Source organism: Hippocampus guttulatus, chromosome 15 (assembly GCF_054856545.1).
Source record: "Hippocampus guttulatus isolate MCC_2025c chromosome 15, RoL_Hgut_1.0, whole genome shotgun sequence".
NCBI lineage: Eukaryota > Metazoa > Chordata > Actinopteri > Syngnathiformes > Syngnathidae > Hippocampus > Hippocampus guttulatus.
The window spans coordinates 10,712,326-10,990,117 of record NC_141275.1 but is presented as its reverse complement, the minus strand read 5'-3'; the positions used below and the strand labels follow the sequence as shown (position 1 = coordinate 10,990,117).

Below are 277,792 nucleotides of genomic sequence, written 5' to 3'. Positions count from 1 at the left end.
TTATGACACCGTTTAAGCAAACTTGTCTCACAAGTGTTAATTCGGAGGAGTACTGGTGTTTTTCTCTTACACAGCCTGCCTAACTGGTTGGTGAAAAATGCGAGTGCTCAAGGTGCAGTCTACCTATAATTACGTAACCAAGGTCTAAGTTTAAGATGACAATAAAACTTGTTTTTTTTTTGCATTTACATGGCCGTTTTGTGCGTGTACCCTTTTGCACCTGCGTATGACTCTGACATGCCGTAAGTCTTAAGGGAAAATGTTGATGAAGAAAGAATCCAAACTGTCCAGCCATACATGTAATTATATCGCGTATGTTGTTCAGGGGCAAGGAGTGAGCTGCAATGCCGTCTAACCTGGGGCGAAAGGCACACTACACCCTGGATTTGTCTCCAATCAATCATTTAGAGACAGACAACCCATTCATTCATTTACACTGAATGGGAAGCGGACCCACACTGCTTGAACGGATGTCAAATGAGTACACCGCCATAGAGGATAAGGCACTTACAAATGTCAGCAAACAGATTCTCAGAATATTTGGCGATGCAGATATGACTCTCTCTCTCTCTCTCTCTCTCTCACTCGAACTATCCCTGACACACAGACAGAAATGTAAACATCATGCACAAATTTAAACCTGCACATGACATAAATGTTTTATGAAGCCCGCCCCAAAAAGTTATAATTAGAATTGATAATATTTATGTTATTTCTAATGGGGAGATTTGAAGTCAGAAAATAATCAAAAGTCGAACTGGACCTGGGATGGATTGTGTGTTTGTTGTGAATAGCGCCGTCAAAGAAAGAACCAAGAGCTGATGAAACAATGTACTTTTCATGAAAAAAAAAAAGCACTTGTGTAACTCTATTTCCAGACATGCGGTGTGAAAAGAGGAGTCTCCTGTCAGAATGACTTCAAAAATGACCCCCTTCTATTCCGCTGTCATTCTTCAACACATCAGTCATCCAGGAGGCTCTTGTTCAGTACTTCAATCAGGGTAACGCACCAGGAGTACGTCTCATTTTTTGTAGAGTCTGTGTCGAGATTATAATTGGAGTTTAACTTTAGACATGCACAAGTAAACAGTTATATTTTTTTTTTGGAAGCACAATGGTTTGTCAAATTCACATGACTTAGTTCATTCGGGAACATACATGACCCTCTGCGGGACCTGGCACTTACTAATAAGCACTAAGCACAAATAAGCACTGAGCACATTGCAAACTGAGTGAGAAAACCAAACTTCTATTGTGCAGCCCTATTTCTGACAGTGAAGTGAAATGCATGCAATTTGTCAGGCGTCGGTTGATCTCACTGCATACACATCCATAATGTATAATAAATGAACATATCTTTCAGCACTGAGCACCAGAGCCATCATTTTTGTCATGCGACGGATGATTCATATTCTAGCTGGGTTGGTGTTCTATGGTGTCCTCTAACAGCAGTTTATAGAAGGAAAGGCAAGAATAAAGTGACATGCAGGGACATACGTCGTGGTTGTGTGTGTGTGGGGGGGGGTAATTTTTTTTTTTACTGCAATGTCACTCACAGGCTGCGTGACAGATGTGACAATATTCTCCCCAAAACTAGTGCGCGGAGCCGCATTGCCGAGTTCCCCGCAAAGGACACCCTTGCACGGATGATGATGACCAAGGGTGAGGCATGCACTGAATAGAAAGTCACCCCCCCCCCACCCCCCACCCACGCGGGACAAGTGCGGAACATGTACTGTACCTCTCTGCTCGTGGATCTTCAGAACATCATCCGCTCGTCTTGCAAGTAAGCAACAGTGCTGCTCTGACAGCCTCACTTGTCCCACGCGCACGCGTGCACACGCTACCCGCGACGAGACGTGAAATGCAAAGATGATGAAAAAAAAAAAATGAAATCACAAAAACGTTGAGCTGTCTGGAGGACGGCTGCTCTGCTTGTTGCAAAAAAAGGAGTGACTGACCTCCATGCTGCCGCCTGTGTGGTGTGTGCTTATCGCCACTGTGGCCACGCGTCTCGGGCGGCGCACACACGCGCGCCTGCTCATCACCGTGGAGCTGTGACGCCAGCTGACGAGCAGATGTTACTCATGCAACCTCGGAGAATGGGCTGCAGAACAGCTCATCACCCTCAGATGGACTGATTTTTGCAAACGGACACTTTGAACATTTTTGGACATTCCTGTCCAAAGCACCTCACCCTCCTACCCAAATGTAGAAAAAAATAATTTTGAGTCTAAAAGTTAAATTACTTGAGTATCATAGGCTCCAAAAAAATACCTGGAACTTTTAGATGCTTGCAAAACATAAATGGTTACCTTGATTGGTAGGTTGCACCTTCATTACATAATTTAAATGGACTTGCAGTTCGGAACTGCAAGTCCATTTATATTATGTAAAAATGATATCATGTATATATCAGGAACTGTTCCTGATGTATACATGATATCATTTTTTTTACCTATCGCTGGACTCAAACAAATAGGTTTCATCTTCCGCCTCGTCAAGGACTACTGCACCTGTCGCGTGTCATTTGAAGGGAATGACAGGAGTCAGTCACTTCGATTGGCAGCGAATCAAGTCAGCTATATGTTTACACCTGTAACAGATCAAAAAGGCCTTTTTTACATGTGCCGTACTGTGCCCGTTTACATTTCCCTGCGAAAATACCAACACAAGGTCTAACCTGCCTCTGCATGTGCGGAGTTTGACAGCTCACTACAGCACCACTGCACTGACTATTTATCTCATTCCTGGTAACTATAATTATATAATACAATACATTATTAACCACTAAGTTAAGAGTGTCACCTGTGAGAAATCAAAAGTCTACACAAGTCAGGGTTGAGATGTCAGAAAATGGAATGATAAACGCGCTTATTGTCACCAACTTCATAGTCCTTCCAAAACACTCATTGAGACATCTTCGGTTGGGTGGTCCATCCTCCGCATATGATTAATGTAATGACCACTTCACATTAGGACCAGGCCAGCCATCCCGCAAACATTTGGTACTGAGACACTATTTTAGAGACATGGACAAGGACGTGGCAGCCCGGTAGTCCAGTGGTTAGCACGTTGACTTCACAGTGCAGAGGTACCGGGTTCAATTCCAGCTCCGGCCTCCCTGTGTGGAGTTTGCATGTTCTCCCCGGGCCTGCGTGGGTTTTCTCCGGGTACTCCGGTTTCCTCCCACATTCCAAAAACATGCATGGCAGGCTGATTGATCACTCTAAATTGTCCCGAGGTGTGAGTGAGGGTGTGCATGGTTGTTCGTCTCTGTGTGCCCTGCGATTGGCTGGCTACCAATTCGGGGTGTCCCCCGCCTGCTGCCCGAAGACAGCTGGGATAGGCTCCAGCACCCCCGCGACCCTAGTGAGGATGAAGCGGTTCGGAAGATGGATGAATGAATGGACAAGGACGTGCATTATATCACCTGGACAGAAAAAAATTGTCAGGCTACTCAGCTGCCTCAGCAGGCTGGGCTTGTTTTGAAACTGCATTTGTCTCCCTGCAAGTCGAGGAAAGTGGAAGGTCGGTCACAGTTCAAATCTTGATTGGATTAGGAGGATTTATTTATTAATTATTTTTTTTGCAGAGCATCAACATAGTGCTGGACTCAGTATGTACAGTATGTGAAAGTGGCTCCCTCTATTGATAGGAAAACGATACAACATGAACCCACGTTTTAGCATTGATTGGCCGTGTGGGATTGTTCTTGCCAATAGCTCTCATGTGAGTAATTCATATTCCATTAAGCATATTAATCACATTGGCTATGAAACTCCCAACCTGATTCAAATCCAGCATAGTATAAGAAATATCCTGTACAGTTTTTGGGCAATTGCATGCTGATAGAAAAGGTAAGGGAAGGCCCGTTTGCGTTCCATCAAGGTTCGTCATGCAATCTGGGAGCAATTTGCTTTCCTTCATGTCCAATTGTATCCATGTGTAATGCCCCAATACTTTTGGCCATATCGTGTCACACTCTGCATCTGATGACTCATCCATTGTGTGTCTCAGCTGCCTGGCGAGTAAGAGAAATAATGAGAGGTGTTAACCAGTTGTGACAAAAGCCAACGGCAACACACCTGCTGCTTGCTTTGCGACAACCACAAAACAAGATGTGTTGACAGCTTTCTCAAGGATCACGTGTGAAAATAATATTTTGTCACGCAGTGGGAACACGCATCTGGGGGGGACGATGCACGGTTTGCTTGTATTTTTAAAACAAACTATTAGACAATATGAACTGTAGGGTGAGGAAGTGCAGTGTAACATGAAACAGGAAGCAGTGTGGCTGTTGTTTAATGGCTCATTAAACAGGGTTTATGATCTGGCTTATGACAAATATTCGGGACTTTGCAGTTGTTTGATCCAGCCTTTGACTAGCGGGTGTCACAGCTAGCAATATGCTTTTGGCGGCAGAGTCAAATTCACTTGAAATATTTAAAAAATACCATACTGTATGCTGCAGATGCATTTTAAAGCTATTTATGTTTTGTTTATAATTTCTATAAAAGTGGGTCATGACTTCGCATCAACAGGAAGTTGTGGGTTGCAGAGTTATAGCATGATGTTCTCCAGATTCCTTGTTTCTTGTCAAAAGTAAAACAATGTAAATGGAAATGTGTCACTTTCAAAATAAAAATGATTGCAACATCTCTGAATTTTTTTTTTTTACCAGATATAGATACCAAATAGCTAACTTCACAACACTGACTCTACTTTTGTAAAGTAAAGCCTCTTTTGTTCGCAGCCGTGTTGTTGGTACAGGTACAGTATAAGCAAAATACATCAGGAGACATAAATCCAAAATGAGTGTTCATGAGCCCAATCTAACACTAGAGGTCGCTAAAGTACTGTTTGTACCCAAAATAAGTTTGTGTTCGCCTGTAACAATTCAGCACAAATTTGTCCAGTAAATAACCAGAATTTAGATAATATGCTTCCATCAAATTGGCATTGTATGTGGTCAGAAACGCTCCATTTATCCATTCTGGGCTAGTTAAAGCAAGAACATTGTTCTTCTTCGAAAGCCGCCGTCCAAAATAACGCTGCGCCCTCCAAAACCGGAAATGAAGTCCCCTTTCACCCTCAAGGGCGTTCAATAGGACGACGACTCTCCTACAAAAAACTACATTTCCCTAACAACATGGGCGGAGTGTTGCGCGTGGTTGACGTAAGGTGGGGCCGCTCTTTCAACTTGTTGAGAGGCAACAAGTTGGCTGGGGCCAGTAGAGCTGCTGCGACTACCCCAAGCTTTGAACCGCTGCAGGTGGCCAACGCGGATGAATGAAAATGCGTGAGGTTTTACCCTCGCCACCCACATAGCGCCTTGTTGACATGGACACTGCGGAATAACCCTTTGAAGGCAAAGAAGACATACGTGACTTTGTGACATTTTTTTGATGGGCAGTGCACAAGCCGCGTGCGTAACTCGATCCGTGTTGAATTTCATAATTGAATTTGAAGGGATCCTTTGAAGAATGGCGCTGGCCAGATTCAGCAAAATGCTTCGCCTGCCCGCTCTTGATATAAAAAAGAAAGCCAAACAATACGAGCACGTCCACCGGGACATCAATCCAACCGACTATTGGGATGTTGTGGGCGAACTGGGCGATGGCGCGTTTGGAAAAGTCTACAAGGTAATGTGTCAACCCCGCAAATGTAGTGAGAAATTGTTTTGGGCATGTTGAAAACGTTGTCATTATTTCTGTGTAAAACATTTGAATACGTCATTCGACTGTTAGGGGAACCCTTGACACCTGTCTTGTGACTCAATGACATTTTTGTAGGCTACACAGCCATTAAGTGTTTCTGAGAGGGGGCGCAACCACTTGGCTATTTCTTGATGATATTGCGACCGCCTAATTGACAGAGAATTAAGCTATTAGATGATGTATTAGGAAGCAACATTACTGTACAGTATTCCAAAATTGCAATGAATATACTTTGTGGAGAGGTGACTTGTCAGCCACATGGAAGAATCAGTCGAATTTTTGATGTGGATCCAGAACTTTTTTGGCTGTCGAAGCTTTCATGTTTTCCTTTAATTGTCTGTGAATCATGCATGCGTGTGAGTAACAAATAATCAGGGGAAGTTCAAAAGTGGTATGATTGAGTGTTGGCCCAAAATCAGAATTGTTGTGCCTGGGACCTATCAATTTGAAATAATGTTCCGGTATTTTCAGCTTCCAAATAATGCTCCCCTTTTCCCCACCTAAGAAATCCTTTTTTTTGTCTTGTTACCTTAAAGGAAAAAAAAATGCTATTTGAAACACATCACCATTTTTCTATGGTTATCACCAACTCACCATACGCTTAAAGAACTCATTCGGTTTCCCAATACACCTTGCGATTCGTATTTTGCTCATGACTCTTCTTCAAGCTTGTACCTTTTCCTGATGTTTCCAAAACAAACAAGACCAACGAGTTTCACTGATGTTTCTAGTTAACAACAGTTGCACACACAATGGGTTTAGCACATTTTTCAAATCAACTTCCCATTCAGTTACCCTCCCTGCCCCTTCCTTGTTCAGGAATCCCGAGTAAATCCAGCTGCGGGGAGACTGAAAGCACTCTTGGATCCATTCCTTATGGGCACGAGCAGTAGAACTCTGGCCCCGATTTAATCTTGATGTGTTTGGCCAACTAGTTTCCTTCTGTACAAGCTGCCAGTGTCTGTGCACTGCCCAGTCGAGTACAGTGGGTGTCTTTGACCTTTCAGAAGTCTGCGTTAAAGGAGCAGTGCTGAAGTCAATATTGAATATAAACTACAGGCTTAATAAACAGTATCAGGAAGAAAGGTACATCAAGTTAAGGGGTGCTTTCATATAGATGAGGAAAGATGTCTTTCTCAGCACTCGGTTTTCTTGACCTGCAGGTCTTTGTGAATTGGAATAGGAGGTCATAATTGTCATGCGTCCCCACAGTGTTTGTCCTTTGTCAAAAGGACATGTCTCAGCTGTTTGTTTTGCATGAGTGGATAGGAGGAGGACGGTTCAACACCTGCAGCCGTCAGATGGAGAGTAGGAACATGTGATTGCAAAGAGAGGAAGTGCACACAAGCTTTCGGACGTTATCACTTTCTATGTGAGAGGAAAGGAGACTCAATTGGTGAAATGAACTCGTTTCCGCTAACATTTTAACTAGTGCACCGTGAGGCCGACGCGCTAACCGGTCGATCACCGTGCCGCGCTAGTAATATCCCTAATAAAAATTGTTACCTAAGAGTGTTTTGAATGTCTCTCCAATGTAAACACGTTGTCCATTTACACACTTGGACGGTGATATTCATCCATCTGTCCATTCTTACACTATTCATGGAAAAAAAAAGATCTGTTTACGCGCACAAAAATTGGTCTTTTCCTTCTTATTCACAGTGGAGAAAGATGATGGGGGCGGGGAAGCTCTGGACCTGGGACTTATATCTTTCCTACAGTTTGTTCAGTTTTTTTTTTTGGGGGGGGTGGTTGTTTTTCTTCCTTTTAAACTTCGATCCTTTAAACTTGCATTCATGGGAGAGAGGCATGGGTGTCAAGTGAAATTGCAAATGTTTCCCCTCACTAATTAATGAGCCACGTGCTGCTTAGTCCATTTCCCTGCTGTCGCCGTCCCTCGAAGTGTTTCCATACACGCGTGCAACCTGTGTAAGGTTAGGCCCCATCAAGCTGTCAGTGATGCCCCCCCCCCCCCCCCCCCCACTCTCCGAGGTTCTGCCACGTAAAAAAGCGCTTCGGCTCCAGGTCGATCCAAATTTGAAGTTTATGTTTGCTTAGCCGTCACTGCCTCTCATCAAATGAAAGGGAAACTCAACTTGTGTCCTCAGTGCGAGGGAGTGGACACTTCCTCTTATTAAGTCACACACCAAGTTTAGTTGAGTTTATGTTCAAATTTAGAATAGCGCAAACATGTGTGATGCGTCTCATGTGAGGTCATCAGCAACGTTGTGTGTAATCTCAGGAGCCAGCTCGGCCCGCTGCGACTGATAAGAAACTGCATGCAGACTGCATGCTGGGTGTGGGCTCATCATATGGGGAGTCCCCCGCATTTCATCTTGTTTCCGGCACTTTTGGGTTGTGCTCCCACGGCTTTGACCAAATGGGCGTCCTTGCTAGAAAGTTGTATGGTGCTCGTTGCCTTTTATTGGTCAAATGTTAATACCATAAAGATTCTTCATTCTCTCGGGAGGGGGGGGGGGGGGGATTGTTGTCTTGATTCATCATGTGGTCAGCCACACCATTATTTTCCCAACCTAACCAAACCTGTTTTGTGTGTTAGAAAATGTTGTTTTTCTGTATGAAGCCTTTCGTGCCGAGACCGGCGTTTCGTCTCTTAAGGGTGTGCAGTTGAAGCCCCGCTGTGTCATGTACTTCACACCCAGTTCCCTTCTGTAAATGCTTTAATTCATGATTTTGAGTCCGTTGGCAGGTTATGCAAGAGGGGAACTGTTGTGCTGCCAGGTTAAAAAAAAAAAGTTTAAAATAAAATAAAATAAACATCTCTCCGTGCACCCTCCCAGTGCAACAGAACAAAGTGACTCTCTCATAAATAACATTCAAATTTATGAGTTGGCCCGATGACAGCCCTTCACATTATGCAAGCAAGCATGTGAGGTCATAGGTAGAAGTCGGGCTGGGCGATGAACCGATTTATTTGTCTAATTTGAGTTTGTTGCTCAGAATCATAAATCATTTCCAATGTGTTTAAAGGCAAACCTGTCCCGCGGGACACAGTGTCATCTGATTTGGTATCCCTCACCGCATCCTTTGTTGGCTCAAAGTAGCGAACGGCAGCTTTCTCCGGAACACCCGACTGCGGTGCAGACTGGCGGATAAACAGTCGATGGCATGAAGACAGATGTTTCGAGACAAAAGATGCGCCATGTGGCAGACAATGAGTGAGGTCATCAGGCTTAGAGGTAGGGCTCTCTCGACGTGCCGGAGAATTCCAAACAGGAAAAACAAGAAGTCGGAAGTCTCCGTTAAGGCCTGAGATTTTTTTTTTTCTCTTGGTCAGCATTGTCATTTGAGTACCGTCAGTCATGACAATTTACGTTTTTGAGGGATTACTATACTTTGCTTTTTTTTCCCCCTAATGTCAAAATCCATCCAAGGTTGTTTCCCTGGAACATGACAGAGCAGTTGATGAAGCGAAAGCTGACATCTGGCAAGATTGAGTAGCGACATGTTGCTCTTATCTCCATGGAATCCAGACTCCAACAAAGATATATTAAAGCGGGACAAAGTGTGAAACATAGTTGTTTTTGGTGAGCGTTTGTAAAAAATAAAAATAAAAAAAATAAAATAAAAAATACAGCTATAAAGTGAGCTCTGAAGTGACACGTGGACAGCAATTTTTGTCATTTTTCTACGCAGGCACGCCCTTTTCCGTGTCAGAGCTACGGTATGACATCGACTCTTCCGAGGCAGTTTGTTCAGCAGTAGCTGCAATTCCACAATAATTGTGCTTGAAAGTAAATGATAGCATAGATGCTAACCTTTAACAATAATGTAGCATACCTTTCATGATGCCCCCTTTCCCCCCCCCCCCCCCCCTTTTTGTGCGTATGTGACCAAACATTCCACAGCTATGCAATGACGTCACACTAATTTAAAGTGGCCTTTCCTAGTCATTTCCTCTCAAGGACTTGTATACAATTTATACCAAGGTCCATGTAAACAGACACGTTTGCCTCCCTTTCTTGTCAGGATCCCAATTGGAAACTACAGGGGTGGTCAACGAGAGGGCAAGGAAGTTCGATGATTTTTTACACACCCCAAATTACACTGCGTTAAACAGCTTGAAAAACTGACCGGAAATGAAACAAATTGCTTCCAATGGCGCGTAAAAAAAAAAGAAGAAAAATAGTCGCTTCCAAAAATGAAGGCATTACCATCAATCTTTTGGTCTTTGGCAATTGAGAACAATTTATAGATTCTTTGTTTTTGGGGGGTTTTTTCAGTTGAATTTCCTCATTGCAATTTATATTTCGGGCGTTTACATTTTTGTGTCAAAGGCGGCTCGGATTGGTTTGTGTTGACTGACTGATTGGTTTTACTGAAAGAAATCGAACGATCTACCTGAAACGCGATGCCTGACAGATCCGAGATGCCTAATTTATCATTGTCACTACGTCGCGGGTTGTTTCAGCAGAGGGGGTGGATAACGGAGTGCTGAGATCTTCACAGAGGAGTGAGCATCTGGCGTCTCAGTGTTTACTGTTTCGAGGCTTGTTAACCGAGTCGCTGACGGTTGGATGGGTTGAAGGAGACGTCCTGTTGACTCACACCTCGGGTTGCCCCTGGTGGTGGCCGTTCTGTGCGCACACTGGATGGCCACACAGTACACGAGATGGGTGTGCGACCTCCGACTGTTGGTTCAGATGTTTTCCCACCATCTCCTGTCAAATGGAGACATTAGAAGTCAATTGGTTGTTTAGTCTGTCTGCTTCCTGTAGGTTACTGGGGGACCAAATGCGTGACTTAATTTTATTTTTTTCATGGGTATGGGAGCTTGGTTACATACATGCATGCAGAGAAATGCTAAACCTGCATTATTATTATTATTTTTATTTTTTTTACAGTGTTTCAATTGTCTCTTAAATTGAAGAGGGGATGTTCCTCTTAGCAAATCTTGTTTGCACATTAATTTTTTTTGTTGTCAGTCACCTGTAGATTATTTTTTTGTATGCACAGAACACAGGTGAGAGTTTTATTTGTCTTTGTAACAGTAATTCAAATCTCAACATGGTATCATATAAATACAGATGTTATATCAAAATTTGATTCAAGTTTGGAACTTTTCCTCATCCTCAGTTTCATCCAAAAATCTGTTCAGATTTATATTTTGTGGAATAACTTTATGGTGAACACACTGCACAAACAATTGGGAGAGTGCAATGTGGTCTTCATGTCCATGTGTTTCGAGTTGAATAAAGACATAATTCGTACTCCCCATAGCATGTTTATTTTTCTGACTCGTCCCGAAGCTAAACGTAAGAGACGTTTACACTTTCAAAAACGTGTTCATATTGTGCATTTTTAAAGCTCGTCTCATACAGAGTGCTTTGTCATGTGCACCAGGCCTGCAATAAGGAGACTGGCGTTCTGGCTGCAGCCAAAGTGATCCAAACCAAATGCGAGGAAGAGCTGGAGGACTACATGGTGGAGATCGAAATCCTGGCCAAATGTGACCACCGCTACATTGTCAAGCTTCTGGACGCCTACTATTACAACAACCACCTCTGGGTAGCCAACGCCGACACTTAATCTGCCCCCCTTCCTCTTTGCAAATAGAGCACAATAGAAATCTAAACAAAACGTAGCACACGTGTTGACAGGATGTTCTCGCTGCTCAGAGGCTGACTGGCTGTATTCGGGAAACATGTCATCAAAAGCTTGATTTCTCCTATGAGACTAAAAGTGAAGGACAGCAATCGAGAGAGTTATAAGGCCTTGGGTGCCATAATTCATCTGAGGTGACCCTTACTTGCCCCTGATGTTACTGCAGGAATGTGTAATTTTCTGCTCTTGAGCTATTTTCCCCTAAGTACGAATTGTCAAACCCCCCTCTTTAATCTCTAGGTTCTTCTGGCCAAGGAAAATAATGACCTGGCGCTGTACTGCGACCTTGAATATTCTAGGATTTGCTCGCCAGCCAAAAGACTCGAGATAGTTGTCATAGTAATTGTAGCGCCCCTCAAATACAAATGTGATGATATGAATAGCATTGATGGCCCACTTTGAACACACAACTGCTTTTCCTTTTGCAGAAGTGCATTTTATAGACGAGCTAACCGCATCGCCGCTGTGTTTCGATGTTTTGAATCGTACTTACTGAATTGCAGCTACTTCTCACTAAAATACAGCATGCACACAAACACAGCTGTGGCATAGCCCCCGAGATTGTCATGTTGTCATGGTTTTTGTTGGCCATACTTGGAATTCCTAAGCCACCCCCATCCACCCCCCACTCCGACCCCTCCCAAACAGTCAGATCTGGACTCAGTGAAACAGTTTGTGCAACATTCTTGCCTGCCTACTCAAGCCAATTTGCATGTCTGTGTGCTATACCTCTTCCATCGACGACACAAAAACTCCCTTGACCTATTCTCATTTTGTATGTAGTCCCAGACCATCTAAAACAGCAAATAGGAGTGAGTGACACGGCTTGAAAATGATTTGTTTCTAAGTACAGGTAGAGAGATATCGACCATCCAACTATATAATACAAGTTCAGTTTTCCAAATTTTTGGAGGTGCTTTATCAGATGCAATTGCGACATGGGTAGCTAGCTATTAGCTAGCTATTGTCATTTGAGGTTCTCTTTTTCAATAGTGTGTCGTTGCAGGCTTGTTCAACACATTTCTTTACCTTGCAGGCTTGTTCAACACATTTCTTTACCTTTAACAGAATCTATATTAAATTAACTGGATAATGGTAACAGTAACGTCAAAATCAAATTGTCTAATGAGAAGCCCTTTAAGGACCGTAAAAGCGGACACAACATTCCAGGGGCTGTCGAGTAGCTTTGCCCTGACAGTAGCGGTGAAATCATCAAGCCCATCAACATTCCAGCTGTTTTTCAGAAGTATGTCATCCTTGTCCCTAAAGAGCCAAAGATTTGTTAGTCGCCGACAGTGGGAATAGCTGAGAGTGATTTAAAACTATTCCTGTAATCGGTCATTGGAATCATTAGCGGAACACAATGTTAGTACTGTAAATCATGAAATCCATTCCAGAAAAAAAAAACTGCCTCTCCACGATATAATATGTTTTAAAAGTATTAAAGAGGGAAGAAAGTTAAAATCACTTGGGCAGCATAATGCATCCGAGGAGAATGTTTAGGTGTAACCGGCGCTCGGCTTATAGAATCAGAGTACGCTAACAACGATCGACTTCATTCTTGCCGCTTTTGGGACTCTTTGCTTCAAAACAAAACAATGTACCGGCGGTTACAAGACTTAGTTTCGTTGACTGAAGAGAATACCCACAACAATGAGGTGAACACCGATATTGAGAGATGATATTTAAAGTCAGGTGTGTTCCTCATTCAGCACTTGCTGATAATGTAGTTGGACGTTAGATCGTGACAGCTGCATTGCTTGATTGTGCTCCCGTGATCCGTTTGCATACTACTGTACAGTGGCACAGGCTGCAGTTGCTAAGCGACTTGATGACATTGCAGTTCCTCAACTGAAAGCAGTAAGTATCTTTTGTCTTTGCTGGCACAGTCTCTGATGCAACTTAAGGGAAAAACACAGATGACAGCACTATTCATGCAATGAATGTGGTCTAGGTCCAATTGAGGCCTGAGGGGGGATTGCAGACACTTTGCGGCTCTTCGATGGCAGCTTTACATTCTTTACAGCTCTCCTTGCACATGCGGTGGGAAAATCGCAGATCCGTGACAAGGAAGAAGGGACACTGCTACGTCAGCTAAAGCCTACACCTTTTTGGATTTTCTAGACCATGCCTTAAAATGGAATAGAAGAGAGCAAAAAGGACAATAGCTTCTTCGAGTTATACCTAGGTGCTTATTGACATTAAATGTAAATCGGTTTAATTTGCCAAGTGGACTGTACGTGATGTTCCAGCCCATTGTGAAAATGTTGCTAGGCCAGTCAGGGCACATGCTTTTCACTGCTACTCAACAACTTCCCCAGGATCTTCAGTGTGAAAGCTGTTAAAGGTTTGGCTCAGTCTGGTGTTGAGACTGAAACCAAATCCCAGCAATTCCATATGTGGCCTTTTTAGGCCGGCAATAACGAATCAAATGTACACCGCACAGAAAGTTATGAGGTCGTAATTGTGTTGACCAACCTTTAGGGTTGATTTAGCTGAGGTAGCCATTTTGGCTTAACAGCCACCGTAATACTCCTAGTTATTGAACCTACGTTAATCTCAATGTTAGTATTATAGAGACTAAAACACATAAATCCCAAACTGCGTCTTCGAGATTTACCGCCAGTCATATCATTCGTTACAAGGTTAAACGTTTCTCTTTCGTCGTCTCCCTTAGGAGAAATTTGTCTTGCAGTATGAGACAGCAACATATGAGAATACTAGCAGCAATCATACACCAGCATCATGTTGAACGCTGCAAGCACTTTTCATTAGTGGAATCTTTTTTTTTTTTTCTCCCACCTATCTACACCGAAAACATGTGTCAAATGATAATCTGAGTGCGGTTAGAACATGGAAGGGGCATTACTTCTCAGCACACGTCACACTCATGATTTATCCGTCACGGTAAGATAGAAGTGAAACTTAACCGATGTTGCAAACTGCAACCACTGGAGTGTGGAATACTGAAACCAGGATTTCTTTGCGACTGTTTGACCTTTTATGCAGTCCGTGTGCTCAAATGATGGAGTGTGTGACTGGAGGCATGCGCCCTTCGTTGCGTTGCATCGACTTCCTTTTCATGCGTGTACTTTTTTTTTTGTCCCTAGTGAAACTCCACACCCCTTGCGGATTGTTACGCTTTGAAAGTTTAGTCATACCGAGGCGCGATGCACGCAATGACCTCATGGCGCAGATATTGGAGCATTTTGGTTATTTTGTATCCACAGCACGGGATTGGCATCAAAAAGTGGTGCTCATCAAAGGTCAAGAGAGACACTAAAAGATACACATTTGCTTTTTTGTTCTTCCATTAACATTTCATTTAAATATAAATAAATAGCTGTCAACTATTGAATTGTTTCAGCCGCCATTGTAAATTTTAACCTCCAAGTGACTCACAGGCCCTGATGGAATTAATATCGAGGTGGGACTTAGGGTCTTAGACCGACCCTGGTATGATAAATGATAAATGAAAAGTGTATTTCACTACTTTTGTCCCTATAGTACACGGGTATGTGTGTCAGAAACTCTGTGGGAGGAGAGGAAATGAAAGATGCTCTTTCGAGGTTGCTGTTGGCCAACAAAACATCATTTTTGGGAGTGTCTTGTTTTCTTTTTTTTCCTCCTCTTCCTCCTCTCTCCCCCTGTGTTTTGACTTCACCGTTAAACTGCTATTATGCTGCATATGCGGCCTGTGTAGTTTCGTCGAAATTCTGCTCTCAAGTCTCTGTGTCTATTCTCGCACTTTGACCACATTGTTTTGTCTTGACTCGTTGGCGTCCGCTCAATGCGAAAAAAGGAACATTTTGGACACACGTACTTTAAATTGCTTCAATAGTTTTGCATAAGGATGCGCTGATGATACAGAACAAAATATCTCTGGGTGCCAATTTGGCCTCTCACGATAACATAGTGCCATATATTTCCAAGAGACTTTTACGAGAACTGATTGTTTCTTTTACCTCCACTGACATAACAATCGTAGAGCATTCAAGCACAACCTCTTTAACTCATTCACTCCCAAAGACGTTTTTAAACGTCTTTTCAGACTTGGTCCAGAATTTGCTGGTATTGAATGAGTTAAAAGCAATTAACTTTTGATCCTCAAGAATGTTGAACATTGGTATTGATATGTCGAGTACCGGGTATTTAAAATATCCTGAATAATAGTAATTATCGTGAGAGTCCAAGTCCCAATGCCATACGTCTGTACTGTACTCGGAAAAAAAACAACAACGCTCTGATACTACCACACCGATACTACTTTAGTTTCCAAAACCACGTGGCTTGTTTAGCTCTTTGCTGCTCAGCTCCGGCAAAGACAGTCACGGCTCCGATTAGAAAGCCGCAGCGGAGAAGGCGGGACACTACTCCGGCATGGCATGTCAAGAAATAAGCAGTGGTGTGATAACAGTTGTATTTTATAACTTGTGGTGTTCTTCAGAAGCAGTCTTGTCATTCTTTATTTTATATCCTTATTCGTTCTCCTTCTGCACTGATTTATTCTTTGTCTTTTATCTGTGTACTCCTTTGACGTGGTCCGGCTCGTGGTCCCAACTGAGATGCCACGTAACTGAGGTGCCTTGCGTTACAGGCTAGATATACAGTAAATGAAACGTAGCAAGTTTTTGTGTTTCACAGCTTTTGATGAAATTCATTCACCATCCATTGCACATTTGACGAAGAAAGAACCTTTTTCCTTCCCTAGATTTTGATTGAGTTCTGTCCGGGAGGAGCTGTGGATGCCACAATGCTAGGTAAGTCACGCCTTTTGTTCTCTGCACTGCTCAGGTCCACACTCGCCACGTTTTCAGTGGTTTTATTTGCCCACAATGCTTTTAAAACTAATTTGGCCTTGAGAGAGCCCCAGCCAGCAGACACAGTGAAGTCCTCAACTGTGGGAAAACCCCCCGTGTGTTTTCACAAGTCTAATCCATGTCCTCATATCTGCATGTTATACCCCCACTGTAGCTAACTAAACACACTTTCTCTTATCCGGGATTAGCAACGCAGCGACACCTGTGTGAAGCTTTAGTCACAGCATGACCTTTGGTAATCTTCTCTTGAGTGGAATTCACACATTGGATCAGCCTCCCTAAAGATCTGAATTTGCAAAGTTGGCATCCGTCCAACCCTTGACTTGACATCCTTCCTTGTTTTTGTTTCTTGTTTCCATCTTTTCCTTTGATCAGAGTTGGATCGAGGACTGACTGAGCCCCAGATAAAGGTGGTCTGCCGGCAGATGCTGGAGGCTCTCGCCTACCTCCACAGCATTAAAATCATCCATAGAGACCTGAAGGCCGGCAACATCCTCCTCATGCTAGATGGGGACATCAAACTAGGTGAGAGTTGGCTGGGCAGTCACTTGTTCTATTTAGAGGTTTCCGTTCCTTGCTGAAGCATGCGGGGGGGATTTTCGAACGATACGCACAACTGCAGGCGATTGTTATGTTGTTGTTCCATTAAGTACGGCGTGGCCCTAGAAAGCTTTGGCCTGTCTTGTGCAAATTCCTCAGTAACAGTGGCTCTGGGCCACGACATGACTGTGCTGGGCCATCCGATATAATTCAGTATTTTGACTTGTACCCAGGCGGCCCGGTAGTCCAGTGGTTAGCACGTCGGCTTCACAGTGCAGAGGTACCGGGTTCGATTCCAGCTCCGGCCTCCCTGTGTGGAGTTTGCATGTTCTCCCCGGGCCTGCGTGGGTTTTCTCCGGGTGCTCCGGTTTCCTCCCACATTCCAAAAACATGCATGGCAGGTTGATTGGACGCTCTAAATTGTCCCTAGGTGTGAGTGTGGGCATGGATGGTTGTTCGTCTCTGTGTGCCCTGCGATTGGCTGGCAACTGATTCAGGGTGTCCCCCGCCTACTGCCCGAAGACGGCTGGGATAGGCTCCAACACCCCCCGCGACCCTAGTGAGGATCAAGCGGTTCGGAAAATGGATGGATGGACTTGTACCCACTTGAATTCATCAATCATCAGTGATCAGTTTACTGCGCTGCACACATTTTTAGGGGGGCATCAGAAGAAATCCTTCCATTAAAAATGGCTTGAACAAGATATAATGCCCAGAAAATGTTGAATGTCTCCATAGCTGTATTCAGTAATTATGTTTTTCTACTAAAAAAACAACCCCATAACATGCAAAAAAAAAAAAAAACTAGACAGAATTAACTTTTAAAGGCTTAACAAATACCGTATAAAGACGCGAAACATATTTTATGTCCAAACATGACCACCACCCAAAAAGGCCTAACGTAGGACCAAACATGTTTGGCCATGTGGGAGGAAACCGGAGTACCCGGAGAAAGGCCGGAGCCGGAATCGGACCCTGCACCTCTGCACTGTGAGGCCTACGCGCTAACTAATGCGACCACTGGGTCACCCAGAGCCAAAACATACTATGCAAATTTAACCAAGAGAAACCCAGTTACTAGTGATACTGAATTAAAAATAACTTCACCGCTTATTGGAAACTGGATTTAAATAACATCATTGCAGATTATGATTTACACGTTTGGCATTGGTGCAGCCAACAACCACAAGTGAATCGGATCACTGTGTGGGAAAACAACTTTCTCATACTTTTATTTTTATGGACCCTTTTGAAGAAAGCATTCTTCACATAGCTTTGCCCAAGTTGTGGATGCGACCCGATGGCCTGTGTGTCATACGTTGAAACCACAGCCCCCCCCCCCCCCCCCCACTCGCCAAACATTTTTAGAAAAGATAGAAACTCCCAATGGATCTCTTCTCTTTTTATACTTCTAGTAAAACTGGCTTTACCTGCTGGTGCGCTGCAGTGTGTCAAGTTCTTAGTTACCGTAACTGTGATGTTACATCAAAAATGAACCAAGGTGCATTCGAATTACACAACTTGTTGATCACTTAAGACTTTTTTTTTTTTAAACTAATCACTATTTTTGATTCCCATGAGTTTGTTTTTTTAGCCAATTGTCTCACGTTCTTATGTAGGACACCATTATTTGATGCTTCTTATTTGGGTGTTTCATTTTATATCGGGCGTTACCCCTTTTCGAAGTCATCACAATGACTCATTTCCAAACTTTACCATTTTGTCGCTGAACGACCAATTTTGTGTTGTTCACTCATGTCATGAAAGATACTTGGGGAAACACACCCTGGCTGCTGCATCGCTAACTGGAACGTGCCACGTCATAGGTTAAATCTAGTGACGTGATGGGAGAAGAAATCCTTTGCAGGCGTCTTTACCCTTTTAACTGCCAAACTTGTTACACTTGACAACGTGACCTCGGGGAACTGAGGTCAACACCCAACAAAAGTATCCTACAAGTGTATGTTGGATGGTGATTTGGAATCTAATCGTTCTACAATAACCCTAGACAACCCCGCACATTTCCAATTTTACTGGGCGGTGCTCATAAATTACATCTGCCGCCAACCTCGTGCCAGTTGTAGGAGAGAACAAAGGGAGTGGACCCTTGATTCAGGTTTAATACTTTGGGAACATTTAAATGCCCTTGAGGTCATATAATTGAGGATTAACGCAATTAACTTATTTTTACACTTGTATGGCCATCATGGCTATTAAAATGCTACTCAATGTCTGAACAGGTTTTATGATGGGGATTCCACAGCATATTGTGTGTGCGCCTTTTATTAGTCAACTAAATCGGGTTATCGGTGGTAAATATGCGGCAAACGAAGCATTAAATCTCATTTATCTTGGTTCTTTTTTTGTGGGTGTGTGTGTTTTCTAGCTGATTTCGGTGTGTCTGCTAAGAACACCAAAACCCTCCAGAGAAGAGATTCTTTCATCGGCACGCCATATTGGTGAGTAACTAAGTTTTTTTATTTTTATTTTTTTTGGTCCTGTCCAGGCATTGCTGTCCTGTAACGTGAGCTGTTCAAAACGTCATAAATCCAAGCAAAATTTGATGTGCAGACCGCCGCTTCTTAGGAATGCTTTTGATCTTTTAGCCACACGTTATCCATTAGTCTATAAAAAAAGCGTGAGCTCCGCTCACAGCTGTAATCCCTCAGCGGTGTGACAACAGCGCCGTTCCCTCGTCTTCACCTGAACAAACTGGCCGCGTCTCCTTTGAAGGCTTCAGTGGCATATCCTTAACAACACGGTTCTCCCCGTGAGCGCATGCGGCCAAGTCAGTCATTGCATAGTTGTCGGGATTCACTGCATGTTTGCGTTTCGGATACTTAATATGGCACCATGCTCACTCCAAATCTTGTCTGTTTGTCAGGATGGCCCCAGAGGTGGTCATGTGTGAGACCATGAAGGACGCCCCGTACGATTACAAGGCCGACATCTGGTCCCTCGGGATTACGCTGATCGAACTTGCTCAGATTGAACCACCGCACCATGACCTCAACCCCATGAGGGTGCTGCTGAAGATCACCAAGTCGGACCCTCCCTCCCTGGATCAACCGAACAAATGGTGAGTAAGTCAGCCGCAGCCGAAGCAACTTAATTTAGAACAAAAGTGACAACTCCGGTATGTCATCATATTTTTAATTGACCATTTATTAAACTATATTATTTTGTCACTGCTACATTTGGGCGGAAAAAAAGAAAAAAGGTAATATTAAAGACAAAATTAAGGTTTCTCTCTTTACCCCTAACAGACACCTTGTACTCTCTGAACTGGACTAAATAAAAGCCCCAGGCGGCTTTTATGAGGCTATGTGCTATTTTTCACTTTCTACTGTCCGGTGCATCACATGATCACCTCTCAATTCAGTGACATTGGACCTAAAAAAAAAAAAAGTGCTGAACAGCGACCGTTTCCACTTCTCACTTTTACGAGCCGAGATTCGCAACACTGCTTTCACAAAGGTGCCGAAAGTGGGCTCGCGATGCCCCGCGTCGCAATCGCGCCCATTGAGAGCTCGCGTTTACGAAGACCAGCTGTGCACAGCAGAGGAATCCGCATGTATTAACATGATGCATTCACCAGTGTTCTGTTCTGACCACTTTACTATGTTAAGCTGTCCTACATGCCCCCCTTCCGCGCTCCATTTTTCGTCACTTCTCTTTGTTTATATTCTGTGACTGTTTTCACAGGTCACAAGAGTTTAAAGATTTCCTGAGGGGAGTTTTGGATAAGAACCCAGAGAACCGTCCGACTGCAGTCCAGCTCCTGGGGGTGAGCCAAGATGCATGACACCGACCATGTTACTTGGCACACTGATGTACGACAACAAAACATGTCGGTTGCGTTCTTTATATTGACCTGACCAGAGTCGGGGGGACACAAATTAGACTTGAGTCGCCAATTTTTATTTATTTATTTTTTGCCTGCAGATCAATACTTAGGCTTTCTGGTAAGGAACAGTTCAAAACAAATATCTTTGTTCACTCAGTTGCATGTACAAAATGTCAACGCGCGTTCATTAAGAAAACGGATACGACTCGTCTCTGCCAAGTTTCTCGGTTTGGTTATGATAGAAGCCAATTACTGTTCACTCTAAAAGCAGCGATACCGCAAAAGGAAAATATCAAGAAACTTTTGTGAGGTGCAGTGGACACTTCCACAAACTTGATTTGAAATTGTGGTTGAGTTAACGCTGTGCTTGGTAGTCGAGTCTAGACAAGACTGTGTCAACTCTGTGCCAATATTGTAAAAGTGAATTCAAAAAAAGGACTTTGATAAATTTTGAACCTGTTTTCCATCCATCCATCCATTTTCCGAACCGCTTGATCCTCACTAGGGTCGCGGGGGGGTGCTGGAGCCGATCCCAGCTGTCTTCGGGCAGTAGGCGGGGGACACCCTGAATCGGTTGCCAGCCAATCGCAGGGCACACGGAGACGAACAACCATCCACGCTCACATTCACACCTAGGGACAATTTAGAGCGTTCAATCAGCCTGCCATGCATGTTTTTGGAATGTGGGAGGAAACCGGAGCACCCGGAGAAAACCCACGCAGGCCCGGGGAGAACATGCAAACTCCACACAGGGAGGCCGGAGCTGGAATTGAACCCGGTACCACTGCACCGTGAAGTCGACGTGCTAACCACTGGACTACCGGGCCGCCCTTGAACCTGTTTTATGGTTCTCAAAATTAGCTCAGGCTCCACAGTTGAGATCCAAAACGTGGTATGACCATTCACTATCACATCTACAGTACTTCTCAGGACAGCTTAATGCCAACTGAGAAAGTAGTCAAAGCGAGCACGACGCGGTTTCAAACAGTAGAGCGCGGCGTCTATTAAAATTCCGAGCTTTGGTTTCCTGCGTTGATCCCGCAGGTGAGGGAAAGCCAGCTGTTTACATTCCCGGCCGGCCTCGGCCGCCGCGAACATGTCAGGATCACGCTTGGCCTCGTTCTCCGCTGCTGGCCAGTTGGAGAGATGGAAAGCCGAGATCCATGCAGGCTCCCTGGGGGGGGTCGGTTGTGTCTGCGTTCTTCACCGGGGGAGGGGGGTTAGAGACGGGCGCGGCCCGCTTTTTGGTGCCATGCTGGATGCTTTAGATGTGTATCATGGCTGTGGTTTGTAATGCTTTTGTCAGATAACATTTATTGCTATGACTTGTGTGGATGTCACGTTTTTGGGTCAGATTATCATGCTTTTAAAATGTGATGCAACGGTTAGTCATTTCTTGGAGAATTATTACTGAGCTGTGTGAGTGTGTGTGACTGCCACGCTTAGTGTTGTGTGTCAGTCAATAAGGCTCGCAGGACAGTTTCCTTTTAATCTTTGGAAAGTGTCAACGTAACCTGCTGTTGGGCTGTGAAAAAAGTGGAGTCTTACAGGATGTTGTAAACAAACCCCCCCCCCCCCCCCCCCCCCCCCCGGCATATTTAGGATAAACTCATCCTTTGAGACAGCAAAAACTTCCATCATCAAAGTAAGAGATTTATTTAGCATGGCATTTTTTTTACATATTTCTCTCACGTAACCCCCCCAAGAAGTATTGTAGCGCTGGTATGATCCATCATGTATTGCTATTTCCTAACTGTCATTTTAACATAAAGTATTGTCAACTTGCCCTGACTTTGCAACACCATCCAGTCTTAAATCTGTCCCGGCCATTGCAACACAGGCAGCCTTGTGCTCCGCTTCTACCAAATGTTTAACCTTTTCCCAACCAGCCATGCATGCGTGACTCCATGCCTCTTAACGCAACACAAAACCAGAAAAGAGGACATAAGCGCCATTGTTTTTCCTTTTTTTCCCCCTTCTCAATGTGACATTGACCTTGTTTCAGCTGTTACATGTGAGGTGAGACTTGCTTTTTTTGCCTCTTACTGATATACACAAACAAAAAAAAAAGTGGTTGGCTAACCTGGGGTTGAGCGGGCAATTTTCTGGGTTGCTCTCACCTTTATACCCCAGCGTCCACGCCATTCTGCTTTTGCATCCTGCGCAAGTGTGATGGACGCATGGATGTGCAGTGGCCCTAAAGCGCTGCTGTAATCGGACACCGCTCAGCATTTACACTTCCTGCCACATTAGACAATAGCTGACTGTTATTTCTAATCAGCCAATTTGGAATCTGGAGCCAAACGGCTGAACAGCAAGCGCAGTTACACGGCGACAACAATTCTGCCAACGCGCACTCAATTAACTCATTCAGTACCAGCCAATTCTAGACCAAGTCTGAAAAGACGTTTAAAAACGTCATTGGGAGTGAATGAGTTAAATGCGCGGCCGTGTTTGCCACTTTGGTCAGTTGCGGCCACTTCAATTACGTAGCGTGTGAATAATACGGGGCGTGTCTCTTTCTTATCTCTGCCACGTTCATGATTGAAACGTGTTTCCGCGCTTTTGCTTTTGAAAGCGCACTTTTCCGTCGGCGGTGGAAGAGTTGGCCCGAAGAGCCGCGCTGTTATCAAGGTGTGATGTTGAGGTATTGTGACATTGAGCCTTGGTGCATGCACCTCGGTTGAGTGGTAAACAATTGGGTGCTGACAAGCGGCAGGTCGAATTTCATCAGCGGTGAAAGTCGCCCGCGCTCTTCCTGTCTCGCTGCCACCTGGGGCCAGCCGATGACCGCCATTACTCAACGTTTTGATCAGAAGCGCACCTGATTCCTCCCGCCGCTACTCACGCCCGACATTTCCCCTGCGTGTCTCCCCCCCACCCCCAGCACCCTTTCGTGAGCTCGGTGACGACGAATCGACCGCTGAGGGAGCTGGTGGCCGAGGCCAAGGCTGAAGTCATGGAGGAAATCGATGACAATGGAGAGGATGCAGAGGACGACGACACCATGGAGCTCACTGTGGTACCAAATGGAGTTTATTTGTCCAATCTGACCCTTCATTTATTTCTCCGTCATTGTTCATGACTGAAAATAGGAGAATTTGGCCGCTTAACATCCTTGTCGTTGCTCATTTACGGAGGGAGGTCTTACTGCTGACTCTCGCTGTGAGAATTGCACATCGGTGGTTTGTTTTCATCAGAGGACAATTTGATGTATTTCCGCAAGCATTCTACAAAATATCCTCCATTTATTTCGTGTGCTTTTTTGGGGGGGTGGGGGGGGGCAGAATATTACCGGCAGCCAAGCTAAGAAAAACCTACAAAGCTACATTACCTCCAGATTACAAGCAAACTGCACATACAGCAAACATTTCTCTGTAAACATTGCTTTCCTGCCAAAGGACTGAAGGTCGCTTCTGTTGGGGGCCATTCATGTGTCCGTAGCGGCCGCGAGATTAGAAAGTAACATAAGAGCACGAGGGTGCACTTTACCACCCTCAGAATAAACAAAAGAACAGTAACCGGAACACTGACATCCAGCCGCACTTTAAACTTAGACTTTGGTATTTCGCCTGGAACAGAAAGAAAATGCTGACCCGATTATTCATGGCCATACATTGTTCTGCCTCAGCTATTACATTAGACTTAAAAAACAACTGGACTTTAGGAGACCTCTGTATATTATCGCCGAGGTCATAAAGCTGCCCTCTTCAGACAGTTATGTAATGTGTATGAGTGTCCGGAAATTACTCTCATGAAATAAGGTTGCAAAAATGGCCATTTCCTCAAATCTTTGTGAGATAAATAGAATGTACATCATACATGTAATCTTCATCACGGAACTAATTGGACGTGATGCAAAGAACTTTTGAGCAGGAAGGGCCTCATTCTTGCCGAGCGATGATTGCTGACACTACTGAAGCTGGACGGAAAGGGGGAGACGAGTATTTCAAATACGGTGTTTTGCCACATCACCGCATGACCAGTCTCCTTCTCTCTGGCTCGCTAGACCAGTCAGACCAGTCTGGAGGGAGACCAGTCTTCGGACCCTTCGAGCCCCACCACGACGTCCCCGCAGCCTTTACTTGGGAAGGAGGCCGAACCAGTCTCGGCGTCGGACGATCAGCCAGGCGCTGTCACGGCCGCCCCTGTTCCCTTACCGCGGCATAATCTTCCCTCCAAGGAGCAAGCGAATTTCGGAGAGAAGCTGGAGTCCGAGAAATACGAGAGCGGCGTGTCCATCAAGACTTCGAGCTCGGACTCTGGCATCGAGGATGGGAAGAGTACCCCCACATCGGAGGAGGAGAAGGTAGACCGACTGTCTGCAAGATTTTTTTCCTGTTGAGCTCTTCCAAACGATTTGAGGTTCTACCGTTTCAATCGTAAAAGATACACGGTAACCGTAATCTACGTTTTCCAGGTGGCCGTTGAGTCGGAACAGCCGCCGTCTCTCCCCCAGTCCGACGCATCTGAGGAAAGCGGTGACAGCATCGAGTCACCACAGGTGCCCAGGGCCCAGGCGTCTCCAGACCAGAGCGCAGACATACTGAATCATCAAGCTGCCCTCAGCCCGGCGCAGACTCCGGAACTCATTGCTGCTCCTTCACCGGCGCCTTCTTCCAATCCGAGCTCCATGCTCAACAAGATGAACACCGATCGAGCGTCGATGGGATCCGCCGCCGAGACGGTCTCGCCTTACATCAACGGACAGGTCAATAGCACGCGGTACTCATACTCGGGCAGCATGGACACCGAGAGCATGAGGAGTCTGTCCTTCAAGGAGAACTTCTCAGTATCCGCAAGGGTAAGTCCACTTTGTGCTTTCTGCGTCTATATTTCACTTCAAATGGTGAAACACTCTTTAATGGGTAAGTAAGTGCCAGGAAGGAGAAAAAAAGTGCAAAGAAGGAGCTCCCAGTGTCTTCCGGAAAACTCCTCCTTGGAAAAAGCATGTAGCGAGGAACTGAAACTGCATTGTTGCTTTTGTGGGGTGTGGGTGTTAGAATGCTGAAACAGAGGATTCCCTGTATTTCGCAAGGCTTTCAACAGCACATGACATACAGGAAGTATAATGTTCAAGGTGGGATTTACATGAGATTAACGGGGGATGTGCACCGCCGTTCTTGTTTCCCACGTTGAAGTCGGCGGCTGGTATGAAACGATGAAAACAACAACAGTGCGGGTGGCACGAACGTGTACACCAACCGAGTGCTTGAACAGAGTTTGCCTACATGGAAAAATTTTGCAGCGGCCACCTCAGCCTAATTTCGATCCACACGTGGCTCTGAAAGTTCTGACATCATCATCACTGTTGACCAGCGTTGCACTAGTTGGGTTTTGTTGAACTGCAATTCCAGCCAGTGATCAAAATTAGACCAACATTGACTTATTTTAAGCCAACAGAAATCCTTCTTAGTCCTTTCATAGACCAGCGAAGGCGATTAAAAAAGTGTTTCTAAAGCACAAAGAAGAAAAAAAAACAATTTTTACTTGGCCATGCTCTTCCGACATGAGCCAATTACGGTACACCCCAGATGACAAAAACAAGACTCTAGTCAAGACTTGATTAAGATATCTGTCTAATGATTAGATAGCCCACTCCTTGTCACATTTAGTGAATGAGAAGCATTTGACTGTTAAGTAGCCTTTAAAAGGTCTCAACATGACTCTTATCCTTAAACCTGGAATGGATTCTCTCAAAAATCCAAACAAAGTGAGCGTGATGGCTTAACGGGTTAGGTATAATGCCAACGTATAAGACGAGAGAGAGAGGGTGTTTCATGAGTGGTTTCCATCGAGCCTTCTTGGCGGCAAAATATGCACGGTGTCCCATTCACGGAGGGCCAATGTGGCCTTTGTGTGGCCACAGTCCAGCGGTTGACCTCCGGTGAATGAAGCTCTCTATGCGCCTCTCTGTCACCCAGTTGCTTCTGGAGCTTTACGGACGCCCGACTGACCATGACTGGAAAATCCTGTTGAACTCTGTGTGGAGTTTTGTCTTCTTTTATTTATTTTTTTTTCCAGAACAGCTTATTCAACGAGAGGCACTGCGGTCACTGAATAGACCATCAATAGGCAGGCGTATTTAACATGAGCCCTTGTTTTTGCATATATGTTAGTAATGGGATGTATTATTAACTCTTTAACGCCACAAGACGTACTTGCACGTCCTTTTAAAATTAGGCCGCACCTACCCCTTTTTTTTTTTTTTTTTTTGCATCATAGAGAGGAGGAGGGGATGATGCAATCTCTGAATGAGAATAAGCCGTTTGCATTGTAAATCATGTAAAAAAGTGACCAGGAGGTGGTAGTGGTGTCTCATGTGCTTGAAATGCATGCTTTTAGAAAACGCTCTTTTTCTCCGTCTTTTGCCCCGGTATCGCCATTTTCATAAAACTTAGCCATTTTGTAATGCTGATTGCTAGGCTCCATGTTTATATAGCATTAGAACCAAATATTCTGTGGGCCTTGCAAGATCAGTCAAAATCCAGTAAAACACTGGGATTGAGGGGGTTGGTTACTCCAGTGAAATGACTGCGATTGAATGAGTTAATACGATTACATATACAATATATATATATACAGTATATAGATATTTTTTAAAGTGCATGTCACATGAATTAAGAGCATGTAACACACACCAGCAACCCCCTTTTTCTTTCCTTCCTGCAGGACTACTCTCGGAAGACGTTAAGGCGAACCAGGAAGTTTGTGATCGACGGTGTGGAGGTGAGCGTGACAACCTCGAAGATCATCCGGGACGATGAGAAGAAGAACGAGGAGATGAGATTCCTCAGGTATGCGGACAAACCTCTTGCACATCTGATACGCAAACAAACAGGAATGCCTCACCCGTCAGCATCTTGATGAACCATCGTGGAGAATTTGGGTTGTGCCGATAAGTGTGTGTGGGGGGGGGGGTGGGGGGGGGGGTGGAGTCAAATGTAAACAGAAGTTCAATGATCTATACAGCCTATATTAAGATATATTTTTCTTTTTACCCCAATCCTCCTCTTTCACATGCGCCATTTCTTTTCCTGGTGATGTTTACGCAAATCCAGGCATCTTGACCTCTTTTTTAACTTGTGAATCAAGCGTACCCCCAAAAAAAAGAAGATGCTAAAGGCTCCAGTCATCCCCATGACATGAAATGAATTGTTGACTCCTCTTTGATGTCCTACCGCTGCATCACTCATGTCACCTAGTGGTACGAATGTGATCCTACACATACCGTCACAAACATAATGAGATGTCACTGACAGTTGACTTTAACCTGGTATTTTTGGGTTTTGTTTTGTGTTTCCAGGCGCCAGGAACTGCGCGAGCTGCGTTTACTCCAGAAAGAGGAGCAGCGAGCCCTGGCTCAACTGCAGACCAAAATGGAAACGCAGAAGGACCAAATGCAAAAACGCTTCGACCAAGAAATGAATGTGAGATGCCATATACGGGACGCAACAGAACACCGATCCGGTTGCACTAGATGTGCTCAGTGTCGGGCCCGGCGTCTTCCCAAAAGAAGTGTACAACTTCCGATACATTTCACTGTATAACCCTGATTTGCGCTTCTAAATCATGGTTGTATTCGTATCGGAGTTATTTGCCTTTGGGTTATTACAGTACCTCGGTCATGCCATTTCTTAATGCCGTAGTGTCGTCTTCACAGCTGAAGAAGAAATTCTACGACACGGAGATGGAGAACCTGGAGAAGCATCAGAAGCAAACCATTGAGAGGATGGAGACGGACCACCAAAGTAAACTCAAAGATGAGACCAAACGCATTAAAGCTGAGCAACAGCGCGAGTACCAGAGGTTCCAGGATCAACTCAAACATCTGAAAAAGGAGGTAGGCACACTTAAAAATGGATGGTCTTTAAAAAAAAAAAAAAAAAAAAAAAAGGAAAAATTTTAACATTTCCCAATGCACCTTTGACACGATCCGGCCCAGCTCTGTCTTATGCAAATGAGTGACAGCATTTTTTCCCCCCTCGACAGTTGAAACAATCTGTCGACAAGCTCCCAAGAAGTGAGCGCAAAGAACAATTGAAACACCGAATGAATTCCTTCCAAGAAACCAAGCAACAAGAGGTGCAGTGACGAGAAGATATGAATAAATTATTACGAAGAATTATTCATGAATGTCTGATGAATTTCCCCCCTCCTTGTGTCTTAAGGAGACACAATTCCTAGCAGCCCAGAAAAACCACCTGGAGTCTACCCTCAACCAAATCACCTTCAACAACAAGAAAGAGATTGCCGATACAGAGCAGGACTGTCTCAACAAGAAGCAGCAGCTAATCCGAGGTTGGGGTTTCTGTGGCGAGCGTGAGAGCGCGTCGTGTGATGCTTTATGCTTAACCGTCTGCCCTCGCCGTCCTCCTGTCTCACCGCTCAGATCGCGAATCTTCGGTATGGGAATTGGAGGAGAGGAGCCTCCATGAGAGACACCAGCTACTCAAGCAGCAGCTGAAAGATAAATATTTCCAACAGAGGCACCTGCTCCTTAAAAAACACAGCATGGTAAATGGAAAATGAAAATCATTGAGAGATGCTAATGCTAGTTAGCATCCATGTTGCGATGCTTTCAATAACGGAACTGAACGCAACTATTTCAGCAACAATATGTCGGCACTCGATAGAAGTGTAGTCATGACCGTCACATCCTCCGGGTAGAAAAACTGATATTAGTGCTGTACAGATGAGCCCAGAAAGGAGTTGAGACCTTATAAATCACAATTGAGCTCCAGGCGGGACACACCTTGTCATTTTTTTGGTCTCTCTGTATCTTGTCATGTGTTCTTCCTCTTCCTGCGACTTCCCTTGTTTTCTTCTGTGAAAATCCAGGAGCAGGAGCACATGCAGAGCTACAACCAGCGCATGATCGAGCTTCTGAGAGTTCGTCAGCAACAGGAGAAGAGTCGCCTGCCCAAGAACCAGCGCAACGAAGCCAAAACCCGCTTGGCCATGTTCAAGAAGAGCCTGCGCATCAACTCCTCAGGCAACAGCTCAGAGGACAGGGAGAAGATCAAACAGGTACAACCGTTGTGTAAACTATGCAAGTAGATTGTTGTCATGTGTAGGACACAACCACAACCACAAATCACCCTGCTTCTCACATCTTGTTTCGTTTGCCCTGTGAAGTTTTCCCAGCAGGAGGAGAAGCGTCAAAAGAACGAGAGGCAGCAACAGCAGCTGAAGCACGAGAATCAAATGAGGGACATGGTCGGCAATTGCGAGGGAAACATCCGAGATTTGCAGCAACTGCAGGTACACGCACGTACACTTTTTTTTCTCCTTCAGTTTTTACCTACACAAAAAATAGTTTTGCCCCCCAAGAAATAAAAATAAATAATAGTAATAATCATAAATGTGACTACCCCAGAATGAGAAGGCCCACGTGCTGCTTGAGAATGAGACGCTTAGGCTTAAACAGCTGGATGAGCAGCACAACCAGCAGCTGAAGGACTGGAGGTTGCAGCTGAAACCGAGGAAGATGGTAGGTTTCCTGTCACGATTCATCGAGCAACTCAAAATACCGGCGTGCCTTGCGATAGAAATTATCTGGACTTTTGAGTTTCTTTCGATATGTTTATTCTATGAATATTCTATTCGATATTGTTTACCTTCACTTTTTATTTGTGCTTTAAGGTGGCTTCACACTCCCAGTTGAAGTTTATACTGTCAAACTAAACAAACAGAATTATTAAAAAAAACAAAACCCACACAGCTTCTTAAGAAATGGCCCTGCTCAGTTTATGCTAATGCTAGTTAGCATCCATGTTGCAATGCTTTAAGTAACGGGACTGAACACAACTATTTCAACAATGATATGTCGGCACTTAATTGAAGTGTAGTCTCCGCGTAGAATAACTGATATTAGTGCCGTACAGACGAGCTCAGAAAGGAGTTGAGATGTTCTAAATCTCAATTGAGATCCAGACGGGTCACACCATGTGTCATCGTTTTGTCTCTCTGTATCTTGTCATGTGTTCTTCCTCTTCCTGCATCATAGGCGCTCGAGGAGAATCTCCAAAACAAGAGGAAGGAGCAGGACGCTTTCTTTAAGATCACCGACATAGGCGACTTCCCAACTCCGGGCGGATCTATCGGCAAACTCTCCAAGTTTGTGCCCTATCAGGACTCTTCCACCACATAAAGTGCATGCTACTGCTGTGATACATCCACATTCACGTTTTCAAAATTGTCTCCAACTCACCTACCTTACGGGGCACGACGTTGTTTTGCTTTTTAAATTGAGTCTGTCGCGACAGAATCCCGCTCGCCTCCTTACGTTATCATTCATGTTAATAAGTGCATATTTATGTCGTAACTCGTAATTGTTTGTTTGTTTTTTCCTTACTACATAATCGTCACGTTGTTGGTTGACGACCAAAGGCCACACCCCAATAGTAGTTTATATTCAGGTGATTTTTTTTTAAATTCGTTAAGAGGGTGTCATCTTTATTTTTTTAATGCCCAAATAGGGAATAGAGACTTTTTTTTCTAAGAGGGATGTTTGATGTTGCCAATGCAATTGACAAAATATGCAGCAAGTAAACTACGTTCCTGTATGCCTTACGTTGTTTTGTCCCGGAACTGCCAAAGTGTGCCAGTTTTTTTTATTTATTTTTGCTCACAGTTTAATCTCAATTAGTCACTGTAACTTTTAATTTAAATATTTTCAAATTTATATTTTTAATACAGTGCTGCGGTATGAAGGATGTTTGTGATTATCGTCATTATTAAGATGATAGTCATTATTATACTTTGAATGGGGTATTGCCGAGACCAAATTGAACAAAAATAGTCTTCGTAGTATTTCTTTTAAATTACTCCTTAGGAATTTGTTTTAACACAGGAGGGAGGGAAGTGATTGTTTTACTGTAGAAATCAGCAACACTGGATGGGAAGTGACGAAGCCAAAGCGAAATACTGTTTGTTTGTCAGTTGATGGATTTAAAACATTTTGAGTGTTTAATTGTTGCAGTAGTTAAACTGCATGCTAACCTAAGTGCAATATTACTTTTTTTTTTTAATTGTTTGGTTTTCAAGGGAATTCAAAGATTCGTTCTGCTGAATTGTAATTTTTTTTTTGTCCTGCAAAAGTACAATATATTAAATCGACATTTAGGTACATTTAAATTCCGCTTTCTTGTTCATTATTATTTTCCGATCGAGGTTACTGGGTCCCTCTAGGTCTTCCGCTCTGCCTCAGTTTGCATAAAGTGGAATGTATGCTGGTTTATGAGTGTGATTGAAACTGTATTAGAAGGCACCACTGTTGTAAATATCTAATAAATATAGATTTTCTAATTATTGGACTTTGGCAAGAGTTTTTAATAAGGAATTCAACTCATTGAGAGAATGAATGACAAGTTAGTTTTATGTGACAACTGGCTGACTCGAAACTTTACAAATTGCCCACCTGAAATTCTTTCGGACCGCATACTTCCAGCAAACGGTGGCGCTCTTTTGAGAGTCTCAACGTCAGAAAGGAATTGAAATTTCTCACCCTAGCCCAGTTCAGTATTGTCTCAAAGCTTGGGACATTGGATTCAACCATGAGTGGAATTTACCCTCATATTTAACAAACTGAGCATACCAAATTCTCAATGTCAAATGTAGGTGATTTGGAGTCTCGTTCTTTTCCTTGGTCATGTGTTACAGTGCAGTAAATCTTATAAAAGTCAACTCGACATGAAACTTGGGTTCGAATTCCTTTGAAAATTTGATCAGATGGGAAAATTGTGATCACGGTTAAATCATAATCTAATATTTATTCTGTATTGTTTTTATCGATAGAAATGGAAGCAACAAAGATTCAGCTAAAATTACTTTTCTCAATTTCACCAGAAGGTGGAGTTGTTGTACCGATCTTGTAAATCACAAACGTTTCTCGTCCAAATTAACATTTTTTTTCCAAGTACAGTTCAATTTGCTTAATATTCTTGGTTGCTTGTTTCCCCTAAAGGAATGTTAAAAAATGTTTTTTGTCACAATTGTCACGAATGTTTAAATTTGTTTTTTGTTAACAACGAAAATGGCCAATAGGTGGCTCATGGTGCAATTATTCTAATATAACTACAGTAATTGTTTGCTATACTAGTAACACTTCTTGAAACAAATGAAACAACCAGAATGGAAAAAAACACTGAAATGTTTATTGAGTTAAAGATGAAAAAAAAACTGATAATACTGCCACGATGACATGATGTACCCACACAATTATCTTTCATATACTGCACCTATCTTACCTCAAACTTACTTGCATCCTTTTAATGACTGTTGGTTGTGTACCAAATGAACACAGCAACTCAGTTTAAGTCTTGTCTAATTGTCTAAATGAACTTTTTATTTTAACCACTTTGCTTAGTGGTGATGACAACCATAGAATACAATACTGTATGTCTAAACCAAATATCGCTCACTTTGAATGAAATCCTCTATCAATTTCACCTTTTCTCTTTCTAGTCTCTTCGTGAGTAAAAAAAACCCCCAAAAAGTCAATAAAGACGCACAATTAATAATGAAAATAAGTGACAGACATTTAAGTCTCCATAATAAAAACTATTTTTGATACACTGAACACGCTTGAGACCAGTCAAGCCCTCTTGTAAAAACAATATTTTTGTACTGTACATTGGTCCTACACTTGTATCGCTGTTATCAGAACACCAGACTGTGACACGTTGTAAATACTGTAAATAATTGCACCGATTACTTGGTCACTGTTCGAAAGCCTACTTTTTCAATTATGATGTGCGAACCATTTCCCCCGTATAGCGAACCATTTCCGCCATATAGCGGTCGATGATATTTATTTACTCAACTGCAGAGAGTACGATCCATTGGCAGGAGGACTTCATTTATTTTAGCCTTTTTTCGCTTTGCACTTCTTTCAAGTATAATTTTTGCCGCTTTATTATAGTAAATATATTAACACAACTCGTTTCACTAAAGGGTAGCTCTTGCTTTATTATTATAATATATATTTTTTAGGACACTATTGTGTTTGTCTCTCATGGAATAAATCCACTCTAGAAGCAGTACTACGAAACATCAACTTTACAGTGGCCGTGGGTTCTGGTTAAGACAAAACAAAACCAATAACGGTAATGAGAAATAAACAGAGGTGCAGTGTTTTATTTATTCAAGTTAACAATGCACCTGGCGTTTAATAGGGTCACGGTTTTTATTAGAGCAGAGTCCACTATTTGAGGACATTCGGTACGTGGCAGAAAATGGTGTCATCCATTTTCACCTCTTTGAGCGTGTGCAAATCTTTGCCTGACCTTGTAAAAAGAAAAGAGCGGGAAGGACATGTTTCATACAAATCAAGGCAAAGATATATATTCAAAAAAGTTTTAAAAAATGGAAGGATCGCAGGAGCAAAATGAACACGCGTGACCGTCATGAACAAAGCTCTTACCCTTAGCAAAGTGAACTCGATTGCTTTTCGCACCGAGTGTCCATCAAACCCCAATAAACTATTTGTTTACAACAAAAAGTAATCTTGGATGTTTAAGTGTTTTTTTTTGTGATGCAGGGAGGAGTCTACGCCTGAATTCTACATATTAAACATATTTTGCACATATAGGGTTACTGCCATCCGAGAAGGCGTAGTTACAAGGGGTTCTGTCTTTATTCAGCATCTCTGGTAAGTAGATTGATTTATATGTGTGTGTGTGTGTGTTTGTCATTGTTACTTGAAAAAATGATGGTTTTGGAGATAAACGGATTCCACCCAATACCAGCGATAGGTTACTGGTAGTATACGGCGCATACACACTGATTTGGGTTACGACGCCTACACCATAAGGACCCCCCCCCCCAACCCTCCTATGTAAATTGTAACGCTACGCTACCACTCTCTCATTTAATGCAGCTGATTACGTGAATCTGGCAAAAAAAATGAAACAAAGGGTTCTAATGTCATAGTTCGATTAAAAATGGTAAACAAAGCCTCGTCGGTCCATCTTGGTGTTGCTGTATAAGTAAAAAACCAAAAACCAAAAAACAGTACCTATAAATTAAAAATGAATACTAGCTACAAAGTAGTGATGCTTTTTTGGGGTGTGTGTGTGTTTTTAAATTTTTTTTTTTTTTATCAACAGTATTTGTGTCTGAGTGCCTCACGGTTTCTTGCTCAAGTAATTGGAAGGGATCCAGCCCTCAACATCTTCTCCTATGTTCTTGCAGAACCACCAGCCACTGCTGTTCTTCTCCAGCACCTCAAAGAGCGTCCCCACCTTGAAGCTGGAGGTCGGGTCGTCGCCATCGAAGTCCGCCACGGCCAGGTAGAGCTCCTCCTTGCTGGATTCCTTGTCCTTGAGCAAAGGTGGGAGCTTGTCTTTGGGCGGGCCGGGCTTGTCGCTCTTCACCTGAGGTTTGGGGGGAATCACGATTTTACTACCCTTGGATTCTTCTTTTTCTTTGCTTGGGATAGCTGGAGAAAAGCCCTTTGGTTTCGGGGGTGGGGGTCTGTTGAGTTGTGGACCGGTCTTAGGAGAATCTTGAGCGTCTTTTAAAGCAGCGGGTGGTTTGATCTCAGTTGGGCTAGATGGGGTGGTTTTCTTTGGAGGAGGAGGTCTTCTCGGGGCCAAGGCCGGGGGTCTTAGAGGGGCCTCCTTGTGGGGAGGGACTGCTGGTTTTGCAGGAGGTGGCGAGCTCTCTTGACTATGGCCGTTCATGTTTTTAGGCGGGAATTTTGGTTCGTCACAGTTCTTGCCGTTATTCAGAGATGAGCTATGAAAGGGTGGCGCGCTAGGAAGGGCCGCCGGGTTATCGTGCGGCTGGGTGACCTCTCCCGAAGCGGAGCCGGGATCCGCGGGTTTTGAAGGCCTCAGCTTACTTCTCAGGTTGGTGATGTCGACTTTGTTCTCTGCTGGCGACTCCGGCTTCGCGGCCGGAATGGGTTTCGGTCGGACCACCGGCTTTGGCTTCATAAATACCGCTGGAGAAGCTGCCTCCGGTTTCTCCTCGGTGACTTCGGCCTTGGGTTTGGGTGGCTGCTTGGGGACCGGTTTCAGGTTAAACTTCTTGACCTCTTTGGCGGAGACCTTGTGACCGCATTCCAGACCCATCTCATTGCGAAGGTGAAGCGCTTTGCTCTTGTCCTCTTTCTTTGGTTCGGGTGTTTTGTCTGCTTTGAAAGGAGCCGCCTTTGGCGGAACCAGCGGCACGATGACCCCGGGAGCTGGAGGTTTAGGGGGCAAATGCTTGGAATGATCCGGTCTGGCCGGTTTGTCTGCCGCCTCCGAGTCAAAGCTCTTATTGATGGACTCTCTTCGGGGGGGCAGAGCTGGTTTGTCATCCGGCGGCGCCACAGGGGCTGGAGGCAGTGGTCCGGAGAAGGCGGACGACTTAGTAGCACCAGACTTCCAGTCTCTAAGCTTGGCTCGGGTGCATGATTCGGGGGCTCCGGTGGGCTCATCCGGTAAGGGCTTAGACCAGCTATCATCTGTGCACGGTGCATTTGAAGAACCGCTGTCCTCCAGCCGCAACCTCTCCATCTCATTGGGCAGAGGGGCCAAAAAATTGGGCCGTACGGCATTGCTTGTCTTCTTGTACTTATCGATAAATGTCGCCGGAGCCCAACCTTCTTGCTCGTCTATTTGAATGTACCACCAGCCGCTGCCGTTCTTCTCAATCACCTGGTATGATAAAAAAGAAGACATCTTAGGTCTTCAGGTCACTTTAGTTATACGCCACTTTAAACCGCCGCCATTCACCTCCACTTTTACTCCAGCCTGGAAGCTGATCCCATCGGGGATGGTGGTCTGGAAGTCGGCTATTGTGTAGAACTCTTCCTCGACCTGCGGAGGACCAGGCGGCTTGGGAAGGTTTGTACCTCGTGGCTGTGGAAAGGTTCAGGGCCGGAGATGATTAACTCATTCAATACCAACCAATTCTGGACCAAGTCTGAAAAGACGTTTAAAAACGTCTTTGGGAGTGAATGAGTTAAAAAAAAAAGCTATGTTAAATATTATATGCTATTCTAAATATTATGCTAATATAATCACAGGTGATACACACTGCTTCCTCAAATGGCAGCTGGCGTTTATTTACTCAAAAGTGGAGAAGAGCAAGACAGTCATTTGAGAGTTGCCAGGACACATTTGCGTCTGCTGCTGGCATTGGTTGAAATAGAATTGTGGATTTTGTATTACAGGGGGAATGAATGACACCACACGTTAGCAGTTTTTGTTCACTTGTCCTTGTTTTCTTGGTACTGAGCATTTGGAGGTGACGTCTACTTGCGTTTGCCTTTTCTTCATGGGCGTTAAGAGCGCACCGAGGTGTATATTTTGGATGTTTTGTGAACCGTGTAATTACAGGGGTTGTATTGTCAAGGATTAGTCCTCCATGAATTCACTGGTAAACAAGGTGTACTGAAGTGTGACGGATGTGCTGTACCATAAAATATATTTTTTTTCAATCATGTGGGGGGAAAAGAAATTGTGGATGTGGACAACAGTGATGGCCGCGGGAAAAATGTGGGTGTCAGAACACCCCTATTTGCTGCTATGAAGAGTCACACTATTTACATACGGTAGCTCATATGCAGCGATTGCAAAAAGCTTGCTAGTTACGATATCAGGATGTAGTGTATTTATTTTTTTCTCAAGGGGGGGAGCATTTGTTGGAGGTGAGGCATTCATTGGTTTGTTAGGAGACTGGCGACACCACCATTTGAGGATGTATCGTACGTAATTCAGTGATCTTACTATGGAAAGATCTCTGCGTGGAGGAGGTCTTTGTCTTAGTCCAAATCCTGTAGTTAAAAAAAAAAGAATCAGTCAATTTAGAAGCCTAAATATATCGACATGATCCAAAACCTTTCGCATTCAAATGGACTTACTTTTGTTGTCAGAGAAGAACGAGAGTCTGTTTTCTTTCTGGCTGCCGTCTCGGGTCTCTCGGGTCGGCTGGCTCTGTTTGGAGAATCCGTCCAGGTCGTTGGCGCTGGCGTGTGTGGCGCCACCCGACGCCTGCTTCTGGCTTTGAATGTCGGTCTTTTTCAAGTAGGAAGCCGGGGCCCAGCCCTCGCGTCCCTGGTACCTGATTGGACGGCAGATTATTGCGCCGTGACACTGCGAAACTGACCGAGGGAATGTATGGACCAGAAGTGGACCACTTTCGTGAGACAATTAACAGTAATAATAATTTCTGCGGTTGGGAATCACTGCTTAAAAAAAAAAAAAAAAGTCTAAAGTTGAAAAAAGATAAATAGGCGTTACCTGATCTTCCACCAGCCCTCCAAGTTTTTCTGAATGACCTCCACAATCATTCCTCTCTCCAGGTCGATCTCATCTTGGTCCCGGGCCGAGTAAGGATAAACCACGGAATATTTTTCTTCTGCAAAAATAAATAAATAAATAAGAACACTAATAGAACACCAACAGGCAAAAGCTTCTGCTGACTAAATGTTGCACTTTTCAGCATGTATTAAAACATTTCTTTTTCTTGGCAACTGCCCCAGAAACAACTTTACTGATCCATAATAAATCAATAATCAATAACACAATTTGAAAGATGCGATGAATAAAGCCTGCGGGGTGTAGAATGAGAAATAAACGCATGCAACCAACACAACACATGCATACGCTTACTGGACAAGTGATTAGGTACACTTTTCCCAATGAGTCTGAGAATGTCTGCATTTACAGGCAGTGAAGAGTTGTTTTAATTGCGGTTTGTCAGAGCGATATTAATGTTTAGCATTGCGGCTGTTGTTGTGATTTATTTATCAAGTTGGCGATATTAAGATATAAGAGATATTTCCAATACAGTATTTTGACTCCCTTGTGGTAAAAAAAAAAAATAAAATAAAAACAATACAGGAAAAACACACCAGAAGCTAACAATTTAAAACAGAACACACACGCTTTTTTTTTTTTTTTAATTTTTTCGTATTCACCATAAAAAATAAACAGCCTGTTTGAGTAACGTAGCAATAGCCAGATTAAACCGTTGATATGTTTGATTTGGGTGATGAAAACAACATACAGAGAGTCCTCGGTTGAAGACGGAAGGCGGCGTAACCTGAATTCTAAAGCTAAGTCAGAACTTGCGCTATTGTCTACGTGAGCTATTTTTTGTTTGTACGAAAAAACAAAACCCACACACATAACGTCACTTTGGTTTTGGTTACTTAACAAAAAGATTCATTTTGTACTTTGAATGCAAGGACTTCATTGACATGCACGGGGCCATCCATACAGGACATGCCAAGCCAAGAAGGTTGCGTGCATCAGCAAAGACACAGACACATATTTCAGGTTAATAGGGGGCATAGAAGAAAATTCATGCGCTCCACCTTGCCCAAAGCCCGTGCTGAAAAGATCCCCTAAAGTTCGACGGCGGCCCACGTGCCTCGGCAAAGACCAGAATCTCCGAGGCGCTGACGCGGCAGCACGGTGAGGCAAGACAGGAAGTAATATTACACCTCCGCCCATCTGGAACTTCTAAGTACAAGCCAGGCTCGGATTCAGTCCCTGGCTGCTATCACAATATTGACATGGTTTTCCGAAAGATCTCTTTTACAGAGCTACAGGATCGGAACAGTCAAAAGCATGCGTCGGATGAGAAGGCTTCGTTCATCGAGTACCTTCGTCTCCCGGAAGAGTGAAGTCATCGGGGTCATCCTGGGCCTCCAGGCAGGTGGCAGGAACCCAGCCCTGGGCGTCTTCGGAACTCACGAACCACCAGCCTTGCGAGCGCAACAATAAGAACAATCAAAGGTAAGAGCCGTGTCTCGTGAGGGGAAACTAACTGTCAAGAACCATAATGTGCTCCAAGTGTCAATCAACAAGGAAAACGAATGGTGTTTTATATTTTAAAACGTGGCTTCTGTTGTGATTGACTTGAGGTAAAGGTAAAAAAAATATCACTGTAAATACTGTTCAGTTCATAAAGGTGATTGGGGGAACCTACCGGACTCATTTTTCTCAATGACCTCCACCACCTGACCCACCCGGAGACTGATCTCGGAACTCTCTTGCTTCTCGTAGTCCGTGACGGCCACATACTGGTCCAAAAGGAGCGGGTCCGCCGAAGTGCCGTCTCCTGTTAAAAGACAACGCGTGCCCAATTACATTTCCCGTCAGCTATTTTTGTTTTGAGGCAAAGTCTCCATAATAAAGCAAAGCCTGCGCTCAAATGGTTGGTCATTAAATCTCATTAAGGCCCTTAATTGGATATCAGCATGAGGCCCATGAACCTTTATTACCTGTGCACTTTTCAGACCGTCATCTTGACATGGTTTTAACTTCACACTGTCCAACGGTGATGAAACTTCCACTAATGCAAGCCAAGTGAATTGACTTTGCGTGACGTGCCAAGAATAATTCAGACAAGGTCAAAGTCACCAACCAATAAATGAGAAGAGGCTTTAATTTGATTATGGAGAGTCACCTGGATGCAAAGCAGGCGAGGCAGCAGACACAATTGGATAGATCGTGTGAGAGAACCCAACCATCGAAGACCAAATACTGGGAATGTAGGTTAGAGGTGATTAAAGGTATACGGGGTTATGTAAAATTATTCACTAGCACCCTCGAAATCCCACCATCAACACCATGGAAAATATGAAGACAGACAGTTCAAACTGGTTTCAACCCCACTTCATCAAGTCTAACCGTCCACTGAAATAAGTCAAGGTTGAAATGATCCTAATGGGAAAGACCGACATTGCAAGCAGATCACTGAAGGTGCAAGTGGATGGATAAACAACAAAACGAATGTTGTCAATCAAAATTCAAGCACCCTCAATACGGCACCTCTGATTGCGATGCGGATCCTTCAGTGAGCAGCGGCGAGCAAAGCAAACACACACACAAAAAAAAACAACAACAACAAAAAATGTCACATTGTGTTTTAAATCTCATAAGCCAACATTAAACTAAATGGAATAAACTCCTGGGACTGTTTGATGGTTATGGCATTTCCTCTTATAGAAACGAGGAATGTTTAGTTTCTCAACTGCAGTGAGCCCAACACATCCATTAAGTTAAGGTGTATATGAGAGAGTTGTCTTAATTGGTACAAGTACTGAACAATTATATGCACAATTATATGTATTATTACAAATAGATCATACTTCACTAAAATATAGTTTCTTTCCCCCGCACTATAAGGCGCACGTAAAAGCCTTCTCAAATTCTGCATTTCTCAAAAGCCGACAGCGCGCCTTATAATCCGATGTGCCTTATATATGGATCAATATTACGATTTTTTGCACGGGGTATTTTAAATGTCCGGCGAAGCGCTTTGTAAGAGCTGCAGCGGTTGCGAAAGCGCTACATTAACAAAGCTGTATTGTGTTGTATTCATTTTAGTGTAGCTCCATCTAGTGGATGCGTAATGCAACCTCAGCCACGATTGTAGCTTCCATTCTATGCGCCTTATAATGCGGTGCACCCTATAAATGAAAACCGTTTTAAAATACGTCATTCAATGAAGGTGCGCCTTATACTCCGAAGCGCCTTATAGTGCGGAAAATACGGGAATTGTTTGATGTGCAAGACATTATTGGATTCGAGAAGGCGGTGACCACAGTCGTATTTTTCTGATGAAAGTTTCACATCCCACCTGCTCTACCATTGTGGGGAGTGGGTGGATGTGTGTGGGTGGCAGTGAAGGAGAGGCCTCGAGCAACTTGCCGGGTCAACACACAGCAAGACCAAACATGACGCTCAGTGTCTTACTACCTCGCTTTAGGAAAGTAGTCGCTCTCTCGGCAAACCCTGATGGAAAGGAAAATGAACGGAGAAGCAAACTGAAAAGGAGTGACATGAATGCAACTGAAGAGCGAACGGAGAGAGGAAAGAGATTTTGGTTTTTCGAAAGAAAATGAAACGCCACATGACGGAATCAATGCTGTTATTCCAGCACCACAGGTAAACAATGTCCCATCGCAGTAAATGGAGAGAAGTTAGAAAAAAAAATTGTCATAACCACAGAAAAATGATTTAATTCATCATACGCATTGACACATGACTCACCTGATTTCTTCTTTCCGGCTGGTTCCCTGATAAACAAAAAAAGAAAGACAAAGATACATTAATACGCCGGCTTTTTCGATGAGGGTCTTTTCAGTCGCAGATTTTCTACTTAATTTTGTTGCGGGATGCAGGAAATAGTGCAAGGGATAGAAACTGGTGAATAATTGTGTCATTTGTATTCCGTGCGTAATTGTTGAAGGTAGAAGCTTTTAAATGCAATGAAGCCTCGCCTGCTGTAGACATTGGGCCAGATAAATGGAGCGTTGCTCAAGAGCGGCAGGGAACGTGTGAGTCAACGCTCACACTTTTACTTCATTCATCTTCCTTTTTCCGTCTTTTTAAATCACTGCCTCTCTTGCGCAACTCCTTTTGCTGTTTGCCTTGCCCGTTGTCAACAAGAATGTTGCCGGGCTCATAAAAGATTGTTCGATCTGTTGTTTGCAGCCGCTCAGGTCTCACTATTTCCTACATCGTAAGCATAAAACGTTCAGGGTGGTTTCATTTCTTGATTTCTGCGCAACTTGTTGACCCCGCAGAATTTTGGATGGAAATCTGAAACGTTATGAGATCACTCTCGGCTTTGTAGAGTAACTTCTAGTCAGTTGTCTTCACGGTTGCGAGACATTTAATGTGCCGGAACGTTTCTCACCGACGATGACTCAATTGTTGCGTTGTGAGGAAGCTGGGAATATCGCTTCTTTCACGACCCCTTTGCGTTGTCATTTTACTTTTTGCTATGCCTTATTCTTGCAGAACTTCCTATTCTAAAGACATTCCTCTTCCTGGTCTTTTTTTTCCATCTCAGTCTGTGGCTGACAAAGTCAAAACAAGTCTTCACAAAAAGTGTGTCAGGCTGGCCCACCAATGACGCTTGCGCAAGCCAAGCGGTTTCGTGGAATTTCAGTCGAGACAAACCAATGTGTCCTCCCTGTATCGTCAGCCACCTCACTCTTTCCCCGCTTCGCCCCGACATATGCTCGGGAATTTGCATGGGGAGTTATTTGTCCTTGGCAACCAGCGAGCGCCGTGTACGGAATACAAAAAGAAAATCTGCGCGAGTGCCGATGAGACGGAGAGGTCTGGCTGTCAGACGCCATACATCAAGATCAATAGTGTGGTGACCGCGCCTCCAGTCTTGTTGCACATTTGCATTCAAGACGAGGACTCCTGCCATTGTTCAAATCAAACATTTAAAACCGAACCGACAGAAGACCAAAACTGAACAAATATGAACCCCCTTCAGACCGACACTGACGTACGGTCAACAACCTATCGCCTTCTTGGTATCATAGAATGCAGGTAAATTGAAATGCCTGCGGCTCCGTGCACAATACTTACTCTTTGGGTGGGTTGAGGTCTTCGGGTCTGGTCTCAAAAAACACTCTGACCTCCTCGCACTGTGAGATGTACACTGGGAGCTGGATGAGGGCCTGGAGGGACACGATAGCGGGGAAACTTGAGGACAAATATATCGAGGTTTGACCTGAAATGGTTTGTTTAGCGACGGTAAAGTCACTAAGATAAGAAATAAACAGATAGCTTTACTCATTCACTCCCAAAGACGTTTTTAAACGTCTTTTCAGACTTGGTCTAGAATTGGCTGGTACTGAATGAGTTAAAATGTTTTGAATGTTCAGTATACTTGTAGCACATTTGATCTTCATATTGTTTTTGATAAAGATGAATCAATCGAGCTTCGCATTTGACAAAAGGGTTTACTGTTGGACATGGTTCCATCTCCTCTTCTTTGTCGTGTCCCTCTGCAGGATCACTTGCAAACGACGGACTGACCCTTACAACTTGAAGACAAACGGCCATTTTGGATCCTGTGACGCCACCGCATTATCACAGACTTTTCAGAGTCTGCCTCTTTTCTTCTAACTGCCCACTTGTGTCTTTCAAGAAAATCAATTAGAGGTCCAGACAGTCACCCTTGAATGTGCGCTGCCCTTATACCCGGAGACGGAACATGTCCTGTCAAAGTCCTTGTGCCGGCTGTCACTTTGATTGGGAGCGAGACGACGCCCTCTTCTGCTGAAGCTGGCAGGCAAACCCGAGTACTATCCATCAAACTCTGTGCTGGCCTCTACCTCGGCTTTTAATACTCTTAAGTGTTTCCCTTCTGTCCTTTGAGGCAGCGCAGTCACTAGAACGTCAGGCTTGGCAGCTACTGGATGCAAGCCAGACTCCCAGACCAAGGTGCCCTTGTCCCATGTAGCACTTCGCCTTGTCACAGGTAATTCGGAGAGCAACGTTTTCCAGTTTCCGCCAGGTTAAAAATAGACACAGAGGTTTGTAGATTAATAGTGTACACAACATTGCTCATTCGGAGTGCATTCGCCCCGCCCCTGAGCCGACTGCTCGATTTACTTGTGACCTCCACGACTACCTCTGGCTCTGCGACGGAGAGCAGTGCACAGTTCATGAGGTCAAAGTGCACTGCGAACTGTCATCTCCTCGGATTTATCTGGCCTTGTGTCAGCCGGTGGCCCGTCCTCTCATTACCATGCTCCCCGGGGACGAGACAAGGAGAGCAGGAGGCATATATTACCGCAAATGGACTTCATGGGTGTTCTTTACAGCGGGCAGCATTAAGATAATTGTGCAGTTGTGTGCGTGTATGTGTGTGTGTTTTTGCAAAGGACAAATAGAATGAGAATAAGACCTACTCGTGCATTCACAGAATTCATTACCTCAGCATAAGGTAGGACGTTTATGCGATCCCATCCAATAAAAAACATGTCCCTCGCGAGTTTTTTTTAATTAAAAAAAAAACATTATGACAAAACATTGTAAATTACATACCAAGGTAAAAAAATGTGATTTTTAAATAGTATTTATCACCTTTTTTTTTTTTATATAACTGACCAACCGAAGACGGCAAACATGTTTTGTACTTCGGTCATTTGGCAGTTGTCAACCATCTTGTCATCAAGGACTGGAATGGAGGTTTACGGCTGTTCAAATTTATAGATAAAAGATTTTATTTGTCGTTTGGAATTATCAACAGCAGAACTCTCAAATGATTTAAAAGGGAAGACTCGGGAACACCGTCCCATAATTTTATTGCCCGACGGGTCGTGTGCTGTTGTGCTTCAACTTGAGCTATTACATCATCATGCTGTTTTCCCTGCGAGCTTGATTTAGAACTCACATGGTATCACGCCGTGTGTGACTGTGACAGTCATCCAAACTCAGCACTTTTGATATTGATGTATGCAAAAAAAAAAAAAACGCCAAGTGTGTATGGGTTTTCCTGTCTTAAAAACATAAGACTAACAAACCAGGGGAATTCCTTCTGAGTAGGCTGTCTTCAGCTGTCCAAAAAAACTAACAAAAAAAAAAAAAACGCTTGACTCAGCTCTTCTCAAGCATCAACACGAAGCTCGTCAAGACAATTTTAAAGACTGGCTGAAAACATTTTTGGAGTTTGTCATTCAAATTCAGACTTGTTATGTCAGTCCAACCTGTCCTTGTTCTGACTGTCAACATCTGAATTGATTCTGAAAGCAAAAGCTGTGGTATCTTGAAATGAAATCGGTACCGCTCTTCCAACATTTTCACGTGCTACGCTGACTGCAGTTTGAGTCACAGAGTTAAAAGGGTTTCAGCTCTTCCCATAATTACCCACAGGAAAAACAACAACGAAATAAAAATCTCCACCGAGCCAAGATGGCACATTTAAATGTTAATGTAAAAAAAGAAAAAAACATCCTCCGCCCTCAGAGAGGATAAAGGAGGGGGGAATAGTTTAAGCAAATTTGTACAATGTAAGAAAAAAAAAATTTGCTGACGAGAGCCAGCTCAGCACCGCCAAACTTTTGGCCTTAGGGTGTGGCTCCCCGATGAGAGACGCACTATGTGGACAAAACCGTCGTTTATTTAGGCCTTTCGATTAAAAAGTTGGCTCAACAACTGAGTTCTCACGGAATCTTAGTGATTATACTGTCACCATTTTATGCATCTAAGGGCATGCTTGAATGTCATACGCTTGGCATAACTTCAAAAAATTTGAACCAGACCAACCCAGAAACAATTTTGTCAAACACTCTTCTCTTTGAATCTGTGCAATTTTGAAAACCTTCCTCGAAGCGGCAAAGCCGACACATGTAGTGTACGGGATAGTAAATCAGAAAAGTGTTAGCAGCGAGCTTAATGTTTTCCTTTGGCTCAAAAAGCAGCAATTAGACACGAGCTATCGGCGTGTTTATGACCGCAGTTCTGAGACAGCGGCACCTAAGCGGACGCTCTATACTCCATCCCCTCCACTTTGTGAGGCGATTCATCCCGTTGGTAAAAGCACAAGCAAGTTAGGAATGAGCCTGAGGTGGATTCTTGATTTTGGCTCCATTTGCAGTCAGGCAAAGAGGTGCACCTCTTGTCTCGGGCCTTATCTCGCTTTTAAGTGAAGTTAAGCGAAGGACAGATGTTGCGCGTCTGTAAGATAACACTTTGTTTGTGAGGCTTAACAAGATTTGTGGAGTTCTTTGGTGGCGAGGGAAATATGCGCCTTGTTTATCAATATATCACTGTACAATAGTAAAGAAAAAAAAACAGGTCACAAAACAAGCATGGACATGTCCTGTTCCAGTCTTTAGACTCACCCTGCAGTACTCATTGATGGGCCTTAGCCTTTTCATGGCCACATCTCGGATATGGCTTCTCCGGAACAGGATCTTCCCTGAAGCAAAGCAAGAAAGACTTTTTCGTAAATGTACTCATAGTTTTAGATCAGTTTTATTGACACTTTTCTGAAACTCTTGAAGAATTTGTCCTATACTGAAGAAAAACAGGGAGGTTGAATCCTCCAACACAACCTTTAATCTTTGGAAAACACGATTTTTGGCAGCACAGATTATGTTGTCACATCTCGGCTGAGACACCCCTGCTCTTATCCCTGTCGCACTAACTGCAGGTACCAACAGACAAGATGGCTCAAAATAGACCTCTAAAAAAACATTCTCCAATCTGTCTGACTTTCAGCTTTTGTTGCTTTCGTTACTTGACACAGGAAGTCAATGCTGGAACAAGATCCTGAGAGCAAAGAGACACAGGACGCATTACCTCGATTCCGAGCTTGTGGGGATACAAAGAACAGTCTGCTTCTTATAGCAGTGCTCCACAAACCACAACATTTCTTGTGAACCATTTCTGAATGCCTTTGTATACGCATCCACCGTACGTGACTTGCCGTCTTGTGAACGTGAAACACATGCGCAAGCTAACGCGCACATTTTGCACAATCGCCACGACAACCGATATTGAAGTGTTGATTGTCCATATTTTTTAGCAAGCGAAAGGTCTCAAAATAGAGTGTCCCCTTCCTCCTCTCTCCTCGCCACCTCCTCATACACAGGAAAGCGTACATGATAGCTTTCCAAAACTCTCCGGAGTCAACAGAGAAGCAGTGACTTAACCCTGCCCACTCTGCGCGCTCAGTGGCGTGAGGGTGCAGCAGATGAATGGAGCTTGTTTGGTGACAGGGCATTCAGGAAGCAGATCATTTTCAACCCTCCGAGGCAGAAGTGACCATAGCCGGGGAGGGAGGTGGTTGGGGTGAGGGGAGACAGACTGAGCTGAAAGTACAAAAATGGTTCCTGTTGGCTAGCTTTCCGCAAAATTCCCTTTGGGAAGGGTTATGACTGGCTAAACCGTCATTGATCTCGTTCAAATCCTATGGGAGAAAGGAGTCAAAATCATTTAAGTTCATGCAACTACCATTATTAACGGATGCGTTGTATTTCCTTAGTCTGTACGAGAGTCACCAAACTTGTATATCATTTATGTTGGAAGCAAATTCCAGATAACTTTTCTAGTTGAAGCCCTTGATATTTATCTCCACAGACGGACAATCGACCTCCCCAACGTCCTGGGGCAAATAAAATGAAGTCAATTTACGAATCAGGGAGAATCACACCCACATTCCATCTTGATTTGTCAACCCCCCACAAGCTTTTTGTGACTTTCGAGTTTGTGCCTTTGTCCACACCCGTTTGAGTTGACAGCAGTTGTCTCTTCCACGCGGATGTTGTAATGTATCTAATGCTCTCAAAATGCAAAGACGCAATGACTGTCGGGAACGGAAACGTCCCGTTTTCGGTCAAATCTGTCTGATAGGGACAAACAAATTAAAGCTAGCTTTGTTGTGATGTCGCCTTTTGACTCGGTCTTTCTCTTTGACTTTAATGCAGCTTTGTGTTTGTAACTGTATTGCTGTAGATGCAAATGTGGAACGGTATCCATAGAAAATAAGATTGGCCTGTTTTTTTTTTCAAGTTGGGGATGGTATGTAAACGACTGTTTTCCGTCTCCTCTTTTAGCCTTCTCCGACTGACTCCCGAGTTCATCGAACATCTGTGTTTTTGTGTATCTCCTCAATGAGTTCCAGACTTGCGTGGCCTCAAAGAAATCCTACGCCTCAGTCCCAGCCCAACCCTGGTAGGGGAGTTTTAGGCGGGGCGAGGCTGGCTTCCAAATTCTTAACAAAATGTTGGTGGAGTACACTGAGAGCTCTTGTGCTTATCAAAGGATTGTGACCGGTGGATTTGAATGATCGCCTGGAATGTCGTGAATACCGGACGGTACATTATTTTGGAGAGGCAGACTTGTGAAATGCCCGCGATAAGTGTGAGTCAGCAAAATTTTCGAGGTTGGGATCTTACCCGGCAGGAACGGGATGATCCTTCGCTTGGGGTCTTTCTGACCCCCCTCGACTGGGAATTTATCCAGCAGCTCCATCTGAAACGAAGCAAAGAGTCATTACATTCTTCTAAATCATTCTTCACATTGTAATGCATGAAGTGGAATAGCAAGGCTGGAAAGGGAGGCTTGACATATTTCAAATCAGCAGTTCCTGCAAGGAATTCTGCCAATAAAAGAACGCTCTGCCAATGTTTAGGAATGCACCGAGCAGATGGTTCAGCCAACCAACCCTTGCCCCCCCCCCCCACCCCCCTCGGCCGGTCATATGCGACCGTTGAGTGTTTTGGCCATTATGCAAGGCTTTGGAACCATATTTTCTTGTCATAGAGTATTGGTTTAACATGGAGCGTTGAAGGACACGCGCGCATCTTGCAGGCTATCGTACGGTTCAGCCACGCCAACGTTTTCAAATTATTTTTTTCCAGAAAGTACCAAAAAATGCAAATTTAAGTGAAAAGAGCTGAGTAAAACCTGACACAGCTGTTACATTAATAACAGAATTGTCATCTATAATTTACAGGTGCTCAGCCTCAATTTGCGAGGAGAGAAGTTGCTGAATCGCCATTCTTAGGCGCAGACACACAACGGAGCACGTGTTTGGCAAAGCGGTGAAGGCAACTGGAAACTAAACGTGATAAAAGTGAAACCTGCTTGCTTGGCAACCAAAGACAATCAAATGACACCTGGCCTGAGTGAATGACGAATTTTGTATCCAGTATTCTAATCCTCCAAAAATTCATTTAGCGCGCTGCTTTTGCATGAGATCTTTCGATTAACGACATCTTCAAAATGTTCAAGCTTGCAGGCAAAGTGTCAACGACAAACAAACAGCAATGACCTCCTTCCGTCAGTTGTGTCGGACAGGCGAGGGCTCATAAATGCCCGCTTAACTGCGATGCCTCTGTGCCAATTTTCCTGAAAGGCAACGTGAAAGGCGATTAAACACGGGGGGAGCCAAAACTCCCAGCTGACACGTTGCGACCACTCCCACGCGTGAATGCAGCCACACCCAGCCGCTCTCTGTCTGTTCTCAACCTTGTATCGACTCTGTAATCAGAGCCACTCAGACACAAAAAAAAAAAAAGGCATCCGCCGGGATCTCAGAGTCTCTCGCAAGTGCCAGCCGCATCGAGCCTCCTATGTCAAATATTCATGCTGTACAAGCGGGATGATGACGGGCTCGTAAGTGCACTTGGGCTCGACTTACTGAGGTGACTCGAAAATATGTCAGACCGGCGGGTGTCATATCGGTTCAATGGATGCATCAAAATAATTTTCCACCCAAGGAAAATTATGGCAACAATGGCTGCTCTCTTTGTAGCTTCTGAGCCTGAAGATGCTTCAACTGTACTCTTTTTTTCAAAGTGGACAACGTGTTGATGACGCACGGTGTAAAATACTCCCGGCGAGCAGCCCCCCCCCCCCCGCATCGCTCAAATAAAACGTGCCCCCCCCCCCCCCCCCCCGTTAAGAGTTTTGATACTTTGATTACTGCACATGGAAAATATGTGACAGCTGCGCAATACTTAAGAAGCAAGAGGCGAGGTACTGGATTTTTATTTATTTTTTTTCCGTTAGCTTTTAAGTGTCTCCAAAAAGGGACTGCTGGAGTTTTAGCAGCTGAGCGGACACGTGTGCAGCATGGAAAAGTGGTCTTAGTGACATGAACAGAATTTAAAAAAAAATGTTTTTTATTGAAAAACCACAATGATGACCCCGCTGCAGAAACATTTCCATCCTTCGGTAAGAAACCAGTCTATTTCTGTTCAAGGGGGAAAAAAAAAGTGGTTTTATGTGTAAACACTCATTGTGTCACCATGGAGACCAGTGTCGAAGATAAATCTATGCAGGTAATGTCAATAATTAATGACCGTAACAATTAACAAACAAGGTGATGCAACTGTGCTATTTTTAGGAGGAGGAGAAAAAAAATGAACACGGCAAACTGTTGCAGACCAAATTCACACGTGGAGTCACAGAATGGGGAGACACGGATCGGGATTCCAACTGTTTTGGACCAGAGGAAGCAAGCGACAGGTAAGAAAGCACAACGATGCATCCCTCATTGTTCACGGTCACGTCGGCATCTCATGCCGCTCGTGTTGGAACATCAGCTGCTCGGTCCAGCTGTGGTGACTCACACTTCCTGTTTGGCCTTGAGCTACTGACTCGTGTTTCTTTAGAATATGTATTCCCTTCTTGTTATATTAAAGTCGACGTGGCGTTGACCGAACTGACCGTAAAGTGTCAGGATGTGATCGCAAAGAGCCTGACGGGAAATTAAAAGCGAGCAATAAGAGGAGACGAATGACTACGTTCCGTGTCATGAGGCTGCATGGGAGGGCGCCTGATGATGTCATGACGACTCCCTCGTCTCTCATCAAGTGGAGGGCAAGAAAAGCCACCGGCCGCGATACTCGATACCCCCGTGCAATCTAATAAGATCCAGTACACGGGCTGCTCTCTTTCGAATAATCATTTCAGAGATACTGTCATTTCATTTCAGTGTTGATTTAGTCTCTAGTTTCGGATGACAACTGTACACAACACTGTACTTGCATCAGAGTTCAGAGCGTTCAGATGGCGAGTATTCCACCCCGCCAAAAGTAATTAAAAACGATGTCACGATTGTTAACGTTCCCCATCATCAATCAAGCCAATTTAGCAAATGTGCAGTACAATGCGCCTCAAAATTTCATATTCAACGAGCTGTCATTTTAGTATCGGAACCATGTCGCCGCTCATGTTTCTGACGGAACTTAATCAAGTGAAAAGCCCTGTAATCCAATTAAGGTTAGTGACGTATTGTGTGTGTGTGTCCAGTCGTCTTCCTGGATCTCGGCGAGTCCTCGCGATAGATCTCCAACCACGAAAAGAGGAAAGGAAACTTAGATGCTAATTCCCCCTTTTGCACAACAACACATATGGCTAGCATGACGTTTGACAATGACTCAGACATTTTTGTGGTCATTACACATCCATCCCTGCACTCGCTTAACTTGAACAGGCCCTTTTTGCGTGTCCTCGAGGGCAGAATAATAACCAGTCATGAGTGTGGCGATTGAGCGAACGTTACAATTTTGTCATTACTGATGAAAAAGTGCTTATCCTTCACATGAAACCTAATTATAATGGATGGTAAATGCAATACTGAAACCCAACAATTTGTACAGACTCACCTGCAGGTCAAAAAACTTGCTGTAGCGTCTGTAAATGAGTTCTGTGCTGCCATCGGTCCAGGATACTTTGATGATGTAAACCTAGGAGAAAAAAAAAAATATATATATATATATATATATATATAAATCTCAAAAAATTATATGCAAAATGGGATTTTTGTTTTTTTCCCCCCTCAAAATGTTGCCATTGTTATTTTCTAATGTGATAATCCTGAGCGATTACACGTTGTCATCCGCGGTCCATGTACCCTACTTCCTGTTAAAGAGGAAGTCATTATCGGGCCAGGATCCAGAACATTAGACTGTGACATCACTTTCTAAAATTGGAGCTTTTCATGAGAGCGCAGACTGCCACCAAGGTTGAACAAAAGCCATTCATGTTTGTTTCTCCAGACCGTTAGTGGGCCACTTCATTCATCAGTGAGGATGGCGTAAAGTCAGAGCACTCACTCATTCATTTCCGGGCTCAACTAACTCAACTAAGTAAAGAAGACACGGATTGCATTTTGACTTAAGCAACAGTAAGAGAAAAATACCTGAATAGTAAAACCTTAAAAGAATGTGAAAGAGCAAGCAGTGTAAATGGATTCCGCCAACTAAGGTCTCCAAAATTTGGGATTTGTGTCCATCCATGTGTTAATTATCAGGCGATTTCCTGGTTCCTTGAAAATATGTTTTGGGAATCAATGGCAAAGGCTCTACCATTTGACTTCTGAAGTAGGGCGAACAGTTTCATGACTCAAAAAAAAAAAAAAAGAAATTCAAGCATCAAATTTGTGTGTCCATCAATTTGATGTCTTTTTTTCATTTTTACGAATAAGGCTACTTCCTGGTTCCTAGAGAATCACACATGTGGTAAGGAACACACAGACAGGACACTACCATTTAAATTTTGGCGCGGGTGCATCATAAATAATGGCGCCTTGACTTTTTTTTCTTTTATGGACATTCATCACACCGCTTTCTGACTCACAGAAAATGCCGAGCCGCTGACCGTAACGGCAAAAGGAGAAAATGCGGTGTTGCTGCCCCATGTTATCCATTTAATGGATTCTTCCTTGGCATGCCACAAAACATTCATGCGTATTTGCAGTTTCTGCATAATCCTTCTATCAAACCAGACTTGGGGCAATGTAGTTTTAAAAAAAAAAAATCCACCCAAGTGAAACAAGGAAGCCATTTTTGAAAGACAAAGGGAGGTCTGAATGAGTCATGACATCACATTCTGAAATCAAGTGCTGAACTTGAAGTGCACCGATTACTCCTTCTTACTAACTGCAGATATATTGTTAGCAAGTTGCCTAATGACCGAAAGTCTGAAGCTTGACCCAGTTCTTTATTATCCTCCCTCAAGGATTGCGGTGGCTGGAAACCCCCTGGTGTCGGCTGCTGGCCTCCCTCCCAGATTTTTCCTGCCCTTGCTCACTCTTTCAAGGGTAACTGGAGTCAACGATGACAATGGAAAGAGCCGGTAAAACACCACATGGCATTTGAACTTGGTATATAACTTTCTAAATGCAGTGTGTGAGCTTAACTCATTCACTACCAAAGACGTTGTTATACGTCTTTTCAGACTTGGTCCAGAATTTGCTGGTACTGAATATAAAAGGCTTGGTTGAAGTTGACATGCTAATATTTGACGTTTATAAAGGTGTACGGTCGGCAGATTTGCAGTGAAAATATGTCAACTGTGTCCTCCCCCAAAAATCCAAAGTCGCTCCTTGGATGCGGCCAAACATACGATCACGCACCAGGGCCTCGGAACTAACCCCTGCTGCATCTTTTGGCAGCCCGGTGCTGGCCCTGCCGCCTCACATGATGTCACGCATGTGCACTTTGGCAGGCAACGGCCTCAATGACTTCCTCACTCGCCTCACGCAAAATTGCGGAGGCTCTATTGTGCAGTGGTAAGAAATGAGCCTTTGTCCTGTTGACATTCTTTTGTCCCACACGAGATCCCAACTTTTTCACAAATCACAATCATAAAGAAATACGCATCAACGCTGCAACGTTGCGTTCAAATGATACCTTGAGTCGGTCAGACTTGAAGCTCAATAGTGACTGCATACAATTAATGATCAATTACACATCTATATAGTCAAATGACCGTTAAGAATGTTATCATTTTACTCAAATCCATCACCTGCACAGTTCATATTTTAATGACGATGATTTGAACCTGGAACGGATTGCTTCACTTTACGTGATTTCCTATGGAATAATTATTTTGAAAATACTCCCAGCCTGGTTTTGGCTGAGCACCGGCTGGCAGGGCTGCTTTTCCTGTGGCCACAAAAAAAAGCAGCACAGTGGAATAGTAGTTGGCAAGTCTGCTTCTCAATTAAACGTTTTTGGGTTTGAATCTTGGCTCGGGCCTTCCTGTGTGAAGTTTGCATGTTGATCTTTGTGTGAGTTTTGCTAAGGTACTCTGACTTCCTCCCTTTTCCAAAAATATGCATGAAGACTCCAAATCATCCATAGATGTGAACAGAACAGGTTTATTCTTGTGGTTTTTGCTGAATAGCATTTTGTCATGCCTAAGAGCTGTTTCCTTTATTCCGGTGACCTTATTTGAGGCAGATGACTGAAGTTTTTCCTCCAAGATGGTTTCTTTTCCATTTTTGAGTGTCTGGAAATTGAACAAAATATGGAATGTCGTACTGTACACTTTTTCTTATTCTAATCCCCATGTGATTTACAGATGCAGAGAAATTACTGGGGGTGCGGGTGGGGGGCATGCAGTTGTCCAATTGAATGCAACTCTTAACTTCGCAATGTAACGCAGATCTTATGACGAGATGTAATAACATTTTCACAGGTTTTTTTAGTCAATGAAACATAATGTCTGGTACATACTAAATTGCCAAAGTCTGTTCCTTTAAAAAACAATCCCGTTAGAAATCTGGCATCTGGCAGGTAGCGGTAATTTGATCCTCTTTGTTTTTACTTTAGTCAACAGGAGTGAGGGAGGGGAAAGAGGAGAAAGCTGCAGATAAACCTTAATGGGCTTCACAATTGAACCACTAGCGTGTTATTTTAGTGAACTAAGAGGAGTCTTACATAATGTTTGCTGGGGTTTCTCCGTTTTTGGACATCCTGCACGGTCACTTCTTGCACGGTCCTCCTCGGCATGATATACTCCTCGGTGTGTCGCCTCCAAGAAGATCAATCTGAGCGATAAATAAAGTTTGCACCGTGACGGTTCTCAGTCATCCGCGTCTCCCAGATGTGCACCTCCAAATAGTCTTTTTTTCCCTCCGGTAAATTGTCCTATTTCCCGTCCCACGTCACGCTGCCCGGGAGAAGTTGCAGACTTCCTAGTTAGCTCCTTTCCTTTTCTGTCTTTCTTTCTCTCTTGCTCGGCCGCCAAGCACACTCCCAGCCTATCCCAGCTCGCCCACTTTGGCTTAAAGTGGGACGGTCCACTAAAACAAGGAGAGAAAAAAAAAGCTTCACATCCGAACCTCCCCCGCGGCAGACTGGACAGGACCACGATGATATCTTGGTGGTGCGCTTTTTGGGTATCGGAAAAATTAGAGACCACTAATGACGTCACGTGTGATGTTTGCAACATCTCCCTATCTATATTATCTATGCATCTATCGATCTATCGTCATGTTTCATTCGAGTGATGATTGATTTATGTGGTAGATCGTTTACTTACTAGGACGTTGGATTTGATGACTTGTACAACAGCACCATCTGTCGGCAGTTTGTGTTCATCACATTTTTACTGTACATGTGGCACTTCATCTAATTGAGCTGATGACGTGTCCGTGGCTGCAAAGAAAATCAGAACTAGTGACAAAAAAGATGTTTTTTTTTTAGCGTGCAGAATGTTAAACACGACAATATTTAGTACAATATATTGATAAAATGGAATAGTGATTCAGAGAGTAAGTACATGTTTGTAAGACATTAAATATATCTGATTTTGAATTCTAATTTCAATTTTAAAAAGTTAGAATGTCGGCAGTGTTGGTGTGGAATCTCCAGTTAGTCTAGATCGGGTGTACCCGACCTCTTGCCCAAGATTAGGATCGGCTCCAGTTCTAGAAAATGGAATATTTTTATCTAAGCGGGAATTCTAGTTTAACTCTCAGATATGACATTTTATGGAAATAATTAAATGATACAAATGACGAAATAAAACGTTTATTTCTGTTTGGCTTGAAAAAATTCACACAGCATATTGTCACACGAACAGTAATGGTCTATTCACTTGAAGCACAGGAAACGTACATGCAAGACTAGTCTTATACATTCTGTAAATTTAACAAAAAAATAAACAGCTGGAGATTGATTTAATTGCAAAACGTAAAGGTGTACTGGCAGCAACATTTTAACTACTAGCAGAGACTGTTTAATGACATTCAATACAAGAGCTGTATCAAATATTCTGCTTTCACAATGATCAGTCAGTTAGCTTCGTTAGAAATCTGGCAGTTCTTTTAATGTATTGTTGTTAATTGTAGATTGTTGTGGGACAGCGTTGCGTTGAGAGTTTTTGTTTTATCGTGTACAGTAAGTAATTCTTTCTCAATATTTTTTATATTAGTTATTTGAAAGCTTGGCAAACATCAACCACAACAATAAGCATTTTTCTACAAAACTACCCCTCTGACAATGTCAATCAAAATTAAAAACTGTACAGGTGGTATATTTGATGCTGCTCTTGTATTTTATACTGTATGTATACATATTCGGAAATGGCATGAGGAAAATGTCACCGCGGACATTCAGATGAAGGGTGAAGGGTCAGTGCCGTCACACATCTGGAGCTTCAGGTGCGAGGTGATGCCGGCAAAGTGCTCCTGCAAGGGCAGCACGTAACCCAGCGGCTCCCCCAGAGCCACCTTGCCAGTGTAACGGAAAGGTCGAATGTTAAAGATCTTTACACAGTGCTCTGGGTGGGAGAGAGAAAAAAATAAACAGACCCTTGAATTTATTTGAATAAGCCGAAAGAGTGACTTGTATATCAAGTGATGAATACTACTCCCCCCCCTTCTAATACAATACTAAAGCTGTCGGAGGAGGATGTAGTTGGGATGAAGTGGAGGATGATATTGTAGTGACGCTTTTCATCACAAGCATGTTCCTCAACGCTCTTATCAATGACAACAAAGGCATGAAGGTGATTCTCTTGGAAGAGTCCTCACGAAGGATTTTAAGGATTTAAACTAGCTCAGGAAATAGATGATTTTTTTTCTCATATTCACACGTTCTCATAATCGTACTACATACTGAACGCCAGGACCGCTATCTTCCTAAATGGCATTCGAAAACCAAACAGCCCAGGAGCAAACTCAACCCCATCACCTGCGCCTGCTAATGATGAGTTTCAGCATTAATGCGTGTGTCAGGGTGAGGTAATGCGTCCCTGTGATGTTTAATCATGTCTTCACTTTAGTCGTAGATGAAAGGAGCTGAGTGCACATCCAGACTTTTGTGTTAATGCTGCACAATTAGGGGCCACGGCACTAATGATGTGTTAGCGAGATACGCTCACGGAAAACATGCAGACGCGTGTTTGCTTGTCTGTGTGTGAATGTGCATCACAGCGAGTGTTCCTCACCGGGGTCATCATTTGGCCTCTGATGTAGATTTATTTGTATGAAAAGGGGGTTCTCGGTGTTAAAGGCAACCGAGAGTTTAGTGGAATCTTAATATAATCTCTTTAATCTCTAAACCTCCCCTTCCCACGGTTTGGCCATAATACCAGAGCGGCACCTTTGTCCTTTTAGTCCTAAAAAAATATATGACAGATTACTGGGAGTTACTTAAAGATGACAGGGTATATGTATATATTTTTTGCCAACTTGTTATTTTCAACGTTGCGGTTCACTATTGTGTCCAAATAGGGCAATGACCCACCAACTCCATCTGAGAGAGCTGCAGGGAAACATAAAAATTGTGTGGCAGCCACTTTGTTGGTTAATTATTCAAAAAATAATAATCTGAAGGACTCATTTTTCATTTTAAGCCTTGGTGGAGGCATGCCGTGTAGCTATGAGTACCATCCTAAATATGGAAATTGTATTATTGTCAGGAGTACAGCGACAACTAGACTCAGGCCCTCACGTGTAGAGTTTGTATGTTTGCTCGATGCACGTGTTGGCTTCCTCCCACATTCCCCAAAGATACGAGGCTCTAAATTGTCCATGGGTGTGAATGCGCGACTGAATAGAAAATCCCATTGACCATTTGAAACGTCCACTTTCGATGCCAAACGTAGCTCCACAACCTTTCCTCGTACTTTGAAATAAAAAAGATCCGTTTTTAGGCAATCCTACCGTCATTGACCAGTTTGACACCATCGTACTGGAAACCAGCTGCATCTTTCTGACTCACTGGACCGGTCAAAGAGCCTGAGAATGGAGCGCTGATTGCAGCGTAATCAGCACACACCAAGTCCACTGTCCTATTTAGGCCTCTATGAGAGGAAGGAGGAAAAAAAAAACACTGACATGAATTCATCTTGAAGGGACAATCACTAATCATATCTTAAAAAAAGAGTTCCACTTGAGTTTATTGTCAGAGAAGGCCTAAAGTGGAATTGTGTGACATGACATAAAAGTACTTCGTGTTGTTAAGCAGCCCCCAAATGGCTTGTCAGGTTCAAAGTTTTATTCTATTTGATGAATTTTGCAACTTCACGTTTTATGTGCGAGGTACTCGAAGCTCACTGACGGAGACCTTGGAGACGGGCCACTTATCCATTATGATACAGTGTACGTCCAAAGGTACATGGCAATTGCTTTTCAGTTTCTGCGATATGGCGCTCTTGTCCTGATAAAGTACCTCGTAACTCTCCGATGACAGATTGAGCGAGAGGCGCCTCAGGATAGTTTCAGAGAGTTGATCACGCTCGAAATTCAGCAAAAAAAAAAAAATCCCTTTTGAGTTTCAAAATGACAGTTGAACAAATCACCCCCTGGAGTTGAAAGTTCCACAGCCGTGCATGTCGCAGCTCCTCACCCTGTTGTTGTAGTGGCCAGCGCACAGGACACTCCAAGATCCCACTAAGGAGGCAGTTCACAAATAATATTACTGTTGTGTTATTTACGTGATGTCGTCACCGAGCCCCGCCCCCACAGAGACAGTTCAGAGTCAAGGAAGCTTTCGTATAAACACGTTCTTTGCGTCTTGTCCAGGTGTTCTTTGTTCTCTCGTCAGTCAGCTTGGATTTAGTACCCTGGCTTCGGTCAGTCTTTGTCGGATTGTTGTTGCTGACACGTTGTTTTGTCCATCTGTCTTGGTTTTTAGTTTGTCGTTGCTTTGTTTTCTTGCCGTTTTCAGGATTTTGTGTTTTGGATTTAGTTTTTCTAGTGTTCGCCTGCCTTCCCGCGTTCACTACCATCACGCCCTCCATGACAAACTTCCCAGGTATCAACTGTGCCACAAACTGCAATGACAAAAACGTAACCCTGAAACGTCTTGAATCTATTTCGGGGAGAATAGGTTTGCTGAACCATAATGGAAAACTCAATTTGCTTTGTAACTTGGATCATTGGAATCCATCAAAAATCTTGAGTTAGATATATAAAATTTCAGTAAAGTGGGTTGGAAATTGCAACCAAAGTAGAGACTGAAAATCCATTCATCCATTTTCTGATCCGCTTTATCCTCACAAGGGTCGTGGGCGTGCTGGAGCCTCTCCCAGCAGTCTTCGGACAGTAGGCGGCTTATTCAAATGGGACACCAAACTACGTTAGCCTGCGAAAGGACTAACACCAACACCTTACATTGGGGCTATGTTCCCGAGTCTTGGCTGCAATGGACTGCATTCATGCGCAACCACCCTTACCTGGCATACAACACAGCTGCGTTTTGGGCCCTGGACATTTGTCTGTCAGGTATCGACCTTGGCAGACGAATCGGTTCGGCTGGCAGATGCCCCCCAGTCTGGTGCAGCGGGTGTCATTTGTTCTTCGACTTCCTGCCTTTTTGACCTTCCTCCTTCGGGCGACAGCTCTGGGTTTCCCGTCGTCTGCTTTTGCGTCATTTCTCATCACCGAAATGGCGCCGTCAGCATTTTTGGAAAGGCTTTGATTTATTACACCTTTCCTCTTGTCATGTTCTGAAGCACAACTTAACAGGACATCTGGAGATATGAAAGGCGACGTTAGAATGAGGATTAGTAAGACGGTCGCCCTTCGGAATGCTTGGCCGGGAGTTTCATCGGTATAAACCTCTGGGAAAATGAACACAACCTCCCTGATAAGAAACGAGTCAGAGCTAAATCGCTCTTCTTTAAAACCGCCTGATGCGAACGATCAGTATCTGAGGCAGAGTTGCAGATTGCTTTGGAACGTTATCAAAGTGAACTTAATAGAACATTCTGTGGACACTCTCAAACGGCTTCGAATGAAACAACTTGAGGGAAAACAAAAGTTCGGATGAAGTCTTACTGCTCAAATGATGCAATCACCTTCTCTTGACTTTGAGTCTCATCCTGCAGCTCCTCTCGCACTTGTTGAGGAACCGCATGCGCGCGGACGTGCAGACCGACTGCTAATTCAGTTATTCACAGAGTGTCTTCAGTCTGATATATACTAATTACCCGGCTCAGACGCGCGACTTTGCTCTTCATTAACTCCATTAACCCGCAGCGCCACGGAAAATATTTTTTGCAAAGAAAGTCTCGGACTTGGAGGGAATGCTGGTACTAAATCGCGATTTGTGAGGTGGATGCCGCTTGTGATGGTTTCTCCTCGGAGAGTGGTCGATACCCAACTATTTCACAGACGTCTTAATCAACACAGGGCTGGTCTAAGTGCTTTAATTGTTATTTATTACAAGACATGGTGAAAAATTCAATACTTTGGGGGACCAGATGGCGCTTCTTTTCTGTCCTTCCCAAAGCGCGCATTATATTCGACACAGAGCAGTGAGAAATCACGTGTTTAAAGAAGCTCTAGAGCTTTTTGGGATTAAACTATCTCCGTGGGTATAAACCCGTGGGATATTATGTATTCAATTGACCGTATTGTCATGCAAGGTCTCTGTATTTCATTTTTGTGGTTGTAATATCACTTGAGATCTGAAATGATGTCGGTTTGCTCAATACTGATGACAATTCTCAAATGAACTAATAACGGACCTTATTATTTGAACGTGGTTGTTTTGGTACACATCGTTGATGGTTTAGATGCACAGTCAGTACCTTATACGTGTTTTCTACCCGCAAGCATTTCAAATGAATGTCTTTGTTGAACCTCTGATTTTGCGAGCCTGTACAGCCTAGTAGATGTGACTGAGCCCGAGGAACGGAGCCAAGCAACATGATAACGCCACGATATTTCTGGAATGCTACACCTTTTGTACCCGTAGCGGAAAATTCACAGTTCCGATCGACCGGCACGTCAACCCCCTTCCAACATTGTGTGCCGTTGCCACTGCGAGGCCCAATTGCGTCCACAGTGTGGCGTGACTCATTTCATCTGCTAACAAGTCTCATTTTCATGTCACTCCGCAGACCTTCGGAGTCAGCGTGTGCCTTAAGCTTAGATGCAACCATTTAATGATGCATTAAGCATTCAATCATGCTTTAAATGTCTTCCCTGCAGGCACTGGCACACAGTCATTCGAGCCACAGACCCAAATTCCCCCAAGGTTTGTTTTTACATGGGTCTTAATAGAGATGAGATCATGGTGACCTCTGTGGGCAAACCGTTGTTTTTCTCCATTGGTTATTCGTCAGATTGAGATTATTCATGCCCACTGTTAAATGTGTCGCATGTGGACTTTACACGTGCGTCTGCTCAACTTCAAATATACACACAAGGGCCATTTCAGTATTTTATGTGCTGTGATGCAACTGATAACCTGCCCATGTAATGTGTACACTGGACGTAGATCTTACTTACAACATATCAGTAGAGTAGTCCCAGTGAGATGGAATCCAAGCAGCATTTCCAGATTTAAAAGAAAATAGAATCTGTATCACAAAGAGAAAAACAACAGAATTATTCCATGCAGTTACTTGAATGAGCGTGAGACCAATACAGAAGTGGCATTTATATATTAACCCCCCCCCCCCCCCCAACGTTTATGTAGCAGTTTATCTCATTTCGATATCCAGTCATATAAATCAGCTTTAGCTTAAAGTGAGATATATTGGGGTTATACATACCTGTCCTACGGCGAAGTTGCAGTGTTGCAGACGGAGTGGGTTAAAACACAAAGCAGGAACTGTTTGGGGGGGTGGGGGGGGAATGGCTACCGTGGAGGCTGCAGACCTGGACCACAAGACATTCCCCCTCTGTCAATATTGATACTGGCCGACGGTAAAGGCGCTTGCTTAGTTGCTAGAAAAAGGGCCGTTTATTGAGTTCTAGATGTTTTACTGAAAACGACTCCCAGCTTGCAGTCAAAGTGTAAAATTCTCTTCTATTTACTGTGGGACGAGTTAGGGCCACCTGAGCCTGTTTTTGCTGAATAGTTTAAAAAAAAAAAGATCTGTCACATTAGCGCTATGGGATATATATTCTCTCAAAGCTCGTATTTCAAGACAGTGCATTGCAGTAAATTACAATGCAGAAATTTCACGTGGCTCTTTCATTTTCATTGCACGATAAAATATAACAAAAACTTGTGAAGATACATTGTTGTCCTATTTTCCTCGCATTGTGACTCAAAACGTGAGTTCTGCTTTCAGACACATTTGGTAATCAAATATCCGGGCAGCGGAGTATCAAGATGGACCAGATGGCTTTCAATTAGAAAACAAGAGAGGGAGTCGGGGAGCGGACGAATAAACGATGTAGAAAGAAAGGTTAGTCGCTCTTAAATGTGAGAGGACAAGGAGGGTGTAAACATCTCAGATGAAAGACGAAGAAAAGAAAAAGGAAAGCCATTCAGCCAGATGGAGAGATGAATTGCGAGTCGTCGTGTTTGCACAAGAAAGCCTTGCGGTAATTCTCCATGGGAGTCCTTTTGATGCGAGGATGCTTAAATAGAAACTCGGCATACATTCTTCAAGCTCCTGAGTGGATGAGACTGACATTTCAGTGAGATGTGTGGCATTTCAAGAAAAGAGGAGACGAGATGCTACAAGTGTTTCCTAGCAACAGCTCTCTGCAGAAGCCCTCCCACATACGCGCACACCCCCGTCCCATAAATTCACCCACACGCCCTCTAAACTCCCTCTTTCCCCAAGATAGGAGTTGCAGCAATGCACCACTTGCCTCAGACCTGGAATATATTCTAATTCTCTGCCTCGACCACACCATCAGGCCTCTGTGGAATTGACATTGACGTTCACCCCTCCTTTGTCAAAAGAGGGGGAAAAAAACATTTCATTTGTCTAAAAGCCGTGCGATTAAATTGCACTTTTTTGTGTCTTTTTTTCCCTATGTGACTCAGGTGAAGGGGGAGTTGCACAAACAACAAGCATGTGGTCTCTTAATGGATCACAAGTGCTCGGTGGGTTTAAATCAGCTTTTCACTGACACCCTTTGGGCCCTGATGGTTTGTAAACATATTTTGGGGTGGGTGGGGGGGATGCAGCAAGCCAGAGCAGACAGACTGAGTGCCATAGGGCAGCAGGAGGGGGTTGGGCAAGTGTGTTGCGAGAGAAATGGTGGTGGCAGCAGACAGGGGGCAGTAGATTCTGATAAATCAACGGATGGATGGGAGGGTGGTCAGATGTCTCCTGAGCTACAGGGAACAACAAAACCAAACCAAAAAACAAAAACACTTATGGATCCAGCCATCCATTTTCTGTTGCATGTTTCCAAACGTGCATCACAGATGGTGTACCCCCCTGGACTGGTTGTCCAGCCAATCGCAGTACAGTAAACACAATCTGCGATTTTTGGGGGTATCGGGACAAAGCCATGTGGTGAATAAAACAAGACCGAGAGTAATTGACGACCCCGCCCCTTGCCCAAAATGTTTAGAAATGCCAATTAAATTTTGAAAAATTAAAGATATTATAAACGATGATATGGCGAGACCTCCGTCATTGGTTAGGCTGAACTTTTTAATAGACCCTGAGACTAACACAATCTGTCATATCTACCGCTAACAACCCAGGCTAAACAAAGCTTCTCCCCAGCAAGATCTTAGAACTAATTCCTTTTGTTGTGTGATTTACGGCACGGTAGGCTAAAAATATATGGAGGGGACGGGTGGGGTAATGTATTTATTTTTAAAATACAGTATACAAATGCTAGCCTTTGTCCTTTATCCTTCTCTCCCACTCAGGATGAGTTACGTAAAAAGCTGACCTGAGTAAGCAGAGGCATAACAAACCATACAGTATGTGACTAGAATTTAAAAAGCTCGTCGCCGTCATCTGTGCGACTCTCCCAATTTCATATCTTTGCATCAAACGTCGTACGGCAGACGGGCGCATTTAGCACAGCTCAGTTCCCATAACACTTCGGATAAAACCCCATGTTATCATATATTTCACAATAAAGCCGTTTGCTGCAGTAAAAGTTGGCCCTTTGTCAAGATAATTTAGCGGCCTGACGTAGCTTTGTTCAAAGACATTGAACCATTATTCTAAGAGCTCTGTGCAAAGTATTGTTTTGGCAACATTTTCTATATTGCTTTCATAAACAGTGGGACATGCCAAGACTTGTCTTTCTAGTGCTCAAAAGAAAGAGGAGAGATTGCACAGACGATACACTGGGTTCTGACTAACACAGACCACTGTCGTCATATTAAAAAAAAAAAAAAAGTTGCCTTAAAAAGATTTTTTTTGGAAGTCTTTGGTGGTGCAGATACTCTGGTACCCAAGAAGTCTCCAAAGTCACATCAGACAATGGAACTACTTTGTTACTGAGGAGTCAAACAAAAGTCTTTGCATCACGCTAGAGCGGACATATAGACTGCAGTAAACGTTGCGGGTCAAGATGATGAATTCAGGGGGTGGTGGATGGTGCGCGGAGCCAAGCGTGATTGATAGAGCATTGAAGACGAGAGCGAGAACATCAAAGCCGGCAGGGAGGGTGGCAAAACCATCACCCGCTGCTTTGATGGGGACAATGGCGGAGGTACGAGCGTGACGAGCTGACAAGAGTCTGGGTCCGAACTGGGTCCCGATCCGTTTGCTGAAGACCACCTGAACAAGATGAGCATCGAAAACCGCAGGCTAAAACATGACATGCTGAGCCCCATTTCCGTCATGCAGCTTAATTTTCTGAATCTTTATTTAAAATCAATTTCACCAAGCAGAACGCAATTACATCCACATTATCAGTAATTAGAGTTTTACGTAACGCTTTCAAGATAAAACTCTTTCAATGTCTCTTCTGTGTGTAATTAGTCTTTATAAGCTACCTGCTACACACAATTAGAGCGATACCCGTATACCTGCCTCCGGAGAACGAACCTTTTCACAACGGATGATTACTGTGGAGCTGCAAAGTATTAATTAAAGTAGTGTTGGGAGACGCAGAGAGAAAACATAGTTTATTTGTGATCAAGCTTCCATCCAACCATCCATTCATCGTTGTGGGTGTGCTGGAGCCCCCGTTTCTGTAAAGGAACCATATTTGAGGCATCGTGGTTTTGAAAACGAATGGACGCTTTAAATAAACTTGTCAGAAATCTAATCCAGGATTCAAAATAAAGAGACCAAATTTTATTTCACAAGTTTATTTGTGTGCGGAATTTGTGTACTAAGGCTGTAATATTTGACTAAGAAAAACACATTTTCATTATAACTGCAAAACGTAGTGTTATTATCAAGCGTCAATCCTTGGACAGAAAAAATAGTATCGGGACATCCCTAAAATTTGACGGTGATCTCCGAGGACTTTCTCCAAAATAGTGTTTGGAATTTTTGATCTGGTCATGTGTTTGAGCAACATTGCTGAAATCCCTCCTGGTTGCTCCTGATGCTCTCCAATCAGCAGGTCAACAATGAGAGCCAGAAAGGACAATACAAGTGAAAGACTCTCACCTTTGCTTTGGTTTTCCCTTTGTTGAAGACATTCGTTTAAAAGATGACTTTTGATTCCGATGGGAAGGCGCTGGGATTTGATTGGTGCTGACTTCCCGTGAGGCAGGCACATCTCTCTCCCTCCCGGGCCGTGATGCTACTCAGATTTAGCTTTGCCCCGAAGATGGCAGTAATCATCCACAGAAGGGAGGCAGGGCGACGAGGCACGTTGCAAACCCACAGCTTCCTCCGACTTAATTACATAGCACTCTCATGCCAAGGAACGTGATCGTTCAAAGAATATGTGGCTGGATGGCAAGAGAGATGTTCAAAGCGTGATAAAAAAAAAAGAAAAAAAATGTAGGGAAAGAAACCGCGGGAGCGCCTTTGTTTTGCTTTTGCAAATAATGGTGTCATCTTCCCCCGCTGCGATTCTGCAAGCATCTCGGCATCATCACAGTTTTGACTCATGTCACTGAACACATCAAACATAGAAGACAATTTGAACAACCCCCAAGAAAGGCATACATTAAATAGACCAAAGGTATTTTAATAAAACTGCTTGCTTTTTGTCTATCCTTTACCTGAACCTGACTTTGATGACTAAATCAAAATTATTGCAACCGGGCTGTTCCAAGTCTTTTGTGAAGAAACGGGAAAAAGATCATTTCATACTTTATGCTCTTAATCCCGATGGACAAATGTCACATTCCATTAAAAAAAAACAAATAGAGCTTTAAAAAAGATGTCAATCATTTTCTACTTTTGTCCATCAAAAAAAAAAGATTGTGAAAAGCACATCCTTTGTATTCGCAGTGACCTGTGATCAAGTTTTGTGCAATGGAGTTTCATGCTCTACTGTCTGCATGTATTGGCGTATCCATTCATATGCACTTACCAAAAAAAATAAATAAATAAAAGACCATAGAAAAATGTTGCCTCCACAGGTAGAGGATGGGAGTAGAAAATGCCATGAGCTAGTAGGGCTAAAAGGGCAACTAAATACATGGACGCCGTTAACAGGAGTCATTAGTGTCACCAGTCAGATATAAATACTTTCAAGAATGCACAAGGGAGCCTTTTTGCGCAGTTAGCACGGGAAACATTGACCAGCTCGCTGTTGTTGAAGGCTCATTGTGTCAAGAGCTATCCAATTTGTGGCCTTCTCCCTTGACGGTAATGTACCGTGCAGAAAAAAAAAAAACTGTCGTTGGTCAATGGAATCACCAGCAGTGTGACTATTTTTGCAGGATGATTGGATTGGGACAAGTCATTATTTTACACACAAACAAAGCTAATAAGCCTAAAACGCCAAGGCGTCTATTAGAGACAAGCAATCACAATCTTCTCTCATGGGTCAAATATCGTGCCCAACAATCCTTACAAACCTTGTTTCCACTTTTATTTTCTTACACCAAGTGACTAAGTCAGATGTCAAAACATGTGTGGCCCATTAGTGCAAACAGCAGCTGCAGATAATCAGATATTTCCTGGGTAGGGGATGATGGCGACGACCTGTGGGTGTTGGGTGACTGACATTTGGACGAATTAAACTCAAGGAGAGTGAAATGTTAAGTCAAAACAGAAGATGGATATTCAGTATTCAATCGCAAATGATTGAAAGCACGAGGAAAGACTCTTTGATGACATCAGAGGCAGACATTTCCGATGGCCCGGAGTGTATGGCATCCAATCGGGAATGAGACGACGCTCTTCAATGGTGACGTCTCTCATCCTATTCTCCACTGACTCCGCCGCTATCACGTATTCAATTTTTTGCCGGAATGAAATTTGCTGAATGCCTTATGGATTCCATTAGTATTGATTTGAATGCTCTTAAAATCTTCATGACCCGATCGTATATAAGACGTGGCTCGCAGTGTCTGAGCGTGCTTTCACACCTGCTACAGTATTCACATTCTCTGAACCGCAATCAGACATGGACTCGGCTTTCATTTTGCGTGTAAAAAAAATACGAGTGGATTAAAATATGTAGTTACAAACCACTTGAGATCACTTTCCTCTCTTATTAGTTGAAAGAATGTACCAAGTGGGCTAAGTGCACTTTAAAAGGCATCATGAGCAAATTTAACCAAACCTGTTTGGTAAGTCAATCGCCTCAGCTGTTTCTTTGTTTGTATGTTTGCACTACCTGCAGTTGCATCACTCTTGTGGAGTTTAGAGATGAAACTGATTCATGCGATCAGATCATTTGGATTTCACAGAGGTCAGAACACTTTCTCACTGCAAATGAGGCATGTCACAGTGCATTTTGAAGTGTGTCAGATCTGAGTTTCGTTGCTTTTTTTTTCTTCTCCCCCACAGGAAAACTGGACTCGCTAATCATCTAGACAAACCGTTGCATTCTCAAATCTATCTCGATGGGTTGAAGCCAAGGTTGAAATTTATTATGGAATTCAGGAGGCGCGGAGTCAATTTAACCCTTTCATGCACCCTGAAACCTGATAACATGATAAGCTGTCCACTGCCGTAACCGCTGTCCCCGAAAGGGTTAAAAATTCGGGACCAAAATGGAGTGAAATCATCCCCTTAGCTAAGTTGATTGGGTTGATGGGGAAATGACCATAAATTGAAGGTTTTATCTTTGGGAATCATTCGCCAAATTCTATTTTTGGGACTTGGACATGCTTTGTTCATTTTGCTACGATATGACAAAATCCCCAAAGCTGTGATTGAAACAATTGGAAAACTGTGAGCGCTAGCATGCCAAAAAGAATTGACCAGTTTGTCAAATTCACCAGCCATCGATTGATTCTAAAAACGAATCCCTGGAAGTTTGACGAAGTTCAGTCAAGAAATACAACAGCAGAGCACTGCGTCAGTAAGCTATTTGATTCATTCATCTTTCATAGCACTAAGACAGGTCACTAGCTGACCAGGGCTTTTTCAAAATGTATTATCGGGAAGGCTTGTGACTCGATAGCCATGAATAACATTAACTTGGCATCAGAAAAAAAAAACGTCTGAGACATTTCATTGAGGGTAAATGTTTTCAAGAGAGATGAGGGAGTCGCTGGATAGGAAAGCAAGGAAAGGGAACTGTTCCAAGGCCAGGAAGAGGAGAAAATGTAAAGAAAATGAGGCAACAGGGCATTCAAAGTTACGAGGTGGGCGAATCAAAACGTGGAGGGCGCGCGAGCAGAATCCATTTCAGCATCGGGGCACCTAGGGGGTAGGGCAGGTGCGGTACCACAGGGGGGAGATGACGTTGGCGTCCCCCTCATCGCATCCAAAGGGACAAATCACCTGCTGAACAAAGCCACAGGGCACCAACAGCGCCCCTTCCATGATTAATAGGGCTGTCACTTAGTACAAATGCAATGCTGTGTATGTGACCCATTTTAGGCAACCACAAGCACAGCCTCTGCGTCTTGCTTCTTATGTAAAAGGGGGAAGACCAACGGCTCAATTTACTGGTTCTGCATCCTGCTTTCTTCGCATTGAGCCACTGCAAAGGTTTCGCCTTTTTGCTTCAACTGGGCTGTCTGCTTTAGCCCGAAGGTCTTTGTCACGAGCATCGTGCAGTCAGGTGCACCTGAAAGCAGGATTCTGGAAGCGTTCTCGCTTATGATTCGTATTTTCTTGTTTGGTCCACATGCATAGACGGCTCCCGGTCAATAGTCTTGAATGGCGCCTGCACATTCCAAAAGCTGCGGATGAGTCCGCTCGTAATCAGCTCTTCTTTACGGTCTTACTCAGCTCATCAGTGGAATTTTGATGATCTGGAGTGCCAGCAGTTGTGAAAAAAAAATGACTGCAATTTTGCAATCAACATGCCTATTTTTTGTTTTAATCAGCGTCAAAATCTAACTCAGGCTTTTTTTTTATGTGCCGTTTGTCCAACGAAGGTCAACTACGGTTCCTCTTATAAGCAGTCTCAATTGCAGTTTCAGGGCTGTCGGGGCAAATTGTTCCACTTTGAATGATATCCACATGAAGATGCATGGCAATGATTGATGTCGAGTGTCGATATGAAGCCATTAATTAGAAGCACACCTTTGAGTTGCCCAACATTCAAGAGCCTTTCCTGGAAATAAGTTTTGCCGAAATTTAATTCAGAGCCTTCATTCCCCGCCACGCGTCACCCGAACCCCCCAAAGCGAGTTAGATGGTAGTTGGAGAACAATCTGTGGAAGATTAAATTCCCCTCCAGCTACATCTCCACGTGTCTAATATCTGATCCCTGATGAAGGGTGGGGGTGGGGTGGGGGGCGAGTGGGGGACATTATCACTTTCTCAAATATTGAGTTACTTTCATGGCTGGCCCTGATCCGGTATTTGTCAAATTTTGCAATTTCAAAAAGAGTGGTAGGACTTGCATACTTGGGTTGCGTTAAATATTTGTCTTAAGCTAATGAGCTCACGTTCTGAAATGAAAACATGGCTAATTAAAAGAGCCACCGTTGTCGCCTCCGCAGCGCAACAGTCAGTAGTCATACATTGAGCCAACAAAGGATTGCCGTGAGCTAACCTTATCTTCTTCTCTGCCTGCACCGTATTCGACAGGAAGGAAATATCGTCAGGATATAACTTACTACTCTGCTACCATACGTCGAACTGTTGTTCTTTGTGTACCAATACTTTGTGTTATTGCTCCGGTCATGCCGTGTCACGGTTCTTTTTCTCTTTACATGAGTAACATGACGCTGTCTGTTCTCATGTCATCCGTAAACGAGGGTGTTTTTTAAAAAAAAAAAAGTTTTAATGGCTTCCCACCTACTTGACTAATTAGCAGCCCAACACAAATGAGGCGAGAAGCCTTGTAGAAAACGCTAGGCGAGCAGTTACACAGCAAACTGCGAACGGACTCGGAGCGAGTGCTCCTGAGAGGTCTTCCGAGCGTTAATATGACGGAAACATTTGAACCTCCAATGCTGAGAAATTGTGTGATGAAGGCGAATTGTATACAATGGAACCTCCAATCCATTTCTCCGGTTCCCGTGGACTAATGAACACCAACGCATTTTGAAGTAGCTCAGCGGCTATTTCCACTTTTCGCGCAAGCTAGCACTTCGTAGATGTCGGTAAACCCACTCGAGCATGGTTAGCCCATGCAAACTTCACACAGGAACTTTGTGGCAGATGTGCTCACTCGTCCACTGCATCACCTTTTGATATTTCATTCTTGTATTATGATATTTTTTTCGGTATTAACCATCCCGTTTGCGATTTTGATAAAGTCATGTCGCTATAAGGTGCTGCGTGGGGTTGATCATGTTTTTTCATGTCTGCAGCCTTCATTTGCATCGGCGTCTTGTAACGCGACTTGACAACCACCGCAAGTGCCGACTACTTTGCATTCTTGAGCGCTTTTGACACTTTAAGCAGCGCTCAAACATCAGCAACATACGGCAGACGTTTTAGAGCAAATGTTCACCTCGACTCACCGCTTGAAAAACTGTCACGCCACGACTTCAAAACTGCAATTTGTTGACAGCTGCTGTGTGTCTTTACCCTCACCATTACCCGCAGGTGTGGACTTGGAAATTACCTAGTGTCGTGTCTTACTTTTGGCCCGTTACATGATGGCAAAGTCTCGGCTGTCAATGATACGCCATTTTAATTGCGTCTCCCAGGGGGGGAAGCCAAATACCCCCATGCATCACCAACAGCACTTTGATGGATCCCAGGATTGCAGATAACCGGCATCGCACACAACCACAACATGAAGTAACAAATGCAACCCTTTGACGATGATCATGCTCATTGACCAAATCCAATGCACCAATCTATCTTTCAGGTCTGCCTTCCCTCCCGAGACGAGGAGGATGAACGATCAATCTGCTTCCCGGCTCTGCCTCTTTCTGACCCTGATTAAGATGGGCTGCTATGTGATGCGTCTACTGCACTTGTAAGACAAAATGAATGGAACTTGATTTGAATCTGACAGCTGCGATTGAACAAATGCAAGCACAGGTTGAGAGCGGGCAGATGATCGATCGGCAACGGTGCTGACATGCTAATGTGAAGAGTGACTGTGGCAGAGCTTGAAAAGACAAATTTTGTGTGGCTAGTAGCAAGTTTGGCTTTTATTAGATTGACAAACGGTGGGCTGGATCTTGATAGTCAGCGTGTCGATAGTCTTTGGCTGTTTCCTTTGAGACGGGCTACATGCAGATCCCAGAGTGTGAAAAACAAGTTGGCGTCCAAGACAATGAAAGCCATTTTGTGGCGCGTGGACCCTCAAACACAACACCCCCCTGGAGAACTTCGCCAAGTTGCATATTTCAGAAGCTAAAGCTGCAGTGAACACCCGAAAACTCTGCACAACCCCTGCACACACCTAAATATCCCCAAATTCCACTCCTACGTCAACAACTTAGTCGAACAGTATCATTATATAATCAGAGGCTAACACTGGCTAATACTAATCGGTTAAAACACAATTAAAACAATTTACGTGAGATTCAATTAATTGTGTTGAGCGGAAGAAATAGATTGATGGAAGTGGCCAAATATTGGTACCGGGTGCCGCAAATATGGTTTGAAAATGATTAGTTATAACTGAGAGGCAGCAGTTATTGCATCAACTGATTTTTGTGGTCGACGAAACAAAGTTAGCCGACTTCCTAGCCCTTGTTCTTCTAAGGCATAGATGAAAGCACCGCTGCAGTGCAATCAAAGTGGAATGAAACTGTCAGGAGCGATTGTTCATCAACACCTCCAAAATAGAAGGTCGGGTGGATATTCTTCCATCAAAAACATCTGTTACGTGTGATGAAACAGGCATCATCATGCACTGACATAAGGAAGCCGAGTGACATATCCAGTCAGGAAGAGAACATTGACATGCTGCGGGCTGTAACGGTTCACAGCCTTTTCTCACTGTGATGGATGGCCTTACGTGCCAGGCTCCAATTCTTCCCCTCCCTCGGGCTCCACTCGCTCCCGCAAACATGACACTGTTTTACTTTGGAATGGGCTCAACTTTTGGATGGAGCACGTGAAATACATAGAAACAATGGACATCGCGGCTTTGCACCACCCTTCCCGGCAGCTGGCGCTTGAGTGAAAACAACGTTTTACAGCTAAGGACAATTTAGGGTCTTCAGTGAACCTAACGTGAATATATTTGCAATGAGGGAGGAAACCGGAGTCCATGTTCCAATGTCGGAACTGTGAGGCGGCTGTGCTAACCACTCATCCATCGTGCCACCTGTTCCTGCAACCATTATTTCTAAATAAATTTAGCCAATGACCTTAGATGTTCCACGGTATTTTGTCCTAATATGATAAAACGGCAGCGGTCTGCGGAGATGTTGTTTATTCAAAGAGTCAGCAAGAGTACAGCCTGCTCCAAATAACAGAAGGATGCTTTCAGTCTATCATGATGTATTCGCTACAGCATGCCCTTGGGTAAGATCATAAAGACATTGAACTGGATGGCTTTCTTTTCCTCCTCATCCCGCTTTGATCTGTGAGCTGTCCCAAAATACCAACGAGACCACAAATACACATTTTGAACACACGCACGCTCACGCTTATGCTCACATCTCCCAGGTTTTGGCGTGTGATTAAGAACTTATATCTCGGGGGTAACTTTCCTCATTGGAGAGAGGGGGGGGGGGGGGGGGGGGTTTAGGGGGTAACCTGAGGCAGGCTCAATGTGTCCTGAGCACTGCAGCACAACAATGATGAAGTGTCAGTGCAAACAGGGATACGCAAAGAGACAGCTGCCACCGGTAGCAGCGGTTTGTCGTGACACTGTCATGCACGGCCCTCCCAGACATGCACGTAACGCTGCGACATGACAGCCTGCTTATGTATTCTGATCATGTATGATCTCAGACCGATACCACCGGCACGCAGAGACAGAGACAGTGGCATTCAACGGAAGACTAAATGAAAAGCAATGAAAGATTCAGAAAGTCTTGGGACATGCTTCTTAATAAGCCATCATAAGCTGCTGGGTTAACATCCTTATTTAGCAGCCCCCCCAAATCTTATTTATTCATTGTCCCCAGAGCTTTTGGACAGGTCTGTGCCAACTTGGTGGCAAGCATTTTAGGAAGGCCATTTTGTATTCCAACTCAGTCTTCCAGCTGTATGTGTCGGGGGTTAAAAGCTCTATGAAGCGCATTTAGCCTGATGTTAGCCTAAACTAATTTTTAGTACAGGCTAAAAAAATATATACACGACTTCAAGACAAAAACCTTCCCATTACTTTTGAAGTCCATCCATTCCCCATCCATTTTCTATCGGCAAGGCAGCTTTATTTATATTGTGATATTTGTATATGTGATTTTCGCGTACGAGGTAACTCAATGTGCTTCAAAAAAGTACAACATGTAAACGCATTTAAAAACTAAATAACCAAAAGCTTTGAAAAACTCTTAAGTGTAGCTTACAAAAATTACGAAAAGAAATTACAGTGGTAGACAAGGATCTTGGGAGGGGGGGATTTAAATGCTGTCAAAGACCTCAATCATAGGTGTGGGGACAAAAATAAAAAATAAAAGCATAATCTTGAACCTGAACCCGAGTCTGCAGATCTGAGACCTACTGTTTTTTTTTTACTATTAGCATTTCTTTAATGTATTCAGGAGCTAAACCATTCAGTGATTTATAGACCACTAGCAGAACTTTAAAGTCTCTTCTACAACTGGGAGCCATTGTAAAGCCTATCGTACTCTGTTTTGACTTTGTTGTTTTCCTCAGAACTGACTTTACGCATGTATTAACATTTACCATGACCCCCAATGTGATGGATAGATTTATCCACCTACACTCAGCAATTCCAAAGAACACGCTTCAAACTCAAATAGATGCAAAACAGGGTTGTCAACAGTCAATTAAAACATCAATGTCTCGTTTGTCCACAAGGATTTGTATTGTCATCAAATGATGACTCAAGTCATTCTTCAAAACCAAACACACACACACACACACACAAAAGCAGCTCATGGCAAGCGGCTGAGAAGTTCTTGAAACAATGAAGCGAGGTGACAGTGAGTGATGGTGGAAGAAATGTAATAAAGGTCAGCAAGACACGGGGGCTGAGCACTTCTTACACGCGCGTTTATGTGAATTAATTTGAATGTTTTTGCCTCACTGCTTGAAGGACAAAAGTTTTATTCCCCCTCCCCCACCCATCAGCCATGTATTCTCATTAGCGCAGCGCACAAGGGCAAGATGTAAAAGCAGTTTTCATCAGAATGAAAAGGAGCCGATCTAAATCAAAATGACATATTTCGTAGAACTTCTTGTAAAATGAGATTCCGGTTGGGAAATCTCATCATAGGAAGTGCACAGCATCTTGGGAAAAATTGTTGACAGATAGACTATACTGTAGCCACCTTGTGCACTATGTCAATGATTCCACTGGATCAATAAGCTTGCGCGTAGTGCACCTAAGCTTATTTTATCTAAGGTCCCGCAGTACACATTTTTTTTTACCAGTACACTTAATGGCCTCGCTGCTGTCACAGTCTCCATTTAATGACGACAGCATGCACTCGGCAAAGCACCAATAGACTACTGCCCAATTCAGTTGTTATTTGATGGCTGCCTTATTCTTGAGCGGCTATGGTAATTTAATTACCCAAATCATTGTCATGGTTAATCCGCCAGTTTGTAAAGAACCTCTTGAACCCAATCTGCTGGTATACTGTCGAGTTCTCGTTATTATCTCTGAATTTCCAAATGTGCAGTTCAAAACAAAGCAAAACATGTTATCGTTTCAAATATATGACATGCCGTTAAAAAGAAAATGTTTTCTATGGTTATTTAATTTTCTATGGTTATTCAATGATCATCATCTTGTGGACTTAAGGTCTTATAATCAGACCGCAAGGATAACCTTCCTCTTTTTAAACTTTTTTTTTTTTTTTTATCACCCTTCGCTGCATTTACAAACTGCAGAATCAGGCTCATATTGAAGCCCGAGGCTCATGCGGGCACTTTGAGATGATCCATCGATGACGTGCATCATGCAGGAGGTCATGTTACGCGTGAACCTACGGATATAATTGTTTCTGCACAGGCGGACGGGGACGCTCGTGATAAATACGAGACAACGTTGCCTTCTGTTGCATCCATGACAACATTGGTGGTGGTATTTCACAGGTATTTGTATTGGGTATTCTAACAGACCATGTCAGGCGATGCCAATTGGTTGGCCCCTTGCTATTGGCCAACTCTTTAATAGAACGAGTGAATGCTTTTACATCATTGCTCATTTAGTCTGAGGTAGCCAGGAGGGGAGTTGTTTGCCATCTGATAAAGTCCAGCATCAATAAAACTGGACAGCTATACCGGTATGCAATATACACGGCAATGCTTGGAGTATGTGTTCAGAGTATGTGTAGTTCTAGCTAGGATGACGATCGCTTCAGGAGTTGAAAGCCACGTGTTTTCTTTTATCTTCAGATGTGAAAACATTCAAGGATGACCAGAGACGAAGTATGAGCCAGATGCAGTGTGCTGTACTTACCATGACTGCTTTATTAGTCGTGTGTAAAACGAATGTGGTCTCATTTCATTTGTGAATGACCCAAATTGGGGACTGCTTTTGGCACATGTTCCCCAGCGCTTCAAAGCGCAAAGCCCAGATGAACCAAATCTTCAATTTCCTGCCGGCATTATTGGCCTGCTCGAAAGGTGGACGCAGGGTCAGGCACACAGACAAAAGCTTGAATTGTTATCACAAAGCAGCAATAAGGGCTGCTGCTGCTGTTCGGGAGAAGGTATTTTTGAGGGGGTGTTCCACATTTAGGGAGAAGTGAAAGTATTCTCTCGATTTAAAGGTGCAGTGGTTAATCTTCAGGTTACTATGCTTGCTCAAGGGAACCCTCAGCAGCCTTTGTATTCCATGATCAGAATTGAATGGAAGCTCGATTTCCACCCAAACAGTGTGGTTAGATTTCAGTTTTCGGACATTTTTAGCATTTCCATCATTTCACCTGTAGAGGGTGAAGCTTAACATGCGGCTTGTTGTCACACATGTCACATTAGTGTCACCTGAAAATGCCTTCCGCCGGAAAGTAAACTGTACCACGGTGGACAAAGTGAGCCTTTACAGTTCCGAACTGTCACACGGTAATCTGAATTTTAACTCTTCTGACTTAGCCTTTAGCTTCATAACCAAGACCAGAAATTGAGCACAGAGGTCTCAACTCGGATTCTAAATTTTATAGCATTCGCTTGATGTGGAATTACCTTTGGATTTGACCGAAAGAGACACATGATAATTTACATACGAGTGCCTGTCCATATATATACACACACACACACACATATATATATATATATATATATACACATATATGTGTATGTGTATATATGCATATACAGGTACATGTATGTATGTAATATGTGTGTGTGTGTGTGTATATAAGTACAGTATATATATATATATATATATATATATATATGAATAAGTGGATGAGTCCGCTGCGGTTGTCTCTGACCATGAATTTTTAAAGTGTAAGAACCTCCATAAATCGTGTGCTTAGTTTATTTGTACAGCTCCGGGAGAAATACGTTTAATCATAAAACCATTACGAGGCATTGGAATGATTAAAGTGTGTTCTTGTGGACCGAAGCGACGGTTGCCTTATTGCATGTTATGCCTCTGCATTTCTCCCCGTCCTCGACGCACGGGCGAGCAGATGAATATGTGCCGCGCTGAATTCTTTACAGATGATTTCGCTCATTAATTTGCAGTCTGCAGATGTTTCTAATTCATCACAGCCCTAACCTCCTGCCGTCGCAGCTGTTGGAGGTGGGGACGATTGTGTGCGTGTGTGTGACTGTGTGCGAGTATGAGTGTACACACTCGGCTGACCCGGCGATGTGTTGCTTGCGGATGTTTGTGGTAACGATGGCATCATGGGCATCTTGTGTTGTGTTTGAACAAAAGGAGCAGGTGGAGCTCGAGGTGCACAGTCGGTTCGAATCCATCAGTGCTGTCAGATGCGACCAAAACTATTCTTCCAGGCGGACGGGAAAGCTGGACGAACACTACGAATTAAGCCGCTTTCAAATAAGATTCTGAGTGGGCTGGATCACAGATTTAAAGTCTGGTCGGGTGTCATTTAACAGGGGAAATGAAAAGCGATTGGCCATTCCTGGCCAACGATCCGATAAAATTGTGTCACGTCAGAAACTTGGTCTCCCTAACAGGGCTCAAGCACAGTGCTGTGATTAGATTTCAAAATCTTCAAGCAGTTTACCTCTCAGCAGAACTGTGGGTGAAGATTATACATAATTTATGTTCTTGACGGTTTTCTGAAGTAGTATTTAGCATGTCTGGCTCACAGTCAAGAGGTTCTGGGTTATTTTTCGGCCTTTCTTGGTTTACTGCTGCTATTAACGCTAAAATTCTTTGTTTAGGAACTTGAAAAGGGTTTGTTTTTCCAATGGCTGCCGACCTGAACAAATGGTCCTCCCCCCGTATGACAAATGAGGTTCATTCAAGTCTCTAAATTGTCCATAGGTGTGAATGTGAGTGTGAATGGGCATTCTTTATCTCCTGATCTAGTGAATGTGTCGAGAGGTTTACTGGATGGACTGCCATCATGAATGGGCCACGTATTTTGTATACGTGAAGTTATAAGAGACAAAGCTTGCGCATTCGCAAGCGAAAACTCATTGGACCCACCTGACCTATAAACTGAAAGGTTAAGAGCTATTCATATAGATAATTGATTGGCTGTATCGATCCTGCAAAGGTGTTAATTAGGTATTACTCAATGTATGATTTAGCCTAATTGACTCGACTCGAGGCCTCAGCGGTGGGCTTACAGACAGTGCTTGTTAGACAGATAATTGCCTCCAGCGAAGCCTTGTTCACAAGTATCCGTACACTCCAAGCTTGTTTATTTGAGCAACGGGCACCGGTGGGTCAGATCTCGTCAGGATCGCAATCAGCATGGACACGCTCATAATCAAACGGCGCAGCACGAGCTCAGGAATGTATGTCAGGACATCTCTAAATGCGCGGCGATTAGAAATCACGAGCGACAAAGGATCAGCTTGAGGTTTCATTTCACACCGTTTGAATGATTGAATAATTGCAGCAGGCAGAGGGTGAACTTTGGAAAGCCTTTTTTTCAGTTTTGTTAGTTTCGAACTCTATTGAAATCACAGTGCTGAGTGCATAGAGCCGGGATGTGACACTGGCCAGCTTGGGAAAATGGAATGTTGTGCCCCACCGTGGTCCTATCTTTTGCATCGGAGGAGCTACGGTGCATGCCAAACTTTTAACAAGAATTTGATTTATGCGGATATGCAGACCGGAAATGCATCACTTATCAGATAACGAACGTGACTGAAACGACTTTACTCATCATTAACAATATAGCATAGCCTGTTAATCTATGACTAGCAAAATATATATTTTAAAACAAGTTTTTTTTTTAATTAATATTTTTACGCTGTTTTGTTTCTTCTATGACAGTAATGTGTTGGCCACCCTACCGTCATGTATTGAGTATCCACCACTAGTTCTTACTATACATTTAATGTCTATCGACCTGTCAGGAATAGAATCCACCACCAGGAATGCCACCTATGTTATTTCGCCGTGGTACAGTTTTTCACACCAATTTCACAGATGGTTGTTGTGCTGCTATCGCCGAACGTGTGCTAAATGGAAAAGTGACAGGAACTGCATGAGACATATTTTCTCCAGTTTCCACATAACAGCACATGTCGTGGACTCTGTGTTGACCAGTGTGTGTGTTACCTGACGAGCCCGCTTGTGCCATTTCAGCCCAGTCCGTCTATCTGAGGCCATATGTCTTATTCAAGGGAGGCTGAGCTACGGAGACTTGTGACCTGTGGTCAGCCAGTAAGGCCCAACTGCCTCACCATATGGAGGTGAATAAAAAGTCATTCTTTGGAATGATTCATTATCCATGTCAAGCTGAATTTATAACTTCACTTCATTAATAAACAATGCAAAGTCTCTCGGAAACCATCATGAATTAGCCAAGAAAGTATTTTTCAGTGAATAGTGGAGAAGAAGTTTACCCCCAAAATCCATGCAAAGGCACATTTGTGAATGCCCAACTGTGAATATGAAAGGTGTCACCGAACTTTATTTTCTCAAATAGTGGCCTATACTTAATACCTTGATGGTCAATGTTTGTCAGTTATGTGCCGTGTGCATCCTCCCCATCATAAAATAAATGTATTTTTCCACTGTATAAAAAATGTTCATAAATGTAATTGCTTCCGATCATAGACACCATCGCACAGCATAAACTGCTGAGCCCATTTGGACTGCATTGATGAGCTCTCAAAAGAATTAAAGTGCAGAGATTGACTGCATGTTAATAAAGTAGTCAGTGTTGGCTTTGTTTGATGTGTGCATCCATAATTATGTCCCGGCAGGTACGTGTGCTATGAGTGAGCAAAAAGTCACTTTTGTTTGATAGCGGAAAAAAAAAAATGAATTGATGAAATGTTCTTAAATGATTCTAGGAATGTGCTTGTAAGCCTCTTTCTTTATTGACCACCAACAGGCTGCTGCATTTTACATTCATTTAATAGTTGGCAGATAGATAGATAGATGGATATATAGCGGTCGACAGAAGGGCATCCGGAGTTAAACCTGGGTACAACAAATCATGTGAGTAACTCGCTGCGGTGACCCCCTTGGACATGCCGAAAATTGCAACAGCAAAAATGGCGATGCATCGTCTACTTTATTGATGCAACATTTAACCCTCGCTAGCTTGGCCGTCTTATTTAATCAGATATTGATCATTTGTTTTGTGCTTTTCATTGTTAGGAATGAACATATGGAATTTTATTGTGGTTCGCTGTCACAAAGCCTGTCAGTTGAAATATGGTGGCCAGAAAATTAAGCGTCCCATTCGGATCATTCACATGAGGGGTGCCACGCTATGCTGCTGTAATAGACTGCATAATCACAATACCTGCCCTGGCTGTAATAGCTTGGCTCTATTGTGGAAATAGATAGCCCCCTTTCCGCCTATCATCCTCACACTGTTTATTTGCCTTTGCTTATGTGTGTGTGTGTGTGTGTGTAAAACCGAATGGGACGAATAGCTTTTCGCAGATTGAGGAACCATTCAGATTGCATGCCTTTTGCTCAAGGTAACAAATCTTGTTTTACGACTTGTATTGTGCCTTACAGAAAGCGTGAACTCGTAGGATTCAAAACTTTCCGCATCTGAGGTACATATAGTGTATTTTGTTTTGCCGCGAAATCGTATGACATTACAAAGCTAAATAAAAATGGTGATGCAAATATTTGGAGGAGGGTAAAATACTAACATTGAAAACCTTTCTTGGAGTACAGTTTCGCTTTCTAAACATTTTCCCTCATCACGTCGTTTTTTTCGGGCTAAAAACGCCTTACTATATATACTATGTCGTTTTTTTCGGCTCAAAAACGCCTTACTATGCAATGTCGTTTTTTTTCGGGCCAAAAAAACGCCTAACTATACTATGTCGTTTTTTTTCGGCTTAAAAACGCCTTACGATACTATGTCGTTTTTTTTGGCTCAAAAACGCCTTACTATACAATGTCGTTTTTTTCGGCTTAAAAACGCCTTACTATACTATGTCGTTTTTTTCGGCTCAAAAACGCCTTACTATACTATGTCGTTTTTTTCGGCTTAAAAACGCCTTACTATATATACTGTCTTTTTTTTCGGCTCAAAAACGCCTTACTATACGATGTCGTTTTTTTCGGGCCAAAAACGCCTTACTATACTATGTCGTTTTTTTCGGCTTAAAAACGCCTTACTATACTATGTCGTTTTTTTCGGCTCAAAAACGCCTTACTATACTATGTCGTTTTTTTCGGCCTAAAAACGCTATACTATGTCGTTTTTTTCGGCTCAAAAACGCCTTACTATACTATGTCGTTTTTTTCGGGCTGGAAACGCCTTACTATACTACGTCGTTTTTTTCGGCTCAAAAATGCCTTACTATACTATGTCGTTTTTTTCGGCTCAAAAACGCCTTACTATACTATGTCGTTTTTTTCGGCTCAAAAACGCCTCACTATACTATGTCGTTTTTTTCGGGCCAAAAACGCCTTCCTATACTATGTCGTTTTTTTCGGGCCAAAAACGCGTTACTATACTATGTCGTTTTTTTCGGCCTAAAAACGCTATACTATGTCGTTTTTTTCGGCTCAAAAACGCCTTACTATACTATGTCGTTTTTTTCGGGCTGAAAACGCCTTACTATACTACGTCGTTTTTTTCGGCTCAAAAACGCCTTACTATACTATGTCGTTTTTTTCGGCCTAAAAACGCCTTACTATACTATGTCGTTTTTTTCGGCTCAAAAACGCCTCACTATACTATGTCGTTTTTTTCGGGCCAAAAACGCCTTCCTATACTATGTCGTTTTTTTCGGCTCAAAAACGCCTTACTATACTGTCGTCTTTTTCGGCTCAGAAACGCCTTACTATATATACTATGTCGTTTTTTTTCGGCTCAAAAATGCCTTACTATACTATGCCGTTTTTTTCGGCTCAAAAACGCCTTACTATACTATGTCGTTTTTTTCGGGCTGAAAACGCCTTACTATACTACGTCGTTTTTTTCGGCTCAAAAATGCCTTACTATACTATGTCGTTTTTTTCGGCTCAAAAACGCCTTACTATACTATGTCGTTTTTTTCGGCCTAAAAACGCCTTACTATACTATGTCGTTTTTTTCGGCTCAAAAACGCCTCACTATACTATGTCGTTTTTTTCGGGCCAAAAACGCCTTCCTATACTATGTCGTTTTTTTCGGCTCAAAAACGCCTTACTATACTGTCGTTTTTTTCGGCTTAAAAACGCCTTACTATATACTATGTCGTTTTTTTCGGCTCAAAAACGCCTTACTATACTATGTCGTTTTTTTCGGCTCAAAAACGCCTTACTATACTGTCCTTTTTTTCCGGGCTAAAAACGCCTTTCTATACTATGTCGTTTTTTTCGGCCTAAAAACGCCTTACTATATATACTATGTCATTTTTTTCGGGCCAAAAACACTTTACTATACTATGTCATGGGCGGCCCGGTAGTCCAGTGGTTAGCACGTCGGCTTCACAGTGCAGAGGTACTGGGTTCGATTCCAGCTCCGGCCTCCCTGTGTGGAGTTTGCATGTTCTCCCCGGGCCTGCGTGGGTTTTCTCCGGGTGCTCCGGTTTCCTCCCACATTCCAAAAACATGCATGTCAGGCTGATTGGACGCTCTAAATTGTCCCTAGGTGTGAGTGTGGGCGTGGATGGTTGTTCGTCTCTGTGTGCCCTGCGATTGGCTGGCAACTGATTCAGGGTGTCCCCCGCCTACTGCCCGGAGATGGCTGGGATAGGCTCCAGCACCCCCCGCGACCCTAGTGAGGATCAAGCGGTTCGGAAAATGGATGGATGGATGGATATACTATGTCATTTTTTTCGGCTTAAAAACGCCTTACTATACTATGTCGTTTTTTTCAGGCCAAAATGGCTTACTGTACTATGTCGTTTTTTGCGGCTTAAAAACGCCTTACTATACAATGTCGTTTTTTTCGGGCCAAAAACGCCTTACTATACTATGTCGTTTTTTTCGGCTTAAAAACGCCTTACTATACTATGTCGTTTTTTTCGGCTCAAAAACGCCTTATATACTATGTCGTTTTTTTCGGCTCAAAAACGCCTTACTAAACTATGTTGTTTTTTTCGGCTCAAAAACGCCTTACTATACTATGTCGTCTTTTTCGGCTCAGAAACGCCTTACTATATATACTATGTCGTTTTTTTCGGCTTAAAAACGCCTTACTATACTATGTAGTTTTTTTCGGGCCAAAAACGCCTTACTATATACTATGTCGTTTTTTTCGGCTCAAAAACGCCTTACTATACTGTCCTTTTTTTTCGGGCTAAAAACGCCTTACTATACTATGTCGTTTTTTTCGGCCTAAAAACGCCTTACTATACTATGTCGTTTTTTTCAGGCCAAAACGGCTTACTGTACTATGTCGTTTTTTTCGGCTTAAAAACGCCTTACTATACAATGTCGTTTTTTTCGGGCCAAAAACGCCTTACTATACTATGTCGTTTTTTTCGGCCTAAAAACGCCTTACTATACTATGTCGTTTTTTTCCGCTTAAAAACGCCTTACTATACTATGTCGTTTTATTCGGCTCAAAAACGCCTTATATACCATGTCGTTTTTTTCGGCTCAAAAACGCCTTACTATACTATGTTGTTTTTTTCGGCTCAAAAACGCCTTACTATACTATGTCGTCTTTTTCGGCTCAGAAACGCCTTACTATATATACTGTCGTTTTTTTCGGCTTAAAAACGCCTTACTATACTATGTAGTTTTTTTCGGGCCAAAAACGCCTTACTATATACTATGTCGTTTTTTTCGGCTTAAAAACGCCTTACGATACTATGTCGTTTTTTTCGGCTCAAAAACGCCTTACTATATACTATGTCGTTTTTTTCGGCTCAAAGACGCCTTACTATACTGTCCTTTTTTTTCGGGCTAAAAACGCCTTACTATACTATGTCGTTTTTTTCGGCTTAAAAACGCCTTACAATACTATGTCGTTTTTTTCGGCCTAAAAACGCCTTACTATACTATGTCGTTTTTTTCGGGCCAAAAACACTTTACTATACTATGTCGTTTTTTTCGGCTCAAAAACGCCTTATATACTATGTCGTTTTTTTCGGCTCAAAAACGCCTTACTATACTATGTCGTTTTTTTCGGCTCAGAAACTCCTTACTATACTATGTTGTTTTTTTCGGCTCAAAAACGCCTTATATACTATGTCGTTTTTTTCAGGCCAAAACGGCTTACTGTACTATGTCGTTTTTTTTCGGCTTAAAAACGCCTTACTATACAATGTCGTTTTTTTCGGGCCAAAAACGCCTTACTATACTATGTCGTTTTTTTCGGCCTAAAAACGCCTTACTATACTATGTCGTTTTTTTCGGCTCAAAAACACCTTATATACTATGTCGTTTTTTTCGGCTCAAAAACGCCTTACTATACTGTGGTTTTTTTCGGGCCAAAAACGCCTTACTATACTATGTCGTTTTTTTCGGCTTAAAAACGCCTTACTATACTATGTCGTTTTTTTCGGCTCAAAAACGCCTTATATACTATGTCGTTTTTTTCGGCTCAAAAACGCCTTACTATACTATGTCGTTTTTTTCGGGCCAAAAACGCCTTACTATACTATGTCGTTTTTTTCGGCTCAAAAACGCCTTACTATACTATGTCGTTTTTTTTGGCTCAGAAACTCCTTACTATACTATGTTGTTTTTTTCGGCTCAAAAACGCCTTACATACTATGTCGTTTTTTTCGGGCCAAAAACGCCTTACTATATCTGTCGTTTTTTTCGGCTCAAAAACGCCTTACTATACTATGTCGTTTTTTTCGGGCCAAAAACGCCTTACAATACTATGTCGTTTTTTTCGGGCTAAAAACGCCTTACTATATATACTGTTGTTTTTTTCGGCCAAAAAACGCCTTACTATATATACTATGTCGTTTTTTTCGGCTCAAAAACGCCTTACTACACTGTCGTTTTTGTCGGCTTAAAAACGCCTTACTATACTATGTCGTTTTTATCGGGCCAAAAACGCCTTACTATACTATGTCGTTTTTTTCGGCTTAAAAACGCCTTACTATACTATGTCGTTTTTTTCGGCCGGAAAACGCCTTACTATACTATGTCGTTTTTTTCGGCCCAAAAACACCTTATACTATGTTGTTTTTTTCGGCTCAAAAACGCCTTATATACTGTCGTTTTTTTCGGCCTAAAAACGCCTTACTATACTATGTCGTTTTTTTCGGCTCAAAAACGCCTTACTATACTATGTCGTTTTTTTCGGGCCAAAAACGCCTTACTATACTACGTCGTTTTTTTCGGCTTAAAAACGCCTTACTATATATACTATGTCGTTTTTTTCGGCTCAAAAACTCCTTACTATACTATGCCGTTTTTTTCGGCTTAAAAACGCCTTACTATACTATGTCGTTTTTTTTCGGCCAAAAAATGCCTTACTATACTATGTCGTTTTTTTCGGCTCAAAAACGCCTTACTATACTATGTCGTTTTTTTCAGGCCAAAACGCCTTACTTTACTATGTCGTTTTTTTCGGCTCAAAAACGCCTTACTATACTATGTCGTTTTTTTCGGGCCAAAAACGCCTTACTTTACTATGTCGTTTTTTTTCGGCTCAAAAACGCCTTACTATACTATGTCGTTTTTTTCGGGCCAAAAACGCCTTACTATACTATGTCGTTTTTTTCGGCCTAAAAACGCCTTACTATACTGTCGTTTTTTTCGGGCCAAAAACGCCTCACTATACTATGTCGTTTTTTTCGGGCCAAAAACGCCTTACTATGCTATGTCGTTTTTTTCGGCTCAAAAACGCTATGTCGTTTTTTTTCGGCCTAAAAACGCCTTACTATACTATGTCGTTTTTTTCGGCTCAAAAACGCCTCACTATACTATGTCGTTTTTTTCGGGCCAAAAACGCCTTCCTATGCTATGTCGTTTTTTTCGGCTTAAAAACGCCGTACTATACTATGTAGTTTTTTTCGGGCCAAAAACGCCTTACTATACTATGTCGTTTTTTTCGGCTCAAAAACTCCTTACTATACTCTGTAGTTTTTTTCGTTCTAAAAACGCCTTACTATACTATGTGGTCTTTTTCGGCTCAAAAACGCCTTACTATATATACTATGTCGTTTTTTTCGGCTTAAAAACGCCTTACTATATACTATGTCGTTTTTTTCAGGCCAAAAATGCCTTCCTATACAATGTCGTTTTTTTCGGCTCAAAAACGCCTTACTATACATGGTCGGGTTTTTTATCGTCTAAAAACGCCTTACTATACATGGTCGTTTTTTGTTTCGGGCCTAACACGTCTCACGACGACCATAGTCATGATTGACTATGATTGAAAAGCATGATGTCCAGGCCGGTTGTAAAAATACAATTTATACAGGCTGTTGTCACGCAAATTGCATGGTTAAGCTTTCAGAACATGATGTATAAGCCATGAGATCCAGTAAATTGTTAAAAAACAACCCATAATATAAATTACAGTCTCAAAAAGTAAAGTGTTTCACAGACATTGTTTGTCGTAATGGAACAATGTGGCCCGGTGCCACCCACACAAGACCTTCAGGCGGGCCTAATAGCCTTAGGCTTTGTTCTGCGTCCAGGTGATCGACTTCATTTCCACACATACAAAGTGAAGAATTGTCAGAATTGGCATTTCGGTTATCACGGGACAGATGTGGCCCCAACATGGCCGACTTCCTTTTGTCTGTTAGAATGTCTCTGGCGGTGCAAAAACTGCAACACTGGCTGTTCTCTGTGTTTTCAGGCCACCGTCCTGCTGCAGGCTTGTCCTATTCAAGGTGTCCAGCCGGTACCCGCTCTCCTCCCTGCCGAGAACCCTGCACATACAACCAAGACCTCATTTTATTGTTTCAGCACATGGTGATGAGGAGCTACAGTGTGGCTGACTCATCCTGATTCAGGTGGGAACATGAACTCAATCACTTCAACAAATGTATTCCTTCCCAAGACATAAGCTTGTCAGGAAGTGCTTGCTTGTTCTTCACGTAACTATGGCAACACTTTGCGTCCACCAGGATTCACCAGCAAGGTGCCTGGGCAAGACTGAAGGTGAGGAAGTACACCAGAGATGACTTGGAGCAACCACTGGTGTCACGTTCTTCATTAATTTGTAGGCTCAACGCGTGTTGACCATGTCCTGAGGAACAAGATGGTGGCAGTCAGAAACGATTTGCTTGTCCTTCACAAGTGGCAACACTTTGTGTCCACTGGACAAGACCAAAGGTGAGGAAAAACACCAGTGATGACATGGTGCAATCACTTGCGTCATGTTTCTCTTTATTTGTTTGTATGTTTATTTTTGTGCATGTAGGCTCAACGCGTATTGAGGAACAAGATGGTGGCAGGTGTGAGTAATTGACCATTTGTTTCACACAAGGGCTAACAAACGCCGTTCGTCGAGGTCTGACTTCCTGCCTGCTTTCTGACTCTTCCTGCTGCAAACACCAAGGATGATCGTTTGAATCAGGTGTGTGTGTGTTGCGTCAGGGACAGACGGAAAACAGGCAGGAGAGCGGCCCTTGACGACCGGCGTTTGAGACCCTTGGTTTTTCACAGGGGGAGGGAACCGAAGCTCCTCGAGAGCCAGAGCCTACCTGCTTGAGATCTCTCTCTGAAGTAGAACCGCCAACAACCGTGGGCATCGCCAAGTCCTCCACATCGACCGCCCTGCAAAAGAAATAAAACACTGACTACAAAGAGAACACTTGTCTCCTTTTTTTTTTTTTCTCCTCCCCTTTGAAACATGATGACAAATAGCGCCTTCCAATGTGCTGGGCAAGGAACTCCGTAGTCTGGTGGTTATTGCGCTGGCTTCCCAGCTTGGAGATCTGGGGTTCAAATCCCCGCTTTGGCTTGCCTGTGTGGAGTTTTTATGTTCCCCCTGTGTCTGCCTGCATTTTCTCCGGCAACCTCGGTTTGCTCTCACACACCAAAAACATTCACCGTAGGTTTATTATTTACTCTAAATTGGCCCAAGATGTGATTGTGAGTGCAAATGGTTGTTTGTTTATTGTGTGCCCCGTGATTGGCTGACATTACGGCCACGCATTGCTTCGTGCCTCGTAAGGCGTTTTTTCGGCTTAAAAACGCCTTACTACTATGTCGTTTTTTTCGGCTCAAAAAAGCCTTACGATACTATGTCGTTTTTTTCGGGCCAAAAACGCCTTACTATACTATGTCGTTTTTTTCGGGCCAAAAACGCCTTACTATACTATGTCGTTTTTTTCGGGCCAAAAACGCCTTACCATACTATGTCGTTTTTTTCGGGCTAAAAACGCCTTACTATATATACTATGTCGTTTTTTTCGGGCTAAAAACGCCTTACTATACTATGTCGTTTTTTTCGGCTCAAAAACACCTTACTATACTGTCGTTTTTTTTCGGGCCAAAAATGCTATACTATATATACATGGTCGTTTTTTTCGGGCCAAAAACACCTTTCTATACATGGTCGTTTTTTTGGCCAAAAACGCCTTACTATATACATGGTCGTTTTTTTCGGGCCAAAAAAATGCCTTACTATACATGGTCGTTTTTTGGGCGAAAAACGCCTTACTATACATGGTCGTTTTTTTCGGGCCAAAAACACCTTTCTATATATACATGGTCGTATTTTTGGCCAAAAACGCCTTACTATACATGGTCGTTTTTGTTCGGGCCAAAAATGCCTTACTATACATGGTCGTTTTTTTTGGGCCAAAAACGCCTTACTATATACATGGTCGTTTTTTTCGGGCCAAAAATGTCTTACTATAGATGGTCGGTTTTTTTTGGGCCAAAAAAATGCCTTATATAATGCCAAATGGTGGTTTTTTGGGGGCTAAACATGCCTTACTACAGTGTTTATGCTAGTTTTTTTTGGGCTGAAAATTTCGGCGAAAAAACGCCTTATTATATACATGGTCGTATTTTTTCGGCCAAAAACGCCTTACTCTACATGGTCTTTTTTTGGAGCTGAAAACGCCTTCTTAGACATGGTCGTTATTTTTTCGGCCAAAAACGCCTTACTATACATGGTCATTTTTTTCAGGCCAAAAACGCCTTACTATTCATGGTCGTTTTTTTCGGGCTAAAAACGCCTTACTATACATGGTCGTTTTTTCCGGCTAAAAACGACTTACTATACATGTTCGTTTTTTTCAGCTAAAAACACCTTACTATACATGGTCGTTTTGTTTTGTTTTCAGCTAAAAACGCCTATACTATACATGGTCATTTTTTGGGCTAAAAACGCCTTACTATACATGGTCGTTTTTTTCGGCCAAAAACGCCTTACTATATACATGGTCTTTTTTTGGGCTAAAAACGCCTATACTATACATGGTCATTTTTTGGGCTAAAAACGCCTCATTATATACATGGTCGGTTTATTTCGGCCAAAAACGCCTTACTATACATGGTCTTTTTTTGGGGTTGAAAAAGCCTTCTTAGACATGGTCGTTTTTTTTCGGCCAAAAACGCCTTCCTCTACAGGGTCGTTTTTTTAGGCTAAAATCGCCTTGCTATACATGGTCATTTTTTTCGGCTAGAAACGCCTTACTATACAGGGTCGTTTTTTTCCGGCCAAAAACGCCTTACTATATACATGGTCTTTTTTTGGGCTAAAAACGCTTTCCGATACATGGTAATTTTTTGGGGGCTAAACATGCCTTACTACAGTATTTATGCTTGTTTTTTTTGGGCTCAAAATGTCAGCGAAAAAACGGCTTCTTAGACATGGTCATGTTTTTTCGGCCAAAAACGCCTTTCTCTACATGGTCTTTTTTTTGGGCCAAAAACGCCTTTCTATACATGGTCGTTTTTTTCGACTAAAGATTTCGGCTAAAAACGCCTTACTATATATATGGTCATTTTTTCCGACTAAAAACACCTTACTAGACATGGTCGTTTTTTTAGGCTAAAAATTTTGGTTAAAAACGCCTTACTATTCATGGTCGTTTTTTTCGGCCAAAAACGCCTTCCTATACATGGTCGTTTTTTTTGGGGGGGGGGGGCCAAAAAGGCCTTATTATAAATGGTTGGGTTTTTTTTGGGCCAAAACACCTTACTATACATATCTTTTTTTAGCGGCCTTCGTAGATCGTTGGGCTATGGATGACTTCTTCTTCACGTCAGAGTGTAAATAGGCTATCCAAATTAACTCAAGCTAATTCACCGGTTCATTTGTCTTAACAGAAAATGACAAATTCATTCCCTGTCAAGCTGCCCAAGCACCTACACAACAATATGGCACACTTAATCAATAATACCACTTGAGACATACAGCTTTTCCAGTGTATCCAATGAGCAGCCATTGATAAATATGTCCAAAATATTCTTCTCTGAACAGAGACCATAATCACTGTTTGTTTGCATCATTGACAACCTGTCACAAGTCCAAGATCCCCTGCGACATTTAAAATGACGACTGTAAGCCTCGAGTGGGGTTGGGAACAGACAGCAGACAGTCTATTATTACCGCTGGACATTCGGAAAAGAAAAATAGGTTGATAAAATGTGATCAAAATAATTCGGAGGTGGAAGCCCAGACTGCAGTTCCTCATGAAGTAGGTTCATGAGGAACTGCAAGATCTCCACTTGCGGATGATGTAAAGTTAGGGACCACCTTCAAATCCCTTTGATGTGTAACTTACTTCCCTGAAACTGACCAACAACTGTGAAGCTGATGTACAGTATGTCATGACATAACACTGACCAACATTGCAGGGACTGTTTAAACATATTTAGACAGGGTGAAGCAGCATATGGTTGCTTATACAAGGGTATACAATTGTAAATACTTTTGCCTGGTTCGTCCAAAGACCTTGTATGATGCTGTGCATCTGCTCCATCCAGTTAGTCCTCCCTTGCTTCCTGGTGCTCATGAGAGTAATGTAGAAATCGTCTTCAAAAAACATTTGTTTACTGTATTTCTTCATCTTTTCAGTCATTGGTAAACAAAGCACATTAGGGGCAGACTATTAATCGTGCTGATAACTTTTAGCACTTTAACTGCGGGATAACAGTGAGTTTTAATTAGTTTTGAGTCCTGAAGGGCCATTTTTCATAGGTTTCTCGCTCTACGACCTTACAGGAAACACGGCCCCAAATGGATGCTAATTACAGTTTAATTTTCAGCACTTTTACACCCCACTGAGCTATGAACAAGATAACCTTCTGTCATTGGGGTTCTGTGTGAGAAATGCTCTCTCTCTGTTTTATTTCACCACCCAAAATAAAACAAAAATGTTAGCCTTGTAGCAGTAATTGTAAGGAGGGCGGCCCAACAATTTGATTCTTGCTTCAATTTTGACGCACCTATGGATTTTTCTTTTTTTGTCATTGGAAGCACAGTTTTAATTTAAGCAGAATCTACCATTAAGAGTGAGCGTTTTGCTTCTTCTTTGGCTTTTTATTTTGTGACACCGGCACTTTTGGGTAAGTGTTGACAAAGAGGGGAACGCGTGAGCTTTTAGCAAACACTGACCACAGACTTTTTTTTCTTGTTTTTTTTTTTTCACAGACTATTTTCTGGCTGTGTATTCACGAGGTGATACTCTGATTCCACCACTCTACATTTAGACCACGTGGCTCCGCATGTTTATTTAATCTCCACAGATAAAGATATGAAAGGGCACATGTGGGCCCGTGGCATTTATAAAACAGACAAATACGTGATGCGCATGTCTCTCCGGGAAGAGGATGACTTTGACCGTGTCGGCGCTGTGCACCAGCGGTTGTGATTTGTGAGCCCAAAGTGTATTGCGGGGCCTCGTCATGGAATGTGACACATCCGGGCGCAGTTTGGCCACAGGCTTGGCGTACGTGGAATGAACAGACGCGTTGTGAAGGCTTGCCTTTGGCTAGGAAGTCTTTTCTGAAGCCGGGATGTCTGCTTTGACTCTAAAGTATGATGTGAGAATAGCGCCAATGTTTTATTCATGTTTACGTCATCAAATCAGCCTTGTAAAAGTGTTTGTCCAACAACAATGATGTGTGTTTTGCCTCAGCCTGATCCTTCTGCAATTCCGTTTCGGCTTTGCTGTTTTTGTTTTTTTTGTGTTTGTGTGTGTCTCTCTATTATTTTTTATGGCAACAGCAAAAGCTTCCAAGCACATTGCATTCGCATGAATTCTGCCAGGTTGATGATGTGTGTCTTTATTAGTGTGCATGAGCATACGTGGGGTGTTTTGGCTGCTCTGAACGCCTCCCACTCTCTCTTTAGGATGCAAGCCTCGTGGAGGAGCTCTTATTCCATGTCCTGTTTCATTTTCCTTTATAAAGGGATTATGACAGACCAGATTTTGGTTTGCGCGAAGATTTATAAAAGCGAAATGGACAGCCTTTACTCTCCATTTTATACTTTAGCGATTTTTAACACCTGCATCTTTTGATTTGATGCTGTTGGGGGGGGGGGGGATACAGATAAAATGTCATTTTAAAGCTGCATTTATTCATTCAAATAAAACACTGTGGTAAAATAGACTATTAATATTTTATCTGTTCAGATTTTCTTTCCCAAAGGAAATCACTAAATATGGGATAGAACCTCACTTCCTGTTCAGAGTCATGGGTGGTATATTAAGGCCATTTGATGGGCAAATCTTTGCTGTTGTTAATTCCATCTTTTTTCATAGTATGCTGCTGGCAAAGCGAAAGCCTTTCTTTTCTCAACAGTACTTAGAAACAGTAGTCCATGCTTTTGTTACATGTTGGCTGGATTACTGTAACGTGCTTTATTTTGGTGTCAGCCAATCCTCACTCAAGCATCTCCAGTTGGGACAAAATGCTGCGGCTTGCGTCCTAACTTGTGCTCATAGGAGGGAGCACATAAATCCAATTCTGACCTCCCTACACTGGCTCCCTGTCCACTTTAGAATTCATTTTAAGATACTTGAATTTGTTTTCATCTTTAAAAACCCCTCTGAGCTCCTCTGCCTCCCACTCTGTCCATTTTTAAAACTCGTCTTCAAACACATTTTTATTCCGTGGCTTTTGACTCAGCATGAGACTCTGCTTTGTTTTAGTGTTTTATGGCGCCTGATGTATTTGAATCATTGTTTTATTCTTTTTACTGTTGTGTGACTGATTCTTCCGACAGGCACAGCCCTCTGTATGCATCAATGGTTGTTTTCAAGTGCTCAATAAATAAAGTTGAGTCGAGTTGAGTCTAACACAAAGTGAGAGTGAAGGTCAGGAGGCATGGGGATAATCTATCTCCATTTGTCAGACGGTGGCGTGGCATGACAGGTGATAATTCATTTTGATGGCAACCACTCAACTCTTGTGCCACGTTTGTATGTTTATAATTTAAAAAACAGTGAAGAGAAAATTAAGCCATAAAACAAAATGCCATTAATAATACCGCCTTTACAATTTGATCACACCCGTACATTTCAATCATGTCTTTTACAGTAGCTGAGGCCATGCCCTGCGAAATAATCTCTATTGCCGCAGATGTTTAAGATATTTAACAAAGATCACCGTCGCTTTTCTGCACCACCATGAGCAGCCATCTATGCGATAGTGACTTCATCTGAGGCTGCATTGCAGATAGAAAAATTCATATTCTGGGGCTGAAGCTTGATCTCCCTCTTTCTCGCTGCAATGTGACCTGAAGAGAATGACATACTGGGAGTCAGGCAGTGTAAACCCAAGAGCTAACGATACATACTCTTCTGCTTGTCATTTTTGGTAAAAAGAAAAAAAAAATCTATCACGCACAAGGTTTTAAGTCCACTTCTCATTTAAAAAAAAGTATAGGGCTCGATCAATGGAACAAGAATGATGAGGCAAAAATGAACATGAACTAGTGATTGACAATGAGGCAGATGTTAAATCTTTGCTGGTTCTTAGCATGCCAATGGCAACATTTGCCATACTCGGAAGGGACTTTTTGGGCATGAAAGTGAGAAGAGCGTCAAAAAGAAGAAGAGAAATGGTAACAGAGATGGGGCAGCAGGTGGCCACAGGGAGCTGTGTGAAGCCCAAGCTCGCTCCAGATAAGACTCGCACAGGAAATTGCAATATGGAAACTCAAGTGGAATACTAAGAGACTCTATCTCTGGGTGTCTGTGGCACTTTGTGCGCATTCAGTGGAACACAGTATGCCACCGAAACCCGGAGAATTCATGGTGCATTGTCAATGCAACAATTGGTGGAAAGCTCAAGGTTGCAAATGAGAATGTGCGCAGAATACAGGTGTGAGGCTTCAAGAAACTGGGAAATAGCAAAAATATTGCTCCAATTCGTCTTTTTGGCAACCTCTCACTCTCTCTCTATATGGTTGTGGTTGATTCAATGAGATATGTCATTTTTGTATGAACTATCTTAATGTTCCTTGAGAACAGACTGTGCGACAGTTAGGACGGCGGAAAAAATCGTTGGCACCGCCCTACCCACTCTTGAGGACTTGCACACTGCAAGAATCAAGACAAGGGCACGGAAAATCCTCCTGGATCCCCCGCACCCTGCCCACCACCTTTTCCAGCTACTCCCCTCAGGCAGACGCTACAGATCCATGCGCACCAAATCCAGTAGACACTTAAACAGCTTCTTCCCTCTAGCCATTAACTCCTTAAACAGTCACTGACGTAGTCACTCTTCTTGTACTACAAATACTGCTACTGGTTACTCTAAAATGGTTCAATGATTTGTTGTTTACGATGATACTAATGCAGCGTGTTATACCGGAGACAAATTCCTTGTGTGTTCTACATACTTGGCCAATAAAGATGATTCTGATTCTGATTCTAAAATAAATCAGTATACGTTTTGTTACTAAGAAACACATAGAAATAGTCAAAACTATTGTTGAACGATAGACAACGACTGCATCTCATTCAAGTCGAGGTACACCCATTCATCGATTTACTTTCTGCCTCTTAATCCTGTTCTGGGTCACAGGTGAGCTGAAGACTCACACGGCCGACTTGAGATGAGAGGCACAGACCAGAACGGCGCAGGTTGCCAGTCAATCACGGAACACTTAAAAACCAAGAACCATTCAAGCTCACATTCACACTGATGGGTTATTTCGACTTTGACTGAAGAAAATACACTCGTGGCGAGAATGTGCACACTTGCCACAATAAAAAGATCTTTTGATACTGAGACGTTATCCACATACCTCAGAGTCATCCAGGCCATACAACCTGCCCAAAGAAAACCAAATGCCATTCAAGGGTAGAACCACGAAAAAAAAGGAATCGCAATCAATTCACAAAACTAGGAAAATATATTTAATTCATGTTTGCTTTGCAGATAATCCATTCCTGCAAGTTGTCTGGTGAGAAATTACAGAAAGGTGCAGAGTTTAATTAAAACATTGCTAAGCGAGAGTAGAAAAGACGAGGCTAATCGTGGAGTTGCTGACGTTGCCCGTTTAGTTGCAGTATTTATCCAGGACCAGCATGCTACATGGTTGGTGACAGCACAGCTCGACGATGCCATCACGCTTCATCATCATGTCCATCCTTTTCTGAAAGGCGTAACCCACGATCTCGTTGATATCGCCTGTTGATGTCGCCTCGTCGGTCTTTGGTGGGATGATACCTGGAGAATGGGACAAATTTACATCAGGGAACCGTTTTAAAAGTTAGGACCTAGAAAATGCTTCGAAATGCTAGATAGTATCAATTTGAGATGCGGAAGGTAGAATTTTGCAGCAATGTCTTACGTAGCACAGAGTCGATGTCCCTCTTGGAACTGGTAAAAAAGCCTCTGTCCCCACAGACCATACTAAGGGCTTCAACCAAATTAGGACCACACAGATGTTTTGAAGAATAAGCTCTGGAACAAGGCCATGACATGACCAGTAAGACCAGAACTGAGGCGGAATGAAGCCACAGTGGTGCCATGATGGAAAAGATCTATGCACAAAAAAAGTAGCACAATTAGAGTAGTCGGCACGATGCTCCTCCGTGATGGTTTCCGCCTAACCCGACGTAAAAATGAAACAGTCATCAACAAATTAGCTGTACTATTTTTTCACAAATCTGCGCAGCAAAATCTTGATGTGGAAAAAGAAAATCTCACCTAAAGAGTTTGCGAGGAAGCTGGACAAAGGCTCGTGCGGCGGGATAGCAGTAGTTGGGACTGCTGATATCGAGACGGCATCAAGCTGGAGGTCCTCCGTCCATTAATACCCCCAGCGTCGCCTGTGAATGCACGTCGTCTGTGCGTGGATGACGTCTGCATCAAATTTTCCTGTCAGCAGGTGTTAAAGTGACTACTTAGGTCCTGACTGGTTGGACTGGAAGCCCTTTTTGCAGCATCAATTAGTAAAACAAACAGTGCTTAATGATCCGGAATGATGTGATCACCTCTTGGTCAAACACCGATCACCTTCCCACCCCTCTCCGCCCACCCAAAGTGCCCCAAAGTCCGTAGAGTGTAGCTGTGACGCCATTCTCAGAAAGACGAAGCATCAGCAGTTGGTCGCCCTTGTCACTCTTCATCGCTTGCACCGTGTGCCCTTTCTTTGTCGGACACGACACACAGTTTGTGACCAGAGCGGAAATGTTGAAAACATGCCTACAGAGAAAGCATGCGGCAGTCTAATCAGTTGTGTATCTCCTACTCCTACGTAATAGTAGAATTACAGGTCTTTTTGGAAGCACTCTGTTCAGTCTATCAATCCTTTGAAGGTCTTTGTATTTCAATACACATTATCCATGTTCCATGCGGTTCCGTTCAATTGCACTATTGTGATGAACAGTACCCTGAACAGTCCCACTACCTATCAGGACTCAAAAATGATGACATACAGATTTGTTGTTTCTATGGCTTCACTTTTTGCAAATGGAAGACTGCAAACAAATAGCCTGGATACGATATACCGGTAATTTAAAACCAGAAGGCAGCTTACTTCACAATAGCCCGTCTACGAGTAAAATGAATAATGGCCAGAGCTGCCACATAGGTAGTATTGAATTTAAACGTATTGTTGCAAACAAACAAAAAAAACCCAATAATTTGATTCAGTCACACATTGTCAGACCGTACATGAGCATGAGGAGCATACGAGCAGAATAATTGTGACTTTTCTATCAAAATGCAAGCAACCATCCGCCAGTCAATTTAAGCTGCCTTGTGTTTATTGTGATTCTGCAATTACAATTTGATTTTGAATGTTTATGCTATTAGCACTTTTGAATGTAAATGGTATACTAATAAACCTCAATGTTCCCACAATTACGATACACAATACTATCCCAGACATCCAGCTGGACTGTCATTGTGGCCATTAGATTACATTCTGGTGTTTTTTTCTGTGTTGACGCAAGTCGATAACGACCTAACAGTTGAAATACTTTCAATTAATTTTGGCAAGTTTGTGTTCATCATTGCATTTAGCAGCGCGGTGTAAAAACTCCTCGTTTACGGACAATCATAAAAGCAATTGAATGGGAAATGGGATTTCGCTTGGATAGCCCCTCTCCACTCAACGTACTTTAACGCCGTCTCCTCGATTACGTACTGACCTGGAAATTATGTTGAGTCTTTTACCGTTTATTGATTCGATAAAATCTCAGAGCAATGGGCTCAAGTTGACCCTAGCTGGAGAAATATATAATACATTCGACTCAAAATCATTGATCTGTTATTTGGATGAAGTGTCTTAAAAGAAACACCTCAGCTTGCCATATAATTCACATTTTCAAAGAGCATTGGTGTAAAATAAAGAAGCCGGTGCACTGCCAAGCCTTGATAATCCGAGTCGGACTTTTTGGGGAAATTGTAACCAATTAGTGTCCCTTACCGAGTGAGTAGTCGAGTAATGGCTTCATGTGATGACGATGCAACTGAAACAAAAGAAATTCATATGTAAAACACTCAAATTCATTCTTGACCCCAAACATACTACAGATGATTTCCTTTCAATGCCGTTACATTTAAACGTTAACCACCAAGCTTCGCCAGACCATCTGGTTCTCTTGGCAGTGAAATGGTTTATGCACAGCTGCCACCTCACGGGTCGCTTAACCAGAAATAACTTGCACACAATTGGTTGCCATAAACAACTACAGCCTTTCGGTGATGACGGGAGACAGCGAATGGTGAATATACTTGATAAGGTGTGACAGATTCATTCCTTGACTCATTTTATGATGGTGTGGAGTCGTGATTGTGCCCCTGGATGCCAAGTGCCCATCATGGCGACTGCCCGGGATAACACACGGGTGGCCTTGGCTCCACAACGAGAGCTGTTGTGTGCCTCTGTGTCAAGACCACCCGTAAGGTGCCTCAAGCAAAAAGCTACGACGAGTCTGCTCGTCTCCTCGAGAAAAATGACAGTACCGAATAATTTTCCTCAAGGACTTGGTACCAAGGGAGTCCATTCTTTTTCTTAATCCTCTGGATAATGAGCGAGTCTTGCGGCCATAATGCAAGACCAAGAGCACCAGGAATCTCAAGACTAGTTATCGGACTCCAGATTGGCAGGTCTCACTACTGTTGTCATTTCACCTCAAGATATTGAGCATACCGGTATGACAGGTAGAAAGCATCCCTGATGGACTCCCTCAATTTAATCCATCCATTTTGTACCACTTATCCTATTTAGGATCATGGGAAAGATGAACCATATCCCATCTGACTGTGGGCAAGAGACAAGATACAGTCGTGTTTGGACAGTCGATCACAGTGCACAGCCCTGAATCCATTTGTGTGTGGTGGTGGGTGGGGGCAGAGGGGCAACGCAGGTCGGTTATGAAGTCCTTTCAATTCTGCAGGATCCCACAACGGGCTGCACAGAGGACAGAACGAATGTTTAACAAAAGTATAGACTTCCAAAAAATGTTTTCTCTTTGTGCCAATGTTACATACCTGTCAACTCATACGGTTTAGCCATAGTTCATACGGATTTTGTGGTGAATCTTACGTATATGGCCGTATCGCATATATCATACGGATTCTGAAAATTTCCGCCCCCCCCCCCCCCCAAACAGGTAGTTCCGTTTGCTTTTGCCCAGAATGGTGCGAGTCTACTCGAATGCTTTCATTTCCAAAGTACCTAAATATGAATGGATGCTGTAACTTCGAGCCGATGGGTCAGCATTTGGAGTTGGTGAAAAAAGTAACGCATGAATACAACTCTGAACACAATAATGCCACGAGGTAGAATGATGATCATACATTAACCAGACATTGTATTATGGAGATCTACAATAAGTATCATTGAAAATTTCGTGGGTTTTTTTCTGCCGTTATTTTGACATATAAAATGCGTTGGTATGTTATAAGGATTTTTTGCTCTTTATAAGGATTTTTTTGGTAGTTTATACAGGTTGGCGCTCCGAAAAGTTGACAGGTATGATGTTATTGTTCATTGTGATGAACGGAACAAAAAAAAAATTAAGTGTATAGCAAGCACTGCAATCGAGATAATCTGAATAGTTTCATCACCTGACCTCTGTCTACAATGATAAAAATAAAAAACAAGTTAATGGCAGGCAGAACTAAAATCATAAGGCTCTGGCGAGTGACCCCTCGTATGTCTTTGCAGGTCAGGGTCACTATTGTTACCAATGATATTCATCCAAGTGTTTTGCACCAAGGCAATCAATACACAAGGAATAGGGTTGGCTTGGGTAAACACACAAAAAGCAATTGGATTTGTGTTCCCTCATTTGTTCTTAAGTTCTGCAGCCGTCAGCTCCATTTAGAAGCCTGCACAGCTGATCGCCGCACCACCTGCGCAATTTTGGGAGGGCTGCTTACCAACGTCAGGTTCCATTTGCCACCTGGGTTATGAGCACAGCTGACCTCACGAGTCAGATGCGGCGGGCACGCCGTGCGAGCTTGTTGACTGGTAGAGCAGATCGCCACAAGTGCATGAGCACACACATGGCTCCATGAGCACACACCACTCGCAAACGAAAGCCGCTTTGCAAATATTTGCCGTCGCAAAACAAGGACGTGTCACCGATTGCTGAATTGCTCAAAAGCGATCGTTTTTATGGGGGGGGGGGGGGGTTCGTCAGTCACACTAACGCTACTGAAAGTTCACCTTCAAAAAAGTGCGACGGCTTCCCAACCGTTGTTTTGTTTGTACATCATTAGCTAATTTTCAGATACTGCTACTCTCAAAAAAATGTGAGTTAAACCCTAAGGGATGCCACGCAGGTTTTATGGAGCACATCCTCCATTAGCCTTGAATCTGGCGATTGCTAATGAGGAAACATCAGATCAGAGAGTGTTTGTGAGTTAAAGGCTCCCTCCATAACTCTGTAGACATTATTAGGCTTACTGAGGGAACTGTGTGTGTGTGTGTGTCCTTGCATTATTCACTGCTTCAAGTCAGGAACAAGCTCGGACAACGCTGACGTTTAGAATTCATGCTGAAGCAGTTTGACGACTTGTACAATATTGAGGTCCTTGGGCTTGTATGTACATATACAAACAAATCTTTTTTTTTTTGTTGTTGTTGTTGTTGTATATGTACAATAACTCACACATTGCAAAAGTTTCACATCCATGCCAAATAAATAGATGGGTGCCCAACTCCACTTTTAGCCAAGACTGTTTTCCCGCTATTGCGAAATATCGTGCCAATGTGTTCAGCTCCGGTTTTAAAGGTCTTTGGAAAAACCCGTGTTTCAGAATTCCTCGGCAGTGTGAGCCTGCAATTCAATAGAGTGCCACTGCACTGCCGGTGTCCAAAGTTAACTGTTTTACAACCGGAGAAGACAGCAGGGGTTCTAAACTTAAGACCCTATCCATACTTCTGGTACTGTTGGGAAATATGAAACCGTCTGGTTTGGGATGCTGTCGATATGTGCGTACCCCATTTCTGAAAATTTACATACGAATTTTGAAGACTGACAGGTTGGGACCGAAATTGTCTATCTTTCTTATCTGCTTGTCGGCCGTCTCGTGTGCTCGTCCAAACAGACGAGAGGTTCGTCTCTGTTTATGCCGAGCCGAGTGACCTTTTGCGATTGTCTTGTTGCAGGCTTCTGCACAAGGGGACACGGTGCTTGACCGCCGGGGGCTCGGTGATGCGAGACCTTTGATTTTAGATACAATCTTGACCTTGTATACATCCGTGCGCTGTAGATATGCAATTACATTTACTCTGCGCGTCAGAAATGCGTGCGCTGTGTTTTCGAGGAAATGCTGCATAGACACAATAATTTAGGAGATAATACATTGCGGGCACATGACTGTCGACATGGTGGGAGGGAGAAAAAAGGGAGGAAAACCACTGAAATGGGCAATTTAATAACACGCTATATAACTCTGAACAGCAATTTGCCTTATCTATGCCGTCATGCAGGTAGCTGCGAGTGTGTCGACCGCATGTGTTCCAGAGGTGGTCCGTGATAAGGAAGAGAAGATATAAAAATAGAGACGTGACTGAGGTACTAAAAGAAATGAGGCGGTCCACTCCATGAGAAAGAAGAGTTGTTTCATTTTGCCAACCAGAAGAGGATGAAACAGCGCCAAAGGCCAACTTATCAGAGGATATGCAGATCAATTCACAAAAGAAAACACTTTTCATGTGTTTCACTGGCTTCAGCGTTGGCTTTGTATAAGATCATGTAGCATTGAGTTTTGCTCAGATGATCCATCCGTCCATTTTCTATGCCGGTTGTCCTCATTCGAGTCCTGGGTGAGCTTCTGCCTTTCCCAGCTGACGTTTAGTTTATAACGTTGCATGGGTGTTACGTTTATTTGGCTACTCCTTGCACGTAGGCGTTCCCCCTGCCATATTTTTCAGTTATAATTGATATTTAGTTATATTTATTTGCATGCGCAAACTTATTTTCTTCACCGTGTTTGTCAGTCTTCAAAGTTAAGGTTGAGTATATGCTTTTTGGGTTCCATATGAACAGTGGTTAGCTTATTTTTACACTTGTATCATTTACAAAAAGTTGAGTGCACATGTTCCGAGCAGATGCATGTACAAATTAGTTTTATTTTTCTGTTTCCTGTCATAGCATTTTTTAAATTTTGTTTGCTTTTATGACAAATTAAAAAAAAAAAAGAAATTGTTGCAGTGCAGTTTACTCATAAAAAAACTTTTTTTTTTACTCCTGCATGACACTTATTTCAGTTGTGTGTTTGTTTTTTTAATGGCAAATGGCCCTTTTCTGGAACTGATTTGTTCTGTTTTCGTTAATTACTTATGAAATAATGGTAATTATTTCATTGTCGGAGAAATTGTGACTTATAAAAAGTAACAATCCCAAATACATCAACAAAGATGAATAATCAGCACCTCGGAGCCGTGGGCTTCAAAGTTTGCATGCTACACTTCTATTTATTGGCCTGTGAGAAATGAGATTAACTGCGATCATTCGAATTAATGTGACGCCTGCCTCAGGCTCTGCCTCAAAGGGTAATTGTCAAATTCTGGCTGCGCGGATAAGTTATCATGAGCAAAATCCAATTGAGTTCAAATAAATAAAACGTGGTGTTCACCAGCATCGCAAGAATGACCGGGCAAAAAAATAAAATAAAATAAAAACTCCAAACTGCATTCGGCGTTTGTGCCTAGTTATAGATCCATATTACATCGTTGAAACTACAACGTCATTGTCACAAGCCGACACATTAATATCAGTCCACCACTTCATTTATGTTTAAAATTCACACTCCACACCCAACGTGGTGTCAAAATGAAGAATATTAGAATTTCTCTCTCTTTTTTTTTGTCAATACGCCAATAACTGAAGTCCCCAATCAGGTGTATTAAATAAATATATTCAAGGCAAGCCAGTAGGTGACACTGTTCTCTATAAACATCTGTCACTTCGCTGTGTGACTTTCAGTGTGTCTCCTCTGAAATATTCCACACCGTGACAAATAAGCAGTCTGTACTCCATCATTAATATTTTTTTTTTAAGTGAGTAGCTTTTTTTCCCCCAAGACACTAATTGTCTCTTAACATGATTGAGTTCTGATGAGAATATTTAACTCAAGGACGATGCCATTCAGTTGACTCCCAAATAGTGTAATTGTGTGTGTGTGTGTGTGTGTGTGTGTGTGTTGCTTAAATTTAATTTGGTGCGGATTTACTCAGGTGCTGCCATGTTAGTTAGACTCCTTGAATAAAGGGTAATGAGAGCCTGATGCCACCGTTGACTGCAGGCAGACACTGTGCTGACTTTATAAATGCCCTTCGGCGACTAGACTAGAGCCATCAGGTGAATGAATCGCCTATAAAAATCCGCCTGCTTCCTTTTTTATTTATTATTGCCGTGTGGAAAATGCACCTATCAGGGACTCATTTTTTTTTCTCAAAACCAGATCACTAAAATGAAAACTACATATACTGCTTCCCCTCATCCATATTTATTTTTCCTTGCACTAAATGCATGGTAAATAGTTGTGCTTTAAATTCTCTCGCCAATGTAACCATTCGAGTATTCGTTTAGCTTCCCGCAGAGTTCCTACGGCGATGACCTCAACAGATTGAACGTTGGAAGCTGTCCTAGTCCATCAGGAACGTGGCAGTAGACACATTATTTTTCTCTGAAAACTTGGCAAAACATGCCAGCCTTTTCTTGCAGGCGAAACGCCACTATTATGCTGTGAAAAATCTGCACGCTGTCACCAACAATTGTTTAGGACAGCGCCCAATTGCAAAAATTCATTGACCTTTTTTGCTCATTACCCTTTTACAACTGCACAAAATCCATCCAGCTGAAGCATAGGCATACTCTACATCAGAGGCGCCCAAACATTTTGGACCTTAGATCGACTTTTCGATCAACCACCCTCCCGGGATCGCCCCTTACCGCGCACGTGCACGCGCACACACACACACGCCATGATAAGAAACAGCCTGACACCCAGCATGCACTTTTGCAGCCTGTTAACTATCGTAGCTCACACGTCCCGTATTAAAGTGCTGCCCTGGGCCCTCTAGATTCCTATTCTTTGCCCGTGCCTTCGGTGAATTGTACACGAAGCAAACTCTGAATGAGAATAATGACGATAAAAGATAGAGCACAACAGACCTGATCACAAACTGCAGTTGCAGACTGCTGAGCACGAACAACTTCCGGTGACGTAATCACGTGCCACCGTATGTTAATGATTTACCTGCTGATTTTATTTTATTTTTTAAATATTTTTTGTGAAAATGAGACTGACGGGATGATTAGGGTGCAGCGTACATTAACACAAAAAATATATTACTAACATGTACAAAGACACAAATGGTGGGGTTTTTTTTTCTCCTCGACACCGCTCGGATCGACTTGGGACCTGTCCAAGATCTTCCGGTCGATCAGGATTGACGTAATGGGCACCCCTGCACATGGACAAATACAAACTACAAAGGAGTATTTGGAGAACAAAGCTGTAATTTGTGCCAGTCCATTTCAAAATCCTCACGTCAAACTAATCCAAGTCGTAAACCGCTTGCCATTGTGACTAAGACTTACTTTTAGGGATAGGATAAAATAATTACGTGATAAAAGCACTTCTGGCTGAAGATCAAGCAAAGCCAACAATACAAACAGGATAAGGAACAGACAAAACTGCGCGAAGCAAACTATTTTCTTTCCAGTATGGCCACCAACACGTCAATGTTTAACCACACACAAATCATCTTAGAATGGACACTTTGCACTACTCATTTGACGACTGAGAGCAAATTACAAACAGTTCAAGTGACTATTATCTGCATTGATGGTTCCACGAATAGGCCGCTGCAAATTAACGAGCCATCAATATCGATTTCGGATACTTGAGTCTTAAATGAACCGCTATGGTGTTGATAAGAAGATAAAAATGAGCATGTTTTCGTGACATTAGAGAGCAACTGACGAAATAAATGTAGAGCGTAATACATACATTTAGCAGCGCATAGCCCAATATTTCTCAACAATCGTCGAGATGTTGCAAATTTGCGTGGTTAAGCAAACGTGCTTATCGATTAAGCCCCACGTATGTATGACAAAACACATTTGGATTTAACACTAAACCGAAAAATCACCCTTGGTTCTGCTGCGAGTACCATGAGTAACCCATTCGAGTTGATCCGGAAAAGAAAATAAACACAGTGGAAGCACGAAAGATCTGGCGGGAAGCAGCCAAGAACTCACCACTAGGATCTGTCGAAGCTGAATTGAAGGTCAGAGAATCACGCCCTGCCCTGGCCTCCTCCCGAACTGCAGCAATAACCAGCTCGAGTCAGAAGTGTTGCCACCAGCGACCAGAATATACTGCAGGTAAGGTCTTCTATTATTTATTGTTTTTGTTAGTAACGAGCATGGCACAGTCAGATACGGTACAACAGGGCAAAGTTCTTAAATTCACGTTTTTAGTTCACCATCAACCTGGAGTAATTTGTTTTCAAGGCCAAGAGGTCTGACCGCCGAACGCCTATGGCAATAAAATAATGGGCGCCAAAGAGAAAGGCATTCCTTACCTATCCTATTACTTGGATATGCTGCCCTCCGGCCTTGTCATCTTCTCCAAAAATGACCGTCACTCTTCGAGATTGACAAAATGAATCTGCCTTAAGAGGGGAGGCTTTTTGACATTTTTTTCAATTGCTACAAGTGTATTCAAAGAGCATTGTGATTGCTTTAAGATTAGGGTGGGGGACTGGTGACCAATTTCATTGGTCAAAGAAGTGGGACACTTTCACAGCGACTACTACGGTTTGATTTAGGAGTCTATGAAGCAATATGGATGGGTTACGACAGCTGTGTATATATATATATATATATACACATAGTTATACAGTTAGCATTAGCATTAGCATCCACATCTATTCATCGTCAACGAGCTCTGCCGTGAGACATGCAAATGTTCACTGACACGCCTTCGACATATATTGAGAAATTTTCCTGGTGCGAATTTCGATGTTGATGAGAGTTCATCCTGCCGCTTGGTGATGGAAGAGCTTTTATCCCCCCGGGTGTGCGTTTATAATTGAAGCTCATAAATAAATTTTTAAAAGAAAAGGCTCCGAGGTGTTATTTAATACATTCAGTGGATGTACGTGAGCAGGCGCTGGCTTGCTGACTGTTAAAAAATGAAGAATGCCACTGTATCCCAGCAGCAGGTTGTTAACGCGCGTAACTCTCTCCAGTAAAGCCTTCCCCCTTTGGCGTGGAACAATCTAATTAGGCCAAAATGTAGCCGCTCATTAATTAATCACAGCTCTATGTTTTAAGGGATTGATATATGGGGCTTAATTAAAGTCTCCAAGACATGTTTTGTTTTTAGCTTATGTTGTCATTTCACTTGCAGCCCCAGCTCTCTCTACATGCAGAAGTGGGTTACGTGATATAATTAGCTCCCGGATTTTACCGTTTATGGCATGTAGACAAGTAGTCCTGCCCTTACTAATTATCGTCCCTGTTTATGCTCCCACACAAAAGCAGTGACTTGAACTACGCTACAAGGATACAATATAGCTCAGATGCAAAAGAAGACAAATTAATATATATATCTTTTGTCAATTGGGTAAAACAATGTAGTAGCTGTAGATCAGAGTAACAGTGTATTTTACAACTGAGATGATATAAAGATAAATATGCCAAATACCTTTATCCTCAAGCTGTATCTGGTGTTGTAAAAGAATGTAATAAAAAAGAATTCGTAGGAAATATGCTAATGAAGAAGAAAACGCCTTGCAGGGCAACTCCAATTAGTTTAAATGCAGGGGCACACCAGCAGTGACTTAAAATCACTTCAGCACAAGAGATAGTGCTGAAGTTTAAACAAAGAAAGTACAAAGACATACAGTTGGACAGGACTAATTGTAAATCTTGCGGTCTTGTACAAATCACAGGGGGGAGTGGGGGGAAGTCTGAGGACGGGGGTGTTTGATTTAGAATGCAGTAAATGTGGTGATCTAGAAACCAGGAGCGCACTGAAGGACGGCAAGCAGAAGGTCACCTTTTGTTTCATTAAAACTTTGAGACAGCACAAAATAAGACCATGTCTGACCTGCTCTGATGTCATCCTAATTCATTATGACCAGTCAGTAAGAAAGGTGTTTCTCTTCATTGGAAGAAATGCTGAAAAATGTCAGCAAATTAATTGCTTTTGTTCCTTCTATTTTATTACGAGCGGCATTCTTCTTCGATGCTTCCTTGAAATACAAAGCCCTTATTTTGACCCTGCGTAGTAAGCGGTGCAGAAAAGGAACTCAAATCTATTCATTATACACTATTTCTTCAGACCTGGCAGACAGTGTTTCAATTAGTCATCGGGTCGGGCTTCCACCTTAAGTTATAAGCGGAAGAAGATGGATGGATGGATGGAGGCCCGTTAAGATCTTGCTCCCAAAATGGCTTTTTGGAGCTTTTATTGTAGCTGTTGTTGAATTGTCAACTGTCTTTCCATAAACACAACACGTGTCGATTTATTAATGGCAATCCTCCATTTTGACTCTGCTGTAATGGAATTCAAGAAAGTCTTTGGTTGTCGGCACGAGTCAGGCGGTTCTTCCACTGCATACAAAAACAACAAGGGATGGACATGACGGATCCCATTAAAACCCGTACATCCCGGATGAAACTCTCCACCTTATCCCTCAAAGAACTGCAACTATGGTCCCTTTGCATTTTAAGTGCGGCTGGAAAGGCGTCACGCTATAGGAATATTCCACCGCTTACTGGCAACTGTTGGCTCCGATTCAATTTTCTGGCAATTGGTGCAGGGGATTGGCGGGGAAGCACCGTGTCTTGTTGAACAGCTTTCTTCCCTCACTTCAGACTCCCATGGCATCCCGACGAACAAACACGTCGTTTTCCAATTGCTGCCGTAAGATGAGTTGAGGCGGGAAGCTTTTTTTGTCTTGCTTTGACATGAAAGCGCTTGCCGCATCGCTTCAACGTTTGCGCATTCTTTTCCCATCTGGTATGCGATCTGAGCTGTATCGCCACGCTTGTCTGGGAAAGAAAGAAATGCGTTGTGCTGTTGCACACCGTTACAAATAGGACGTTTAACACAATGACGTTCAACAGGTTGGAGAAGCATCGAAAGGTTTTTACATATTGTCACTGTATGCCACTCATGCTTGATTAGTCAGACCTGCAATGTTATATATTTTTTCTTTTACTCATATCAAATGAGCAAAGTGGGATTTGGAGAAAATTTTTGGACTGCACTTCCTGTGAACATGTTTTCTCGCATTCATTTTCAGTTGAATTGCCAGAAAATGGCGTATGCATGTGCATCTTTATTGCTATTTTCCCCTTGCTCACGATTGTAACACAGCCACAGCGCAACTGATGGGAATGAGACAAACAATGAAAAAAATAAATAAATAAAATAACTTTTTCAAAAATAAGTCGAAACAGTAGAGCACAGATGCCAGGTTAACGAAGGTTTTGCGTGTTTTTGCCCAGCCATAAGTTTTTATGTTTCACCTTCCATTTAAAAACACTAAAAGTACCGATCTACATTTTACCAGCAAAATTCAAATATATTTTCCATGAAATAGTTTCGACCCGGCTGACCAGTTTATTATTAAATTTATTTGCAGTACCTAGTAGTACCTGCTTTCAGAGGTGGAAAGGGTACTCATGCTCTCTATTAACAAATATTTATATTTCATTGCTTCCCAGCACTTGGGAAAACCACAAAAAAATCAAGTCTGTTATTGAGGTGGTGCTATTTCAGCCTTTTTAATGGTCTAATTTGGATGAAATAATCGAAGCAAATGTGTGTTTGCGCACAAACAGAAACGGCAATCAGGAGATTGCTCTTTCGTTCTTGCCAAGTGATCATTACCGCGCTCTCCAGATGCACCTCAGCTCATCGGAGTGTCGTGCGCGTCTGGCTCAGGCCGGTATCACCATAAAAATAGGCCGTAAGCAATAATGGAAAGCCATCATAACACAATGATGGCTGCAGGCACGACGGTAGTGAGGACAGAGGTGACAGCCGTCATGGACCTGCTGCCTCTATGAGCCTGGGGGGGGCTGTACGGTGGCTTTTTAGCATTGCCCATTTAAATGGGCATCATGTAGCCTAATGGCCTACAGCGGAAACGGAATGAATGATTCCTTCTTCTCAGCCACATGGCCTAAAGATGGTGCCCAGTTTCAATTAGTTTGTTCGCAAGCCTTTTCTCTCCGAGTTTAAAGATGGCTGACATCCACCCAGCATCCATGACTGTTGACTCGGGATGGACATTAGAGAAAACCTCTTTGCCAATGGGGCCTGGGGGGCAGGGGGAGAGGGGGGAAATTAACCCATCATTTAATTGATTGATGTTGCTGATTTGCGTTCCTGAAGTAACAGTGCCTCTGCTAGTTGCCGCCAAGTAGTGCACTCTATTTTGACTCAAGTCAACATTTAATTCTACTCAATGGAGCAAATATTTTCTCAAGAAGTGAAATGGTTGAGAATTTATACATCTGTAATATCAGTATAAAATTCACAAAGCCACGAATGGATTTTTAAAAATTAATTTCGGTGGGTAAAGGATGACATTTTTGATCGTGATCCACAGATGTGAACAGAATTTGCGTCTCTTTGATATGAACATGAACACGTTGCAAAACGTAAGACGACAACATGAAATTAGGAATCAAGTTATGTAACATGGATAAACCTAAAAATATTGGATTGGTGCGTAGCTGTAGCATTATAAAAAATTAATTAAGTCACCGATCATCAAAACAAAAAAAAATGCATTTGTAGATTATCCTCTTTGTAAAGATGTATCCTCATGGAAAACAAACAAAAAAAAACTCTCTCTCCATGTCTATTTGTTGCCTAGTAGCAGCACAGTTATTTTGGCCACACTGGCTATTTAAGTACTGAAGTGACTAATATCCTCAGCTTTGACAGATGGACAGTCCAGTCTGTTGTTATTCTACTTTTTAATTTTTTTTTGTTAAATTGCCGTTATTATCCATACATGCAGATTTACATGTCATCGGAGCACATTTGTGCACAGCTAGGGCTCGCTGTTGGATCCACCTGGCACAGTCATGTAGAAATGTGGGCATCACAGTGCCTCTCTTCCTTCACACATGCTACTCACATGCTGCTAAGTGATGATCTCATTCTCTGCTGCGTCCGCTGCGGAGATTTCTGTTTGTGCACGGGTCACACTTTAACGTTACTTTTGGATTCAGATTTTGTGTAAAGGTAGCAATACTTGAGTGCTCAACATCGATCAACAATGAAATTTTCTGCTTTGTTGCTTAAAAAGGTAGAAGACATCAACAATGCATTTCACTGGTCAACAGCAATTTGTAATCAAAGATTAATTTTCATGGCCCTAAAAGTATTGTTGACAGATTTGAAACCTCTACTTTTTTTCAAGCACATCAGGTTTCTGAGACAATTTCATTTTATGTTTTTAGATTGCTAAAACTGATGTTGGCAGTTTTTTTTGTTTTGTTTTGTTTTTTTCCACCAACATTCAAGGGGCACAAGACAGTGCCTTTAGTGGATCCAAGGACTAGATGAATCTGTCATATTGTTGTGGCCAACAGCTGCAAGTTAACCCCCTTTTATCGTGGCTACACGCACGTGAAGCCACACAGGAGACTTAAAAACTGATAAGTTTGGAATAGAAATGTGATGAAACAAAAAAGACAGCCCAGCGAGAATAAAACAACAACAGTCAAAAGGATTTTCCAGCGAAAGAGAAGGCACACATGAAAAAATAATGAGGGGAACACGCGCACAAAAAGGCTCATTAATAGAAACTTTTCGGCACTTTGTTGCAGCGGTAGAGGAAAAAAAAAGGGCGGTGAAACTGGTCTTTTTTTCCCCCCCCAGCAGGCAGAAAATGGCATGCATATTGTAACACACAGTTCACAGTGACAACCAGAAACACAACATGAGAAAAGAAGGCCATGAGAACAAAGAGGGAAGAAAGCATTGCGAGCCACACATTATGCCCATTAGCACATGGGGTAGATGACTGTGTTCTCGACTTCATCACCCCTGTGGTCGTGAGATGTTTACACCTCACTTACAGCTCCATCCTACACTCTGTCTGTCTGTGTTCAACTAAAGAATACATTCCAGTACATGCCGTCTTAACCTCATTCACTGGCTTGTAAGACCAGTTTAAGAGTGTTTTTGCATTTAAGTTCAAGCGGACAAACCAACAATCACATTGTTAAATCACACACTGCGATTTATCCATTTTGTATTTATATTGCATATAAATATATATATTTAACCAGCATATATTGTTTTTTCTTCTTCTTTCTGCCTACATTCTTGCTGCTGGAGGCTGTAAATTTCCCCAGTGTGGGACTAATAAAGGATATCTTACATATCGATCCTATCACGCCAATTCCGAACCTTGTAAAACCTGACATCTACTGTAGTTAGCGTTCTCTCCAATGAAGCCAATCACACGAGCCCATATGAATTTACCTCCTCACGTATACTTGTCACGTATGTCCTGAAACATTTCTGCGACGGTGATTCCCTGTTAACACGCTGCTAATATAGATTTGATTGTGCTTGAAAGTTGCCGTGAAACATTCATTTTAACTGTATTATGTATGGTTAGATACGTCCATGCGAGAGGTCAGGAAAATCATTGATGCAATTCGTGTAAGTAAATTGACATTCAATTGCCTTTTTTTTTAAAAGGATGCAAATTCTCCATGTCAAATCCAAGGTCCGCAGGCCAAATGTGTTCCAAAGAAACTGTGACTGGGACAGAAGAGTGTTTCTTACAAAAACAAAAACCAACCAAAAAAAAAAAACAACCATTCAAATTTGTTTTTGAGACTTTCTGACTAGCGGCGTACCTCAGAGATCTTTTCTTTGTCCACTCCACTTGTTAACTCATCTTTCAAAAGTAAGAGGCAATAATTGAGATCAATTGTACATGATTTGTCTGCACCTGGAATTTTTGGCTGAAACAACAGTTCTACATATGTTCAGATGTAATTAACTGGATTTGTTTGTCTTAAAAAAAATCTAAAAGGGAAGAACAATCGCAGGTGTAGAACTGTATACAATATTTATTGATGATGGTGATGTCATTTCCATGGGTTTCCATTGCAAAGACAGACATTGGCTTTTACAGGGCGTATCTTTGAGAGGGGTACAGCTCACAGTTCCCGGGGAGGCTCTTGTGAGGGGCACATACGAAGAGATTTGTCGAGGTGGACGGTGTTGACAAGGTAAGAAGGATTGACGCCGCTCGGTTTAAAAGTCCAGGGCAGCACGAGTCTAAGGCTTCTTCTGTGAGTGTGTGCAAAAGTACACTGTCAACAAGATGAGTCATTTAGGCTTTGAGCGTGTCTGTATGTCTTTTCTTCCCCCGGTGATGATTCCAAAATATTTCCACCAACCTCAAGAGCCATTTGCAAACTTTTCACAACTACAAAGAATCACCGAACTTTATACAAGGGTGTCTTCAAGACTTTCAAGAGCATACATGTTCAGCTTTCAGAGCCCTAAGAGGACAATATACAGTAGAGTCATTTTGTTTCGTATAAATATGTGAAATTTGGATTTACAAGGTTTTGCCAAAAAGCAGTCTTTGCACTTGTTTTGTTTTAGTTTTTACACAAGTATAAAAATATATGAAACAAAAATGCAGTGAAGTACAAAGACATATTAAAGTGTGGAACGTATGACGTAGACCTTACATGCCAGTTGCCAGTGTACTCTGAGAAAAAGTAGAAAGAAAAAAAAATGTTGCCAAGACATATCCATGGCACACACTCGCTGGAAATATACCTTGCTATTCTGCTTAAACTAACAATTACAAAGAACTGTTCAGACCATATTAAAAATAAAATTTAAAAAAATTAATAAATCATAAATGATGTCAAAACAGTTGCACTTTCCCAAGGAACATTTGCAGTACTCTGGAAAAAAAGTTTGGGTTTTTTTTTTCCCCTTCACAAAAACATATGCAATCTTACCAGAAAAATCATTTTGGTCATGTGAATTTCCAGATTCCTTCACAAATCTAAATTCAAACGCAACCAGCAATGTTAATCATATATTATCATTCCATCCAGTATTTGTTCGTTCATGGCAGGATCAGTCAAACCATTGCACCATCCCATTAAACCGTTCATAATAATATTCCATCATAGATTTATGTTCCTAAAATGACAACATTTTACCATTAAAAAAAACATTCAATCCATTTTTTTTCCTCAAGAAAATGTAACGTACGTTGCGAATATATCCGTGGAGCTTTTTTTTCGTTTTCTTCCACTGTGGCTTTAATATTCGTAAATAATTATTATCACGTTTCAATATTTATTTCTAATGACACAAAAAGTTTTTGTTTTTTTTTTTTTAGTCAGACAGCTACTGCGTATAGTTAAACCAATGTTCAATAAATCAAAGAATAATCTCCAACATAGGCATCTGAATTGTAAGTAGTGTACATTTTGCTGACCTGAGATGATTCCGTTTTTGGGCTACTCCATCTCATCACCCGTTTGCGACTATTGGAAAAGTAGGTCTCTAAGTGAAGCGTTATTTCGGTGATCGTACAACTAATTGCCTTGGGTGCACCGCCACATTACTGCTAAAGGAACAATATCTACATTCATAATACCAAGTTCGATTTTGGCAACAAAACATAAACAAAACAAACCAGCCAGAACTGTTCAGCAACAGGAACAGAATGCCATCATGTGACACGGCCAAATATATTCTGTACATTGTTTAACATCTGACAAGGCATTCTATTTGTGTGAGACGGTATAAATGGTTGTGAAAATCTCTTTTCATTCATTTCTGTAGAAAGCGTACGTGTGTTTATTTACAGCGGTTATATCATCTGATTAGTTACGTGTCTGATATTTACATACTGGAATGGATGTCGGGAACATGATCTCATGTCAGATTTACAATGATTATTTATGTAAAAGGTGGATGATTATGCTATTCAGTTCTTCATATACTTGTGGAATTTATATTGATGAGAGAGAAAACCGTGTTTTTTGTTTTTTGTGTGTGTGTGTGTGTTTGGCTTAAGTGACAAACAAAAATTGCAAAGTGATCACGTGCCAACTGGAAATGACTTGAACAACACAAGGTAAGAATGAATAACCCCAACGGTTGCTATGTAAACACCAGCTTCAAGGCTCAGAGGTCAAAATTAAAATGAGGTGTCATTTGAAAATATATGCTGTCTTTCATCAGCCTGATTTATGGGTGGTTAGATCGTGGACCCGAACCTCTGTCTCAGAATATACTCTCTCAAAATAAAACAAGTGATATTCAGATGCAAATGTGGGATTCCAAAAATGAAGTGATTTATAGGCTTGCAGTGCACTGTGGCTTTTTTTCATAGACACCTGAAATATTGAGTGCTCACCTTTTAAATTCCATTTACCCATACCATATACCAAATCAAAGAGGTTTGCATGTAAATATGACTTCTGAAACATCTTCCAAAAATTTACTGATAGAACAGTACAAGAGTTTGCGTAATATAACCTGCACGTTATTACCGTTATTACGTTATTTTTTTTCGTAAATATTCAACACTGTTGTGGATATATGCGACAGACCGGTCGGTAATTATATATATTTTTAAGTTATTTAAAATACCATAATGTTGTTGCTATGTAGTGCAAGTCACTACATTTTATAACCTTTACAAGCACCAGCATTGGAACAAAGGTGCAGCCTTTATGGCTTTTAAGATCTTGTGTGCATTTTTCTTTTTGAATAAAATCCATTGACTAAAGATGCATCCATTTCCCCAACCGCTTATCCGAACGAGGGCCACGGGCATGCCGGAGCCCATCCCAGTTGTCTTCGGGCGGGAGGCAGCGTACACCCTGAACTGGTTGGCAGCCAATCGCAGGGCACACATAGACGAACAACCAGTCACGCTCACGTTCACACCCAGGGACAAGATGGAGTATCCAATTAACCTAACATGCATGGTTTTGAAATATCGGAGGAAACCGGAGCACCCGGAGAAAACCCACGCAGGCATGGGGAAAACATACAAACTCCACACACAAAGGCCCGAGCCCTGATTCAAACCCGTGACCTCTGGCGCTGTGAGGCAGATGTTCTAACTACCTAACGAAAGTTTACTAAATAATTCAAGAAAAATAAACACTATTTGCTTTTAATTACAGTGTATGGTTAATTTGGTGGTCTTGCGGCTAATGATAAGATTGGGGAAGTAACCAGAGATGTTTATGCACAACGAGGGGAAAAATGGTGAGCATTAAAAAAAATGCATCTAACTGGCTAATATTTGTGCTTTTATGCATGTGTGCAATCGTCGGGGTAATATTATGAGGTTATGTGACTTAATTTGACACCATTTGCACAGTACTACTTAATAATGGGAAATGGGGGACATAAATAGCGTCCAGTGTACAGTAAATGTATTATTCAAGACTGATTAACACATAATCATTTTAAAAAACGTAAAATGATAAATAAACGTACACTTCTCGGATGATGTGATACTTGTTTGAACAATAAAGAGTCAAACAACTTAAATTCAACAATTCCACTTCTATATAACTTTTGGCAATAACTGACCACACTGAAAATAATACCAAAAATACAGCATATGAAAACACATAAATCTCAACGTGTTATTAAAAAAATAAAATAAAAGAAAAAAAACAATGACTTTAGAACAGGCACCTTTTATGTTCATCTCCCTTTTTTGTAAGGTTTTTTTTTTGTTTGTTTGTGTGTGTCGCGTCAGTCATCAAATGTGATATTCAAAGATATGATGTATGCAGTCTTGGGTGGTGTACGTCGGTCCAAGTTGCGAGACACAAAAATAACACATGGAAATAAAATACCAAGAAGAATTCCGCAAAATGTTGTTGTATGCCTAATTGACATAGTAAAGCCAGTAAATAATGTTGAAAAAGGAGAAGACGGTTGGGAAGATCATCCGCGACCATTTGTCTATGGAGTTTACATCAGTCAAGTCTGGAATGTTGATCTTGAGCTGCGAGGTGCGCCTCCTTGGTCGACTTTTCTTCTGAGCCATGTGGCGCTCCAAAGTGTTTCGGCCAAAGTTGTGGCGGGCCAGCCCTGCTTTGCGGTACTGCAGCGTTGAACTGTCGTACGTTAGCATGGTGTTCCGCGGGTCATTAAGACCCAAAGCCAACTCTGAAATTCCCATGTCGTTCTTGATGTCTAAAGTACTCAGTAAGATGTTTTCATGTGGGTCCATCTGCTGAAGAGAAATGGCAACTTTCGTCACGGACTCTCTGTGAACGCCATGTCACGCTCATCATGGTCTTTGACAAAGTGCCCTAATAGGATTGGATCAAAACTACGGGACTGACAGAGACTATGACAGTAGTTGAGTCTTATACTGATGTGTGTAACATAGGTGTCTAAGAGTTAAAAAAAAATGCTTCAGGATGTTTATTCGATTGAGAGGGGAGCTTGCAATTTGTTCTGGGCACTGGACTAGCAAACAGAAGGAGAACTGCCATTTTTATTGCTGCAGTATCCTTGTATCCCTTGAATGTATTTTATTTTGTCAACTTATTTAAAGACCAAATGTACAGTTGGTCTGTTAAAAAAAAAAAGGAACATTCAATTCTTACATTGACAATAAAAATCATCGCTTCCTGATGATACCATAGCAAGCAAAAAACATGACTGAGAAGTCATTATTTATCTTATCATTCACAGCCACCTTGCTCAACAAACTCAACACATTCATAACACAAGCAGAAACAAAGCAAAGTAAAAAGCAGCATTTTGATTCGGGACGTTGATTTGCGTCATTGTGCTTTTTCGATATGCTTTGAATAAATGGGCCATTAATCGCCGTGCGCAAAACGACGTCTGCTCTTGGTGACCATCGATCACTGAATGGCTTTTAGCTATCAAATGCAATTCAGTTCACGAGATAGAAGTTGACTTTGAGATGCAACGGCAATTGAAATGGCCTTATCTAGTAAATTAAGCTTCAAAGCAATACTACAGATAAGTGATACACCCGATGAATAACCCGTGGCTCATGTCAGCTTATCATCTTATCATTACTATTCTTGCTATTTTGTTAAGATGGCTGTGCATTCTCTTGTGACTATCTTATTAATGATCGCATGGCATCAAAGATGGCCGTGTATGAGAATCATGCTCATGCATGTTAGTGAGGGCCGTGGCTTTGGTCAGAGACTCCAAGAGCGGTGAGTGAGGCTACATTCAAATCTTGCTAGCAGTCTCAACACTGCAAAGTCTGCCTATCATGGCCAATGATGTCTTCCAAATTCATATTCTCTTTTGCCGGAAGTGTGCAATGTGGCTAGTTTTTAAACTGATATTTACAGCCTCATATGGCTCATAAGATATCACCGACGTTGAGTCAGCGCGGCAAATATACTGCATTAGTTTACGTCACCTTATTCTTTTGGTCGCCGAGTCCGATGGCGGCATCGTCCATAAAGATCGGTTCCCACATGGAGTCATGACCATCGAGATCCCTTTGTTTCATCCTCGCATACAAAGTGTCATCTCGTCCAACGACATTGCCCACCAGCCACTGCGAGTGCACACAATCACCATGGTTACGAAGAGTATGATTTTTATTTATTTTTTGCTTGTGTAGGCGGGTATAAGTTGGCAACAACATACTGTTTGTGCGATACTTGCTCCTCGAGGTCACATGTAGCTACACAGTTAATACAAATCACTTCTCGGAGGATCCTTATTTTATTCCTCGGCTTGATTTGGCAATGATACATATTTTGGTTTCATGAGAGGGCCTATTTTTAATTCAGGTCTATAGGGTACAGAAAAATGGGAACAAAAGGAAGGCAGCACCAGGAAACTGAGATAGTTTCACAAATAGATTTTTCTTCAGAAACCAGTTGGTTTTCAAACATCTTAGAAACTTGTTGGACTAGCTTTTAGTGTGTCTGGATTTCGAATTAAACCCAATATTTAATCTATTGTTTCTCCAGCTAGGTCCTTGGAGTGTTAAAGATCATTACAGAAATGTCTATGAAGACACAATCTTGTATGAGAGTTTTCTAAGGACTACATTCCACTGCGCTGAGCCAAGTTACATTCCTACCTTGTTTGGATCCATTCGCATCTTTTCATTGTTGGCCGTCGCCGTCTTCTCCGCGGCCCTCTTCTGACGCTGAGGGCCCCGTCCAAAGAAGATGTAGTTGACCAGCGCGTACTCCAATAGGGCCAGAAACACAAAGACGAAGCAACCCATGAGGTACATGTCAATAGCTTTAACATAAGGGATTTTGGGAAGCGTTTCTCTCAGATGGGTGTTGATGGTCGTCATAGTCAGCACCGTGGTGATACCTGGTGTTAAAGGGAAAAAAAAAAAAGAGTTTTATTAAGAAGTCAGCGGATGATTTAGGAGAGCGCTAATGGTGCAATCGTGGATTTATTCCAGCGATTTCTAATTCTTATCTACAAGTCCCCACGTCTTTTTGCTTTATTGATCATGTCAGAGTACGTGAAACTTGAATGACCTGCCCTTTTAACTTTAAATCTGGCAATTGGAGGCGAGCTAATTTGACATTTTTTAATTCAAAAAGTCAACCTTGGTCCTGTTCATTAGGCAAGAACTCCCGCTGAGAAAAGTTGTAGATGGTTTCAAATGCTTCGGGGATGATTAGGAGAATGATCTCACATTTAAATTCGCTTCCAGTCTTGGTCGTAGTGACTTTCAAAGAAGACTACCAGAAAATGCAAGAATTCTGTATTGCATGAGAAGGCTCATTCAAATGACATTAAATTGGTTTTATATACAGTACATAATTAATTCAATGTGTTGTCAGCTTCTGTAACATCCTCAAATCCTCGGAGTACATCTGCTAACAATTAGCTCATACATCTGTAACAAAGCGGATCATAGCCCAAAATAGAAACCCAGCTAAAACGTGGGGGGGGGGGGGGGGGGGGCATGCAAGTCCGTTTTAAAGTCTAACAACAAGGTCAGAAAACCTGGTTGGGAATCTTCTACAGATTTAGAGGTGACTAAAGACACAATCACCTAGCTGACCTGTTTCCATTATGAGGCATTACCTTTTTCCATTAAATCCGGTAAATGCGCCCGACTCCCGCCCACTCCCCCGAATCACTAAATGCAGCTCAGTGTTCAATCAGCCAAATTGCCTTGTCGACTAAATCGAGGGATGTGTAGCGGGATGAATGAAGCGAGATGGATGCTGTTCGGTCATGAGAAGACAGGCAGCTTGCAACAAACAGGAAGCGTATGCAGCAAAGAAACCTCCCAAGACACGTTATGATTTACATAATGGAGGTTGACGGGAGTAAATAGTTCAGCCAAATGGTGGAAAATAGATGACTCTTATCAACCGAGTCGTCCATCAAAAAAATGCTCTTGTTTTGATGGTGTCTGTTTCCATTTCCTTTAAAACTTTTTTCATCATCATCCAACGGATAATGTTTCTGCAATGACTACTTTGAAATATGACCGTATTGAGTGCATTGGAGGGTTGATTATTGGAGTTTTACCCCGCAGCCCCCACCCCCTCCTAAAAAAAAAGCCTCTACTCCCAAGAACCCACATTTTTCATTGTTGTCGTGCGTGAACATGGGAGACCTAAAAACTCGCAAACATTCAAAACGTGCCTCGAAAAAAACTGCAGATCAATAAGTATCGTGTCCTCAATATGATTCACACTTTTTCTTTGGCTTTCTTGTATTTCTTTTGGAGCCGAGGGTGATGCCGCCATAGATGTGTACCTGACTTACCTAGAGCCACTCTGGCAGCTGACGCGTCATAGTTGATCCAAAAGGATACCCAGGAGAGAATGGTGATTAGGATCGAAGGCATGTAGGTTTGCAGAATGAAGTATCCAATGTTTCTCTTTAGCTTAAAACTTAAGGACAGGCGGGGATAAGCTCCTACGGAGAGTTCAGAAGGGGAGAGTAAAGAGACCAACGTTGAGTTTTGTGTTGAAATGGGCATTTCTGAAGATGCAGGAAAGTGCAGTGTCGAATGTAAAATACTTTGGATGAGTCACTTGTCAGAACATTAAAATGGGGGAAAAACGGTGCCGGTTAAGCAGTAATTGTTCAAGAGTATGCAGAAACCACTAAATTCAAGTGGTGCAGATTTGAATTTAACATAAAAATAGACTTTGAAAGGCACACAAACATCATCATGACAGTAGGGGTGCCGCCAAGCAAGTTCAATTATGTCACGTGTTTTGCTCTGCATTATATATTTTTTAATTTCAGCTTCCTTATCCAGATAAAAATTAAAAAGATTTTGAGAAGGATGTAACCGCAACCAAATTTCAGCTGAACTCAAAAACGTCACACAAACGCTCTTACAGGAGCACGACGCGGAATTGCAATTTACTTGAAAGTCACGCAGACCGAAAAAGGGCTGAGGGGACAAGACTTACACGTGAAAACACTTAAGAGTCCGTCGGCCCATCTGCTATTTCATTTATTTAATTTAAGCATGAGCCACTGTGAGTGTCACTCAGGTTTAAGTTCATCGGATAAAGAAACACAGCAGGTTGACAGGAACGCAACAAAACCCAGCGGCATGCGTTATTCATTGGATAAAATGACATTGGCTCTCCTTGGCCGTCCACTTGACACTTGTTTTGGATCAACGCCGAGCACATGCTGATATTTGCATCTTTCAACGATCTCAGGGTCACTACTTCCTCTCTGCCGTTTTGCATCATTCTAAAAGGGAATCCCCGTGCCTTCCGTACCCATAGAGTTCATTTATGTGACATTAGTAGGGCGACACTTGGCCAGGCGTCCTTCGAATACATTAACGGTACCGACACAATAGATTTTCAAACATTGTGCATTCATACGCAAATAAAGGCGACTTGTTACCCTTTTAGGTATAGGACAAGCCCCCTTGGTTCAGAACTACTGTCCCGCTTATGCCTATGTTGCCTGATTTCACGACCATCTCATGAATATGGAAGCATGGAAGGCATTCATATTTCATTGTATCAGACAACATTCTTTTTGTTTATTGCTTTTAAATAAGTCATGGTGTCTTACGTCTCATAGGATAGTTCCTGATAGCAACTCGGCTTGAATGTTTTCATCTTTACAAGCTATAGTACAAGCAATTAGCAGAGATGGTATTTTCGTATCCGTCCAAGTGCAAGCGCTAAAGGGAATTTGTTTGCATGATAATGAAATCAAACCGTAAAAAGCTACATTAAAATCCCCATTTCAGAGCGGTTGTTACTTAATGAAACTAAAGTTCCTTGATTGACTATTGGGCAAATTAACTATTAATTGTTAGCTTTAAAGGGCTCAACTTGCGAACATCACATGACCAAAGTGTGAAAACAGGTGAGCCTTGACGGTCACTATCTGAGCTCTGTACAATACAAAATGGCCGTCCCCTCCGAGGGATCAAAATGGGTGGATTTTTTCCAATTTAATTCATAATCCACAATGGCAATATTAGTCAGAACACTGTTTATGGTCGGTGCATAGAACGTATTATTGTGAAGGAAAGTTTTGACCACATTTTTTTTAATGGGATAGGATAATCTCTCCTTTTGAATGGCTTTTGCATCATGCTTTTTCTTGAGACTGCTAACGAGTTGAGTTTGCATCAACCGCGCCTCTGCTTCGTGCACCCCAGCACTGCAATTTGCATCACATGGTTTGAGACTTTCATCAAAAAGCAATTTTACAGATTTTTACAGTCTATACCGTCAATGGCGTGTCCAAGTATGCGATACAGACTCCTCACCTGTCGAGAAAACGACGTTCTTGGAGGTGAGCTTGTGATCCACAATGGAGAACTGCGGCAGTTCAATCTTGTCCACGCCGGTTACGGCATTGTTGCCTCCTCGCCAGTAAAACTCAATGTCGTCTGTTGTGTAACCATCTGAGACGGGAGACAGAAAACAAGGATGTCCTGGTAAGTACCAGGCTGTGCAACAAACGCCGGGGCGTAATCTGCTTCTTTATGGCTGTCGGAAAGTAGCGGTAACAAATTTCCCACTTTCACCATTTAAAGGTTCTAATTTCGTAGCGTCCTGAACAAAAGGAGGAAAAAACGAAGTATTTATTGTTGCAAACAGGCCATTTAACTGTCCTCTGAGATTAAGTGTTACAGACTCCAGTGCCAATGTAATAGCCATACAGGCACCCCCCCCCCCCCCCAGAAACGCCAATAAAGTCGTAAAAATTGTAACCGTATATTGACACAGATTTATTGCTGTAAGTGGTTGCCAAGTTTGAGAAGAATAATAAGGTAATGTTAGCATTCTGAACTTTAAGATGGGTTTGCTAATTTAGTTTTGAGGCACGGCCAAGTTTATTTTCCATAGTTGATGAAGGTAGCACCATGAGACGCCTTTTGTTCACCCAAATAACTCATTCACTCCCAAAGACGTTTTTAAATGTCTTTTCAGACTTGGTCCAGGATTGGCTGGTACTGAATGAGATAATTACGTTGTGGTTCAGTAAAGAACGCATTTTTAAAGAATTTTGCTCTCCTCCCGACACAGTTTAAACGTTTATGTACAGCATAGTAGGACATATTTTTCTACAGGTTTTTTTTGTGTGTGTTATTGTTGTGATTTAAGGCTAAATTATTGATAATTGCTATTGTTCAGCGTGTTTTTGGAAGAGTGAAAGAAAAGTGAAAGTAGTTAAAGAATGTATTAGCACCTTTAGCTTTGCGTGCGTTCACACAGTTTAATCATTCACCTTTCAGCTTTCCTTCAACAAAGCTGGTGCTAATGCCTTGATGCTACACTCGGACTGAATTATGGAAAAGCCCGACTATCAATAATGAAATAATGTTAAACATACAACATTACTTATGTATAGTATCTTAGGAAACCCCTTTACTGCTTATAAGCTATATGGACTAAATCTACGAGTCAGCCTATTATGTTACGTCCCAAGTACAACTAAATTATTAACTTTCAGAGAAAGAATGATTAAATAACCAAGCAAGGCATCCATTTTCATCTCTGGAAGCAGGCCGGAATCCTTGAAAGGGACAAGAGTCTATTAATATTAATCGCAACCAAAGTTATTCCCTCTTTTGCTTTCATTTTGGCCAAATCAGCGGAGACACGGGTAGCAAAGTGGGCTTTGGGTTCAAGCGATAAATCATTGAGTATCATGCTACTCTCGTTACATCCGAGGACAATTGCTACTTTCATGAGCAAAGATAAAACATTGCTGCCAGGTCGTGAAAGTTGCTTCTTACATGATACGTGGGACGCTGAGGGTGGTTGATTATTGAAAGTGCAAAAATTACGTTACATGCCGAGTCAGTTAAACCCATTTATGTACACGTACACGCCAGTCCTTCTGTGAGGATTATACGCTAAGGTTCTCTACATTGAGAATGAATAATGATGATTTCATAACCCCCTTGAGACTTGGCAGGAATCAAATAAAAATGAACACACTTTTGTTTTTGTACGATAAATCAAACAAGATGAATGAAGGACATTTTTAGTCGGACCAAAATCGTTCCACCGTCGCAGAACGGCACTGTACCTTCTTCCGGTCGTTACAAAACGCAAGGTCAGTCATCTCTCCGCCTACTTTTCTACCTCACCACAGTTCCTTCTTTCCTGCCTGCTCTTCTTAATTAAATCTTGACTGACCTATTTAGTTGGGCTGAATTATTAAACCTGACTCTTCATCGGCGGCTTTGAACACCCTCACACTCACGCTCTGAGACATCGCTTGTTCTTTTTGATGAAAGCCCCCGCTTGGTGCTTGCCGCATTCAAGTGTACCCCCACAATACACTTCCATTTCATGTGCGGTGCCGTTTTCGCTTCATCTACATCTCAAAAGTTATGAAGAGGAGGGATAGTTATATCGCTGTGCCTCAGCCTAAAATCCGCATTGCTCCATTTTTTTTCTATGCCAGCAAATTGTTCAATTTAGGTAGAACATAATTAAATTAGAGAGCAGTTGAAAAAGTGAGGGCACACTCCAAAAAATCCCAGTTGCACAGCAACTACTTGCTTAACTTATTTAACCTCTACAAGTGTACAATGCTTACCTATGTTGACATTTTTTTTTCACGGTGAACGTTTCCCTAATTGAATTTCCCTCATGAAAATGTAAGTAAATGCCAAGAAATGCTTCTCTACTTGCGGGAGAGCCTTGCCACAAAAAGGTTTATAATTGCCCATAGATTCCACAAGATGGCACGAGGCCCTTCTCTTCTAGTATTAGAGAGGGTTATGGCCTACATAAATGAAGCTGTCACTTCAATATTGCTCATTGGCACCAAGATGATGCCAAATCAATACATTTATATTATTTGACTCGGAAAGAGTGCATTGGAATGGGACCAATTCGAGGTCAAACATCAGAACCTCAAAATGGCCCATTCCATACTTTCTACCAGTTTGAATGTCGCATCGGTATTAAACCACTGCGTTAAAGTGAGAATACAGATATTACCAAAAAGAAAATCATTAAGTTTACATCAGGGACATCTATTTATTTCTGATTTGATGTACAGTTTTTCGAAGTCTACAGTGACCGATAATGATACCATTTATTGCGATCTGGATATTTGTTCCCCTCAAGGAGTTACAAGTGAGATCAATATAAAAGTCACCCATTTGAAACGATCCAAGCATTTTGTGCTTTGAACCGTTGCAAAAGCTTTAAAATGTTGAGCATTCAGCAGCGTTTTAGTGATTTGCATGATATCAACAAAGAGAGAGAGAGAGGGAGACAATTGTACAAATGACAACAATAGGGCGAATAGGAAAGGAACTCCATTAAGCCTAATTGGCAGAGATATTAACGTGTCCCATCTGGGGGGGAAAAAAATGAGCATTTCATGGCAGCACAAAAGGTCTGAGAGTCTGTGACTGCCGGTGGGCCAAATTTAAATGAAATTTTGGGTGATTCCATCTGTGGAGATAACAATACAAGAGAAGAGCTATTTAACTGGGACTGTGGCATATCTCCCTGTCTGCATCTGACTGCAGGCTTTTTATCTGCCCCATAAAATGATGTCTCCGTTGATTTCTTTTAACGGTCAGAGAAGGATGTCGGCGTCAGATAAAATACCGGCATCTGATGAAGGCAATGAAACACCCCCCCCCCCCCCCCCCCCCCAAGTGAAGTACAGTAAGTCCAATTTAGTGACGTCAAGACCAGACACCCAAGATAACAATGAAACCAAAGCGGAATGTGAAGTTGATTTGCGTCTCAGGTATTGCAAAACAAAAGTAAAATGACAAAAACAAAACGCGTGAACAGGAGTTAAGTTCGCAGGTAATTGTATTCGACTTGAAAGATGTGTTTTTCCCACATATTTTGGTTGGATTCTGAATTGTATGTTGACAGCCATTCAACTTTATCCTGCTTCTCGAACATCATACTGCAAAAGCCCAGTTTAGAGTTCTTCCGCCTCTCCATACCGTACACGCTCTCGTCACGCTGTGCGATTGCTTTTCGGCAAAACTTGGAAACATGGTAGTGGAAGTTCAAAGTCAAATCAATAGATGGTAATTTGATGTATAAATTGGGTTTCAAGCAATTCTTTCATGCCCGGCTGCAAGCTTTGGCCTCTCGGAGACATCCATTTGCCAGAAGCGAATGCACCCCGTCACGAGTAAAAACCGAGATGGCGAATAAACATTCAGCTCACTCCAGATGAAAACCCTGCTTGACCAAACACAGAAGCAAAATGCAGCACCTGCACAACTAACTGCTTCCTTTCTGCCTTCCCTCTGTGAGCTGAAGTGGCTCAACTTCAAGATTCTGTTTGGAGTCCCCAATAGTTCAAAGTGACTTTAATGTCAATTCTGGCGTCCAATTAAAAAATGTCTCTCATATTGCTGCAGCATACCGAGAGGCTGGAGCTGGCTGCATGCCTGGGCAGCGATGGCACATCTAAAGATAAGAAAATAAATAAGGAAGGCACTCTAGCCAGAGAGAGCAGTGGCTCCCTCCATATGATCTGGGTCATTGGTGCAGAAAATATAATCATTACTTGGTAAGAAAACGTTAATGAAATGATACTCTAATAGTGACGGTAGAGGTCTTAGGCCGGACACAAAAAAAAAAACACGGCTGTGTATATTTCACAACTAGTTCAATGAAGGCAAGTTCAACATTTCCTGCCAGAGCATTTTCAATTTTATATTCCCCGCTGCACTGAAGAGCCATTTTTTGCAGTCGAACATGGGCTCGAGCTAATCAAAAAGACAACGTGTAGTTTTCTGGCGTTCAACGGATGAGTGACCGTTACGGTGTTCATGATTTATTCAAAAAAGGTTCACAGCTGCTGTACTCGCGGAGTCAGAGTGACATCTTGGAACAGGAAACATGCTCGTGTTGAAGTTAGGGCACCTGAAGAACACCGTGTGGTGGCGCGTCATGTCACAGTGACCCAGACCTGAAGGTAGATTTCCAAAATAAAACATAGCGAATGTTTTACTTTCTCTTTTGGCTTTTTGCATCACTTATTGGAGCTGCAGATTCATTCAATATCAAAAGAAGAAGAATATTAGAAGAGAAAAATAAACCTGGAATTACATTAGCTGAGTGGACCGCCATTTACAGCAGGAAAACGTTGACGTCTACTCGGCAAGTTGGCACCTCATGTTTTTCAAAGTCATGAAAATATGACAAATTTCTTTACGTTTGTGTTCTCATCCAAGCGCTAGCAGGCGTCTGTTTTCGTCATACTAGTAACTACTTCCTGCTTTCGTGTCAAAGGATCATGGGAACCCGCTTTTCTGTAGAACGTGATTTATTCACCCTAAGCATTTAAGAGACTCTGTTTCCGAAACAGAACTTGGGCTGAAAATCAAACCTTTGTAATTTCCTAACAGACAAAAAAAATCAGTCATTGAAAAGGGGAAAAACTACTCACAACTTTCAATTTCCAATGTGCAATTTTGCTCATCCAGTGGATACCTTCTGAGGTCCATCATACAGGCAGCGGTCGTGGTGATCCTGCAAACACATTTGTTGATTTTGACAGAACAAGCTGATTAGACGGTATCCGTTTTATTTTTTTATTTTTTATTTTTGCATGAATGTTGTCTGAACTCATGAATAATAATATTATAGTAATATTCCACCCATAAAACGTGTATGACTGTTGCCCTAGTAACCTCCTGAGTGAAATAAGACGGCCGGATAGGTCGGCTGCTGATAACAGCCAACCATAAATCAATAGATAAGCTTCTGTTGTCCATCAGGCTTTGTAAGAAGAACACAAGGATGAGTGTTGTGTGTGATGAGGTTGATTCCCACAGTGGGAGTTGCCACGGAGCAGCACGGAATGGCGGGTAATCGCGTAGGCAACACCTTACAAAACAGATCAACGCGTGCCAGTGGAGAAGCTCATCACGAGCCCGAGTGCAGATATAATCACCTCGTCAGCCTCTTGGCCCTAACTGGGCTCTTTCTTCCACGTTGAGAAAGAAAAATCTGTCCGGCGCCAACAGTTATGCTTCTTGTCATCTTTGCGTTGGATAGATGGCTACTATTTCTGAATCACTTGGAGTGATTCACCATAAAGTGATTCACGACAGGAGGTCCTCGGGAGTAATAATGGTTTTGAAATAAGACTTTTGGAAGTTTTGAACAGCTGGCACAGGGCACGAAGAGGCACGCCGAGATGCCGCTGTACTCACTGTTTTAATAGTTTTGGATATGGCCTCGGGGTGTTTTTCTAATACACTAATTAGAACTTTACTGGCATGTGTTAGTTTTCGACTATGGCACATTTCAACTTCAAAGTACATTTGGAGTCATTTCAGTTTGTCGCCGCTTCGTTTCACACTGAAATAAAATGTGAACCGGATTTGCTATTTTAGTTCAAGAACTGTGTCAAGTTTTTCGTTGGGGAATCTTAATCCCCAATCGCATGATCTCAGACAGACATTGTGAGGAAGGCTGACTCGGCCAAATTGGATTTTGGATGAAGAATTTCCGAAAGCACACTCCAAAATGTTGTCGAAAGGCCTGTGTGCCAACTAACAGATACATGCTTGCTTTTTTGTAGCGTACGCCCCATCCTTGATAAATAAATGATGTTTGATCATGACAAGGTTGGATGGATTTTCCGTTTCACGTCTCTTGTCTTCATCAGCATTTCTTCCACCAGTTTAGATTTGCTGCTAGCGGTGAGTCCGCCAAGCATTTAACCGAGGAGTAAATTGCTGCTTACTTTGTGCCAAATCTCTGATCTTGTGTGTGTGTGTGTGCGTGTAGATAGAGTCAGCGGTGTAAGAACTGAGTGCAAAGAGCCTCTGGCAGAGTCCTTGGGAAGGCAGCCCAGGTAATGTAAAGGTTATCGTTGTGTAAATATTTACAAGGTGCGGTGATGATGTCACTTGTTGGATCCACATTTGTATGATTCACCATGATGCAGAAATAGAGTGACAGCAAGTAGTGAGTAATTGATGTCTCACTACAATCATATGTTTTATGATTGTTCATATCACAAAGCATAATGCCAAAATAAATAATAAATCTGCCTCTCAGTTATTTGCTTTTGAAAAAAAATGCCCCACAAATGTGGATTGTTAATGAACAGTCGGCAAAGACACTGTGTCTCTTCCGCTAACAACCCGGGCTAAACCTGGCTCCTCCCAGACGCACAAAGTCAAGATGCATCACTTCTACAAGATTTAATTCTCAGTTCACCCTTTTTTTTTTTAAAAGAGAACTTTGACACCATGTACTCCTTTCCTAATAACCAGGGCTTTGGCGGCACCTTGTGGTATTTTAGGGTATCACAGAAACAGACAAAGCTACTGGAGGTGGATTTGTGAATATAGAATCAAAAATAGTCTGGCTGCTAGCAGTCATTTTCACAGATAGATGATTTAAGTTCTTGGTTCCCTGCCTACATTATCAAGACGCATATTTAAACTGGGCACCACGGGAGAGAAAAAAAATTGAATTGGGTCACTGGTCGTGTAAATCCAGCCATGAAATGATGCATAATATTCCGGCTTGTGCTTACTTGCTGACCGCCTGAAGACGTCACCACCATCCACACCAACTGAGCGCCATATGATGAAACAACATGGTGGCCCTCACTTACGGGGTCAAGTCACGGTCAAGTAGCCACACACGCTTCAGGCCAGTTTTAACATCCGGGGCCGAGTAACATTTTACACATGCAAAGTTAAGACTGAACAAATAGTCTTCCTAAAACCACCACACCTGCTTTGTCTTGTACGTGGCTCTCTGACAAATCCATATCTTAACCTGTAATTGTTTGGAAAAGGGAAATATTGTCTTGCGGCATCCTAATACCGATTTATTTATTGATTTATTTTTAAGGGTCATGAAGTAAAATATCAGTTCTAACAAATACATACTAATATAATGGAATTCAGAACATTGAGTGTATAGAATGTGAACAGTGTAGTTTTAGTAGTTAGGTGGCCAGCTTAAATGAAGTGCAAGAATCCCACGATGGATCGTACACAATCCGATGGATGGTCAAGATGCATTATTGATCAAGTTGCAGAACACTTTGGTCCTGTCATTTATTCATCATAAGCTGCGGTTGCGCCTCTGAGCTCCGCGGATGCAATTTGAGTGTAAATGAATGTCCTTTCATCTCGACCGGATTGCTCATAAATTGTTCAGAAACGAAAGATGAAGCACACACCTCATTAGGCGGAACAACTTGATCTTTCCTGTGAAGCTCATCCTCGCGATTACCTTCTTCGTTCTTGCGACTGCTACCAGCGTCAAAGGCTTTTGACTTGCTACACGTAATTTAGATCACATTTCTCCAGCGTCTTCAAAATAGGGCAAATAAATAAGTCCGTTGGGGAGTGTAATATAAGATGACACATCCATCCAATTACCTTTCCGTCGAGAAGTCGCAATATGAAAAATCACACCACAAATTGCATCTGACCATTTTATGTGTAGAACACCATTGTCAACACCAAATCTTGAAGTCTGTGCTTTATTTTTATTTTATTTAATTTGTACATGATTAGCAGTCACTGACACACAAAATTGAAGTTAGCTTCTGTTATTATTAAATCCCTCCTTCGATCAAAAAGCATTTTTATTTGCTCTCTAAGCCTGGAAAAAACCCCCCCATCTCATTGACATTTACTGTCAAGCAAGTGTAAAAAAGACCAACTAAAGTAATATCCAATATTGACAATTGTTATTATGATCATTATCCCAGCTAAAGGTTGTCTTGTAATATTTTTAATATGCTTTGTTTTTGTAGTTGGTATTATTTCTCATTTGAATTGATTTGGCCTTTGGCGTAATCTGACAGATTTTTTGACAACATTAAATGTGATTACACGCAAAGCCCCTAATGATTGCTGCTGTTCTTTGTGCACGCCAGCTTCTGCTTTGCTTGGCACAGGGATGCCAAGCAAAGCCACCTAACAAAGCTCTTATCCTGTGAGAAGTGGCAAATAGACTCCTACTCAACAAAGCCTTTCCGCCGCCATCAAGGGCTTTATTTCATCGCCTTACAGCCTTGCCGCCCATTCACAGTCGACAAATAAGCTCATTGAAAGTACACATTTGCTCGTATTGTATTTAAATTCAAGTACCTGTACTTTGTTATAATGCGGTAATGATGATGATGATGATAATTTTTTCGTGGGGCTTTATGACCACTGTCCATTTACCATTACCGGGGCAATTTATTGTATAGTAGTAAATAATATTTTGGATGAGAGGTTTGATTGCAATGTGCAATATCTGCATGCGCTGCCTAGTTGTGATAAGAGCAACTCGCTGAACTCCTGACCCAATTCTGGCCACCCTACTTACATGATATTGAGTGTCAAGCGTGATGGATTTCTTCCCCCAATTTCATGCTAATCCCTCCCCCCTCTGCCCCCCCCCCCAACCCAAAGTAATATTTTGCGCTGACTTTTGTCGCAACTTCCGCCCTTCACAGCCAAGCAAATCCCAGCCATTTTGGATATTTCATTTGCATATTGGATTCAGCTGATACAGTAGGTCATGCGCTTTAACTCATAGGACACAACAAAACACAGGGATGAGTTTTCGTTCAGCCTAATCGGACTCTCACAATCCGCTGGGCGACCTCCTCAACATGAATTCCAGTCTCCCTCAGCAGCGCCGATGCGTTACCATAACAGCCATTAAGACCGTACGGTTTTTCAATAAGCTTTTTTTTTTAATAGCGTTTGGGCATCTGAGGTCTATTTTGCGAAAGGAACTGATGAGACATCAGCATGGTTGCAAAGTGCAACGTCAACGGTAAGATTGAAAGTCAGTCAGCTGGCTCAATTGTTTTGTAGTGGTTGACGCTCAGATGAAGTTTGGAATGCGATTTCCGCGCGTTGAAAGAATTCTACTTCGAATGCGGGTAGAGCAGCATCGGCAGAGTCATTAAAACCCGTAAGCAGTTATGAGAACTTAATCTGAACACCGTAATACGGTGAGTAATTGGCATTAATTGTGCTTTAATTAGGTCGCCGCATCTTTGTTTTATGACTTTGAAAATACTGCAGAGTTCATTTTCCAAGTGGTGTGCCACATGGCGCGGCACTCTCTGGATCACTCAGTCTGTTACTCCACTTATAGAATTGCTTGGATTAAATAGATCAAATAAAAATAAGATGAAATTCAAAGCTTTGGTACTGCTCAACAGATTTCACAGTAGTTCTGAAAGGACTGGACTGTCCTCGAAAGGATGTGAGATTGGTCATTGGGAAGTAAAGTCATTTAAATTCAGGTTTGACGTAAAGCTTGGTCTGGTCATCAGGTTTTCAGCAATCTTTTATTAAGACTTCACAAGAGAATAAATGATTTGAAGAAGCAGTCAGTTAGTGATGCTTCCTGGATGAAGAGCCACAGTCGGGTTACGTGATCAGCCCGATGTTATTAGCTTTGGGGCAACATCGCTTCTCACGTCAATAACTTCGCTCATCCGTGTCTAATGAGAAAATTACCGGACGAGAGAACCTGTCGACTCGTTGATATCAAACTACCAAGAGAGAACGGAGCTCACCTCAGACCGTAGAGCACAGTGCCATCCGGGTGCAGTCGGATCATTCTGTTTTTCACAGTGACACCGTGGACGAAAGACTTCTTGTCGTTGAGGAAGTAGGTGTCAGGCACCCACAGCTGGTCAGCCACGCGGTTATCTAAGGTCAGGTTGAGGGGAATCTCCGAATAGGACAAGCGCTTATCTCGCCAGGCCTGCTGGAAGTACATCGTCAGTGTGTAGTCCTGGAAGCGAAGGAACAAAGGAGGGTGGATAAAAAAGTGGTAAAATGGAATCAAGTATGGATGTTGGAATAAAGAGAGATGAGAGAGGGTTACTCTTTAAAGCCAGCGTTTTACGCGGTTGCTCTGTGATACTTTTACATGGCCGGCTTTCATTTTAGAGCCACACTGGCCTTCAATATTAGATGAAGCCCGCTTCAAATGCAAGCCTAACAGCACAAGTACAAAGTAAAAGAACTGTCAGAACAAGGCTGAAGGATGTGGCTTCTCGTCATGGCGATGTGAGCTTGAGAAGACACGATGAAATGTGCCTTATTGTAGCTACACTCGTAGCTGATTCTGTTTCCATTATTTCTTTAGTGGAATATTAATTTCTCATCAAATCCGAGGTTGAGATGCCTCCTGGAATGATTTGTGTACAATGTACAAGGGTCCACAGTTCTTGTCATTACTGAAAGAATCCTGTCAAATCACATTCGCTTGAGAGAATACATCAGCCTATATCGAGACAGACATGTCAAATACATGCACAGTAAGTGTTACATACAACTCTGCCTGTCTGTTTGCTTCATGTAGTACCTTATAATATTATAAGACACATGTTCCATATGCCACACAAAAACTAGTACGATACATGACAATACAAGTCACATATTGTCAAAATAAATCCGATTTGGAAGAGCTTCAAGGAATGCTAAGGTTATTTGGCCTCAGTGCGCCACATTGATTCACCGCTGGAACGGAATACTTTCCAACCAGTAGCAGGAGGAACATTTGGTCCCTTAGCGTTCACTGACCTCACTTAATCAAATGACTTACAGGTTTAATTTGTTGCGTGGCCACCCTTACAACTCAAAGCACTCATGCCTCAAATCATCTCTCTCCATTAAAATGAATGGAAACACCATTAATCCGTTCCAGTGCCTTACAAAACATTGTTTAATATGTTGTTTTTCATATAAAAAATGGTATTCTACAGAATTGAAACCCACGCAACTTATTTTAAAGGCCCTTGAGAGAGTTTACCCATGACAGCATAGAAGTTGAAGTCTGAGTGGACCAAAACATTCAAACAAGTGCGCTGCAAGCAAGACTATGAAATGGAGAATAGAGTGTTGGGAGTATTAATTTTTACAGTGCTTCTGATAGTGTTTTAGGCCTTGTTGATCTTAACTCACTCTCTTTTTGAGTGATTCTGGAGTTTTATCAGAATAGATTATCATTTTTCTCTAAAGTTTCTGGAGAGACATACACACCAAGCCGAAACTTGTTAATAATTCACAAACAAACAGAGGAATTCCTTTTTCATCTGCTGTGAAATTCCGTCACGATAAATCTAGGACACAGTCAGCCCCCACAATCATTCAGGAAAAAGCAACTTTTTAACAACTCTTACATAAACTTCCTTTCTCGGGGAACTTTTTTTCTGTTGTTGCCATGACTGACATATCCACTTCCTGGCAAAGAAACTTGAACATGCATTTTTGAACATGCCTGGTGGATACAAATGCGATATTCCACAGCACCTTTGGGACCCGCATATTGCCTAGAGGAGTTTGAGTGGCAGAAGCATTTTTTAAAAAAATACACTTCTAATTTGACACATTTTGTCATACTTGTCATACCTTATTTAAAACCTTGCACTCAAAATTACAAGTTACGTTGCATGGTAGCATTTGGCAGTGTAATTAGAACAATTCAGTTAAAAACTTGATGGCGGCTGTGTCACTGGACTATAAACTATTTTTCTTTTTGTTGTTCCTACTCACAGCAACTTTTCAGTGGCACCTGCTGCTTTCGCAACACTTCCATTTCCAGTCGTCGGTTATGTAACATCTCACACTGGCATGCTGTGGATTGCAGCCCGCGTGGGAGATGAGGAGATGCTTTTTACCACAAAGTGATTTCTAATGAGGTACTCTGTACCTTCCAATTCAGTACATCTCAAGTGTTTGCTGACGCATGCGCATAATTAGTCTGTAAAATGGATACATCGCCCATTATATTTTCAAAATCAATTCATATTTCGCAAAGGCAACATTCATTACAGTACTGCGTTTACACTCGGAACAGTTTTGTTCTCCTCCTACATTTAAGTGTAGAAAATTGGCAGCTTCCACAGGAAGTTTTTTATTCCCATCCGTTTTATTCATCTGCTGGATATGGAAGCTGCTGCAGTGAAATTTCAAATGAAAATGTTTTGCATAATTCCGCAAATTAATTATGTGACCCACATTGAAACATAACCGCTTGTCTAATGATTCCTTTCTGTACTAAATTCGAGAAAACCCCTTGGTAATAGACTACGCAAAGACCATTCTGCCTTTCAGTCTTAGAACTCCAAGGCTTTATCTGAAGACGCACAATCCCACCCACCACTTACGGGCCACTTTTTACATCTGCATTCATCTCAAATAGACAACTGACAATCACTGCGGAGTAGAGTGGGTGCTGCCGAAGTGTGGCGGGGTTTCGACAGCCTTTTCTTGCAGGCTTATCTACTTGAGGAAGTTTTGGCTGGCTTTGTAGGACGGGCTCTGTGGAGGTGACACTGTGGCTTTGCCAAACTTTCCTAAAAGGCGACTATTGTGTGCCGCGTCTCGCTGTGGGAGGAGGAGGCTGGAAATTAGCAGCGCGACTGCAGTGACAGTGTGCGGCGCGCGAGTGAGGCTGTCATCATAACAGTCGTAATGAGCATCACGACATAAACGGTGCAAGCAGAGAGCGGGAGCGGGATGCAAAGCAAAAAGAAAGTAACAGTGATGCGGCAAGAATGAGAGTAATTTATGAACATGCCACGGCTCTGAGCTGTCAGGCTACGGCAATTCTAAGTAATTGTGATATTCTTGATGCTATAAATGGACTATATCTAAATTAAAAAAAAAAAAAAATCAATTTCAAAGAATCCGTCATTGTAAGTTCCACAGCATTGCTCCAATAGAACGTACACACATTTCTTGGGAATGGTAAATCACATGAAGCGCAATGTGTCAGTTAGTGAGTTTGGGAGACACGGAACACATTCTATGCGGCGAGCCAACGTCACAACGTAGATTGACAGACCTGCTCGGGATCATGTTACAGTAGCAGTCACTTGTTGCTAGGCAGAATACTGTATGTGGGACACAGTCAGGGGTGACTTAAGGGAGGTATAGTCATGTCGAATTCACAGGGCCATGACTGACACTGGCCCGAGAAAATAACATTTTACCATGGAAGCAGTGGTACATTTTTATGCCTAATTTATGTTGAACATATGGTTAACAAAAAAAGTTAGGCCTTACGATGCCACAAAAGTAATGGATTCCAGCCAAACACTCTGACCTCCTCCAACCTTGTGATGATCCAAGTGGCCCCAGCTTACCCTTCAGTTCTGATCCCTGCCCCCTGCGCCACATGGCGTCCCTCGCATTGGGAACAATACCAAGAATTAATATTCAAGTTATTCACAGGATATGGGATGTGTTTTTTTTCCAGTCCTCCCTCTAAGCCTTACACTGTTGCATTTGGCCTCATTTCTCCTGATTTCCCCCACCCAGGGAAAAAAAACACAATAAGTCCCTCGAAATGACATGACGAAATACAATGTTTGGCAATTTTCTGACATGCCGCCAATGCAGTTATTCTTGAATCCGTCCAGAGCGTTCATTCATTACCTCGTGGCGTTGCACTCATTTAGTTCTTTTCACGCGCAAGTGGCTGCCTTTTCTGGCAAACTCTTCTCGTGCCAAACATTTGCTCACTTATTTATATATGAAGGGGCTCATGATTGAGAAACAGAATTCATGCTTTGGAACAAGAAGAGGTCTTTGCAAAGAGATCAGCTAAAAGCTATGGATCATGTTTTAAAGTCTTTTTTTTAAAAAAAAGTATCCCAGTCTCACTCAACTCTTTAAGGCTGATTTCTTCCATTTTCCAAGATCAATGAAGGATTTTTGACCCTGAATTGAGAGCTTCGCTGGCTTAAATTGGCCATCGGTGACCAGTGAAGATGACCCGTGCCCTTTTAGGCTAATTGAAAGCTGATTGTGTAAGAAGGAAAAAAAAACTACTTTGGCGAAAGGAGAGGCGAATGATCAAATAGACGGGAAAGAGAAATGTTCGAGCTGATATTGGAACTTGGGTGAAAAGAGAATTTGTTTTGATGTGAGGTGCAGCAGCTTCTGCGAGGAGACATGGCCAAAGCAAGGGCCTTTTAGGTTGCCTTCCTCCGACCCTTGAAGCCTGTTTTCCATTTGAGAGGTGCAGAATAGAGCAGTGGGCTTGTTAAGGAGGGATGAAGGGGTAAATGAAAGCTGTCTAAAAGCTCAGCGGAGCGGCGATGCAAATTGCTTTCATTCTTCACAGCTTGCCACTTCCACGATCTGATTTCGGTACCGGCGGTGACCTTCCTCTGATGGTTTCTTTTACTGCTTTTATCCCTTTAACCCCCACCCACCCCCATTTTCTCCTTGCTTTATTTATTTCCGCATGTCCCATTTTTCCACCATTTCTGCTAAAGAGTGGAGTCCATCCATCTTAATCTCTTAAGAGCTCACATCGTGTCTATTTGTACGCATTGGGGAAGGTATAATGCGAGTGTGAGCACACGTGGGATAGTTGTGTGTCATTCGGTTTCTTTGCTCACCAAGAGCTGTTAGAAGCATAAAAAATGTTATCCACTAGAACTGGTAACAAAAGTGGAGAAAATATTTGGATTTGTAATACATTTGTCCATTTATTTGTTATATTAGCAGGATACTTCCGATGTAGATTGACAAATGTGTTGGGCCATCACGATTCTTGAGGGTAAATCAATTCAAACATTCCTGTTCCAGCACCTTTTTTCCAAATCCACACGAAAATCCTTCTACTGGTATAATGGGTTTCTATTTGTCAATTTTGCCTATTGTCAACTTTTGGCCCCGGAATATTTTTCTACTGTACAGCATTAGCACTCATTTTTTGCTCACCAGAATGGAACTTCTCTAAAGAGAACTTTTTTTTTCACTCAACTAGGGCATTTCTATGCGAGAATAACCTTAGGTGACCTTGAAAACAAAATCCCATTCCATGACCTTGAAGATGTGGACAACGCTTCCCTTTTCACATATCGTCTGCAATCCCTTGTATTTTCCCGAAGCTGCTGAAGCGAAATGTGATCTCACCGCCCCCTCAGCCAATGCTACACTATCATCCATCGACTTCAGTGTCTTGAAAAAGCCCTCCAACAACAACAAGCAGCTTTCAATTTCCTGTCCCACACTGTCCTCTTGCCGCCAGCGACAGGCTATGAGGAGCCTGGCAGAGGGCACAGCTTCTCCAAAGAGGCCTAATAATAAACATGGCAGCCCCCGCCGAGCTGAGTGACATATATTCCCCCGTCTCCCAGCAGCTGAATACGGACTCCTTAATATTCAAACGTCGTAGCTGGAACAGCTTGGGCGCTGCATGGAGTCAGTCTGAAGTGCGCGCGCACACACACACACACACACACACACACACACACACACACACACACACACACACACACACACACACACACACACACACACACACACACACACACACACACACACACACACACACACACACACACACACAGAGAGACTTCTGCAGGGTTTTCATTTATCCCCGTTTCTTCCAGCATGAAGAATTACATTTTACACTGTTGTATCAGCAAAACCAATCAAGTTGAGTTGGACGCAGTTAACATCGAGACAGAGCGAAAACAAATTTAGGATCCATAAACTGAGATTGAATTTGGGTGCTAAAGCACCACCGCCCCCCCAAAATAGTTTAGAAATGCCCGTTTAAGAGACAGATTTTATTCGAGAGGAGCAAGAAAACAAACTGCTGCATCATAGCGGCGATTGAGGCCTATTAGTGCAGGTAAATTTGACGATTTTTGCATGTGATTACCGAATCTATTTTCCTTCAGCTTTGAGACACACAGTAATGTTCTCTCCTTGCAACCATTTTCTTGACTCTTTCATCATTTACTTTAGCCCGAACATCACTTTGGAAAAAAAAAAATAATAATAATAAAATCATAACATGATGGTGAGTCAAATTTAGAGGCACTATTGTCCCCCGCCTCCCCTGCTCCAGAAGCAGGGATTGCTTAGTTTAGTCAGTTGGCAGCTGTGCAGCTTAACGGACGACATACAATTTATTAGAGTCAATTGAGGTATCTGCAAGCCCTCTTTGTGTCCTCTCCAGAGAGGAACGGAGAGTTAAAGGACATTGGGGAGGCGAGGGGGGGGTAGAGGACAAGGCCCACAAAGATTATTAGTGGAGGATTATTAAGCGCTCAAATATCCCGATGGAAGATGTGAAAAGAATCGACAAAGATTTGCCTCTTAGTTGTTATCGGTGACCCGAAACTTGACATCATTACTCTTAAACCGACATCAAGTGTGTTTTTCTGGAAATATTTTGAGTGGACGTCAGTGTCACTGAAGCTGAAACTGGAAGTTTATCTTGTCTTTAACTCGATTCATGTTTTGGAATTGAGTTCAGCACAGCTTTTGAATTCAAGATAAAGATTTGGAGGTAACGTGGAGTGATGTTCACAATCGTACAGCTAAGGAAAGGTTTTAAAATATGTGCCAAATTCATGTTGGCCTTAATACTGAACTATAGTAATCATAACCTTAGTTGCGCGAGCATCTCATACAGTCCTGTGCATAAATTGTGGTCATTCTTACGATGCTATTTTGTTCTATTATCACTCAGAAGTTCTCAATTTCTTCACACCTACTAAAAAAGAAGCCAGACTTTGGAAAGTGTCCCACTTGCATTTACAACCCCAGCTGTGCTGACACCGGCATCTGTTTTGTCTCCCTTTCAAAGACATTGGTTGTTCTATTACTTGCTTACAGTCCAGCATAGCCTCGTAGTCTCTATTGTGAAGACCTTTACATTCGCAGTCGAAACTATTTGTAAATTGTCATCACGACCTTCGTTCTCCGCCCTCTAAGGAACTTTTATTTTACACCGAGTGTGCGCAAACTAACCAAATAGAGCAGTGGGCCAGTGGACCTCAAATGGTCAGACGGTAAACCCACTTTGATTTGTCACTGCCCAATCCGCCTCACGGGCCAAGGCGCCAACCTTGTGTCATCATCAAAAATGGAGAGGAGCGCGCGGACACAGCTGATGTCGGAGATGGAGGGAAAAAAAAAAGACAACACTAATATGGCATCATTATATTGTGCAGGTGCACCTAATAAAGAAAAAAAACTCAAAGGGGATCAAAGGTAAGAGATGGCACACGTTCCCCGAAGCTCAAAATAATCATGTCGTGTTCCAGGGTATCGCATATTTGCTCGCGCTGCATTCAACTGGTTGTACTTTCTCTGCGTTCAGAACAATGGATTTAGTGAAAGTCTACAGGGAGACGTGTAGGTAGACCCACCTGCATGAATAATGCATCAATCAAAGCTTCTTTTTTTGTTTTGGAGTGTGTGTGTGTGTGTGTGTGTATGTCTGTGTGTGTGCGTGTGTTTGCCCCTTAACCAATGCGGCCCTTGTGACTTCTGAAACAGATTGTTGAAGTTGTATGCAGAATATGAACATTAAAATGTACTGTATTAAATTCGACTGCATGTATTCAAGGAATGCCATGTGGGAAAAGGGAAAGGGATGTTCTGTGAATGATAGTAACCCAAAGGATAGTTGTCACTCACGGCATCGCTTCATGTGCAGACAAAAAGTTTTTTTTTTTTTTTTTCGTTCATCACAACTAGTTTGAAAAACCTTGAGCCAGCAAATAAAGCGGTTTTGGTTTCTATATAAGTAATCATTTCCTGTTCCCACTATGTGCATTTTGGATTAAATAATGCAAGCGCACTTTCTAGATGGAACGAAAAATAAAATAAAATTCTTAGGTGTCTAAAACCAACAAGGTTGATACTTGCACAAAATAATGTCTATCGAAACATAAGAAGAGCAGAAATGAAATATCTTCACCGAAACACCAAACCAGGATTCCACTGACCCTCCCTACACAGTCCTGCTCATAAAACGTCATATAAACACGAGAAATGATTTACTAGAAACATTGAGAAACGTGGCGTCAGAGTTGTTGAGAATATTTGAACACGGCGTTAAAAAAGCTCGACTATGTTCCATTCACACAAGCCATGTGACCTGGAGTATACGTTAGATTTTGGTCAAGAAAAATGTTGATCATCTCAAAAGTTCTTCTCCCGACTCACGGTTCGAAATCCAACTCCTTTCTACATCTGCTCACTCACTTCTCAGAGCCGTGAGAGGCGCGACAACAAAGCGTTGTCAATTCGGTGTGATAGCCTGTTGACAGAATGGCTTCAGTCTTGCTTGTATAGTGGCAGACAAGCTTGTGAGGTGTCAGTCACCGAGACAGCTCCTGCAATGTTTCCGGCTACGAAAACAACATCTTGACTGAGGTAAGCCGATCACCAGATGAAAGTCGCGCGGCTTAGTCCCCGAAACTTCACCCCTCAGCTATGCCTGCGTGACGAGTACGGCTCGTTTCGCGTGTGAGGTAGATCCATTTGTTGCCATCGTCTTTTGCGTATAATCGAGCTTGAGTGCTTTGATGTCTTGAGGCACCGTGACTCCGCTGACGGTGATTGCAAAGGTCCACCATGCGACCCGTTCGAAAAAGCCGCAGGCTCCAAGAACACGAAACAAACACAGCAATGTTATCATGTTAGTTGTTTTCCCAAATACTTTAATTTTGGTCGCTTCGATTTGAATTTTCAGAATAAAATGAGGCCTAGTCTCATATTTTTATCTTGTGAGTGACAGTAAATCATGGCTGAACCAATCTCATCTTGATATTTGGACAAGGATAAGGACAACGCAATGCAGAGATTGCATGATAACAACAAATTTCGATTGAATTTTATAATCTGAGATGCAATGAAATTTTCTCGATGGATGATTTCTTGGGTGTATTTTTGTTGTTCTGAAATGCCATCGTAACAAATTACAACGCATGGTAAAATCTGCGTTGCGCAAGGCATTATCGGCCAAACTAAGAAACAATTAGCGAAGAAAATCCCCAAAATCTGCTGTGCTAGGAAGCTAGTAAAGACATTTTGGAAGTCAGTGTCAAAAAAACATTTCGGCACACATAAAGACAGATGATTAAGATTTGGTGTCGACCAAGCCTTTGAGATTCAAAGGGTCTGGCCTCAGCCCCTGATTGATTAATTCATTGATCACAATACTTTTGTCCCAATTGATGAATGTGAAAATTCCGAAACAACAACATTGAGCAGTAATGGACCTTTAGGAGGTTGTGAGGGTTCGGCGATTCTCGCTGGTCATGATCAATGATTTGGCATCCCCATTTGAGCTGTTCTTCACACATCCTTTCTGCTCCCCGACTGTATTACGGCACCAATTCAAGTCCGAAATGAACCGCGGATGAGACATTGCTCTGTCCGTTACGTAATCCAAACATTGACTTTGCTGCAGGCCGTGAGTCGAGATCGAGCGGGTGGGGGGGTGGGGTGGTAGTAAGGCCTTTGTAGGGCACACGGAGAAGGTAAACGTCCTCAGTTGACGTCCTCGGTTTTACGCGTATGATGCCGCATATGCTAAAACGCTAACTATAGGCTAGAATTACAAGACGGCGACATAAATCCCCGCTTATAATACACTTACAAAGTCTCAGTACATCACCTGTACTTTTCACAGGAAGAGTTTCAATTTGTGTCCATTTCTATTTCCACACGAGCCATTCAGTGCGTGATTGTTTGATGCATTTGTTTATTTTCGTGCAACGTCCCGCTCCCCTGTCAATGAAGATGAAGTCAGTGCGGCCGACTCAATATCATTTTTAAAGCTCTCAGGTGCGGGTGAGATATTACACAGCCTGTAAGTGGCTCCACAATCTTCCCTTCCTTTTATGATCATATGGCAAGCAATAATCTCTTCTCGCCTTTCATCCAACATTCATCATAATATATCTGCGTGATATATTGTACAGGCGCCGCCCACGGCCCATCCGGGATCTCCTTCGTGGAGCTTTTCTCCAAAGAACTTCACAAGCAGCGACAAAAATAGCCATGAAAGAGGGGCATTTTGCACAATTCTCATATGTCAAAGGAGGAATATTCGAGCTTTGCGTTGAGCTGGCGGGCCACCTGCCTCGGGTTGAACGTACAACATGACATTGGTATTCAGAGAGTGTGTGTGTGTGTGTCTCTCTCTTTGGCTGAACACCACTGAGTCATGCACAGTGAACTCTGAAGCCGTACGAGGTGCATGACCTTCCCTCCAACACTATTTGGCTTTCTGCATGGCAACTCTTTCGTGTCACCATCTCTCTCTTTTCCTCACTCTCTGTCTCTGTCTATCTCGTCCCCTCACACACCGAGGTGATAAATGTGACCCCCGGGTCTTACGTTCTCGTATCCATTTTCACCCTTCAAGCCTCTGAGGCCCGGGCGTGAGCCACACAGCTCCTCGTTCCATGTTTGTGGCATGTTAGGTTTTCGACACATGCAGCGTGTGATGCTTCGTGTCAGGAGTTAGTCTGAAGCACGTGAGTTTTCTGCTGACGAGTAAGCAAGCTGGACACTATCTATGAGAATTAATGAAAATATTTATAGACAGTTTTTTTTAAGTTACTTCATGATCTAAAATATCTATTGACATAATAATATAAAAATGAGTCCTTTAAAAACAAAAAAACAACAGCAAAATGACACTACATTTTATGTTTGAAAAAAATGAACTAAAACTGACTAATTAGAAGGAAAATACCATTGTCATCTTTGTCACTTAATTTCTTTGAGGGTGTATTTTCAAGTTATTTATGTTGAAATCACTGTGAAAGAACGTCGAAGAATCGGCAGAAATATCATTTACTTAAAGCTTTTTATTACTTTTTTTGTGCTCTTCAAATGTGCCATTTTATATAAAAAACTAAAGCTAACACTAAAACTTCTAACTAAACTGAAACAAAGAAAAGAAGATAGAGTAGCTCTAAAAACGAATTCAAACTAACTGAATTAAGATAAGATATTCTAGCGACAGGTTGACCGTGGAATACATTTAGAGGTGTCAAATTATAGCTATAATTGCAAATAATTTCAGTTATATTTTGCGCAATATGTTTTTTAATCATGTTAATCTAAATTTTAATCGATAACTTTATTATTTCTGTAGGTGGGTTGCCTGTTACTTATAAATGTTAGTTTTCGAAACTTAATTCATTAAATTAACAGAACAATCTCAAAGTCTTAGAAATAAGTACACAAACACCATTTTATGTTTAGCAAACCCAATTTTTATTTGTGCTGGAACTGCTTTTATTAACAGTATTAAAATGTTCATTTAAAACAAAATAAAACAACAATTTTCTTCAGCACTGTTTTAAGGGTCTGTTTTATTTATTATCTGAAGCAAGTTCCGTGTTCAGTACTTGTATTGCTCAGAAAGGTGTTCTTACTGTTTTTGATATGTTAACCTAAGCACTTTTTCTGGACAAGGTGTTCTCTTATTTTTATTTTGTAATTATTTGGAGATTTACAAAAACAACACAGTGATATTCCCCCTGGTGGTCGAAATTCAAGGTTGCAGGTAGGATTTGGGATGACAGTAGTCTCAAATACAGCAGAAAGTAAATGGCTTGGACTGCATCTGTTCAAGTCTGTTTAAAAACAATAAAATACTTTATAATACCACTTTTTTGTGATGTGAATCTTTTGATCTGCCTCAATGCTCAATAATGTAATACATTTTAAACGGAAATAGGGGCTTTCTCAGCAATTTTTAGATTTGATTAAAATATAGATTAATTAGATCAATTACAGATAAGAATGAATTAATCTAACCTTTTTTAATCTCTTGACAGCACTAATTATATATTATTTCTGTTTTCTATCATTTCCTGTGATAAAAACTGATAGAAATTCAAGGTTGAGCAGCATTCCTGATTGGATTGTGGTCACCCTTAGAGGTTCCTGCTTATGTGCATGGAGCATTTCTCGACCTTAGACTGACTGTTTTTGGATGTGGGTTTTTTTTTTTGCCTAGACAAAACTGGAGGGTCCAATAAATAGTCATTTGTGATACATTAGTTTTAAGTGTACCGTAAGAATCAGAAATTGACTCTTACTGTACCTCCAAATGAAAAGGGGTCCTGAACCTCATCTCTGATGTAAACAAACAAACAAAATGGTGATAACTTGACTTAGATATCTTGTATGAATTTAATTATTACGCCAATGTCATCAAAAGGCCACTTATATAATGCTTGTGTATAATGCCAGGTCGCCTTTCGCAGAACAATTCCACCTACATGTGTCACGTGTGTATGTGCATGACCCCGGTCGCAAATAGACGCAGCATCGTCTGCTTTTCGCATCACGTCTCCACTCAAGCAGGCAGTCTGCATGTGCACAAACACAACAACATGAGCAAAAAGCCTTCAGGGGGGTTTTCACTGCTGCCAAAAATATTCCACATGACATCAAAGCATGAGTCATATCACAGCTAGCGCTGAATTCACGTCACAGCAGGGGGGGCATTTTCCTATTTTCAATTTAAAAAATGAAATAAAATCAATAAGGAGAAACAAGCAAAAATAGATAGTGCAGCAAATGATCGTGATGGAAACTGCAGCACAAGCTTGATGAGTGAGCTTCCAGAAACGGGTGCTATTCCGACAAAATATCAGTAGGGGGTGCACTTGTATGGAGCAAAATTTCTCACTTCAACTACTGCCAGTGTTTCCAGTCAAATAATAATAATGACAATAACATAAAAAAAATAAGCATTTATAAACCAGGTGCGACACGAAATCTAAAGTATGTTTTTAACACGGCACTAACATCTCGTCGACACATGGGACGAGACGGGGAAATATTTAGCCCTCTTTCTTAATTAACATGCTTGTTGATGTCTCGATAAATATTGTCCACACAAACGAGGCATTCATCTCATGTGCACACTTTGAAGCCTTTTAACATCTCATGTCGAGACGAAAACAAGAGTGTGGGGGTTCCCCTTCCGTGGATTTGGGAGGGGATCCCCCCGCGCCTCCCCAACACCCCCCCCCCCCCCCCACCTTCATGCAAGAATCCACGCAGGGATAATTAGGCAGGCTTTATGATAACTTACCATATTGACTTCTGACACCATGTCTATGCTGGCGATGTCTATATTCATGCCCACTCCCACTGGTGCACCTGGGATGAAATAATAATAATTAAAATAATAATAATAATAATTGGAAACTGTGGTGCAGCCTTTAATAAGGGAATAATGATCCTATTCCCGCTTGTGTGAGATAATGTTTTTTTTTTTACGTACAGAAAAAAAACATCAGCACATTTGACCATTTGAAAAGTTGAAAGAGGGAATGCTGCAGCTGTTGTAAAAGCGCTACATAAATCAGGATGTATTGTATTGTATTTTCATGCATGCACGAGTGGTGATATTTTTGGACGTGCACATGCACATGACTTGGTTGGCATTTGCACAGCATTGCATTGCATTAGCGCACAAAGTGACAGCTCAACATTTACCTCCAAAATCTGGCCTCAGACGAATATCATAACCTGTCAACAGCCTATCCACCGTCTCTTTAACCAAAGGCATATTGCTCGGATCGTTCACACCGACACTGTGAAGGAGCACACACACACACACACAAACACAAGAGTCACACACACGCGCAAATTAACAGATTAAGGTGACAAAACATTTCACGGAGCGCAAAGTCTCCTGCACGCTGTTTCCGCTGCTGGTCCGGCAGGAGGGAAAATAAAGGAGAGAAGTGAAGCATTCTTACCTTTGTGCGCACACCACGGCCACTACGAGGGGGAACACCCCGACACAAAACCACCATCTTCTTCTTCTTAACACCGCCATGCTCGCGTCTTTTGATGGCGTGTGTTGTTGCTGTTTCTTTTCTTTTTTCTTCTTCCTCCCCAGCCTCCTTATAGACAAGACAAGACGAGCTACAACTTATTCTTGCCAGTGCGGTAATTCCAATGCTGGACGCATGCGCAGTCTGCGCTACAACGTGAAGACTGATGATGAAGATGATGGTGCTGCTGATGATGATGATGCTTGTGACAGAAGTGTAGTAGACAGACAGCCAGACGCGGGTGGAGTTTAAAGGGCGGGGGCGGGGGAGTCAACTGTCACTCGTGAGGGATCTCCCAGTGTGATGGACTGCAATTAGGTTGCAGGTTGGATTCCCATTGCAATGAGCAAGGCGTGTCTTTTTGTTCCGCGCATCACTCACGAGACATTCAGTTGTGTACGGTAACTTTTAACATCCTGTAATCACTTAAATAAGGACATCCGCTTTGATGAATTCAAACAAGACTGAGAGACAATAAAATTCAGTATTTTGAATGTAAATACAATGAACACCTGAATTGGTTAATCGGTTCGGTCTAATGGGACCCATTGCAAGTATTCTGACTTAACATAGATAATGCTGGCACTGTGGTGTATAATTTAGAGGGGAAGTCAAGTAAAATAAAAATATTTACAATAGGTTGTATTCATCCCCCACTAGTCTAAAAACAGTATTCTAATTCATGTATGTGGGATTTAAGTAAAAACCAATCATGGCTCAGATTACAAAAGTAGTATAACCAAATTCAAGAAATAAATGGTGATGATGTTGATGATCATAACCGTTTGTCTGAAAGGAGTGTGCGTGATAATATTTAATCGTCATAATAATAATAATAATAATAATGATGATGATAATGATGATGATGATGATCATAACTACTTGACATCATAGTCCGATACTTCTTTGGCAGGATTGTCATAAACTGGCCACATCATCAGTGTGTACCCGTTTTCTAGATTGGAAAAACTCCGGTCAGGTTTGTCTTATTTGCAACTGACTTTTCGTGATTGGTTCTAGGGTAGTTTGAAAAACTTCCTGAGGACATTTTCAAAGCAATAAAAACATTTTTAAAGGCTGTAAAAGTGTGGAGGCAAGCTAGACTAGGTTTTAGACACACGCAGATTGGCGCAATTAAAAATGGGCACATTGCCTCGTCGAGAGCGGGAACAGAATACTAATTACTAAACAAGAGCAGCAGAATACTAGAGACACGCCTAAAGTTGAATCAATGCCAGCTCATTAATAACCTACCTGATAATGTGTCCAATTTCTTGGTGCTTGGTCACTATTCTTGATGGTCAAGATGTCAGAAACAGCTCTCGTGATGCAAACTATAACAAGAATAATAGTGTTCAATTAATACCTCTTTAACAGCATCAATCAAAACATTCTGAACGTTATTGCAGGCTAAATGCATAGTGTTATGATCGGTGTGCCTTCACATCCCGGAACCAGTGCATCGATCGCCATACATCCAGACCTGTATATGCATAGTGCATTAAGCATGTCTTAACACTGCAAGAGGCACGCTGCCAATTCCGAAGTGCCTCGGGCTTTGGAGGCTGGATCCATGTAGACGAGGAGTATGTGGTGAAGCTACACTGGCTACGCACGCAAAGCTGAGCAGGATGCATGCACCACCGGGGAAAGGAAACTCCAGTCATGGAGGAAATGGTGGATCGGTTGAAGATGCCTCAGCATTGAGCCCTTTTTTAAGAGAGAGTTGAGAGAGAGATTCCTTCAGAGGAGAAGCAGCTGTAGGATTGCAAAAAAAAAAAAAATCTCCTTGCCACCTGATGGTGTCACTATTTAAAATTCTCTAAACAGTGAGTCTGTTTCAGTGATATGCAGTATGTTATTGACAGTACCCTTACACAAATTGGTGCAATGACAAATTGCGGGGAGCTTAGTCTTGAAGCTACAATTTTGACTTCAAATTAAAATGGGAAAATTACCTAACTTGCCAGTCAACGGAAATCACGCAAATTACCCACCGACGCTGGATTTTTGCCATTTGTCTATTTTTTTATTTTTTAGAATCTACAATAATGGTGACTTTTCTTTTGGGAACCACACACGCCTGCCAGATTCTGCCACAAAAGCATTTGGACGAAGAACGTCAAGATGGTGTGTGTATGAGGCGCCCGTTCCTTAATAAGTCTACACACCCCCTGTTTCGTTGTAAAATGTTTGTGATGTAAAAAAAAATATGGGATCAAGAGAAAGTATTTAAAAACTTTTCTACCATTAATGTGCCCTCAAAACTATCTAACTCAATCGAAAAAAATATATACATGTTTTTTCCAAGATGGGAAGTAAAACTAAGTGAGTGAGATAATGATGATTAACCCCAAATAAATGTTCTAGTAGGTTTTCCTGATTTTTGAGTATTACGCGAAAGGGATTGCTTCCCGAAATTGTCATATCTAGAGCTATAAAAAGGTTTTTAATTAGTATGTGAGGCTTTTTTTTTGTACTGTGCCAGTAATCGTCTGCACATTTGTTTCCTGTCTTAAATCTTGGGAAATCTGTTGTCCAAACGTGCCAAATCGACCGAGTGAAGCCGTTGCATTATTTACACATTGCAGACCGGCCTCGCAGGGGGAAATGTGAAAAGATTTACTATGCGGCACCTGGTGGATCTTCACTGTGGAGTTTACACCTGGTCTGCTTCCACCTGCCCAATGTCTGTTCGTCATCCAAGAGGGGCCGCACGCCAAGCACCACACGATCGGCACACACCTTCCCGCTGCCATTGAATGTGACTTTCAAAAGACCCTCAGCCCGACATGTGAATCTATTTAACATGTTTTAGTGCGTCATCCGTCCATCAAAATTTAATTCAGAAAAGTTCATCTCAGAAGGGAAAAAAAATCTTTCATTTACTTCCTAAATAGAGGTGAGCCCACATAATGCTTCTTGAAATCCAAAAACTGCACAAAATCTGCGCGCATGGGTTACTGCAGCAAACAAGGCCGTCTGTCAGTAGAATGTGGCGGCTGATTTGAATTTCTCCGTCAAGTTTTCTGTTTTGTTTTGTTGACAGCCAGTGAAATAACAACTGGAAATCAAAGGCACCTTCCCGTTGGTTATGATGCTTGGAATGCTTCATAAAAGTTGCCCATCAACATATGAAGTTACTAATAAGTGAGAGAAATGGCAAGGACTGAAGAGGACTGTGGGAAATCAACATCTTCCAGAGCTCACGGACACCCAAAACGCTATTTGAGGGAGGCGCTTGTTTTTTCTTCGTGCACATCATCTATATGGAAATATGGACAAAACAGTCAATGACTAATAGTTCCTCATTTATTTTTGACTAAATCCAAACAAATTTCTGTCTTCAAATGAAACCATTTGTTCCGTTTCCCGGCTCCATGCCGCGGCCTTACATCCACGTTGACGAGCATATGCAAATGTAACCCTATTGTTGTTAAACCATGCTTGCATCCATTACTCTTCGGCTCAAAGATCAATATACGCACGGCAGGCCTTTTTCCGGCATTCACTGAAGTGATGATCGGGATACTTTCATCCGCAATTACGCTCATGAATTTTTCATCGTAGATCCATAATACAGTGTGCAATGCTCACCGGCTGCTCCCCTCCCATTATTGTTCACCTGAGAAGAGAAATTAGCACATACGCTACATTTAGCTTCAAAAGAGCCCTTGATGTGTGCTGCGTTTTTTTTTTTTTTTTTTTTTTAACACTCCCCATGGTTGTTCAGAGTCTACACCTGTCCCAGGAATAATATCAGGTTTGGAGCGCTGAAACGGGGATAAACGGGATAAAGCGAGCCTGTCAGACAACATTTGGCCTTATCTCCTTATCTTCTCCAGAGGAGGCGCCACCTGCTTCCGCTTCAAGGTTGTCGTGCCCTTCAGGCAGCGGATTGTTTGCTACTCACCTAACTCTCTACTGCCGTAGTGGTCTGCTCAACCACAAGCGCCGACAGGAGGGTCATCTTTGGACACAGTTGGGAAGAGGAGGAAGTAGAGGACCGCTGCGATGATTTGAGAGTGTCTGCCAAAAAGCTGCTCTTCGGGAGAGCTGGCTGGCATCTGATGTGATGATTTAGATGGCGACACATGAGGTTGTTGGCTTCTTTCGACAGTTTCCCTCCCATGTCGCTCCCTGCAGACAGCGAAGGTGAAAGGAGATATATGATGCATTGTTTTGCCCCATAATGTAAAAAAAAAAAACATTTGTTGGGTGTCTTACGGAAATAAGTCAAGGATTGAAAAATGGACCTTATACAAAAAACATTCATGTCATGTTCATTAACTCATTCAGTACCAGCCAATTCTGGACCAAGTCTGAAAAGACGTTTAAAGACGTCTTTGGGAGTGAATGAGTTAAAGACCGTAAACTGTCCATAAATGTGAATGGTTCTTTGACTATATGCGCTATGCAGTTGACTGGCAACTCATCAGCGTCCTCAGTCTGACTTTCTTGCTTTTTTTTTTTTTTGAACATGAGAAGGAAAACTATTGAACTCTGTTGAGCTGAGTGTGAAAAATCAATCAAACATACTTTGAAACACAAGAAATAAAAAAAACCTCATACCTGTGCGTTTAAAAACAGTGGATAATTTTTATGACAAGTTAACACCTGCATGCTTGACCGCTTCCATTTTATTATTTTTTTGTTCAACTGAGTTTGGCGACAAAGCAACACAGCGTTTAAGTAGCACCACCGTGGCGCCGGCGACTTCAATTTGACATTGACCCTCTACTTTTCCATTAGCAGTAACCATGGAGACTGTGGCATACACCTCCACGTCTCACACATGCTCATCATGTGCGAGCATGCACTTGCATGACTTGTTTTCCGCACCTTCTCATGCGCTCTGAACATTTACAGTAGTTCAACTAAAATTCAAACTTGAATAAAATACATTTGGTTGATATGAGTGAGGCTTTTGGCATCATGGGCTAATTCCCTTAGCTTTCGGGTCAGTAGTTGCTCATGAGGAAAAGAAAATGTCATTTCAACCGGATAATTTAGCACAATCATTGCTCCCCCAATTGCGACAATAATGAATTAACGTCTTGTGGTTTGAGTACATTCCAATACGTAGTGGACACAGCCATTGCCCAAGTGTGGGTAAAATATGACGTGTATTTCTCGGGAGGAGGTTGGTGGGGAAATAGAGCACGGCATACTACGTTGCCCCCTTTCCACCTCGCTTAGGAGGACGATAACCTTTTAAAATAAGTCCATGATGAGGGTGATAATTGGAAGTGGGAGCAAAGAAATGTAACCGCAGGTAAGCAGTATGTCTTAGGCGGCGGCTCGGAGGAGAGAGAACCACACCAGATGCAATTGGACAGGTGGAAGGGCAGCAACACACACACACACACAAAAAATTGCGCACTCATCTTGGTTTCCTTCATCGTTCACAACAGCTCGTACTCCGTCTTCTTGGTTTCACTGGGACATGTTGGCAGGCATCAGTACACTGTTCAACTTATTTTTTTTTCCTCCTCTCTCTCACTGTCTGAATTTTATAGGTCAACTGAGTGCATATGAGAAAAAGTTTTCTCCAAAAAGTGTGATGGGAGAAAAAATGATTGGCAGGCATGGAAATGGTAACGCTACTTCTCCGGGCTCTCGCGTAATGAGTTTTTATCCGCAAGCGTTTTCCTGCGTATGCAAATATCCGATACACTTGATACATTTTTAATAAGCGACATTACTCTTGTGCATTTGATATCTGGACAGTCTAACCTAAAGATCTGTTGTAGGATAATTATTTTTTTTTGTGAGGCATATTATGAATTTATGACTGCTGACTTTATTTTATTTACCGACGTAGTGTACCTAGCGTTGTGGTACTTTCATTTTAGACGATCATTTTTCAAAACGTATGTCAGGGGACCTATCATTATAGCCAGGAGAGAGCATCCTTCAACTTTTGAGAATCCAACTGTAATACAAAACACTTTGTTCATGAAAATAACTCATTTGACAAGTGTAAAATCACAAAAATTAATCAATGACAAAATGATACACTACCATTTTAAAACATTGTTGTGGCGAAATTCATCTACTTTCTCCATCTCCTTAGTCTTGGGCGGGAAGAGGGACCCTGACAAGTCCACCAACCAACCACATGACACAATGAAGACAACCCCCACCCCCCGCCTTCATACTTCCAGTCACACCGAGGAAATTTTTGTCTTTTAAGATATTTTAAGAATGTGGGCCGAAGTGAATGCCCACACAAGCGTGGGGATAACATGCAAATTCTACAAAAGGCCAGAGCTAAGATTCAAAACAGGAACCTCTTGACTGCGAGGCAGACGTGCTAACCACTGGGCCAACCACCGTGTTGGAATTGTCAACAATCCAACCCAGTCCATTTCGTTGGGATCCACATCCTTTTTCGATAAACACAAGGTCTATCGAAATACCACACACAAACACCCCACCCCCCACCGCCCCAACAGAAATTCAACATTTACTTTATCTTGCTATGATATGGTTCTGTCTCCATGGCAACTGCCGCTGCCATTTCTCGTGATGTAGAGGCGGTGCGAGCACTAAGGATGGAGAAACAATTTTGAAGAAACACTTTTTATTGAGGGTCAAAACAATGATGGGGTGAGAAAAAAAAAAAGTTTTTCCAAGTTAAGCGGTCGCTCAAGTTATTGCGGCGAGTCAGTCAGCGGACCCGCAAACATGCCACGCACGCCCTGTACTTCCTTGTTCCAACGCACACAAATACCACGTGACAACTTTCCTCCCATCATCGTGGCGGCCTGTAACCTTTTCCCAAGTCCTTATTTAAGCCACTTTTGGAAACAAGAGCCAAACGTCCTGCCTTTTGTGTGACGACCAAAACCAAAATGAAGCGCTTCAAAGTTTAGAGGAACACGCGCGCGCGCGCACACACACAAGTTTCCCCTACTGTAAGTGTTACCATGGCGACCGCACGGCGAGGCTTATGAAGTACAGTGGGCCCGTCTCACGTGGGAGCTGGCATGTATTTATAGAAGCACTGCGCCGTGGTCAGGAATGAGAAATGATACACTTTCATGTGCACACATGTTGCGCAGTGTTCGGTGTGTGTGTGTGTGTGTGTGTGTGTGTAAGTTACGAATATGAATCTGAACTACAAATATGTTTGAAATGGGGGGGGGGGGTAAGAGACAATGTGTGTTTCTTTCACTTTTCACTTCTTTCACTTCACTAGCTTCCAATCTTTTTTATTTAATGCCCTGAGCACACACAAAAATAAATACAAATGACATCGAGTTGTGCTTTGAGAATCCTCCCGCTGTCAGTGATTTTTTTTTTCTTTTTCGCAAACAATCTGCTGGCCTTGCATCAAAATGCAGAGTGCATATCATGGCAGGTTTAATTAAACCTCCGTTTATTTGAATGATGAACTAATTAAAATCGTTTTGATTCCGAAGCATGTCCCCTTATCTCGCCAAAGTAATTGTACTTTGCAAATGGACATAATTGAATTGCTTCTCATTCTATTGTTCCCATGGAAGGGGACGAGTACCTCCTTGCAATCCATCATTATCACTTTGCCTCTCATCTTCATGCACATCTTAAAGTCTAATGAATGGCTGAAGTGATTACATTCGGTGAAAAGTGTTGTCTGCCAAATAATGACCTCCCATTATTTATATTTGTTCACTTAAAGACAAATTAATGGGGAATTGATGAATGGGACCAGGTGGAATGAGCCACACACTTGTTTACAGGATTGAGAATTTTTCATCATAGTAAATATAAGATGTCAAGTGTTTCGTCCTGACACTCTTTTAGGGCTTTCTGTCTATTCTTACCATTATCATATGTCAGGCAAGTGCTGAAAGAAGTTAGCAGTAAAACGTAGTAACAGTAAAATATTCACACCATAATGTCGATTGTAAGTTTGCTCTAACTCAGCCAAGTGTGTTTTACTTTGTGACATCTATCTGCATAGAAGAAAAATGGATGCCCCCTTCAGTGAGGCAGAGTACTATTTGCCTCACCCTTTTAATGTGCTCCTTGATGTAATCAGCAAAATTAAATAGATTACTATGGAAAATACATTTTCTTATACCTGCATATATGTACAGTGTATTTTTTTTTGGTTCTTTGTTTTTATAAACTTGATCTGTATTATGGATGGAACTGTGGGGAAATGTTTTTAAGAGTTGCTGTTTGGCTAAACACACTCAATATTACAAGAATCCTATTTTTTGCGCATACATTCGTGTTTTATATACATTTTAAGAGTAAGAGCGCCCTGTGATTGGCTGGCAACTGATTCAGGGTGTCCCTCGCCTACTGCCCGAAGACGGCTGGGATAGGCTCCAGCACCCCCCGCGACCCTAGTGAGGATCAAGCGGTTCGGAAAATGGATGGATGGATGGAGTAAGAGCTTAGTTTAGACTAAACCATACTCTCAGTTAAATATGCCGTTAATGTGCGGAAGAACACAGCAAACAGACAAGCATGGTTAACGTAAAGAGATTGTGTGCATGTAATGGGCAAAAATGCCTAAAAAGCAAAGATGAATGTGTGTTTGTGGGTGTTCACAATGTGTGCTACTTTCAAGCTAAAAGCTACTCAGGTGGATTAGACTGGAAGGCAAAGTGCTTCTATCTACATATGCAGGTCCCTTTCAGTTTCAACATACAGTATGGCTTCAGGACTCGGTATTTTGACAGTTAAAAACAGGACCAACTTTTAAAACAATGATTTGCCATTCATCAAACCCAATGCCATGTTAAGAACCTTCATAATGAATGTGCTGTGCTCTTGATCTTCAGTGATTCACTCATGATTGCAAATTATTGAAAGCCCATTTTCAGCACGTAGAGTGTTTGGTTCACAAAGACAGCACCAGTTGAAATGTGACGTTGCGTAATCAGCCCGCACATTTGAACGGCGTCAGAAGACCACCCTATATTTCTCCCTCTCTGCCTCGCCGCATGAATTTTTGATAACAAATGACTGTGATAGCAGTTATAATGAAAAAGTAATGCTGCGCCGAGATAATCTCGCTGCTTGATCAATGAAGATTTCTTTTCTCTTCCTGTGCATTCAAGTATTGTTCGAGTTTAATATGCACACAAATACAAACTCAATGTGCCACGCGCCCAGCGTAAGAATACAATATCGCAGAGTCATCTTCATGAACTTTTAGTTGCACAACTGCATGCAGTCGGGGTAAGAAAATGATTCTACACAATCGAATGAGATGTGGGAGGCAAAATCGTCTTCGTTTAACAAGTTGGATATTATCGTGGCTGAAATTTCCTGGGAGCCCTTTACCATTGCCGCCAATTTAAGTCCATCCATTTTCTTTTACGCATGTCTGCATTCGGCGAACTGTAGCCTAGGATAGCCCAGAATAGGAACTTCGATAAGCCGCCATTCAAATGAAGCGAATTTTTAAAAAATGGTGAAATAGAGGTAATGCCCTTGCATGTGGGCAAGGAGAGCCACATTTGCCAATGGGCTTAACTGTTTAGCGAATGGGACCAAGAGTCGACCTGCACAACAACAACATGACAGCACTCGTGAGGAGTGACTCCAACTCCCGCAAATCCCAAGGCCACACCCCTTAAAGGCACGTATTCCATACACAAATACATCATAAATCATTACAATTTTGTAAAAAGAGTTTGTTTTCATACAACACAGTGATTTGTTTGTGGAAAAAAATGAAAATAAATAAATCAATTGGGGAAAATTATAAAAATGTTCTCATGTAACCAAATAAGTAGCCAAAATAAGAACAACAGCTCTGACTATGATAACTTGCACTTCAACTCTACATACTGTTACATTCTTCAACATTCAAACGTGATCCCCCCCCCCCCCCCCCCTTAGTGAAGGTGTACCTAATGTTGTGGCCAGTCAGTCTATATACAAAATATATCAAACTATCACCAGCATTTTACTGGTTTTAATGTTCATGGTGGTGCTATTTGTCTCCTCTTCCTCTTATGAGGAAATTATCGCCATCAATTTCAATATTTTATTATTATTATTATTATTTTACTTTTGTTGCAAAATCCTCCCCCTCCTCCCTCCCTCCTCTTCCCTTCCCTTCCCGCGTGTCCGTCCACGCTCTCCACTCTCCAAACTCCTCAGTGTTGTATTCTTGCATGCTTTATTTATTTATTTCGCTCTCAACTGAGCGGTTGAGGCTGTTGAGGCGCGCGCACCGGAGAGCAAGTCAAGTCGTGCCGGTGCCGGACTGACGCGCCAAAATCGTCGCAACTCAAAACAAGAGCTGCTCACAATTTTGTGGGGGAAATAATCAATCATGTCTTCGCCTGATGATGGCATGTGCTCGTTTGCGTAGCTGACCTCGGATTTCTGGACTTGTATTTGTAACTAGTACAAGGAATGGCTTTCCTTTTGACGTGCTTCTTTCTGTCTTGGTGAGTCGCAAACTCTCGGACTTTTACGCACGACGAGCGCGCTGCTTTTTTTTGTTGTTTTTTTGCATCGTTTACTAAACTCTTTTATTATTGTAGAAAGCTATTTTTAATTTCGGTTTTTTTTTTGCACGTGTGCTTTAGTTACAGCGTATGCAGTGCTCGGGGGACACAGCACAGCGAGAGCAGTATCTATTTGGATAACATCACGCGCATATTGGATAGATTACTGGACGGCTATGACAACAGGCTGCGACCTGGATTTGGAGGTAGATGCTTTCATACACTTTTGAATCACAAATCATCGTTGGCTTGTTGTTGTTTTAGTGGCTAAAAGTTCAGCCAAGTTTGTGTTTCCGTGCTGGGTGTGACTGTGATGTGACATCTGGGCAAATATTTGACATGAACCGTTTAGTTGAGCGTGAGATTGAAGCTAAAATGATGTTTTATGACTCCTACAGTGGAGATATTCGATAGAACTAGCATGCAATAAAACAGTACAAATGCAGTGGTCGAGTGCTGTTAAAATAAAATACACGGTACTCGAAGTACCAGAATACTGCAAAATCAGTATAATCAAGTCATATATGTTTTTCTTATATTTATCACACATGCAGTTTTACACAAAATGATGTAAAATATGAATATGTTTTCTTTCCCCGTGATTATTTTATCATTTTTGGAAAATTCTTCAGTGTTTTATGTCAAACCTGGAAAACGTAAACGCCTAACTGCCTGTGCTGTAGGTCCAGTGACAGAAGTCAAAACGGACATCTTTGTCACCAGCTTTGGACCCGTTTCAGATGTCGAGATGGTATGTAAACAAGCATCGCAAAGTTAATTTATTCTGCTTGTCATGCACATGCGTGCGTCTTGCCCCGTCGTTGAATAGACACGAGAGCAAATGTGCACTATTTGATGCTTTTTTTTTTTTCTCCCTGGTAACTCAAGTCCTAGCCTTCATTATTCCAGCATTTGGGCAGATGTCATTAGTCCAGCTTAGTCAGACTTTAATCTGTCTGACAATCCCCCCCGTGAGAGAGATCGAGAGAGATGTGGCTGATGTTGGGATGGGATAGGCTGCTGGCTACACTTGACAAGCAGGCCGAGTGCTATACGTCTGTTGAATATGATGTTGCCATTCGGGGGCTTTTCGTGGGGTCTCTAAAGACTTGGACCACCGTGTGATGGTGGTAATGGCGAATGATCTATTTAGAAAGGCATGGGAGGGAACAAAGAAAAAAAACCTGCTTTCCAGGGTAGTGAGCTTACCCATTTGACCTCAAAGCCTCCATGGTTGACACTTATTTAAGACTGGCTGCCTGGCTTATTTGATTTTTTAAAGACCTGATCGTCAGTTTACTGTCCAAGCTATCGAGATGAAATCAGACACGCTTTGAGGAATTTCAGGAATGAATTGACTTTGTACCCTCACGAGCCAACGCTGTGTGTTTTTTAATGCACTTGTATGTTGCAAAGAAGTATTTCCAATATATTTCTTGAATGATTTTGAGATTATTTTGATGTGAACTGTTCTGTATGGTGATTTGTTATGCCCCGCCAGCTGTTGCGAAAGCGCTATTTCAATAAAAAAAAATTGTATTGTAATTTTATTATACACAAGAAGGACGAGATATTCGAAAGAGCCCCCAGTGTGATACGGTGCAGTGCAAAATACAATGAGGATGATAAAAACATCAATTAAAAACCTCTTGGACAGTGTCGATCAAAAATGGGCCTCGTAGCATGTTTTAAGGAAGGCTGTTTAAAGAATTGGATCATTCCCATATAGACTGTACTGGGAAGTCACCCCTTGCGGAGCTCCTAATTGGACAGGGAAGGACTTGTAGAGTCAGTGGGGGGTCTTCAAAATGGGCCAATCGCGCCTTTGTATGAGTCAGCAAAAAATAAATATATTGAAAAATATATGCAAAAATGATGTTCACAGAATGAGATGTCATTAAAATGAAACATACATTAAAAATTAATAAATACAGATCAAACAAAAAAATGCGCTGCATTCATCAATGTGAGAGGAATTTCCCTAAATTGGTTCTTACCAATGTTTTTCAGAAAATAAAATTCCTTCAGACTTCTGAAATTACACTGAAGTTATGTTTATAAACAACGTATAAAATGACTTTTTGGTGTCATCACGCACTTGAAAGGTGTGTTAATCCTCCTTGGAGGGTTCTTAGGAAAATAGACTTGCTACATTCAACAACTCAATATATATTTTTTAAACTATGTAGTCCAGTAATTGTCTAAGAATGACTGAAATGTTGAAGTGCATACGAATGAGCCGAGCAACGTTGGCCAGGGAGGAATACTCCGCTGTGAACATTCAATACATAAATCAGACAATGCCAACGCTCTGCTCAGCAGGTTCCAACAAAACCATGGCGCACTCTGCCGGGCTCTTCAGGTTAGAAGGGTAGCGGCATGATGAAAGTCATCGTAATTAAGTAGTAAACATTCTACTCGTCCTCTCCAGGAATACACCATGGACGTGTTCTTCCGGCAAACGTGGATCGACGAGCGCTTGAAATTCGAGGGCCCCATCGAGATCCTTCGACTCAACAACCTCATGGTCAGCAAGATCTGGACGCCAGACACGTTTTTCCGCAACGGCAAGAGGTCGATCTCTCACAACATGACCACCCCCAACAAGCTGTTCCGCATCATGCAGAACGGAACCATCCTCTACACCATGAGGTAACAATGCCGTGGCCAAGATCAAAATAGAGTGGCGGATGGAGCCCTGGATCGCAAATCAAACAAAGATAGCATCCAAAAAAAAAGGATGCACAGACTGGCGTAAACCCATTCCAAAACAAAAAAAATGTGCCATCTGATCGCGAAAACAGCCTTTTGGATGGCAATTCAAACGAGCCTCTTTGTTCCAAAAAGAGAGATGCCCTGGATGATAAAGTTCCTCCTGTGCGATGGAGGGCACCGGCTCAGAATTCCCGAAAATAATTGGAACATCTGAACGTATAAACTTCTTTTGCCAAACTCCAAACTAATGATGCACTGCGTTCTGCATCATCTTTTGAAGTGGCACATCCACAATGCGGCTGGATTCACACGGCACCGTTCAAAACACCCAACCAGGACTTTGCTTCACGGTAGTGTGAAGCAGACAAAACACCGCCAAATGCCGATTATTCATATCATAATTCCACATGTGACAAGAAGTGTTCTCATTCTCGTTGGGTGCGTCGTGTTTCACGTTGCTTCCTAATTGGCTGCAGTTGTATTTTATGTCACAATCACGGAATCCGGATCAGTTGACCGGAGTGTTGACCACAGATCGTCAATATTGAACTCGTTACAATTGTCAGCCCTGACTGTTCTCTCAGCAGATTGGGGTGTAAAATAAAACCCACTCTTAACACACCACAAAATAATCGGTAGGGATACTTTTTTTTATTTTTACAGACACCGGAAAATCAGACCATTACTGACTTTGCGAATGGCGACTTTAATGTTTGTTTACCTCTGCGCTCATGTCACTTCTGTTTCTGTACCGCAGATTTGCATTTCAGCCATGACAGTGGTTCCTGGGTGTTCATGAAATTCAGTTAGATGTGACAAAAAAAAAGGGTAACGGGATGGAATGGGAACTGAGAATTCAGAGCTACAGTGTAAATCCAGTCTACGTCACGAATGCTCTGATACTGCATGTGGCCATTAAATATCACAGAGCTCATTTTCATCCAAGGCTTTTTGCATTCTCTCAACCAACAGACAGCCTTTGAAAATGCGCTCAAGACATCAAATATGATCTAAAAACACCCCTCAACTCTTCTCTATTCTGACAGATTAACTATCAATGCAGAGTGCCCCATGCGCCTGATGAACTTCCCGATGGACGGACATGCATGCCCACTCAAGTTTGGGAGCTGTGAGTTTGTCTTTTTTTGATTGATTTTTAAAAAAAATTTCTTTGCTTGTTGTTGTTTTGTGAAGTCTCCGTGACAGCTGCTGCCACTCTCAAATGATGATTGTGTCACTGACTAACTGGCTGGCTGACAGAACAGCCTCCATAGATGTCAATTATCAAACGCGCAGCTCATTTAAGCAGCTCGGGGTCTGTCATCATGCGTCATTTTTGCAGGCTATTAATTAGCAAAAGAAAACAGTTGGGATTCATTGTTTGAGCAGCAGACTTTTTTTTGCCAGGCTGTTTGGATTGCTCAAAACAGTTGAAATCTCCCATTTCCTCGTTAAAAGTGCCTCAGTTGGATTTGGTGTTAAATGTTTCAAAGCCTCCCCACCCCTGATCCGCTCTCCGCAGATGCTTACCCCGTCAGTGAGATCATGTACACGTGGAAGAAAGGTCCCCTGTCTTCCGTCGAGGTGCCGCAGGAGTCATCCAGTCTCTTGCAATATGACCTCATCGGTCAGAGAGTATCAAGTGAAAGGCTGAAGTCCAATACGGGTGAGCAAAGATCCTTGGGGAACGATTTTCACGGGTTAGCTTGGTGGACGCGAGTACTGGATTTGGACTCTTAAGTCCTTTGCAATCAAAGTCATCACCTGTCTTTGCGCAGAGCTATTGAACACGCACACATACACAAAGAAAAACAAAAATGTCTTGCTCACACCGTTCCGACAAAGTTGGTAATAGAAATGTCTTTGGCAGATTGTGCTCTGTGAGAGAACAATTAGGATCTTGGTAAATGAGCGGTCAAGCTAACTACAGGATGGCTACAATTCACAGTTAGCCATCCTGTAGCCTTCCAGTCCTCGTCGAGAAATGAGGACGCAGCATCAGGGAAACTTTGGGTTGAATATCTTATTCATGACGACTTTGATCATTCTGTGTTTCATGTTGTTAGCCTCTCCGCTTATCAGATTTTCCGATTCTTTATTCAAAAGTAAACAACTTGGAATAGAATCAAGCGGATAGTTGCAAGAAAGGACTCTGAAAATATATTTGCAGGTTTAAGACATGGTTACAAGTCTCACATCCAACTAGTCCAAAATGCGAGGAACCGTGTCTTTGCCTACAAAGCTTGCCTACAAAGTTGAACTCTATTGTCTTCTTTCCCAGGGGAATACGTCATCATGACCGTCCACTTCCACCTGCAAAGAAAAATGGGCTTTTTCTTGATCCAGACATACATTCCCTGTATCATGACCGTGATCTTGGCTCAAGTCTCCTTCTGGATTAACAAGGAGTCAGTTCCAGCTCGGACGGTATTTGGTAAGAATTCTTTTGAACTTGACTTGACACGCAGGTGTGATGTCAAAGACTTTAAAGGCTTTCTCAAGCTAGAGAAGCGTTCTAAAAGACCAAGCCAAGTAGTTTTCAATTTCAGTTCCCAGAAGAGTTTCTGAAAGTATCCAGAAGTCAAATGAAAAAAAAGAAAACAATCTGAATGTATCAATTTAACGCCCACAGTTTGACCCTAACGCGAGTCTCCTTCTGTAAACTTTAAGCTGGCATACTTTCCTCAGTTATCAGCACATTCAGCCTCAACCCCTGATTGGCTCTCGAAATAAATACCTTGGTAGCACAGGCAAACAAAGACAGTCCGTGATATTTTTTAACCTTTCTTCATTATCTCTATTCCTCCTCCACAGTGGTTGAGCTGAATTAATTGGGAATAAATGTCCTTTTTGAAATTGCTCATGCAAAGGGACTGAGAGGGGGAGGATGTTTATACTTGGCCTGCTTCTGAGCACTCACAGGTTCCGCTCGCTCACATTACATTACGCTACAGTTGCCACCGAGCTCTCGCCGAAGGGAGCGAGAGAGAGAGAGGAATAAAGACGGAGACAAAGCAGAGAGCAAAAGATGGGACAAGTAATCGTCGTATCCTCATGTTAAATCTAAAAGTAGATGGAGCAGTAGATTATGTGTTTGCATTTGGGGAGCAGGGAAGCAATCCTGAGAGCTGGCAAAACGTCTATCCAAAATATCATTATTGGGGAGACCCTTCTGCAAAGCAGGCAATCAAAACAAACAAGCAAAAAAAAGGCAAGTTTATTAAGGAACTATTCCCAAAATTATTTGGGTCAAGAGTCCAGTTGTGGGGCCAATAATATGGGATACTATGATACTACAGTATGCTTGTAAAAAGTCTACACATTCCTATATAAAAGTGTTTGTGGTATGTGCTGACTCCGATTTGAGCTTCCCCTCTGGGGGGATAATAAAAATTGAAATGTTTCGGTTTAGGGTTGTGCTTCTCCGCACGACAATGGCCACCTTAAGTTTAGATTATGCCATGCAGTTGAATTGCATTTTATTTTCCATCATGTCATGAAGACTGGCGAGTGAGACCATCACGCAAGGTGTTCTCGAAAGATTCTCAGAACGTAGACCTTACTGAATAAAACAAGCCCAGATCAAATGATTTGCTCAAAAAGCAAAGAGGCACCACAGATAACGGCAGTATTGCTTCACTCCTCCTCCTTCTCAAATGGATGTGCCCATCACCCTCGAACATTATCCATCTGAAAATGAAATCCTATCTAAATATGTCCATTTGAAGAATTTCAAATCAGGTTTGTGAGTTTCTGTGATTCCTCCGGGACGTCATGAGACTTTGTGATTTTCTTCAGACTTTGCGTTTAGTCTCGATCTCTTGTAGACTTGCACTCACAACACATACAAAAGGGTAAGCTGGAGTATTACGTTTTCGCAATAAGTGATCTTCTCGGAGGATGATGGTTTAATAATTTATATTCAATGGAGCTTTTAGTAATCCGATCCGCAGTTGCTTTCCCTTGCTTGACACAGGCTAGAAATGTGTCCCTCCTGAGTTTTCCACAACCGCGAGATGTGTTTAATAAAGACGAGTTATCCTCCGGTGGCTTGAGTAACCTGTTGCCCTGTACTGCCGTGTTGCAAAGGTTGGCTCTCGTGTGGTTTGTCGGTTAAATCCATGTTTTCCGTTTTAGCGAGGAGCTTGTCAAGTTTATTTCTTGTCGCCATCAAAGCCCGTACCAGTCTGACTTGCTCATGTGCGGGTTATAAAGCAATCCCTGACGCCAAGGTTCTTCTAAAAAGCTCATCTCATTGATCCGGGAAAGCCATCCATTTGTGATTGTTTTAGTTTGTGCATTGCGGAAGGTGCATTTAATGGCTGGGAGAGATTCAAAATGGAGACGTAGAGAAGCTATAAAGCACACACACGGTACATTAAGGGAATGGTATATTGTGGACTGCATCGTCAACATCCGCTCTAAAAGCTTAAAGTCCCTTGAGCAGAAGTCTCCCAGAGTTAATTGAGTGTATTCTAATTTGTACCTTGCTTCCCACCCCTGCAAAAGCCCATAAACGCCGCAAGCATTTCATTTCTGTCCCGTCTTTATATCATCAGCCCTGTCCCTCGCCCCCTCACTCTTTCTCTTGCTTCCTTCTTGCCTCTCTCTGTTGGCCTGACAGCCTTTCTTCAATTCCCTTCACCATATTTAAAACCGAGGCAATCAACATCGCTTGAGGAAGATGGAATGTTTTTAAGGAGGTTTCTGTCCATCTGATGCAGCGATGCCTCACAAGAGAGGCATTATGAAGTCACATTAGGTACTTTAATTTCCTGGGCTGCTAATGAAATCCCAAATTTGGTAAAAGCCTGGGCAGCAGTCTTCAATTATTTGTCCCCCCTCCACTTTCTTGCTTTCACAATGAAATTGATGAATCAATTAGATATCTCATTTGTTCAGAGGCCTCTTAAGTGGATGTGGAATGTCAGCGATTTTGATTTGTCTTCAGGATAGCGAACAGGCCCGACGGAGATAATGACTTTGATCCACCTGCTACTGACTGACACTGGAGTTCAAACTTATTTGGCAGTGTCCTTGTGAGAGTTCAAATGTTTACTGGTCGCAGCACAAAGTACATTTATATGGTAAATGGGTTTTAACTTGTACTGAGTTTGTGCCTTTTGAGATGGTCACTTCATTCACTCGGTCAAACTGATGACTGGAATATATAGTCTTGACTTGGACTTATTCACTTGGGGATGCAGCATCTACTGAGTTTTCAATGTATTGTCAAGGCTACCTTGCTATGGTCACAAGGGAGCAGGGGAACAAGCCCACAAGTGACTGCTTCGGTGGCATCCCCTCCGGAACTGAGACAAACGCAGAGCGGCTAGCATTCATTCTGCATTCAGCTGAACAATTCATCATTCACTTTTCTACACCGCTCGTCCTTATTTGGGTCACGGGCAACATGAGCCGACACCAGTCGACCTTGGGTGAGAGACAGTACACCCTTAGTCGCCAGTCAATTGCAGAAACAGACTAAAAGCTATTTACACCGATGTGCAATCTAGAATCATCGACTCGCACGGCGAACACGCTAAGTCCACATAGGTGCCTGAGCCGAGCTTTGTAACCCAGACCAAAAATGCATTGTTAATTTGTGTCTGGTTATCACTCACAATAGCTATCTCCATGTTTGCAAATCGCCTGTGTGGCCACGGTGTGGTCAGTGCAAGGGATATCATGTCATGGACAGATTAGCTTCCCCTTAAACTCATTCAGCACCAGCCAATTCTAGACCAAGTCTGAAAGGACGTTTAAAAACGTCTTTGGGAGTGAATGAGTTTGTGACATTTTGGCACACAGCACTGAGCTGAAACACCACCTGGTCTGACCTTCTTTGTGACTTGCTGAAGCAAACTGAGCGTTATTGGAAGAGTCAGTTGTGTGCGCGTAACACAATGACATCAAAGTCAGCACCCAGCATCCACCCATCATTCTGTACGCAGGTATCACCACCGTGTTGACCATGACCACCCTTAGCATCAGCGCCCGCCACTCCCTTCCCAAAGTCTCCTACGCCACAGCCATGGATTGGTTCATCGCCGTCTGCTTCGCCTTCGTCTTCTCCGCCCTGATCGAGTTTGCGGCTGTCAACTACTTCTCCACACTGCAAGCTAACCGGGAGCTACGCAAGGCGGCGGCCATGAAGGCGGCGGCTCAAGAGGCCGCAGCTGCAGCTGCCGCCCCAGCTGCCAGCGCAGGAAATGATGGAGAGGTTTCCTCGGTAAGTGTCTCACATGACTGTATAAATAACCAGTGTCCAATGTACAACCTACAAACAGTCTCCCAAAATATCATTTTCTTACTGTATACACTTGTGCCTGATATAAAAACAATGGCTTGTTTTTAAACATATTCAGCACAAGAAATGCAAAGTGAAGTTTAATCCAGATTTGGGTGTGAAATCCTGGTGCTGTTTGTTAGTTTCTTTGCTGCACAGTGTGAAATGCACAAGTCAAGATTTTGTGTTTTGATAAACTCTCTGTACCGTACATGTGTGGTAGGTTGATTTGTCGGTCGGTTGGTTAGTCAGCTAATTGGTCTGAGGGCTCAATGGTGATTTCTGGTATGCCGGTTGGCTGATTTTTGATTGGCTGACCAGTTGGTCAGATGGTTGGTCAACCTCAAGCGACGACGACTGAATGGATTTCCACAAAACTCTCAGGACAGATATGATTTGGGAGGAAGCGAAAAAAAATCGGTGGAATATAACTGCGTGGAAACATGCTGACAGTGGTTTCTACCCTCAGCGGAGTTACAGTAGGTGGGGAATTCGATATCTTATTAGCTGGAGGATTATGTAACATTTTAGCTTTCGGGCTGGTGACAGTCTTATGTTTGGAACACGTGGATGAACTTTGGGCATAAATGTTGAAAAGCTGAAGAATAATTTGGGATTTAGGCTCTCTATAAGGGCTCAGGTGCGATGTACAGGGTCTTGTAGAAACGACTTCATAAAATTCTTGGATCCTAATGTGTAAAATGTTCAGGTTGTGCGGCTGTTGCTGATTTTGGCCGTACAACTATTATACTGACATTCAAGCTACCTCTGAGTAAGAACTAAATTAACGTTGCCTGCATGGAAGTCAGGCAAATGAACCATGCGACTAAACGTTGAATTCAACATCATTCTGTCATGTTTTCAGTTTCCAATGCTTATTGCTCATCTGTGTATTATTTATAAAAATTCCTGTATTGGATCTCATTAGATTTTGCGAGCATATCTAATGTTGTGGCCATTGAATTCAAACACCCCCACCCCCCAGCCCCCACCTCATTCATAAGAAATTCATGACAACCTTTGCTGGAGTCTTGCACACACTCCACAAGCACAGCAAACTTTGCCCCCACCGGCAAGCAAGTTCCTTCGATTCCCTGCCCTGCTCTTTATTAGACTGGCTACTGCGTTTATTTTCCCTTCATACACTGCTCATGCAAGCACTTAAACCCTGCCATCTCCACTCCATCCATTTCCATTCAGGGGTGAGCATCCCTGTCTAATCTGCCGCACACCCTCAAACACATATACACGCTCGCTTCTATATGCACTCGCTTGCTTAATCTGGAGTATTATGCATCCCACAGCCATACAACGCACTCATGCATTTCTAAAGTGACTTATCTATTCATCTAGCCTAAGTATCCATCCTCCTCTCCTCTCTGGCTGCCCTGTTACCGTGCGATCAGCACAGAGAATGACATGAGGAGACAGCCAGTAGTTGCCCGTGTGAATGACGCTGCCGCAGATTACGTAACGGCTATAGATTAAGGGAATATCCAGCGGAATGCGAAGGGAGGGCACCCAACACACTGGAAGAGCCAGCCCGGGCCAAGATGCAGAGAAACACCGTCCAGTGGATGCGCGGAGGGGTTTGTTTTTGTGTTGCGTGCGTGCGTAAGCGAGTTGCAGTGAAAAGCGCCGAGTGGGTGGGAGGCTTCATAGAAAAATGACTGCTTTCACCAAAATATGTAGGAGGGCAATGAAAAGAAGGCGAGGAAAATAGCATGCGACCACGGGTAGAAATAGCCGTCAGCCAGTCACGATTTTTAACGTGACGACTTGTTATGGCTGCAAGGTAGAGAGAGACATGGCAGGAAATAAATGATTATTATTTTTATATTTTTTTTTGGACAAGGACCATGTATTGCAAGATCATTAAGGTTAAAACTTTTTGGGGGTTGTATGGGAATTGATGGCTTATTATCGAGGTGCGTTCCTTGACAGAAAAGAGTTTGACCCGAGTTTGGTGCAACTGCAGTGGTTGAAACACATTTGCATTCATTCTAATTGAAGAAACGAGTTTGAAAGGGATGGAAGACCCTCGTGTTCTGCATTCACATATTCTATCCTAAGTGCCTTTTCGATTGAAACCACCCTCCACGTTGGCGTCACATACAGGTGGCAGTACGGGGATGAAAACAAACATGGCTGTTCATCTCCTATTTTCTCACTAGAGGCCATCATTTTGGTTTTCCTAGCGCAGATCATTAAAAAAATATATCCATATATATCTATCTATATACATATGTATCTATATATATATATAGCTCCACCGAAGAAATACGGTAATTTAACAATTGCATTATTATAGTGGTTGAAATTTGGAATGGTGATGGCACCGCATTGCATCATACAGAGAGCTAATTCTAATAATTGCCCTCTTATGAAGCGAAGTAAGGTGAGCAAAATGTTATGAATGGCTCTCAGTATGAAGCTAATGAAGTGGCCAATGAGTGCGCCACACGCTGTAGCCAATTAAGTGCATTCTTTTTCCAAACGATGGTAAAAGTGATTAAAAACTGGGTCAGTGTTGTTTCATTTCAGTCATATATTAAATAGCCAGTATTTACATATACTCTTCATAAATGTAACTTTCCACAAGCTCGTTAACGCCCACTCGACACCCACTCGGATGACCTTTTGAAACCATTCCCAAAACCACACATAATGGAAATGTGCCGCTACTGTAACTTTTTTTTTTTTTGCACACACCTACACCTACACATGCACACAAAACATTTACATAGATTGCAACCACCCCCGCACATACAGTACACATCTACAAACATCATATTCACTCGACCAATAGTGAGTGACCATCTGTGCCATGTCAGTGTCCGTGTGTGTGCGTGTAAGCTCGTGCCTGTGTCGAGGGGTTGAAAAAAAAAAAACGGATATAGAACAGAGGATAAAGACAAGCGCATCCCACTTGGATTTGACCAGCAAGAAGTCAAAGAAGCTAGTGTGTCATTATCAGAAAAAGCTCCTCTATGGGATCTGTTGCCATGTATAGTACACACACACACACACCATGTGGTGGAATTGATGAACAGACTGTTGATGGAATTTACAGAACCGCCCCATGGCACCCCAAAATAATTCTCAGATTCCCCTGCCACATTCCTAAAAATAGACCTCATGAAGGCAAACGGTATGCAATGGAATAAAAACACGTTTTTATTCATTTATCAATCAGGATTTAGTCATTTATTGTTTTGCGACCTTTTCTGTAGCGCTTGTTTCATTGGTCGACTTTGAGCGGGAAGCCGGGTCCAATCAACAACAACAACAACAACAACCTCCCAAGCTTCCATTCATACCTATCGGCAATTTAAAGTCCTCAGTGTGCCCAGTGCACATATTTTGAGGGTCTGGGGGAAAGCTGATGTACAGTATGTAAAAGTAAGGGTACTTTTTGGACTAATTTTTAAAGTGTCAATTCCTTGACATCACGGATAAAAAATGTACTTCCAATTAATTATTTCTCAATGAACCATCACGGACAAGCATGAAGCAAGAAACATTATGAACAAATCGAAATGAAGTACACTGTATGTAAACTACAGATCTGATATGATTGTGGCCGAAACAGAATTCATATCATTTTGTTTGTTTTGTTTTTGCTACGATACTATCATTCCTTGCGGATTCGACTGGGATAATCGCGCCGCTCAAATGTTTGTTCTATTTCTAGTCGACTGCAGGTAAAGATTCCGTGCTGTTTTCTTTGGATTATTGCGCTGGCTGGCAGTCCCGCTCTCATGCTGACTCTATCTGCTGGCAACGTGGTGTTCTTTGACCCAATTCCCAGAAGTACTTTACTTTTGCTCTCCGAGCACACCGCGTGTGACTTGCGGCGATTGGAGCACGGGCTTGGCTTCCCCTAACTCGATGAGGCGCGCTGATAAGCATGTGTCAATACACAAGAATCTGTTTGCATTTCTATCCTCCCATCAAAATATTAAAGTGTCTCATAGAAATAAATAAACATCATGTATTCCCTTTGTGGAGCTTCTTGTCGGTGCTCATTCATATTTTAGGCAATGTTTTTAGATCCGCACATGCACGGAATCAATCGAAAATGCTCTCTGGCATCATTAAGGGTGTGCTTTGACTTTCAGATTTCCCTTTTAATCTTTCAGATATGCAAATATTTTATTCATTGTTTAACTAATAATACAACGATTAATATTGAGCGAATTAGGATATTTGACGCCTTTTTTTCCTCCCCTGCACAGGCGCCTGTGTGCGAACAAAAACCCGGCGCCGTTTTTATTATTGATGCCCTCACGTTACATCATGCTCAACTTCCTTTCAAGTGAATTTCCGTCTTCTCTCCAAGGCGGATGCGAGCAACGTGTTGAAGAAGCGGATGAATTCGGCGCCTCTTTTCGACCGGCCGGCCAAGACCTTCCCCAACCCGCCCGTCAGCGCCCAGGCCTTCCTGCAGCAAGGCTCCGCCGTGCCGGCTAACAACGTCCTGACCGGCACGAGCATCATCGACAAATACTCTCGCATCCTCTTCCCGCTTTCCTTCGGCGCCTTCAACTTGGTCTACTGGATTGTGTACCTCACCAAGGACACCATGGAGATGACCAGGTGAACATCATGGCATGCTTGCTATTTGAAAATACCGCTTTGTCAGCGGTGCTGGGACTACTCGACGGAACTGCGATGGGAGCACTCGCTCCTTAATTTTGTGCGTGCATGCCTACAAGTGACGTGTCTCCGTCTCCGTGAAGCACTTCTGTTTCTTTCGAGCATGCATCGTCTTCACCTGGCAGCCGAATTTATGACCTGGCAGCCACACAAGCTTCCTTCGCTTTCATCGCTAATTAGTCACCATATGGCTTTTTAGAAACACGCCTGAAGATTGATCACGTGCAACGCAGTAGTTATTAAACATTCTATACAAGAAAAAAAAACAGGCTCAGTATTTGTGATTTGGTGTTTCGCTCACACTTGCAGCCTGGAGGTGAATTTTTGTACAGTGACTACTTGATATGAAAAAGGGCCACATACTGGAACACTGCATGTACAACAGCAACGTAGCTAAGTAGCGTGGAAATAAATGGACCGACGCCAGCGTTGAGGAGTGGCAGGCCACTTCCATTTCCTGAAGAATGATGCATAATGCTCGTCTTGAGTCTGGGTCAGCAGTAAAAAGTGAAACAATTGCAACAATTTGTTGGTTCACTCTTGTTACCAGGCCAAATTCTGAGGATGTGTAGGATTGTCATCTTGTTGGATTGTGGTGCAGGAGGAATAAATTGCTCCAATTGTGAAAAGTGAGAAAAAAAAAAGTTTGTCTGTCTATCTGTGTATTAGCAAGCTACTTCCTGGTTCATGGAACATCTCTGATTAAAAAAAAAGTCAGTGAGAATAATTCTAAAAGTAAAAACAGAACTCCTCTCTAACAGAGAATGATGAAAAATTGCTCGGTGTCTTCTGATTGTTCATGGAGGATGACAAAACTACGAGATCAAATCATTTTTGAGACACCCACCATTTCTCCTCACATCTCTCCCACACGGGGGCTATGAAAGGGAAAACCATTTCACATAGCAGTTTGTTTCTACTACGATTGGCCGTCGAACGAATGAATTCATCTTTTCTTGGCTGTCTAGCCGCACATATTGTACATACCAGAAATCATCACTGGCTGTGGTTGATGGAGGGTAATGTCAGACAAAGGGACTGTACCATTTTTTATTCAGTGGTTAGCAACGGCGTCTTTACATGTTTGGGTTTATGAAGTAAATTATGACACATCCCCTTTGTTAACTTGCAAAGGAATTTTCCCGTAATGCTGCTAAGTAAACAACAAATGGCAATCAATGTCATACCTTTAACCCTTGCGCACTCCTGCTTGCTTGTGATAAAATGTGAAGGGTTCAACAAGCAGGTGCAAGCTAAGTCTGCACCTACAACAGCAAATGAATTATTTTCGTGCGGTAAATACTGTAAGTTAGTTATTCAGTCAAATGTGAGTTGGAGAGCAAGAAAAATGTACTCGGCACTTTTTTTGGTTACCATAGCAACTTTTGTTAAATTCCTGGAAGGTAAATGCGACTGAATCCTGCTTGGGAGTAATCAACAACATGTTTATTTTTGTGTGAGAAGAGTGTTGGCGATATCTTATTTTACTACATGAAAGGGTCAGTATATTAGAAACACCTCACGGCATGACGCAGCATCGCTCTTGCCAATCTCAGTGAATTGCGCAACTTCTTGCCTTACATCCAAATCCAATGTACCAAAAAAACAAAATGCTTCCCCAGGCCCCCTCCAGTCAGTGTCTTCAAAAGCACATTTACTTTCACATCAGAAAACGAGACTTGGGATAGCGCAGACATGACACAAGGTTTTTAAACGACTGCCGCTTTGATGGTGTTATTATGGCAGATGAAATGAGGCTGTTGCAACATCAGCTCAATGTGTGGTTTGACACTTAGCTTGAATGCTGTTCAAAGGAAGAAAACCTGTTTATGATGCACGCGTGTAGGCAGCCGTGCGTGTTTTTCCACCCACAGTATATGCTGTACACATCTATGCGTCCTATGTATGCAACGTATTAGTTATTGGAGGGAGTGCGGGTGGGCGGGGTGGGGGGTTATCTGCGTCGATCTTCCTGGCCCCGATGTGATTTATAGTTAAAAATGGAAAAACCCAGACGTCAAATGAGACACATGTAACCAGTGATGGGGAAGTAACGAAGTACAAATACTTCACAAATGAAATGAATTGAATACATCTGCTTTTGCCGGACACAGGTGTCAAACTCAAGGCCCGGGGGGCCAGATCCGGCCCGCCACATCATTTCACGTGGCCCGCAATAGCAAATCATGTGCGCTTATGATCTAAAATCTGTACCGACATGTCAAATTGTCTTCTTTAATAAATAACGTTGAGATTTTGCTATCGTTTTGTTTGAGTGTTCACACTCACTTGAAGAAGAATTGAGCAAACTATTCTAGTTGACTGGTTTGAAAACTACTAATCCATGAATTTGTTGTGCACAACTTATCAGTTGATGAGACGATTCAATATTTTTGCGGTTTCACAGTCATGACGGCCCTCCGAGGGAAGACGTAACTCCAAAGTTGCCCGTGACAAAAATGAGTTGGACACCCCTTGGGTAGCTGTACTTATTTTTGCCACCTATAACTTTGCCTTGATGGGGATTGTGAGCAAGATAGTCCATCATGATCAGAAAAAAAGCAGTACTACCTGAGTTCTAAACAACAAGTGTTTTTTTTTTTCCTGTATGACTCGCGTATGCGTTTGTGACCCGACATTCACTCAATACGAGCGCATTGAGAAAATGCAAAGAGAGTGTTGAAAGACTCGAGAAGGTGATAAAAGACCCTGCATCCCAGAGGCGATAGCCGCAAGTCCCCCGGGGTGCCACAGGCGCTCAGCGGGCCAGCCGGTCCAATGCAGCGCCGTACACCTGTTTGACATTGTGATCGATTGCACTCGAATTATCTCCACGGCAAACGTCAGGGTGTTTAACATGAAATCAATCTCAAACATTTGCTTTTTCTTTTTGAACCTGCATATTGGCTGCACCCTAAAGAGAGAGAGAGAGAGAGAGAGAGAGAGAGAGTGTGTATGTGTGTCGTTGTTTAAAATACATAATGCACTGCAGCATTAATCTTGATGAATTAAAAACATAGATTAGATCAAAACTAGCCAGGAAGGAAGGCCGTGGTGTTTATATCATTTGTAATCAACGCCACGGCTAAATTATCTGCGCTAATTAGCGTAGTGCTAATCACTTGGATGGGTTAAATGTAGTAATCAAATGTTGCGGCGGATGTCAAAATGAATTCATGACAAAGTCGTAATCTTCTAATTAATTTGGATTGTTTCTCGTTTCTTACCATCTGCCATATCATTAGGAACACATGTACAGCAAAATACCGTTTGTTATTTTGACTTTTGATCCTGTAAAGTGCTTTGCGATTTACTCTGGGCACAAAAACAGGGCCCTGTGCTTCATTGAACTATTCAAGTAAATGACATTTTTCACAATATCCTCTTTATTGAGATGCATTTGTATCTCCAGGATAAAAAAATAAAATAATAAATTACATTTACTTTTTCAAAATGAATGTACTCTATATGCTGATTTTATTACAATAAATGATATTTATATGATATGATACTTTTGGAATTTGGGCCCTGGGGTTTTCTGTAATTTGGGTTACAAACTCCAAAATCCCTGATGTAACAACTATCAGCATAATCTTTTTTATTTTTTATTTTTTACATTTTGGGGAAATCTGTAAAACACAACAAAATCACCAAACAAGGAGTTCAATTCAATTCACCCTTTGTGGATGACCTTGCCCCTGATGACTGTGAATCTACTCATAGAAAATACAATCTTCAGCAAGCACATTGGGATTTGTAATTTTTTTTCTTTTTTCCCCCAATTGATGTTGTGATCGTAATTTAAAAATGACAGTTATTATGCTCACAATGTACTGTATATCTTTCTGGTTGTAATTTGCAGAGTGGGATAGTGCTTTAACAATTCTGCCCAGGAGATGTTGGGTTTGTGTATCTCTGTGAAAACATCTCCGTGGAGTTGACAGATTGCTTGCGTGGGCTTGCGGATACTCCGGCTTCCTCCCACATCCCAAAACAACACGCGTCTTAGGATAATTAAAGACTCCAAACTGCCCATCGCTGTAAATGGGAGTGTGAATGTTTGTTTGTCTCGATGCGCCTTAACGACTGGCTGACGACCAGTCCTGGGTGTACCCCACCTCAGCCGCGATTGGCTCCAGCTCACCAGCAACCCCAATGAGGACAAGCGCTATCGAAAACGGACGGCTGCATATTCCACCGGTGCCATTTAAGATACATTCACATCGGCATTTCTTGACAGCGCAGCCCACACTGTTGAGCCTCTGACCCAAACATCCATCCACCTTAAGCTCTTCCATTAAGCACAAGCAGACTAAAAGCATGCAACCGTCCTCCCGCCCCTATACGCACAACTCCCACCCATCTTGTTTTCTTTTTCTTTTTTTTTGTATGTTTGCCTCTATTCGCACAGGCCCTCCTGCAGGGATGAGCTGGACCAGAAGAGTCCCCGTCTGTTGTGTGAGAGTGTGTGCAGGTGGATTCATGTACTGTATATGTGTGTGTGCGTGTGCCTACTCCTACTTGGGGTGATAAAGGCGAACAAGTGTGTAAATGTGCCGTGGCGGCAGAAGTAGTGCCGACTGACTGCAGGCTACTTTCATGAATAGCGCCATTCAGAGGTGGGGGGGTGGGGGGGGGGGGGGGGTGAAGGAAACAAATTTGCTGAAAAATACTTCCTTCCATGAGAGGCCGCAGCTGGTGGATGCACCGGTGGCTACGTGTGTGTGTGTGTGTGTGTGCGTGTGTGTGTGTGGGTGTGTGTGTGTGCGTGTGCGTGTGTGTGTGTGTGTGTCCTCTTAATTGCCCATCAGTGCCAAGATGGCGGAGATGGAAAAAAAAAAACACTTCCCTGTTGTTGCTCATAAATCAAAATCACAAAATGCCGCCTGCAAGTCCATCTTTTTTGTTTCTCTCCAAGTACGGAGTTGAAGCCACAACACGTAACAAGGATTCCATTACAGGCCAACAAGAGGGACACACCAGCGATAGCGTATCTAACATTCTCCCTTAGCCACGTGGGCCCGCGGGGAATCGCCGCTTCCTCCCGACTTTCGCTTGTTCGATCCGGGATGTGGGTGCGCGCGCGTTTGTCACGCACGGCCGCATTTCTCATGGGCGCAGTTCACGCTCAAGTTGAGAATGGAGCATTTTTTACGACATCGAAGACGATAGCACACGACTCTTTTGCGGAATTTCACACGAATCCCTTGGTCGGTCCCGTGTGGAAACTGTCCCGTCGCCAAGTGAAGTAGCATCGAGGATGTTGTGGGATAATGTAGCGTGGACACTGCATGTGCAACGTTTAAAGCCATCTGGTCATTTGAGTCCGTGCATTTATGTAACCCAGAGGTCAAACGTTCAGGAATTAGTCCTCGTCTGAAGTCGCCGCACATTCAATTGGGATTAATCAGTCGCAATGAAGTCCCTTCATCAAAAAGAATGGATTCAGTAGACCCTCGAGAGGTCAAACCATTTGGATTTTGGGGGAGAAAAGAGCACGTGAGGTCTGTGGCCACACAAACTTCATTTCTTGCTGTACTTTGGCCTTTTATCCGCATGCAAGAGGCAATAATCATGTGGAAAAATGACTCTTCGGTTTAGACAACTGTGAATAATATTAACTGCAGTAAATATCGGTATGGAAAACACTTCAAAGCCAGCAATTTAAAACAATCCAATTCAAAACAGTAATTGCGACAGTGTGTTGTTGACTGCGCGGATTAGCAGTACATCTAAAGGGCTTCCGAATGCGTGACGGCGGCATTAACAGTTGATTTTTCTACACTAAATTGCACTTGAAATGCGCCATATGCGTTTGCATGTAAACAGAGATGCTTTTCAAAGCCTCTGTCTGTGAATATAGATCTTTTTTTTTGTTTTAATCCTAAATTAGCCAAATCTCTTACGGATTTCTATTGTCTTCACATCTTCATCATTATTAATTCCTGCATGATGCTTGCAATGCTATTCAGCATGCGGCAAAAGCAAATGAATTCCTGTATTTAGTTCATATAATTTGCTTTTGAATACATTTTTTTTGCCTGGTATTTTAAATTTGATGTTTTAACTTTGGCATGACTGGAAAAAAAGATAAAATTCATTTTTAATCAGGGTCGAGCTTGCTCCTTTGGGTTTTGTGAAATTTGGCACATAGCTCTCGAAAGCACTCACAGTCATGCACTCGTTCGTTCAAGCCTTTTTTTAATTGGTGCCAGCAACCCTAAACCGCGGCAGCCTGTTTCACTGCTAAAATAAGTTCAAGTTTTATTTGGAGTTACAATTCTGGTTGCGTTTGACCAAAGTTTGCCCAATAAACAACACAACGAAAAGCACAACGGGAGAGGAAAAAAAAAAGATTTTTTGCCAGCAGCCACGTAACATCGGCGAGTGAAAGTATCTCTCCTGCTCTGACATGTCAAGAGGAGGAAGAGGAGGAAGGAGGTGTAAGCTGTGCAGCACAAGTTTTCAGACAAAGTTCCCAGCAGGCAACACTGGCAGCGGTGCTACTGACAAAATTAGAAATTTCAGAATTTGGCCTGTAATGAGCAGAGGCTGTTACATCATTGTAAAGAAGTGAGCGTGTGCGAGCACATGTGGCTGCTGGGAATAATGTCGGTAGCTGTTGCATGTCGGACTGGGCGAACTCAATGAATTATTCAAGGTGAAAAGTTTCCATCGACATGACTGGAAATACAGTACCGGATTAAAATTTATAGATATGTAAACTTTGAACTAGTGCTGATATGTATTCATTATTCAAAAAAAAAACATGTTTATGACAGTAAAATTATCCAAGGACTGATATAAAGTTTAAGATTGCACTTTTGCTTTTATTTGTTTTCCAGGGATTCCGTCTGAACCCGCAGAACATGGACATCGCATAGATGCAACTGCATAGAGAGACAAACCTGCATACAAGAGGGTGACCCAACGACAACCCTGGTCTCATCAACCATTCGTCGCGCGTGTGTGTGTGTGTGTGTGTGTGTGCGTGTGTGTGTGCGTGTGAGATGCATGGCGAGAAAGTCTCTCATGACGTCTCAATGCATTGTATGCCCTTAAGTTTGCTATCGAGCGACAAAAAAAAAAAAAAAAAAAAAAGTGTCTTTAGAGTAGATGCTGTCTATCGCCAACTTGATTCAAGTGTGCAAAGGCTTCGTCTACCCGATGTCTCCTTAGGAAATTCAAAACATGGTTCGGATGGGACTATCGCCTGGTAACAAGGCTGAGGAGCAGCAGGCTCTGCTTAACTTTTGCTCATGCATGTCCAGACTCAGTGAATGAGATTCTGCATGTGTTCAAAATCATACGTTCGCCTCCCTCCGTCGTCTTTTATTTATTTATTTGTTTGATTTTTTATTTTTTTTTTAGATGGAATGAGTGTACTCCACGTAATGGGCTGACTTATCGTCTCCAATTCTCACTTCACACTCAATCACATCCTTTCCGCATGCGGCCGCGCGGAAAGGGGACCCGAGGGAACATCTTCAAAATAAAACATTTTCAAGTGGCGTGTACTGCAGATAGTTTGCACAAATGTGAAACGACAGTAATTCCATCATTTCGTAGCTCTTCATATCTATCTATCTATCTATCTATCTATATCTATATCTACATATATAGCTATGTTCGGATATGATTTAAGAACGGAGAGATTTCAGCAAATAACGATTCAGCACAATTCGGGCTTGAATTTAATATGGTGCAGCTGTAGCTGTTGTCATGGTTATTAAGATGCAACATGTAAAAGCTCTCCAAAGCCCAAGCGAGCCAATAAATTCAATGAAAGAACAAACCAGAAGCGGCATCAAACTGCTGTACATCTCTTATAAAAGACGATACAGTATATATATATATATATATACTGTATCGTATATATATATGTGTGTGTGTGTGTGTGTGTGTGTGTGTGTGTGTGTGTGTGTGTGTGTGTGTGTGTTTTGACTATTGATTGACTGCCGACCAGTCCAGGGTATCTTCTGTCTGCCAGGAGAGGCTCCTGCTACCCACGACTCTGCACCGGATCGGTGGCACAGGACATGGATGGATGGATACATGGAATCAACAATTTTTTTTGCCTTATCTGTCTTAAAATAAGATCGGATTTTATTTTTTTATAAAGCGCTTTTTAGGGGTGTGCAAGAAGGTACGCATTCGCTGGTGTAACACATTATTAAAGTGGTAGAAAAGGCGGTGAATCGCCACTTTCGAGGAAGAAATGTTGTCATAATCAAAGTTACAAATGCGATTGATGGTGGCTAAAAATCCTTCGATACAATCAATTCTCTGCCAGCCAATCAACAGACAGCGGTGTGTCTTGCCCCGCCCTCCACATGTGTACTGAAAGGACCTCTGAGAATAGACACGTGACAACGAGCATGGCGGCTTCCTCCATCTGTATATTCATTCCGAGCTGAGGGTGCATGCATTTAAGCTAAATTGGGGACATTTGGGGTTGTGCGCTACACACTGTCAAACAACAACTAATGAATATTGTAGCATTGCATAAACTGATCAAAACAAAGCCACGGTGGATTCATGCAGTCAGACTTGGGGGCTGGAAGTGTGTGATAATCAAGAGTTGCATAAGATATGTAAAAAAAACTAAAAAATCCTGTTCATACACGAAGGCTTCTTAGTATCTCAGCAACAGCGTATGTACACTTGAGAAAATGATGATTGTCATTCCGCTCGAAAAATTAGCACGCTTTACCCCCCCCCCCCCCCCCCCCTCCCTCCGTGAATGTAAAACGTGTTCGCCAGTACTTAATTAAGAAGACAGCTTCTGGCTTCTTGTTCGCATTGAACCACGAGCGAAAAATAGAAACCTCAACCCAGAATCATCAATAACGCAGGTTGCCAAAACATCTTCATTAGTAATCCACTTGTGTGGATTATGCAGTTTACGGCTAAGCGCTAACAGGTTGTGTTGTGTAAACGTGTGCTGCCTCACCACATTCATCATCCTGTCGCCCCCCCCCCCCCCATTAAACGTGGCTACCGTTAACACGGGCACCTTTTCAAATGAACCTCCTTTAAGAAGGTTTATAAGATATGCATGTACAATATCTATGTCGGTTATTAATAACATCATACAAATCCTTATGCATATGCTTTATTAATGACCTAAATATGTAGAGTTCTTCGTGGACTACTAGCACTAACAATAATTTTGATGAGTCCCTCTTTAAATATTAGGCATGATGAATGTATGACCAACGTATGATGTCTACCGTGTAGATCAGAGTTGATGTGATGAGCTGCACAGTGGTGTCGCCGCACGCTGCACAATAACGATTCAGTCATCTCATCATAATTCGAATCGTAAAAAAAGATGAAAAAAAATCGAAAAATAGGCTTAATTTGGCTGAATTTGCCATTTCAGTTGGTCAATATTTTTATTTATCAGGCACATTAGAAGAACAGTAGCTGCTGAATGCTTTGATTTACTTCCAATGATGAATTTGATCATAAGATATCAACATGGAAAATCTTGTTTTTTTTCTTTATTTATTGTTTCTAATAATAAGTGATGGAGTGTTCAATCTGTATTAACATAGTTCATAATATATCCATTTGTCTTTTCATCATCATCAGTTACCATCATTAGTCCATTTTAATTTTTTATAATATATTTGCTGTCAATTGTCATTTGTAATTTTAAACTTTTTAATCTTATATTTTGAACTTTTTTTGTTTTTAAATTTTGTGGCACTTTATTTTGTTTTCGCATTTGAAACGTTCAAGAAAAAATGTCTTTGCGAATAGCCTGTCATTATGTCTTAACAGGTCTGACATTTAAAAGTAGCCAACGCGAAATATATGTGGAGGTTCCTGAAAGGCTTTTAAAAGTTCATTCTTCTCCACTTGACAGCCCTCCTCTGCACTTTTGTTAGGGGGCGGGGCTAAGGAGCTCTTCCAGATTGCTTGTCCCCTTAATGTGACCTCTGTGGATGTAGTGGCCTCCCATCTGCAGTAAAATAAAATTTATGAAAAACAATCATAAGGGAGGAGTGTGTAAAAAAGTTGTTTGTTTGTGTGTGTGTTTTATTTTTACTTATTTGTAGAAATATTGGATGTGCCCTTTGACCACACCTCCGGCACGAGCAGACTTGCCAGACATTTGACATCCTGTATTAACGTGTGTCGAGGTAATTGCAATATTTGAGAGAAAACAGTGGAACCCTGTTAGATAATGAGCTGCACTTCAATAACTGGAGCCTAACTCTTTTTATTGACTAACCACAAGCGTTTGTCCTTCAGGCAGCTGTGTTTTTTTTTTTTTACCCTCCCACAGCATTGGAAAAACAATTTGTGGCCCCTGTTGAATGAACGTTTTCCCCCACAAGAATGTTCAATAAAGTCAACATTATTTTGCTGTTCCGATGGGAAGCGCAGTCATTTACAAGAGCTAATGACAAAAACAAAACTAAACAAAAAAAAAAAACAGTAACTCAAACCAAGCAAGAATCAACAACGTGGTGAAAATATGGATTGAGAAGGCTTATTCTGTCTCCTCCTCTTTCCAGAATACAAACGATAGGCTTGCCGCACAGCAAGTTTTAAAGTTGTAATAACTCATTACTAGATAGCAAACATGTCTTATTACTAGGTTTGATTTTTGTGGAAAAATACACAACAAGAGTTCTTGCACTTCATTTCGGTTTATTTTGCAGCAGTTTTGCGCCATCATTGAATGGTATTTTTTAGGGAACAGCCCTTTGTACTGGGGAAATATATTAAAAAAAAATACAGTATGTGGTTATGTTGATGTTTGGTTGAAACCCTTTGGTTTGTTGGGCTAAGATAGTGGATCTTTTAAACATGTGTTAAAATATGTACTCTTAACAATTATGATTATTTTGAGCATAAATGCTTGATTTTATACAGGGTATATTCACGCTTTATAGACTAGGACTGCACAATTAGAAACCTCTTTCATGGGATGTCAAGTGCTGACTGATTTTCGCTATTCGCAGTACCACGACACCATCGTGATTGTTCTTATGTAACAACTAGAATACATTTAGTCCAACACAATACTGCACGCATGCAACTAGGCACACACACGCACACACACACACACACACACACACACACACACACACACACACACACACACACACACACACACACACACACACACACAAGCTGCATAGCAGATTAAGAACTCGGTTGATTTAATTCAATCAATCTATTGTGCTTCAATGCACTTTAAAAACGAACTTCCTGTTTGTTTTGACCATACAGGAGATGCATGCGTGCATTTACTGGCCTCTCGCAGTCTGGGTCACAAAAGTGTACAGTGCCACCTATTGGTGGTGCACAGCCATCTCTCCCACAGCCTTCTCTTCATCTCGCATCCCATCCCACATTGATGCATGGTGGCACTCGACGACTCCTACACACTGAGTCACCATATGTTCTTTTTTTTTTAGGGCAGAGAAAGGACCCACACACATTTCTAAATATGCAAAAAGACTGACATTAGTACAGAAAGGATTTATGTGAATAAATATTAAACCCATAAGTACAGTAAACCTGTCAGCAGTGCATTTGACATAATTAGTGTTATGAGTCATTTTTAAATTCTATCTATCTATCTATCTATCGATATCTATATATCTATACATATATTGGTGGGGGGGGGCATTTCTATGCTTACATTGTAAGTTTATGAATGTTTTCAAGTGTGCCACTCCCTTTATGCCTCACAAAGTTTTATACACAGATTTGCAAGGTGTGTGCAGGCAAATAAAGCCCAAAAGCCACACTTCACACTCAACCTCACTGACCGCGAAGTGAGAAACTGCTTCTTCCTATGGGGCCTGTGATAACTGAGCATCACTTTTAATTCACCCCCTCCAGCTATGCGGTGGCGGTGAAAATCAACTTTTACAGCATGGGTGATATTTGTGTGGGCTGCAAAAAATATAAATAAATAAAAAAAATAAGAAAGGCGGTCTTTCTCCGAAGATCTTTGACCCTCGCCACTGGAGGATGATACTGAACGAAGACGCCTACTCAACAGCAGACAAATTCTTGACCCGTGAACTAGACTATTTTTGGTCAACCAAAAGATGAGAGGTGAAATAAGGGGGTAAAAATGCAAAGAGAAAATTTGTTACGATTAAGGTTCCACTGACAGTTTATTATTCTTATTCTTATTATTAATCAATGTTGCATTTTAAACTAATCTCAACATGCTACAAAGATTTTAAAAAACAATATTAAAATTATTTAGACACTGCTTTCTGATGATTTGACACAATGGAAGGATATAGAGGGCAACTGGGACTGGCACGAGGACTGACCCTTGTGGCACCCCAAAGATGTCTATGTAAGGCAGAGACCTTGAACTCACAATAAGTACACATGGAGCTAGAAAAAGGTTCTCAAGCAGTTTTATATAACCACAAACCAGAGGTTTCCCACCTGATGCTTACATTTAAAAAAAAGTGTGTGTGTTGGGTGTGGGGGGGGGCATGACAATACAAGTTGAATGAGACAGGTAAGCGGTTGCTCAAGTAGACACAAATAGAAACAAAAAGAACACAACCCACTCCATCAGTGACTCCCAAAGACAAGCGGTGCTGTTTTATTCGGCCCAGAAGGCGCCGGCTGTCAGTCATTTAATTTGTTTCCATCTCCTTCCCCCAGCGAAGGATGTAATGGGGGGTGTCGTGCTCACATCCCCTGTTCATTTGCCGGGGACATCCCGGTGCGTGAGACCATGCTGAAGGGTTTTCAATTGCTGTCAAGAACCACTCGTCACGTTTCAGCTGCTGAATACATACCAAAGCAAAAAGCTTTTCGTGGTTGGTGCACGGCCCAGAAAGTGTTAACCATTATTAACAGTGTCACACCGATGTAAATGAGGAATTGGATTAGTGAACCAAAAATGATTGATCAACAGTATCTGTCACAGTCTAGAGTTCCTGGGTTCAAATCCTGGCTCAGGCCCTCCTGTGTCTTAGTTGCCACACTCAGATAATCCTTTTGTGTCTAATAGTAACCTCAGAGCACATAGCTTAAATGGAGAGTGAAAGGCCATTGGGCGAAAATACATATTTCCTGCTTAATTTGATGAGGAACTTCCTGTTCCGATGAGACCTACACTGAGGGCCTGTTTAAAAATAACCACATGGAATCTGTGACAAATGACCTCCTTCCACACACGCCTGGCACTCAGCACACTCCGAAACCCAAAAGTGAGTATGTTTAATAGAAGATGAATGGCTTAAGTAATGAGAAAAGGTATTCATCATGCGCCGCAGATTATGACAGCCTTTTGCTCCAAGTTCTTAAGATGGAAAACACAAGTGTTGCTGAAAGTGGAACGTATCCAAAAGAGTCAGACATTGCATTGCTTTTTATACATCGAATAATCTCAGGAAGCTTCGTTATTTCGGTGCTACCGTTAACAACAAGACGACGCGAAACCAGAAAGTGTTATAGGGGCACATCGGTTCACTTGCCTGCCTGACAGTGTCAATCAAAATTAAGACTGAGTGTATGTAAACATGGAGCAATGAGGAAAACCAATTCATTACAAACCGGGTGACCTGCATTGTGTACACTTGAGCTCTGCTTATATGCACACATTCCTGACATTGCGGTAAAAGCATGAAAGAAGAAGAAGAAGAAAAAAACATCTATTACACATTTATAGAGAGGATTAGCACAGTGGGGGGTAGAGGGGTGGGAGGAATCCCATGGTGGGTGACAGGGAAAGCCAATCTGTACCTAGAGAGGAGCCGTGACTATTAAGCAGCTTGCTGTGACCTCAACATGGAGATTACTGTGCAGATACAGAGTGGCGTTGTGCAGATGTGCTCGCCTATTAATCCACACAACATGGACGTAAGAAACACGTGCGCTGCAACTCTTTTATGTTATACAGTATTTGACAAGAAGAACGGGGGCACACTGAGCTTCAACACATCATCACATCACCTGGTCACTGACATAACATCATAATTATTTCAACGACGGTTGTGATGCCCAGGACCGGCCCGGACATACACCAGCCACCACCTTTAAAATTGGATGCAAAAATGCATTTTTCTTGCTGCCATTTTGCATATATTAAGAAGAAAATCAGTGACGTTCTTTATGTAATATTGACTACAGTATAAGCTTATGAGGTACTCAAGACCTCCCCCTGGGTTTTGTTTACATTCTCCAAGCATGTATCTGTATGTCGATAGCTGCGATGAGCCATTGTCAACATGGTTCTGTTGGCCTCTCCAGATATAGTGCAAAAGCATTGAGAGGGGAACCGGGGGCGGTGGGAGGGGGGTGCGGGAATAGTCGACCTGAAGAAGGTCAACTCCTCATCGCCATGGTAACTTAGCAAAAGAGTGCAGCTGGTCCATCTGTTCCTTAGCCAACTTTGAGTTGAGATCCTCCCACATCAACATTTATTCAAAAAATCTGTTCGTTTACTCTAAATTACAAATGTAGCGGACCCCCCTCCCCTCTCTCTCTCTCTCTCTATATATATATATACATATAGAGAGAGAGAGAGAGAGAGAGAGAGTGAGAGATAGGGGTCCGCTACATTTGCAGATGTGCTCATCTGCACAACGCCACTCTGTATCTGCACAGTAATTGTCATTAAACATATCATCTTCACCTCACAAGATCATCATGTTAAACACCGCACAAGGCAATTCATATTGCACACAAAAGTGACCGTTTGGTCGTGGTACGTTTTGAGTGCAAATTACACGGTGACAATAATGACAGCAATGCATGACCAACTTGAGAAGCGACTTCATAACCGCTTGTATACAGAAAGCAGGTATATGGGAATCCTTACGCTACCCATAAGTGATTGTATCGGGGGTGGTTCACACACCACACCACACTTCTATTTCTGGTAATAGAGGGACGTCACCATATTCAAAATGGTGTCTGTCCCGCGTCACGGTTTGACATCAACCACCACACACCAAACATCAACATCCATCCATCTTCTAATTCGCTTATCCTGACAATGGTCGCCATTGCGTGTTTTTGGAACGTGGGAGCAAACCTGAATACCCGGAGAAAACCCACGCAGGCACGAAGAGAACATGCAAACTCCACACAGGAAGGCCGGGGCCGGAATCGAACCTTGCACTTCTGTACTGTGAAGTGTGCACCATGCCACCCTCAAACATCAATATCTAGTAATTATTACTATTATCATTATTAATATTATTTTAATGGAGCGTCAGCCAACACTTGAAGCAGATGTGCAAATTGTTTTTCAAATCCCAGTCATAGGGACCACCGTCACAGAAACTCCCAACGGAGAGCCGTGACTCTGGCTACACGGCAAGTAAATGTGTTGCTTTTCCAGCTGAGGACCCAGCAGTTAGTCACTTACGCGTGACGATACATGTTGCTATCCATTTTAAAACGGAGATTTGTGATTAATCCCAGTCCCCCATGTCCGCATGACTCCTCATCTTGCGGCGGTCAACATCCAACGCCAAGATAACACACAGAGAAGCTGGAAATGATACTGGTTAAAGTTCTTAAAGGATTTACAGAATGTTTAAACGAATGCGTCACTTTTTTTTTCTTTCTGTCCAACTCATTGCACGTTAATTAAATGAGAAGGTAATCGTGTATGAATGAGTAATCTCTCATGCAATACAATATATGGAACTGTAATTGCAGTCAGTGGAGCGCAAATTTTGGCTAAAGGCAGGTCAATACAAATTGGATCGGCATCAATTTGAACACCCTCCTGCATGGACCTTACATTTATCCTTTGCTAATAGAGAATTCATCTGCATAATCGGAAAATGCACAATTTGAACCCCAGAAAAGTCTTCTCGTACTCTTTTGTATTGCATCAATTGTATTATGTATTGTAATAGTCATGTTGGGAATCTTCTAATAACAGTGTGGTTAAATGGCTGCCATCGTGTAAATACAAATCAAATCTTCCAACAAATCGATGTGTAGTATAAATAAAGTGAGTTGAACGTGAAACTTAAAATGTCCTACCATGGCTTCAAGTGGAAAATATAATCCAGGATTTACAAATGTAGTAGCAGAACTACAGTCACACTAATTTCAAGTTTTAACGTGTTTTTTGGGGGGTGTGGGGGGTCAAACAGAAGCTTTTGGGTGGAGGAAATAAAATCAGATCATCACCTTGTATTTTACAACAAAACCCAATCTTATTTGTTTCATAACGCGAATTGACTGGTTCTGAACAAGTGATAAAAATTCCAAAATTGGAAACCACCCGAGCAACAGGGTCCTAAAATGTCTCCTCAGTCAAATATGGAAACCGATTTAAAATGAAACGCTGGGTGATCTTAAGATGTCCAAATAAAGCAACATACTTCACGCCATTACGGTGAACTCGATCAGCAACGTCACCGGCTGCCGTTCTTGCTGGAGGCCACACTGTGAACATCACGTATACAATTAAAGTGCAGCAGTGGGTGGATTTGCATGATTAAACCGAAAGCAACATCTAAAATAATCCCTTTTGTGCTCACAGTATGAGTAAGATTGATTTTTCTTCCCCCCCACATTAATTAAACAGCATTTTTTATGGCGACACACTGACTCTGTCATAATCCCTTTCTACGGTGTAACACAAGAGGGAGCAAAATGTGGGATGAAATACAGACAGCAAATAAAAACGTAGCAGGGCAAAAAAAAAATATATATATATATACCGTTATAGATACATATATACCGGTATATATATTTTTATTCTTTTTTTCTTCCATTTCCTATTTGCCTAAAGATGTGCCCCCCAAAAATGGATTAAGGCTTCAGTTTATCAGCATTTATTTGAAGATGAAGGCCACACTGCTGGATTTAGCATGTTTATGCAATGTGCTCATCTTAAAAATACTAAAGCTGCGCCATGGAGCACGCCACCCAATGAGGGAATGGCGTTGAAGATATGGATGTGCGTTATTTCTATGTTTAGAAAAGGGCAAAAAATAAATGGTGGGGGAGTCGGCTGTATGGTCTGTCTATCATCCAAAAAGAACTTCACGAATTTGTTTAATGACACAATTATTTGCTAACTAACTACTAGCTTTGCAGTTAGCACACCTAGCAAGAGTTGAATTGCTATGTTTCCTTTCCAATATTTCCCCTTTTGTTCAAATTTATAAATAGTGTATGCTGTATCACATTTTGATTGTGTGTACCACAGTACCACGTCCAGTCTTTGGTCATAAGTCTTTCTTAATGGTCAATGTCGAAGAACCAATCGAAGTATGACGTAGGACATGCCACGCTATGCGCCACATGCCAGACTTTAGTTGTTGTGGTCGTGAAGTGTCCCAGACGCTATTTAAATTATAAAACTTTACTTGTAAAACTTGGGAACAAAAATAAAAAAACGATTTTGGTGTGGGAAAAGGTACATTGGAGTCCATCCCTATTTTCCCAGGCTTGGGACAGCCACTTTATGCATACACAGTTGATATGTGGCGAGTAACTGGGACGAGGGAATGCACCAGAGCGAAGAAGATAGATTGACATGTTTGAAAGAATGAAGCAGATAGCTGAACTGCATCTTTCTAGCACAGGTGAACTTGGAATAATGGCGCTGCAGGAGGAAGATAAGGGATACTCTGAGAGGACAGATGAACGCAAGCCCGTGAACACATTGATGGATGGACGAATGGATGGATGGGTGGACGGAAGGATGCATCAGCCAGAAAAAAAATGAATTAGAGAGAAAGCATGAGCACAAGGTTAACGTGCCAACAAGATAAGTGAGTGTGGCTCAGGGAAGCAAGTGAATGATAAGTGAAACTGCATTTGTTAAGGGTGAAGACTAGCATAAGACGAGGGCTTGGCATTCACTCCACGTAAGGTCCAGCAGATAGTGCTACATTTTTATTTTTGTGTGTGTATGAATTGTATATTTAATACAGAGTAATCATTTAGTCACAGTCAGCTCAGGCGCAACGTGCGTTAGTTCCTCGTTTGTCATCCATAGAGCCTAGAGGAAATTACTTTGATAAGCTACTGTGCTATTTCACCACCACCCCAATTTTGATTGGGCTCTTTAAACTATGCCTAACAACAAGCACCCACTTCCACGTGATATATTGTCACAAGGTGAAAGCAAACAAACCCGATATTAAACTCACCAAAATGTAATTTGAACAGATGTACGTCAATTGTTAAACATAACAGCTGCATTGTCCAACATGAGAACTACGGTGGTCCGAGAGGTCAAAAAGGGCTCATTACCGGTGGCCTCATCCTGTTCCGCGACAGGGGTCTCGACCTAATTGTCTTTCTATAAAGCACCACAGTCTACTTTAATTAGCAATCATGAACAGCCACAGCACTGTTGCTCATAAAAGCAAATACACTCTTTCTACCCATCATGCTTTGCACACGAAATTACCACAGCAATGCACAGAAGGACCACATGCGGCCGTATTCTGTATCAACCAATTTCCCTCCGGTCGCCTGCAATGTGCTGACGGTGCTTGGGCAAATACTTGCTCCGAGGGGAACTTTCACGCCAATGTTGACTTGACAAATTTCACATCAGCATGTATCACTGCGTGCCTGACACTCAACTCAAACAAAGCATATTTTTTTTGCCATGCGAAGCGCGGGGAGCTTTCATCACGCAAACTCTTTGGTCATAAAAATAGACCCCGTGGAAATGACTTCCAGGCAATTTAAGATCGCACTGCAAGGCGATTTAAGCAAATCGCTGAAAATACGGGCCACATATTTGATGCCTTTACCATGACTTGGCAATTTTACTCTTGCAAAGGAATTTGTCTATGTCGGCCTCAGAAAGGAAAAGTATATGGAAAGAAACGCAATATTCAAAACGGTTGAATGAACTGAGTCTTAATATTTTTATGAAGGCAGAAGTTTTCAAATTGCCCTTGTGCAAGTTTAGCTCATGCTGTGGCCTTGCAAGTTGATGCAGACTCTTTTTTTGGTACAATTAAAATGTAATTAAAAGTCAGGACATGCATAGAAAACTTTAATTATTTGGTTTGGGCCTAGTGATGCTTTTAACCTCCGGAAGAGCTTGGATGGGTGGAGCTGTATTTAAAAAAAATAAAATAAAAAATAGCCCAATCTGCCTTCTCAGCAGTTGATATCTTTGTAAGTGTCATTGAGGCAGACACTGAAGCATTACCTGTAAATTTTAAAGCACTCTGGCTGAGAGCATCAGATGTGTGCCAACATGTACACTGGCACGGAAAGACACTTGGTACTCAAGATGCTCTCGTTGTTTAAAGAAAAATTCCTAACAACAAACAAAATTTCTTTTTCAGCATTTTGGCACCAGAAGTGTGTTGTTTTTGGGCACGTTTCCTGGAAGTTGGCTTTGTAGCTTCCATACATGCTAAAAAAAACATTTCTGTGTTTTAAGCAACATAGGCACACCCATACACACAAAACACCAGATAGGTTGATTTTATTTATTTAGTTTTTGTTATTTAAAAAAAAAAACATTGCAGCATACGGCCTTTAATGTGTAGCCACATAAATTGGGCTGTTTAACAAGGTGGAAGGCCCGAGGTGTCCGACACAAATCTTGCCACACAGGTTTGATGTGCGGGGCCCGCGGAGGTCACTCACACCATTAATATGACCATTCGCAATCACAGTCGGAGAAATGTCACAGGTGGAGGAAGTGCGATGAAAGCACAGGAGGGGACAGAACTGTCGGACATGACAATGCTCTTGGCCTCGGGTTCACTGATAAATGAGGAGTCAATCTCCCTCTGATTCCACTTTAGTTTTTTTTTTCTCCCCCCTTCAAAGTGACCATAAGTTCCTTAAAATGGAAACCGTACGGATATTGAGGATTTTTTTGATGATTTATTGATCTTGGTTATTTATATGATTGACATATAATAAAGGAAACAATTATATATATCAATTAAAAACTGTCAACACGTTTTCCTTTTTTTTTCTTTAATTCAAGATACAAGTAAACTTTTCTAGAGGATTTAAAAAAAAATCTGATTCTGAATCTGCCCTTGTTTTTCTCTAGATGTTGGTCCTGTAATACATGACTACACGAATCCAGTTCGAAATTCAATTTTCAGCTCCCAATGATCCCGAAGCAGAAAGGTGGTAACATAAGACAACAATACTACTGACTAGCCCCTGATAGGAAAAAGGTTCCTGCTCTATGTGGCATAGGAAGTCAATAGGAAGGCCATTATTGCCCTGGAAACACCCAACTCCCATAGTGTAAGAGTGTGGGAAGGTGTCAATATTATCTTCCATCTTTACGAGGCCACTTGATACTTTTGTACACTGGCTCCATGTATTGTCATGACTCTCAACCGCATGGGTGTTGACACTTACCCACCAGTGCTGCAGCCCTCCGCAAACATGACATCCAATAGACCGCAGTCGTCGGGCTTGTTCCAGTCACAAGGGGACTGACACTGAACAGCCCACAAAGCCACGTATATTGTTTGGGGCACAATTACAGTACATCCAGCACAGCCACCTCAGCCGTCATCACACCTTATTACCCCCAATAAGCTCCAGTGACCACCACTGGCTCGCCAGCGCGCTCTCGCGCCTTCCATCAATCATGCTCAAGCAGCTGTGGAGCCCGAATGGGAGGCCACTTCGGCAATTGAGAAGCTTTGGAGACGAGAGCTAATGTAGCCGAAAACTTGTCTCTATGGTGCGCCAACACAAATGAATACAAAGTGGAGATGCAATTCCCGCGAGATAAAGGCTCACTTAAGATATGCTCTTTCCAGTCATTGCCCAGGCGTGCGCACGCATGGCTACACAGTAAGAGAGGAAAAACTCATGCAGAAGTGCACAGCATCGCACAAGCATCCATCTTCATTCGACATTTAACCTTGGATGTGACCGTTGAAGCATAGATGATGGGCGATAGCGCCAATGGAGAGGGCCATTGTGCACTTGGAATATGTGTTAGTAGGGTTTATCCTAATCGGCAGCGCTGGCCCGATGCAGCAATGTAACACAGAAATAAAGACTTAGACCGGTGTGTGCATTTGCGTTTGGGATTCCAAGCGTCTCCCGGTGCGTCACCAGCAGGTCAAGAACAGCTTTGCGAGCTCAAGCACCAACATCTCATTTCCTTTCGCCGTCCAGGCTACTTGGGAACAGTAATTATGAATATTCCTTAAAGGGTGCTTCAGGTGCGCCATTCGATTATCTGTACAGTATATGGAGGTAATCCTTGTTCTGCGGAAACCTCCAAGGTTGAAGACTGCAAGTTCCAGGATGCTGGTCAGCCTGTTTAAGGGAGTGAAAACATTCCCTAAAGGAAATTATGGATGGTGAAACAATCTATTCCTGAGTCAAACTATTGCCTTCATGAAACTGTACATTATGTTTTTTCGAAGAAAATTCACCAGACAGAATAAAATCTTCTGTCTGGTGAAGCAAATGTTTATGAATTAAAAATGGCAACAGATTTTCTGATGCTTGCTGAACTGACGTTGCGCATGACATCCAAACATGACGTCATTCACGATGACACAGTCTTCTGAGACATCCGTCGCCATTCATCTAACCTGAAAACGAATAGGTCCTCCCCTTTGGTGGTAATCAACCTGATTTCTATCTAATGGGATTCAACTGAGGTCACGATTGTCTTATGGCCTTGCCAACAAACTCATTCACACAATCAGTTAGTGCCTACGCCGGTTATGTGAATAGAGAGCAAATGGGGCATTGATTCTTGTTGCCGTTTCTGGTCCGCTTCCACGAGAACTTACGCAACTGAAACAGTATTTCGGCATTTGAGAATGCGTTGCAGCTACAATTTAATGTGAAGTTTTCTTCATTTTTGATATGTGAGACGAAGCCTCAGTCGCATGCGGTCCGCCTCAAAGTCAAGAGACCTGTTGTTCAGATTGCCCAGGCCTTTCCTTTGTGGCGTGTGCATATTCTTCCAGTACTTGCGTGTTTTCTTCTTTTTTTAATGCGTAATCCGATTTTTCCCCACAAAACTGGATGGAAATAAAACCACTTTACACAATCACAGATGAGGGAAAGTTACTGAATGATTATCCATAACGAAGGATATGTTGTCTATGTGCTTTCAAACTGTATAGATTATTTTTTTTTAAGTCACAGCCTCTCTTTTTCACACATTGACTCAAAAGCACACAAACACTCCCACACCTCCAGAAATAGAGACAGCAACAGTATGTTTTTTTTGGTCAACCCACATGTTGCCAATGTCACCTTTTCCTGGTGTTTCATTAACTTCTGCTAACAATCTCGGAGCACCTCTCACCCCATTCCATCACCGAGCTCTCTCCCTGTCACGCTCCGGCTTTATTTTCAGATCAGTGGGATGTTTGAGAGGAACTGTCATGGTGTATAATTGCCGTAGTTAACGATGCTACACTGCAATCTCTCTCACAGAGAAGAGACTTTATGATCCATTAATGTCAGCGCTCTTACCAGACAAAGAGAGGACCGTATGGGAAAAAGCAGATGCGTTCCAGAGGAGTTGAGTCATTCTGCAAGTGTCAGTCGAGGTGCAATTCGAAGATTCACTTGATCTCAGAGTGATGTGCGCAAATCAGATCATCAATGTGATTTTACGAGTCCATGTCGGCTGCATGCTTTTTTTTTCTCAAATATTTTGCTTCATGAAATCTGATACGAAAATAATGTCAAAAATGGAACCAGAAGCGGTTTTACTCCATCATCTGTGGAAAATTAGCATGTCGCAAAGGTCACGTGGCTCTCAGGGGGGGGGGGGGGGGGGGGTTGGGGGGGGAAGAATAAGGCATAGAAGAAGATGGGTAATATGAAAGTTTTTCTTGAACTAGGCTGGCAGTACATTCTCAAAGTGTCTTGGAAAAAAGCGAAGAACAACAAAGAAAGGAGAAAGACGATGCTATGCTGGTGAAAGAGAAAAGGAAGCACGAGAAGAGCCCGGGCAAGGAAGAAGGCACTGAAGAGGGATAAGAAGTCAGTTTGCTCTGAGGAACACTTGTGTCATCTTCTCAAAGCATTTTGGAAGAAGAACAGGAGAAAATGTGCTTTGATGCTACGGAGGAAGACAAGAACAGAGTTGAATAGATGAGAAAAAAAATGGAGACGAAGACGACAGAAGTTTCCTGTGTACTTTGCTTTTGCCGTCTAATTCTTTGAAGAAAGCCAAAGAAAAAAAAACAGACAAAGACGACGACGCCGTAAAAGAAGTAGAAGTGTGCAGGTGTTACCAGGCTCAAAGTACCCTGAGAAAAAAAAAGACAAAAAAAAACAAGATTAAGAAGAATAAGACAATGCGGTTGAAACGCTTTTGTTGTTGGGTGCTATGCTCGCAGCTCACGCAAGAAAAGAAGAAAGAAAGTTGAAAGGTGAACCGTAAAAGCTGGCCTAAGTCACCCATGTTGTGACCTAAACTGGGACTTCTGGCTCAAAGCGTCCTGGCAGAAAGCAAAGAAGAGGACCAAGAACAAGATGTCCTTGTCTTGAACGTTAATTTTCATGCCACACTGGTGGCCACGTGGCCGAAAAGTCTTGAGAGAAAAACAAAAAGAAGAAACGCGTGAAGAAGAGCCGAGCGTCAAAGAGGACGACACATGTTGGTGGAGCGCATCCAAAGTCTCTTGGGAGAAGACGACAAGGATGAAGATGAAAAAGCTGAAGAAGAACACGACGACGACGATGACAAAGAAGGCAAAGAATACACGGAAGAAAAAGGCAATGAGTTTTAGGTTGAGGCTTGACTACCGTACTTTTCTGGTGACACGAGGCCAAGAAAGCGCCGCGAAGGAAGAGGACGACGACAAATGTTTTCACCGATCTCTGGCAGTGTACCAGACTCCAAAAAATCCCGGAAAAAGGCAAAGACGAAAAAGAACACAGCAAAGGAGACGCGAATGCTAACTCGCGGGTATGCCGCCGCCAAATGGTCGAAACGTCTCCAGAGAAAGCGAGCGCAAGAGGAGAACATGAAGCGGCATGCAAATAAGCAGAACAAGGAGAAGAACAAAGCCTTTTTTTGGGGGGTTTTCCTGCGCTATGCTTCTGTTGTGTGTTCCACCACAGTAAAGCGCACATATGTGACTGAATACTGACAAAAGAATGATTTGACTATTGATTCAATTTATTGGTATAGTATTACGATTGCAAGTATTTGTCGTGGAATTAAAATCCGCGTAAGATGATGCCTTTGTTTTACGGTTTTGTTGCTTTTCTGGTTTTTGTGTGTCATCGTTAGGTTTGTTTGTGTTCGTGTAAAAAAAATTAGTATCAGCTACATTTGAGTTGATATCTTGCAAAACCTTTCAAGAAACAGAATTTGAAAGAAGCTTGGAATTGGGAAAACTTTTGCGGGGGCATTTAAAAAAAAAAAAAAAAGCGCCTTCAAACAACAGACCCTGAATTGGGACACGGCTCAAAGCATCTTGGAAGAGAGTGAAGAAGAAATAAGAGAAGACAGAAAATTTTGCTCTGAACTATACTGGCATCGTATTCTAAAAGTGAGAATGGTGGGGTAGAGCGCACAAGAAGTTTGCTCCAAAATATGGCGAGACTTTGGCGAAAATAATGAATAATTAGAAAAACAAAGACGATCATTTGCACGAGTGTCCGCATCACATGCTCGAAGGCCCCAAAAGAACATATTATAAGGGGTCTGCTGCCCAATTTACACCCTATGTGGCACCCCTCAGTTATTTTTGATTGTATTCGTACCAGTTGAAAAAACCCAAATCAAAACAAATCAGAAATGCAGCCTAAGAACGTTTGCCACAACTTTATTCGGATATTAACAGGAGCCAAAAATTACCCCGTTGAATTCCAGTAGTTCTTTCCATTCCTTTGTTCCCTCCCTAACAGCATATATTGTGCATCGATGACATCTCAGGCGTTTGTGAGATGAAGCGTCAAGTACACAATGAGAGCAATCACAGGCGATGTGAAATAAACACGTTGCAGCGGGCGGGAGAAGTATTTGAAGTGAAGCAACTAAGCGACGGAACAGATGGTCAGCGGGATTTGAATGCTCGGGCCAACCTCAACTGTTGCGCGGCGGTTGGCTGAATCGCAAGATTATAATCACGCGTTACGTAAACTGACGAGTGACAGCGAGGAGAGGCCCGCTCTGACGTCTGCGCGCGTTACGTACGCTGAGATTTCAATGAGCGTCATCGAGCATTGACGAGACAAAAAGGATTGGAACAACAACTAAATTAAGGAAGTTAACTACCTTTTCAGTGACATCCTGGAGCCCGGAAGCCAAAAGCAAGAAGTGAAGGTGACCTCAAAAGGCCACAAGAGGATGGCTTTCAGAACTGACACGTATGATATGTCTAGCCGTCATTTTAGGGCAGGGGTGGGCAATTTTTTTCCCGGGGGGGCCAAATGAGAAGCAGAAAATATTGTGGAGGACCGGGCCAAAAGTTAGAAATAGAAATAGAAAATAAAGAAGATAGCACAATGTCTTTGTATGCCAGTAATAATGTAACATTCTCCTCCACCATCACACTCAGCACCGGTTCTCCTCTAGGATGTGTACTGAGCCCACTGTTGTTCACGCTCTACAAATTTGACTGCTCTCCGACTCTTATTCGCGGTCCAGTTTGCGGAAAGTTTTTAACATGATAACAATCAAATTATGCATGATAACAATCAAACAATCAAAAAAATTCTAGGAAATGTTCATTTACTCGAGCCACAAGCAATTCACTCTGAGCATGGAAATTGCCAGAATCGGACTGAGTAAGAATCGCTTCCTTGTTTTTCAAAGTCTCGTAGATTTGAGTCTTTCCGACTCCAGGCGTCTCCTGAATGTTTCGTATTTTGTTACCCGCTTCGTTTAATCAGATACATATCACTTTCCCTTCCATGGTCATTACTCTCTCCCTCTTTCTTCGTCTTCCCCTCCTTCCCTGTGCTCTGCAACTTGAAGTAACTGCGCCACCTGGTGTTGAAATACCCATCATTACAAGTCCAAACGAAATGAATGCAATCAAACCTTAATTGTGCACCAATCTTCGGCGGGCCGGATTAAAAAGACCAACGGGCCGGATCCGGCCCGCGGGCCGTAGTTTGCCCACCACTGTTTTAGGGGAACAGATTTGATAAAAAAAAAAACTGCTGCTCATCCTTCAGTTTTCATACATCATCTTGATTTAGCATAAAAACCACATGCTCACTCATTCCTAATAGCACTCCCGCGCCTACGCTGAGGACCACATCCAAGGGTGGCCTGGCCAATTTATAAGGCGCAGTTATGTTATTGGAAACGATGTTTGGGTTGGAATACAGTACAACAAACAAGAGGGCGGCAAACAGGGTACACTCATAGAGGCAAGCCTGATTTAAATTTTCAAGTACTCACTAAACACAAAGCATACACAAATTCTGGATATAAGGATTTAGATGCTGTATTACGATAAGTGTTTTTATACGTGTGTGTGTATAACGGTAGATTGACATTGAAGTGCCTTAGAGATACAAGTTTTGTCAACAAAGCTTTTTCGAATATTTTTTTTTTGTGTTGAGATGTCTTTCGTGCACGCTCCTACGACAATAGTACAATACCAAGAGATATGTGTTTGTTTGTGTGCGTACGTGTTCAGACATGCCTTGTGCGGTACGAGATGTCAGCTCATGAAAAGCACAGTTCACAGAGTTCATTTAGTCCTCCGCTTGGAGTTTATTCATCTTATGAGTTGATTGAAGAAAGTCACAGTCGATGTTCGTGAATGGTGAGAATGACAATAACGATGCCCCCAAGTGGTCTAAGTGGAAATGACAGCATACACCGGTCATGCGACTGCGCTATCGTTAGCGATTTGAGGGCTGCCCAATGAAGCAGAAAAAAATGGGTATGGAGAGTATTTCACAGAACTCCAAAATGGGATTATAAGGAATATGAATTTTACAACGTCGATAGTGTCAATTATCTCATCTTTGCCAATTATCTAATTTTTGCCAGATTGAATTGATAAACGATAAGAAAATACCAAGCGGTCGCAGCGGGAGGGAAGTTATCTAACCCGATGTATTTCATTCGTAAATATGCAAGCAGCTGGCATCAAACCCTCTCAAGTGTTTGTTTTTTTAAATTTTGAAATTATCCTACTGGCCTCTCCCACGGTGGATCAGCACTCCATCTCGCAAATCCACAACATTGGTTCTAACCCGCCCCCGGACAGAGAACTATAACAACCTTGGCTGTGATAGATTGTGACTCATATCCAGTATAGCAAGCAAATGGATCAATTGATCTGTTTCAGACTGTTTGCACAGCAAAGCAAACCAACATGGTGCACAAGTGTGTTACTTAATAAAGCTAACCATGCGAGTGACTCACACATACGACACTCGACACGTACCACTGAGCACACCGGGAAAAAGCACACATCTCCGCTCAGCACTGACTTGGCTGCAGGCCGCCACCCCCCCCCCCCCCCCCCCACTTCATATAAATGACACAAGGCTGGCTGCCACATACAGCTGAGGAATGTCAATTTGGAGTGTAGCCTACTGTAAGATTGTGTGACACCAAATACATTATCAGCGCATATACAGCGCGGCATGATGGATGTGCGACACACAGGAGAGAGGCTGCCCCTCATCCCTTTCCACTTATTCCTGCACAAAAAGTGTGTGTGTGGGGGGGGGATGAAAAAAATCAAAAAGCCTGCTCACCGGGAGTGATTATTTGCTCATAACGCACACATCTCTCAAGCAAATTACAGCCATCAATCTCTCTCTCTTTAGTCCCTCTCTCTTCACTTCACGTCTTCATCAGCTGGCCTAAGGTGGAGGTGGGATTGGCTCGGTCCTGATGCCTCACAGTGTGAGAAAGAGCGCTGTGAAAGCTCTTCATTAGGGGAGGTAGAGTCCCAACAGATGGCGCTGTCTTTCTGGCTAATATCGATATGAAAAGACACGCTTTCGCAAATGCCGAAGCCGTGATTCGAGCTTTGAACGGTGATGCAAATCCAAATCACCAGCCCAACGTGCCGCCTCGAAACAGTCTGGTTACAAAGTGCAAAGACGCGCTGTGAACCCTGTGCACTGATGCTCACATCAAGTGGCAACACAAACGTGACATGACCAGAAGCAAGAATCTGAGCAATCCTTTTGATCCAAACTGTGCTGCTGCGACCGCTTAATAGCTAGTTAAACAATTTCAGGCTCTGTTAAACAATACCCTGCACATGATTTGTGTTGGAACTTTATAAAATTGTATTTCAGTTGCAATTTATTGACATGATGCGTGGTGCACTCGGCGTTAAAGCCTGTGCCTCACAGTCGATAGGTCCCAGATTGGAATATTAGCTCTGGCTCACGTATGGAATTTGCATGTTTTCTCTCGGCTTGCGGGTAAACAAAACATACATGTTTGCTTTAGTGAAGTGAATCAGATTGTTCATACAGGCACGATTGTGCCGGCGAATGCTTATTTGTCGACAGAATACATACAGTTTCTTCTAAAAGTTGCATTCCGACATGACTCCTGAGCACCCCTGGTTACCACACAGCTCCGCCATTGATATTGATTGGTTCCATTTGCCGTCTATAAATGGATTAATGGGATGCGCCGTCAAAATTATGTGCCGGTCTGTTGAGGAAAAATAATATTAAAATTGCACCTCATCTGCCCAAATAGACGCCAGCCCACCGGGTATCTGCCCTCTAAATCAGATGGTCAGTCCAGCCCTGAGTGTAGCCAAATCACCTTAGTTTGTTGTTACAGAAATCATGTTTTAAAAAGAACACCCAATCATTTTGTCTCCTCACTGTTGCACGCTCATCACGACCACATGCACGCGCTCCGGCAACGCACTGGCACGTGTTGTACACGCTCCACGCCACGTGCACGCGCTCAGGGGCGCAGATCCGATCGAGAAGACTAGTTGGGGTTGGGGGGGGCTTCTTCAGACAATACGGTTGAGCTTTATGGAGTGAAGATTTGGTCCTCATTATTATTTTTGTTGTTATGAAGAACGGTCGGCGCATTCAAGGGGAGTCGGATTGGATGGAACGCGGCCGCCACGTCGCTTCAAAACTCATCATTCACACTCCACTTTAACCACGCGTAAAAAAAAAAAAAAAACGGGGGGGGGGGGGGGTAGCGCGCGATGCAATGCAGCCGATGCATGCACGACTGACGTACACCATTCGTCCCCTGCTGAGATGCAAATAAACGGAAGGCGATGCGTGAGTCACTGAAGCCGGGACCCTTCATTATGAATACCGCCCCCCCCCCTTGTTGTGAAAATATACAAAAAAACAAACACACACACACAATCATAATATTAACCATAATGCCATTGTTTTTATGCTCATGTGGCGCGCATTCACGGAGGTGGGTGATGGTTGTGGTGGTGGCAATTCAGTAGGGTGGTGGGGGGGGGGGGTGAAAATGTCCTCTGATTTGTAGTTTAACTTGACGACTACAAAAATTATAGGCTGGCTGGTTGGTCGACGAGCCCCCCCCCCCCCCCACCCCTCCCTCCCTTGCAGATGCACGCATCTCCGGCGCGCTCAGTGTGGAGTGGCGCGCCTGCAGAGGCACATTCGCTCCATACACTCTCACACTTGTATTTCCACTCGTAATATCTTCCCCTCGTATATCTATTTTTTTTTTTTACGCCACGCAGAGAGATTCGTGGAGGATTTCATTTGGATTGAGAGAAGAAAGCCAACAGGGAAGGCTCGTCACGTCGGCGCAAGCTGGTGAGCCGCTGTCTCTTTACTCTTATTTGAATTGCACTGAGGATGTTGTTCTCAGGGGTGTCACCGAGCCTTTTTGAGGAGCACGCATGCAAGTCAGCTCCGTGCGGAGTGGCTTATGGGGCGATGCAATCCCCCCCCCCCCCCCCCCCAAAAAAAACAAATGAATACATGGCATTCGGTTGTGTTATATTTCGCTCCAATTGCAAAGAGATGACAGCAGCGGAAGTTAAATAGTGCTGCATACAGTATAAAATGGGCGGTCTCGCGTAATCTGACATGGAATCCTCACATGCATCCTCCTGTGGATGCGTTGAAGCGCGGATCCCTTGCAAGGTGAAGTGCATTTATAGTTTGGAGTGTTTTTTTTAATTGTTTTTAATTGTTATTATTATTATTCCTTTATTTTTGTGATTAGAGTTGACTGAAAGCGAGGGAGAGAGAGAGAGAGAGAGAGAGAGAGAGAGAGAGAGAGAGGGAGAGAGACATCGAGAGAGAAAAGAGAGAGAGACCTGCATACATATCGTCTCCAGCAGCCTCCAGCTAGAATTCGTCAGATGTGAGATCACACAGGATTTACTTTCTACCCCCCACCCCCCCAATCATTTTTTTTATTACCGATCTGGCTTAGAGAAGATATTCAAACTTTGAGGAGGGGATACAAGCGTCTATTCCGAACCCATCTGCTGTAAGTGACTCATTTATTACCCCCCGTTTGGATGCTAGAAGATGGGATTTGAGGGTTTGGAGTTTGGGTTGGGGGAGGGGAGTGAGATGTTCTCATTCTGGATGAAAATGAGGACTTCGGGAGTCAGGCTTCGAAATAGATTTGAGGCGAGGTGGGAGGTTGGATGGACAGAGGAGAGAATTCAGTGGCATAGCCAGCGCCCGGAACAGCGCGCGCGTCGCTTCATTACGCACAACCGGATCAGCATGCACGGAGCAGCCTTGCAGTGATGCCAGTTGCATGCTAAATCTTTAACCTTCTTCCCAAATAGATACGTGTCACATCACATTGTGGCGCTGTGAGAGGAGAGAGTGTCATTTTTGTGCATGGGATAACTTAGAAAGTGTGCTCTTTTTTTTTAAGGGGGGGGGGGGGTATTCCTTTTTACATAATCTGCATCAGGCTGCAAATCCTTGTCAGCCAAAGGATTTAGTTCATTTTTTTTTAGAACCAATATAGTTGCGGTGCCCCTTGGATCTGATTTCTAAGTAATTCAGACACATCCACAAAATCTTGTCTTTTGGTGTGCGCCTGCTCGCAGCATGACACTCCCCATCCCATCTTAATGACCGAGGAGGAAGCAAATGCTCTTATTTTATTCAGAGAGGGGAAAATAGGAGGGGGTGGGGGGGGGGGGGTTGTATCGAGCGTTTGATATTGCGGTACAGCGGTCGTTCACATTGCAGGTTGAGGAAAAAGAAGGAAGCGGTCGGTGCACAGGTGTGCTACCATCTCGATCTGGTTGCTGAACATTCTCGGATTGTGGCTTCCGTGTTATCATTGTTATCAAATGTATGCGTATGCTCGTGTTATTAACCTATCTCCGCACGTGTGTCTCTCTGCTCTGACCTCCAGCAGTGAAAGGTCCTCATATTCAACAATGTGTGAACGGGGCAGCGTGGCCTCGCTGTGCCTGGGGGCTTGCTTGCTCATTGCCCACATCGTCCTGGGTGCCAAAAGGTAAACATAAATAAAACTCTCACACACACAAAAAAAAAATGCGTATGAATGGCTGCATTACATTTCTTTTTGTTTTGTTTTGTGCCCCATAAAACAAACAAAAAAAAAACAGTGAGCTATTTTATTGTCTTACTTGAGTGTGATGTTCTATTTCCTTGATGTGTTGAAGCAGATTCGCTGTGGTTGTAAAGTGAGGCATTCCCACAAGACACCTCCATGCTTGTTATTTTGTCGAGATAATGAGATAAGGAGCGAAAATAGCCACGACACATGTCATGGTGGTGTTGCATATTAACTGTGAGTGGATAACTGCATGCTTGAGGTCATACTTGACTTGGTCTGGAGAGTGTGACGTCACTGTGGTCATATTTGGATGAAAAGACCACCAAAAAAACAAACAAAAACAAAACGTTTGTTTGGGATTATATCATAATCGGACTCAAATGCTTCGGATTATTGTGCGTAACGCTGTCATGATACACCAACAGTGGATCAATGGTGAGCAAATAAGGCAGAGCTGCAGTTCTAATTCTTCAGCCGGTTTAACTGCAGGGGATGTGCGCCTTGTTGAGGATCAATCAGGGCTCTCCTTGAATTATTCACCAAAAGTGTCAGAGAGGCGCAGCCGACTTGAACGTTGATTCATGCCGAAGGTGCTGCGGCCTCGGCGAACAATTTACAGCAGCGTGTCCTATTAAGTGCAAAAATGATGCCCTTGCATGACGATTTGCGCCGATGTTGTCGATGATTGCCACGCATTGACGTCACGAGCCGAATTTCCATTGTTTATACATTAGAGTACATTACAGCCACCCAGGGCCTTCCACAGGAGCATAATTATCGACTCGCATCATAATCGAATCCGCTTTTGGATGTCTCGTACAGAATTTCAAGTTCCCTAGGAAATAAAAAAAAAAACTTCATTAATGAGAACAATCTCGATAAGATGTACAGTAGCGTGGAGAAAGGGGGGAGGTGAGTGAGGGAGACGTCAGCGTGTTGAGCGGCACTGTTGCGGTCTAGATGACCTGTAGATGGGGATGGTGCACAATGTTTTATGAAGAAGAGGGCCCCCCCCCCCCTTTTAGCTGCTTAAATGTGCAGTCTTCCCTGAGCATCTTTTACGCCTGCTTTCTTACGCGATGGTTTATTTATTTTCATCACACGCAAGCTGGAGTGCACTGAGTTTGCCGCGTAAACGCATGGCCTGGATGTAAATGCGTGTCAATGTGCATCTGACAGTGGGATGGCGGTCTAAGTAATTCATCGAGGAGTCTTCTGTTGTACGTACCGGCAACGAATGACTTGAATTCAGAAGAACGTATTCATCTGTCAAAAGAACCATGATGGGTGTTCAAAATAATCACATCCCAAACAGAAACCAAGCGCAAATGGAAGACGGCAACATACTGTATGTATCCTACCGTGCCTCATTCACTTGATTATTGTCCTACGTCTAAATAGACCATCATATAGGTTACATTTCTACTTTGGCGGTAAAGTTTGTTCTAAAAGGAGACAAATACATCACCAGAAACGTACGGGCAATCTTTTCCTATAACCATCATCGTAAGTGTAACAAAAAGTATATGGAATGTTTGTGACCTAGCAAGGAGGTGTGAATGTCATCATGTATTCCACACTACAACAAATAATCCGAAGAAACTTTTAATTTTTTTTCAAAGTTGAGCAATTGTTCCAAAGTGAGAGACCCCAATTATGAAGAAGGAAAAACTCAAATGTGTTCTTACTGCTCCTATCGTGTGTGGTGGACTGTACCCAAATAGCACAGCACATACGGTTGTTGCCTAAAAACATCCGTTCGGAGAAATACCCGGAATGACCTGTGAGAGGCAGCATGTTGCCATGGGGGCAAATAAACTGTCAGAAAGTAAAAGAGGAAGAGTAGTCGTGGAAGAACAAGTACAAGAAACAAGGCTGATATCTCATCCGTGAGCTGCATTGTGGTTGCGTGCTTTTCATGGAACAGTTTGAAGCGTTACGATATTTGGGCCGAAAACCGTTTTCTGGCAGAATCACTCTGAAGACACAGAGCCGAAAAAAATCCCTCAGGATAATTTTTTTTTAGGGACAGTTGGCTTTTGGTGACTGACTTGAAAAGTGGAAACCAAATCGTCCCGATTATTGGCTTTACGCATAAAGTTTTGACGCAATGCACGTTATATTGGGATGTGTATTCGGTAATAATAAACAACAATCACAACCATCACCTAATTTAAGCTTTTAGATATTACCACAGTAATTTTCATAATCATTGTTTTGTTTTTTTTTGGCACGGTTTTCGGCATCCGAGAAGAAAATGACGACAAATTCCGGGGAATTTGGGGGCTGGTGAGCAGTGCTTTAACCCTTTTAGACAAATCCATGTGTGACAGGGTGGCAGCATCTGTATTTAGAAAGCAAAATGTCCTGCAGCTCGCACACACTCAATCAGCCTCAATCCTTCAGCCTTGACGGTGAGCCGCGTGTCGCTTCTCCCCTCGGTCTCGCTCACCTTTTCCTGACCCCTCTCCCACTCCTCTTCCCACCTCATCGCCATCTGCACTCTTGCCTTCATTTATGTTTTGTCCTCTTCCGAACAACTAAGATTTTTTTTTCTTCCCCTTACACGTTCCTCCGGGAGCCACATTCCCACCCACGGCCGCCATGCTTTCCCACTTCCCTTCTGTTGCGTCGTGTGCGCCGCTAACTCATCTCTATGACCTCTCCTTCTCCTTGGAAGTGTTGAGCGAGGAGATCTTGTTTCCAAACATTGGCTGTTTATTTCGCGGGGATCGAGATTTTGCCATTGGAGTATTAAAATAAAATAAAGAAAATGGGATCTTCTGATTGCTTCGCTGCATTGCTAGAGACATGCTCCTGGTTATCAACACACGAACAAAGAGATGTACACCATGCCCATATGCATTGATTCAGGTGTTATATATATATATATATATATATATATGCATGCAGATGCATGCGTGCAAACATTTCAGGTGCTTCCGGGCGGCGACGGCACAAGCGTATATCTGAAATATTCATGCACAATTGTCACCGATGGAGTGTTTAGGCTTGAAGCATTTTGTTTCATGTTCAAGCCCTCGCGCATCAAGCAGGGCGTCAGTGGCCTGAAAGACCATATTAAGATATTAATAATGGATTGCAATTTCTTTCACGATTGTGCCTACGCGTGCACGGGCTGTGCATTCTGCTTTATATCCAAGAGGCATAAAAGTGGCTGTAATGCACGTAAACACGTCCCCTATTAATCCACACAGGCATAATATGGAGTAACTTAATGAGGTATACAGTACTCCAAAGTAAGGGGCGTACTATCCATTTGCAAAATGACAAAAGAAAATGTGCGCAATAAAGAACCGCAAAATGACACGTGACTCGGTATTGTCTTTTGCACAATTTTAGATTGTTGTATTCCCCACGTACAGACCAGGAAGCAGATCGGGGTAACATGGAATGACCTCGGCGGTCTACCACTTGATGCTTCGAAAAATGACGCGGCAGCGTGATCTGAAAATGGCATGATTTCATGATTTGCAAACCCACTGCCCTTAAATTTGAGGTGTGGCTGGCAGTTTGGGTTGTGAAGGTGAAACTCACGTTTTCATATTGAAGTCAGCCTTCAAGAGCATACGGACAAAATGAGGTATCGGGAATGCCCGTTCCGTTTTCATGCAACTTGACTTTTGTCGCACAAGCCCTCGAAACACAACAAGAGGAAAGACACGATATAGTAGCGTCAGCTTGGACGATAAAACGAAGACAAGCATTTAGCAGTGTAATCAAAACATAGGATTCGGATTTAAAAAGATGCGAGGTCATGCAATCGAATCAAATCGTTCTATTCGATCATATATTGGCGACAGCAAACAACGATCCGTCATTGTTTTATCACAAGAGATGCACGACTTCATTTGTATTCGTTGCGCCTTGACTTTCAACCTTGTTAAATATGAACTTTGACACAAGGCGTGTTTTTACCTCATGAGATCATTTTATGAAGATGTACACAGTGTTAAACTACAAACAAAGATCGAGCAAGCCCTCACCGTGAACTTTACTACAAGATTTGTCTTGATGGATTTTTGACCTTCCTTGTTATGAGCAGACTTTCACTTGAAGCCCCAGAAGGCTTGCCTTGCTGTGACATTGTATTTTGACCTTCAGTTTAAACCCCCCTAACTAGCCCTGAAGCCAAATAACCTATTGGGTGAATGTCAAATGAGCTGCTGCTTTGGTATATCAACACGCTAACAAATAGCAATCGGGACAATCTCGCTCTGGTGCGTATTTTTTCTCTTTGGTTGAGTCTTCTGATCGTGCATCACTATCTATTGTGCACTTCTTCCATCGCAGCTGCCTCTGCAATGACAGGCCTTCTCCTCATTGTTGTCAACCATGAGTCATGCTCCGAGCTGGGTTTTTTTTTTCCTACTGTTCTTTTGGCTTTTTTTTTTTTGTTTGTTTGTTTCCACGGCGGTTGCGCTCTTTGCGGCCGTGACCTGACATCCTCTTTTCCGCTTTGGGCAGCTCTGGGCAGGACAGTGAGCACAACACGACAGTGTTCACCAAGATCCTAGACAGTCTTCTGGATGGTTATGACAACCGCCTGAGGCCAGGACTAGGAGGTCAGTAACCAAAACAACGCACACAACGCTGACTTAATATGACTTAATATGAATATGATCCGAAGGGAACAAGTGGCAGATGCACCTTGGAATCGATATCATAGTTCGATTACCACCTTACTAACAGGTTTGCAAGATGATAGAGAGATTGCATATAGTAACTCCCCCATTTTTTAAATGCTTACAAGTGTGAGTAGACTTTGGACAGGATTGTGGGTTCGTTCACTCTTCGCCATGCTATGAATGCTGAAAGGTACCTTGCCATGGTGCAAGATGAAATCTGGCCAGTTTACCAGTACTCGGGGGCGGTGACGATTTTCATGCGTGATGAAACTTCCAGATTTTGCGATTGTTGCTCCTAAATGGCTGAATGCTCGCTTCCCTGGGACTGAATGGGTTGTCCTCGCCCACCATGTGACCTTTTCTTTGGGATTGGTTAAAGGAGCAAGTAAAGGGCACCAAACCGGTCTTTGGAAGAACTTGAAAGGCAAATTATTTTATGCCTTCCGTCATGCTAGTGATGTGCTCCATAAGATAATCGCAAACTTTGGTGCCCATATGGAGTTTTACATTGATATTTGATGCTGGTTTAAGCTATACAATATTGCTATTTCATGCCACACTTAATGACCCCGCGATTGTGAATCGATGTAGATGTGGACTGTTTCAAGTACTTGCCATAAAAAAAAAAAGAAGCCATTTTATGGTACACTTCATTGGCCAGAATCAAGGGATCTATATTGTGTGAAGTGTTGCGCGAAGGACACAGAAGTTTGTGCTGCTGCTCTACAGCAGACATCCAAACAACAGAGGAGGAGAAATGATGGGTATGAACTTCATCCTATTCCAAAATGACTTTGGAGTCAAAAGCAGGGGGGAGGCGGGTGGGGGGAGCCCATCAAATGTTATGCGAGCACAGCGGCTTATGTGCAGCAATGTTGCAAATTTAAGAGACGATTGAACTGTGCACCTAATGGGGCTGACATTGAAGCCAATACTAGCAGAAATGCGTCGTAACATCCAAAACGGGCCGTTTTTATGGTGCTGTTTGGGATCCGGGGGACCCAGCCAGGTGGTCTTGTATTAACAGGTAGTCAGTGGGGGGGGAGGGGGGGGGGGGTGCGAAGGAATGCCACTGATAGGCACTAACCCTCCCAATTTCCTGCTTCAACAGAGCGTGTAACTGAAGTCAAGACTGACATTTTCGTGACTAGTATCGGGCCAGTTTCGGACCATGACATGGTAAGTCTTTTTTTTTGTTTGTTTGTTTTGTTTCACGCCTGCGTAAATGTCACCAGTTTCCCTTTCTCCTCTCCATCAACATTCCTCATCATTGCCAATTGTGGACCCGGGGAGTGGTCTCCTCGCCTTAAGAGCGATGTCTTCATGCCATGGTTCATTTCACTAACTCGTGCTGCATTTATAAAACTGTCTCTTGTGATAGGTATTCCCTTGCCGACAGTAAGTAATCCTACTCGGCATGAATACCATCCCCCAACCCCCTCCGCAAATGCGATGATCACGGCCACTAATTTTCAGTGCGTCATTCGTTAGCTTGCAGGAGTCCAAACAATGCCATCGTCGAAGTGACTTTACAGCAAACTCTTGCCATCAGCTTAACAGGGCCTCTGGAGAATTCGGTAGGAAATCGTACAAAACGATAAGCACGACATTCCAATTGAACTGGAGGATTTACAAGCAATGTTTACAAGCAATGTGAGCAATGCCAAACAAGCCCTGTGCAAATCCTACAGTAACGCACTACTGCACACAAAAGAGAAAAGTCCACACCAACACATCATGCAGGCTCACCCGTGCTCCAAGTATGACATTTTATTGTGAAAACACTGTATTCTTGTCATTAAAAAAAAACGTTTTGGTGCTTACTATGTCGCTGCGTTGAATGTATTCCTAAACAATAACTCAAATAATCTCAAATTCAGCATTTTACAAAATGGAGGAATAAAAAACAGTAAAACCGATTATTATTGTTATTATCATCATTATTTTGGCTTTGAAATGGTTGAATTAGATTGAAATTCCCCATTTTATTTTTGGTTTAAAAATGTTAAACAGTTGGAAGCTGACCAAAACTGAAAGACCATTAGAGCACTTGCTGGATGGCCTCTTTGTGTTGTGACAACAGGAAGCCTAATTCTTGTGTTGAGCATTGTTAACAATTCTTTCGTCGCACTTTGTCCTTTGACTTCCTTCGGTCCGCATGTGCTTACAACCAATTAACCTCACCCAAATTCTTCTTTTGTAATTTTTCCCGCTTTGAGCACGAACAAGTGCGCGCATTACTTTTGACATCGTCCTTGTTAAATCGGCTGACATGCAGGCCAGAAAGAACATCTGAGGGACATTTCCTCACAGTTTCCTTCCTTCACTACCTTGGATCTCTATCTTGGTTCTTAGTAATTATCTCACTGAGGCTGAATGGCTGGAAGAAGGGGGGGGGGGGGGGGGACAGGCTGCCCTATAATTTTAACAGGCTCACTTTACTGTGCTGAGTAGCTATGTGGAACCATTAAAATCTGCTCTCAGCTACAGTCGTGAGCCTGCGTCAAAATGCGTCCGGGCGCTTCCTTTTTGTGTCGATTCTCATTTGGATCACCTGGAAAAGTGGCTCTCTCTTGTGAACATTTTCGAAGCTAACAATGTACTCGATGACCAGAAGCCGAATGATGCTTAATTTGTCATGCGCTGTATTAGGCTGGACATATCCCGATTATTAAGGAAAATTAAAGGACGTTTTATTTTTTTGAGTCGGGTAAAAGAGACATGAATGACTACGCTCCAACAGGCCAGTCATTCTCTTCGAAAGCCGACAAGGCAGAGCACCTCAGCATCTTGGGCCAAAGCCGTTAACATGAAGAGACAGCTACCAGCGGGGAAAGTAGGCCGAGGCCGGCGTATGAAATTCAGAGTCAAAGAGCTTGTCAAAGGGTAAAGAGGAAAAAAAAAACGGTTTTACTGTATTCTTTTGGTTGGAATTATACAGCGACCGGTGTCAACGCTGTGGCCTTTTATTCACCCGTTGCAGGAGTACACCATTGATGTATTCTTCAGACAGAGCTGGAAGGATGAGAGGTTAAAGTTCAAGGGTCCCATGGCCGTGCTGCGTCTCAACAACCTGATGGCCAGCAAGATCTGGACGCCCGACACGTTCTTTCATAACGGCAAGAAGTCGGTGGCCCACAACATGACCATGCCCAACAAGCTGCTGCGCATCACGGAGGAAGGCACGCTGCTCTACACGATGCGGTAGGCTGCCATAACGGTTTCGTGCAAACAATCAAATGTTTTGTTGCAGACCAAATAGAATCTGCTGGCGTCGTCTTTGCCAAAACGTGAATGCTAGGTGGGGAAGTCGAAAAAGCTTCATGCACGCGTTGCCGAATGTCAGAAAACTGCTCTGAATTGTCACCAAAATTCACATGCACGTATCTATTCATGCCCATTTCAACCTCTGAAAATATCCAAACGATCTCGTCACAGTAGTTTGGATTTTATGGCCATTAAGCCTTTTCCTCTCCTTAGATCACAGGTGTCAAAGTCAAGGCCCGGGGGCCAGATCTGGCCCGCCATATTATTTTATGTGGCCCGCAAAAGCAAATCAAGCATGTCAAGTTCGAAGATGCTTGCTAAAGTCAGAACCGAAATTTCAAATTGTCATATATAATCCACAATAACAGTCATTATTCTTGACTTCTGATTTTAAAACTAGTTATTCATCAATTTGTTGTGCCTTGTGTTTATAAGATGTGGAGGGAATTAAACATTGATATGGTTTCCCAAAATTCATAACGGCCCTCCAAGGGAAACCAGAACTACAATGTGGCCCGCAACAAAAATTTGTTTGACACCCCTGCCTTAGATGTTCACTACAGAGAAAAAAAATTAACGTTAAAAAACTATGTGCAATCGTCACCAAAAACTCATGCGGACATCTCTACCTATTCACATCATCTCTGAAAATGTCCAAAACGATTGCCTCCATATTTGGGATTAACAGTTTTCCTCATTAAACTGTCATGAGCACCTATAGAGAGGAAGATGATGATGTCCAGAAAATCCAAAATATTGGTGCAACCGTTTTCATATTAGTTCGGGCGATAGGCTGGTGAAGATTATTTGCATTATACTTTTGAGGATTGAGAAAATATGCCTAATCCACATTAAAACGTGACATTTGTGAAATGCACAGTCTGTTGTCATGGTGCTGAGGGAACATTTCAGCAAATGGTTGGCTTTGTGGTTTTATAAGGATTAAAACATTAAGCGTAGCACGGAGTTACACAAGGGGGAACAATTTGCGGAGAAATGGCAATTTTGTACGATCTGCTACCAAGAAATATTCCCAGTAATTCATAGAAAATTGACATATTTCTGCAGTTTGGAAATTAATGTACTTTCAGTAACTTTTTTACTGGAAAAAAACAAAAAACAAATGCAGGAATAAGAGCAATTTTTATCTCTCTCTCTTCATAACGTAGCTGAAAGATTTCACAGTGCACACCGTGAGTTGCAGAAACCAACGTACTGCCGCTGGTCCGCTAGGCAAGGATTGCAAGGCATTTATTTAGCATGTTTACTGGGTGGGGGGCAGGGGGGGTGTAGGCCATGTTGCTGTCACAGTTGAGCGAGATGAGGGGACGGTTGGAAGATTAGTGTGTCACGGCTGGCCTGACATGCTGTTTTTCTGCAAGCTGTCAGAAAAGAGAAGCTCGGGGGAGGAAAATAAATAAATAAAGGAATCTTTCTGCGGTTCTGCGGAAGAGATGCGGTTTGACAGCGTTTACCTCCGATTGAGTGGAAATCAACAAAAACACGACACTGCATGTCCCTGTTTGCACAACCGTTTCTTTTAATCATCTTCTCTTGTCTGCGTGATGGCTTTAGGCTGACTGTGCGAGCCGAATGCCCCATGCACCTTGAAGACTTCCCGATGGACGCCCATGCCTGCCCACTCAAGTTTGGCAGCTGTAAGTGCTCTCTGGAGACGCCACAACATCCAAGTACACAGTTCCGTTCATATCGCCTATGAAAGCTAAATCTTTTTCAACCTGGCAATGAGCGAACTAAGGATGAAGTATCAGAGGAATAACCAATGTGGGCTCAGTACCTGTTTGAAAGTGAACAGCACCAAGTCCACTTTATTCAGCCTTTTCTATTTCGGAAGACACACCGGAAACTAATCCTGACGTCATGCGCTTATCTGATGCCAGCAGGCACCCAATCACGCCACTGTCCAACTTCACAAGGTTTTTGTGTGAAAGCCACAGGCTGATTCAATATCGGGTGTTTTAAGCAGCTCGGAAGCACCAGTTTTGTGGAAACTGCTTTTGATAAAGAGCTATAAATATAGGGATGCTCCTCCACAAATTTAGAACAGAAGAAGCCTCGTGGATTCAAGATGAAATCTAAGAAGACGACGGCTTTGCTTCTTTTCCGCTTTTGGAGATGACCTACTAGACTGGAAATCTCCATAAAACGTCATCAAGGATAGACTGCCAGCTCATGCCCTCGATCTTATGCTGGATAAGCGGTCTAGAAAATGGAAAGATGGATGACGCACGATCTCATGTTGCCCACTCACACCTCATCCAAATGGAAGTAGGAGCGATAAGGGACGACAACATGATAGCAGATGTTCCCCCAGAGGCGCTGTCCGCTAAAGCCCCCCCCCCCCCCCTCCGGTCTCCTTCAACCCTGCCAGGCCATGCAAGTCCCTGCCAGACGCTGGCAGGCAAGCGACGTGCGGACCCGTATTTATCCAAGGCAGCGCTCTTTGAAAAATTTCCAGAGCGACTCACCAGCTGTCTCACTGCTCACAGCTATATAAGCCCGTACCTTGCAACGCACTTCAAGACGGCGTAACGAGCGCAAGAAAGACGGAGACCGGCGACCAGAATAGCCAATGAGAGAAAGGCTGCGCGCTCCTGTTGCCATTTGTCAGCCAGCTGCGCAACTCGAGCGACGGGATCCGTCCTCGGGCCGACACCCGTGCGTTGGCCCACCAACGTCCCACCTCCTCTTTAAATTGAATCCACTCCCTAAATATTTCAGTGTTTAGCTCTTTGCCTTCTGCCGCAGTCTGCAGCGGGACCATCCTTTTCCTCAGCAGTGGTCGAGCCACACTGCAGTTTTGACAGGTTGGCTGGCCGTAGGCAAGAAAACACTGACGTGGCTCTTTTAAGGTCACGCCGTGCTGTTGGGATGGTGTGCATTCGTGTTCCTTATAAAGTCGGAAGATGACATGATGTGACGCGGAAACGAGTGGAAAATTAGACAGAATGCGGATTTGATTTTGGTTTTTTTCTTTTCGTCCACTGTTAGATGCTTACACTCGAGCAGAAGTGGTGTACGTGTGGACCAAAGGGCCCGACCAGTCTGTGGTGGTGGCAGACGACGGTTCAAGATTAAACCAGTATGATCTGATGGGACAGAGTGTGGATTCTGGAGTGGTGCAATCCAGCACAGGTAGGTATCGCTTTGCTCAAGTCCTGCATCTGGCTGCAACACTACAAGACTGGTTTGATCATAAAAGTGCTAGTGTGAACATTAGATGAGAAAATACACACATTATGTCTAAAAACGGCCAATTTTTCATTGCCTTACTCTGACATGGGAACATCTGTCTTGCTTATTTGTCATCTCTGCGCAAACGGTGTTTTAGGGTGTACTTAAAATGAAACCATTTGATGTCTTTGTCACCGTCACAAACGTTCATTTGTCAATTTAGAGAAATGACAGGCCTTGCCCTAGATTTGGATTTTCCCTACTGGCCATTGCATCGTGTTTTCCGCCGACTCCTTTTTGGCCCATAATTGCAGACATTAGTTACCGCGCAAAATGGGAGGCCTGTTTGCAGCATTGCTGGATGGGCTGGTCGGAATGATTGAGAGCGAACTCTCTGAGAAACACGCTGTGTTTGGAGGGGCGACAAGCACCCGAGGTGCATTCTCCAAGCATCTTCATAAAAGCCAAGCGCAAAACAAAATGAAGACAACCTTATCGCCTGATAAAAGATAGTTTAGACGCTGTCAATAATGATTGGGAAGTTTGGTTTGCGACAGGCTTTAAATGCACCAGGCAATAAAACTGCGTTTTAGTCCAAGGCCAAAAGTACAAAGTTGGTCCTTCTGGCTAAGCGCCAGGCTGATTTATTTCGAGGTGGTTCTTCTCATTGATTCATTTACACGCAATTCGATTTTCAAGACCCATGTACTGTAATTTGTAAGACACCTGCGGCAAGATGCCCGATATAGAAGAGTTTGAAAGTTGAAGTCGTTTGCTTTTCCTAACTCTCTGACCACACATTTTCCCTTTCAAGGGCTGGTGTATTTTGTATCATTTTTTTCAGATCTGTTTTTCTTATAGCAAATCCATTTTTCACAGCTCAACCACAATAGTTGCTAATTTTCTTTTAGTTATTTGAAGGGGAAAGAAGATACTCATTTGGGGCTTTTTTTCTACATAGTACAAGAGAAATAACAAAAGGTGGAACATCACTACTGAGTCACGATGAGAACGGGAAGGTAGGGTGTGGTTATTTCGCGGCCGAGACTAACTGCTCATAGTGCCGAAAGGAATTGTCACTGGCACTAACATCACCAACCATCTAATTATCTGAATGCACAAAACCGAAACGTGACGGAAATGCATTCGGATCATCCGTGACGTTTTTTTACGTCCGCTCCGCAGGCGAGTACGTTGTGATGACGACCCACTTCCACCTGAAGAGGAAAATTGGCTACTTTGTGATCCAGACCTATCTGCCCTGCATCATGACAGTCATCCTCTCACAGGTGTCCTTCTGGCTCAACAGAGAGTCCGTCCCTGCTAGGACTGTCTTTGGTGAGTCCTCTGGTCCCATATTGTATTTCTTCATTTCTTTTATGTATTTGCGTATATTCGTTCGTGGGTTGGGACCAAACACTAAAAGGGTTCCAAAAATAAAGAAGTTGCTACATGCGGAGATTAGCAAGAACTAAGAGCTCATAAAAGGGCTGGTGCGTGGCGACTTCCTGGAGTCTCGGCTGGTTGCCTGGCAACTCCCTTCTATCGATCTTCCTCATTTGACTCTCTGCAACGAAGCTAATCAGCATATACCCGGCATATCGCACGTGTCCTCGAACCGTTCCCTTCGAGCATACGTGACATCTTTAAGCTTATCTCTGAAATGCCTATTAAAGCCACAATGCGACAAGATAGTTCGATTCTATTCCATTCTGCACCAATGAGAGCGAATGAGGTTTAATCAGTCGGAGCTGCAGTGAAATTCCAGGCGAAGAGATCAGTGGTGTTTAAGCTTTGAATGTGTGTCTGTGCCTCCTTAAGTGTGTGTGTGTGTGTGTGTGTGTGTGTGTGTGTGTGTGTGTGTGTGTGTGTGTGTGTGTGTATGCGTGTAGTCATTAGAATGTGTGTGTCTGTCTGTCACACTCGGTTCTTACGTAACACTGGCCAACAGGAAAGCTCTTGCTTGCTAGTCCGCAGCATGCTCTGTAGCACAGCAGCAGGCGGAATGTCCTTGAGTTACCTCACGCGACACTCATTTTCCTCTGTTTTATTTTTGCTTTCTCTCGCTCTCACGGCTGTCAGTATTTCCCTTGGCCCACTTTCACTGAAACATTTACACCGCCATCTGATTTTGCAGCTCTTTTGCAACTCTCGTGCTGTATTTATTTCTTTTAACCTAGCGTGTCCTGCAATGTTCCGGTATCTGGGAGTGCATTGCAGCTACCTGTGCTGCTCGTCACGTGTGTCGAAAAGAGAGCGAGGGTGGCCCAGATTGGATTTTAACATCCAAAGTATCTAGGTCATGTGTGTGTTCTGCATGCAATCACTGCTGGTTGTTGCACAGTGGAATGGCAATGGGGCTAAAGCGGCATATGGACACGGCATAGCACACACACACACACACACACACACACACACACACACACACACACACACGAGGTAGGTCATTCGTGTAATTAATATGTATTTTTCCGAGATGGCAGAATAATGAGCGTAATGCTCAAAGAAGTCAGTAGAGATATTAATGAATCATTAAAAAAAAAAACTATTCTGGTTTGTTAAATGTAAATTAAGATGCAAACTAAAATGCTGCCTTGTTACACGCAAGGTCTAAAATGCTCAGCAAGTCATCATGACGAGCATCGGTCGATTTGTATATGCTCGGTCGGTCAACGCTGGCCAATGCATTATTCACATCTCGCATTCAATTAGCATCCACAAAATGACATTTGCACAGCTGAAGGCGTGACTATTCAGCAATGTAAAATAAAACATGCTGCAGGGAAACCAAAGCACTCAATCAGAAAGTGTCAAAGAAAATACACTGCAGGGTAAGGTCAGCCTAATCTGGATGGGCGATGGTCAGATCAACACAGGGTGCAATCCCAATAATATATTGCATAAAATTAGCATACATTCAACTTCGCCCTGCCAATTAGAGGAGCTCAACATTTGGGGTTTTGTTTTTGCATTCTGCATTTGAGTAATTTGCACGGCTGTTTGCATTAATCATGTAACCATGTAGAGAAAGAGAAGTACTTACTCGTCGTCCCGCTTTGAATGTCATGCCCTCCCCTCTTGTTCACGGCCAAGCGTGGCGTAGCGAGGCACCCGCTTCTCTCTGATAAAGGATGAAAGCGATTGGAAAATGAAATGAGTGCTCACATGCATTTGGTCATTGATTAAGATTTCAAAAGCATTAAGTTTTTATGTCCATTGATGAGTGCGCTTCGACTCCCTTCACAGTGCGACTTTTAAAACAGAATGCTGGTTTTGGTCTTGTCAAGCAGAAGTCCTTTTTTTTTTTCGCTGAAATACGCAGACCAAGTTACACATTGCTCGCTTAGGTACACAACATTGTTCGTCAAAGCACGGGCTCCCTTTGTTTTACGCAATATGTCTAAGCGCGCATCACTGTGAATCTGAATTGGTGCTCTGCGATCCGACGTGCACAACACGGATGCGCCAAGCCTCATTAACGTGAGCAAATGCAGCTGGGGTAAACCATGGTTTAAAACATGTGACGTGACGAGAAAGCACAGTCTCACGAATTCAAGCCGAAGCCAATTTCCAAACACAACAGTAGTGACCTTATCTTCTTGTGCCAATAAAGATTGGATTTGCACAAAATGTTTCATGAAGGAAACATTTTTCATTTTTGTAACAAATGTTGTTGTTGTCGCGGTTACAGTCGAACAGGAAATACTATATCGCCTCACCCGTAGAGAGGTTTCGTTTGGTAACCCAAAAAAATGGACTGCTCTGCCAGTGAGTGCTACCGCGTCCTACATCTCACTGTTCTTTTGACCTCATTCCACATTTTGGTTGTCATGTTTAATTGGTGACACACTCAGTCAAACCACTGTCACTGGCAAGTATTTGCCCAGAACCAGCGAGGCAGAGAGCCGGCGCGAGCGCAGCCATTTTTCTCGGAAGGTCCATTCTCACAACCACAGAGATTTGTTCTGTGTGGATGCGATCCAGTAGTTGAATTTGGGATTAACTGAATGCTGTCATTTCAAGGGTACGCAATAAAGTGCTCATGGGGGGGCGGACGACAAATATCAGTTAGACCAGTAATGAGTATGCAGGACTGAAGCGGCGCATCACACTTTGTGCGCGAATGCAGGGCACTCTTTTACGTGGAACAGGGTCAGGTCACACTTTTATGTTTAGAACTGCAATTGAGAACTGAGCATGGAGGGGAAATGGCAACTCTTCCTTTAACCGGTTAGGCACTGCTGTGTTTTCATGGTGAGGGGTCCTGAATGGCCTTAATACATACAATCGCATGTGATCACAATGGTACAATATTGGTCTCTTTTAATATCCCGAACCCTCAAGAACATAGCATCACCGTGACTGATGTTTTGCTTGTGAAAATGTATTTAAACTAGTGCTTTGCAATTGTTTTCTGTCACTACTACACAAAAAAAAATAATAATAATAATAATCTACACCTGCCCCGTGCACTCTGACAATGAGAGCGTCACTGCCACCTACTGAAGTGGATGTTCAATTACACTTTATTCTAGTAGGCAAAAAAAAAAAATTCCCTCCGACTTTTCGAAAGACTGATTAAAAAAAACGTTCTTGACCATCACACGATAGTTAACAGCATTACAAAATTAACATTTGCGAAGATATGCCACTGAATGGATTCTTGATGACAAATACAGCAGGGTTGATATTAAAACAACAAAGCAAATCCATGTAACTAATGTGCTGACCAAGTTAGGTCACATTTTTCATCAAAGAATTGATGAAACTGAAACAATAAGTCGATGAACTGCATCCTATTTATGCTTTCATCTATTGGTATGTTGGAACGTATTAAGAAATGCCAAATTTGGTTGGTATAATGTATCTTGTGATCGTCTATGACCACGAATGAATGCCCAGGAGCAATTGAAAGCATTTTCATTTTTTTAATTTGCAGCTTCTTCACTTTGCACCTGTAAATTTGTTTGACAGCAAACGTAGATAAGAAATCCAACTTTCTCAAGCTAAGCAAGGTTATGTCAAAAAATATTTAATCGGGCGTACGTTATCTGTGCCACATTTGATTCTTTGCTTTGCCTGTGGTGAAGCTCGTCCTTGCCCGAAGCAGCTGTAAAATAGTCGCTTCAACCTTCTCATTTATCGCCTTCAAATTCAAAATTTACCTTGTTACTCAATATCAGGTGGTGTGCTTTGACATCGAGGACGTCTAGAACTCTGTAGACTCAACTAATATAAATAATAATCATTTGAAGACTTAAAAAGATACCGTTGGGGAATTGAGCTTGTCAAGAAGGAGAAATTAATTTGAGTCGGAAATGCTCTCAGTATTTCGTCGTTCTTCGTTGGAAAATATAACAACACACCTTGCACAAGATATACTATAAATCAAAGCGGAGGTACTTGATCAATCGAAAAAGGAGGTGGGATGCTATCGTGGTCAGCCGTGGCCATTTTGCACACCGCTCGAGGTAATCTTTTTTTGCCTCCCTGACTGTCTTCACTTGTTAGAATAACACAATGAAGGAGTATTTGTTTCCACGGTAACATAACTAGTCAAACAGTAAACTATATATGACTGACTTTTTTTTTTATTATGAGGACTTGTGTAATACCCTGGGGTGCTTCCTGCATCCTCCCCCACAAAATTAAATTATTTACTGTGCAAACGTAGATATTGACAACATTCTGCGTACACCTACTGAGGCGAGCACTTGCCTGGCTCCGATGCGCGCCCGCACACTTGCGAATATGCATACACATCTGGCCCTCATCCACCTCCACTCGGCCCAAGCGTTTGTCTCCAAGTCCACCCATGTTCAAGTTTAAACACACCAGCCATCCATCGATTTAATGTGTGCGGAAACAATAGATGAGAGGTGGCGCTGTGTTGTACCTGGCAAGACCATTAAGCACACGTGATTGCCGGCACAGGAGCTTCGTGCTGGATACGCGCCAGCGGAAAATGCTTTGGCACTCTCTCTTCATGAACTCTGGCACCAAAGTGACTCTGAAGAAATTGTGACAAAGCAAGCTGGTGCTTTTGCTCATATTGCACCTGTATTACAAGTCAAATATTTGCTTTTCGTGAAAAACTAGGGAGAGTGTGGATTATTCATCCAGCCGTCCATCTGTAGTCCTCATTCGGGTCGCAGGTGAGCTGGAGTCTATCTTAGGGCGCATATAGACAAACAACCATTCGCGCTCACATTCACACCGACTGTATGTACAATTTAGATCTGGGATGGACAACTGGCGCCCCTCAATTTTTTGAAGACAAAAGATATGCATAAGTGTGTGTGCCAAACTGCAAATATGACGTTTTAAATTGTAATATCACCAAACACTACATGTCTTAGTTGCACTCATGGGTCTTACACTGCTCTATACTACAATGGCTTCATATACATATATATATATGTTTATTTGATTTTAGTTGTTTGTGTGGATTTGTAATGATATGTAGGACAAACATAGAATCTGAATCATTTTTGTGAAAAATGAGCTCTTGAACTTAACATTAGTTTCTTGTTCAGTCGTTTTGTGCCACCCTTGAATGGTCATTTTTCAAGTAAGACAGTCCCTTGCACAGGAAAAAATATATATTGGGAAACCCGTGCACTTAGTTCCGTATTGCCTTAAATTCCCAACAACCCTCATTTGAATGCATGTTGAATGCCCAGGGCCCCCTCCGCCCCTCTCTTCATACGACATTGCTGTCAAGTTAAAAAATAAAATGTTATGCTTCAACCACAAACAAATCAGTAAAAGTTACATTCTCCCTCGTTAGACAGTCGCCTTTGTTGGCGTACAACGGCTCCAATGGTAATTAGAAAAGAGGGAAATAATTGTTCAGTTTCACATGACTGAAGGCCCCGAGGATGCAGAGCAAAAGCGGCAGAGTGCTGAATCGCTAATTTTCATCTCTTAATGTCAGTTTTTTATGATACGTTTGAGTTTCATTTCCCTTGGGAAAGAACGGCAAACGCAGAAAAGTTTCGTGAGGGATACGTGCCCATACATCTGGACAGGTGATGTGTGTGTGTGTGTGTGTGTGTGTGTGTGTGTATGATCAAGCATGCAATATAGGCTGTAGAAACCCAAATAAATAATGCAATGCTGACCTACTTATTCCATTTTGATTCAAAATGAACGTGAGAAATGCATGACCATACACCCGTGCACCAGCTATGCAAATGCCGCAAAACCATCAGAGGGGTCCTGTTTCGTTCTGGTTAAGTGACTAATCACTTATTTGGCTCTGACTAATGAGAAACATTGTAATCATACTGTATGCTTCATGTGACAAACAAAGCCAAAAAGCATGCGAAAACGAGCGTGGGAGGACGAGGAGCGCGTGATTCATCCGTTTACCGCTTGTGTCGTCAGAATCGACGGAGATGAGACATCCCCGGAATGTTTTCCAAATAAACAGACTGTACATACAAACTGTTATTTCGACAGATGTTTGGATGATGATATTTTGTCGCAAAGCGGCCACCGTGGCCTGCTGCTGTGAAACAGTTTCATGGTTTGTAAATAGGCAATTATAGCAATCACTGAGTGATAACAGTACATTTTAACATTCGCTTCTGCATTAATTCAAAAAGGCATGAATGGATTCCTGAAAATGACGGTAAGTAGTATTATGACAAAAATCCATTCATTTTATAATGATGAATTTTATATAATTGACGGTTTCAAATGAGACTGTACCTTGAAAAGCTACTAGACAACGGGCATATTCTTTTGTCCTAAAAGTAAATAAATCCAAATTTTTATTGTTTTGGACAAAAAGTGTGTTTCAAGTGTGTAGCGAAGACTTCGACAGTGTGTTGTCTGTGTATATGACCGCCATTATCACTACAAGAAATACTGACGCTTTCAAAGATATTAGGCATACCTGTTACTGTTTACATTAGCAAAGAGGCAAACTGGTCAAACGAGATCGTTCTCAAAAACCTTAATATCGCTTCACTAAAAGATCATCTCAAAAGGCGTATCAGCTGGGACGCATCGGAATGAACGGATTAACCCTGTTCAGACGTGACTGAAGAATGTAGGCAATCTCTTTGTGTGCGTGCCATGTAGCTAGCGTGCACACATCCGTACAACATGCGTATGGGAGGTGTTAGTGTGTCATGTTTCGTATTTTCCCCCCCTATACATGCCATCTGTTCGTGTCCCGAAATTGCTAGATGGTTTTTCTGCTGAGGCTTATATTAGGTGCTGTGTAAACATCTGCAGTTGCCTATTCTGTATGGAAGCCCCGACCCACTTCCTTTTGATTCTCTGCGCAGCTGCTAATGGGCTCGGTGACTGATTGGGCAGGGTTAGCCACATGCAGCAGCTATTATTTTCCCTAGCATTTGCATTTTGTCTTGTTTTTTTTTTCTTCTGGTGTGTTTTGCGCGGCAGTGCAAGATGTCATTCCTCCCGCCTATTTTGCCTGCATACTATTCGTTAGCCGCAGTATACCCCCCCTCCACCCCTCTCCCCCCGAGGACAACCGCATGTTGCGGCTGCATCTGGGGAGATCTCTTACCACTGCGCGTCTATTAAAAGAACAAGCTGCACGACTGCTCCGATAGATTCATAAAAATGTATTAGGAGCCCACTTGGAATAGAATCCTACAGTAGCAAACCTATAACTCCGACATTTTCGTGTACAAAAGTTATTTCTGTGTCAGTATAGGTGTTAAACAGACCTTTCCGGAACACGGTGTTTAACATTAACTGCTTATACGGTCCTCAATTCTGACATTTCGAGGTGACCATCAACACATGAAAGGATACTCAGTCAACATTGTATGTCCTGTTTTTTGGGTGGATTGTTTTATATTTATTGCATAGTGCTTATTTTTGCAAGGCACAATAATACATTGAGGACATGCATGCAGTGACTTGAACTTTAGATTTTAGATGCCTTTATTTTATTCTGAAAAATGGTATCAAAATACCACACGTTTCCAATATCAGGCGTGATGGCAAATTCAAAATCTGACATCACTTTTTGATGGTGGAATTTGGATTGTACGAATGATTGGGCCTCGTCGGATTATATATTTTTTAGGAATTTTTCTGTCCCAATTTGGCTTTCCACAGCAACATCAAGTTAACCTCTCAAGCAACTCTCACTGCTGGTGACAACCTGACTGAATCAAATACAAGGACGCGTGTGTTTCTGTAGTCCATATTTGAAAAATAGTACTTGCACGCTCGAGACTTAGGTCAGCAATATTGCCCGTTGCACAACGACTTCGGTTCCAAAAAGTGGGATGCAATTCATTTTAAAACGGTGCCGTCTACGTTTGAAAGGAAGCCCATTTTTTTCTCCCCGGGAATCAGTTCCAGCTCACACAAAATCCTAATGAGAATAAGCAGTGCTCAAATGGATGGGTGGATGGAAGTTGAGCAATTATAGAACCCTATTAATGAAATTACACCTCATGAAAAAATATTCCTCTCAATGTACATCAGTTAATATATTGCATTGATTGTTTTTCTTTTTTTTTTGGGGGGGGGGGGGTAAATAGGTCAGCTGGTCTAATCATAAACCATGAATATTTGATGCTCACCACACACTTACACGAATTTCACTCCCACAGGAGTGACCACTGTCCTGACCATGACCACCCTGAGTATCAGCGCCAGGAATTCTCTCCCCAAAGTGGCCTACGCCACCGCTATGGATTGGTTCATCGCCGTGTGCTACGCCTTCGTCTTCTCGGCCCTCATTGAGTTCGCCACAGTCAACTACTTCACCAAGAGGGGTTACGCCTGGGATGGGAAAAGCGTGGTACCAGAGAAGGTACTTTAGATCTCAGTTTTCATTCTGAGCAGACCCCGAACTGATTGAATCACAGGGGAGAGTCTGCAAGGTCATAATATTGTAAATTCTCCCCATTTTCCGATGTCTTAATGTCTATTTGGGCGAGATTTGTCATCTGGGTTTGGATTGATTTTCAGGATGGTGTCTGTCAAACGGTGAGTCCAGCGGAGAAAGGATGCATGAGACTTCTTCATTTGTATTTATTTATTACATTTTTTTTGCACACGGGGGCGGTTTAGCACTTAACTGCCGTGGGAGCTGCAGCAGGCGGGGGAAGCATTTAGTTGTCATCTCCGAGAAAATTCAATTTGTGTAACATGACGTGAACATTAATAGTTTAGTGTTCATCTCGTGCTTTCTGCTCCACTTGTCTGTGTGCGACGTTTAGCGGCGCAGCGCTGCTTCGGAGGACAATTTACTTTTTTTTTTTTTAAACAGGTTTATTGATTTGTATGAATCATTAGGTTGCCGATGACGCAATGTCAGCAATGACTATTATTCATCATCGTAAGAATAACTGCACACAGCTTTCACAGATGGGCAGTGCAGTCCGATGCGAGTCATTTCTCATGATTTGCAGTCTTTTGTCAAACTGACATTTTAACAATGACAACAGACTGTATGATGGAAATTTGAATTGAGGGCCAAACAATCCAATGAAACCTCAGAAGTCAAATAACAATCCATTCTGTTTTTTATCCCATTCTAAAAAATAAGCCGAGTCTTTTTTTAATATTAAAAAGTTTTTCTTTCTCAAGAGCTCGTGCAGATGTTTCATCCATTGGATCGCGTCCGTACGCTGATCCCTCTGTTTTTCTTTCCTCGTCAAACCAACCCAGCAAAAGAAGAAGAAGGAGTCCATGCTGAAAAAGAACAACACAACAGCGTACCCGGCCGCCACTGCTACAGCCTTTGCTCCCAACATTGCCAGGGACCCTGGATTGGCCACCATTGCCAAAAGCGCCCCTCCACCCCCGACTGAGCCCAAGGAGGAGCCAAAGCCCAAGCCCCCAGAGGCCAAGAAAACCTTTAACAGCGTGAGCAAGATAGACAGGATCGCCAGAATAGCCTTCCCTCTGCTCTTTGGAACCTTTAACTTGGTCTACTGGGCCACCTACTTGAATAAGAAGCCCAAACTGCAGGGGATGACGCCACACTAATCCACTGTTCGCTCCTTTGCAATTCTACCTGTCTAACTTTCATTTTCTTTGGTATTCCTCAAAAGAGAAACAAACAAAAAAAATGTGTTTATTTTCAGACAAACATGATCTCCATGCTGGTTTGAATTCCCAGTCGTTGCATTGCTTCTTTTTATCTACATTTTGAAGATTTGGACAAAACAACATAGAAGATTAAAAAAAAAAAAAAGAAGCGCAAGAGATGCAGACTTTTAAAAGGGTGTTGTTCAGGTGTGGGGATGATGCTTTTAAGAAAATGCTACCGTAAATACATAGCCGAGAGGAGAATGCTATTCTTCGAGTACGCAGAGCCCAATCTTGTCATGGGCTTTTTCCTTTGTACATTGTATATTTTCTTATGTTGCGGGATTGCAGCTCTAATCCTTGCCGCGGGAGTCTCGAGAGTTATGACCATTTGAGGGAGGGATAAATAAATAGAACAAATGTGGATTTGATGAGGGAGACAGACCAACAATTTCTTGCTTCTGTTGTGCAGACAGCAACGACTTGTAACTAACAGTCCGGTATATCTGCAACGTTGCAACCTATGTTCATCTCTGCAACACAGGCTTGGCAAAAGGACAAAGTGACAAATACGTTGACGCAAACTGTGCTGTCCGTTGTTCCAAACCACTCAAGTCAAGCCCGTCTCTCACGACGTTTGTTGTAGTATTACCGTAGTATCGCCGTATTTCCGCAAATAGTGTCTGAGGTTATCTACTTCACGGCTGATGAGGGGCAACATCATTTGATATGACACCACGTCATCGATATATTAAAGTCCATGTCAAATGAAAGTGGAGTTGAAAAACAAAATGGACCGTTCTGATGGAGAAATGCTGAAAAACTCAGGCTCAAACATGTAACCATGGACACACACACACACACACACACACACACACACACACACACACACACACACACACACACACACACACACACACGACTTTGTGGACCGATCACACATTAAGTCGACCAGAAAGCTAATCGCTGTTCAAGACGATTCCACCTGATGTTGGCTCATCATAAAACACTGCGCAGGGAACACGCTTACAACATACGGTAATACCCCACCTTTTAGTTAATCCGAGATACTGTTTATGTGATTCGGTAGGTGCTGCTGTTTTGGTTCACAACAGAGTTCAAACTCGCTCGGCGGTTGACTTTTTAAAGTCTGTCTTTATACTTGTAAGAGGGCCATTATTGGAGGAAATGTGTTACCAGACGTTGACGCTGTCCAATCAACGGCATGTACTCCGCCCAACTTGTATTCTTTTATCCAAAGTACAACTTGAACATTTGGAGGTACATGCTTTTGCATTGGATCACGTTAATATGAAGAGTACTGCCAAAATATTTCATTTCAGTAGTTTGTGCCAAAACGCCCACAGTGGCCAAAAAAATAATTACCGTACTTTCCGCACTATAAGGCGCTTCGGAGTATAAGGCGCACCTTCCAGGAATGGCCTATTTTAAAACTGTTTTCATATATAAGGTGCACCATAGAAGGCGCATAGAATAGAAGATACACTAATGGCTGAGTTTGCGTTATGCATCCACTAGATGGAGCTACGCTAAAGGGAATACATTTATAAAGCACTGTCATCACCGCTGCAGCTGTAGCAAAGTGATTCACAGAACATTCCCAATATTCTGCCCTAGAAATAAGAATATTGATCCATATATAAGGCGAATCGGATTATAAGGCGCATTGACGGCTTTTGAGAAAATGTAATGCTTTTAGGTGTGCCTTATAGTGCGGAAAATACGGTATTTGACTGTTCTTATCATACCTAGAAACTAGTGTGGAAGGTTCGGCCATAGTTAAACCCAAAATTATTCAGACACGGCTCAAGTTTTGAAGCTAAGTGAATTATTGGTTTTATTAATTATTGGCAGGTTGCAGCGATTGTCCTATTCAAGAATGCATTCTCTTTTTAGTCTATTGATGGTCATAATTCCTATCGACACACAAACGTACAATTTGTATGACTTTAAAGGCTCGGGCCCCAAAGCTTCCATTTGCACCTGAAACAAACCAGCCCGTTTGTATTTTATTTACTTCTTGACATTGCTTTAGCGCAGACAAGTCAAACAGCACGCGCGTATATGCATGGGCAGGACATCCTCAAAACCACGTCACGATTACACAGACCGCCGGCTTTTGTTTCTTTGCTCAAAAGACATCCATCAGCCGTTCTTCGAAATAAGTTGGGATTTCTGCAATAGCAATAAACACACGTCTCAGTGGACCCACCGTTCATTGCTCGCCGAAAATAGAGTAAGAAAACAAAATCAATCTCTGCTTCGAAATGAAAACGATAACGTATTTTATTTGTCACAGTCTTTGTAAATATTCTCAGATGTTAGAGATGTCAATATTACATTGGGGTAACTAAAGGGTATGTTTAAAAGAAGACTTGGAGGAGTCACTTTGCGTTCTACGACAGACATGGTCTGTTTTGTGCTGTTGGGACTGTTTTTCTTTTTTTGCCAAATTTTGTGTACGGATCTCACTTCTTTTTTTTTTTTTTTGGTTCACGCAGAAGAAAAACGGTATAAAAAGTGAAGAATGTAATGAATCGTTTTCAAACCTTTGTTACATTTTATTTATAATCATTACTTCCTGTTTTGGCTGTTATAAGGTGGTGGGGGAGGGGCTTGTCTGCCAAAAAATGGCGTTGAACGCAAAGCCAAGTTGGGTATAATTTAACGGAGCAGCGAGGCACATTGCAGAGGAGAAGTGCCTTTTCGATACTTTAAGAGTGTGATGATGGCTTTGCTGATTGATGGCACACGTTGCGTTTTGTGACCCACTGTGACCCCAAAATCTTTTTGCATTTCTTTATTGTTTCTGTATTTTTATTTATTTTTGCGATGTTCGTTTTTTGAGCTGAAAGTTGTCAATGCTCAGAAAGTACCAGCTACACTGCCTTCAGTATCAGATGCCCTTTTAGAATCGATTTGTTGCTGCTGTGTGGGTGAGAGAGAAAGGGAGGGGGAGGGGTTGGGGGCTTGGGTAGGAGCCAGAAGACGACGTTGAGGTATGACGTCATAATCTTACGTTTACCCAAGTCGGTACTGAGGACTTGAGTCATTCTATGAAAATGAATTATAACAGAAAATAACAGAAAGGTGACAGGCTCGTGTTTTATTTTGTTTGTTTGTCTGTTTGTTTTTGTCTTGAACGTTGCTCATGCTATTTTTTTTTTTTTTTTGGTCTTATTCCAAATACGAACAATTTCTCGGCCGTGGCCCGTCAAGCTTTCGGAACAGCCCAGTTTTAATTCTGTTAATGTAGCAATATTACTTAGCAAGGGCTTTTCTTGAACCTCAGCTTGAAACTTAGTGAGGGTTTGATTGCTAGCGTAGCTTTACGTCAATTCCTATTGCCGTTTGTATGCCTCAAATCTCTTTTTTCTTTTTGTGTTCAGACCAAGGTTTCATTTTTGGTGTCTACACTGAGATGAAAAGCATTTGTCACTTCCTGCAAGCTATGACAGTTCCTACTCACTTGTAATTGAATTTATTTAAAGCGATTTCCATTGTATTCGATTTTTATTTTTTTTACAAATTGGATTTTACGCTGCTTGTTATTTTACATTATTTTCAGCACACACTATTTTTATCTATTTATTTATTTTAAAATATTTATTTATATTCATTATTTAGATCAATTTTAATGTGTTGCGTTGCTTTTGTTTTTCCTGTCAATGCGCGGATGAGGTCACAATCTATAATGCGGGTTTATACTTTTCTTATGATTTGCATGATCAGGATCACCGGTACTGAACATGTCCCTAATAGGCCACTTATAAGCGGAGGGGTGAAGGAAATGCAAAGTTCAGGGTGAAGAGTTGTACACAGAGAGGATATAAATAAACTATTGTAGGTATGTCGATTATGATGAAGAAAATCCTATATATAAATATATAAATATATAAATATATACATATGTAAAATACATGACGCATACAGTATTTGATTCTATTACGGAAGATATTAGCTCAAACTGATGAATATTGTTTGTATTCTCAACCTATTGTTATGCATTTTGCACATTTAGATGAAGAATAACATTACTTGTATGTAGTCGGCATCGTGCTATGCAAGGACAGCTTTGAACCACCGATCTATGACCGTGTCTCCATTGTGTTTCAGATTTACAAGCTATTAAAAGGAGAAAAAAAAGGACGCTTAGCTTTTTTTACATCAACTGTACACCCATTCACTAGTTTTTTTGTTTTTTTTATTAATGAAACCACGGTTATACAGGGTGACATCAAAGAAAAATAGTGGATTATCTCTTGTCTGTGCTTTGGATTTGTCAGTGCTTCAAGAGAAAATGGCTTTCATTGTTGATTGCACTTTTTCTCCGGGGTCATGCAATAAAAGGCGCAAGATGGAAAAAAAACGAAAAAAAGAAAAAGCAAAACAGTAAGAAGTTGTTTGAAAAAGTTAGGGAGCGAGTTCCTATTGGTATCAGACTGAAAAGAAATTTCCAGTGCTACTTTCAAGGCAAGTCAGGTTTTGCTCCATTTTGAAGCTCCTTCGAGAGAATGTGAAACATGAGCTACAGTGCAATCATAAGCTTCCGACTTTGATCTTCTCGTCTCACTCATTTGCAGAACTTACCATGTATATATCACATTTGTTACTTGTCATAAACATTTGTTTGGTTGGTTGGTTTGATTTTTTTTCTTTTTAAAGGCCAATGATCATCAGCACTTGCTTTTCAACAACAGGTCTTTTTGTTCTTACTAGATATCTACTGACGTTTTTTTCCCGTGTTCTAATTTTCACTGAAAAACTAACAATGGAAAAACAAACAAACAAACAAACAAACATTTTCTAAAGCACAAACGACGTGGATATGAGGAGAGTATGGACAACGGAAGGACACTATTGACTCCACTGGGATGTGTTGCGACAGGGTTCTGATGGGTGTAGATGAAGTGGTGAACCTTCTGTAAATGTTTTCGTTTGTTTCTTTTGGTTATGATATGGCCCTGTAGATTCTGATTCACTGCATTAGTCTTTAAATAAAAAGGAAACAAATGAGTGCGGCTACCGTTGTCTTTATTTGAGAGCACCGCTTTTGGAATGTTAACGAAAGCAGGGAGGGAAAAAAAAGTGTTTAGCTGTGCCATTCTACCCATTAGCACAAACATTTAACGGTTTCCAACATTCAGTGGGGGCAAAGACCTCTGCTAAGGTTAACAAAATTGCCCTAGCCAATTTGTTTTTCCATGTGTATATCATCAGCTACTTCCTGATGTACAAGACTCTTCTATTTTTCAATCAATATCTATTTCAAATTACATCAGTCTACCCCGGCTAACTGCAGGCAATGCTGACTACACATCGAGACAGGTAAACCAGTTTTTCCCAAACTACAGCCAGGTGTCCATTTGCGGCCAGCCATCTGCGGCATGCAGCAGATACAAAACATAACCTTTCTAACCATCTGACCCAATGGTGTAATGTTCGTAAAAGTGACACAACTTTCCTGAGTGCTCCAAATTTAACGGGTTCATCATTGGCCCCTCCCTCCACAACACAGAACCGCGCAAGTTGCTCTTATCTTTATTTACGGTATCGCTCTCTAGTTTCTGTGGACGGCATGTACAAATGCTTCATCCAAACATCGAAAGAAATTAGGATTTGTCTGAAAAATACACAGCCCATGCTCCTGTTTTAGCAAACCAAAATGGGATATTATATTCCGCACAAGAGTATTAATTATTACAGGTTAGCTACTTTATATGCAGTATAATTGAAATTTACACAAGAACAGTAATTGGCTACCACTGCAATAAGAGGGTATTATTCTTTTCCCACTTATCTTCCCTCTCCGCCTCTGCTCTCAAGTAGGCGCCTCATCCGCGTCTTCTCCCACCACGATGCCACGGCGCCGTTAGACTTCAGGTGCAGAGAAACGTGCGCTTCTTCCCGAGAAGCATGTGAGCTGCTGATCTCGGAGAGCATTATGTAACAAAACTGCTTCCTGCTGGCAGAAGAGCACCAGAGGAGGTTTTTCTCTCACTCTGTCGGCCTTCTACTCCTTCTTTTCTCTTTCCAGTCCATCAGTATCCCCCCCCACCCCCTCCCACCACCAGCAGCACACATTTGGACTCAGGCACATAACAAGCAGGTATTGTAATCCCATATGGTTTGTTAGCAGCAACTTTCACTGACTGTGTGCCTCGGTCATTTCATGGCAAAGTTTGTTGCTGAATAATTCGAAATGCTGGCTTCATTTAGGCCAACGCAAAATATACTCTAGGAACAAACAAAAAATTGTAAAAGCAGGATGTTAAGGTCTTACCAAAGCAACAGGTGGCACGTTAAGCAAAACCTCCAAGATTATTTTGGTCAACTATTGAGGGGATCTTTTATTTTCTGAAAGGCAAATTAATGATGTTTTACTTTCCTGAAAAGAAAATCCATCGATCCAAACATCCAGTCAATCATCGTTCACATCTCGAGACAGACAACTGTTTTTCATCTATATTTTGTTTAAGAAGCATTTATCAATGAACATATTGCTATTTTTTCTTAATTTTACATCCAGTAACCATAAGTATTTCTCGTACTGAGAGCAGTAGCATAAGGAAACCATACATCTTAATAATAAATAGTTACTATGTACACCGCCTATACAGAGGTACATGTGAACAGCAGCAAAACAGCTAACAGCACCGAATGTAACAAAGACAATCATACATGTATCAATAAATCAGTAGTGGCTTGTAAACCATAAATGAATGAATAATATATGACCGAAACCATATACGTGTACTTTCCTACGCATACTACACAAGCAGATGTGAGGATAAACTTAAAGTAAGCACAACCGTGTGCGGCGGTATATGTGGCGACTACACATGGATCAGCAACGCCATACACACAGGCAGTTGGGAATGAAACCAGCACCGCAGTCACAACTGCACATGAATAAATAATCCAAACACACTTGTGTACGGACTGTTGAGACCAGTGTTGGTTGTAAAGTGTGACATCAGCAGGAAGAAAGGAAGGCACTGCACTACCAAAATACTCGAGGTGAAAGACTCGTCACTGCTGAGTGCTTTGATGGTGTCCTGCATTAGGTGGGAGTCACTGTCCACCATTCTCCTTTCCCTCTCCTCTTGCAATGAGTCCAGGGGACATGTCAGGACTGACCTTCCTTATCAGCCGGTTCACTTTTTTCCACCGAAATTGCCCCAGCAGATCACTCTCTACAAGTAGTTGCCACGATTGAGTCATAAAAAGTCCTCAGGAGGGCCCCTTGTCCGCCAAAGGACCTCCACAGAAATCTGAGTCAGCGCTGGCCTTTTTTTCTTTCTTTGTACAAAGCCTGTGTGCTTGTAGACCAGTCCAGTTGATTGTTCAGGTGAACACCAGTCAATCAGAGTCAGGTCGCTCTTCAACCTTTCATGAATGTTCACCATTGTTGGACAGAGGAGTTCCACAAAATCCAGAGTCAGTTGATGTGAGAGAATTTCCGCAGTGTAACAGCGGGCAGAGCTGTAAGGGAATGCTGCAGTGTACTGGATGAAGAAGAACGGTTCCGGGATCGTTCCCTGCGGACCACCATGTCAGAGACACAGTGCATTCATGACCTCATAAACTGAAAACGGTCTATGAAGTAATCCAGTTGCAGAGATTTGGGTACATGCCATGGTTATTATAGTTAGTGAAAGTGAATGAAATTAATAAAATAACTTTTGGAGTCCTTGCAGGGTGAAACTGTGGTCAAAGTGAATTGAAATAATAGTACTACTCATATCATATCCAACAATGATAATCATAATCCCGCATGAAGTGTTCACATGTACTTCCCGGCTTGTGTGGGTTTGTCATTGTTTCCTATCCCAGCAGCATTGTGTCCCCAAATCCTGGCATGGACACCACCACAGATTCAAATCTCCAACTTCACCAAATTCTCTTTGTTGTGGTCCAAGTGTGAGTGCCTGCACGTCGTCTACACAACGGCAGAACAAAGACCAATGTATTATCTGTCTTGCATCTGACAAGCATACAAGCTCACACACAATGGCCACATTATTTCCTTTTGTAAATCCTCATCTCAATATAATCACTCGTCAGGGACCCACACTTACTGCTTCACAGAAATTCGAAATGTCTGACTTGACAAGGGGTGCCCAGAGGAACTCCGGTTACTTTGTTGGACATTTGTGATCATTTCCAAAAGACCCGAAGTGACTTGTAACCCAAGTGGAACGATCGTGCTGTGTGCAAGAATTAGCATTTGAAACACTCTGTGCCATAGATTGTCTTCAATCTATAGCCTGATGTATTCCTCTACACTACGTGACTACGATTGTGCAAATGGATTACATTGGACTTGAAAACAACAATAATTTCATATACACACTCATTTTAAACTTACAAATAAGCACATATTATTCCTTTTTTACCGCTATACATTGCTTTATAGTTATTAGCATTTGTTGTTTCATCCCAGTTTGCATAGGCAACTTTAGAAGGAATTTGCTGACTGCGTATTCAACATCCATATCTGCAGCACATGAGCCACTCTTTGTCGCAGTAGAACTGGTAGGATGGGTAACAAATTCCACCCCCATTTGTGGGTTCCAGTTCTTTTCGGGTGAACAATGACGCGAGCGTCCACCGGCTGCCGTAAGCGACTTAGCTACACCGTCAGCCAACACAGTCTAATTCTTGAAGGTCACAAAGCGATGATCAGACGCAAACAATACACTGGTATGGTTCAACGCGGGGCCGTTTGGACGAATTTCATTTTTGTGACAGGAATTTCTTTTGCGCGATTACTGTTACGGTGCAGCCATGCAGATCAATGTAAAGCTTATTTGAATGCGAAGCCAATAAAAGTCAAGTTAAACTTATTTTGTGTAGCCCTTAATCAGAAAAGAGTTTCAAAGGGCTCCACAGGTCAATAGTTGACAAACATTAGCGAAATCACCTGATTGGATTGATGATAAATATTGTAAAATGCTCAAATCTGTCCTGATTTTTGGTTTGTGGGTTGGGTAAACACTTTAACAAGCCGTGCTTGAGTTTCACCTGATCATTGCACTTCTGTCTTTTCTTCACTTTGACCACAGTTTCACCCTGCAGGGACTCCAAAAGTTGAAGCTTGTGTTCATTTTCCGCCAGTAAAATAGATTTTATTTTATTTTTTTTACCATCGCCGCCGTCTTTTGCCTTTTTCTCATTCCCCTACCCTAAAGTTCTCCGAGGCCTCGCGGATGTCCTTTGTCGAAACCAATCGCTGGCATGCGAGTGATCTAACAAGCTCGGAGGTTCAAAAGGCGACCAAGCTCCTTTCTGCTCAGCCACACATTGTCATTCAATCATATCCTGTTACCGTGATATGCCCCGTTCAAAGCTTCCACTCTGAGAGGGAAAAGAAGCCACTGAAAGGGCACAAATTGTATCCAATTGAATTAAAAGAGCAGAACGTATTTTGGGGAGAAGGTTGGGGCATTGCTTTCACTTTTCAAGTTTGCCAATTAATGTACTTTCTGAGGGCAAAGAAAAAAAAAATGGAAACACATCGACCCTGTTTTTCTACTTTGCAGATACGACTTTGTGAGTACATAAAGCCGTGTCATTTGGAATTATGTCCTCTTGGGACGAGCTGCTTTTCTAAATCACAAGAGTGTAAATCAATAAAGAACCGATAAGGAGCATACAGTTTGTGACGGAGGCTCAAGCATGGCGTGCAACATTAATTGAACGTGTAGGTGACAGACACCGTGCTTGTGCACAAGAAGAAAAGTGATTTGAGCACAACAAGCTTTTTTCGATTCAGCTATTTCCTACCATTAAACCATCTTGCAGCCTTTGTGTCTCCCTCACGCACGCTTTGGCTCTCAATCTTGCTCCGCGTGCGGATGGTGAGCAGCACGCAAAGTGCACACACCGAATGGTAAATCAAGGCTTGATCGACTACGCGCGATGACTTGACACGCATCTCACATCAGTTTCCCCGGGGGGCCTGGGGGAGAGGGGGGGGGATGCACAGGATGCTAAAGGCATCCATCAACAGACAAATGCAAACACCGGGGAGAGCAAATGGATCCTGAGTGGACCGCCAGCAAATGAAAACATATGGGTCCCCCGTCCTCCGACGGAGCGAACAGCAGTTGTGGTTACAAAGGAATATGTTGTGCTGCAGGTTACCATATGCGACTTCACATCTTTCCTGTGACTAATTGATTGCAGTCAACAGGTTCATATCAGCTTGTTCCGTAATGCTAGTCAGGGCAATGGAATTTTTCACATAGAGAATAACACACACACACACACACACACAGACACACACACACACACACTTGTGGAATATGCTGCTGCGGAACTCATTCATGCAGATGGAAAAGAGTAAAAGGAGGAAAGCAATCTGGAAAGGGGTTGCTCTACTTTGTTTGGATTTTGAAGCAATTTGTCCCATTGGTCAAAGTTTTGCTGTCGTAAAACTTGCATTCCAATTTACAACCGCCTAAGTGCACAATTAAGTTAAAGACTCCTAATGGAAAGACGTAAAAAAACATAAAACCAACGAGTATTTAATGATGAGAGTGAAATGCAATCTCGCATTGAAACTTTTAATATCCATACAAAAGGAAAAAGGAGGCTGCCACTGAATGTTTCAAACATTAAATGAAGTTAAAAAATGTAGTAAAGAAAAACTAAACACAAAACATAAAAAAGGAGAAGGGAAAGGCACACATTTTTCAGCAATATTGCGTCTCATTCCAAATTGGAGGGGCACTCAACTTGAGAAGCTCCCCGAAATGAACCTCAAATTGCTGGGCAGGGATGTGTCTCTGGCTCCTTCCTCTAACAAATCTCTGCAGCGTTTGTTGACAATTATTCAAGGTCTGTTTGATGTGACATGACTCACTGAGAAATTTAGGGGATTCAAGCACACAGGGCCAGCTAAAGGACAGACACATTTAATATCCGTCATTGCCAAGTATTTCCACTCCCTTAAATAATACTTACTCGAATATAACCTCTTTAATTTGTGTGTGTGTGTGTGTGTGTGTCCATGTGTTTGCAATACACCTCCACATGCTCGTTGCTAATGCTGATGTACTCTAATTTGCAGTTGTTGACATTTCCAACACCCCCTCGAGGCAATTCATTTTCCATTTCCCATCCGTGTTGTTATTATTGTCGCTATTATTATTTGGTCCTCGTCCAGATTGTGTCATCTTGTGCTGTGAGCCTTCCTAGTACGTAACAAAGACAGCGCAGCAGATCAATACGCTTCTGGCCGGGCCGCTTTGAAATGCTTATATAAAAAATAAATAAATTTTAAAAATGTTATTAATGGGCTGCTGCAGAGGAAACGCACTTGAGAAGGAGAGCGAAAGGATGAAATAGGGAGCCGATCCCTTTATTATTCATCAGCGCATCTCACTGCAGTCAATCCAGCAGGGGGAGGTGTTGCAATATTGGGATGATCACAGGCAAAGCGTCGTTATTAGCCACATGATCACGTCGAGTGCCACCGGTACCGGTTATGTTCAGTCACGTGTCTCCTGATCTCTCTCTGGCCTTGTCCGCTCTGCCCTGAATGCATATGCCGCGCTTTCGGTTCAATTTTATTGCTGGAAATTAAACTCGTAAAACTGCGCTCTGAATTTTTCATAAATCCGTGTTTTGCGGCGAAGGGGAAAAGCTTCATCTGACGGGGCAAGCGATTAGATAAGTGAAGCTTGTGTAAAAATAATGTGTCTCACACTAACTGATGACATCAACACAATCGCATTTGGATGATCAAGTTCCATTCAAGAGAGATGCGCATTGCCGCAAGAGTCAAAGTCTCTGAAAAGCGAAATTTTGCTCGAATGGAAGAATTTATCCTGGTTGACTTTGGGTGTGGCAGGGAATACCCTGGGTTGGTCGCTGGCCAACTGCTTGGCGCATTTAGACAAACGACCATTCACAACCTCATTCCACCTAACAATCATGTTTTATGGGGACTTCAAACCCAGAACATCAGAGCAGTGGCAGAGCTGCTAACCAGGCCGTGTCCTGCCTAATTTCACTATTTACAGAAGGAAACTAAACATTTAAATCCTGAATAACTGACTGTTTGGTCTTAAATATTTCACTGTAGGGGGCAGGGGGGTTTCATGGGTAAAAATGAAGCAAACTTGAGGTTGGAATCGGCCAAGAAACTTGAACAAAGAGCCACTGTGAAGGCAGAGCATGCACTGAGTCTCCAGTACGAGGCCACGGTAGGTTAGCGTGTGATTGGCAGGCCATCAGATATGGCTCCGCCGGGGCACATGGGGACCGGCGCTATCTTGCCTTTTACCCTTCTCACTCTACCTCTCTAGTGACTCCTCCGCAGCCCGAGCCCGTTTCACATTGTCCGCTGCAGGCAACCTTCAGAGCCGACAGTTAGGGAGCGAGAGCGGTCAGAGATATGGAGGAAGAGATCCAGGGTGTAGAACAAGACAGGATGGATAAAAAAATAAAATAAAATCCGACAGAGAATTTGAACGCCGGCCAGAAAAAGCATCGAGTTAGCAAGCGAAAACCTATTATGTGCCTCACAGGTAGCTGACACTTCTAAAAATGCATTACATCAAATCATGCATTACATAGCGTCTTCATATTTATCCCCGAGTCTTCACTCCAGCACTAATGCGTGACGTGGTCTCAGTCAAGTCACAGGTGTGCTGGAGCAAATAATTATTTTCCAACCAATCACAGGGGGCGCATATAGGCAAACAACTATTGACATTGACGCCCATGGACAATTTAGACTCGAGGTTTCAATGAACCTGAGAAGCATGCTTATTGAATGTGGGAGAACACCGGAGTACTCTGATTAAATCCACACAAGCATGAGGAGAGAACCATAGACGCCAATACTGAGGCGGATGCGCTAACCACTTACTCACTGAGACAACTGCATATATTTCTCTCATCTGCACGGCCGTTTATTTTCCTGCTTAAATTGGCAAGGAGATTTTTTTTTAATAATAAACAATCTCACTCACCACCCGTAATATGAAGTACACCACCCCTAATCTAAAAATAGAAATGGTAATTACAGCTGCGAACGGCAAGGAATGGGCCTTCGCACATGCCTGACGAGAACACGTGAAAAAGGTGCAATGCGAATCCGTGCCAGTTTGAAAGAAATCGCAGCTGAGTCAGCAAGCACTGCTTTCATGCTCTGTTCAAAAACTCAAATTGTTTCCCCGTTCTGTCTCGTTTATGTGCTTTCAATTTGGTATTAACGGGACAAAATCTCAAGGACGAGGGTGTTCTTAAGAACCCTCGGAAAAGACCATAATGACCCTCAAATGGATACCAAAATGGCAGCTGTGGGTTCTTGCGACATTTTTGAGAACCGCCCTTGAAATGGTGACTTATTTGGCCTAACAATAAAAAATACAAAGTCATTTTGAAAGGTCCTTTGCACCGCATCTGCCCTGGAAATGCTCTTTTTTGATGTACTCGGGGAAAAAAAGGAATTACCTTCGAGCTAGGTCACTTGGACCAACCATTAGGAATGCACTCGAGGGCTGCACCTCATGTATGTTGCACTTTCCTCCCACTTGTGATGATTCATGAAGACAGCATACAAAACATTGTCAAGTCACGGCCACCCAGGTTTTCAAAGCAAACCGGGGCCAAACTAGGGCTTCCCCGCCAGGACATTTAGGAGTTGCCGAGTTAAAGGAGCGGGAGAGAGCACATTACAATCGACCTCCTACCGCTCACTGGAGACAGGAAAAAGGTCAGTAAGGATGTAAAGCTTATAAGAACTGCTTTTCTCAGCAAGCATTTTGACAAAAGTAGTGTAAATATTAGGAGAATTGCAGTATGTATATTTTGTTGTATATATTTTGGGGGTCCAAGTTTGGATACAGAATGAACTGTGAACATGTGATTCGAAACTTGGTGAAGCAGCATGTGGTACACCGCACGTTTGTGATCAAAAGGCACCTTATGTTGGGTCCAAGTGTGACATTAGCTACCACGTTAGTCTCTTGTTTACTTCATTGTGAGAGTCTACACTGGACAATCTCTCCATTTTCTTGCAACATTTGCTCACCTACTGTATATGTATTCATTTGTGAATGACATTTACAGGTAAGTAGGCATTTGTCACCAATGCGAAATTCAAGATCAGCCAGCTTTATATTTGGAAGTGTTATTGTCACGCAGCCATCCGCGTGCAACAGCCACACTTTTGCGTTCAATGACAGCGACGTGTTTCTAAAAATAACGTAAAGCTGTGTTGTTGCTCGCGCTTCTCCTCTGTGAGTTACAGCATTTTTGCTTGGCCATTAAAAACTTCTCCTTCTCCATAGACTTCTTTTCTCTATGACCCGGAATGACGCGTTTCTGGTCTGAAAGGGAAGCTGAATGGCATCCTAATGGCAGCCGAGAAAATAAATTAAATGGCTCCTTCTCCTGCGCTGTGCTTTGAAGGGCTTTCAATCAGAGCAACAAGAGCTGATAGTGTTTCAGTAAAACGTTGTTTGAAGTTTGACCTTTGTAATAGTGCCCCATGGTGGATCTGATGCAAGCATTTAGCTACAAAGCTTTGATCGGCAGTCAAGTAATTGCATCTGCATTGCACAATCCTGGTCCAAGGAATGGTGATGAAGCGCTGCCTTCTTGAATGAAAATACAATACAAACACGCTCTTTTATTAACTTTCATACGGGAGCTCATGTTATACGGTGCACATTCATTTCTGAAATGTCAAGTCTGAAAGAAATTACTTGAATTGTTTGGCATCTATGGCTTCCCCAGGTGCATCGACTGCCCCGTATAACTGTCTACCTACCTTCGCTGTTAATTGCGCCACGATTATTTGGCATTCAGATGTAATCCGTAGTATCTGCATGAGTGACTTTGGGCTCAGCCACGGTTTATTTTCGATAAAGCCGCGACTCAGAGGAGCGAGGCAACAATTGAAAATAAATGTTAAAGCTGAAAGCAAAACTGGCTGTAATCTACCTTTGGGAGGGGAGATTATATGTGCGGCACATCAAGCAGAGCAAATTCAACATAAAAACACAATGAAAGCGGCCGGCTTCATTTCGGCTCTAAACTCGGCGGATAGGTGATCTGCTGGCAGCCACTTCACAGAGATCAGTTTGGTGTGCAGAAGTGCAGAGAATCGGGTTGACTGTGAACAGTTGGTCAAAACCACAAAAGGCATTTTTATTTCAGTAAACACTGTGATTCTTTCGCCATTTCAAAATGGATTACCCCAGTTATATTGCTCTGACTTTCAATGACAGTAAAAGCAAGTCAAAGTGGGTCACGGGAAGGCCCAAAAACTGATTGACTCGGTACTGGCCCTTCAACTTCACTTCAGGGTTGTCGGTGACCTACATGCAAAGCAATTTCGCTGGAAAAGTGTCCACATTGAAAACAGGGATTTGAGGCAAACATGCAGAAAACCACAGTGAACCTGCAAGAGGTCACGGTGTCCCAGATTCGGTAAAAACACAGCTTGCTGGCTTAAAATATTTTTTGGGCAAGAACATATTTTCTGCAGGACAGGCTGCGGCGTATATAGAGAACCTGAGTTGTTCGTTTACATGAGCTCACTCGAGACCCCCTTAAAAAAATGCAGCATAATCTTCCTAAATCCAGTGTGGGACAAATAAAGGATATCTTATCTTATCTCATCTAAATGGGACAAGCTTCAATGAAACTCACCAAATATGAACAAGAAACTTTTTCCAACAATGACGCCCGACTACCATTAGCAAGTGAAAAATTCACCACCGATGCACATATTCATACGTTGAAATCCATCTGTCAAGTCACTCTTCAGATTTTCTCCTCAGCAGCGTAAAAATTATTGCATAAGTCATGTCTTGTTTTCTCTTGCCATTCCTTTTTCTTTTTTTTTTAAATGTTTCATCTTGCGAGGTTACATCACGCTGTGTAGAATGCCAGGCTGCTTCTCGCATCCAACGGCGCTTACAGTAGATCATTGTGCCTCCACAGCTTGACGCTAACCAAGTGGGGCTGTGACAGCATATGTGTGGGCCGCAAAGCTGGACTGATCGTGAAGCCTGGAACCCGAGTGATCACTCACGTGAATGTAGACCACTATTTCCCAACCGACACCAACCCATCACTCATTTCTTTTTTCAATCCAAAGATGACACATCAACAGCGCAGGCATTCGCCATTCGGTCTGCGTAAACAACACGCTTCGGGGAAACGATGAACATTGGGAGTTTTTTGGCAGACGAGCTAGATTATGAGCCACGGTAATAGCAGAGCTGTCACTACCCCTAATCGGTTTGATTAACAAATGAAAAGCGTGGATGATTTGGATCTGACCTCCTGTCGTTCATATTTATGCACCAAAGCCCAATGCGTTTGTTTACTGCAGCTATATTAATGAGGTTTGACTACTATAAATTAGTTGTGAAGAAGCCCCGATGCTGTTATTTTGTGTCTTGAACACACACACACACACACACACAAAAGCTTTGCGGAGGTAAAGTGAGTGCACCAGAGCACAGGTGCAACGTGAATATGGGGAAGCGCCAGTTGGGCTCATATGTGGCCTGTGACTATTGAAGCAAGCAAATTGAATTTGACATCTCCCTCTCTGTCTGTCTTGTTGACTGTGCGCGTCCGTGCATCAGACTAACGAAAAACCAAATAAGCAACAGACTGCCGCAATGAAGCTCACTGTTAGCGCTGCTTTTTCAGAGCGCGGGTTCATTATCGCGAAGGACAAAATAACTCTGGTCACGAGTATGTTATTGACAAAACATGTTGGATTCTGAGAGTGGAGTGACACAAGACAAACAACCCCTTTACTGCAAGTTTTGCCAAACTCCGAACTGAGACAAACTGAATTAGTAAAGCCTGTCTTCTATTTACCCTGCACACACATTTATTTGTCGAGGTAGCCAGAGAATGCGCATGCAAGTGCTGAACCGTATATTCAGTCTTCGGAGATGTGACTTCATGCGTTATTTACAAGCCGAACGTTGGTTTACTTTGAGCAGTGCTACATGTTTAATGAAGCATCTGTCGGCCACTTTAAGATGATTTACCTCCGCTCATTTGCAACCAATAAGCACGTGGCCGTGTTTCGAATCAAGCGCAAACTCATCTCCCATGCACGGCACACTTACTGTACTGCAGGTGCTGACGGCTGCAGTTCCGTTTGCTTTCCCATCGTCAACGCTTAATTTTTATTTTTTTTTTGAAATGGTGCAATCGTGACTAAATGATGTTTGTGAGTTGGTACGCTTATGGAAAAGACTTAGCAGAGGGCCTCCTGGGACAATAAAAGCAAAAATGTGCAATGTGAACTACATGTACGCCTGTGGAATAAAATGTTCCAAGTGGGAAATTAGCCTTAACGCTTCATACTAAGACAGATATGCCGACACCTGCTTGTTGAGCCTGCCTCTCTCTTTCGTGCTATTTATTTATTTATTTATTGGGGGGGGGGGGGGGGGGGGCTTGCGGCTTTTAGGTTTTTCTCTTCAGAAAAAAAGGATCTTATTTCTCTACTGCAAATGGATTCTCTTTGGATAAGCTTTACCATGAGTTAGCACCTTATAAGCATGCTAATAAGCATGCTACATGTGATCCATTTTCTCATTTATTATACTGCTCAACATTTCATATGCTATTGATTTTATAGGCTGACATATAAATGCTGCATATTTATTGCAGGGAACCATTTTTTAAACATTTATATCACAAGTATATGCTCCAACCAGCCACAAAGAGACTCCCTCAATGAGTTACTGTAAATTACGCCCAATCAAAATCGCGGCATTAGCATATTTTACAGTATCAAGGCTACTAATATGCCATGGGGGCATGCAAACAGAGCTGCAAGGCTTTTTCAACATGATTTACATTTATATCCACATCACCCGTACTGATCAGATTATGAAAAAGCATAACTTCAAAAAAGAGATTATATTACTTATAGGTCCACAGAACAGTTCGTGAATATTAGACATGCAGACATATTACACAATAGAAAAGTAAAGCATCCATCCAGCTGGCTACCGTAATTGGAAACAGCATGAGGCACTGCAGCACTAATCCTAACAGTCATGAACACATTTTAGTATCCATCCATCCGGTTTACATTGGGCTTTTGTCTTATTAGCTTCACAGTTCAAGTGGAGCCTCTCTCCCAGCAGACTTCAATCAGGGTATAACCTTGATTGGTTGCCAGTCAGTGGCAGGACACATAGGAATGCATGCTAACCACTCATCCACCACCCTTAAGTTGTTTCTTACGGTAACATAACATTTGCTTTGACATTATTGACATGAGAGGCTGCACTCTAGGAAAAAAAACTAGAGAAAAGTGTCCTTGATTTTCATTGGTGAAAAGGCCGCATTTAGAGTCAATAGAGCTGCCCAGGGGCTTAAAGCTTAAATGCATTCAGTGTGTTCAGGATCCCCAATGACTGTGAGAAACAGCTCTCTCTCTCTCTCTCTCTCTCTCTCTCTCTCTCTCTCTCTCGCTCTCTCTCTCTCCCCCCCTCGCTCTCCCTTCTCTCTCTTTTTCTTTTTCGGGTGTCCGCCACACAGCCTCTGATATTAGACGTGGGCTACCAGAGGTTGGAAGGCATAGCTCAATGGTGCATAAGCATTGGGATATGTCGGGGGAACGATCCCAGTCGAGAGCAAAACTCATCTGCTCAGATCGCAGCCTGAGACTTGAGTGAGCGTGATGAAAGAGAAAACTGGGAGGAACTGTCTATGGTCCTGATTGGTATCGCGCCCAGCGCCATTAGAACTGTCCAGGGTGCTGAAAATGACTTCTGTTTCTAAAACGCAAACACGTTTAAACCGTTGCATCATCGCCAAGATTATAATAATAGGGTGGCAGTCCACGCAACCCCCCCCCCCCCCCAAAAAAAAAACTATCATAATAACGTTCATTAAACTGCATTAGAAGCAGCAACGTATGAAATGTAAGGTACTTGGGCTTTTCGGGAACTTTTTGATGGAATGTCTGGAATGTTAGATCCAGATCAATTCGGCCCACGGGTTTAATTCAACAACAAAACCTGATCAGATGTTTGCTTGTAACAGTTTCTAGTCTCAATTGCTTCCTAAAAAGTTAGTATACACAACTCTACTTTTATTTCTTTTAGCATGCGGCTTAATGCTGCTGTGGAGGGAGCGTGTGTGTGGGGTGAAATCACGCGTGCGTTGATCCGCGCTGCAGTAACGTGCCTCGGCTCCCTCTTGCAAGCCCCGCAGCCTTCTTCTCAATCTGCATTCACGCCGAGGCTGCTTTTCACATCCCATTAGGTGTGTAATTCTAAAACGCAACATAGGGAGGCAGTTTTCATTCTTATTTATTTGCACATGGGTTCTGTGCTCGCTTTATTTTTTTGTTTGTTTTAAACCATCTTTTTGATTGTTTTGGACGATCTCGAGCCTGGCTGCGCTCCTCGCGTTGGAAATAAAAAAAGAGGGGGAAAAGCTGCGTGATGCATCGTGGGCTGGGAAACCACTAAACAAGACGGGCATCTGCACCAGGAGCGGAGACGAAAAGATGGTGAGGATGACGATGGCGGCGGCTTCACCAAATTTCGCCTCCGAGTGCTCGACGGCCATGGCGAAGCCTTCTTCCCTCGCGCGCAAGCTCTTCCTATGGCTCTTCATTGCAATCAACCTCCCCACCAGGTAAGCGAAACGGTACAGTATTCTCATTCTTCCCTGTCACCGTGAGCTAGCGGTAGCCTTCGCCTAGCCGACGATGCTACCACCAAATTTAGCCAAATGTCACAACGTCGATCCCGTTCGTATTCGTGTGTCTCACTTCAACTCGCAACACACCCACACGATGCCCGATAACGTGTTATATATGTGTTATACATGGGGGAAAAAGAAGGATAATGAGTCTAAAGCCCACATCCAGCGTCATAATCAATATTTAAGGGATATTTTTTTCGTGATTCGAGGCTGCTGTTAAAATAGCACAGGCGAGCTAAAGGCATGCTACATATAGTGTGCACTAAGCCGTTTGTATGGATCAAGTGTATTTAAGTCAAAAAGCCGCAGGGCTCTTACGAACATGTAACTCTGTGTTAAGAGGGATACGGAAGAAGAAGAGAGAAGAGAGCAGGTTGTGGACGCTCTGTGAAATGTGTTTTTTTTTTCAAAATGGCAGGCGGTTATTATTAAGGCACAGCATATCTGCAGAAATCTCTCCTGCAGCTTATATTATCAATGCACTGCGTGCGTTTCAATTGCCGTTGTGCCTGTTCGAACATTATTTATTGGGATAGTTAAGATGGAGGGCCAGAGAACGGATGGTTAGTCGTCTGTTTCGAGACAGAGAGGGAGGAAAAAGAATGGAGGCATATCCACTCTCGGGTCACTTCATTAGGTACACAGGCTCGATACGTTCACGTATCAGAGCTGACTTCAAGATGATTCCTTTCCAAAGATTATTCCTTTCTAAATATATTGCTTTGTTCAATTTGATTTGGATTGGTCTGCAGTGCATCATCCTGAGGGGTGTCCATACTTCAATTTCCAGTATGGCATTGTTGAAATATTCAGGCAACTATCTATCTACAGTATCTGTCTATTGGTAATCATAGTGCCACACACAGATTTGAAACACATTTGTTATACATTCTCATAAATATAGTATTTGCCTCAACCGTGGCCTCTGCTCAAGGATTTACTTTAAACATTGCTGTGCCATCCAATTAAAGAATGAAACGCCTCCCCTCATATAAATATCTTGGCAAACAAAATGACTAAAGGGGAAGTCAACTAAAATAATTTGATTTACAAAAATATGTTCTATGCAGCCCGCTAGTCTAAGCACGGTCTTCTGATTAATATGCTGATGGAAGATGAATTAACCTGGAAAGCCTCAGAGATTAGCCTCAAGTCATCAACTTTCAGTTAACTTTGGACTCCTCTGCTAGAGTCAGATTTTGTTTGTTGCCGCTACAACAGGTAGCAGCGATCGGGGCCGAGTTAAGTTATTAGCATTAAGCTAACGTTAGACTGAACTGGCAGCTTCCACAGCGACACATTATGTCCGCCACAAAAACAAGCAGATTTCATTTACCAGTCTGAAAGTGTTAATCAAAAATTAACTTTTTTTGGGGGGGGGGGGGGATTTTGATTGGATCTTGTTTGTGTAAGCATATGACATGTGGCCCGTGGGGGTAAATCAGCCAATGTGACGATTACCGCCTTGCTGCTATTATTGTTTGAATACGTTTATGTGATTGCACTGGTTAATTTGTGTAGTGATTAAACTTTGTCATCGAATCAAATAGCATCTGTGTTTTCTTCAGTAGCAGCACTGAAAATCTGAAGATGAGATTCACTGCATGTGACACTCAAATAAGACGTGTTTCTCAAGGCTCCAGGCCCGCTTTCTGTAATATGCTACTTTGTGACTCATTGGCAGTCACTATATGTTATGAGGTCTGATTGCATCACTCCGCATGAAACTACACAAGTACTGTTTCACAGCAAAGTGACCACAGGGTCCAACTTGGAAATGCATGATGCCATTTGGAATGCAGAAAGCAAGGAAGGCCTCAGAGTAAGAAAAGATGCTAGAACGCATCACTTCAGTTCTCCTGTCAGTTTAACAAACGTGACTTGTATTGCCGGCTACATTTAACAGAAATGTTTTGCAAGGCTGTTTCAGAAAACATTCACTTGTATACTGTTGTTACTCGAAAACGTGCTACCTTTGAGTTTTGAAAGGTATGCCGTTTTACCCACAAAATTGTTTTGTGTTTTTAAAACAAGTTTACTTGGCAAGTATTCTTACTTGATATCACGGAAGAGTCGCATGCAAGTACTCGGTGGAAACAAATTGGTATTGGTACGTCACAAGTAATTATGGAGTCGTCCAATTCATTCTCTCGAATTGGAAACCCCAATTGCACTGCTCCATTGATAGCGGTTGAAAAGTCGTGGCAAGACGCCCAATTTCGAAACACTGTGATTATGATCTGCATTTCTTGATGCTCACTATGTAGATGTCAGATTTCACGTTTTCCCTTTTCAACGGGACAAAAAAGGGGAGGCGAAGCTGCCACTTTGCTTCCATTTGAGAGTCTGTTGTATTCATCACCAAGGTATTGAGGTCAGAATCATTTCAGATTCTGGCCTGTGCTCACCCCAGTTGGCATGGCGATCACGCCAAAGTGAGACCAGAGGAGGCGACTGCACGTCACAGGCTTCGTTTTCTCGCCTGTGTCGGTCCCTGCTGTCGCTGACCCTCTGTCTTGAATTTAGGCGCAAATTTGTTTGTATTGTTGTTGTAATGTGACTGACCGAAATATATTCACACCACATTTGTTTGAGAGCATTTTGATAGAATTCATACTTTGTTTGCCTTTATTTTACAAGCCTGACTTATGAAACCAAAACACATCTTTAAAGTCAATTATAATTGCGTTTGTTCTAAAAAGTAGTCATAAACAAATAAGCATAGTCACAACTGTAATAACAAAGGAGCGTGAGAACTGAACATCTGCTACACAAGGCAACTCAATGTGCTTCACACAACCAAAACCACGACACCTCAAAGGAAATCGCTCAAAGATGTATGCCCTTTGTAGGTTGTTTTTGTCAATTTTGATTGACCTTCCAAATTGTCGGACTTTTGCCGACCGATCTTCCACTGTATAGTTTGTGACTTTCCTAAACGTTCCTTTCTTGCACTGTCGTTCTATCAATACGCTCTTTTCGATCTCATTATGTTGTGCCGAATGAAGTGTCGGTTGAACACATGCGATCCGGTTTCAATTGAACCCATAAACGGCCGGGCTTTCCCTGCCAGAGGTCACTTCAGAATATAACAGCACTGACCCACTTGAAAGTCCCTTCCTCGTCTTGTGCATAGTCACACAGTTGTTGTTGTTTTTTTTTATTTTTGTCTTATGAAGTAGCTTTTTTGTCTAAAAAGTAACATCAGATGGATTTCGATTTTTTTGTGACTCACTAAAAAGTGGCTAATGGCGCTGTGTAGGAGGACTGTGGTCACTGCCTGACATCCAAAGCGGGGGCTGTTGTTTTGCTTCATGGGCGTAGAACTAATTTCATGTTGAGCGGCGATAAGCACAAATGTTCATTTGAGTTGGGTACGTTTATTAGCCATGGTGCGAGTAAAACATGCAAACGCATGCTTGTATTGTCTCACTGAGGGACGCTTATGTGGATGCTAATGGAAAACCCTCATGATATTGTGATCATCTTTATGGATGGACCTTGGCTTGATGCTAAACGCTGCCATCGCTTTAGTTGAGATGAGTCCGCCGTTTTTTTTTTTCGGTGCAGAGCCGATGCAATTTCTTCCTGACATGCGACGAGAAATCCGAAAAGCTTTGAAGGAGATATTTCAACCCGACGCTGTTCGTTGAGCGCTCACAGACGTGCACATGCATATGCATGAAAAACAAACTTTGGCTCGGGCGTCTCAGCGGACCTTCAGGTACTCAATTAGCAGGCAAGACCACAGATCTGCGTGTGCTGAAGAACACGTGGCTGTTCCCTTTGATCCGCATACTTTTGGAGCTTTTCCACGTACACTGAGATGCAGTGGAACCTCTCATGTCACGCTCTCCTGTGGTCGCACAATACCACATTGGACCAACAATAATTGAAAGCCGACACCAGTAAAGTCACTCGAAACTGTTGGAAACAGCATTGCGGGCCTAAAAGGATGATGTCAGCATCTGGTTTGCTTTTTCTTTGGCTTTTTGTGACCCTCATCGCTAAAAAGCCTGAAAAAAGGGTGCTGAAGGACGATAAGAACATGAAAAGATGAGAAGAATATACTGCACATTTGTTGTTACGCTTCTGAAACATGTTTTACATACAAGTGGCGAACTAACTGTGCTAACTAATTTTTTGCACTATAAATCCAAACTTGAATTTGGATCCTTTCTTTGTACTACCTGGGGTAGACATTTTCCAAAGAGGCCACCTGAGTAATATAATTCAGATTTAATGTTTGGGCCGGGACGTCCAAGTGGAAATGGATGGCGCATGATGGCTCTTTTAGGCAATCTAAGGAAAAGTGCAGGTCAAACTCTTATTCCTGGCTCTCAGCCTGGGAACATGAGAAAGCTATCAGATCTGTGACCCTGCCCCCCCCCCCCTCCTTCTTCCATCCTTTATTATTTTATCCACAAGGCTTGTTTCCGCTCATCGCCCTCAAAGCCTTGCTAAAAGAAAGCTCAGAACTTGTTCAAGACTGCTCCTGTGTGCTGCGGGCCACCTCCCCAATCTATAGCGATGCTTTCTGGAGGTGGACCATCTCTGCACTATATTGGAATTCTATTTTGGGCAACTGCGTGTGTGTGTGTGTGTGTGTGTATGTGTGCGTCTTTGTCTTTGTATGCCCACATTTTCCCCTTCGGCCTTCGTGTTGTTTCGACTGCTTGACCCTATTCTGCATGCAGCGCCGGGATGGTTTTCAGATAGCTCACATTCACTCATGTGATCTTTAGGCGTAGGCATAAACTCAACTTGAATGTATGATAGACCTTTGTTTTGTTTTTTTAGTCCTATGCCTTGGTGACAGTCATAGTCGAGAGCTCTTGAAATGTTATTACCTTTTCATTCTGCAAGGTGAAGAAGCCTATTTGAGAAAATTGTCATGCGGCAAGACTCCTAGAAGTCTGGAAGCCCTCAAAGCATCTTTTGGACTTCCAGGACAAATATTTCAGTCTTCCAGTAGAGTCAGTGTGTGTGTTTCTGTCATAAGTTACACCCTTGGGCATGCAAGCAAGTGCTGTGTCATTACTGCAATTCACTAGATACTGTCCGGTTTATCCAAAAGCTGAAGCGGTTCAGAGAACGGACGGCCGGGGTATGACATGCATTCTTTCTCCGCATTGCAGCTCCTTCCAGACCGACGATGACGACGAGGTGTCCAACAAGACATGGGTCCTGACCCCAAAGGTGTACGAGAGTGACGTCACACACATCCTCAATGGCCTCCTAGACGGATACGACAACAAACTCAGGCCCGACATCGGAGGTAGGCGCTTATTCAAAAACATTGATTTCTTGGATTTTTGAGTTCCAATTTTTGCTGCAAAAACGTAATCGCTCGATAGCGTTCGGGAAATCGAAAGTGGGTTTTCATATCTTCAACAGTCATTGTGATAGAAAGTAACAAAAGGCGGACTTTTGTACGTGGCTGCGACATGGTTGACGAGGCCTTGTAATACTTTATATTTTTAGATGTAAGGCAAGCGGCTTTCTTCCTTCACGACGACAGCTGGGTGGGGGTCTCCCGTCCACAAGTGTACATCCATCACCTTGTCATCTGAACGGATCAGAATAGGGCGTGTTGTTGTTCAGTACCTGAGTACCCATGATTGATGAGGCCATATATCTCGGAGAAATGGCCCGTTTGTCACATCCTCTCATATAATGCTATGCACTCTTCTCTAACGTGGCTGGACTGCATCCACAACTAATATGTATACATCATTTCTTTGTAATAGCTGCTATACAAATCTTACCAGATGAACAGCGGTGACAGAAAATGAATGGATTGCCCCTACATGAGCCTCCTGAAGATTAACACTTTTCCCTTTCAGTGTTCTTGCTACTTTGAGCTATTAACATGCACACCTGCCTAATAAATCTTTGGTCTCAATGACGTGGGCAGAACTATGACGCCATTCGTCATTCCGTCGAAGCTGTCCAAAGATGGCGCGTCGTAAAGGAATGCTAATAAGCCAGTCCCCCGACACACCGCAGCTCCTGAATCCAATGCATATGAAAGTGTAAGAAATCATCTTGGAAAAACAAGCAATACATGCTGCTTGGTTTTATGCATGATGCCATAATCAAACAAACTAAGCACTGAACGTCGGCTGGAGGCATCCAGGGAGGCTCGCTAAAACAATTTGTTGCACAAGCAGACCTCTGGTTTATCTCCGGTTTATCATACAGATTAAGGCGGTCAATATGTTGCCGGTAACAACAAACTATCAATCAAAGTGTCCTCAGTTCTTTGTCTGACAACAAAAATTCTGAATTACAGACGCATATTCAGTTTTTACACGGGGTGACACTGCAGCATCTGTTGGACCAGACATGCGGCGGTGAAGGGACCGAAGCATTGCAAGGTTCTGTTCCACGCTGACGGCTATGCGGTTGGTTGCGGGATTTGAAACAGCAACCCCAATCCTTTTCCAAACTGAGTGACTTGAGCTGTGGCGTTCCATTAAACAAGTTGACCATCTTGCTTTCATCCTTGAAATGGCTGGAATGTTTTTGCACGGTGTCAGCGCCTTGGTGGCACGGCCATATATAAAGTTCACCTGCCTGATTTTATTAACAAACTTATGTACAGTTCCCTGACAGTCTTTTTTAAAAATGCTTCTGAGCGTGACAGATTTCATCTTTTTTTCCCCAGACTTTATAGGCGGCTAGGCTTTCAAATTCAACAGCATGACAGATCTGCGTTGAGTGGCTGCATCAGCCCACAGCAACACATAAAGTCTCTTTGCGGCCGGCTGCCACCGCCATAACCGAGCGTCGTCTTCAAATGGGCTCTGATCTCCTTTTCGCACCTTGCGCTACTCCAACGCCTGCTGTCAAAATTTCACAGATGCCGCAAGGTTATAATTAGCTGGCTATACTGTAATCTACCAACAGCCAATCACGTCACCAGCCATACACTGCACCGAGCAACGATGTTCTTCGCCAACCATCTAATGCTTCAGAATGATGTAGATTGATTTGAATCCCTGATTGGACCTTAGTCTACCTTTGAAATGGAGCTACAAAAGCACGAGAGAGGACCTTTAGATACATCCGATGAAATACTCCAGGTGTTGTGTCCGGTGTCGTGTTTGTACGTGCGGTGGGTTTAACCAAGCGGATTTTGATGTCAATGAATTTTGCTGTACTATTGAGAATGAAGGGAAAAAAACACAACAGCGCAAATGTTTTGGTCATCTGGGCTTTGGGAACTAGGGCCCACCGAATTTTAATTGCTGCGTGGGTTGTCTACGGATACTCCGCTTTTGTCCCACATTCCAAAAAAGTGTATTAAAAGTTAATTGACGACTCTAAATTGCCCTTAGGTGTGAATATGAATGTGAATTTGTCTAAATATGCGCCGCGATTGGCTGGTGGATCGAGGCGATCGTCCAAGGTCCACTGGAATAGGCTCCGGCTAACCCGTGACCCTCGTGAGGATTCTTGCTTTTGAAGATGGATGGAAGTAAAGTTTTTACGCTACTTTATCTGTCTACAGTTCAGTCGGTCCTCCTTTGGCATAATTTGCAATTATATTTCTCGGCAATTGTGCTTTTTAGGACAAGTATTTGATTTCCAGTTGGCTCATCTTGAATAAGCAACGCCCACTTAAGACTATTCATTCGTTTTCTATGGATTTGAAGCCCTCATGCGTGACTTGATGGGAATCCCGCCTGTGGTCAATATTTTGTGGCTCTACGTGCTTATGAAACATTCATGGATATTCACGAAATAACCCATTACATGTATGTCACAGAAGACGCATGCGGCGTGATCGTGCATGCCCTGCGATGCACTTGACGTGCATGTCTGGGAGTGACATGAAAAATGAATGCCAACCAGCAGCACTCAATATAAGCGGCATGTCGGTTGAGAAGGCCAGCCCGTATCTCTACCCGAACCCTCTTAGACGTCACGCTCAGTCAGCCGTTACGAGTTCGATAGCACCGTATGGCACCGCTGACTCACATCATCTGATGCAATATGGACATCTATTTGACACTAACATGTCTTGTTTTCTCATGTCTCACATGTCCACAAATCAACAGGCTGCTTGTGACCATGTGTGTCACTGCACTGAGCAGATGGAAAGTGTATCAGCGTATCAGATATAGATATACTGTATATAATTGCTATATTAGATCCGTTCTAAATTACGCAAAATATTTTTACCATGCCAAGTATAATTTGTAGCTGTATACTGAACCGCCTATCGTATGCACATTGGATGTAAAAGGTGCTTCGGATATTGTATTTTAACTCAATAACTTAATACAAACATCTCATTTTACGAAAGAATACATGATTGTTTTCATCCTTTGTGAGGGAACAGGACTGTTGTATAATTAGCTAAACAGTTTAACTTTATGCAGCAGTGAAGATAGCAAAATGAGATTTTCTCCCACACTTTACTGAACTTATCCGTCCATAATGCATGAATATGTTCACAAATGTCCTCACTACAGTTTCTCACAGTAGTTTCTTTCCACTGTGTCTGCTACAATCTATCAAGCAGCATTCAACCCCCAAATTTATGAGACGTTCGCCCTAAAGTTACATTTCGGCGCGGGAAAACCGAGGGCAAAGACCTGCACTACTCCTCATCACGGTGGCCTCACAGGGCTCAGCGGTACAGAAAAAGGAACGGAGTGCATCTTGCAGAGGGCAAATAAGTCGGGAGGTTCGCTTTTAATAAACACTACTGTCCTCTGATATTGCCCAAAGACTCTTAAATATGCTCCCGGTTTGTCCTGTTACACATTAAATGCAAGTCCATTCATCCAGATTAGTCTGGAAATGCTTTGTATTTAAACACGGTTGCTAAATCAAGTGTAATTGCGCATTTTAACAATCCTCGTGCTTGTTGTTGCAGTTAAACCGACAGTGATCCACACAGACATGTTCGTCAACAGCATCGGTCCAGTGAATGCCATCAACATGGTAAGTAGCCCAGAATGCGATCTTAATGTGTCAATGTTAAGATTGAACTGTCTGATCTCGCGTTGAGAAAGAATATCAATGACAAAAATGTCTGCTCAAACCGTCTCTGCCTTGGGTGGGGAGGCCAGAGTATAATGATGGGGTGCTTTCGGTCTCTGCACAGCTGGCAGGCAGTCGACGTGTTGCTCCAGCACACCTCAGCATCGCCGCTGCGGGCTTTCGGGACTTTTATTCTAATCTTTTATGTCGCACACTAACACAGCTTTGCTGTCGATCAGCGGGTGAAACAGCTGCACCAGGCCTTTGCCCCACACTGGATAAACTATTTAGTGGTTCTCACTGCAGACAGCTTATAACACCTCATCCATCCAGAGCCGTTGGCGAATATCATACAGCATCTTTTGAATAGGTGCTCTTGTGTTATTTGGTTCATTGCCAATCGTTTCAAATCATTTTCGGAAAAATAAAGTCTTTGTTTTGAAATGAAACTCCCCGAAATAAGCACATTGTGCTTGTCTGATGATGATTAATGACAACTAGGATAACATGACCGCACAGATGCTTGAACCAAAGTTGAACTGGGGAAAAAAGAATGACCCCTCGTCGAGCTACAGATTCTAAACTGTTTTCTAACATGTCACTATTCGATCACGTGTGTGCAAGACTAAGTTTCAACACCCCACACAGAACCCACAGATCCTGTATTTCTTCTCTGCTGTTCATATTTGAGAAAAACACCCCAGTCATCGATAGCGGTCACAGTGAGGTATTGATTTGGATTGGCTGTGTTAGAACCCGCCGTTGGTGCTCGCATCGGGGGATTCTTGTGTGTGCGTGTGTGTGTGAGGGTGCCGCGCTGACACGAAAGGTTGATGGATTGCCTCACATCCATATGTAATCAGCCACGGGCCCTCTGGTTCACACTGTAACGTGACGAATGCGGGAGCTTTGTAGGTATTGTGAAGCACGGCGAAAAGACAGATGGCGCCGGGTTGGTGATTTCATGTTCTTAATTATGCAATGTGAATCCACGGGAAATATGGCAAAGACACATGCTATCTGATTATGCGTGAGGTAAAGGATGGGACGCTTTAAAAGGAGGCTTGGAAGACAACGCTGACATCATGAATCTGACTTCTGATCCTGTTGTCAAATGTTCAAATTGGACACGATTGGACAGAATCTCGTTAGATGACTGTTGAGTCGAATCATGTCACAAAGCAGTCAAATGTTTGTCAAGTGAATTGTCTTAGATTAGAAATCTTTGAAGGTAAGTGCTTCAAAATGTGTGAAAAAAAACTGAGACCTATGTAGTACTGAATCCAGGTCGATATCGAAAAACTGAGGCCTTTGGCTTAGCCCCAAAACACACGGCACTTGGCAGAGGTTTTTTAGCACTTGCTTGGAAGTCTTGGAATAGGTTTGGGCTTTATTTTTGAGTTCGGCTTTATGGCCTCTTGCACACAAATGCCCCCGCTTATTTCTTTCCTGCTGTACTTTACTTGAAACCTCGGGGCTCAACCACTGCGAGTAACTAACTCAGTAAGAAAAGAGTGATAGTTCCATTTCAATGAGCTTCTTCCATTTTTATTTCTCCATTACGCCCAGGCTTCTGTCAGCTGGATTTTCATTTGTCTGACTTTCTTAGCTTGCTCTCAAAGGGACTGAAAAGAAGACGGGAGATTTTGGTCGAGCTGGTAATGAGGTTTCAGAGTACTTGAGCCAAAAAATGAGAGCCATTAGTTGATCATTGGCCCATTCATTTTAAGGTTAAGGGAGTCAAAATGTTCCTCTTCAGTATTGTGGATTAAAAAAAAAAAAAAAAAAAAGATCTATTGATTTGAGCACAGTTCCTATATGAAAAATGGCCCACTGATACCTTCAGGCAGATAAGAGACCAAAAGTATTGTATGTTGTCAGTTAAATGAAGATACTATGGGTGTTTTTCAAGACAGTCCACCATTTTGTTGTTTTTTTTGTATTTTTGTTGCCAGGAATACACCATCGACATCTTTTTCGCCCAGACCTGGTACGACAGAAGGCTAAAGTTCAACAGCACGATGAAGGTTCTGCGTCTCAACAGCAACATGGTTGGGAAGATCTGGATTCCCGATACGTTTTTTCGCAACTCGAAGAAGGCCGACGCCCACTGGATCACAACACCCAATCGAATGCTTCGGATCTGGAATGACGGGCGAATCCTCTACACGCTCAGGTATGAAGTCAGGGTTGACCCTGGTTATTAGACCGAATTTAGATGAATGTATCAAATTAAAAAGAATGTCATGAGCTCAAAAATTCTCTTCAATACGAGCACCCGAAAAGAATGTGGGATCAAATGAGAATGGTGCTTTGAGAAAAAATATATATATATTACATCGATCGAGCATATTATGTCTTTTCTTACTGTCATAAATGCAGCAGATGCTTTCTCCAGACACCACTATACATCTTGAGAGATAATAAGAAAGAAACTAAAGTCCATCGGACTCAATCAAGTCATGATTGATGTTCTTCTATGCAGAACACTGGCTAGCCACTTCATTAATTTGGAGTAACTCGTTATGCAAGCGCTAGTTAATTAGGATGACCGCTGTGCTGCGCGCGACAATGATACACGACAATAGCATCCCAACCGCGGATGGGCAAAGTCACTTGAGGTCATTCCCTTATTAACAGTAAGTTTAATGACTTTAATGATTTCAAGGTCCCTCAAGTGTGAAAAGTGGTGATAGGACAGGTGTGCGGCGGTGAAGATCAACATCTATTTGTTTTGATAAACAACGGCTTTAAAGCTCGTACTGGGACTGTACAGTGTCGTGTCTCTGCAGGTTGACCATCGATGCCGAATGCCAGCTGAAACTAAACAACTTCCCAATGGACGAGCACTCGTGCCCCCTGGAGTTTTCAAGCTGTAAGTGTGGAAATAAATTAGACTCGCCGCTGCACGACTACGTCCCAATTTACATGGTTAATATAAAAGCAACATGTAGTTGCAATGGCTAAATCAAATTCGTTCTTATCTTGGCCCGTGTGCCATACCGTCATGCATTTTGTGTAAACCAACGTACCTAACAGTGGCGGGGTGTTGGGGGGGTAGTTCAGTAAATTGTGCCGGTCCATAATTCGTCATTCGCCGGTGACTGGCCCACCCAGTCGTCATTGTCAGTCCGTTATTTTAACCGCGCATCCGTCATCGTGAAATAGTTCGTCACCGCTATTTTAGGTCCATTAATAAAAAAATATATATATTTACAAGGGTAATAACTGTGGTGGCCGCATCAATAAATTTCACCGGTACTTTACCCGTCATTTGCTAGCGGCCGGCCCGCCAGTCCGTTACTTCGTCATCGTTATTGTAACCATGCTTCCGTAATTGTCAGTGCGGTCTGTTGGACGTATTTGCAAACTCGTGTGCATATATTTGCAAAGTACATTTGAACATATTGATAAAATGTAAACTAAATACTAAAAATAATTTCCCCGTAATGCCACAGGGTATTGATTTGTGCATAAGCTAGTCAATACTTTGTGGCAGTATGTTGCAAACAATATAATCAATTAATGTATTCATCCATCTATTCATATGGAGCTTATGTGGACTGCGCTTTTTTTCCCCCAAAATAGTTTTTGGCTCCTCATGCATTCAGACTAAAATATGATGTCCATTAAAGTTGTAGCAGGAAAGTCCTGGCTTTCATAGTGTGTGTTGGCAAACGGTAAACTCACTCAATAAAACATTTTTAAAAACCAAAAGGAAAAGATGGACTCCATTTCCAAAACATTGCTTTGCTGAGGAAATTTCAAAAGTGCCACAAGTTGAAATGCTTCACTGGCCACACGGGAAGAGTGGAAGAGGGCTAAAGTTATGCTAATGAGGTCTCTATGGATCTGCAGAGAGAAGCGCCATGGGATCGGTCTCCCGGGAAATGGCTTTGTAAATACTTCCAAAAGCAACAAGAGAAGAGAAACTAGCTTGTGCCTAAATATGGAAGCAGAGCGCCCTTCATTTCAGTAGGATGAAGCCCGTCGATCCTTCAAACATATCTTTTGGCACCGATGCACTTGTGGTAGATGGTCAGAGCCAGTAAGTCTTCCTGTGCTGGCCTCGACACTATCACTGACCTACATTTGCAACCTAAATTCTAACATGTGTCGCATTAAATTGTACTCACTTACTCCCACCAGTCACTGCGCTAAATTTGTTTCGTGTGTGTCTTGGCTGCACTGCTTCTGGTGCGTCACTCTGAATCGAAGCTATTTTGTCCAATCAGATTTTAGCCTTTATGTACTGCCATGCCAAGCTAATCGGTATCGGAGTCGGTAGTACTGACCGACCAATCAAGAATTTAAATACGTGGTCACGTGGCTGGCTGGCCCTTGACTACATCAGCATTTTTTTCCCAATTCTCTAGTTTGCGCCGTTGACTAGCAACGATGTATTTCACCCCCCCCCCCACCCCTCCCTTCCTTCCTCTAAATGTATTTGTAATGTTATTGTATTCATACATTAAAGAATCAGCATGTGACTGTACATTTGTATAGTAGTGATGGCTTCTGTAACTGTGATGCAACAGTGGTGGTATTAAGATGTGGATTAAGTCGAGTAAATCCTAACTGAAGGCTTAGGTATCAAATGCTGTAGACACACACACACCTCAGTTATGCCATTGGCATATTTGACAACAGTCAAGTCATAGAAAGTTTCTCGTTTCGAAGAGAATCAATCATCGTAGCCAGTTGAGGAGCAGGCCGCCTGCTGGGCTGGCTTTAATGTGGCAAGCGGGTACATCCGCACATCTCACAGCATCACTGCATGCCTGAAAGCGCCGACCTCATGAAGCTATTTCGACAAGTACAAATATGCTGGACCGAAGCCACCAGCAGCCTGAGGGCAGCCTCCGATGGGAATCTGAACAGAATCGTGACTCCCAGTAAATGTTATTTTAATTAACCTTGAATTCACAAAGAAACATGACACGCAGGACTCTTATGTCATCAATTTTTGGAAAAGAATGTTTTGTAAGATTGCAGACTTTCCTGTGATAAAACAGGTCATGAGAGCTTTGGCTATACAGGAACTGGAATTGCAAGAGTGAGCGACTCTACCGAGGGAACTCCTTTAAGGGATGAAATGTTTGTTACGCGCGGTTATAGTTGGCCTCAGCTAATCCCCTGTGCTTCTCGACCTCCTTCTCGTCTCCCTCCCGCACAGACGGCTACCCCAAGGAGGAGATTGTGTACAAGTGGAAGAGGAGCTCAGTTGAAGTTGGAGACATCCGCTCTTGGAGACTTTACCAGTTCTCCTTTGTGGGCCTGAGGAACACCTCAGAAATTGTCAGGACCGTCTCAGGTAAAACCACTTCTGGGCAACCCTATCTTGTATATGTACGGTCTCATTTTGTGCTATGAAACCTTTTGTTCTGAAAGAAAAAATTGGCGCACACGCGTACCTCTCATATTGTGGGGACATTTGTATTGGGCCACACACAAGAGAAATATTAGGATGAGCCGCTTTGTTACGTGATTTGTCTGGAGTGTCTTTGTAGAACATGTGATGTCCGGATTGGATTTTACATGACATTCATGGACAGAACATTTAATCTGGTGTGGGCAGGAGGTGTGCAGCATTGTGGGCATCGTCCTTTTGCGTAATATCTGACATGAACATTTTAAAAAAGGCCTCATCACAATCGTCTGGCCCACACAGACGATGCATGTCCAAGTTTGCTATTTAATTAGTAAAATGGGATTTTTGGCGGGTTATTTTTTTCTGACCAAAAAAAAAAAATGCATTGACAGTTTGGTATAGGTGGTTTTAGGCAAATGAACACGTTGGAGGCACTCTATTATTGCAGTTACAATAAGGTAAGGTTGTACAATTGGAAGCCTGACTGAGCTGGGAAATCTTGATAATTAAAAGTCAGGATGCAGGGGCTGCACCAACAAAGGCAAAAAATAAATTGGACGGGAAAAAGAAAAAAAATAAGACTTTTGTTGAAGCTGCAACTAAGCAGATTTCAAAATAACATAACCCAGTGCCGAAATATGGATGGATGGAACCCAAGAAAAAATTTTGTGAGCCGTAATTAATAAGTTGGCCGTGCTTTTTTCTTTTTTAGATGCTTTCATGTTTACATAATGACGCTAAGTAACTTGGTAAAAAGGATATACATAAAGTACCAGTATTACAGTATAGTAACATACATACCAGGCCAGTAGCATCACTTCATGCATGCACGCCAACTGCTCATCCACTCTGTGATTATCCAAAGAAATCTTTTGATTACACTTTGTCCATTTATGTATTTGTCGTTTGCCTATATGTTTTTTTGCACATACAACGGGTGTTATACACGAGAAATTGATGACTAAATATGCAATTGAGAAAAAGTGCCATAAACGGTAGCTTCTGAATTGGTCTGGGAGTGTCATGCGCTTCATCATATTTTACGAGTTGAGTGGAGCAGCCCTCTTATGTGGAGCATCAAGCTTTATTTTGGAGTGTTGGCTGAAGAGGTTGATTGCGACTAGGCCTGTCAGATAGTCCAATGCTACATATATGGCGAAATACAAAAACGTACAAATCCTAAATCGACCACTTGCATCCACATTTAAAGGTATGGTGAGACAATGGAGTATGCTTGAACTATAAGAGCTGTGAAAAAATAAAAAAACATTTGAAACTTCTGCATTTAATCAAAAGTATTTCCAAGTGACATCATGAAAAGGCAATCTGTGTAGGCGGATTACACGTGATGAAGACTTCGTAGCATGCCTCTCTGATCTGGTTTGTTATTTCCGCCAACAGCCAACCCGCCATCTGCTCTCTTGTCAGCGCGGAGAACCTTGACTGCGGTTGAGAGACCCCTTGTCTCATTTTGCAGTCACTTTGGGTTTCTGACCTGCTGCCAGTTGGGCGAGCACAACATCTGCCTCAACGAGCAGTCTGTTAAGAGAGAGTCTGGCCACCACAAAGCGCACCCTATGCACTTGGCGAGAGCTGCAGAAATGGGAGGAAAATAGGTTGCTTATGGATAGAACGCAAAATCTGTCTTGATTTATTTATTTCTTTTTTTTTCCAGAGGTGTATTCAAGGACAAGTTGAAAGTTTGAAGATTATTCCTATTCAGGTCCTTTTGCGGTCTTCGAATGAGGCAGGCAAGGCAAGTGGAAGTAACGTTAATGCAAGCAGACAAGCAGGCAGGTGAACCGGCTTCAGCCAGAGGTCATTCGGGCTCATTTTTGGAAAGACCAACATGACTGTGATCAGATTGGTTCTCCCAAAAAAGTGCGACGACCGAAGCGCGCTTTCAAAAAGATCAAATGATTTTATGATGAAATGGATGCTTTGGGGATTGACATGCCATCTGCTGCTCTTGATGTGTACCTTTTAATAAAGGTGACGTCTGCTTTTATTGGACTCCGCACTTGCCCTGCTTAGCCAGTGTCCAAAGACGTGGTCTGGCAACATGTCACTTTGCATCAAGACTGCCTGCGCTGCCTGCAAGCCTATACCGGCATTTATCAACACACACTCACTCACACACTGCCACAGTTACAAGGGAACGCAGAAATATTCGGATTGGAATTTGATTTTAGCTTGGCTAGTTTGAGTGCGCGCAAAATTGTTGTTGTCCGACATCTCGACACGTGCCGTGCTCAGAAGCGCAGTTTAAACTCAAGCAGCTGGAGCAATCCGCCCACGTAGATTATCTTATGCGTGTTCAAACTGCAAAAGGATGGTGGACACATTATAGACATTAAAAAATATCAATAAATGGCGGGACATTATTTCCAGTGCTTTCATGTTACGCTTCCATTACTCAGATCAGCAGCGAGGTCTCACCATGTCTGTGAGTTTAAGCACAAATTAGCAAAAAAAAAAAAAACATCTTAGATGGATGTCCTGAAGGCTATTTTCCATCCAAGCATCAAAGAGAGCCATGTCATTTCCCCAACTGACTGTGTCTCGTTCACTAGTTATTCTCGCTCTTCTTCGTAATGAGTCATGAATTTTTTTTAATTCAAGCAGCACGATCGGGTCGCAAACCCACGTTGTGTGAATGCACTTCAATGTGTATACATACAATCGTGCACGTTTCAATAAGCCTGTTTGTCTGCTCGTGATGTATAGAAACCTATTCTTAGCTTGACCTTCCGGAAGCTGTGCCGTGCAGCTTTGTTGTCTGTGTTCGTCCGCCTGTGTGATTCAGCTTGAGTCGAAAAAGCCCCGAGACACATCAGTGGCCCTGTCGCGATGACGGAGCTCCACAGTTTACAGATGATTTGTTGATGGGGCAAATCCAGGGCGGGGCTTATGCAAGGAACAAGCTCGAGAATACAAGCGAAGGAAACCCACGGAAAGAAAATGCGTTCCTTCTTATAGCATGACCAAGCGCAGCCTCGTTTCTATCTTTAGGTCGTTACGGCCGCAAACGGCAACGGAGAGCTTAATCCATAAAGACGTACTCGACAACGGCCAAAGTGTTGACAGTTCTGCTGCCACAAGACAACAAATATGCCGTACATTTGTTGTACTGACTGGACGCAAAACATTATTTGAGATCCATTTAGATTGTGAGAACGTGATGGAAAGACATCGTACAAGAACAGAATGTGTTGATTTTGTGGTATTCGTCGTTGATGGTGGACTGCGTCGTGAAACAATTGGGTTCAGATTGAGTGTGCTTATTCTCGGCAACCAGCAGAGGCTCTCTTGATGTGATCTCCTGTCATTTGAAGCTTTTGGCTCGAAGAGCAACATAAGGGCATCAGATAAGACGTTGATTTACACACACAGACTTTGATAATGGCTCTGAAACAGGAGTTCAGAACATTCAAATAGAAATCTTCCAATTACAGATAATATGTGAAAAACAACAAGTGCAGGTGCCATTTATTATTATTATTATAATTTTTTTTAATGTAATGATAAGTAAAGCACATGAGTAGAATTATTGACACAGAAACAGTTTACCGCACACGGAGGGTGGGGGGCGGGGGTGGGGGGAACATAACTGCGGAGGCAAGGTCGCTTGTCGGCTGCTGCTTGTTTAATCAAGAAAAGTGGTTCCAAAAAAGGGAAAGCAATAAAACACTGACGCCAATAGTTTATTTTATAGTTACGGAGACATTGTAGTCCTGATTGGATATAAAACCTGGCCATAAAGTCACAGGAGAGTCGATGGTCCAAAGCGCACATCAAAGTGAGATGTCAATCCCGCCAGCAATCAAAAAGTATTAAAAAGAAAAAAAAAAAATAAATCACAGTGTGAGCGCACTCATCCGAATCTATATAGTAATAATAATAATCTATAAGAAGAGTAAATGAATGACTGCGGAAATGTACTGCAGCTCTTTAATCAGATGCCGATCATCCGGCGTTTATTAAGAGAAAGGAGGTTGAAGACTGCCGAAACAATTCATTAGCCACAGCCAGACGCCACTGCGATTGTAGCAACTCGCTCTTAATCTCTTCCTCCAGTCATCCACTCCTCCTTCCTCTCTCCCTCTCTCTCCCTCTCTCGTGGCGACGCTTGTGAGGGGCAGGATAAATGTTGTGACTCAGCCCGTATCGTCCTTTTGTCAAGTTAAAGACCAATTTACGCCGAATGCCATCCCCCCACCCCCCTACCTGTGCCCGCATGCCGCACCGGTCACGTTACACTCAAGCTGATTTACAAGGAGCAACTTTTCTTTCAGGCAATACCCAAATCATCTTTCGTGATATGTATAATTGATGGTTTGCAGAACCAAAGAGCCCACGGTAACACGACTTAAATGGATGACTGTTTTGCTCCTCATGCATTAGTGAAGAGGCAGCTACCGGTAAGATTTGTCTCGTGAAGACAAATGCAGAGCAAGTGGAGTGAAGCGCTTTTTTTAATGAAGACATTTTGTCCTGTTCCAATAAAATTGCGACCGCGGTAACATTGATGCTTATTGGAAGCCCACGGTTATTTTTCGGACGTTCAAACAACTGATGGGTAGCTGTCAAAAATCATTTCGCAAGACCGCAGTGATAAATTGTAGAAGTCATAATAGTGCTTCCAAGGGTAGTTTTGTTTAGAAGTAACGTGTTATTGTTTTGGCGGACTCAGTCGCGCTTACACTAGTGTACTCTCATTTTAAGCCACTTACTTCCAGACACTGTTAATAAACCAGCCACACAATCGACCACGTTCTCAACAATGAAGCGATTATTATTCCAAGCCTCCATCTCCTCAAACAGTGGTGCAATATATTATTTTTTCTACACAAGCGCACAGTTTGAAGCTAGGAAATAAAAAAATGGTTTTACGAGATTACGCACCTGTGTTCCTGTTCCTGAATTTACTTTTCATTGGACACGGCAACAGTTGCTACAGAAGCTTCAGATGGAGAAAACAGGACACACCAATGCATTGCTTCCCAAATCAAAATTATCTAGCAAGTGGATAGCAGTATTTAGGTGATTATTATTATTTTTTTTTTTTTTAGTTGAGATGCTGTAGGCATGGATGGAGGTCATCGAGTAGAGTGAAGCGAGGGTGCTGAGCCAAATGATTAAAAAAAGTAGGCCGACTGTGTCAGAGATGTTGCTTATGGAGATGTTTTCCTTTTATGTGGACTTGCACATGAAGTCGTTCAATACTTTTGGCAATATACTTGGGGGCGAAAAGTGTGTGTGTGTGTGTGTGTGTATGAGAGAGAAATATTTGATTCTCTGCTTCAGTGTAGGCTTATAGAATACTATATATATATATATATATATATATATATATACATATATATATATATACACACATACACACACACACATATATGTATGTATGCGCGCACACATTTTTTTCTGTCATTGTGTTCAATCAATCTTTGCTGAACCAACAATCCCATGCCCTGAATGCCGTCTTACACCTTCACAAAGCTTTAGATGGGGAGTGGCATGTTATTGTCTAAAATGAGTATCAAAGATACCGTAGCAAATCGAGGCGGGTTTATGAGCATGAACTTTTTGCAAAAGGACACCGTGAAATTCAGTTTGAAGTCATTGACGCGAGCTCGGACTGTGTTGACTAAGAGGATTAACCTGCTTTCATGCAAATTGTGTTTGCAAGTGCAGCTCTCTCAATTTCTTTGAAGCAATATTTACTGAACGTTCCACTGGAATAGTCGGACTTTAGCACAGAGGGGGGATTTATAAAAAAGATGGGTTGCAACGACAACAGCACTTCATTTTCAAAGACGCCCATTTCACAAAACTTTGCGGTGACTAAAAGGAAAGGGAAACACTACAGTATCTGAAATATGACTGATGTGGTGACGGAGATGATAAACCAAGACCCATTTCAGTGACTTTAAGGCTTGTAAACTTCACCCATCTATCCATACGTCTATTAAATGTCTTGATAGCGATTGTAAAGACCAATCCGTTGTGTCATTGTCAGACATTGGAGGTCATAGCATGTTGTGTTAGCAGTGAAAATGAGGCGGAGACGATGCGTGGTATCAAGAGAACGAGGGTGAGCGTTCAATTTTAAGAACACGCCAACGCTTACATAACGGGTTGGAATCACATCTCGGCTCAGTGTGTGAAAAACAAATGCGGCCATTTTTAGACAAGGTGAGGTGGAAGTAAAGCAGAAACAGAGGAGACAAAGCAACAATTGGATGAATTTGATGATGGAGTTTTGCAATTACCAATGCAAAAATTGACAGAAAAGTCAGCTGGCTTTATTCTTTGTGTGAACAGACTCAACTCCCAGACACCGTACTCGTCCCCCTTTGCGAGTTTCTTAGTTTTACAGTTTGACCCAAAATTATTTTCCTTTTATATTTCAATGAGCAGGTGGCAAAGTATAAAATGGCCACTGCAGCCTGCAACGATACAACCAAGCAACACGGGTACTTGTTTATCATCTGCCATTCGTCATGTCACCAAAGAGTGATGAGCAAGCATTCCTGCTAAGTACCATTGACCCTGGCAAGTAGCCGAGGCGTAACCCCGGTCATTAGCAAGCTTCTAGTCTTTCAGTCAAACCTGCACATTTACATACGCTGTCACCTCTTATATCCCCAAGCGTTTAGAGGACGGCCTGTCAGCAGCCTCGTATTACATTGGCCAGCCTGAGCCTCAGGTCTCTGCTGCCCGTGCATATCTCCCAACAATTTGCAAGCTCTCTGCCAGCAAAATGACGATATGATATTCTCATGTGACTTTTTTTTTTTAATTTTCTTCCTCTCATCTGGTCAGGAATCCTGCATTTGCATGCCAGGTTTCATTCCGACCATGTTCCTGGTCGCTGTTCCCCATGAATCTTCTCTGCTATAACTCAGATAATAATTTTTCGGCCAACATATATATATATATATATATATATATATATATATATATATATATGTGTGTGTATATATGTGTGTATATATATGTGTGTATATATATATATATATATATATATATATATATATATATATATATACACACACATACACACACACACACACACTATATTCATCACACTACAGCTAAAGCTGAAAGAATTATTTTGCCTTCCCATCGCTTTCTTTCTGTTAAACGTGTTGCCTGCGACAATAAAGAGCTGATTTCTGATGAATGATCAGGCCCACCAAGTTTTTATTGCTTCCCGTAGATTACATCAGCTTGAAGTAACTGTGCGATCCTCAGTAAAAGAAAGAAAAAAAAATCTCAATGGCAGGTTTGTGCTGCTGTCGGTATTTTTGCATGGGTTGGGTCAGCAAAAATTGTCCTTGTCTCGAGTGAGTCTGACTTAAAAGCAATGTAATTCCAGTGATGGATGGATGATAAGCTCATTTTATTAACAGTGGGCAGAGAGCGTCACATAGGATGCCTTCACTATACTGATCTGTTATTATCTTTGTGTTCTTGTTACAGGAGAAATGAGCACTTTGGATCAGATGATTGTTAGCCGGATAGGGAAGAAGCTGAAGATGTGGGCGATGTTGGATACATGTGAAAGACCGGGAGATCACAGCGGCACGTACAGCCGCTTCATTACATTCACTGCTGGTCCGCTGGGTGTAAATTGGACCCCTCGGTGGTGATGGTCATGAATAAGAGAAAGCGTTAGATCGTGAGAGCTCCGCGTCAGGGGTTCCGCAACTCACTTTGCAGCCTCTTTCCCAAGTTTCAGAGGGCCGTTACAAAGACCGAAAACAGAATCCAACTGAAAACACTACGCCAATTTACATTCCAGCATGAGCTGCGTCAACATTTCCTCTCATCAAAACGCACCTTGTCCTTCTGTCAACGTTTCATTTCTGAATTTGAATGCAATTGACATCCATTGTAGAAAACAGACTTGTATTTTTTTTTTCCTCAAGCGATTTCTATGTTCCAACAGGATAGGAAATTACAAAAAAAAACACATATTCACAACAATAATAGGAACACTAAAAAATATTTTCTAGTGTTAGAAGAAAAACTCGCTTTTAGGACAGTCAACAAGTTGTTCGTCGATGAGAGAGCGAATCACGATTGAAGTTTCTAACGACCAGGATGAGTGCACTAAGCTTCAAATGTATGCTTGTTCCCCATCCATGAATGCTGTGTGTGTATCATCCACACGCCGTAGCCTTGAAACTATGTGCAATCAGGACGTGATTAACCAACTAATGCATTACCCCCTTTGCTCAAATGGCAAGGCGGGCTGATACTAAAATATCAGCTTGTCACAGTGGAGGGCACGGGTCGATAACGGCTCCAACAAAATATCGTGTTGGCAAGTGTCGCGGCCTGTAATGAAACCGGTGAATGAACGAAGGCGAGCTTAAGGCAACAGAGAACTTCGCCGACCAATTTCAGCCATGCTGGAAAGACCATTGTTATTAAAGGTGTGGAAATGGGAAGGAGGTTTTGCGCTGCTGACCACTTCAGGATTACATGGATTAACCAGTCGCAAATGATGGATCTTCGTATCAGGGGTTATTTGCTCTGGTAATGCTAATAAAATGTAAACAGTGCTCTGCCGAACCAACAAGTCCTGTATTGCCCACAAATCCGATGACACGCACCAGCCTGCATCAGCAGAAAAATACATCTGAACAGTTATGGCTGTGCTGTCGGGGTCACCGAACATTATTTCATATCGCCCAGACGTGGTTTCCTTCATCCAGATGCTACAGGAACTCGCTGGCGCTGATCGCAACAAAATAATAAACACCAACAGTCTCGCATCTTTCTCTCTCTGTCGCTCATTAGCGCGAGCGCAAAAACACACAGATGTCAGCTGCTCTCGCAATAAATTGCGGCGCGCCCTTTCTCATGAGGAAAATTATTAGCCAGCTGTTCGTAGCCCAGCTGCAGCCAGTCTATCGCAAAGCGCCGGCAGCCATCGAACAATCTCTCTCTCTCTCTCTCTCACTCACACGCACCATCACACTGACGACTGAGACAGAGAGAAGGGTTGTGCCCTGCAGGTGACAAGCCATAGTGAAAGGCCAGCGGAGGTTTCCGACACCGCGAACAGTTTGATGTTAATCAATTAGCAGACAAGCGGCCGACGCCGAGCTGCCATTTTACTAAAACGAGCCAACGGATGCCAACAGGTACACCCCAAGTCAGTTGAAGTTGAGAGTAGCTTGAGCACTACCCAAGCTAACTGGAATGAGCTCGTTCACAGGCTGTATAGTTCAGTTCAGTTTAGTCACAACGGTCGAACAAAATTCAAACTAAATTAGTCCTTGGTTTTGATCCAGCTGCAGAAATCAAAGCATCTATGCTCAAGTTTGCATACGTATTCAGGAAATTGAAGAGGTACACTGTTTGGAATGAACTACACTACCATGTGTGTGTGGGCGGGTTGGTTATTACAGCATCAATGGTGGACCGTGCATAGTGTGGCATCTGTATGACGATGCAACCCCAAAAATTCAGCAAACAAGACTGCAAATGGTAATCAAGAACAACTTAAGACATTTTGCATTTTGTGTTTTTTCATCTTGGGATGGGCAACCTTGGTTTTATTTGTTGTTTTTACAAATCACCGTCTTACACGGGCCCAAAAGCAAAAATCTTCAACCACATTTACATTTTTTTTGAATGCGCTAGCTTTCTTCAGCAAACAGTTTGGTTACTCAGCATGACATATTCATTGTCAGACTTGAGTTTGTTCATGTTCGCTGTCGACAGCTGTGTTTGATCATCGTGTGTTAAGACAGCACGACTTCATAGGACGGTCGGAAGAGTGCTCTGCGGCATATTCCAGCTGTCAGGAGCTTCACTTGTATCGAGTGAAATGGAATCTGAACCGTTTTGTCCTCTTTTCCTCTCTTTTAGGCGACTACGTGGTGCTGACGGTCTTCTTTGATCTGAGCAGGAGGATGGGCTACTTCACCATCCAAACCTACATCCCGTGCACGCTCATTGTCGTCCTCTCTTGGGTCTCATTCTGGATCAACAAGGATGCGGTGCCGGCCAGGACGTCATTAGGTGAGTTTGTGCTTTGCATGTCAAATGCTGGCAATCCAAATTCGGATGATCTGTAATAGCACATTGCTACGGACCCGCACCCCCTGTCACGGTTAAATTCACTCGCACGTATGCCCCCTGAAACATACGAAGAGCTCGGCGGCGGCGCCACTTCACCTCCGATTGAAAAGCCGTCTACTTTGTCGGCCGCTTTCCTTCCTCCTCTTCCATTCCTTCCTCCCTCTTCTCTTTCCCTCTGAGACAGGCACGCCGCTCAGGAATCTAGTCCATCTTGATAAGAAGAGCCAATCCTGGCCAGATGTTTTCACGCATGCCTTAATGAGGCATTCATTATGCAGTACAGCAGCAAAAGATGCCGGGATGCAGCCTCAGCACAAGGACTTAAAACAAGAGCAAAAATTGAAATATCAACAAACCACGTCAGGCTTTGAACTTCCTTCACCTGTAGGGGACATGACATGGATGTGTTTTTTCGTCATGTAGCTTTCTCCTTGTCAGCTTTCTTTTCGGACCCGTAAGGCTGAAAATCTTGCCCCCAAACCCATGCGATGTGATCATTATCGGGCATAACGGAATGTACAAGAATTCGCCGGGGAAGAGCGCTTCCTCCTACCTTGCTGTCGTCATTACTTTGTCTGCCATCAATCTCTAAAAATAGATCGCGTACTCGAGCGTTGGCGGATTTCAGCACCATTTGCTGCGGAAATGCGAACAGAGTCCAATCCCTGCTAAAATTATACCAAGAAAGGAAAATCCAAATTTCCCCTTTGAAAGATTATACGGGCAGTACAAGCAGCCAGGTGGTTGGGGAGTGGATTAATTCAGATGACATCATTCTTAATCCTTCAATGCCACCCCGAAATAAACCAATTCACTCACAATGTTGAAATATTCGTCTTGAGACAGGCAGATGTCTGTTGCTCCACACCAAATACAGACTCCCAACAGTAGGCCAATGCAAACCTCCCAATTCAGTGAAAGGGAAGGTGGCAGCTTTGTTTATTTGTATTCCGGAGGTATTATGCCACTGACGGGAGTGCTAATCTGTTGTATCAGCGATCATATAAACCCTTTCCATGTGCCTTGTTCCACATCATCATGATAGCTAGAGCAAGACTGGGCGAAGGATTACCAGATGGTGTTTATTGGAATGTAGTGTCGGTGTGTTGGTGGTCAATGGCAGATGAACCGTAAACCATATGGAGCAAACGAGCACAAAACAGCTGTTTATGCGATCTCCTCTGGCGATCGAACTGTTAAGAGCACAGAATCAAACAGACTCCGTTAATCCTCGTTTTGCATCAATTAAACGTGGCGATATTTCAACATGGCTTTGTTTGACTTCGTGAGCAGCCTGCTCAATGAATGTGTCCTTTTGTTCTTGTCTTGCCGCTCCAAAACGTTTACCAAGTCTTTGCTTAATTTGTCCTATCACAGTTTTTAAGGGATGCGTATTGTTCTTAGTCGTGGTCAAAACACATATTCCCTTGAGGGGTAAAATTACTTTGAGGGTGACACACCAATGATGTGCGTTACGAATCTGGAATTTACGATCTGTAACTATGAAAAGTCCACTGGGCGGGTGGATGGCTATGTCTCAAACATAAATAATCCTGTGCAGGTACGACAATTTCCAATACATGGTGAATCTCCAGCATGAAAACTAATTTACATGCTTGTCTCAGTGCTGCTTATTTCTTCAGCAACCCACTACAAATGGGCCCAACAGCTTCCTCCCAACACCATTTATGGGCTGTTATAATGGCAAGTTTTCTGAAGGAAAAAATGAGGCATCCATTTTTAGATTTTGATTCTTGCAATAATTCTAGCCATGATGATAATTGTTGCCAACTTGCTCGACAACCATCGTCTATGATGTCATTACCAGGCATCACCACCGTGCTGACCATGACCACGTTGAGTACCATAGCCAGGAAGTCTCTCCCGAAAGTCTCCTACGTGACAGCCATGGACCTGTTTGTCTCCGTCTGCTTCATCTTCGTCTTTGCCGCACTAATAGAGTATGGCACGTTGCACTACTTTGTCAGCAATCGGAAGCCGAGCGCCAAAAAGGACAAGAAGAAGAAAAACCCGGTGAGTGCCCTTCTGAATCGAAGAGGTCGTGTTTTATCTTCTATTTTGGATTAGATGAATTGCAGATAGCACACAACTGCCACCGTCATTGAGAGTACCGTTCATTAACCTCAAATAAATTTCAGCTGTTCGACGACAAAAAATGTCAGGAAAAAGTGGGATTAATCAGAGCTACTTTACATTTAGGCAGTTGTGCGCTGACTTCCATTTTACATGAATTTGAATGTGCCTGGTTAATACCGAAGTTAGCCAGTTATAAGAGGCTGTGAACATTTGTACAACCATAGCAGAATCTGAATCTGAATCATCTTGATTGGCCAAGTATGTGGAACACACAAGGCGTTTGTCTCCGGTCATACAGGCTACACTAGTATCGCCATAACAAGCAACAACGATAAAGAAAGACATGACATAAGTATCGAAAGACTTTCCAAAATGTAAGGGTACCATTGTGAAGCCGTACCACCCAATGACAGCTGTGCGACAAGGCTCAGAGTCACCAAGCAGAGATCAAGTGATCAGTGGTGCAATACAATACTATGACGGTTGTGCAGTTGGTGCAGATCATCGTTGCGCCATTTTTTTAAGTGACCAGTCGCAATAATTGTAGTACAACTTTAGGTATGCGATAAATACAGAAAGTTCTTGAGCGCTTTAAAGTGTCTGGTTTTGGGGCGCATGGTTGGGTAGCGTTTGTCTGAAGGGAGTAGCTGGAAAAGGTGGTGGGCAGGGTGTCGAGGGTCCAGTAGGACTTTCCATGCCCTTGCCTTGGTTCTTGTGGTGTGCAAGTCCTACAGGTTAAAGGTCATTTTAATGGTGAAAATGTGTACTAATTTGTATTGGTCTTTATATTTATATATATAAAAGCTGTAATTTGAACAGGGTCATGTAGACTTTATATATCCACAGTAGGTTAAGGTTCAATCACTCTCATTGTCCCTCCCCCAAAGTATTACACTGACGTTAATCCTCAGGAGGAAAAAAAAAAAGCTTAGTATCCCTAAGGGAGCATCTTCCCGATCACTGTCACCTCGACTTACTCGGTGAGCGAGTCCTTCAGCTCAAACCGTCGCCTAATCCGCCGCACATCTGTTACAGTTGTAATTTAGACCATGTCACATGTCAGGGCGCTGGCTTCAGCCTCGACTTGAATCCATCAAGAGATCATGCGGCTCGGCTGAAGAGCCAGCCAACCTGTCCTGCCAAGTAGTTGTCGATTCTGAACAGAAAGGTTATACGAGTCAATCGTTGTTTTTTGTGTGTGTGTATGTTTGTTTGTTTTCCATTTGATTACGCAAGGTGACATTCATGACAAACACGGCATCTGTTTTACGGCTCTTGCCATTGATGATTTTAATATAGCAATCATATCAAAGCTAATGCTAAGTGTAAGAGAGGACAGTATTTTGAAATAGACTCTCAAGCGTATTCCACCATGCATTTTGTCATCTGTTGTCATACTTTGTATGTCCTTCTACAGTATCTCCTTTTTCCATTCTGACTGGCGCGGGGTTTGTTATTTTCATGCATTACCTTGTGCTTTCTTTTTGAATTCCGGTTATTGATGTCTCGTTTTCTGTTTGTTGTTGATTCTCTTATTCAATTCCTCACATTCTTTGTTTCCTGTCTGGACAAAAGCTCCTCCGGCTCTTTTCCTCCAAGGTATATTGCCTGTGTCTAACTGCATGTTTCTGCTGCAATTTTTTTTTTTTGTAGGGGGAGGGAGGGGGGGGTTGATCCCTCAAGCACCATCCTGCTTTTCTGATCTACAGCAAAAATATGCATCTCTCAGTTCCCTCTTTATCTTACCTGCATTTTTATTATGCATCTCCTCATTTGATGAACAGTTTTCAAATGACATTGAAGGCGTTCTCTGCTGTGCACAGTGCGGAGGCAGCCAGCCAGTCAGACTCAAGCAGTTGGTTTTTTTTTTGTTGTTTTTGTTTTTACAATTTAAATGAGCATCCGGCTGATCCTCTACCCAATGGAACATTAAGTCCAGGCCCAGCGCTTGGACTGCTTCTGGCTCCCTCTGTCCTGTTTCACTCTTGTCTTAACCAAAACGCGTTGCGGCTGCAAAAGCTTCCCCCCACGCCCCCACCCCCCGCTACCTCCCGTCCTGCCAGTGAGAATTTACCTCTGTGTTCGTTGGGCTTCTCAACCTGACACTTCCTACAGAGTCAGCAGAGCCTTAACAGACTGAAACAGACAACCCCCCCACAAAGTGTTGAGACTAATTAGAGGTGCGTTTAAATATCAGGTAAGACGTAAGGAAGGTGGAAGGGAGCGAGCAACAATCCAAATTTCCACATGCACTATATGGACAGCGGTCTCCTTCAGTTTGCAGTTCAGCTGTGACCAAGGTTGAATACGTATCCAGCCCACCCCCGACACTTAACTTTGTGTTTTAAGAGTGAGCCCAGAAACCTGACAAAGGAAACACACGATACTGTCAGTGAGTGTGTCCTTTCACAACCAATGTAGATCGATCACTAAATTGAGAGCTTTTCCTTTTGGCTCAGCTCTCTCATCACTTAGATGGTGTACACATCCATGTTGCCCTCACTTGTGCGTGAACAAGGATACTTGAACTCCTCAACCTGAGACAGGACTTCTTTCCCAACCCGAATGGCACAATTGACCCTTTGCCGACCTCAGAGTTGGAGGTGCAGATTCTTAATCCGATATTTTTGGGAAAACGGACTCTCAGGCCTTTTTTTTTTTTTTCAAAGATGACCTAACAAACGTTCTTTCTGGATCATGAAAAAATGACAACAGCTACTCCAAGTGTTGTAGAATGTCATAAAATGCTTGCTTGGATATTATTTCTCCTAATTGGGGAAAATGAAACATTTTCCCATTTGCCAATACCCGTGTCCATATAGTGTACAAACGTGCTTTTCAAAGCAGAGGTTTTGCCCCCCTAATTTGCTTTGGAACTGAATTTCAGCCAAGCCGAGTGGGTACTTAAACATCCTGTCAAAAGTGTCAAACAGAATTTCCCCTTCTTGTTTTCTGAGAGGTTGTCTATTGTTCAGTCAGTTAAAGTTGCCAATGTCACTGTGTTGCTCCTTTGTTTTGGGGTTTTTTTTGTTGTTGTTTTGTTTGCTAACACCAACCCAGCACAGCCCGGCGTGAGCGGGACATCGCTAATGCTCCTTCTGCTTGAGCTTCCACCCATTGCTCCGCCTCCAGTTCTAAAGCAATCCCCTTTGAGAACGAAGTCATAACCTGCTCGCCGTAATCCCCTCATTAACCCAACATACTGTCCGTTCATTTGGACTCGACCAAAAAACAAAAAATACGACTAAGTGCTCAAAGCAACCCATATGCTGTTTTCCATATGGGGTTATGTGTCGTTTTCAAAAGGGACAACGGGTTTGTGCACAAGTGCTGGGCTAAATGAGGCTGTAGGGAATCATCTGTCAAGTCAAGTTGAAGTATTCTCAGCTCATTTAAGGACGCATGCAAACAGCAGGATGGCATTTTCGAACAACCGGCAACGTTTCTTATGTTGCTGTGACCATGGCTTAAGGTCAATCAATTTTTAAGATACATTGGAATCTTATGTAGGGACTATTTTCAGGAATGTTTTTAATATATCACCAGAGAACGCAAAGAAAGAAGAAGAAAAAAAAAATCACAAGAGTGCAAGCTGAGAAGCCGTGACGTGAAATGCTGCTTGAGCTTTTTGCGATGCTCGACATACCGAGTCTTTCTAGGAGACAGGTTTGACACCTCACTTTATCAGCAAGGTCAAGGATCTTTCCAATGCTGCCGAAGCATTTAATCTGCCAAACTGCTGGAATCCCAATTTATGCAACAGAAAGTGGCATGACTTTGAAGGTAAAAAGTGGATGGAAATGGCATCTTCGAATACTCATTGTCTCCCTTGATAATGACAGACGCTGACATTTTTGTCCTACCGTGTTTCCTCAGAGTGGCGGGGGTTCGCAGATTATACTTAGCAATTGCTGATTAGAGGGGGCAAGGCATTTATTAAAAGGCAGACTTTTTTTTTTCCTCACGTAGGTCTACAGCAAATCATAATGCTTTGGAAAACCTGTCTCCACCTTGAAAGTAGTCTGGGGGGGGGGGGGGGGGGGGACATTATCAGAGGGGTTTTCTTGGTTCACGAGGCATTTCTCGTTTTAAGGTTGCAATTTCACCTATAGTTAATATTTTACTGTTATTTTTGTTTAAATGCCTAAAATAAAAATAAAAAAGCAATCAAAAATGAATATGGATAAGCGTGCATTCTTGTAGCGTGTAACGATGTCTTCTTGTATTCTGCAAGGAGTTTACATGCCTCCGTAGGTGTCGCTGTTCTGGTTAGCAGTCGAGTTATCATCAAGGGGGCTAATTACGTATCGCTGACTCATGGCACCAAAAGAAAGTGGCAGCGCGAATGAGACCCCGCAACCCCCAACTGTTTGGTTTTATGAGAAGGGCTGAATAATTTGGAAAAATAATTTATTTGCAATTTTTTTTCCCCTCAATATTGCGTTTGCAATTTAATTAGCGATAACTTTCAGCTTTCCGTGTTTTTTTTTACAAAGATAAACAAACCAGGAAATAATTTTTTGCATTAACGATACACACTGGCCGTGCACAGCTACAAATTTACAAAATGGATTGACAAAATAAATCAGTAAATCATAAATTGGATGACAACGATACTGCAAGTGTGCGGCTTTCTCACTTCATTTGATTATTTTTTTTTTCCGAAACAATGAAATGTTAAACGTCTGGCATATTCTACGCGAGGTGGATTTGGATCGGATGAATTGTTCAGTCCTACTCACAAAGGGTACCCGAGGCGGCGCCGCGGGTCCACGCGCTAACTGTCGGCTTCCTGTTTGAAAGCAGACGCCCACGGTGGACATCCGCCCGCGCTCGGCCACGGCCATCCAGATGAACAACGCCACGCACATGCAGGAGCGCGACGAGGAGTACGGCTACGAGTGTCTGGACGGGAAGGACTGCACCAGCTTCTTCTGCTGTTTCGAGGACTGTCGCTCGGGGGCGTGGCGGCACGGCCGCTTGCACATCCGCATCGCCAAGATTGACTCGTACGCGCGCATCTTCTTCCCCACGGCGTTCGGTCTCTTCAACCTGGTCTACTGGGTCTCCTATCTCTATCTTTAAGAGCGCTCGTCCGGCCTTATCACCGCGCTCTTGACGCTGTGTGGGACATTTCTTCAAAGAGAATCATCGGTTTTGGAGCGGCAGACGGCGCAAATCCTGTAGCATTACATTAAGCGGCATGACAAGATCAATCAACGCCGATTTGAAGTATTCCTGTGCGTGATAAGCTTCTGTTCACTGTGCCAACGCCTCTCATTTGGTTTGTTTTTCGTTTGTTGGTTTTGTTTTTCGTGGACCAATGGAAATGAAAGTGGTGAAATGGAAGGAATCACTGTGCTGCAAAGTGTCAAGCATTGGAAAAGTGTCACAATTAGGGATGGGCATTTGGTGACACTTCAGATGGGGCGCTGAACCAGCCCATGAACCAAATTCAATTGTTTTGATATCGCGCCTGTGTTAGTTGCAGCCGGGTAGCGCGCTCCATTTCACCGTAGCCCCTTCAAATCCACCTATTTCTTCACCACCAATTCCTCAATTACGATATCCATCCCTAATTGAAACAGGTTTTAATTTACCACCAATTCCTCAATTACGATGCCCATCCCTAATTGAAACAGGTTTTAATTTGGCCAACGTGATTGCGCAACAAATCGTCTACCATTTTTATGTGTGCAGTCAAAGCGACGGTGGCGACGTTGTTTATGGACAACTGTACAAATACTGTAAATATTTTACTACTGCATAGTGTGTTTATATTTATTGCATGCACCTTTCAAGGCCAGGAAGAAAAAATACACGCATTTCTTTTGTCGGGTATTGCTGGGTATCATTCAGGGGTTGAAAAAAAATCGGAATATCTTTACATTCAGGTGGAAAGGTTAGCTCCACGTTTGTTTTTTGTTTGTTTTTTTTCCCCCCACAGCTTTCAACACAAGCAACATTTACTGTTAAAAGCCAACATTTGCATAATGCGTTCTCTGTATGCAAGAAGAGACACAAGCAAAAGTACTTTTGTCTCTGTGCGCTTGCCCTTCACTGCTTGAGAAAAAAAAAAAACGCAACATCACAAAGACGACCGCGTAACTCATCAACATTCCAAAGCGGATGTCAGTGCAGATACCGGAGGATCGTTTTTGGAGCTCACTTCGAAGATGACACAAAACAAAGCTGTGAAAGCCTTATTGCAGAGCCTCTCACTTCGTGCTTGTTGGGGCCGAAAAGTCCTAAATGTTTTGTTCCTCCGATCCGTTTGCTTTGAATGGTGTGGTGCTGAGAGAAGACGCAAATGAAAGCATTGTAAATGTGTATCATGTCGTGTAATATATAAACGCACTGAAGACATGGGGAAGGTGGGGGGGGGGGCGTGTTTTTGATAGCTCAGGGCAATAACACTCGTCAGCAAATTTTTTATCGGAGATGCCTGTAAACTTTTAGATGTTTTTTTTGGGGGGGGCAGTGACAAATTTAACGCTTCCCGCAGTTTTTCTCTAGCACATCAGGTTTTCATAATATTAAAATGGTTAATACAGTAATACATTTAGTAATATTTGCAAATAGGAGGAATTCCATTCTAGCTTTAAATTAGTTTTGGGTCAAAACTTAAAAACGAAAAAAAATTACAATATCGCAAAAAAAAAAGAAAGGATGTGCTAGAACATACGTAAAAGCATTTTTAATACAACGTCAAAAATAGGGACACAAAGGCATCTCTGATTAAAAATGTTCTGTTGACCAGTGTCATGGCACAAAAACGCATCTGTAAATGCCGTTCTGATGTATATAAATGATGAAAAGAAGAAGACCCTTTGGATTTTCTAGAAAAAAACAAAAAGAAAAAAGAAATGAAAAGGGTCTATATAAAATATATATTTTGTAATTTCAGCTTGCCACATTATATAAAATGACAGTATATTAGACTTATTTAATGGCATAGAATAATCCAACGGTGGGGGTATTTATTTATCTATTTATTGTATTTATTTCATGGAAATAAATTGTACTTATGTTCATATCGTCTTCAAAAAAAGTACATTTATGCATTCATAAAGGGTGCATTTATTTATTTTTTAGTCGGTTTGTCAATGGAGCTTTCGCTAAACTTCTCTTCTTGTTTCTCTTGTTTTTTCTATGTTGTGGTCAATGTTCTCACCAAGGTCTGTCCTTGTTTGCTCAAATGTGACTCTGCTTTTGTGGAGCTTCAGCATCGGGGTGTTGGGGGGGGGGCATTGTTTCATTGATTTTTTGGGGGGGGGCATTTGTCAACCTCTACAACATGGGTGGGGAACCATTTTTCTTATCAGCGGCCAGTTCCGTTTTTATAAAGTCCTCAAAAGGCCACACAGATTTTCTGGGGGGGGGGGGGGGGGGGGGAATCATCCAACAAACGCTTTTTATTTACTTGTACTAGAAGCTTCTTTAGAAAACAAAAAACAAACATAGTTGTAGGCCATCATTCATGGTTTCCTGTACGTTTTGAATCTTAATGTTTGGTCCTCTTATGTTCCGAAACTGCCACGCGAGTTGTCTACTCTCAACCCCTATAGTGTCCTCTTTACACGACTGCTCTTCATCCGTGTGTGTTGTGCTTTGAGTGCTACAGACTTAAATACTAATCTGACACACTGAAACGTCGAAATAATTAACGACATATCATTTTTGGTTGTACAAGTATTTGTGGGGTGGGTTCAAATCTCAAAGGCGAAAGTGACACGTGACCTTGCACTGCAACTTGTCATTACTCTTACATTCCGGATCGGGACGGATGACAACAACAACAACAACAACAAAAAAGAAAATTAAATATTCCACATTTCACACAGTTGTATTTTATTCACCATGTGTCAAATGTAAAGAAGTGTGGATTGCCGTGAAGTGTGTGCATGTTGAATGTTTAGTTTCACTTGCAGGAAGTTCATGG

At 42.6% G+C, this 277,792-nt stretch overlaps 8 protein-coding genes and 1 long non-coding RNA gene across 32 annotated transcripts; 5 read left to right on the top strand and 4 right to left on the bottom strand.

Annotated features, from left to right (window-relative positions):
• Positions 1-5,222: 5,222 nt before the first annotated feature.
• On the top strand, positions 5,223-31,865 carry stk10 (serine/threonine kinase 10). 2 transcript variants are annotated; one of them, XM_086130744.1, is made up of 20 exons: positions 5,223-5,645; positions 11,085-11,249; positions 16,057-16,105; positions 16,541-16,690; positions 19,092-19,164; positions 19,590-19,784; positions 20,411-20,492; positions 23,440-23,574; positions 24,562-24,861; positions 24,973-25,356; positions 27,225-27,349; positions 27,859-27,982; positions 28,216-28,395; positions 28,545-28,637; positions 28,724-28,853; positions 28,945-29,069; positions 29,394-29,582; positions 29,691-29,816; positions 29,932-30,045; positions 30,562-31,865. In XM_086130744.1, exons 1-20 carry the CDS (start codon positions 5,487-5,489, stop codon positions 30,703-30,705), a joined length of 3,042 nt encoding a protein of 1,013 aa, XP_085986870.1. In that variant the 5' UTR covers positions 5,223-5,486; the 3' UTR covers positions 30,706-31,865. The 2 variants fall into 2 exon arrangements, with proteins under 2 accessions (XP_085986870.1, XP_085986871.1); XM_086130745.1 differs by lacking the exons at positions 5,223-5,645; positions 11,085-11,249 and adding an exon at positions 15,414-15,926.
• Positions 31,866-32,688: 823 nt separating this feature from the next.
• sh3pxd2b (SH3 and PX domains 2B) lies at positions 32,689-54,845 on the bottom strand. Of its 4 annotated transcripts, XM_086130490.1 has the most exons (15): positions 54,496-54,845; positions 51,436-51,516; positions 48,217-48,292; positions 46,159-46,235; positions 42,893-42,984; positions 41,555-41,580; positions 41,261-41,296; positions 39,486-39,617; positions 39,160-39,261; positions 38,869-38,952; positions 37,790-37,907; positions 37,411-37,610; positions 37,277-37,323; positions 36,281-36,406; positions 32,689-36,202 (listed from the first exon to the last, which is right to left on the bottom strand). In XM_086130490.1, exons 1-15 carry the CDS (start codon positions 54,565-54,567, stop codon positions 34,682-34,684), a joined length of 2,790 nt encoding a protein of 929 aa, XP_085986616.1. In that variant the 5' UTR covers positions 54,568-54,845; the 3' UTR covers positions 32,689-34,681. The 4 variants fall into 4 exon arrangements, with proteins under 4 accessions (XP_085986616.1, XP_085986618.1, XP_085986617.1 ...); XM_086130492.1 differs by lacking the exon at positions 38,869-38,952; XM_086130491.1 differs by lacking the exon at positions 41,261-41,296.
• LOC147193836 (uncharacterized) lies at positions 39,146-87,619 on the top strand. Of its 16 annotated transcripts, none has more exons than XR_015103014.1 (11): positions 39,146-39,292; positions 50,172-50,293; positions 52,790-52,906; positions 71,094-71,204; positions 79,068-79,174; positions 86,662-86,695; positions 86,772-86,818; positions 86,933-86,966; positions 87,032-87,140; positions 87,229-87,384; positions 87,474-87,619. It is a non-coding gene; the product is annotated as an uncharacterized LOC147193836 (long non-coding RNA). The 16 variants fall into 16 exon arrangements; XR_015103007.1 differs by having other exon boundaries at positions 86,662-86,818; positions 87,229-87,262; positions 87,367-87,384; XR_015103000.1 differs by lacking the exon at positions 79,068-79,174 and adding an exon at positions 53,226-53,342.
• Positions 55,595-61,367, bottom strand: LOC147193837 (leukocyte cell-derived chemotaxin-2). 2 transcript variants are annotated; one of them, XM_086131305.1, is made up of 4 exons: positions 61,305-61,367; positions 58,367-58,457; positions 57,729-57,868; positions 55,595-56,341 (listed from the first exon to the last, which is right to left on the bottom strand). In XM_086131305.1, the coding sequence occupies exons 1-4, from the start codon at positions 61,348-61,350 to the stop codon at positions 56,175-56,177; spliced, it is 444 nt and encodes a 147-aa protein (XP_085987431.1). In that variant the 5' UTR covers positions 61,351-61,367; the 3' UTR covers positions 55,595-56,174. The 2 variants fall into 2 exon arrangements, with proteins under 2 accessions (XP_085987431.1, XP_085987430.1); XM_086131304.1 differs by lacking the exon at positions 61,305-61,367 and adding an exon at positions 59,243-59,533.
• A 7,544-nt stretch (positions 87,620-95,163) lies between the features above and the next one.
• LOC147193835 (insulin-like) lies at positions 95,164-97,798 on the bottom strand. Its single transcript, XM_086131100.1, has 4 exons — positions 97,660-97,798; positions 95,934-96,104; positions 95,575-95,767; positions 95,164-95,450 (listed from the first exon to the last, which is right to left on the bottom strand). Exons 3-4 carry the CDS (start codon positions 95,753-95,755, stop codon positions 95,281-95,283), a joined length of 351 nt encoding a protein of 116 aa, XP_085987226.1. The 5' UTR covers positions 95,756-95,767; positions 95,934-96,104; positions 97,660-97,798; the 3' UTR covers positions 95,164-95,280.
• A 14,007-nt stretch (positions 97,799-111,805) lies between these two features.
• On the bottom strand, positions 111,806-145,986 carry gabrb2b (gamma-aminobutyric acid type A receptor subunit beta2b). Its single transcript, XM_086131139.1, has 10 exons — positions 145,755-145,986; positions 145,489-145,586; positions 145,082-145,149; positions 131,760-131,980; positions 126,645-126,727; positions 121,516-121,653; positions 119,523-119,675; positions 117,856-118,100; positions 117,181-117,321; positions 111,806-115,995 (listed from the first exon to the last, which is right to left on the bottom strand). Exons 1-10 carry the CDS (start codon positions 145,832-145,834, stop codon positions 115,648-115,650), a joined length of 1,575 nt encoding a protein of 524 aa, XP_085987265.1. The 5' UTR covers positions 145,835-145,986; the 3' UTR covers positions 111,806-115,647.
• Positions 145,987-155,940: 9,954 nt separating this feature from the next.
• gabra6b (gamma-aminobutyric acid type A receptor subunit alpha6b) lies at positions 155,941-180,347 on the top strand. Its single transcript, XM_086130889.1, has 10 exons — positions 155,941-156,238; positions 156,380-156,504; positions 156,982-157,049; positions 158,730-158,950; positions 160,060-160,142; positions 160,536-160,679; positions 161,295-161,447; positions 164,968-165,245; positions 169,645-169,901; positions 176,807-180,347. The coding sequence occupies exons 1-10, from the start codon at positions 156,204-156,206 to the stop codon at positions 176,817-176,819; spliced, it is 1,377 nt and encodes a 458-aa protein (XP_085987015.1). The 5' UTR covers positions 155,941-156,203; the 3' UTR covers positions 176,820-180,347.
• Positions 180,348-199,469: 19,122 nt separating this feature from the next.
• On the top strand, positions 199,470-228,575 carry gabra1 (gamma-aminobutyric acid type A receptor subunit alpha1). Of its 3 annotated transcripts, none has more exons than XM_086130892.1 (10): positions 199,470-199,646; positions 201,226-201,330; positions 205,882-205,979; positions 207,154-207,221; positions 209,026-209,246; positions 210,885-210,967; positions 212,322-212,465; positions 213,690-213,842; positions 222,113-222,315; positions 223,176-228,575. In XM_086130892.1, exons 2-10 carry the CDS (start codon positions 201,251-201,253, stop codon positions 223,494-223,496), a joined length of 1,371 nt encoding a protein of 456 aa, XP_085987018.1. In that variant the 5' UTR covers positions 199,470-199,646; positions 201,226-201,250; the 3' UTR covers positions 223,497-228,575. The 3 variants fall into 3 exon arrangements, with proteins under 3 accessions (XP_085987018.1, XP_085987017.1, XP_085987016.1); XM_086130891.1 differs by having other exon boundaries at positions 199,510-199,646; positions 201,229-201,330; XM_086130890.1 differs by lacking the exon at positions 199,470-199,646 and adding an exon at positions 199,968-200,331.
• Positions 228,576-242,725: 14,150 nt separating this feature from the next.
• gabrg2 (gamma-aminobutyric acid type A receptor subunit gamma2) lies at positions 242,726-276,884 on the top strand. Of its 2 annotated transcripts, XM_086130887.1 has the most exons (10): positions 242,728-243,215; positions 248,423-248,562; positions 252,175-252,242; positions 254,237-254,457; positions 255,074-255,156; positions 257,458-257,595; positions 267,541-267,693; positions 269,582-269,787; positions 271,426-271,449; positions 274,657-276,884. In XM_086130887.1, exons 1-10 carry the CDS (start codon positions 243,085-243,087, stop codon positions 274,933-274,935), a joined length of 1,443 nt encoding a protein of 480 aa, XP_085987013.1. In that variant the 5' UTR covers positions 242,728-243,084; the 3' UTR covers positions 274,936-276,884. The 2 variants fall into 2 exon arrangements, with proteins under 2 accessions (XP_085987014.1, XP_085987013.1); XM_086130888.1 differs by lacking the exon at positions 271,426-271,449 and having other exon boundaries at positions 242,726-243,215.
• Positions 276,885-277,792: the final 908 nt, after the last annotated feature.

Coding starts and splice junctions, on each gene's coding strand:
- sh3pxd2b (XM_086130490.1), bottom strand. CDS start 54,567: ATGCCGAGGAGGACCGTGCAAGAAGTGACCGTGCAGGATGTCCAAAAA. Junction 46,236..48,216: donor GATCATCCCGTTCCTGCCGG/GTAAGATCCCAA, acceptor GCTTTGCTTCAG/GGAAGATCCTGTTCCGGAGA. Junction 42,985..46,158: donor CCATCAATGAGTACTGCAGG/GTGAGTCTAAAG, acceptor GTGTCCCTCCAG/GCCCTCATCCAGCTCCCAGT.
- gabra1 (XM_086130892.1), top strand. CDS start 201,251: ATGTGTGAACGGGGCAGCGTGGCCTCGCTGTGCCTGGGGGCTTGCTTG. Junction 207,222..209,025: donor CAGTTTCGGACCATGACATG/GTAAGTCTTTTT, acceptor CACCCGTTGCAG/GAGTACACCATTGATGTATT. Junction 209,247..210,884: donor ACGCTGCTCTACACGATGCG/GTAGGCTGCCAT, acceptor TGATGGCTTTAG/GCTGACTGTGCGAGCCGAAT.
- gabrb2b (XM_086131139.1), bottom strand. CDS start 145,834: ATGGCGGTGTTAAGAAGAAGAAGATGGTGGTTTTGTGTCGGGGTGTTC. Junction 119,676..121,515: donor GAACGTCGTTTTCTCGACAG/GTGAGGAGTCTG, acceptor AACTCTCCGTAG/GAGCTTATCCCCGCCTGTCC. Junction 117,322..117,855: donor TGCGAATGGATCCAAACAAG/GTAGGAATGTAA, acceptor GTGCACTCGCAG/TGGCTGGTGGGCAATGTCGT.
- gabrg2 (XM_086130887.1), top strand. CDS start 243,085: ATGGTGAGGATGACGATGGCGGCGGCTTCACCAAATTTCGCCTCCGAG. Junction 252,243..254,236: donor CAGTGAATGCCATCAACATG/GTAAGTAGCCCA, acceptor TTTTGTTGCCAG/GAATACACCATCGACATCTT. Junction 267,694..269,581: donor GCCGGCCAGGACGTCATTAG/GTGAGTTTGTGC, acceptor TGTCATTACCAG/GCATCACCACCGTGCTGACC.
- stk10 (XM_086130744.1), top strand. CDS start 5,487: ATGGCGCTGGCCAGATTCAGCAAAATGCTTCGCCTGCCCGCTCTTGAT. Junction 27,350..27,858: donor GAGGAGATGAGATTCCTCAG/GTATGCGGACAA, acceptor TTGTGTTTCCAG/GCGCCAGGAACTGCGCGAGC. Junction 28,396..28,544: donor TCAAACATCTGAAAAAGGAG/GTAGGCACACTT, acceptor CCCCCTCGACAG/TTGAAACAATCTGTCGACAA.
- gabra6b (XM_086130889.1), top strand. CDS start 156,204: ATGGCTTTCCTTTTGACGTGCTTCTTTCTGTCTTG. Junction 160,143..160,535: donor CCCACTCAAGTTTGGGAGCT/GTGAGTTTGTCT, acceptor CGCTCTCCGCAG/ATGCTTACCCCGTCAGTGAG. Junction 161,448..164,967: donor TCCAGCTCGGACGGTATTTG/GTAAGAATTCTT, acceptor TTCTGTACGCAG/GTATCACCACCGTGTTGACC.
- LOC147193835 (XM_086131100.1), bottom strand. CDS start 95,755: ATGGCACCACTGTGGCTTCATTCCGCCTCAGTTCTGGTCTTACTGGTC. Junction 95,451..95,574: donor GGACATCGACTCTGTGCTAC/GTAAGACATTGC, acceptor CCCATTCTCCAG/GTATCATCCCACCAAAGACC.
- LOC147193837 (XM_086131304.1), bottom strand. CDS start 59,447: ATGAGAAATGACGCAAAAGCAGACGACGGGAAACCCAGAGCTGTCGCC. Junction 57,869..58,366: donor GGAACTTTCAACTCCAGGGG/GTGATTTGTTCA, acceptor TTCCTCTCATAG/AGGCCTAAATAGGACAGTGG. Junction 56,342..57,728: donor TGTCAAACTGGTCAATGACG/GTAGGATTGCCT, acceptor TCTCCCACCCAG/AGCACTGTGTAAAGATCTTT.